This window comes from Antedon mediterranea, chromosome 11 (genome assembly GCF_964355755.1).
Source record: "Antedon mediterranea chromosome 11, ecAntMedi1.1, whole genome shotgun sequence".
NCBI classification, from domain to species: domain Eukaryota; kingdom Metazoa; phylum Echinodermata; class Crinoidea; order Comatulida; family Antedonidae; genus Antedon; species Antedon mediterranea.
Genome location: NC_092680.1, coordinates 4,921,528 through 5,143,645, shown reverse-complemented (window position 1 = coordinate 5,143,645; position 222,118 = coordinate 4,921,528). Strand labels below are relative to the sequence as shown.

General features: G+C 32.2%; 13 protein-coding genes across 23 annotated transcripts; 7 read left to right on the top strand and 6 right to left on the bottom strand.

Annotated features, from left to right (window-relative positions):
- The first annotated feature begins 6,782 nt into the window (after positions 1-6,782).
- On the top strand, positions 6,783-67,946 carry LOC140062390 (uncharacterized). 4 transcript variants are annotated; one of them, XM_072108588.1, is made up of 16 exons: positions 6,783-6,915; positions 13,106-13,286; positions 18,876-19,846; positions 35,193-35,261; positions 38,128-38,256; positions 54,834-54,894; positions 55,369-55,447; positions 57,671-57,774; positions 58,173-58,268; positions 59,101-59,187; positions 59,721-59,804; positions 61,280-61,430; positions 61,744-61,843; positions 62,134-62,241; positions 62,359-62,449; positions 63,238-67,946. In XM_072108588.1, exons 3-16 carry the CDS (start codon positions 18,909-18,911, stop codon positions 63,337-63,339), a joined length of 2,199 nt encoding a protein of 732 aa, XP_071964689.1. In that variant the 5' UTR covers positions 6,783-6,915; positions 13,106-13,286; positions 18,876-18,908; the 3' UTR covers positions 63,340-67,946. The 4 variants fall into 4 exon arrangements, with proteins under 4 accessions (XP_071964689.1, XP_071964692.1, XP_071964691.1 ...); XM_072108589.1 differs by lacking the exons at positions 6,783-6,915; positions 13,106-13,286; positions 18,876-19,846 and adding exons at positions 23,122-23,216; positions 30,262-30,399; XM_072108591.1 differs by lacking the exons at positions 6,783-6,915; positions 13,106-13,286; positions 18,876-19,846 and adding an exon at positions 20,697-20,781.
- A 1,207-nt stretch (positions 67,947-69,153) lies between these two features.
- On the top strand, positions 69,154-80,424 carry LOC140063052 (serine/threonine-protein kinase ATR-like). Its single transcript, XM_072109482.1, has 20 exons — positions 69,154-69,208; positions 69,382-69,476; positions 70,025-70,201; positions 70,912-71,082; positions 71,347-71,459; positions 72,081-72,175; positions 72,488-72,602; positions 73,217-73,353; positions 73,743-73,906; positions 74,634-74,788; positions 75,494-75,699; positions 75,897-75,996; positions 76,706-77,036; positions 77,381-77,448; positions 77,702-77,792; positions 77,997-78,091; positions 78,817-78,920; positions 79,611-79,709; positions 80,103-80,272; positions 80,375-80,424. The coding sequence occupies exons 1-20, from the start codon at positions 69,189-69,191 to the stop codon at positions 80,422-80,424; spliced, it is 2,556 nt and encodes an 851-aa protein (XP_071965583.1). The 5' UTR covers positions 69,154-69,188.
- LOC140062463 (serine/threonine-protein kinase ATR-like) lies at positions 80,210-103,359 on the top strand. Of its 2 annotated transcripts, XM_072108693.1 has the most exons (41): positions 80,210-80,272; positions 80,681-80,813; positions 81,344-81,502; positions 85,347-85,443; positions 85,828-86,022; positions 86,593-86,685; positions 87,033-87,134; positions 87,681-87,950; positions 88,061-88,218; positions 88,336-88,455; positions 88,756-88,975; positions 89,320-89,388; positions 89,515-89,652; positions 89,782-89,936; positions 90,371-90,560; positions 90,892-91,029; positions 91,430-91,610; positions 91,959-92,134; positions 92,878-92,983; positions 93,176-93,326; positions 93,427-93,583; positions 93,872-93,987; positions 94,342-94,542; positions 94,806-94,874; positions 94,985-95,084; positions 95,564-95,683; positions 96,231-96,409; positions 96,985-97,156; positions 97,667-97,777; positions 98,110-98,178; positions 98,296-98,382; positions 98,914-99,162; positions 99,385-99,474; positions 99,591-99,698; positions 99,808-99,896; positions 100,044-100,112; positions 100,558-100,653; positions 101,174-101,327; positions 101,675-101,826; positions 102,015-102,117; positions 103,022-103,359. In XM_072108693.1, exons 2-41 carry the CDS (start codon positions 80,752-80,754, stop codon positions 103,193-103,195), a joined length of 5,445 nt encoding a protein of 1,814 aa, XP_071964794.1. In that variant the 5' UTR covers positions 80,210-80,272; positions 80,681-80,751; the 3' UTR covers positions 103,196-103,359. The 2 variants fall into 2 exon arrangements, with proteins under 2 accessions (XP_071964794.1, XP_071964795.1); XM_072108694.1 differs by lacking the exons at positions 102,015-102,117; positions 103,022-103,359 and having other exon boundaries at positions 101,174-101,256; positions 101,675-101,787.
- Positions 103,360-111,109: 7,750 nt separating this feature from the next.
- Positions 111,110-129,509, bottom strand: LOC140062658 (myotubularin-related protein 10-B-like). Its single transcript, XM_072108963.1, has 13 exons — positions 129,256-129,509; positions 128,628-128,682; positions 127,130-127,269; positions 124,974-125,049; positions 122,089-122,225; positions 121,098-121,435; positions 120,609-120,720; positions 119,657-119,745; positions 119,240-119,370; positions 116,261-116,339; positions 115,158-115,228; positions 114,600-114,772; positions 111,110-114,346 (listed from the first exon to the last, which is right to left on the bottom strand). The coding sequence occupies exons 1-13, from the start codon at positions 129,319-129,321 to the stop codon at positions 113,417-113,419; spliced, it is 2,397 nt and encodes a 798-aa protein (XP_071965064.1). The 5' UTR covers positions 129,322-129,509; the 3' UTR covers positions 111,110-113,416.
- Positions 129,510-129,949: 440 nt separating this feature from the next.
- On the bottom strand, positions 129,950-134,727 carry LOC140062763 (translocon-associated protein subunit beta-like). The gene is made up of 5 exons (XM_072109088.1): positions 134,684-134,727; positions 133,950-134,104; positions 133,200-133,413; positions 131,100-131,177; positions 129,950-130,660 (listed from the first exon to the last, which is right to left on the bottom strand). Exons 2-5 carry the CDS (start codon positions 134,102-134,104, stop codon positions 130,544-130,546), a joined length of 564 nt encoding a protein of 187 aa, XP_071965189.1. The 5' UTR covers positions 134,684-134,727; the 3' UTR covers positions 129,950-130,543.
- Positions 134,728-138,814: 4,087 nt separating this feature from the next.
- Positions 138,815-149,096, top strand: LOC140062127 (uncharacterized). 3 transcript variants are annotated; one of them, XM_072108187.1, is made up of 14 exons: positions 138,815-138,855; positions 139,044-140,009; positions 140,134-140,178; positions 140,338-140,403; positions 141,633-141,815; positions 142,245-142,688; positions 142,874-142,945; positions 143,448-143,537; positions 145,683-145,727; positions 145,881-145,961; positions 146,461-146,487; positions 146,605-146,688; positions 147,287-147,424; positions 148,172-149,096. In XM_072108187.1, the coding sequence occupies exons 1-14, from the start codon at positions 138,843-138,845 to the stop codon at positions 148,807-148,809; spliced, it is 2,892 nt and encodes a 963-aa protein (XP_071964288.1). In that variant the 5' UTR covers positions 138,815-138,842; the 3' UTR covers positions 148,810-149,096. The 3 variants fall into 3 exon arrangements, with proteins under 3 accessions (XP_071964288.1, XP_071964287.1, XP_071964289.1); XM_072108186.1 differs by having other exon boundaries at positions 146,461-146,505; XM_072108188.1 differs by lacking the exon at positions 140,338-140,403 and having other exon boundaries at positions 146,461-146,505.
- A 2,764-nt stretch (positions 149,097-151,860) lies between these two features.
- Positions 151,861-205,905, bottom strand: LOC140062178 (transmembrane protein 234-like). Of its 4 annotated transcripts, none has more exons than XM_072108263.1 (5): positions 186,687-186,788; positions 185,990-186,151; positions 185,345-185,411; positions 184,027-184,119; positions 151,861-151,913 (listed from the first exon to the last, which is right to left on the bottom strand). In XM_072108263.1, the coding sequence occupies exons 2-5, from the start codon at positions 186,143-186,145 to the stop codon at positions 151,897-151,899; spliced, it is 333 nt and encodes a 110-aa protein (XP_071964364.1). In that variant the 5' UTR covers positions 186,146-186,151; positions 186,687-186,788; the 3' UTR covers positions 151,861-151,896. The 4 variants fall into 4 exon arrangements, with proteins under 4 accessions (XP_071964364.1, XP_071964363.1, XP_071964361.1 ...); XM_072108262.1 differs by lacking the exon at positions 151,861-151,913 and adding an exon at positions 178,953-179,473; XM_072108260.1 differs by lacking the exons at positions 151,861-151,913; positions 185,345-185,411; positions 185,990-186,151; positions 186,687-186,788 and adding exons at positions 183,196-183,909; positions 204,109-204,175; positions 205,230-205,391; positions 205,884-205,905.
- On the bottom strand, positions 169,463-176,415 carry LOC140062979 (melanocortin receptor 4-like). The gene is made up of 3 exons (XM_072109397.1): positions 175,942-176,415; positions 170,630-170,712; positions 169,463-169,770 (listed from the first exon to the last, which is right to left on the bottom strand). The coding sequence occupies exons 1-3, from the start codon at positions 176,413-176,415 to the stop codon at positions 169,500-169,502; spliced, it is 828 nt and encodes a 275-aa protein (XP_071965498.1). The 3' UTR covers positions 169,463-169,499.
- LOC140062535 (meiotic recombination protein SPO11-like) lies at positions 186,961-191,964 on the bottom strand. Its single transcript, XM_072108791.1, has 12 exons — positions 191,801-191,964; positions 191,503-191,616; positions 191,338-191,426; positions 190,969-191,035; positions 190,382-190,490; positions 190,100-190,186; positions 189,953-189,989; positions 189,523-189,632; positions 188,822-188,921; positions 188,357-188,394; positions 187,816-188,004; positions 186,961-187,199 (listed from the first exon to the last, which is right to left on the bottom strand). The coding sequence occupies exons 1-12, from the start codon at positions 191,962-191,964 to the stop codon at positions 187,080-187,082; spliced, it is 1,224 nt and encodes a 407-aa protein (XP_071964892.1). The 3' UTR covers positions 186,961-187,079.
- LOC140062978 (juvenile hormone acid O-methyltransferase-like) lies at positions 192,351-194,442 on the top strand. The gene is made up of 4 exons (XM_072109396.1): positions 192,351-192,495; positions 193,264-193,553; positions 194,060-194,198; positions 194,276-194,442. The coding sequence occupies exons 1-4, from the start codon at positions 192,351-192,353 to the stop codon at positions 194,440-194,442; spliced, it is 741 nt and encodes a 246-aa protein (XP_071965497.1).
- On the top strand, positions 200,867-203,892 carry LOC140062177 (juvenile hormone acid O-methyltransferase-like). Its single transcript, XM_072108258.1, has 4 exons — positions 200,867-201,064; positions 201,936-202,261; positions 202,572-202,710; positions 203,096-203,892. The coding sequence occupies exons 1-4, from the start codon at positions 200,893-200,895 to the stop codon at positions 203,260-203,262; spliced, it is 804 nt and encodes a 267-aa protein (XP_071964359.1). The 5' UTR covers positions 200,867-200,892; the 3' UTR covers positions 203,263-203,892.
- Positions 205,906-206,019: 114 nt separating the features above from the next.
- LOC140062448 (meiotic recombination protein SPO11-like) lies at positions 206,020-216,074 on the bottom strand. Of its 2 annotated transcripts, none has more exons than XM_072108670.1 (12): positions 215,910-216,074; positions 210,612-210,725; positions 210,448-210,536; positions 210,083-210,149; positions 209,495-209,603; positions 209,211-209,297; positions 209,064-209,100; positions 208,635-208,744; positions 207,931-208,030; positions 207,464-207,501; positions 206,929-207,117; positions 206,020-206,317 (listed from the first exon to the last, which is right to left on the bottom strand). In XM_072108670.1, the coding sequence occupies exons 1-12, from the start codon at positions 216,071-216,073 to the stop codon at positions 206,198-206,200; spliced, it is 1,224 nt and encodes a 407-aa protein (XP_071964771.1). In that variant the 5' UTR covers position 216,074; the 3' UTR covers positions 206,020-206,197. The 2 variants fall into 2 exon arrangements, with proteins under 2 accessions (XP_071964771.1, XP_071964772.1); XM_072108671.1 differs by having other exon boundaries at positions 209,495-209,588.
- A 354-nt stretch (positions 216,075-216,428) lies between these two features.
- On the top strand, positions 216,429-218,545 carry LOC140063051 (uncharacterized). The gene is made up of 5 exons (XM_072109481.1): positions 216,429-216,600; positions 217,328-217,398; positions 217,488-217,655; positions 218,166-218,304; positions 218,382-218,545. The coding sequence occupies exons 1-5, from the start codon at positions 216,429-216,431 to the stop codon at positions 218,543-218,545; spliced, it is 714 nt and encodes a 237-aa protein (XP_071965582.1).
- The last annotated feature ends 3,573 nt before the right edge of the window (positions 218,546-222,118 follow it).

Here is a 222,118-nt window from a genome sequence, read left to right as displayed (position 1 = left end):
GTTGGTTAGTGGTGTCAGCCATCACTGTAAAACTTCAACTTAGGCCTAGCTTTTTTGTATGAACTTTGAATCCTGTATTTTGCAGGCCAAATTAATAAACAAATTACGATTAAACAATTAATTACTTAATGAATACTGAACTCTTTTTGAGATGTCTCCCCCGCCCGCAACATCTGTGTATATCATCATCAGAGAGAGTAGGCCTAGTAGAGAGAGGGAGTATGCATATTTATTCAAATAAATGCCCTGGTGTTTTTTTGTTATTTTGATTGTAATGTGTATAATTAAATAAATACTACAGTAGGCATGTTTATAAATCGAAATAAATATAATGTTTAATATATATCAAAAACCAAATATATATAATTGTTTTGCATGTTTGTTTTGTTTGCACAAAAATCAAACTAAATGTTACTGTTTCAATGTGAATCAAATGTAGGCTACCTTTTCCCTTTTATTACAAAAAACTTGGCTATCGGGGTTTCATTCGATTTCAAACAAAAGCTCTTATCTTATCATCATCCCTTGATGTAATTTTATATACTTATTCCCCACAATATACTCCTATGTTTTATGAATATATTTAATTTGATCTTTAGCCACTACTATACCTTCACATGCGCGGTCCGAAAATAAACAAAAAACTAAAATGGCTATCGCCACCAACAGCCAACTTAGTTGAAACCAACCATGCAGGAAGTTGCAAGGTGTTGAAACACCTTATCGTGAACCCGGAATTTACTTCTACAGCGGGTAGAGTTAAAAATCTACCGATGAAATCATAAATTTTTTTATAAAACTCTTTATAATATCTTCCTAAGATAGAAATATGGAACAATATCGTAATAGTGGGAACTAACGTTCTCAAATCTAAGTTTCACGGTACATCTGAGATAGATGAGGTAGGTATCCAAGGCGGAGATTTGTCCCGAAGTTTTTCCATTGTGCTCGCCTATGTCAGAATTAACCATAATTTATATATAGATTACTCCATGTTGAGATAAATGCAATACTTAAATAAAATAAACAGGCCTTTGACATAATCAAACTAGCCTTATGACATTTACATTGTTTAGCTAAGCTAATTAGATCCAATACAACAAGTCCGTCATGGCCAATTAGACATTATCCTTAGCATTGCTTGTTATAGTAAACAAGCCAACACTACACACATACAGCCGAGTCAAATTTCTGTTATTCACAGCATACGATATCTATAGCCAATCAGAAGTGCTTATTGTACTCAGGAGAATCTGTGAGAATCAATAGTAGGTTGGTGAAGTGGTAATGATTTTTTTCTATGTTGATTGACTCAAAAGTATTGAAATGTGTCATTTGATTGATATCAGATTTACTGTACATTTACACGTGTAAGGAGTGCTTTTGCTATCTTTCTGGAAATACTAGATTTTACCATTTTTACATAAAATATACGTAAGTTGAATTTTGTTTAGTAGTTTTAACTTAGTTTTGGGCGGTTTTTGCTGTTCATCATCGCACGATCAAGTTACAAGTAAATTTGTTTACTTCAAGTTGACGTGCTTCACTCCATACTTGCATTGTAGGCCTACTGTTGTCCTTGGTAATTTTATTTTTAATTGTTTTAAAAAGCAAATATTGAGATGGTATGACCAAGAGTATGATTAGGCATAGAGATGTAAAGGCATCTTTCTTATGTGTTGCAGGATTTTGTGATTTAAAATAAAAGGACAAAAAAAATATATATCTATATTGGCAATTGGAAGTGTTTTTATAAACATTTTTTTTTTAAATTAAATATGCAGTAGAACCAAACACCCTTCTTTTGGACTCTATTAAGGAAAGAAATCTATTAAGGGGACACTTGTGGAAAGGGACAATGTCTTAACACTGCAGAACTCCATGATTGGGTACACTTTGTAAAGTCAATGTGTCCCATCCAATTGTACTTAACTGGTCATTTTTTAATTATTAAAAATTAAAATTCTGACTTTAATGCAATTTTTTTGGTTAGATGAATTAATGAATGAATAAAAAAAAAAAATGTTATTCTACTCTACAATATGTTACTACTACTATACTAATACCATGCATAATTATTAATTAATATCTAAAAATAATATTTATATTTTGCTATCTACTACACTATAAAGCCGATTATTACATGATAATTCAGACAGAATAATACTGGTAGCAACATTTCCGTAAATTAATCTTTTCTTTAAAGTATAGATTATTAAATAACCTGGTTATAAATATTCCTTCCTAGATTTACAGTACATACTCATGTCAATAGGTTTTTTTGCATTGTAAATTCCTTTTCTTCAGCTGTTAACAAATTTAATATCACAAAATATTCGCAAAATTTGAACTTTAATTTTTGTGAAGAAAGATTGGCAGTTGTGAGAATATACAGTACTACTGTAAGTTGATACAGTACTTGTAATCTGTCTGTACACTTTGTGTTGTGCCCATATATGGGCTTGATAATGTCATCCTACCATATTTAAGCATATCACTACCATATTTGGGCACATCACATTTTGTTGTTGTCAAACTACATGATTGTAGATAGAGTTTAAAAACATTGTCCCCATTCAAGAATACACACAGTAATATAGACCTACAGTAGAACACATTCTTTACGACATGCCTGAAACGAACAGTATTTTAACACTAAATTCAACCCCTATTTAAGGGGACAATGTTGAATCCAGAAGGTGTCCCCTTAATAAATGGGTTCTACTGAGTATCGGAATGGTTATGTTTTAAATATGTGTGCAATTTTTGCTGTCCAATCGAAAATGTATTTTAGGTACAGTAGTTAGTGTAGTTGTATACTAATAGTGGATTGACATTGAATACACAGATTGTTCATATTTCTATAAACGGTGTTATTGTTATTGACAGTACTATATTTACATAATAATTCTAAAATCGAAATGGCATTGGAATTAAAAGCTTTAATATAACTTGCTTGGATTATTTAAAATATTTTATTACTTTAGATTTATTTTATTGAAATATATCTATACTACCTCATTAACTGTTATACAATGTCACTACAATAGAGCCTAATTACTATTAGATACTGTATTAGATACAGTAGAAGCCCTCCTTTAGGACATCCCTATTCAGGGCACACCCATACTAAGAGGACATATAGACACCTATAAGGACACCTCTAAGGGATACCTGTGTTAAGTTGATACCCCTAAAGGGACATCCAAATTAAGAGGACACCCCTATTAAAGAGGACATCCTTATCAAGTGGACACTCCTAAGTAAATACCCATATTAAGTTGACACCCCTAAAAGGGACATCCCTATTCAGGGCACACCCATACTAAGAGGACATATAGACACACCTATAGAGGACACCTCTAAGGGATACCTGTGTTAAGTTGATACCCCTAAAGGGACATCCAAATTAAGAGGACACCCCTATTAAAGAGGACATCCTTATCAAGTGGACACTCCTAAGTAAATACCCATATTAAGTTGACACCCCTAAAGGGACATCCAAATTAAGGGGACACACCTATAAGGACACACCTAAGGGATACCTGTGTTAAGTTGACACCCCTAAAGGGACATCCAATTTTAGGGGACACACCTAAGGGATACCTGTGTTAAGTTGACACCCCTAAAGAGACATCCAAATTAAGGAGACACACCTACAAGGACATACCTAAGGGATACCCGTGTTAAGTTGACACCCCTAAAGAGACATCCAAATTAAAGGGACACACCTATGCCGTGTTAAGTTGACACCCCTAAAGAGACATCCAAATTAAGGGGACACACCTATGCCGTGTTAAGTTGACACCCCTAAAGGGACATCCAATTTAAGGGGACACACCTATAAGGACACCCCTAAGGGATACTCGTGTTAAGTTGACACTCCTAAAGGAACATCCAAATTAAGTGGACATCCCTATTAATAAGGGGAACATCCTTATCAAGTGGACACTCCTAAGGAAATACTCATATTAAGTTGACACCCCTAAAAGGGACATCCCTATTCAGGGCACACCCATACTAAGAGGACATATAGACACACCTATAGAGGACACCTCTAAACTAAGGGATACCTGTGTTAAGTTGATACCCCTAAAGGGACATCCAAATTAAGGGGACACACCTATGCCGTGTTAAGTTGACACCCCTAAAGGGACATCCAATTTAAGGGGACACACCTATAAGGACCCCCCTAAGGGATACCCGTGTTAAGTTGACACCCCCAAAGGGACTTCCAAATTAAGGGGAAATCCCTATTAATAAGGGGAACATCCTTATCAAAGGACACTCCTAAGGAAATACCTATATTAAGTTGACACCCCTAAAAGGGACATCCCTATTCAGGGCACACCCATACTAAGAGGACATATAGACACACCTATAGAGGACACCTCTAAGGGATACCTGTGTTAAGTTGATACCCCTAAAGGGACATCCAAATTATCAGGACACCCCTATTAAAGAGGACATCCTTATCAAGTGGACACTCCTAAGTAAATACCCATATTAAGTTGACACCCCTAAAGGGACATCCAAATTAAGGGGACACACCTATAAGGACACACCTAAGGGATACCCGTGTTAAGTTGACACCCCTAAAGGGACATCCCTATTAAAGAGGACATCCCTATTAAAGAGGACATCCTTATCAAGTGGACATCTTTATCAAGTGGACACTCCTAAAGGAAATACCCATAATAAGTTGACACCCTTAAACGGACCTCTTTACTTAAGGGGACACACCTATAAGGACACACCTAAAGAGACATCCCTATTAAGAGGGCCCTTTCCTGTTAGAAGGGGACACTTTGTTAGATACCGAAGATGCCCCTTATTAGCAGTTACTGTATTACATATTATAGACTCCAGATTATTGTTACTATTTTTAGCTGTTTTGTAGTTTACTCAAGGGAAAACATACACTCGTTAAAAATGTTGTTTTATAAGCTTTCTATATTTTATTTAGTGCGCACCTGATGGCCATCATGTCATGTGAACTGTACAATATATATGCATGATGATGGCTTGTAATGATGTTACTTAATTGCATTGTGGGAACCGATTGATACAGTATGAACAAATCTCATGAGATGTCATTTATTAAAATTTCTGTCACAGAGTGGCAAGATCAAAAAATATTCTATAGAATATTTATTTTTCAAATTCATTTCTATCATTTGATTTTATTTATTGTTATTGTAATAATTGTTGTCATCTTCAATCTTTTTTCTCTATCTTTTTTGACCTATGACCTTAATTTTTTAGTATGTAAAATGGGAAATGTTATAACCAAGTTTGATTGGTATCATGGTTAATAATGAAGAGTGGCATATTTTGCAGTCCGCTAAAATCACTCTAGCGACAGTCATTGTGTTTTTCGCTGAACCGTGACCATAGTATCCTTTGGCGAATCAGCGGTTCGAATCCCATCGTCGCTCTATGTGGTGGCTATGCGCGCTTACTGGCTAAACCAAGAGGCCTCCAGTGTTGGAGGACCACTTAAGGTTCTTAAACTCAAGTAATTACATTAAGCCACTGCAACCGCCAGGTTTGAATACATGATAGTAGATAGCGCACTGCCTTTCAGATGGGACATTAAGCCGTTGGTCCTTTGTGCAACATTGCTCATGTTCATGTTAAAGAATGTAGTACACACTTCGAGAAGTATAGGGGATCATCCCAGTGTACTTTTCTTCCCAATTCACCACCAGAAGGATTGACCCAACCTGAAACAAGTCTAAGGTCACCAAAAAATGTTATTATATTCAATGTCATTGGACATTATCAGTATCATCTCGTCTGTATACTTACTTCTTTTTATATTATACAATATACAACAGAAGAAAAAAATAGACGGTGACAAAATTGAGACCTTTAAGTACTTGATTAAAAACCATTATTAAATTTGATGTTTTGATTACATTTTACTCAACATTATATTATTGAATTTTACATTATGATTTATTTTTATGATTACTTACTTGAACGAAGTACTTACATTGACAACTGCAAATTCAAGGGTTATTTAATAAAAATAATAAAATTTTATTGATTTTTCTTTCTGATCAATCTATTTTGTTTAATGGACATTTTACACAGAATTTTAGATTGACAAGAAATGAGCTATGAAATATTACGATTGATAATCATAAATTGCACAATTGTACTTCAAAAGTTTTTATAGATTTTAACAAAATTTATAATACAATATTCAGCTTTAAAATAATAGTAGTAAATACTGGACAAGTAATGGCATATTGTACAATTTTATATGTCACCAAAATTTCCTTTTAAATTTGGCACCGTCCCACTAAATGGAGAATGAGGATGTGTGTTATTCATAACTTAACATTTACAATGCATTAGTGTAAAAGCCATATTGGTTCGTGATCATTTTTCTCTAGAGACTAGTGTGCTAGTCAGAGCCCTCTTACTTTAACGCATCTCTTATTTTAATATTCAGTGAATGTCAGGTCTGGCGACAAGAGACAAAAATATCCTCATCTGATACTTAATGCAAACATGTTAATTAATCTCATGAGTCAAACATGCATATATTTTAAATGGCATTAATTTAGGAACAGATGTGAATTTTGCATGTTACCTTGCATATTAAAAGCATGCATCTGCGGAACTTTAAATGACCGTATCGACATGATAATAGTTTATTGCGCACCTAATGTTGTGACTTGCGCGCTTCACTGAACATCAGACAAGGATGATATTAATGTTATCTATACTAGGCTTGCTAGTACACATGTGTTTTGTTTGGTTGTTGGCTCTCATACATTGAGCTGTCTATCTCACGTAGTGTAAGTTCAAGGAATGCTGTACCATAATCTTCCTCTCTAGTTTATTTCATCTAATTGCTGTTTAATTAGTTCAAGTTACTGTATATTGTCGATTCTTATACAGGTAAAGTAGCCAATATATTTTTCTATACCATTAAAAGAATATCCCTTTTTTTGTATAAATTGTTCAACAAAAACCGTAACATTGCTCTTCATTGGCATGCTTTTATGATGTTGTCATTGTATTTTTTGTTCATGATAATTTGATATAAGGACTTGGCTCACCCATGAATAGATATTTTAATAAAGTATTTTAATATTTTTAAAAAGCTCAATTATCTTTTTAAATACTGTACCTTATACAATCGTTAAATATCAATACTACAGTGTTATTAGTGTTGTAAATGAATTGAGTATATTTTTGGATAATAATGCCACACTGGTTATTAATAGACAATACATTTCTAATATTATAATAAACATATGCAACAATTAGAATAAATAAAGGTACTGTATATATAGTAAATTCATTCTTATTTTAGTGGCAAAAGAATAGGGATTAATAATTAAAAATGACAACAATTTAGATTAAAAAATATTAGTGACATGCTGTATATGACAAGTATGTCCCAGGTGGGACTGGGTATGAAATTTTGTAAAAATTATGTTCAGCTTGCATTAAAATGCATTTACCAAAGTATTTTAGCCAACAAAATTGTGGTACTGTAATTTACTTGAATATTGAAGTTTAGTTATGCATACATATTGTATATTCTTTATAGAAAGAAGGCTCTATAGTACAATATAATATACTAATATTATTAATAATTTCATATTTTTATTATGTTTCTTGATTATTTGATAATGCAATAGTGTGCAGAAAATAGTGAAGTAGCATCATTGGTCGAACTACATCTTTTATTGATTATATTGTGACATTGTTTCCAGGCTATATGCAATATAGAGTGGTATAGTTCATTGATGGCAAACTTGCTTTTAGGACTATGATATGATATTAAAATACGCCAAGAATATTGTTTAAATTTTTGTGTCACAATGTTTGACAACATTTTGTGGATACTGAATCCATGATCAAATTAGTTCTTAATGTTTTTCCTTGCTTTCTTCTTTGAAACGGCAAACCTTTCATTATATATAATATATATTCTTCACAATGTATAATCAATAGGCATCACATGTGTGAAAATTATTCTACTGCAATAACTATGTTTGTTTACTGCAAATAACTGATGATTTTATTTTGTATCAGTTTTTGATTCAGTCAGTGTATAAACAGTTTGTATGATTACCCCATCATCCCCACCAGTAATAACCCCCCCTCCCCAATAATTAAAGAAAAATAAAAAAGTTTGTTAACCTATTTTAGTTACTGCAGTAAAACTGAAGTTGAATAATTTTGACGTTCCTAATCAACCAGAACTTAATATATTGGTTCAGGATATTGCAGTATAGATATTATGTATATTATTATGTATATATTATTATATTATTATGTACAGTATGCTGTAACAGTACAATATTGTTTACAGGTAGGTTTATAATTTGTTTTTCCAATTATTAAACAAAAACATAATTTGATTCAGAAGGCCGAGAGGAAGGCCAACAACAATCACTACTTCCTTTGGGAAATGCATTTCCAGAATTATAATTTCGCTACCAAACTATTATTCATTCCCACGAAAATGTATGTTGCATCCATCCAATTAAAGATTCTCTTTAATTTTAAGCTCTGTCTACACTATTAAACTAGTTTGACAAAAATATGTGTGCCCAAATATAGTAGTGATATGCTCAAATATGGTAGTAATATGAAATCATCATCATGTCCATATATGGAAACATCACATTTTTTTTTTGTCACATAAATAAAGTTTGATAGTGTAGAAAGAGCTTAAGGCCTTTTCATCATATTTTGATAAAAGCATTCTGATTTAATAGATAAGCTGTTTAAAGTTGAAAAGTGGCAAGGAAGAAAATTGGTTTTTGGAATATAGTGATTTATCACTGATGTTGTTGGATAATAAATGCACGAACACAAACACGAACATGAGCTTTATCGAATAATTACAACTGTCAATAAATTTTTAATCAATTTTTATCGTCTTTTATTAGGCATTTTGTTAATTATTTTATATATTTAAATTACTTTTTTTTAATGTAAAATAATGAATTCAATGTTTTTATTACAATTACTTTTAACGTTGTAAGATATAATCGAGAGGAAAAAATATGTTTAAAAAATATAATTTTTATAACAGAGTATGACAATAAAAGTGGGACGAACCCACACAAGACAAAAAAAAGGATAATAAATGCATGTTTATTGATAGAAAGTATAGAAATTAAATATATGTTACAAAAAATTATGTAATAATAGTATCGGCTCTTTGATGTTGAAGAGAGTAGGCCGAGCATAAAAATTGTAAACTAAAATGCTAAACTGTGAAATAATTCCGATCCTAATATTATAGAAGACAAGTTTTTGTTGATCCAATAGATCGAAAGTGGTAAATCTTTTACATATTGGATCTGGCTATAAAATATATTTGTTCTGTTACATATATCACTACAAGGTTGTACATGAATGCAGCTCCATTTTGGCCATGGTAAATATCCTGGTAGCTGGCCAGAGACAATGGCATTTATTATTGAATGTCATACATGTGAGCTACCAGCTAATGTTACCCTACATAATTTGTATACTAATGTAAGGGATGATATGGATACTTAGGCCCTAATTCACATGAGAGCTGGAAGCTGAACCAACTGGGGGGAATAGTGTACTGTACAAGTAGGCTAATTTAGGGAGGCTGCATGAGGGAGGTTAGCCAGCTCAGTGGCACCTTCTCTCTCTTGAAAAATCCAAAAAGGAAGGAAAAAAATTCCTGTTTTGGAAGTAGAACCGATGAAGAAAACAATTAATGATGATTATCTGTTTGTCGTCAAATCGTCCTTCCTCCCCCTCCCCCTTAAAAAAATAAATGCACTTTCTATATTTCAGCACTTCAGTAATTTCAAAGTTTTCTACAAAACATAACCATTAGGCCTACCTTGAAGCTAAGGTTGTAATTTTTTTTTTAATACTTAAAACTCTTCTTTTAAAAGAATATTGCGCTCATCTATAATTTTCTAAAAAATGTTTAGTAATAGTATATCCTCAGATGCAACAGACCGAATTATTGACTACATCTACTACATGAACAAATCAATACATTATATTTCATATTACATAGAATGTGGGTTAATGTGATAAGATTTGCTGGAGGGAATTCTTTTGAATTGAATTGATAATGTCCTCTAGTATCTAAAGCACTTAATTTGTTGATGTACAAAGGATATTGGTGTTGAATGTTATGATAAACTATAGTAGCACTTGAACAAAGAGGAAGTTTTATGTCTGACTATCTTAGATTTGTATTGAATGGATAGGAAATGTCTTGTCATTAAACGACTATGATGAGTGCATATATTTATGAGCATAGAAAATAAGACTACAGTCAAATCTTATTGTAATGCCAGTCAAATCGAGGCAATCTAACAACAGGACACTGAGTTTGCCTTGCCAAAATAGAACTCCAACAGTCCTTTGGATCTTACAATAAAATAGAACATTGTTGCAATAGATAGAATAAGCAGTCAGTATTGGATATTTATTATTTATTAAAAGGTATTAAAAACAAGGCATGTACAGTATACAGTACTTGAATACATAAATACTTGTGTGTGAAAAGAATCAATGATTTATTTATTCAGGAATTTATTAAAAATTATCCTTTTTTTTTCTATTCCTTCATTCAATTATTGATATTCATGATTTATTCAACTATACGTTCACTTGGTTCTTTTCTTACTTATGTTGAATTATTCCTTTATTTATTTATGTATTCATTTAAAGTCCCATTCTCTATGTTTTTCCGATCTAATTTAAGGTCACACACAAGGAATGACCTGGTTTAAATGTTTTTAAAGTAATGTGCATTATTTTTACAGAATGTCAATTGTAGGGAATGGGTCTTTAAGTATTTATTCATTCATTTAATCATATATTTAATTTAACATTCATCTATTTTTCATGATTTTCTTTATTGATTTATTAATTCTCAATTAATATTTAGTCATTGATATATTCATTCTATCTTACCTTAATAAAACAATCCAAAGAAAAAAAGCATTATAACATGTTTAAATGTTTTATTGACAGAATGTATGATTGAATTAATGTTTAAGTGAATAAATGAATGAAGAAATCATTAATTAAAAAAAAACATGAAAGTAGCAGATGAGTAATACATTCATGTAATAAACTAACTGTGCAATTCAATCATATTATTTTCTTACTTTTATTATTTACTTTTTTGTTAATATTCAATAATTTTTTTATTTATTAAAAAATGAATATTTATTACTTCATTATGTTATATTTTACGACTTTCAGCCCTGTTAATGGTGACGTTTGGTCACTGTAGGGTGATGATGAAATAAAATAAAAAAAATAAAATAAAAAAAATTAAAAATAGAAAAACTGGCATTTATCTGTTTCTGAACACTCATTTTCAAAGTTTGGTCCGGTCATGTGGAACAACCTACAAGATGAGAGATTAAAAAAACTCTTTAAAAACGTTCCAAAACGGTACTGTTAATGATAATAATAATACGCTAAACGCCGGTTGAGCACTGGAAAGGCGCTTAACAAATACCAAACTGACTTTCGCAGCATTGAGTCTCATTTTAATGTTTTTCAAAATGAAATTATGTGGGTTTTTGTCTAGTTTTGTTAGTTTTACAGTAGGTATAGATTAGTTTTTCCTTTGGTTTTTCCAAATGCCTAGATCACTTTGGTGGATGTACGCTTAACAAATCAAATTTCTGTGTCACTTACAAACATACTGTACAGTACTTGGTATATTGTACAATTTGGTACTTCAGATATTGTCTAATTGGTACTTTAGTTATACATTTTATGTATATCTAAATGAAATAAACTGAATTATTCAGAGACTTGTTCCCTCTTTTAAGCTCTGTCTACACTATCAAAAAAAGTGTGATGTGCCCAAATCAGGGAGTTGTAAAATAAGTAGGCCTACTTATTTTACTTGTAACTCCCTGCCAAAATATGGTAGTGATATGTTTAAATATGGTAGTGATATGACATCATCATGTCCGTATGGGCACATCACATTTTGTTGTCACATAGAGTTTGATAGTGTAGACAGAGCTTTGATCTAATGAACCTCCTTACAGCACATCATCTGAATTTGATTTATTTAATCCTTTATGTTAAGTGAATGCATTGTAATTAATAACCATACTCAACGTTCTTATCATCTTCATCACATCATTGATAATCATTTCATCTTATTACACATTAGGCTTGCAAATGTGTAATAATTTCACGTTTGAATGGTAACTAATAACATTATTTTATCTGTTATTTTGCCGCTTTGAGAAAGATTACAGACAAATTTCATGTAGGGTAGTTCTATAATTGTTTCTATTGAATAGAATCATTCTGTAAGGACATTAATAGCTACTTCAAGCAATAAGTTAGTAAATTCTTACAGTTCAGGGTTTAAGGGTGGGGAGGTGGGGGAGGCTAGAAACAAGTTCACCAGAACTTTGAAACTCTTAATTGAGAGCTCGTTGGAACTCTATACTATCTACAAAAATCGGATACAGGACAAAAATAAAAAGATGTTACTTTAATAACAAAAATAAAATATGTTACTTTAGGAATTTAATAATAAAAAAAAACCTATTGACATCCTTGTAATCAAGTTTCTTTCATTTCCTTTTAACTAAAACATTATTTACTATTTAGTCAATATAAATGAAATAATTTCCTTTTAATACCCAACTCTGTACTGTACTGTACATTTATGAACGTATAGTTTATTGACTGTCACCGTACATTTTAGTATTGTCATACATAGAAAACTAATAAAACACAGAACAAACAAAAAATATAAAGGCTTACAGAAAAAAGAATTGGTATGAATAGCCTAAATAACCAAAATTATAGTCCAAACTCCATTTGTAGAATGAATGTTTCATGTCATTACAAACATTAAAATGTTTTTAGTATGCTCAATATAAACAAATGTATACATTAATATTAATTTAATGCATTATGGTTAAAAAACTGTCATAACGTTCATTAACACCAAATATGGTTATTTACACTATGTGAAAATGAAATGTACGCAAATAAGTAATATTCCAAATTTATGAATACTGTGACAAATATATATTTGTCTCCAATTTATTGATGATTTACATATTTTCCAATTTTTCAGCATATGTTCATGAAAAGTGTTATCCCAGTGGAAATAGCCATGATCACCCTTCCATACAGTTGATGTTAGCAGTTCTAAATGATTGTATCTACACACAAAACCAATTTATTCAGTGTAATTCAAAAGAGGCATATAGAAGGTTTGTTTAATACAGCTGAACTATAGACAGCACAACAATATAGTAAGTTATATGTATTTAATTATAATGCACATGTTTGAAATTATAGTACCGTATACCTTAGGTTTATAAAAGATATGAACACCTGGGCCTTACGGATATGCAAAGGTTTTACTGTGAAAGAAATACAGAGACAGTGAGACGATGCTAATGAAGGAAGTGATGATAATACATCAACAGTGATGATGAAAGGGTTATGCTGATGCGGTCTGACAATGAACTTTAGCAATGCATTAGAACGTTGCCAATATATCAGGTAGGCAAGTTATGTACTGTATTTGTTTCTTGTATTGAGTTTACTTATAGGTTTATTAACATGCTTGCTTACAAATGCCCACAACATGGCAAACGTAATATCGTCTAGCTTATAGTGTCACTTGTGTATGTATACTATATGCCCCCAGGACATAAACCTACCACATTGACATATAGACCTACCTGTCACCTGGGCCGACACCTGCCCCTTTGGCTGATACCTGCCACAAAGCATATACCTGCCACATAAGCAAATATCAATCAATTCGTATTTATAATGCGCCAAATTGTTTCCAAAAAGATAAGTTCTAAGGTGCAAAATATACCTGGCACATAAACACCTGTTTCCACTGAGGTCTATACCTACCACTTGAGCATATCAGGCACCTGTAAATACACCTATCACCTACTGTACCTGCCACCTGGACAGATACCTGCCACATAGCATACACTACCCTTGCAACACAGGCATATACTACTTCACACATACTGTTAGTGTATACTTGCTGCCACCTGGGCCTATACCTGTCACCTGGGCATGCAGTAGTAACCTACACTATTGGCATACCTGCTATCTGAGTATAATTACCAACACATGTGAGCATATTGGAATATTTTCCCAGCTCATCAATTATGTTTGAAAATGTAGTAGATCGATGATAAAAAGCATAAAAACATCACAACAAAAAAGCAATACAACTTCTATATTATATTGAAATAAAAATACAATATACAGTGTATAATTTTGAGAATACTTTGCCTAGCAGATGATTTATTCTTCATCTTGGCATTGTAAAGCCTATCACGCATTCTTCATTTTACTTTGCAATTTAATCCCATTCATCTCAAGACTTTTATCACCTTTTGATCCATTTATTAGGACATTTTATTGCAAATTTATTTAGCCGTCTCTGTGTACCCATCTTAAGTGGTGATATATCATTGTAAGAGTAGAGGTGGTGTAGAAGCATCGAGGTACTATACGTAACAAGACTTCGCAGGCTTCATCTCATTATTATTCTAAATTTATAACATCAGAAATATGATTTACATCATAAAACAGTATATCTATACTTGCTATAGTGAATTCTACATCATAACAACTTCTAGTGACAGCCTATTTCCAGAAAGCTGTACTAGCAATAAATTATATTTGTTGATATTTAAAATTATAAAATTCAAAATCCAATGTAATTTAATTGTTGTATAACACTTTGTTAGAATTGGTCCCTTATGGCCAATTTCAAGGATAAGACTTTAATAATTCAAAAATAAAAGAGAAAATTATATTTTATTTATAGTTTATGAAATAAAGTTTAGCAGGTAGGAATAAGATGATGTTAAAACATATCATTTATGCTTCTTTAGCGACATTACGCTTTTCACTAATTTGTTTCCAGTTTGTTTTCTTTAGGGTTAGATGGTTTATAAGTGATGCATTGTGAATCAAATTGTCCTTTTATTCCAATCTTCTAATGGTATTTCGGTCTTCACATTAACCTATCTGTCCAGTGTTCTGGGAGTATCAGATAAAGTGGAGGACTTCAGTTAAAGTGTTAAAGTTCTCACTAAAGATGCAATTAAAGTGCGTAAGTGCAACGTCAGCGAGTTGACCAATGACACGCCACTGTTCAAATAATCTATCGCTTGTGATTGGTCAAATCACTTACATAATTACGTTACGTCGTTGCGTGCCGCTAGTGGTACCCAAGATTAAGATACTCCTGAACAAATCTATTCGTGTTAGGAGCCTACATATTTTTTAAACAAAGGATTTGAACTACTACATTATCTGGCCATAGACATTATCACTTTCACATTGCATCTTACACTTTTCAGTATGCATGCAATAAATATGTATGCATCTGTCCTTGGAAGTAAAAGAAATTAGGTTGAGTATGTATATAACATCAAAGTACACAAAATGTCAGTGTACAATGTTCAATCATTAAGAAGTCACACATCATAATAAAAATGACTCTTCACATCCTGATTAGTATCTCTTTTTATAGGAAGTAATTTTAAATATGGTAATTCCCTTTTGTCAGGTCGAGGTTTTATTGTATACAATTTGTACTGTAGTTTATATCTTTAGTCTGCAGCCCACAGGGAAATATAACCAGACTAAATTAAATTGTCAGCAGGTAAATTTATTTTCTCTTTTTTAAGTTGCTAATGTGAGACACTTCAGTTTAGATTGTATCAAATTATGTCTCGTCTTTGTAAGAGGATACAAATAATGAATGTTTATCAGTTGAATAGTGAAGAATATTTGTACTAGACTGTTCCATTTAATGAGGCGTAGCTGTGTTCAATAGGAATATTGGCTGTCAATAATTTTGAACATTCATTATTTGTTACACACTACTGTACTCAATCTGCTGCTTCCATTTTAAATTGTGGAAGGCTAGACGGGAGGCTATTAAAAATGGCAGCGCTCACATTCACAATTTTAGGTAGTGGATTTATAGACACACACTACAGTCAACCTCATGTTGCTTTAAAAAAAAAGTATGTGGGCCCCTCGTTATGGACACCCCTATGGGTCACTCATAAAAGAAAAATGATCAGGAGAAGTAAATGGGTTAACAATATTATTAGTTAAAGATCTAGACGTGTGCTCGGCGCAGCACAGATATTGAAATATGCATCCTCCAGAAATAAAATATTTAATAGAATTGAATTCAGTGAATTGAACCCCTATTCAGAGGACATCCCTATTAGTGGACATGTTAGTTAGGTCCCGAAGGTGTCGTCTTAATAGGGGTTCCACTGTACAAACACAGGACTTAGAATACTGTAGGCTGTTTGACTATACATGTACTGTAGGAGCGGCAGTCGAGCAGTTTAAACAAAACACAAAATTAAGGGTTTTTTGTTGTAATATGAATAGTCTGTGATAAATATAGTCAGTTATATACATTAATTGCATTTTTTATTAAATTACTACATTAAAAAAACAATATACATTTTGGTAGAGCCTTTTAAAATATAGGGTTGACAGGTATATGTTATAGTGTATTCTTTATTGATCAAAATGCTTAAAGGCATAATTCAGTAAATGAAATTCACATTTGTGACATAGCAACCAAATAGTAAAATGTGTACTATATAGCCTTATGGCTACAATATTCCTATTCATTGTTACATACTAACTATTCATTCCCTGATGTTATATCGATGATTTGAAGCATATGATACATGCTGTTATTATTTTTAAATTATTAAAGCCCCATTCCCTACGTTTTTTAGATCTAATTTAAGATCACAAACTATATTTAATGTAAAAATAATACTATATGGTCCTATTGCGATAACTTTTTTCGTCTTTAAACGGTTAAAAATGTGAAAAATAAATCGATTTTAATAATTATAGCGGCCCGCTATAAATCCCAAAATGCATTGCGCGCGGATTGATATTTTTGTTTTTCACCTGTAATTCGCCCACTTTTCGATCGATCGTGAAGCCAAAACAAATGGAAGACTCCTAACTTTTCAGCGAAAATACCGGGTGTTCCCCAATTTGTATCAACGGAGTCTGGCAAAAATAGAAAGACAATTAATGCAGCAACTATACAACGTCAGGCTAGGTATATAGCTAGCGTACGATGTTCGTACGTTACCGATGTTTACCAGCTAGGCCTACAAAACTAAGCCTAGCTAGGCTAGGCCTGAGACCGTCCACGAGAGTTCGATCGCCGCGAGCTACTTAGGTAGTGCATTGTTTCTCACTTTTTATCATAATTTACCATAAAACGTACATTTAAGACAAGGAATGACATGGTTTAATGTTTTTAAAGTGATATATATGTATTATTTTCCCAAAAACGTCCAAAATTGCAGGGAAAGGGTCTTTAAAATTTATTTGTGTTGCTTTTTTTTTATATATTGTAGCCTATGTTGTGTATAATGTTGATGTTATTATAAACAAACATATGTTTGCCGTATTAATGTAGTTTAAACTATGATTTAATGGCATATTAAGGAGGTTGTCATTGTGTGCCCATCATGGAACCATTTTAAAGATTAAGTGATAATACAATAAACATGAAATACCCAAGAGGATGCCTGAACAATCTATGCAAGTTAGGGTATGTTATCTAACGCAAGGCGTGCAGTAATCTGTAATATAAAATATCATATCGCTGACGCCAACTGTACTGTTCTTTAAAACCAGATAGTTTGATGTTTAGCTATCTCGTTGTATAGGTATGCTGTTGGCCTGCTAACCGAGGTCCTGTCTTTTCATTGGTTACTGATACATCACTGGATTACTGTAGCGTTATTAATCTACCCTCTACTGCTAGGGTTATTAACGCCACTGACACGGCGTAAAAGCTACCTAACTATAATCCGCGGCCTACTGTAGTTCAGACACAAAAATATGTACGCCGTTTAAACGCCACATTAACGCCGTGAGCCTGAACATACCCTTATATTAAATAAAAGATTTAACTTAAAAACTCTGATATGATGGGGTCACAATGTCTATTAGTAAATTAATACATATATTATATTTTATTAATTTTTGTTTGTTTGATTGAATGGATGAATTGTACACAAAAAAAGAGAATTTTCTATGGAAAGGTTTATGTCGTAGATTCAGAAAAGGGCCTACACCTTTTGAAATTAAAACTTATTTTTATTAATTAATTTTTTGAATTGAAAATATTCAAAAAGAGTATAGACTCAGGGCGTAATGGCTATGAGCGCTCTCTGACTAAACACATGGGCCCTGGAGCTTATGGGGCCCCTGAGCAGTGTCCAGAGAAAAAAACAGGCATTAAAATATGTCTAAAAAAAGTTAAAAACGTCCGAGGCCTTAAGCATTTGAGGGCCACTTAAAGTTCCTAAACCAGGGCCCTCTGAGTTACGCCATTGATCATTGCACGAATTCATCTTGCAACATAAATGATATGTTTATGATTGTAAATGTTCTTATTCTTGTTTTTTATTGTCAAGAAAAGCATGTAAGCTTGGTTCCCACTAGAACGTAACGCAAGGACGTAAACGCAACGCAAGCGTTTTAACCAATGAAAAGCGAAGTTATAGACAGTTAGCAATCACAAGCGAATAAGCCATCGCTTGTGATTGGTCAATTTGCTTGTGTTGCGTTTACGTCCTTGCGTTACATTCTAGTGGGAACCACGCTTTAACAAAGACCACCAAGTAATTTAGTAAGAATTAAACGCAAACAGGAACTGAACTCCTATAACCATGTGTTCCACCCCTACCCAGTATAGTAGCAAATGACAGTAAAATATAATGTCAAAACTGTTTATCAGTTTTGTAATAAAGAACAAACAAATCTTTGATTAAACTATATTTTTATTTCAGAATCATCTTTGCATAAAGTTAACTGTTGAAGCCATGCCTTATCTGTGGATGCAAGTTAGTGACGATGATACAACATCTTCATCCAGTATTTTCAATTCTATGATCGCAGAATCCCACATTAAAAATGACTATGATCCTAATATCAATGATCAATACACTTGCTGTAAACTGATCGCATCATTTCCTCGCAGCACCTCTTCCATGAGAATAATGCGAGGCTGTAGTGTAATATCAAACGCTACGAAATCTCATGAACCTCACGCAATTCCGGGGCTTTTGTTTATGAATCCGGAAATATGTGCTGAACTCTACAACAAGGGAGCTAACACAAATTTACCAGAACTTATAACGGACGCTACGCAAAGTATCGCGCAGGATAAAAATCGTAATAATGTAACTGAATCGAATACGTTAATTAATGGACCCGAGTTGATTCCAGATACAAACAATTTTCAAGTTAGTTTAAAATGTGAAAATAAAGATCCATTAACTAGTGATTTGTCACGAAAAGTCTGTGATGAGGCACTTAACGTCGATTTGCGGCCAAACGTTGATGCAGAGTGCAGCAAAAAGCTTGCAGAAAAACATTTATCTGAAAGCACTTTACACATATTGGACAGTAATAGTAACAGTATGCTAACATGCAAAGCGGTAATTGATAACGAAACCATTTTAGTTGAAGCAAACGATGCTGACCAATCACTCACCACGGACCAAGAATCAAAGGTGATTGCGTTAAATGAAAAAACAACTGATCCAAAGGTCGTAACTGGGTCAACAGTAGAACGTGATGATTCACTCGATCAAGAAACTATTGTTATTGATGATGATTTGGAGAAAGTTTTTACGGAGAAGGAGATGGTTAAGTTCAGTGAGGAAGCCGAGGCCGATAGATTCCGATATGGGACGCATGTCGCAAGCTTCCTCGCTAACAACACTGTCGCAATTATGATGATGTTGGACAATAAGATGTAGGTATTTTTTAAAGCTCATATAAACCAAGTATATTCCCATGGATTCTGAGTATGAAAATTGCTAAATTAAAATGGACTTTACAGAAGTATCATGTCCATATTTGGCCTAAGTTAAGGGGTGGGATTATACTTCAGTATGGGATTATATTTGTTGTGGTTTTTCTTTATGTTGGTTACAAACAAGATTTTTTTTCTTTTTGAATGTATGTTCTTTTTTTAGTTTTAGAAATTTTATTTATTAAAAATTTGGTATTATAAAGCTCTGTCTACAAAAAAAGTGTGTTTTGCCCAAATATGGTAGTGATATGCCTAAATATGGTAGTGACATCATCATGTCCACATGGGTACATCACATTTTTGTGTCACATAAACTTTGATAGTGTAGACAGAGCTTTAGATAAAAACACAATGGTAACTTGAAATATAAAGGTCTGTCATACAGTAATAGTTAATACATACAAACATACCAATTACAACAATAGTATATCTGTATGTCAAAATCGATATAAATTATAAAGTTTTTGACATCCATTACATTTACAATATTACAGAAGGACATACTGTGCAGTGTATGGGGTTTGTTAAACAACCTATTTCTTGATGAAAATGTGTTTTATGTAAGAAGATTAAACACATTCACCTTTCCCCCACCCCCAACAAAAAATAAATAAAGCAGGTACAATAGCATAGCACTATAAAGGTTAATGCACTTCTGCATATACAATACAATGACATAAGGTATTTTCCAGAAAGAGGTGTACTAGACACTGTTGCTAATCCCTATTGTTCATTTGTTCCAGATCAATACATTCATTGAGGCATACTCTGTAGGTGCATAACAGACTATGCAATGTTCTTTAAATGTTTAGGTAGCTAGCAAGTTTGGTGATATACTACAGAAACATGTCTCTGTTTCTATATGATGATACAAGGTACAGTAATCGATGTTTTATCTGTGTGGTTTTGCATATACTAATATCTATATTAATGGTATGGTACTGTCAGCTCTACCAGTTGGTCTCAGCTCACTGGCCCAAAATGACTGACTTTCTAGGATGTTTGTTTTTCAGAATGATTTTAGAAATGATATTTGAGACGTTATGGACCTGTAGAACCTTGGTTTTAAAGAAAAGGCTCTAGTTTTTAGGGATTTTTCTTTGAGAGAGTTGAAAGACTTTATTAACACTGCTACTAATTTGGAACTGGTTTCTGCCATTATGCCTACTTTAAGCCAAGGTGTTTGAAAACTAACTGTTATAGACCTATAGGTTTACTACTATTGGGTTTTAACATTTTATTACAGTTTAGATTATTTATTATAATATAAAACAGAAGATTAAATGGTGCATCAATAAATTATAGTAGAATCCCTATTAAGGGGACACCTTCAAGGCCCAACAACCAAGTGTCTGTTATACGGGTTCCCATGAATGTCCCAAAAGGTGATTCTACTGTAACTTGATCCATTCTCTCTCAGTAGAATGTCACTTTGGGTTAACTATTTGAAAACTACTTTTTTTTTTTGTGTTTTTTAAAATTGTGGTATTATTTACAACCAATTACAAATACTAAAATGAGACGTGAGGGGCTGAGCGGTTAAGACATCCATAATGTCAGCAAGGGTTCAAGTCTGGCTTGCTCCATAGTTGTGGAGTCTTCTCGGATAAGGACTATATAAACCGTAGGTCCAGTGTACACAAAATGCTTCTGTGCACCAAGAACTTAGTACAATCTTTGGGATGAGTTGATGGGCCAGCCGCTTACCCCAATGTTCATACAGCCACTGTCACAGACAGCCACATATAGTTGCAAATTCTTCAGCTTGTTGAAGGTGGCAACTTTAAGGACTTATAGTTATTTGGTTATGCAGGATTAGGGACTTATATATTTACTGTGAAATACTGTATTTTAAGTGAAATCTCATTGGGAATCGGTGAATAAGGCCACTGGTCTATTACTTTACAATCATGTTCTGCTATTCTTCTGAAGATGTTTGCTGCCCTCTACAATATTAATCATTCTGGTACACGTAGTAGTCGGTACAAGTAGTGTACTTAGCTTAATTTCAATCAATATTGTTTTGAATAGTAGAAGTTCAAAATATACAAATAATGCTAGTGTGTTCATAATTTGTAAAACTTAGTAAATAGGGTTTTTAATTAAAATAGGCTTAATTAGTAATGTATTTTATAATTACAATTTTATTAACACTTAGTATCATAATACTATTAGTAGCATAATTTTATTTTTTAATAAATGAAAAGAATAACAATCTATTATTATATTGAAATTAATAATTTCTAAATAATAAAGATAAGAAAAATTTTTTTTTTTTATATTTTCTGAACTTCATGTGAACTTTATTTTCTTGGAATCATTGAATGAAAAAAAAATACATTGAAATTGTGCATCCCACCCTTTTAGGCACTGTATGCAATAATTGAGTTTTACAATATCCCATTTTTCAGAATGTTAATTGTATATGCCCTGCTTTTGAATGACAAGGTGTCGGAATGTCTGCCTTTGTATTGTATTGAATGTACTTTATTAAAGAAATTTTTTAATAGATTATTATAAATATGGCAGTTTACAGTGATTATTGAAATGTTTTTAATTCATCAATAAACAGGATATAGAACAACAGGTTCCGTGGCCCTCAATTTAATCCCACTCAACTGTTGCTATGGTTATTTCTGTATGCTTTGGAAATTTAGCTGATCACTCACTAATAAAAGTGGACGGAAACACATTTTGGGGTAATTTTCATTCCAGTTGGTTTGATATCGCCAAGGGGAATCAATACCTGTATATCTGATTTCGCTGTGTTGCACAGCTTGTATACCTCCATACAAGATCACACACCACTATTGATGTAGAATTTGCATAAGAAAAGCAACACCGTTTCTGTAGAGAATTCTGTAAAATATAATCATGACATTGCTAGAGTGTACCATTATTGATGTAGGGGATCTAATTTAATTAGTGTTTGCAGTAGTATAAATTATCGTAATAAATATGCTTATGCATTGACATTCATATAAAGAAAATTAAATTTAAAAATAATTATAAGGATCAGCATTATTAGTAAAATATGTAATTGCTTAAACAAGCTGTATTTCTTATTTTATATTTGTTGCTTGTAACTTAATGACCTCTGTTTAAATGGAAGAGCCCAATTTTTGTTCAGGTCTAGTAATCCAGCATACACTGTATAGAACAGCATACACAAACTTTAAAGAATATGTACATTGAGCAGGGCATTATTATGGAGAAAATAAACACTCTTAGTTTGCACAACCTCAGTTCTAATGAGTCCATCTACTAGAAGTCTGGCAGTTCCTAATCAACTGGCAGCTAGCCTGCCCAGGTACCTATTATATTATTATTTGTCTGTTGTTTGACTGCATATTATCTTTTAGTATTAGGTTAGTGCACTTTATTGTCAGGTATAGTCTGATTAAGTGTGAATCAATCTATAGAATATAGATAGTAATATTGACATTATGATCTTGTACCGCATCTTTATCGTCTTAAGTTCCCCAATCAACAAATTGATTATTACCAAACTAGAAGGTATAGTGGCTGTGTGTGAGAGTGGCTGTGGTAAACCTCTACTCGTGTCTAAAGATGTACTATAGGTTCTTGCCGTGCACACGGTACACATCGTTGTCAAGTTGAGCAGGCGGCCAAAGAACATTCAAACTTGCCAAGAAAAAACAAAATTTGCCGTCTGTGATGATAGTGTAAAAGTAGCCTATACTGTATCCCCCATACTCAATAAAGATGAGCATATGACCTGGCCATGCTCAACTTGGCGTCGGATCTACCGGTCCTATCTAGTTAATCCTACAAACAACAATACATGTAAAATAATGGTAAATTCAATGTCAAGCTGATAATCATGTTGGCAAGTATATATAAAAAAAAGTCTGTATACAATTGCATACGTTTTGTTTGATATAATCCAACTAAATATTATATAATACCCCGATTATGTTGAACGTGACTCTGAAATCATGCTAACATAAGGAAGAACCAGGATGTTGATTTGTGTCTAATAATAATACAGCAGAAACATAATGAAAATAACATTCATCTATTAAACCCTTGTTTCCAGTAAATTAATAATTCATCTTTACAAGATTAGTTTTGATGAAATAAGACGTCGATGTATACAATATTGTATAATAATCCCATCTGGTAATCTATGCTAAATTTGGACACAAGACTTTGGTAAATTTTATTTTTAATGCAATCCAATATAATCTCACCCACTATTCAATTTAACAAACATTTATTTTATCAAATGCCATACAAATAATACAAAGCGTAAAATGAGGATCAACCTAGAAATAAAACTTGTCTCAGTTGGCTCTTTAACTAATTTTCCTCTTGGTTCTAAATACTCAGTGTTATACATTAGACTTTAATTTTAAAAGCATATTGTAGTTTGTAAGTCTCCTACCCTGTACAGTATGTTGTCATTGGATCTTTGGGTAAAATTGCCGCAAACACCTAGTGGGAAATCAAATCATCTTTTAATCGTTAAAAGTTACATGATCTTTTTAGGCAGAGCTGCAGGTGCAAAAAGTTATGCTCATTCAACAAACTAATTTACTGTGACTACTAATGATTCTGTTTCTTTTATAGTTTGTTATATTTGATAGAAGTCTGTGTTTTTTTTAAAATATTTGCCGATTTTGGCTTTAAAAACGTTGTGATTCAGTGGAAATAGAACTGAAGGCGGATGGGTTTTATTTGAGAATTCCAAACCTTTTCTATTTAAGTTTCAGTATATTGTATTCAGCTTATATAATAACACTTGTAATCAATGATATGTTCACTGAATAACAATTGAAGTCCTATTATAGCAGTGGTCTCCTATTGTGGAAAATCACTCTGGGAGGTTGTTTACTTTTAGCCCCTTCTTTTCACATAAAATATGCCACATACTGTAGGGAGTGTACTTTTTTAATTATACTTATTTATTAATAATAAATAAGACTATTATATTAGATGAATGATTTTTGTATGTGCTTTCCAACAGTACTGTAGTTTCAAAGACCATGTTTGATCATAAAAATTTGATTTTATATAGCTTATGGCACCTATGAAACAACCTGTAGCCACGAGTACAGTACAGGTTTTAACCTGATAACTTTTTGACAGGACATTAACTATTTAATAATACATTAATTTTCGTATAACTGGATGTGATTCAACAAGAATATGTTAAAGTACAGGGAGATGCATGAGAGGAAAGGAACGGAGAAAACCATGGAGTTTACTCCATGAGAAAACACAACCGTAAGCATTCGGACAGCACCTTAACATCCCCACAAGGAGTTGCTTGATTCCTTTGTTGGGCCTACAGTATTAGCTAATAATCACATGCAATATATTTATTATATTTCATTTGAGTTTTCGGTGTATGCGGCAAATGATTATAAGTATGACTCTTATATCTAGCCCATAAGAAAAACATATTTTGAAATTATATGATGTAAACATAATATTATTTTCAATTTCCGTTCCATCAATTTGACAATATAAATGATTGATTCTGGCTATGTCTGTGCTAATATAAACAGACTGGCTGCTTGCCTCATTACTCATATAGAAAAGCAATAATCATAATTTACCGTATTCTTCCTTCGCAATAAAAATAAAACTATATCAATACTAGATACTGTATACAAAACAATATAAAGGCCTATTTTGATGTTTACTAAAAATAGTTCGTTTGATATGTTTTTTGTGAAGCAGAATTCCATGCTGTCAGGAATGGCTAAATTTTCACATGGATGATTCCATTATTGTAGCTTTTCCCTCACCATATATAATACTGCATTGTGATTGGTTGAAAATCCTGAGGTGGTTGTATGACCACCATAAGTGAATTTAATATTTCAATTCCAGTAATTCCTATTTTCATATCATTTTCTAGGAGTAGTGATATAAAATTAATAGTAAATTTATTTTTTTTTCAAACTAAAGCTGAGAAAAAGTAAGAACTCATATTTGTCTTTTTAGAAAAATTGAAGGAAATGTTTTATATTTGATTGGAAATCAGAATTCAGTTTGTAAATTCTTACATTTAATTTACCTTTTAGTTTAAATAGAATTGTTTTTTAAATCTATAAAAACAATTTATTTATACATTTTTGGTGGTTCATATTTTAAGTGAATAATTGTTTGTGGAAGCCGATAAAAAATAGAAAATTTGCATTAATAATATGGAAAATTCCAACCATATGTTACAGTAACTAATTTATTATATAAAAAATAATTGTTAAACATTTAAACTCTAACCTATTTTTAGAATGATCATGACAACAGTAAAGTATTTAAATACGGTTTTACACATTTATTGAAATCATAATAATCCTATGCGGGTGATTCCATTATTGTATGAGCCTTTCACACATCTTATATAATACTGCACTTTGATTGGTTGAAAATTGTGAGATGATTGTGAGGTGGTTAGAGTTTACCAATGAATGAATTCAATATTAATTCACTAATTGATATTTCATTAGTATCATTTCCTATGATTTACTAATAATATACAATGAGTATAGTTCACAAAGGAATAATGTAAATTTATTGAGATACCTATGATTTATGTTTTTTGTCTGGTTTTGGCCTGACTATAATTGTATATATACACTCTCAGAAAACTTTGAAGAAAAAATAGTTTTTTACAAATCACATTAGCTTTAAGTTTATACCTTAAATGCTATTTATTTGATATAAAAGTATTTGTGGAATAAGAAATCGAAAGGTGAATTACTGAAAAGATGGCAATGCTGTGGGTTTATTGGCTGGATCTCAATGGAGATACAAAATAAAATAAGCAAAAACCTAAATCAAAATAAGGTAAACAGCTAGAAAAATTAGCAGAGCTTTCAGGCAATATTACTGTAGCACTTCATCAGTGTAATAAAAAGATATCTGTATATTTCCTTTCAAATACCTAAAACTAAAAACTATTAATAGATCACTAAAAATTATATATTTAATCTTATTAATTAACTAGCGGTTACTAATTAACATTAATTAGATAACATTAATTAGACAAGGAAGCATTTTGACATAAAAAAGGGATGTTTGTTCTATTTTATTGGTGACTTACACCCAAAAGCATTGCAATGATGAGAATTTAGGTTAATTTAAAGAAATTTAATTAACTTAAGAAATTAAATTAATAGAATTTAATAGGGAAACTCAACAGTTCTTTTCAGAACTAAATATACCTGGTGATCGCAAACTTTATATAAGCGACAATGTATTTAACAACTGTACCTTTTAAAGATTGTTTTTGTATTAATGTACAACACATTTTGTATTAATGTACAACACATTTTGTATAAACATACAATACCCCAAGACGCCCATTGACATATTAAATAAGGAAGACCTTTTAAAGTATAACATGTATAGATTTTAAATTACATTGTCACGGCCTAATCCATTAAGATTTAATGTTACCATGTGAATTATCATAATCAGTATAAGAACATCATTTTGTATACAATGCTAACACTGTACAATTACCTGAAATACTGTATTTTCATTATATAACTGTAGTAATCATTCTTCCAACATTTTTTTGAGGAATGATAGTTCTATTAATTTAATATGGTATATAAAAAGTACAAAACAATAGCACACAACTACAAAAGTTTGCATTACAATAAACAAAACATCTATAAAAAATATAACTATATTGCAAAAAAACTTTGAAAAATACAATTACAATGTTAAAAAATAGGAATAATAAAATATAATACTATATAAAAATTAAGTTATCTGCACTGCTCTTCAATTGATTATTTTTAACATGTGCAGTACTGTAGGTGGTCATATTTCACAATTATTAACAAGAGGCATTCAGTTTTTTAATAATATATGGAATCGCTCAGTTTTTATATTTGTGCTTATTCTCGGTAATGTACTGTAAATCTATTGGGGTTATGTAATCTACAGTATATACACTGTACATTGGCTCTTTCAGCAGCTGATGTCTCTCTGACTTCTTTCTCTACATACTCAAATGTTGGTGGATGATCAAGATGTTTGTTTTTTTTTTAATTACTACAATTTTTTTTATTAAATTGTGTGGTTACATTTACTTTACCATGCTGAGCTAGATAAAATATTATATAGATGCAATAAGTTTTATGTAAAAGATTCAGATTTATTGGGAAATTGATGACAGGCACAATCTCTCAAATAAAGATACAATGACATACACAATATATATATATAAGTAAAAATTAAGATAAACAAGTAAAGAGTTGTAAAAAAGATACACTAATACAATATGGACTACAAGGTGATTCAACAGTGTATTTAAACTTTTATTCAATGTAAAAGTTAAGTAACAAAAAACTCTTAAATACATTGCAAATGTCTTACTGTTACTCCTAATGTTCTTTTTCAATAACATTTTTAACAAAAAACAAAACTGTAAGCAAATTGTTTGCTTCTAAAAACAAGCCCCTGGACAGAATTTTAATCAATTTTAATGGATGTGATTATAATTACATCTTATATTACAGTTCTAGGTACTGTACGAATCAACGGCAAATTTTTAATAGAACTATTTTAAATTCAGAGATATCATATTCCTTAATTACAATGTAAACACACGCATATGGTAGAATTGATTTGTAATTACTATAGCAACTAACAGGCTACTTTTAAGAACACAGCACACTTTGTTTTCTATCAACTGAGTTTGTAATGGGATAACCATCATGTTTGTTATTCATATTTTAATAAAATTGATGCATCAAAAATAGTTTATTATAGAGTATCAAGGTGTGACATCACAACGATAGAGAGCGCTGCATGGTTGCTAGCCAACCAAAAAATCGTTCAACGCTACTATGTTGATAAACAGTAAAGATCTGTATTTCTATCAAATTATGTATCTTAGCTTGATTTTTTAAAACTTAAACTGTAGTAATATTCAGTGATCTTTTGAAATTTTAGTTTGTTTTTATTGAAAATTATTAAGTTTTAAAATGACTACTTCAATAAGCCTATTCCAAGCCATTGGTTACCTTGGAGTCACTCAGGCAGGTTGAACGCATTTTTGGGTGCGCTAGCAACCACGCAGCGCCACCTACTGCCGTGACGTCAGCACCGTGATACTCTATAATTATTCATTCTTTCAATTTTTTTTTGGTAAAGTCTAGTCCAGTATGTAAATTCAAACAATCGGCTAAAATGTATTTCAGCTCTTTTGTTTTGTATCTGTGAAGGCAACATTGTCATCCATATATTTATTCATTTTTAATTAAGTTTTTTTGTTGTGTACCAATAAACACGTTTTTTAAAATACACAAAATATAGATTTAAATACTGTATACAAAAAATTATAGATTTTAAAAAGTAAGTCGTCCATTTATTATAAACACTTGCACAAAAAAATAATCTTATGAATATTGGTTTACGAAGTAAATCTCTCCTGCAACTGCTGTATAATGCTTGTGAGCATTTCTGTTTAGACAAACTACCTCATTTATATTCGCCGTGTGGGTGTGTGTTAAGCATTTGCTAACAGTTTGATAGATTTTTTTGTCCATCATATAATATTTCCTGAATTTATGTAACTTTTTAGAACTATACAATATATGCACTGTCAAACAATATGAAGCTTATTTACTGCGTATGCATGTGATTCTAAGGTTTCCATCTGGACCTACTGTACTGTACTGTAGAACCGACAACATTGGGTCCGACGAATTGATAAAAATGTTCAAACCAAACGTATGCGAAAAGTACCTCGTCATAAGTCATAAGTCCTAGCTTGTTGCAACTTTATCTAAGTAATATCTGTTTTTATTTATACAGTACTTGTACAACCAACAATATTTTAAATAAAAAGTATAATCATGTATAAAAGAACATGCACAGTGAGGTATAGTTTTTTATCATATTTACAGGTTGCTGTTGGCTTGAGATTTCCAAATTATGATCCCAACCCTCAATTTTTGTTTGCACTAAATTGGGACGAAACTTTGCGGCCTTCTTTTTGTCCTAAGGATCAGTAATTCTAGAAATGATAAACAACAGAATGTCAGTATGTTTTAAAGAGATTGACGAAAAAGCGTGAGATTTTAAGTGTGTGGCGTGAGAGACTTTGAATGAGAAAGCGTGAGTCTCATGCCAGATATGTGTGACTTTGATTTGCATGATGTACATTGAATAAATAAGCATATTTTATTATTGAGTGATAGATAGTACTCTGTAGATAATTAATTTAAGATAAACAAATAAACTAAATAGGCAATAAACCTAGATGAATTATTATATCATAAATAGGCATTAATTAATAAGATGTTATAATTAGTACCTAATTTTGAGAATAAATTGTGTTAAAAGTGTTTATCAATCTTAAGGTAATGAATGGAGAATAGATTGAAGATAAGATCTGTTAAAAGATGGAAGAGATGGCACAGAAGACGTAGTAAAACCAGTGCAAATTGCAGTGCATGCCCACAGCATCCTAACGTCTTCCAAAATGCAAACCAAACAGGGTAAGGAGCTGGGCTTTACAGAACTTGGCTAGGCTTCACATGTCTTTTTTTTGGGCCTACAGTAGATATTTTGAAGCTTTTGTTTTGTATTTATTTAGATTTATGTGGTTGAAATTATTTTGGCAATTTGGTTTGCTTATTTATTGGGGATGGAAACGGTTATTGGAAAAGATTTCTCAACTCAAGTTCTTTTCAAAACTAATATACTGTACATGGTGTACCAACATTTGAAATCACCATCCAAACCTTCAAACAATATATTTAAATTGCTATTATGAAAACTGATGCTAAATTTAAACATTGTGTTATATATATTGTAATAATACTATTTGATTTATGGTACAATGTTTTTGGTTTAGTGTATAGTACAGTGGTAGACATGAAGAATATTCCTCTCATCTCCTGTCTTTGTTATCCCTCATTTTTACTCGGAGTACCCGAGTCTAGAATTCTCACATCTTCTCCTCTTCCAACCGACACTATTGAGTAAAAAGTGCGATTTATAAAGTACTACTCCTCCCTTATTCGTTGTAATATTGAGCTGGGATTTGGCATGAATATACTACAGGGACATGTCCTCAAAGTTATAGAGCCGGATTTTAAAATTTCCAACCGGATGCAACCATATGACGTCTAGAAGATGGTACCGTATAGCCGTATAAACTTTTTGGTAGCGAGGTTATTGATGTGTATGTGACGTCACATCCCGTCTTATGATAGCTTCTTTTGCTGTACCCGAGTATTGCACATTCGTGCTTGTTCAAACTGTTGAAAGCAGAAAAGGCATGTGAATTTTGTTTTGCTTGCCACAGAACAGCCTACAGTAAAACACTTGTGGTTGTGATTCTGATAATCTAATCCTCTTATACTTTTATTTTGGGAATATAAAAACATTGTACTGTTTAATAGATATAGTTTTTGGCTTTGAGAAGTTGTATTGTATTTGGTATTATATGCTTTAGTCGGTATTTCATTCTTGTTTTCTATATACTCATCATTCCTTAGTGAAGAAAAATAATCATTACCCTCGCCCAACGTTTCATGCTTTGAAATCATGCTTTTTCAATGTTATGTTCAGCTTGATGTAATTGCGGTCTGTCATTTAAAAAACAATAGAAAGAAACGCCATCACACCTACAATATTCGCAGCTCATTTTTATTTTACTTTTTTTTTAACCAAATTTAATGAGGGTGATCCATCCAGCAATTGCTGATCATTAGGGACCCTCAGAGGTTCACAAGACAAACATATACTGTACACAAAATGCTCTACATAAACAAAGTCTTATTACATGTGTGATTTAAGAGTAGTGTCATATCAAAAATAATCCTATTGAAATATAGATTATTATACACCTAACCAAATATTGTTTTGTGATAAACAAAAGATATAAGTTGAATAAACTTAAGTGATCATTAACATAGATTTTATGATACCAATTGAACAAAGGTCGACGTCAATCAGTATAGAAGCATCCATCGTTAGTTTGGACGTAGGACTGGACGTAGAAAACTAGGAGATAATACCGTTACATAATAATTTGACGAAGCTCACTTGGAAGCTCTATAAGACCACCACAAAGTGTTAATTGAATTGTTTCCTTATACTTGATAATATAATAATTGATTGTAATTGAAAAGGATAATGATGAATAAGTTACCAACGATTGAATTAGCTCTATTTGGCAGGTATTTAAAACTTTTAATACAGGAATAATGTAGATAAGTATAGCATATGTTTTGTTTCGATTTTTTATATAGGAAATTTTAGTATTATTTACTTACAGTAAAAGAGTTTTCGTATAATGTTTTTTTGGTAATATTAAGGTTGTATCAGCAGTGAACCATTTCTAGTATGCAAGCTTTGTTTATAGTAGTACAACTGGTTGAATAAACTAATTCCTTTATTGTTTGCAGCGGTTTGTTTGCAGCGTTGTACTAACTTATAGCACTGTTTTTGTTGCATACACTAGTGCTGAACAAACCATTTTTTACAAAATAGATTAAAAATTACAGCTTTGGTATATACTGCATTTCGGATAAATTTGTGCTTCGTCAAAATAATCAGTGGGTGGTTGTCAATGTTTGCAAAAACATAGACATCACCCTAAATTCAATATGCTCGGGCCTTAGTAATTATTATTATTAAACTTTAGTTCACATTTCTCCATATACAGTACAGTAAATATAAAAATATAAAAAGTTAGCAAAACATTAAAACTATATATAAATATCATAAAAAATAATGGGCAGCACGAAAAAACTGAAACACTAGGAATAGTTGATGGATCAGATAGCAAATATTCATGGTTAAATTTTAGCCATAATCAATCATCATATGTAAATGCATTTTACTTAGCACCCTGGGACACAAAGTCTTAGATTATATAAATAATAGCATAACATTAACAACCTTATATAACACTAAAGGAAAGAACACCTATTTGCTCTGTGTTATCTAAATACACATACACTGTATTACACACAATAAGAACTCAAAAGTTGTCCCCTTTTTAAATTTATTTTTTCTTCGGCGTGGGTTAATGTTTACTTTCCGGTTTCAAAGCTTGTAAATGTATACTCTTGGCAAATACATGACAACAATGAAAACTGATTGGCTAGGTTGAATTTTATTCTTGTTTGAGTAACCCAATAATGCATTTACCACTAAAACATTAGATAATTTCATTTAAAAGCACTTACACTGTAAAGAACACTTTATTGTATAATAAAATTGAACATTGACATTATATAGATATAGTAAAGTAGAATAATGTGTGAAGCACCCCAGACATGATTAATGTTTCTATTTTATTACAACCATTAAAGTGAGCTGAACTTTATACCTGATTCATGTAAAAAAATCTTACAAGATGCAACAAATACGAACTTGTTAAAGTGTAAATATCTGAAAAAGTCTGTAACCTTTACTGGCCTCAGCGACACATCTATCTGTGGTAGTATGTGCATCTTTCCAATGAGTTTTTTTATACGGCCATTTACATTAAAACACCATGATAATCTAGCATGTGAAAGCAATTTAAGGGAGAAAAGTAGGAGGGATTAAAGAAGGAAGGCGGAGAAAGGGAGTAAAAAAGGAGGAGGGGAGAAATGGGGTAGAAGAATAATATATTTATGATTAATTGTTGTAATTAGTGTTTAATTTCCTGAGTTAATCATGCTTTATTGTAATTGTATTAAAATAATATGTTTGTTTATACAATATATTGATTGCTTTTGCTTGCATTAATTTCCTGTCGAGTAATAATCTTACAGCTTATTCACCTGTACAGTATTGTTTATTGTCAAGTATACAGTACAGTATTAACACTATCTGTTATAATAGACTGGCAATATTAATAATTAATGATAATATATAGCATGGGTGTCCATTTTTGGTTGTACTTTAGTTAATAAACATTTATCACCTATATTATAATTAGTATTAATCTACATGCCACCAGATCACAGTGAGATTACAGTACAATCTTTCTTTTCCCATCTATCCTAAACTGCATGAACAAAACTTGTTAATTTCCCTTTATCCTACGTCTAGAAGGTTAAATTTGTGTTTTTTAGGGCAATTTTTGGGAACGGCCAAATGCCATGTGTGTATCTATGGTGGTACCTTTTCATGTTGGTTTAATTGGTTGTGATTGTTATTTATAGATTAATACAAGTTTGGATATTTTTCTGTGGAATACATGGTATAGCTAGTGAAGAGTGTCTTTACATTTCTTGTGTTGATAATGTTTCTGTTAACATTATTAACTGACTTTTATGATGACATCATGTTGTACTAATCATAATCATACATGTTGTACCTCTCCAGAATAACTAGAATCCTTTCCTTTTGTACATGGAATATTCTCTTCTTTTTTTTTTTGTACGAGAGGAAATAAAAAACAATAAATTATCTCCCAGTTTCGTCCATCTTGGCCAACTATTCAATTTTATTTTGGCATAATTACAAATTCTTTCTGTTTCATTAAAAACAAAATTGAATATTTTCTCATAATCTTATTTTTGTGCTCACTCTTAAACCATTGGAATGTGTTTTTTATTTGATTTTACTCAAACAAATAGTGTTCAGTTTGTTCAAGATTATCTGACAATAAAAGGATATTGGAAGTATTACTGTATATTATTGTTAAACTGTAGATTTAGAATAAAGGGATTTAGTTGACTTGAAAATTAACATAATAATATTTGTTCTTATATAGCGCTTGTTGCACAATACTTCTAAGTGCTTCACATTATTACTCCAGTAATTTTTTAAAATCAATTATTAATCAATTAAACATACTCCAATAATGCAGCTAGTAATCAGTGCAAACTGTGTCTTGATCTAACCGGGTACCCATTTATACACCTGGGTGGAGAGAGGCAAACGTAACTAAAGTGTCTTGCCTAAGGATACAAGCAATGTGGCGAGAGTTGGATTTTTATTCACGATCAGTAATTCAATGTCCAACACACTGCTCCACATGCCCTTACAGAAACAAGCAACTTTGTGTTGTGTGTTAAAAACAAAATCAATATTTTTCAATAATTGACAAAATTGTTGCTTTATATTTACCGGTAATCATTTTTTGTCACAATTATTTTAGTGATTTTTAATTTTCAGTTGTTATTCATAGTTATCCACTACAGTAAATCTATCGTCGAACTTAATCACAAGCTCATTCCAGTCACCGACGCCCACAGCATTCATTTTTTTCAGTAATTTGTCTTTTTGATTTATACTATACAATATAATTTATATTTTATATAATTGTATTTTTAATAAATAGGGTAACTGGTGCTTTCAGACAAGACCTTCCTGAGTCTACTGGCAATATTCAAGGAACAACAAATGAACAGTAAGTAGAATACTTGTATTTGATATTTTAATACCAGCAGCACTACCACTCGAATTTAAAGACAGTTCAATCAAAAACAGATTCAAAATGTTATGGTATGCCAAACTCTCATCGAACAGTTTCACAAATTCAATTCAATTCAATTCAATAAACAAGATGTCATATAAAGAGTTAAAAGAGGGCACAAAAAATACAAATTGAGTTTAAAATAAAGCTAAAATACTTATTGCGTTTATCTTTTCCACATTACATTAAAATGCCTCATAGCAGATGAAAATTATCGTCGTTTTATGGCCTTTAATCAATCTCTTTATTCATCTCATCAAAAACAATATACATGAAAAAAAGGAGTACAACAAATTGAATATGAAAGGGATCTCTAGGAAACCGTGTGCTCGTGATATGAGGCCCACAAAACATAGTTTAACATTTAATAAATAGATAAATAAAAAGCCTGTATAGACTAATACAGTAGACCATGAAATGATCAACAAGGGATGCCAATTTTATGATAATATAATAAAATTATGTGAAATCTAAATAAAGGCCTACTTATGAAAAAATCAATTGGTTTCCAGAATAGATAGACCTTGAAAATAAAATAAATAATTGGTTCGTTCATTTCGTAGTCTGGTAATTATATCATGCAGCTATAAAATTAATTTATAGCTTCATATTATTCAAAAAATTCTCGGAATTAATGAATAAAATATTTGTTTCTAGAAAACTCTATGTTAAAGTTAGGTACACTGCAGACAATTTAGATATTTATGAGGTGGTACAAATCATTTGGGTATCCATATAGTAAATACCCTAGTCTCCCCAATTTCATTTTTTGTTTGTTACTGTATGTATATACTGTACTGAAATAGACCGATGAAAAGGGACACCTTCGAAAGCCAATAAAGTGTCCATAAGTGTTGGCTGTTACACTGTAGAACCATGTCCTTGTTGATTTCATGGGAAAGTGTCACCTTAATAGAGGATAGTCCCAAAAATATGGATTCTACAGAATTTTAATAGTATGTAGACAATTTGTCTCATTTTTAAAAGAGTGTGGGTTCGAATCTCTTCTGAGCCTAAGCTTTATTTAATTGTTCTGTATTTATACTGTCTACTGTCTATTTATACTGTCTACTGTCTATTTATACTGCTGTCTATTTATACTGTCTATTTACAGTATATTGTAAATTTATTTACAAAATAATAAACAAGACCAATCTATTGTATATGACATTATGTATTACTGAGTAACTTTAAACTTCAATTTTTGTTCACATGAAATTTTTGTCGTCAAAAATGTTTGATTGTTGTATTCATGTTTTATTTACATTACATTAGTTAAAGTCTATTTTCTTTTTTTCTTGAACACACTAATTGTTTTTTAGTGACACTCGGCCGATTTAAAGGTGTATATTCAAATAAATAAACATATACTGTCTATTTAGGCTGTATCTTTATTTAAATTTGATTAGTTTTGTTTTTTGTGAGCTTTTCTATTATCCTCTTCTACATGTAACCTATACTAGAGAATATTTGTTTATTTGGTGAAAAAAATAATCTTTTGGAATACTTGTTAGTACTCTAGTACAGTATTACTTTGATAATGATAATGGTGGATTATTTAGTATTATTATTTCTATGTCAATGAGGATTTGATAAATTAAGGTCATTTAATTGAAATTTGGATTCCACTTGTAAACAACTACAATTCGACTATTGAGATCGGACAAATCACTTAAATTACAACAGGAATCTAGTACGCATACACTATTGCTGTTCTCACGTTGTTACAGAATACTGGTAGTATCTGAAACCTACTGTATGTGTTTTTGGATCTGGTAGACATTATTTTCCAGAGTTAAAGGTAGTTGTTGCACTATTGTATAGGTATTTTTGTATTCTAGGCTCGAGAAGCTATAGACCCTACCCCAGAACAGCAAGCAAGAAGAGTGGTGGTGCTGGTATTTTAAGCAAGCCAGAGGTGACGCCAAGAGTAGGCCTATGTACTGTACAGTAGGGACACTACTTTGGTGAAAAGTGCAGTCATTATCCATGTTTGCTTCTTAAGTAAGGTTGATGTTCTGAGATTAAATTGCAACACATTTTATGTGGAATAGATGAGTAGTAAGCAAACGTCAGGCTTGAGATACTGCAATTAATTATAACACAATAGTTGTGTTTGACTGGTCACTTTGCAGTGATCTACTCTGCTTATACAGTATATAAACAGCAAAGAGTTGAGGAGCCAACTGCTGATCTAGTCGAATATACTAGTACACCAATGTTTTAATATGAGTTCATCACCAGGATTTGGTTTATTCAAAGTGCAATTGGTATAAAAAGGAATTGAATATAAAGGATGTATAATAATTGGCATCAGTTTAGTAAACCAAGTTGCAAACAAATAATAACTTACTTACTGCTTCATTTAAACTTATAACCGGCAGGGACTGTTGGTGCAGCCATTTTTTCTCTGAACTTCAGTTATCCTTTAATGGATTATAAAGATTGTAATGTGTAATAACTTTTTTACATTATTTTTTTAGCATCATCATAATGCAAATAACATTATGTTTTATGCATGTTTCTTTAGTGATCAATATTATGTTAATGTACTTATTATCAAAAAAATATTACAAAAACGTGCCTTTTTCTTTTCAGCTGCTTTTCTTTCCAAACTCAAACAACAAAAGCTGAATCTCTCACAAACAACTCCTCAAATCCCAACTTTTTAATTTACACTTTCATCTTTGCTCTTTACAAAAATGTGTTCCATTGATTGTTCAGCACTTAGAGGTGCCCTGCATTTTAAGCTATATTAAATTGTTTAAAAGAGATTAATTTTTTTTTGTTATTTTTCCAGGGATAATAACACTGGTGCAGTGAGAGAACCGTTTCAGTATGCTGACCCACATGAATCAGCTGGTGCAGATCACATGTTGATGTCAAATACGCAAGGATATCTTAAAGGAAGAAAACCACCAGATGCAAGGTATCTATATATATATTTACAGTAGACAACTTTTGCATCCAACAGTTTGTCCCCATATAGGGATATCTTGTGAATGAAGATTGAAAGAAGTATTAAAGTATGTTATTGTTTCACGTCGTGAGCTCTGTGTGCCGGGACATTTTCTACCACACCTTAATACAGGTGTCCAAAATGCTCTGGAGAACCTTTTAGTGTCATCATCATTATCATCATCTGCATCAGCATCATCCACCATCATCATCCATCATCATCATCATTATCATCATCATTAGTATCATCATCAGAAACATCATCATCATCAATATCATTATCATCATCATTATCATCATCACTATCATTATCATCATTATCTTCATCATCCATAATCATCATCATCATCATCATCATCCATTATCTGTCATCATCATGTATGTCATCCACTGCTATGCATCCCTCCTTGAGTATTTTTCATCTTCTGAAGCTATTGTATTGTCCAATTTAAGTTCCAAGGTAGTTCATGTCGTCACTCCATCTTTTTCCTTGTCTTACTGCCTTCTTCCTTTTCTTGGTTGCCATTAGATACGATAATTACAAAATAGTTATTATTAACAGGCTACTTCTGCACGACTAAATCAAGAAGGATACTGGTAAAATTGTATTAATACTGCGGCATCTGTACTTATGTGCAATTATCAAAAACTTATCATCTATAGATAATTTGGTTATTGTTCGGTTCAGTTATTACTGCAATGTTCTTTTCAATATGCCTGGAGATATTGTTTTTTCAGATCATATAGCAGAAAAACCAATTCATTTCAATCGAATAGCTGGTTCAATGTAATCAATATTGATTTCGCTTTAATAATAATGGTCAACAAGTGATGTAATATTGCGCAAAGCAAAAGCAGAATTGTTCTTCGTTGATAACCAATCAATCAAACGTGGTCTATAAAATAGTTTTAGATTTCCATGCGGATCGTATACAACACTCAAAACCTCAATCTTATTCATTTATGCTCATATGCCTCTCTGTATGAATCTTTATTTAAACTGTTATGCCAACGTTGACATAAGAGTGCATGTCCATCGTTGGTATTATTAGATCAAATATGCTTGCGTGTCGTTGTAAAGAGAATCTCTATTTGTGCACTTTCTTACCCAGTCGGAGATAATGCATATATGATCGCGTTAGATGCATTTTGTATATTTCACTCCTGGTCTCAAAATGCTGTAATCGCAGAGAAAGTTGTCGTTGTATGTTATTTCTGTTCCTCCAATATCCTTTGTTACAGTTTTTTAAATAAAAATTTATATATGGTAAGTTGTTGCCTTTTTAATTTACAGTATATACTATCCATAAAATAGTAAACTTTTTTTTTATAAAATGGAGAAATTTCATAGTTCTGAACCTTAGTATTAATATCTCATGCTATTCTACTGTACCAAATTTAAGTCTTAAAAACATGTCTGTTGTACTGTATGTGTTATACAGAGTTAGAATATCGTGCTAGGGAGATTTTAGCTGTGATATCTGCATCAAAAGTGAGTGTTTCTGTAGTAGGAAGTTTCTCATTGAGAGAGGTTTATATACTGTACTCTTGATATAATTTCGGACAAGCAGCATTTTCTATTCTTAATGGATTTGTCAAAATGTAATGTGAGTAACTTAAAGGGTAAGATCCTGGTATAAAGTTGCTATGATAAATATAAAACTTTGCAAAAAACTCTGATAAAAATTTACATAATTTGTTGTCAGCTGCAAAACAGAACAAGCGTTGTGAAATAAGTGGTGCTACAGAACTTTTCTGTAACGTTATACAGTATGATAGGAAATTCATCAAATTCGTCATTTATTCAAATTTGAGACACATTTATTAGGAAACAAAATACTGTACTGTATATAAATCAGGATACTTCTTTTAATAGAATTATTAGAAATAGGCTAGCATATAAATAATAATTGAAAGTCAGTAAAATTGCTATCTGAATTATTATACATTAACAATTCATGTAATTTTAAACTAGAAGGAGTAATTAGTCATGTTATATTGTAAGTCTGTGCAATTTGCATTCAAATTGGATACTATTACTGTATATTGTTTTTGTTTTAATATTGCTATAATGTTTTTTTCTATTTTAATTTCTATCAGACCAAACAATAATTCAAATCTTTTTTACTGTACACTCTTAAGCGGGGTTCCCACTAGCGACGCAACACAAGGACGTAACGCAACGCAAGTGAATTGACCAATCACAAGCGATGGCTTATTCGCTTGTGATTTCTAACTGTCTATAACTTCGCTTGTGATTGGTTAAAACGCTTGCGTTGCGTTTACGTCCTTGCGTTACGTTCTAGTGGGAACCAAGCTTTACAGTGTGTCCTTACTGTATTAGACGTAAACAATTTTTTTCTTTCTTGGTATTGTGGTCTTGCCGCCTAACATCTAAGCTGATTAATATTGTATCAATAAAACCAGAATTGTGAATAAAATTACTCTTTCAATAACTACAAAGCCATTCTAATTTCACACAATGTAAATATTTAATATTTCTTCAAATCAACAATAATAATGATAATAATAGTTTTATTTTTTAATGAATTTTAACATTTTTCTAATTTATTACACATGTATGAATTTTAACATTTTTCTAATTTATTACATACAGTACATGAATTTTAACTTTTTTAAATCTGTTATGAATCTATTTTAACATTTTTTAATCCTCTTGTACTGTATCTTTATGTTTGAATGCCATCTGTATATTTTTGTATTGTTTTTAAGAGGGCCTCTTTAAGTCAGCTGTACTTGTTGAAAGTTGAATAAATTAATAAATAATAAATAAACAAGGAATCTAATTAGTATAAGTATATTGAATTAACATGAAATTATTTATTATCTGTTCAAAATTTTATTTATGAATAAAACAAGTTTTCAGCACAAGGAAAAAATTATATAGTTAGATTTGTACCAAGAAGGAGTTTTATTTATGTTAAGGTTATTCATTAAGCAACATTTTTAAAAAGACTAGAGTAGAGTGTGCCAAGAAATGACAAAAGAAAGGAAAACCATTGTCGCCATATTTTTTGCCACACCAAACAAACAACCGACATTCAAAGTCATACATTTTTACATTGTACCTATTTTAGATTCAGAAATCCAACTATTCTTCTTATGTGCTAACCATGGTATGCAGTCAAAAATACGCTGACACAGAAAATGTTGCCATGAAATTGAATATAGCCTATATACACAGGAGGATGATTTCATTACCTAGTCTTATGTCTTAACTTGTTATTGTTGTTGGTAAACTTTGTATTAATATTGCAAAATATATTAAGATTGTTTTTCCAATTTGATTTTTTTGTCAATATCTAATAGCTCATTGTCATAATCTACGAAGTAAAGGAGCTCATTATTGTCATGTGACCATGCATTACTATAGTAACATATCTTTAAATAGGTTAATCTGTTACTCCTTGATAGACACTAGAGATGATTATACAGCATCTTCTTTAAAATAACATCATTTATATGATGATAACGCATAAATATTATAATATCTTCATCAGAGTATTTGGTAATTTGCTGAACAGAGGTTGACAGTTATTGATTTAATGAAACCTGTTGTTTACGTATATTAATTGATTAATTGCAAAACAGTATATTTAATGTTAAAAGGTTTTTAATTTAGGAAATATAGTCTTGATTGGATTGGACTTAAGTGGTCAAAGTAAGCGCGTCATTGGCTAAATTGAAATGAAAGTTCTTTACAGCCTTGTTAAAACAATTGTGGTTACCATGGTTACATTTAGCATTTTTCAGGTCCATTGAAAACGGCTTTAGTCTTGCCCTATTGACTTTGAGAAAACTCTCAATTCGTATAAACATTCCTCCTATGTCCAGACGGTGAATTCCATTTTTTAATACTGTAGGTGCTTCCTCGGAAGAGAAATAAAATTATTACTGCCTCCAACTTCTTTATTTCTTTTTTAGAGAAATACTGTACCTGGTGTACTTTACCAGTCTATGTTAAACATTTAAATGTAAATCATGTATATATTCTCCAGTTCCCACCATGGTGGATATAATTAATAGGCACCACTAGCTCTTTTTTAGATATGTAATAAGTGATGTTTTTTGGTTTTTTATTCATGTATGTTTTTAATTGTATGGTACGATATCTAATTTTATTAAGATGTTTCTATTTTTATAGCAATTTTAACTAATTTTTAGTCATTTGTAATACATTTCATTTCAGTCCTTGACTGTCGTTTTGTAATATATTTTTATATACTGAATAAATAAATAAATAAATATACTGTATACATGATGAAGAAAGCTCTGCCAATTTTTCTAACTGTTTTACCTTGTCGTTTAGATTTAGCTTTTTGGTTATTTTATTTTGTATCACCATTGAGATCCAGCCACTGATAACCACATCATTGTCATTTTTTCAGTAATTTGCCTTTGGATTTGATGCATACAAAATTAGAATATCATCTTATTAACATTTTTAGCAGTAATATCTGCATCAAAAATGAGTGCCTCTGTAGTTGAGAAGTTTCTCTAGTTGAGAAGTTTCTCATTGAGAGATAGAAATAAAATGATTATTGCTATAGTTAGTTAAGTGCCCCAAATTTCTTTCTTTCCATAATAACAGAAAAATCTGCTATATTATATTACTTAAATACTTTATTCATTCAATGTAAGATTTGCAGAAAAAAAATCTATATAGTTCCCGGTAATATTACCGGAAATTCATAACAATACGAACTACTTAGTATATCACTGTTCCGCTGAAAAGTATAATCATAACACAATTACTGTATAGTAATATATTATTCAAATTTATTATTTATTATCCATCAGTACTTACTTTATCACATAGTAGACATTATTGATTATAGGCCATGCATTTTTTAACACCTAAAGAGGTGATTTTAATATGTAATGGCAGATCATGTTTATTCAAGATTTTCAATACTTTGAACTCTACAGTATATCAATAATTATAATCATATAATTAAGCGCCAAGGTGTGCAATCATCATATTTAATTCTTTCTCTATTGATTTAGTTCTGAATCGTATAATAAACAGGATGTTAAAATACTATAATTATGAGTTTTACTGTCTATACATAAAAATCTCAATTGTATTTTCAGTTTATTTATGGTGTTTCACAATTAAATTGTGGTTTTTAAGTGAGTAACAAAAGCTCTACATATTTAATAATAATAAATAGTGTAAACTTATTATGTGCCAGCGTCCGTCAGAAAAAGATGGTTGTCACAATGAAACATAGGTTCGACAATGCAATGCAAACAAACAAACATATAACCAATGAACAGTTAACAATTTTACACTATAATTACAAGTTTATACAATAATTACAATTTTATACAATAATTACAATTTTATATTAATAATAGATTGGAACTCACCACCTTTGATGGGTTATACTGTAATTCTTTTCTTTTTAAAATAATTAAATTATTATATAGTATTTCCTATGAACTGAATAAGTGTATATATTTAAAAAAGTTGTTATACAATGGTTAATTAATTAGTTGTTTTATTCAATTTTACCTAAAAGGGATTTTTTTTATTAGTTTCAGTCTCTTTTATCATAATTATAATTAATAAAATGTTCTAATACTAAACATGAATTGATAACATTAGCATAATAATCTATAAATAGCATTTTATTTGTATTTTGTTTTGAATTTTGAAGATGTTTTATAATTTGTGTACAGCCAAATCAAAACCAGGCATTTGTCGTAAATGTGACATTTTGAGTTTTAAAGATATTTGTACAGAGCACATAATTTGCTTTAACATACTGAAAAAATTATTCAATTTGGTCAAGTATTTTTAGAGTTATGATACAATAAGTAAAGAAATACAAGTAAGAATTAATTTTTATTTAGCAGTGAAAAATGCATTCAAAGATAAACAATAGTTCAAACAGGAAGTTTAAATGTGCTGGCAGACAGCGACTCATGTTCACCTTGACAACGCTAACTTCTAGTATACCTATGACTTTGAAATTTAGCACAAATGTAACTAATACATTTTTCTATAATTATTGAAAATTTCAAAGAAATCCAGTAACATTAACATTGTCAAATGAGACTTCAAATAACAACATACGTTAGTAAACTTTTTTTTACTAAACTTATGTTATGTGTGAGGCTTGTAATAACTATAATAAGTACTATTAATAAAGTGACAATAAAAATACAACACATAGAAACGAACCAAAATTAAAGATACACAGACAGTTGATTGTGTTTGATGTGTTTAAATTTATTTACAATTGGTACACTTTAAATTATAACATTTTGGTCATTTCAGGCTGCGTGTTACAACAACAGTATTTTCATCTTTTGTGCCGGGTATTTTAAATACATACATATTTTTCGATACAGTTATTTCACGGTTTTATTTAGGGTTACGTTGCATAATAGAATACATGTGTCATGTATCATCAGAATCAAAGTCATTTTTGTAAAGTTATATTAAGCACCGTATCACCATTATTGGAGTTGTTTGAGAAGAGAAAGTAGCAACAGCATCACCACCACTGTCAAAACTATTATTGGTATTACATTACAGTATTTACTATTACCAATCAAGATCTGAAAACAGAATGAAAAATTAAATTAAACTTTTTTAAACACATTGACCAAGGTATGCTAGGTGGTTTTACTAGGCTAATTTGAAGTACTAAGCTGGCATACAGTTCATCTCTTATCTTATGCCTAGGCTAGGCCTAATATTTTGATTAAAAGTGTTTCTGTGTTCACCAAACTGAGTGTGTCGCGCTAGAAAGTCATTTCGTACTTTCTAACCTCTTGTTGTTTATGATTCGCTAGCGAAGCCAATATTTCTACTTTTCATATTATATAAATCATTAAACTATTCTATGTTGTTTTATTATTATCTAGGATGCATAAATAGCAAGTATAAATTAATATTGAATGTTTTTTACAGTAAGAATGTTTTGTTAAAACTTTACCGCTTCCTCAGTGTACTTTGAATAGCTGTTAAAGGCAAATTTAACGCTTCAATGACTTGAGCCACTCTGTTAGCCAATCAAATTGCCTGTTTCAGGATTCCGTAGCAACAAGACTGGTTTGCTTATACCAAAAGGTTATTAAAGAATGTGTTTGATTGGCTATACTATTATTTTACATGACCTACAACCTTTATCTTTGGAAAGATTTTTTCACAAGCTTTCTAAAAATACCACACATTAAGGGGTCTTCTCATAATCAAAGAGGTAAAAGTTGGTTAGAAATAGACACAAATTACAGAATAGAACTTGATTTTTTCACCAAAGACGAAAAAGGGGGTCTCATTAAAATGTTATTTTCATTGATTTATACTTATAATTTCTTTAAAATACATAGATTTTTGGAATCTACGGTAAATTTTCTGTAAGATTATTTAAAAAACTAAAAATGGTCAAGATATAGGTTTTACACATTCAGAAGCATTTTACAGAAATCCCTTGCTGCCGACAAACGCCTGGTTTTGGTTTGGCGGTACACATTTTAGCAACACTTAGGAGTCACTAATTAGTCATAAACAATAGGAAGTAATATCATTTTGATAGAGCTGGAAGTTTATAAGTAATCTATGATCTGTATTCTTTCCTGTTATATTGAAACTCATCGCAGTGATTCAAGCAACGTAATTTTGTTTTTATCTGGCCATGTGCTTATGCATTTCCAGCTTCATTATACGCTGTTATTATTCCGTTATAAACTGCCGAATGGATCTTAGGCCCTGTTCAGACCCATGGCGTTAGACCGTTTTAGCGTACGACGCTAAAAGAATGTGTGTCTGAACAGTTGGGGATTAGCGTACAACGCGTCGTACAACGGTTGTAGCGTTGTAGTGGAAAACGGTTGATAGTACCGTTTTAGCGTACGACGCTACTGTAAGTCAACGTTGTATCCAATCAGAACGTTTCCTGTTATGACGCGAAACAAGGTTTGACCTAGGCTGACATCTTGTATCGTCAATGTGTGAGATGGATTTCAATAACAAAAAGGCCAGAATAAATAAGGCCTAACTACACTACAAATACAACTGTTACAAAGGCTACAAACTACTATCAACTGATTACCATTATATTTTCTAACAAATGACATAAATACATGCACCTTGTATTTAAACATAGGGACTACGATCCCATCCGCTTTTAGGCCTAGCTAGGCCTAGAGTCATTCACGCATTTCATTCAAGCTAAAAACTAGCGTGGGACATCAAGTCACTCATTCATATACAAGGCAGACTAGACTGGACAAGTTTAATGCTGAAAACCCCCTAACTCCTAAAAAAATCAGTAAACAAACAAGGGGAGCTGTGTCCCTTTTATTAGCAAGTTAAGGATTATTTTCAACCTACTGGAACAAAGAATATATATCTTTGACTGGACTGGATAGACTATCACAATCAATTTTTTCTTCATCATTAGGAGGCCTGCTTTATTTTCGTAACACAAGAACCTGGGGAAAATGTTTTTTAATACAAAATACAAAATAAAAACAATAGAAACAGAAATTTGGCTTTACTATATTTTTCTTAAATAAATGCTGAGGTATGTTGTTTTATTTACGGCAAACTTTGTCATAATTGTAGGGCTGAGATCTAGGCCTAGGCCTATACACAGTGGAAATAATGATGAAAACACGTGGGTAAGAGCACATGAATATGCAACTAGAAACAACCTGAATGACGTACTTCCGTTGTAACGATAATCGTACGCTATGGGTCTGAACACCTCGTTTTTTTCTCTGCGGTTTGTAACGTGACCTTGCTAGTAACGTTGTACGCTAAAACGGTCTAACGCCATGGGTCTGAACAGGGCCTTAGTATACACACTTAATCATGTGTCTTAGGTGGCCTTGGTGGGTTGTTTCACAAATGTTTTTATTCTCCCCCTTTTAAAACATCTTCAATACTGTTATGTTATCATTTAATTTGCAATGGATAATAGTGCTTATGCCATTTTGCCAACCGTCGAACATCGTACTGGGATGCTATTCACAATGAACGATTGCTTCCCAGATTTCTTTGACATGGCTGAGGACGAGGACACTTCACACAGGTAGGATCGTGAAGATATAAATCAATGCATATTAAATATTAATTATGGATTAAGGCAATTTATGGTAGGAGTTATACTTATACTACTTTCTACTTATCTTAGCATATCTAAACAAGGTATTATCACACGTAGATTTGGACCACAGTTATCTAAGTTACCCAAATTTGTTTTAGAAGTGCTTATTTAAGAAATCTTACTGGCTGTCAAACTAGCTTATTTTTAAACTGTTCATTTAGCTTACTTACTGTCCACCCATTTAAGGCTATCTACCAAGCTTAATTTAAGTCTTTGCACTCAGCTTATTTAAATCCAGCCAGCTTATTTAAGACTATCCACATATTGTACCTAGTTTTTGACTATCCATCAATTGTATTTTGTGACCGATCCATTCTGAACTTACATGTATTATTTGCACCCATCAAACACCAATATTTGGTTTCTGTAACCTGCTACAACTAGGAATGTCTATTCACTCTCCTTAATTTAGATAGCAAAACCCTGTTTCATGCACTACAATTAAAGTAGGTTTGTAAATGTGCAGTACCTGTTGTAGATAGTCCAGTGACCGAGAGGTCAAGACAGGTCAGTGCAAACCATAGCGGCATAACATCGGCACAGATTCAATGCTCTCCACTCACTGCTCGTGGTAGAAAAGATAAGGACTTAAAGCAGAGGTCTATACTTCTGGTTGTGTACACTTAAAAACAACCCAGTACATCTTTTGATAATTTTAACCAGGAATGATGCATGCTGTAGGCTTTACTTTCTTGTTTCTGGTACTTTTACTTTTACTTGTATCAAAAGCCTTTGTCTACACTATCAAACTTTATGTGACAAAAAAATGTTACTTGGCCATATATGGACATGATGATATCATATCACTTCCATATTTAATCATATCACTACCATATTTGGGTACATCACACTTTTTTGTCACATAAAGTTTGATAGTGCAGAGTTTTACTTGATAATTCACTTCAAAGATTTGTTCAAATTGTAATTGTAAAGAATTATTATCATATCAGTGAGTTGACTTGCCATCTACTGTATAAGTGTTTTCACTTTATGCATATTGTACTTTAAATGTCAAAAGACACAAATGCTAGTTTCTATTATTATGCACATAAACGCAGGAGCTCTGGTATGAAATGGGCAATCTCTGTTGACCTGAAATATCTCCTGCAGGAAACAGATTTCTAAGTTTTCTGAAGAAGTCTTGCAGAACTATCAATTTATATCCAAAAGTTGAAATATATATTTGACAGTGTGTTTTAGCATGATATTGTACATTTATAGTACAGTAATAAATATAAATATTTATGTATTAATAAACTTTATCTATCTAAATGCCAAAAGGACAAATGTCAAAATATAATCTTCAAACCTTATTTGTTTCTCTTATGTTCTCATTTTTCCTATTCTTCTCTCAAGTTAATGTAATAATAATAGGTTTATGAAGATGTTTAGCTCCCAACTTAAGTACCAAATATATTATTTGGTACATTTCATCATATTGAAAGGAAATCGCAAGTTGTTCTTGGATGGTACTCTAACCCTTGACCTCCAGATCACGTTATAATCATAAAGTGTTGTTATAATACATTATATTTTGTTGTTGCACTTTGCGTTAGAAAACATGTGTTTTGCAAAGAGAAACAATTAAGTTTCAACAACAATATTTGATATTGCACAACATGTGATAGTTTTATTCCTCTGATGCAATATGTTGTTAATGGTGGTCTATGGTCACACCAATGTTCATGCCAATGTTTACCCCATGGTCTGGCACAACACTGACACAAATGATGAACATGATTAATGAGATGTCCGTTGATCAATATGATAATGAGATATTGACTAATAAGGAAATACTTACTGCTTAATTAGAGAAATAAAATCTCGAGACAATATTCTATGTACTGTACATTGGATCATCCTTTTTCTGTGAATTTTTTATGATCAATAACTGCTGAGTCGTTGTTCAGTTGATACATACTTTGACATTTCGATAATTACACACATTTTTAGCCAAAAAGGCATAAAACACTGCAACACTTAAAACATACTCTGGCGATTGGATACGCAAAGTTGAGCTGTAACTAAGACCCATTTCGCATAGAAATGAGTTGATTTATATAGGTGACCTTCAATTTGAGAATTTGCTTATACTTTTGTCCATGTATCTTAGCGTTTGTGTTACGTAAATGATTGTCTGTAATGACTCAATCTTAAAAAGTGACGATGTCTTTCTTAAAACATCTTCAATCATTTGTCTCAACTTCCAGGAAATCCTTTCAAGATTATGAGTGCCTGCTACTGAGAAAGGTTATGTTCAGATATTGGTCATCAGCTGGTGTGAATTACTTGTGCTCACATGCCATTTTTGCCATACAGTTTTTAAGACATAAAATTCTTTGAAAATGATTCCTTATTTTCTCCAGGGCTTGACATTCACTCTAACAAACTAGCATTTTTCTGGTATACAGTTGTAGACTTTCCATAATTGCTATAATTTCAAAACTAGCTAATAGTTGTACATTTTTGAAAAACAAAATTTATTTTGTATACTTTCAAAATAGGCGGTGGGCTTGACTAATTCTGTAAGTTCATCATTTCTTAGGCAAAACAAATTGATTGAAAGGCCAACTTGGGTTGTCCACTTTGCTAGTATAGATCTTTTAACAACTACCAACCGTTTGTATTGTATTAGTAAATACATTAGCGATCTGATATTTATCAAGTTGTATGTAGATTCTTTACTTGAAGTAATATATGGAAACTCGAAAGATAAATAAATCACTACTCAAAACTCACTTGTTCCATGAGCAATGATCGTTGGAATGGCACTTTAAAAATATAACGAATGATTGAAACTTATATTTTCTCTTTTAACACAGTACTCAGTTAACATTATGGTCCTCCAACAATGGTCTCTATAGTGGTCCCTTAATTGGCAGTTTGTATTTCAATATATAGGTTGTTAAATTCTGTAGATGTAGTATGCATACGTTACACAGTTTTTTTTTCATCTGACAACAAAGATTAGATTAAAGGAATCTGGTTATTTTTTGTCAAGGACATGATTCATAACATCCTGGTAAATTTTTGACATTAAAATACTATATTATAAGTGTATACTTGCTATGCATTATTTCGGTTCATTCTCACGATTTTCAGGTCCGTTCTATTTAATGTTGAATATCCCAGTCCATCTTTGAACTTATGAACATTCATTATTTGTAGTATGATATGATACAGTAATAATAACAATCATTTTTGGTTTGACCACATCTGATTTTGTATATTGTTATAAAATGAATATGCATTTACATATTACCAATATGACACCACTTCACTGCAGTGCTGACTTCTGTTATATATTATGAGGGCCTCAATAAATAAAGTTAATCAGCATTTCAGAAAGTGCTCAAACGAAATCTTGAACCGGGACCCTGGGATTGTAAAGTAAACATTACCACAAAGAATATATTATTTAGTATTTTTGATATTAGTCATACTGTATTTCTATTCATGATGAAACTTCCTGCTCTGCCACGTCAGAAAGCAAACATTTACTTTTGGTTTGGATTATTCATTGCTTTGCAAGTTGTAGTTTCTTTCATGACAAAGCATTTTTTTGCACTTTTTATTCTGCAAAAATAACTTATTTCCAACTTTATTATGCTTATGTAAACAATACAGTAGTACAGTACATGGTGCAGCAGTATTAATTAATTAATAATTTTTTTATTTCCAAATTTGGTTTTCTTAATTCTTCAAGATTTTCTTTTTACCACAAAGGTTTCCAAATGAAATATCCACCAAATATTATAGATTTTTATATGGACCACATAGCATCTTGGTCTGAATGTACCCTTTCCCAGTGGAGGATCCAGGATTTTTAAATAGAGAGATTCAGAGCTTAAAAACTGTCAAATTAGGTGCTAACAGTGGTTAGCCACGTGATATAAAGTGGTCACAAGAAAACAATCTGTAGACACAGAGTTGTTAAAGGCCTAGCTGTTAAAGTGGTCAGGTTGAAACCTTGCCAACCATACTGGTGTGTACAGCCCTGGTTGATCTGAAGCTATACAGCCCTGGTTGATCTGAAGCTTATATCCTATCTTTTGCATCGTATGTCAACATTTAGGCCTATGGCAAGGAAACCCCAGGAGTTTGAAATCATTTGCCTAAAGCTCTGTCTACTAGTTTGAAAAAAGTGTGATGTGCCAAATATGGTAGTGATTATCCCAAATATGGTAGTGATATGACATCATCATTGGATCATATATGGGCCCATCATATTTTGTTGTCACAAAGTTTGATAGTGTAGACAAGGCTTTAGAGATCTCAATTTGAATAAAAACCCAACTTTACATGTGATGAAATAACATTTTATAAGTTGAATACACTTACAGAAACTAAAGATTGAATGTTATCTTAGGTTATAAGCATTATTTTGATAATCTAAACACTTTCTCTTTTTGTTTATTTTATGATTTCTTTCCTGTAGGTTTTTTTTATATTTTCAGCCTGCCCTATTAGTTCATTTATAATGCTCCTATATATTCTTGTCTGGAAAAAGATTTTCACCTATCAGTTTTTTCTTTATTTCATTCCAGACCAACAGTGAATCATCGCCACTAACGGGCTGGTTAAAATTTTAATAAAAACTACTTTAGATAAAAAATTTAAATCATTACAACAAGATGACATCGAAGATAGAAAAATAATATTACAGGTTAACTAAGTGATGTAAAATAATATGTAAAAAAAATTGTTGATGCACTTGATACTGTACGAAATTGCAATTCTAGGATTCAATAATTTAACTACAATAACATCAATTATTATCATCATCATTCTTCCTGACCTTTTAGTTTTCTTTATTTACAGTACAATTACACTTAATTATTTAACAATGGTTGCTTACAATGGCTTTAAAACCTTCACTATTGATTTATTAGGAAAACCCAGTTATTAATATTTTTCTAAATCACTGGGCATTTTTTTAATAATCAAGAATTTATATGTACATGTAATTTACAAATAATACAAATTTTCTAGTAATACACACAGTAGAAAACAGGTGGGAAAAATAAATGTAGCAATTATTTCTTTTATAGCATGTGCATAATTCTATTGAATAAATTTCCTAAATAGATTTATTTTAAAAGCTTAAAGTCTGATTATTTGCAAGGCTATTGGTAATGCATTGGGTGGAATACATCCTTAATTATCTGAATTTCCATTGCTAATGCATTCAATTTAGGATAAGTTAAAAGTGTTTGTGTATGTAATTTACGTGGTTAATAGTTTTCCTGCACAATTGAATGTCTCCCATGATGTCTCTAACTATTTTAACTAAAGTCACAACTCTCCTGATAAGGTGTACAGTAGTTTTCAGGGGTGTTCTAAGGATTTTTCCAAATATTAGTAGTCTTTCAAAATTAAGTACTTAAATCAAATATTTCATTCAAAATGATGGAGCATATGCACCCCAAGCTCAACCCCCTGGATCTGCCCCTCATTTTAGATATTTTCACAAACATAAACATGTATGCAAGTGCTTTTAGAATAAGAGTTTTGAATAGTGAAAATGATCTTGTAGGTGTATTTAGAACCAACTGTTAAGACCTTCAAATCTGTTCACTAAATTGGACAAAATCCTATTTTAGTGTGATTTTCTGTTTTGTATTGTTTGTTGTATAAATGGAATATTTATTAGTGATCAATCAATAAAAACATAAACGTTAAAAAGGTTCAAAATCATCATCAGAATTTGTATCGAATTTTCTACATATTCATGATCATTACTGTCATTATCATCATCATCATTATCCTTGTCATCATCATCTTCAGTTCAGCCCATTCTGGGCAAATTCACAAATTGACTTTAAGGCTTGTTCAGAACAAAGTTAGGTTTCTTACCCTACACACTAATTTTAATTTACTTTATTGTCCTCAGTAAAAAGGAAAGTTTCCATACAGCTACTGAACTAAGACCAGATTAGACCTTTTACGACACTGATCTTTCGTTCATTGTGAAAGCTTAAGGTACAAGATTAGTGAACCATGCTTGTAAATTTGACCAAGTCAAATTTATTTCTGCGTACCAAAGTGTTACATCCTCATTGATGATACTTCAGTTAGTAATGAAAGTGTTATAGTTAATCAAGTTTCTAAATATTGCTGTGAAAATGCTGATTTTAATGTGATCTTGATTTAGTGATATAAAACCATAAACCCAGATTTTTTTTTTTGTGCTTTCAAATGTCATTTCTCTTTTCAATTGTTCTTGTGACTTCTTCTGCTGTCTGGGGCATCTCACAGACAGCTGGTATGTTTATAGCCCCAAGATAATGGTCAGGTTTAAGAAGTTAATTTGATAATAACTTTGGTAGAGCTGTCAAATTTGTAATCTAATATTGAATATAGAATTATGTACAGTATATAATTTTATAATGTGCATAATTTTGGAATATGTAGGATGGTACAGTATATTATTAGTATTCAAGAGCCACTTGCATGAAAGACGAAGGAATTATTTAGGAAGTGTTTAGGTAGTGTTTAGATTGTGTTTAGGTTGTGTTTGGAAGTGTTTATGTAGTGTTTAGGTGAAGAAGCACCAATGCATTGAAATGTATTCTGATGATTGTATTCATGTTTTATGATCAAATAAAGAAAATACCATTTAACTCCAACTAAAATAAATATTACATAAACTTATAAAAGATATAAAATACATATATAAAAATGTATGCTATAATGTACAATAATCAAAAATTCCAATATGACATAAAACAATTCATGATTTCTAGTTTCCACTATAACAATAATTACAAAAAGTGATAGCAATTAAGTGAATTATTTCCTAATAAAATATAAGACGTATAGCTAGATTCATTTTACAATTGCAGTCATTAATTTTAAAATACATTCTAAAATGTTATGTGTTGCCGTTATTTGTATAACTATATCTTTTAATTATATGTATATGCTTCTTCAGATATTTCAAATACTTTTAATTAAGTATAGCTCTTGATTTTGAATAACTTTATCACAATAAATAAACGCAGTGGTGTTTATGAAGTAAATGTTCAAGCATGCTACTTAAAGTCAAGTAGAAGTTCGTAAATTAACGTGGAGAATGTCCCACTGGAGCCGAACTTGTACAGCTTTACTGTATTTCACAAAGCTAGCCAGAAAGAAAGGGTTATGTATAATACAAGTAATAGGAATTGAAATTGTCATTTAAAGATATGATTTCTCATGTTGTGAAATAAATCCGTTTATAGACGCTCAAGGAGATAGGTTTGATACTATTTTAATGTGTATTAATGTGTTTTAAGACACGAACATATCTGACCTACTTCTAGTAAACTTTAGGTGTTTTGTAATGAAAAAAATATGTTTTTAACAATTTGATTCTGGTTGATTAGATTTTCACTGATTGTTTTTGATTTATATCTTGCAGATCAAAATCATTTAGTAACTCCGTCTCAGAAGTCTTCACAGAAGCGTTTGCAAAGATTGAGGTTGGTGAAAAAGCTATTTAAAAGCATACTGTACAATTACAGCATTAATTACAAATTAGTTGTATTTACATATCATAGTCCTGTTACAGTATACCCCTTAGGACACCCTTATTACAGCAAGAGACATATTTTTGTTAAACTAACAAGGAGGCAGTATATGCTTTGCCGGGGACCTGTAGTGAACTGTAGTGCAATGGTTGTAACACACAACTATCTCTACTATACTTCCTTAAGCTTGGTTACCAATAGGAATCAACGTATAGACGAAGCCACAACGCAAGAGAATTGACCAATCACAAGCAACATTTTGAATAATCAATCGCTTTTGATCGGTCAATTTACTTGCGTTGCAGACGTCCTTGCATTGCGTCCTACTGGATTGAGACATATATTTTTTTTTTATAACTTAAATCTATATTATTTTATAGGGAAAATTCTTATTGTGTTGAAATTCATCCTTTTTGTTTGTTTTAGGAAATGGGCCAAGAAACCAGGAATAAACAGTTCCATAAGCATTTCCCTGACATTCCTGTAGATGAAATAGTTATTAATTGTAAGTAGCAATTAATTTATATAAATTGTCGCATAATTTTTTAATACAATTGAATTTCCACACGAGCAATTAATAAGGTTTTCCTCGAAATAATGAATTCATTAGGCTACTATGTACAATGTCAGTGGAAATTTAAAAAATTGTTTGACAATTTCTTAATCATACAGTTTTTATTTTTTACTTTGTTTGAATATGTTAGTGACAATATGAAGTCCTAATTTAGAAATATTGTTATTATTCTAAAAATTAAATAGATACAGGTTTTATAAATATTTTATTTACGTGGCGTCTTAATTAATTAGATGATACCATGTTGAATATGGAATATAAGATGAGCATGTTTTAGTCATTTTATAATTACTCTACATACATTTTCAGAAGCAAGACTGCTCAAATCGTTTCTTAAAGCTCTGTTTACACTATCAAACTAGTTTGACAAAAAAAGTGTGATGTGCCCAAATATGGTAGTGATATGCTTAAATATGGTAGTGATTTGACATCATCATGTCCATGGGCATATCACATTTTTTGTCACATAAAGTTTGATAGTGTAGACAGAGCTTTTGTCATTATTTGTCATGATTCCACATTTTGTACTTTCCTGTAGGACAGTCACCTTTTATCATATCCTATGTTACCATGACAAACCATATTGATTTTAGATTAATTTTTTAAATTATGCCTAATATCAATAAATAAAATAAATATTAACACTTAATACGTTTCAAATACAATAGTAAGAGTATAATTTGTATAACAGGATAATCAGTATAACATTGAAAGCAATTCCATATGTTAATTTTGATCCTAAATATCACAATATAACATACATTTTTATAATCATGTATTTAAAATGTCAAAGGTTATTATTCTAGACAGATCGTAAATCAAATTGAATAGATTTTATGTCTAGAAAATAATGTAGTTAAACCATGATTTTCATATAATATTTGAATGAATTACAGTATGTGTTGTTGAGCTCTGTCTACACTCAAACTAGTTTGACAAAAAAAAATATGATGTGCCCAAATATGGTAGTGAATTATTACCAAATATGGTAGTGGTATGACATCATCATGTCCATATATGGGCACATTACATTTTTTAGTCACATAAAGTTTAACAGTGTAGACAGAGCTTTAGACATCTTTAACATGCTGCTAGTCTACTCTAACATATTCTTCAAAAGAGATATGAGTTTCATTGACAGTACAATCAGTCTATATAAAATCACCATTAAAATAAATTCAATTAAAAAACTTCAGTATCAATTACAAGCACGAATGTGCAATACTCGGGGTACAGCAGCAAAAGAAGCTGTAATGACGTCATAAGACCGGATTTAACGTAACATACACATCGCCTCGCTACCAAATACGGCTATACGGTACCATCTTCGAGATGTGATATGGCTGCATCCGGTTTGAAATTTAAAAATCCGGCTCTATAACTTTGAGGACATGTCCCTGTAGTATATTCATGCCAAATCCCAGCTCAATACTACAACAAATAAAGGGAGGAGTAGTACTTTATAAATTGCACTTTTTACTCAATAGTGTCCAGATGGAAGAAGAGGAGAAGATGAGAGAGTACTAGACTCGGGTACCCCGAGTAAAAAATATATAAATATGGCTATAAGTCTATGGGCAATCATTTCTCACATTGGAGAAGTCTTGTTAAGTGCGTTATGTTGCAAGACATTGAGAGTTCATGATGATTAATGATTGATTAAATTAATTGTAAAATATTTACTGTAGAGCATCATTTTAGTATTGTATACTTACAAATTTCTCTTTTTAATTGATTATAAAGTGATATTTAAAGTAATATTGAAGTTACTATCGTTGACACACAACTTTCAATTGAGTTAGTGAGTGCAGGGAGTTGTAAAATAAACTCCCTGGTGAGTGCCCAAACGGTTAAGAAAGTGGAACCCTAATTACGTAGCCATGACACTGGCAAGAGTTCACGGCTCACTACTTGCTCCATGGTTCTGGTGGTACAGTAGAACAAGGTTTCTGGGATAAGGACTATAAACATTAGTGTACACTGCAGCTCATTAATAAATTAAAAGTTTCATCATAATTACATTTAGAATTTGATAAATAATAAACAAACTCAATTTACATTCAAAATCAATTTGTATCATAATATTTAGTAATTCATAATGATATGCTATATTTTAAAGTTTTTCTTTGAACTATATTTTATGTTTATTTTCAGCTTACTCATGTGCGTATGTTAAAGATATCTTGCTTCAAGGTCGATTATACGTCTCAAAGAATTGGTTGTGCTTTCATTCAAATATTTTTGGGTTTGAAACACGCGTAAGTCAACAAAATATATTGAAATTTGTTTTATTTTTCAGTGTTAAGAATTAAAACCAATTTATATAATAACTTATAAACTAAAGACTTATTTGAGGCTTAGAGAGTGGAGTGGCACAGGTCAGGATTGAGCCCTAGACCTGGGTGTTAAAAGGCAAGCATGTTAACCATCAACTATCAGCTGCACTACAAGTTTCATATATCAGAATCGCAATGATAGCCAATAGATATGAAATATGCTACCTTTCAAGCAGTACACTTGAATACATCCACAAGAGTTATATTGATTAACTGGTGGGTGTCACGTAGGTGACATTTACATCTTGTAAATTTGAAGAAGAATTTCAATCATCATATAGCTTTTTAGTTGAATTACCTTTTCAATGTTTCATTACTAGGTTACTGTTGCTATTGGAGAAGTGAAAGACGTGACACGTGAGCGGACGGCTTTGATTGTGCCAAATGCAATTGGAATTCACACAGAAAATGAAAAGGTATATTAAATGAAATTCTGATTCATTCAAAGCATTGTTGTTGTATAGTTATTACAGTTTTTTTCTGTACTCAATCCACCACCACAATCTACGTTTTGATGTAAATAGAAATAGATATATAAACAAACATCTTTATTGTTTCAAATTATTAATTAAATTTCAGTATATCACCGGGCGGTTTTGAATTCATGTTCTGTGCCTGATGTGTTTATATAATAAAAATTAAATAATTTCTTCTTTTATACTTTATTGGTCTAATACTTGATAGTTGTGTTAAGGGAGGGTCCTCATATTTTTTTGGAATGACTTTACACTAGGTACAGAGATGATCTCATCTGGTATACCATTTATCCACAACACGATGCATATTATCTTTTGGGTACGCCATATTTCAAATAAATAATTGTTCCCCAAAACTTGAAAAAAAAAGATGAATAAAATCAACTTTGAATACACCATATTGTAATACAGTTATTCACTTTTGTAAAAAATAAAATAATTTTGCTTCGACTATAACAGGATAAAATGTTAAATTTTACCAAAACTTGTTGTGTCCATACAATGGGATTCTAGTTATTTTCTTTAAATAATGGTTTTATCATCTAAATAATTATTTTAATGTTTGAAGTAAATAATAACTAAAGAGCCAACTGAGACAAGTTTTAGTTCTAGGTTGATCCTCTTTAATGCTTTGTATTATTTGTATGGCATTTGATAAAATAAATGTTTGTTGAATTGAATTGAATGCGACATTAAAATGGCCTGTTCAACATTTTTTTAGGGATATTATATATGTTAATTTGATATTATATTAACAATTTTGTTTTTTTAGTATGTCTTTGGTTCCCTAATGTCCAGATCTGCAACATATAAATTAATAACCAGAATACTTCAGGAATATAGGGAGTTACAAGGTTTGGTAAGTTGCAGATTTATTTAATTCCTTGCCAACATTATCATCATTACCGCAACAATATTTATATTCACTTTTAGTTCGCACAGCTTGTTTAATTTACTTTGAAGTGACAAACCAATTAAAATAAAAGGATAGGGGAGTTTATGACAAGATTTTCGGTTTGAAATAACTTCATTATTATATTTGTTGTATCCTTGAGAAAGATAATTTCATTATCTTTTTGGTAGTTAGGAAATTGGTTCTGAATACACAACATTCATGTGCATCTATAAACATTCATAACAAGTGAGGGATCATTTCCTGCTGGATTAATCATAGTAGATTCTCTCCTGTTGCTGCCATTGGCCAGAGTGCCTACTCTTTACGCAATAACCATTTACCTTGATTGATAATGGCACAAATATTTTTATTTTATTATAATTTCCTCATTTTCTCGTTAAGACTGATGATGATTATAATTACATTTACATGTGCATTTACATAATTATGAAAATGCAAATTCAGAAATAATATCGTAAAACTTTTGTTTTTTTCAGGAAGCTGTTCCTTCAGGAAGTAGGGAATCGAGTATAAATGACAGTGAACTGGATACACCAGATAGTGAAAATGTTGTAAACAATGTAAGCAACTATATTATTTGTACAAATTCATTTATGGTCTTTGTTTTACAAGAACTCTGTCTACACTTTTAAACAAGTTTGACAAAAAAAAGTGAAAAAAAAGTGGGGTAGTAATATGCCCAAATACGATGGGCATATCACATAAAGTTTGATAGTGTAGACAGGACTTAAGGTATTCTGAAAATAGCCACAGTGATCTGAACTTAATCCACGGTTGTATTTTGCCTCATGAACTATTCATGAATCAAGAGATTGCTCTTACACAATAATGATTTTGTAAAAAACAAATGGCAAGGCAACTTGTATCCACTGGCTGTTTCTAGGAAATGGTTAATTTAATTAGGCTAATTAGCCTAGAGTGTTAGGCAGTATGTTTGATGCGATGTGTTCCTGAGAAAAGTCTTGCTCAATAGGTTTGTTGAAGAAAGATTTTTGGGAACGAAAAATGAAGGTGTATTTAATAGTGGGAATGTATGGAGTTTTTTAATGAGTTAAAAAGGATAGGGTGGAAATACAACCAAATATTGAAGAGAAAACCAAACAGAGCACTTGGAAGTTTGCTATTCTAAAGCTCTGTTTCCATTATTTAACTTTATGTGACAAAAAAAATGTGGTGTGCCCATATATGGAAATGATGATGTCATATCACTAACATATTTAAGCATTTCATTACCATATTTGGGCACATCACATTAAATTTGTTTGTAAACGGTGTTAATACTCAATGAATACAGCATCTATTATTGGATGATAATCACTGTTATGGAATGCTTAATCAGGAAAAAGCAATTATTTTTTTATCACTATAAATACAATGAATTACCATGGCAACATTACACAATATCCCCAAGGTTATGTAAAATATACTTAGACTAATTGCTGTATTTGCAGTAATGAGGTAACATCTTCATAATGTTATGTCCATGTCCCCCTTTATATTTTATTATGTATATTTGTTCTGTAGAGAAATGTAAACATATATTTTTAAAGTTTTATCATTTTTAGTTGTACTTGTTTACATTTTTGTATAATAACAGACTTTTAAATTTTATAATTGGTAAATGATATTTGGTAAAAAATCCCCGTTCTAAATGCAAAAACAATGATTTTTACTCATATTTATTGTTTAAAATGTTTATTGATTAAGGTTTGAGGAAATAGAACCCAGATCTTATGATTTTTAAACAAGCTAAAGTACTTTTTCAAATTAAACTGTAAAAGCGCATCTAAAATAAATTATTAGGATATATCATGTATGATACCACCAAACTTTCGAGTTAAAATCAAAATCGTAAGGCATTTAATGAGTCATGACATGTTTTGAGAATACTATTCTTATCATCAAGTGTAATCAACACTTAGAGTACTTATATACATATTACACAGTTGTATTCAAATGAGGCAATAATTAGCATGATAAATGATAAAATATTAGGAATTTTGAATTAATATTGGTTGTTTTTGTTTTTTTATAGTTTGACAGCAAATGTTTAAAAGTTGAGGAGGAGGAAGAGGAGACGTCGTTTACATTAGATCCAAATTCCAATCCTGTTACTACAGAAAGCCAAAGAACTCCACCAACGAAAGTCTCCTCAAAATCTTCATTTGGTCAAAGAATGAAAGAAAGTAAGTTTAACTTTGCCACAATTAGTATGTTGCAAAACTTTGTCCCCACCTATATCCCGTTATAATAATAATAATAATAACTTTATTTTTGGATTGATGCCTTTGCAACAGCGGCACAAACCAAACCTAAATATAAAAATGATAACCATTATCAAAAGTACAATATAAAACAATGCAATCAACCAAAAAAGAAACAAAAATAAAGCTCATTTATGGAAGATCAACTGTATAGACTGATTAACACGGTTTCTTTACTTTACTTTGAAAACATACAAAGACCACCGGCTCAATATTTGTTTTCTTTATAATCTAGTGGTTTGTGCAATCAGCGTCTTTAAGTCGTTACTAAGGACAGGAAGCTCTATACGGAATTTACCTCACTCACAGCTATTTTTAGTCGTCACTTTCTTCTTGTAAGTATTATAAATAAAAGTTTATGAAAAAATAATAAATTATTTTAACAGAATAGGTTTTAAATCAGAACATAATTTTCCATTTTGGTGAGCCACTTGACAGTGATTCATTTCGCTTTTTAGTTAACCTGACATTTGGATTTGTAACTCTTTTCATTTGATATTGGTTTCGTTTGTATTTGTTCTTTTCTAATCTATGACAATTAAGATGGATAACAATAGATGGATTTGTGATGAATAATAGATGATAAGTTCAAAACAATCCAAAATAAACTGTTTAAATCTTACAGAATTGTTTTCCTGTTCATATCAGCGCTGTTACTTAGTTTTAAAGTTTGGCGGCTTAGTCCAGAATGCGACCAAACAAATCTTGATGTTGGGATAGATGACCAGAGTTTGTAAGTCTATGGCAATTGAATTTTATAAATATATATATATATATATAATATTAAATTATTTTGTCAATAATGCTGATTGATTGATCATTTGGTTTCATTATTTGGATTCTTCTATAGACATGGATTTCTTAAAAATCATGAGAGGCATTCAAGAACAGTGAAGTCAATACAGTTATTAATGGAGGAACATCTGCAATCATTAGCCAAGGTCTGCTTCCTATTAATAATGTTTTAAATAATTCTGTTCACTATTAATGAGGCATCTTATACACGATGATTCATGTGTACAACCCAAGTGTAGTTCTAGTTTCCCACAGTATAGACATGGATTTCCTAAGAGTCATGAAAGGCATTCTAAAACAGTAAAGTCAATATAATTATTAAGAGCGAGTGAGTGGCTCAGCTGTTAAGACATTGGAACTGTAATTACGTATCCATAACATCGACAAGGGTTCGAGGCTCACTCGTTTTATGGTTCTGGTGGTAGATTGAGTCTTCTCGGTAAAGGACTATAAATCGTAGGTCCTGTGTACACATCTAGCTCATGTGCACTTTAAGAACCCAGTACACCTTTTGAGACGAGTAGGGGGTTAGTACTTACACAGCCACTCTCACTCACATCCACTAATTATAACTGGGCCCTCTCGGAGACCACAGTCTTTGACTGAAGTATAAAAAAAGGATTTTTAGGTGTGATCTTATACAGTCAACTCTCCCAATACCGGAGTCTCAGGAAACCGGAAACTCTCCCAATACCAGACTTTTCTTGAAGTCCAAATAGTCTCAAATTCACTTTTTTTTAGATTAAAAACACATTCCGAATACTATACTTTCCGGAAAACCATCCGAATACTAGACTTTCCGGAAAACCATACATACTGTATTTGGCCAGTCTAAAGGTGTCCGGTATTGAGAGAATTGACTCTATACAGTATGGATCATGTTATTTTCATAAATAATTGATGTTAATATTGTTTTTCTCCTTTTTAATTTTAGGTGCAAGATTCATTACAGTACCTGCACAAATCAGTAACCGCAATACCAGAGTCAGAACCAGTCATGGATGCCAAAGCAAAAACCAACTCTGGTGAACTATAACACAAAACCTGCTTAGGAGCCTATATAAACACCTTGATTTAAAGAATGCTTCCATGGCTGTCTTCAACCTAGCTAGGGAGTTTAGCTGTAGCTTATTGTGAGTTTTTTGTTGGCGTCATCATGCAGATCTAAGACAAATACAAGTTCATCAATTTTTTATTGACTGTTTGCAAAGATGTTTTCAAAGAATAATTCTGTATTCATTGTTTGAAAACCGTTGGATGAACACAAATTTTGTACTCATGACCTTGCTATTAAGAGAAAACATTGACACAGTAGCGATGCAGAAACAGTCACATGTTACAGATGTTGCAAGGAGCTAGCATATTGTATTTTACTTACAGTTATTACCTCATTGGTAGACTAGTTTCAAAGAGCTTTCAATTGTTAAAAAAAATAGATTTTTTTTTTATTTTCACATGGTATCTAACAAAACCCACCTTAGAAAATGTATCCATTTGCTATCTAGTGAGTAACAGTAAAAAAATATCTTTCCAGTCAACTCATAATAGTCTACCTCAGGTTGAACTATGACCTGACCTCGTTGATGGAAAAGGGCATTAGATATTTGAAATGTTACAACTTTGTATTGAATTCAGATCTGTTGAGACTAAGAACTTGGAATACTGTACTGTTTGTATTCAAGGTTGTTTGCATGCCTATAGCCGTCTTACCTCAGATGCCAAAGCCTTACCCCTTTTCTACTTCCATCACTCCACTCCACGCCCATCATATTCATAAAGTACAACAGTAAACATGGATTTGACATAATGTAATTTTGATTCAAATGTCCCTACACAATCACTTAAGTATATAATCATTCTTCCTCTAATAATTTTTAAGTGCATCTTTCTTAAGATTAAATTGACTTAAAATGATGGGAAGGTTATTATGATTCAATGCTTTGATTTTTAAATCAATTAACTTCAATCTCATTGTTTGGAGTTAATTTATGTTTTTCTGAATATTTGGAATCATAAACAAGCTGTTATCACTTATTGTATAAAACACAATACAGTAATTGTATTCAATAAATATTATTGAGCATGAAATTAAATCTTTACAACTTTGTATAAACATTTGGAAACCATTTTTGCTTACTATATTAAAGGTGCCTTTTTATGAAAATATATAATAGAAATTGTGAGAATAAAACCATCAGCAGGTGTTGCGAAACAGAGACCTTCATTAAAACTTCTCAATAATGTGTATATTGTATATTTTAGAGGGGAATATCTGTTTTCAAGATTTCATGAAAACAGATATGCAATATTGAGAGGTTTTAGTGGGGAGTATCTGTTTTCAAGATTTCTAGAGAACTGAGATCCTTGAGGTCTCTGTAGATTTCAGTTAGGTACTAACTATCTTTAAATTATTTGAAACCAATAAAATTGACTCAATATTGGTTCTTTGTTATTTAGAAAATGATATTTTGTTAAGAAACAAATCAAATCTGGATGTGTTTGGTCTCTCTCACATCATTTATAGGTTATGCCTGAATACCCATAGTATCAGTAAAATTTCATAATATTTAAAATTCTAAAATGTGATTTTGCTTCTGGTCAATTTAGAATTGACTGTCTTTCATGTTAAAGTATAAATACATTTAAGCATAGTATATAACCAATTATATTATAATCAATTAAAACTGTACAATTTGCCAAATAATATATATAAATATTATAGACCTTTACAATATTGGTAACTAATATTATACAGCAAATTAACCACCTTTTGTCTGTAAATTATATTTATATATTTGGTAAATATTATATTTACATATAGCAATGTATATTAAGATAAATATATTTTTAATAAGAATAAGCCTCATAATTATTATAATATCATAGCTGAATATATATAAACAAATAAAACACATTAATGAATATTTTGTATTCAATACAATAGGTGGTTTTAAATATATAATATGTGCACTGAAATATGTTTATTTTTAGATTTAATTATTATTATTTTAGTGTGTTGTTTCTTCTTTTTGTTCATACCTAGTTAGTCATTGTAGTTTGTTGAGTAAAGCCAGTGGCGTAACGCCTGGTAGGAAAGGCCCTCCAACACTGGGTAGTTGCATTGGGGTTGCTCTGGAGCCCCTTAAGCTATAGGTCTCCTGGGTTTAGCCAGTGAGTGCTTATAGCCGTTACGCCATTGGGTAAAGGGTATGTTCAATAGGGTATTAGGTAGCTTTAATTTGCGATGACAAGTTAGGTCATTTGGTCCTAGTACTGTAGTAGTTGGTTGCAAATTGAAAGATCCTTATTGTAAAGTTCCAGTGTAGCATTTAGAATACAATGACGTTTCAATTTTTAAAATTACTTAGCCTTGTCATTTCTATTCTTTTATAAACTTGGGTTTATGGAAAGTATGACTTTATTTGTATAATATTATTATAAGTTCTTATACTTTATAAAAGATGTGTTTCTTATATTTTTTGTATTACTGCTATTTTAAACTAAATATTAACCAATTAATAAAAAACAATTACATTCCAAAATATGTTTTCATACATACATAATTTATTCATTTTTTTTATTATTATTAGCAAACGTTGTTTGTTATTAAGTAATATAATAGTTTATGATCTAACCTTGTATGGGTTTTAGATAAACCTTTTTTTTAACTGAATGCACACATTTCTTATATTATTTGATTCAAAGTGTGGTGTTGTGTGAAAACTCTCATAGTTGTTAAAAGTGCAATTAATGATTTATCCTTAAAATATTCATAAAAAAGGATGCTGAGATACGAGATTATATTGTATATATATATATATACTTTTTCGTTTATACGCACAGGTTTTTTGTTATTACCGTATATAATTGATATTTGTTTTTATACATTTTATGTTGCCTCTCTCCCAAAATTGAAAGGGTACTTTGATGTTGATAAAGTGGTAAAAGGGATTAAAAGTTAAATAGTCTATAGTAGAAAGATTCTACTAAAGCATCTAATTTTACTGTATGAATTTGGTCATCATATTTTAAAAGATGTTATCTTTTCCTAACAAATATGTGTGTTTATAAAAAGCTAAACAAATCATGAAATTAAATATAACTTCTAATTTAAATTATCAGGGCAAATATAAAAGTAAAAATATAATTAATGAATTAAACAAAAATGTTTATTTTGTTTTTTTTTCAAATGTTTTATTTAATGAATCTGTAATAGATGAATAATAATTGGATAGAAATCTTTTGTTTTTCAAAAGATAAACGGAAAAAAAAAACTAAGTTGTGTGTGAGGTTGGAATTATGTCAAAAGATTATTAATATTAATTATTAAGTCATAATAATATATTTAAAAATACCTGTATTTAAACTGAACTATATGAAAAAAAAGTGAGATTTGCTTTGCAAATAAAATTAACAAATCAACTTTAATTTTAAATGATGTTTATGTGTACAGTATCAATTAAAATATGATTATGTGGGGATTGGCACATATACTACAACCTTTGATAAATTTGTATGTTTGTATAACTATGTAAGACTTAATTATAATTTCTACAGAATTAAAGACATTAGTAAAGTTATGTTTGTGGTACGACTATGTAGTAGTGTTTATTCGCAGGGGTGTATCCAAGATTTTTTCAAACATATATTAATAGTCTGTCAAAGATAGAGATCAACAAGAATTTAATTTAATATTTATCGTTGATCATTATCTTCCTAGTGTAAATGGGCCTTTAGTTGCGTTATTTTCGAGAGATATATATATATATATATATATATATATATATATAATTGTTATTACTCAATATGGACCAATATTTAAAATATAATATTTTAATAATCATTTTGCCAGTACCAATCATAATTTAATTTACCTACAGTGCTTTCAATATTATATTATTTTATGAAGAAATATTGTTTAATTATTCAGGACTTTTTGCGACAAACTTGAAGTTATCATCAATAGTTGAGTGTTATACTAGCATAAATTTCTAGAAATCTAAACTTGTATAAACTAGTAAAGTTTTGTAAATTTGGTTGTATACATGCAAGACATAATTATTTTAGAATGGTTTTAGGTTTTAGCTTGGAAGAAATTGTATATTTGATGGTGTTAGCATGATGAGCACAAGTGTGTATTATTCCATTATGGTACAGTTCAGAAAATGGACTAAAATCTTATCAGGAAAGAGTGAAATTTAACTCTTTCCTAATATAATTAATGTACTCATTTCCTACAACATAGAAGTCTTCAATGTTAAAATGTTGAATAACTCTGAGAAAAATTTTAGAAAGTTTTAACTATGACACATAGAAAGCCCCTGGCAGATCCATTTATTTTTCCATTAGAAAGTTGTTGTTATGACATAGCTCCTGTCTGTAGAAAACCTAGTCCTCCGCCAGATCCTTTCTTATCTTTTCCATTAGTGCTTGGAAGTCATTTTGTAATGTTTTAATAATGAACTTTCTTAATTCATGATATTTGTGATCTAACTTATTAACATTTTCTATATGTGTGCCTTTCATATTGGATTTGAGGGTTCTTTCTCGTCCACGTTTCCACCTTCTCTCACCAAAGATTTTATAATCTATTGTGTTTTCAGTTTGTTTCATTCAGAAATAAAGTATATTCAAGATTCTTAATTATTATGTCAATTTGTTTTGTCTTTATTGTTTTCTAAAATATCCACACACCATAATGCAATATTTTACTATATAAATGTCAACATAAAAAATATACATAAAAATACATCTTATTAAGGGACGCCAGCGAGGTTTTCCTGGTGGAATAGGGAATATTATTATTAAAACAAACATTTCCCCTCATTCATCAAGGGTCTCCCCTAATATAAATAGGGTCTCCCTTCTGAATATGGTGTCTTAAAGGAGGAGTTGTACGATTTTACTTATCGGAGTTAAATTTGCAGAAAAAAAAACTTATTACAGATACAGATACAGATTTATTAAAAAACATATACTGTACTGTACTACACAAATTAATATTAAGTGCATGTTGGAAAATTGTGCTATAAAACTAGATGAATAGAGTAACGTACGTAAGGCAATTATTGACGCATTCTAACAATAGTTGACGCTTTTTGCACGACATAACATTTGTGCATTACATCAAAAAACCGAGGAAAACCCTAGCTAGCATGCAAAGTAATAAATCGGGTGTCGCGCGAACTTTAATCTGTGTTTTCTTTTTTTAATGAAGAGTAAGGGCCATTATTAAGAGTACATTTAATAATACGGAGAGTAAACTAGGCCTATCCTAGTAGTATATGCTATTAGGCTATATATCTTTATTTTTATTAGGCTAGGCCTAGGCCCTAGGTAGCTAGCCTATAGGCCAAAAGGTTAAGCAGGCCCCGCCAGGCCCACCCAGTCAGCCAATGATGGGTACGGGTGAGGAAAAATGTTGGGTACGAGTAAGCCAAAATTTGGGTACGGGTTGACCTGTATTCGGCCTAGGCTACGTAACTTTAACTAGCTTATTATCAGGCTAGTAGTATAGAGAGGCCTTATTAAATTTATTTATTGGACGATCAATCATGTTTTATAAAATCGACTGGTGTACTGGAAAAGTAGTGCCGCTTCTAGGCCTACTCATACTGTACTGTAGTTGTCTGCCAGAAGAATGTAAACTGTTTATGTATTATGTTATTCAAAATAAAATATCCATCATCTAACTAGGCTAGGCAATGGTTATTTCTAATATTAACCAAGCTACTCAACAGTACAGTGTCCAGGCCTAGTTATGTTTTTTTCCTCATGTTTTCTCACAGACGTAATAGATATTGCATGATGACGGACAGTCCCGCAACAAACCGTTCTGGCAGCAGCATGCATGCATCATTGGATGACCTCAGAGCCTCTTTAAATATGTTACAAGAGACAGACACGTAAGCTAACGAAAATATAGATAACTTTTCCTTTCCTTAATAAACGCATGTATATATACATATTACAGTAAAATACTACCTTGATTCACCATTGTAATTTGTTACTAATTTCCAGCTATTAAATTTATACACCAACAACTATTTATTGTTGTTGGTGATATTATTTTACATAGAATGTGTACACAGCCAAGAGAAAGGGCAACATTACAAACGGTGCGTAGAATCTTCTGTCAACTTGTACAGGACCATCTTACAAACATAACTAAAGGTAAGGGGGAAAAGATAAGTAGGCTTAGAGGAGAAAAAAAAGTTGGTTATAATTTTGCCCAGGACATTGTATAAACACTAAACTAACAGAGGCAGAACAGTTTTTTTTTCCTGATCTGCACTCCTGTTTAACTATCTGACTGTAAAACTAGGCCTATGTATTGTTTAACAAGATTGTGTTTTTGATAGCATTTTTGTTAAACTGTGTCTTTATATCAAAGAAACAAAGATTTGTTATGGGTGTCTAGAAAACACAGATTTTGGATAAATTCAAGTTTTCTAGATCTAGAGTGTACGGTATTTTTGTATGCTTCTATTACAAGTTACAATATTATTTTTAAAAAAACATATATATAGTATTCATATAACATACCCTCTGATTAATAATCCATTTGATGATCTTAGTTTTCTAGTTAAAGAATGGAACTAGAAAACTCATTTCTTGATATCTGATTTGATTTCCAGATCTAGAAAACTTAGATATATCAGAGATCCTCTAGACACCCATTTTTATACCTAATTTTAGGAAAATACATTTTTCTTACACAGTTTCTAGAGAATTGTCTAAAAAAGGAACCCCAGAAAGCGTAGTGATACTAAACTTTATGAAATTCTGCATCCAGCAATTTCCACAAATATTTTGTTGTAGTGCAGTACATTCATCTGATGACTCGAATGGAGCAACCAACCAATCAACAATTGACCCAGAATATTATTTATGTAAAAGTAAGCAATACTTTTATGATTGTACAATATTTCATCAATTTACAGCAGAAGAAAAGTTCTTTAGCTCTGTCTACACTATCAAACTGGTTTGACAAAAACAGTATGATGTGCCTAAATATGGTAGTGATATGACATCATCATGTCAATATATGGGCACCTCACATTTTTTGTTCACATAAATTGTGATAGTGTAGACAGAGCTTTAGAAAATGTATTTGTACTGAGTGACCTCTTCTGTACAAGACTGTTCTTCTAGAAGACCCAGTAAATACAAATAAAAATACAATTATAACCCACTACACTTATAATCTTCCAAGCAATGATATAGAATTCTAGGAAAGAAAATGAAAAACTGTTTATAGCCTAAATAGAAAAGATACTTTATCCAACAATATGCTTACATTTTCCATTCTTCTTTCTTTCTTTTCTTCCCAACTGTATTATCTGCATTATTTGTAGTGGAGTTTCCCGTAGCTTGGTGGTTAACATGCTTGCCTTCCAATCCCAATCCTGACCTAGGGTTATAACTCATGACTCTTTCAACTCCACTCCCTAAGCCTCAAATGAGACTTAGTTTATAAGCATGATAAATTATGAAATAGTTTATCCATCCTGTAATTGGCGAGTTACTCGCTTTTGGATGCGTATGAAATAAACACATTTTGACATTCTAGTTTTAATTACATTAATCTTTGCTTTAATTTATTCAGATTTAAGCTGTTGGATTTTGTTAAAACTGATTCGCATTCTTAATGAATATGACTGTGAGCCAATCCACAGCCAAGTACAAGACATTGTATGTATTCTACTCAAGAACTTCAGGTTCAAGTGCCCACGAATGTTCCATGAACTCATATCTGATTTCATTGATCTTCTTACAGGTATAAATGTTTTTACAGAATATTGAAAATCTCCAAAAATATGAAATGCAGAAGAAATATTTTGTGATCAACATGCTCTTTTAAAAGTAACAGTCAACTCTTTCAATACCATACACATTTGGGCTGACCTAATATGTCATGTTTCTGGAAAGTCTGGTATTCAGAATGTGTTTTAAATGGTTAAAAAAGTATTTGGCCCCTTTTGGTCCTTTAGAAAAGTCCGGTATTGGAAAAGTTGACTGGATCAAGCTTGTTTTTATTCAGAATTGAGTGAAATTCATGACAGGGATTTTAACGGAGGTGAAATCCAACTCTTAGAGGAGGGCATAATATTTCAGTATTTTCAAGTTAATTCAAAAGATCTTCTGAAATACAAGGTAATTTGAACATAATTGTTTTTATGTTTTCTTGGTGAATAAACACTAAAGTCAGAATAGATTGTATTCTCCTAAAGCTCTGTCTGCACTGTTAAACTTTATATGACAAAAAATAGCGATGTGCCCATATATGGACATGATGATGTCATCACTGCTATATTTGAGAATCTGCCATATATGGGCACATCACATTTTTTGTTACATAAAGTTTGATAGTCTAGACAGAACTTTAAGCTCTGTCTACACTATTAAACTAGTTAGACAAAAAAGTGTGCCCAATCATGGTAGATGCCAAATATAGTAGTGATATGACATCATCATGTCCATATATGGGCACATCACATTTCTTTTGTCGCATAAAGTTTGATACCGTAGTGAGACAGCTTAAAATAGATCAAATGTCTGTGAAAATGAGCAAGAGATGTACCTGAGTTGGAGTGGTAGTTTTTTAGCATGTGGCGACCTTTTTTCAACATGTCCATATATGGGCACATCATCATTTTTTTTTGGCTCATAACGTTTGATAGTCTAGAGGGCTTTAGAGTGGAAAGTACCACATTTGTTTGTCATAGACTTGTATAATGTGTAGTATATCAAATGATGTTTAACATTTCTTTTTAGGATGCTGAAGAGGAGTTTAGTGTTCTGTTATCAGAAGCCTTACCTCTTACTATTGAGTATTACTATAGTTGTTACTATTTACAGCTTTATTTCAGGTTAGTTTGCCTCTTTTATTTATAATATATACTTATTTGTATAGAAAAACGGTTTTATTTCTCATTTTATTGAGAAATTTATTAAAAAGAGTCATATGGGTCATAACAGTTGTCCAATTAAAAAAAATCTAAAAAGGTTTTGAACAATAAACAAAAACAAGATATATTACAAAGACAAAAATAGTAGAATAATTACCAGATAAGTTTCACGAATAAGGGTGTCTCTAAATATGGGTTCTGCTGTATTAAATAATTTAACTAATTTTTAAATTTTAATTGTTCACAATTTTCATTATTTTTATTATTATTTAGCAACATTTTAAAAGACCTGATCAGTGATATCTGCCATCTTTGTGTTCGCAATGTTCCATTACTCTGGATGACATTTGCTCACCAGCTTGATCAAGGTCAAATTCAGGTCAAACTAGTAAGTGTACATACAGCTCAATACTTTAATCTTACAAAACAAATAAAACACATTTTTTCATCATCTTTTTATGAGTATTGTGTTTTTATTGATATGTTTAATTGGAAACTGAGAATTTGATTTGGCTGTGCCCAGCATGTTCTGCACACTGGCAGATGATCCCTTACGCTTTTTTAATAGTATACCAAGTTCTTTATTGTGGATATGTGCATTGTATGTATATGAAACAATAAAGCTTTCCTCCCATATGAAGGACGAGGCAATAAGAGGAGGGAAAAAAGAGTATTTTGCGTGAGCATACATGGCAGAGGAAAGAGTCAAAACATATACCTCTTAAGCCCTGTCTACACTATCAAATGTGCCCATATATGGACATGATGATGTCATGTCACTATCATATTTGGGCATATCACTACCATATTTGGGCAAATCACACTTTTTTTGTCAAATTAGTTTGTAGACAAAGCTTTACATAATATGTATGATATCCCTTAATACCATTATGCAAATATCACCATCTATCTATATGCATGTCTGAGAACGCAATACTTTCACTTATATCTTGTAATGTTTCTCAATTTTTAATAAAACTATTTGCATATCATTATCAACAGGTGTCTCTAGATTTAATCAGTCAACTTATTGAAACATCTGGCCTGTATTCACAAGAGATTACTGACTACCTGTTTGAGATGATGGCAGGTTTGCTGCAACGTGTAAGCAGCAACCATTGTGATGTTATGACTGCAATGTAAGTGTACATAAACAATTTAGTACTAAACTCAGACCACTATTGGCATCAACACACTAATGGCAAGTAAAATCTGAAGGTAACTAGCCCAGTGAAAATGTGTGCATATTGCACATGAAAAAAGACAACTAAAAGATTGGCTTTAATTGAGCTCAGACGATTAGGGTCAGTCTTTCAAGAACGAACATCTTTTTCGCCTGAGGAAAACAGTCATCAATCATGTGCAAAGAGAGACTCCTGCTTTTAAAGCCAGAATACTGTTTTCATCAGTTACTAATTTAAGGAATGCGGGCTGTGTGAACATATTAGCATTTTAATCCTTGTCACCGATACATGTAAATTTTACCTTAAACAAGCTACAGATGTAATAATATATCTTTCTTTGACAGTGATAAAGAAAAGTTAGAAGCAATGTTAGGCAAATGTCTCCTCCAAGTGTTTGCTGTTTCGCAGGATAAGCCGCGCTATTGTTTGTCACCGTACAATATTGATCTAATGATGGTAACGGTAATTAAGTGCTTGGTTGAGGGCAAAATTCTACAAAGAGAAACAGGTTTGTTATTCAGTATTTAATTTTAGAAGAGAAATGCGTTTATCTCACATGGATGTATTTGTGTTGTGGTATCCCTAGCCCATATCTTGTTCTTGTTCCCATTTAATTGCTATGTATTGACTATTTTTAATGATATTACAATATATTTTAATTTATTTTTATATAGTATTATATGCATTTTTAATGTTTATACAAATTTTATTCTAAATGTTTTAATGCAATCAGTGCAATAGGAGACCTACTAGATAGTGATTAAGTTATCGCTTTTTAGGAATCCTGTCTCTGCCTGGTTTTGTGGGATGTTTTCTTGTTCTTTGTCCACGTTTTTTATATTGTATTTTTATGGAGACAAACTAAATGAAAAAAAATTAATTAATTATAATTCTATTCATCATTGTACCTAAAACCCAGCCTAAGAAGCCAGCAAACACTTGTAGAAAACACATACCTATCTTCGCAAATGTGGACTTAACCTGGGGGTCCAGTGTACACTTTTGGCTCGTGTGCACTTAAAAGGAACCACAGTGCATTTTTTTACAAGAGTAGGGGTTACCCAGGTGTTATGGTCAATTTTCAGTCCCTGTTAATTATAACCAGACCCGTCTACAAGTTTTGCTTTTTTGGTTTCAGTATTTTTACATGTAATTCACTTCAAAGTCAAAGTTGTTTTTAATTCTTGAATAAAGTGAAATTTGAAACCTAAAATTTTGTTTTTTTATTTACCTAGCAGACATCCTGAAGCACAGTATGTGTCATATACTACATTATGTATATTCATTTATACCTAGTGGCTATGAATCAACTAATGATATTCGAATGAAACGATCCAAAATATTGAACACCGCACTCATCCAGTATATAGGCTGTTCCAAATCAACTCAGGTATTGTATTCTATTTTGTGGTGTACCATAAACCTTTCCATTTTTTAAATTACTTTTTAATAATAATATATTTATTTTCCTCTAAAAATATAAAGAAATGCATATATTAACAAATAAAAAATACAGGCAAACAAACTGAGGAACAAGTTCCTATGACCTTAAAGGTTTTGACTGCCCTAAAAGAAAAACAATATAAATTATAATTTGAATTTAGAAATTAAATTAAACTTCAGTTTATCAATTCAATTTTTATTTACCGTAGTTGTTTGCCAGATACTTTATACTGTAAAATACTGTATAATGTTTACTAAATCTCTTTACATATTCTTAATAATATAGTATAATAGTTTGCACACATTTAAAACTCTTGCAGTTTCTTGTTCCACCTTGGGAACAATAATCTACTTCATAAATGATGTACACTTGAGAAAATGATTGTCCAAACACAACCTCCTTTTCTCTTGCAGTTTCTTGTAACCCCTCTTGTTTGTGGATCCAACAAGAACTTGGGAACAATAATCTACTTCATAAATGATGTACACTTGAGAAAATGATTTCCAAACCCAACCTCTTTTTCTCTTGCAATTCTTTGTTCCATCTCTTGTTTGTGCCATCCAACAAGACCTTGCTAACACCATTCTTCCTCATAAATGATGTACACTTGAGAAATTGATTGTCCAAACTCAACCTCTTTTTCTCCTGCAGTTTCTTGTTCCACCTCTTGTTTGTGCCATCCAACGAGACCTTGGGAACACTATTCTACCTCATAAATCCTCAATATCTGCATCAGAAAGTGATGGTGGAATCACGACAACAACTACAGACGTGAGCTCAAGTAGTGGCGATGAAAGATATGAAAAGGGCAAGGCTAGGTATCTGGGAAGAACGCCGCTGAAACAAACAAAGAAACGGTTGGTATCAATAACTTCTAAATTGCTGTCGCATTTTAAAACTTTAATGTTGTGCAACCTTGTCTGTGTACTCTGTATATGAAAGTTTGTTTTATATTTTATATGTAATCCATTATCGAATAATCAACCCTTCCCAACAGTAAAGTAATATGTGTGTGAAATGTGTATATTTATCTGTTTATAATTGATATTTGTAGACATTTAGAAGAAACTGTATCACCTAAGTACTCATCACAAGTCTTCCAGGAGATTACATCACAATTGACAACGTTAGTGGAAAAAAATGATGGAGATATGGTAGGTTTTAATGTGGATAATAATCCATTGCTGTCCTCTGAAAAATGATGACACTCCCTGGATTTGTCTTAGAAACAATGTCAATTTCAAATACCTAAAAAATAAAGTTCTCTTCCACGTTTATGTTCTAATCGTAGATAAAACTCTTTCGTAGACGGAATACACGTTCCACTTGCCATAGTCAGTTAAATGTTACCATCCAATAGCTAATTGCTAATTAACATGTAGTTCATTAATTGTAAACCAGTAATTTTAACTTGCGCTTCAAGACATATCAATATACTAATCAAAACCAGAGGAAAATGTTTTCACTAGCTTGCTAATATTATCTTAATGTACTGTAATGTAGTTTTTTACACTTTTTTGACTTAAAATTCTAGCACATTTTAAGTTAAAATCTTTATCATTTTTTTATCAATATGATTTAGAATAAATAAATGGTTTCCATAAAATCGCTACACCGTCGCTACAGCGTTTCCATTAAAATCGCTACATGCGCAGATGTTGCCGACGCAATCAGGAAGGATCCCCAATTCATCGCAGTCAAGTTTGTCGGAGATGAATTGTATACGCGTACCAAAGAACATTTAGCGCTCGCGTACTAGATCCCCGATAAATTCTAGCGTTTCCATAGAATCGCTACGCTCTGTCATGTAGCGATTTTATAGAAACCAGGCTTAACTGAGATAAAGTTTTATTTACTTTAAAGATTGAAGAAGTATTAGAAGGAATTCGTAGCATCATAGAAATTACCTGTAGATGTTGTGCATCATCTGTTACCAAGGAAACATCAATAGGGTCATCAAATGTAAAGGTCACACCCTCAAAACTGACACCCTCAAAAATGAAAACATACAGCCATAAAAATCAGCAGAAGAATTTTCTGAATTCTTGGTTAAATGATGAAGATCAGGGCTGTGTTTTTCAAAAGTGGTGTTCGACAATGCAGAGTATGATTTTGTATGACAAGAACCAGGACAGAGTTCAAAGGTGTTTCAGGGTCATAGTTCAGAGTATTACATCCCTGTTGTCAATTATTGGTAAGTTGACCGTTTTGTGATAACTTAAAAGCATAAAAATTTTCAAAATCAAATCATCGGTCGTGTCCAAAGCTTTCCACGTCTCTGCCATCGTCTGCTTGAGCTCTTCCATGAGATCTCTGTCATTTTCCAACTGGGTGACATAGTTCATCATTGGTCTTCCTGCCTCTCAGTGTCTATGATTAACCTTCCAAGTGTCAGTGTTACAAGATATTAGCATATTAAAAGGTACTTTTAGTTATTAAAAGTTTTTTTTAGTTATTGATGTTTTATCTTGCTACCATTGTGACATCATGTCATAACAAATGTTATAAATAAAAGAAAAGGTTACCTTTTATTTTTAGATTGTTGGTCAGTTTCTGCATCAATTCAACACAAATTTGCGTGGTTACTTTCTTTACCATGGCTTGCAGTAAGTTATGTTTTATTAAATGCCAAACAAAAAAAATTATTTACAGTACTTACCTCATGTCCTTTCTAAATTATTATAATATAATTAAGCTCTGTCTACACTATCAAACTTTATGTGACACAAAAAATGTGATGTGCCCATATATATGGACATGATGATGTCATATCACTACCATATTTGGGCACATCTCACTAATTTGATAGTGCTTTATAATGGTGTTTTAGAAGTGATTACAGTATTTACATGCTTTCAGATGGAGTCAAGTTGGCTAGACTTGAAGATCCAGGGTGCTATTTCTACTAAAGAGATTGGAGAGATGAGTTCCAGTCTGGTTGAAAAGACTAGTAAGTAAATTGTTCTACTCAATCAACTTAAGTAAATCAAATCTTATAATCCTAGTTAAAGGGATAATTAATACAATTTTTACTTTTTTAAAATAAATGTAAAAAATATTTTTTTTTTTTTTTTATTTATTTTATTTAGTTAAGTATTTTTTAAATATTTGTTTAAAAGCTGAATATTTTTCTTTCTTTTTCTTTTATATTTAGCTTTGCAGAATAGAAGTCTGTGTATTCAAGGGTTGAGTTTATTTCCCAGAGAGATAGCAAGCAAATGGCGTACTCATATCTTCAGAAACTCACTGGTAATTATGGAAATTTAATTTAATATTGTATAATTTTTAAAAGTTAATTAAAATAAAAAAATTATTAAACTACATATACCCTTACTTACGTATTACATTTTTAAGAAAAAAAGCACTGTAAGTTGAATACAACGGGAAAAAGGAAAATCTGCTGAACTTTTTACTCGGGGTATCCGAGTCTAGGACTATCTAATCTTCTCCTCCATCCAACACTATTTAGTAAAAAGTGTGATTTATAAAGTACTACTCCTCCTTTATTCGTTGTAGTATTGAGCTGGGATTTGGCATTGGTATACTACATGTCCTCAAAGCTATAGAGCCGGATTTTTAAATTTCTAACCGGATGCAGCCATATGACGTCTCAAAGATGGTACCATATAGCCGTATAAACCATTTGGTAGCGAGGTTATTGATGTGTATGTGACGTCACATCCCGTCTTATGACGTCATTACAGCTTCTTTTTCTGTACCCCGAGTATCGCACATTTGTGCTTGTTAATTCTGTTTTATGTCTTGTATACAATACAATGATTCTTTCCTCTCCATGACGGTTGTCATATAATGCTTTGTATTTCTTTCTCTTTTTTTTTTATTGTATGTGTATGTTTCATATGGACAGTTTGTCTGAAATAAAGTTTAATTGAATACAAAGAACAGTTGTTCAATTTAAATATGCTTCTTTAAAAAATATTTAGCTGTAGTACTTTTTTTTGTTAAAATTCTAGGCCAATGAGAATGAGGATGTCCGTCAAGCTGCAGTGAAATACTTTCCTTGGTTGCTATACAGCTTAGGTCCCAACTCCAGCCATCTTGTTTTTGATCTACTCCAGTAAGTGACTATTCTCCAACAAGGGTTCTCATCACTAATATGTATCATAATAGCCCATGGCAGATTGCATTGACAAAAAAAAAATTAATTAAATTCAAAACAGTGGGATTTAATTTTTTTTTCTTTATACTGGATGACCTCTTTAGTACAAGATTTCCCAGATCATGTAGTCTTTTTGAATAGTAAACCAAGTTCTTTATTTTGCAATGTATGTACAGGGCTGTAGCCAGAAATGGACAAATCAGGGTTCGGACACAAAGTACTTGAGCCACAGCCCCCATGTTCGTTCCTGTGGCAAAGTGAATTTTGTTAAATGACACCCATGCCCTGAAGTGGTACTCTCGCATGTAAAATTCATGATAAATGGCACCTCTAATTAGCCCGAAATGACACTCTCAACCAAGTTTCTATGGCTTTTTCATGATAGCAGTCGTAGTATCTCTATGCATATTGGATATGTTGTGGTTGGGGGTTCACTGTAGATTAGGGGGAGGGTTCACTGTGAAAGGGGGTTGGTCTGAATCGTAAACCTCTGGTTGCCTGATGTACCAATGGCATAATGTCCAAGACAGGTCTTGAACCCATGCCTCTCACACGACAGTGTCCGATATCCCTCACCATCGCCCGCCAAATGTCAGCTTCCCACAAACCTAACTTTATATCCGTATGTTATCTAATGTATTTTGACAGTGTAATGGTTAAAGACAAGTCTATTAAAGTTCAAGAGGAAATGTCTAAATCAATTGGAAACCTTGTTTGTACTTTGGCAAGGCAGACCAAACTGAAAAGGTAAAGTAATTTTTATTTTATGCCTGTAGGCCCATGTGGCCTAGGATTACCAATAGTAAATTAATTACTGTCCTATCAGATAGGTGGTAATGCCCCTGATACATGGGCTATTTTGTGAACCAGTTCACCAGGGTACTCTCAATGATGAACTGGGTTATAACTGTGTACACTTGACCTACAATTTATAGTCCTTATCCGAGAAGACTTGTTCCAGAACTAGGAGCGAGTCGGCCTCGAACCCACGATATCGATATTGTTGGCTCTTTAGGGAAAACGGCGCCCTTGCCTTAACCGTTCAGCCATTTGACTCACTTTACATTAATCCTAACTTGTGCACAAATTCATATAAATTTTCTCAAACTCTAAATAATTAAAATACTATTCTCATTTCAGAAAATCTAGTTTTGATAATAAATTATACATGCAGATATACTTACAATGTGATGTATGTTCCAAATGTGCTGCCAAGCAGACAGACTCAACGTTAAAAGCCACAACTGTTGAACCTGACGCCATCTTTCCCTTCGTACAACTGATAGAGGGCAGCACAGATGTTCAGCTAGGTATAAGACAATTGGTGCAAATTTTTGTTTTGTTTCACCAGTCAATTTCAATTATTAATAACAATTATTATTATATATAAAATTTTTTAATTTTTTTGCAAGGTTTTAGCGTAAGGTCATGTTTCCGCAGCAAAAACAGAATTATCAGTTAATTTTTTAACCAATGCACATGATCAGTCATTACCAAACAAGCCCAATCAAAACGCAAAAATTTGCCCTTCTTAAAAACTATCGCATTTTTTCGATAATTATCCAATTTGAATAAGATCATTATTGCTTAATTTTTCTTGCGTGGAATCGATTAAACTACAGGCAGTTTATTGGTTAATCATTGGTCAATTTTTATCAGTTAATTATCGGTTAATTTTTGTGTGATTGTGAATAGCAGGTATTTGTATTTTTTTACAGCTTTTATTAGTAACATTGATAGAATATTTCGACACCTAAATCTGCAGACAAAGAACACAGTCGTGTCCAATATGCTGAATGCATGTTTTGATCTTATAGAGAATACAGACTACAACGTACGCCTTGCATTCAGGTACGCTAAGGTCATAAGGTTTTATCGCAAATAGCTTGATTTCACGAGGAACTTCATTGCACAGTGCATAATGTAAAGGGTTATGGGAACAAACGTCACGACGCGTACATACAAACAACGAATCATGTACGAGTAATGATGTTTGCATTCAAACCCTTGCCATCATGTGTTGCGCACACTATTTGCAATAACCCTTATTGTTAACTATATGAACAGAGTATAGAAATTGCTCTGAAATCAGAACGTAATGTCCTGTGTATATTTAAACATAGATTATCACCCAAATTAAACAATTTAATTAAAAATATAACAAAAAATGTAATACACCAACCCACATATGACTATACTCTGCACAGAATAGAAAGATGATGGTGATATGCCAGTTTGGAAATCGACTATGAAATCTCTTACAAGAGGGAAAGTGTCATACCTTGTTCATTAGTCCATATATTTTTAACACACAGAGACCTTTTTTCATGGATAATATTAACATTTGTTGATATAATACTGTTTTTTTCTTGATTGTTCAGTAAAACTGTACACTGTGTTGTTGATGATAATGGATCAATCAATAAAGAGAACATAGAATCTATTGTAACAAAGCTTAAAACTGCATTCCTGTCGGCCAAGTCATCTGGAAATTGCCGAAAACAAGAGACTGTAGTTCTGACAATAGGTCATCTTGGAAGGTAAATGTATAGTTTAGGATTTTGGTTTTGAGAGGAACAACCAAACAAAAAAATTGTTTATTAGCCCACACTCTCTGCCTGAATAATTAGTAAATACTGTATCTTAGATATTGCTATAGGCACCACTCATTAGTTTATTTTTATAATGAGAATTATTAAATTATCACACATATAAACATCAATTATACATAATTATTCAAGACATCATGTAATAAGATGCCATACAGTTATCTAGATAGTAAACCAAAATAAAAACTAGCTTTCCATGTATAAATCATCATCTACAGTAATTGCAAATTTATAGTAGAATTATTATAAATTGAATACATTTTACATTATCTGTCTCGCTTCACATTAAATCTCTGCAAAATTGTGTAATTAATCACCACAGATTTCTAACAGACAAATTATTAATTTCTATGTTTTTATAACATTTGTACACCAATACTGTATTTACATCATAAAATCTTAAAAAATTTTATTTTATTTTATGTCTTTAGGCAATGTGGCCAAGGATTACCAATAGTAAATTAATCACTGTCCTATCAGATAGGTGGTAATCCCCCTGATACACGGGCTATTTTGTGAACCAGTTCACCGGGGTGTCCCCCTACTCTTCCTGAATAATGAACTTGTTTCTTTAAAGTGCACACTGGTTATGACTGTGTACACTGGACCTACAGTTTATAGTCCTTATCTGAGAAGACTTGTTCCACCACCAGAACTACAGTAGGAACCGAGTCGGCCTCGAACTCTTGCCGATTTTGTTGGCTCTTTAGGTACTTGTACTACAGTATGTAACCTTACATCAAACTAATCCCTTATTTTCGTATTTACCTAGAATTCCTTTCACTACATTGATGATTGTTCTCCATTAATAAGTTACTATACTATTTACAAAGAAGGAATTTTTTTCTCTTTAACTTAAATAATAAAATATTTTTATTGTGTTATTATTTGCTACAGCAATCACACATGGGTTGTATGAAATAATACACAACTGCTGTGGATAACTAATTCCATCGTTTTCATCAAGTCTTTTGATAAAATTTCCTTTACTACCAAATAGTTGTAGTTTGTTTTGACATGCTATGATGATGTTATCATCCTCATCAACTACAATTCCTCGTGGGATCATCACCTTGCCATCTTCAGCTCCTTTATTTATAATATAAGTACATGAGCTGTCCTTATTATATGATAATACTCCATGGTTAATTCCTTCATCTGATACAAGCACTTTCCCAGTTTTTGTAAGTGTAACATCAGAGAATGTAAGTCCATTCGTTGGTGTTCCTAATGTCTTTAACTGCTTACCACTATTAATGTCAAACATGAACACACACCCAATCTTCAGATCTGCAACATATACAGCATTACTTGATTCATCTATGTGAATACCACATGGGGAACCCAATACACCTGTACCAATGCATTTTATCAGATCACCATTCATATCACATACTTGAATGCATGTATTACCGACATCACTGAATGCTATGTTGTCGTTCTTCATTTTGTACATTCTGTTAACCTTCATATTTATTGGTAGTGTGATCTTACTTACATATTCTCCTGATTGTTTGTACTTGTGAATTTCATTTGTGCAAAATGAAACCAGGAGGCAATCATCAACACACTTTGCTACTCCTAATGGCATACTCCCTACATTGATAGTGTATGAATCGATTGTAACATTTCCAATATCGTTTTCATTCAATAAATCAATGGGATGTTTGTTTCTGAGAAATGTAATTTGTCTTTTCTCATTTTGTTTGATGTCTTCAGAATTATTAATTTGATCCATCAATTTATTTAGTACAATCTCACTTGATTTCATAGCAGTTGCTGACTTGCTCTTTAACAACTTATTTAGGAAACTCAAGTTTGCATTTAATTCAGAAGCTATTGTTGTTAATTTTTTCAATTGCACATCATTTACTTCTTTTGCATTTTTATAAATAACTCTTACTTTTTTCTTCATTTCATCTGCTTTTTTCTGGATTATCTTTTTCATTTCTTGAACATGGTTGTCAATATCTGTGAGACTTGCCTCTTTACTTTCTTCTAGTTCGTTAGCATTATTTGTAAGTACTTTAAGTGCATTTTCTGTTTTTTCCATGGATTCATTGGCAGCTTTCTTCAAGTCTTCTGAAGTTTCCTCAAACATCTTAAATGCTGTTTCAATGTTAATTAATTCATGTTTTCTATCCACTATTGCGTGTTTCATTTCAGTGCATTCTATGCATATTGGTACTTTACATTTTGTACAATACATCTCCAATGGTTTAGTGTGAGAAAGACACAACGATGGAATTAACAATGCAAATTGTTCTTGATTCATCGATTGCACTTCCTCCGCAACAATCAACGTATGAGTGGCTGTTATTGGCAGTACTTTGTGGTGATTACTGCAAACAAAACACAAGTAATGTCTGCACTCCTTGCAGTAGTATGTCACGCGTTCTCCTGTTTCACAAACACATTTACCCTCATTTTTGTTTAGTTCATGTTGTTTGACAGTTTCTAAGAGGTTGTTAAGAAACGTATTTGGCACGAGCTTTTGAAGCCCTCCTACTGGAATAGGATATGACTTGCGACAAATAGGGCATGTTAGCTTACCGTCGTTGGTTTGAACCCATTTCTCCAAACACTTCAGACAGAAAGTATGGAGGCAGCTAAGTGATTTAGGCTCTTCAAGCCTTTCGTTACAGATGGAACATTCTAGTACTTTTTCATCTGCAAGTAGATTTACATCATTGCTACTAGCCATCCTGCAATAGTAATTTGTTTATGTTATAATAAATCCTATTATAGTGGCTGTTCTTCTCTAGCCCTCTTAAATATGAATAAAAGTCACTAACTTAGATCCACAATAAACCAACTGAAAACTGTTTATATACAGTTCTACTTAACTAAATTGAATTAACTACATAAAAACAATTCAATATATTTAAATACCTTATACTTTCACAGCTCAATAATGTAGCTATAACTCTATAAAAAAAACTGATCTTTTACAGAAATTGATTTCGTACTTAGTATTTGACCAGAGTCATGTACACTTCTTGTGATGATTTTAAAATGAGTACAGTATATACAAAACACTGAACTTAAGCCACGCAATAAGAACAATTCAACACCATATTGCATGAAGTTGTATTGTGTTGTAATAATGACGATAGTGCCAACTGTTACCAGTATCGTGTTTTACAACACCTTCTTATCATTTCCAATTTTGAAACGAAAATAATATTACAGCTTTACAAATAGGACAGTACTACAAATATACCATATTTAACAATGCATTGTTCTTTACCTCAAAGCCCAACAACATGTGGTGACCTTTTTCTACAGACTTTCAAAATTCAGATATTTGTTTTTTTCATTTCAGTGTTTTACTCTCTCTCTTACATACAAGGGTACTGCACTGCATCAATTACTGCACATGCAGAAATCAAAACTTTCACAAATTAGAAAATATAAAAAAATTAATAATTCATCAAATATTTTTAATAAGATTCATATAAAAGTTTCCCATTTGTATATGTTATATTTATTCAGCCTTACTTTACACAAAGGTTACATTAGATGAACTAAAAGAAATTTCAACAAGTACCATATTGGCGTTAATATTAGAGACAATACCATACACAACAAACACAGACAACAATCTTATAAGTACAGTGGAGTAGTTGAAAAATTTACTATAATATGGATAAACAATAAAAGTTACCATCACTTTTACCAGAATATATTACTGTTAACTAATACTATATGCATAGGTAAACAAATACAATTTATACAAAACTATAAATATTGATTATATATTGGTTTTTTATAGAGTTGCAGAAGGTGAGCTGTTACTGGTTGCTGTGTTTAGTCTTCTTGAGAGCTTGTTGTCGTCGGCTCCACTTGTTAAAGCTACAGCTTATATTCAGGTTGGTTACTACATTAAAAAATGGTAATGTTGCTTGGTGCCTTGCTTAAATCTCAGGTTGTATGGTTCTATTCCAGCATTTAGTTATTTACTAGGATATTTATACTAAAAATTTTTTTTTTTTTATTTATTACTAACATAAATATAATAATAAATCCCAATCTCTCCCCTTAATTCAGGCTTTTCTTGGTAAATCCATTATTAATCTGCAATTTTCTTCCAATATCTATATTATATATTTATATAGTCACTATACTATATTCAGTCATATACTGTATTGTATTAATATAGTTTTTTTTGTTTATTTAATTTATTGAATATTTATTCATATTCCTAGGTTTTTTAGAGTATACTGTAAACTTTTTATTTTATTTTTATTCGACAGCTTGAGGAGTTAGCGAAAGCAAAGAGTTTAACGATGTCAGCACTGTATGTTAAATTTAAGCATTCGGTATGCAAATTCCTTATTGAAGCATTACACGAAGCGCATTCCATCAGTGACAGTCAAAAAGAGAATCTTTCCATCATTGCAGAAATCTCCCGAGTGTTCATGTTTAAAAATATCAACTCCTTTCTTGAGGTAAGCTTTCCATTTTATGAAAAAAAATAATGTTGGTTTTTATTTCTACTAAATCTGTTACTGAAAATGAATATTCTGGATGTAAAAATACAATTCATCATCAAATAAATACAGTAAAAATTCTCTTTTGGAAGTCTTCTAAGGTGACTCTTTTAACACTAAGGAGACACACCACACAAAGACACCTTGGGGGTGAGCAAGTGAGTGGCCGAGCAGTTAAGACAGTCCAACCATAATACTTAGCCATAATGCAAGGGTTCAAGACTCACTCGCTCCATTGTTCTGGTGGTAGAACAAGTCTTCTCGGATAAGGGCTATAAACCGTAGGTCCAGTGTACACATCTAGCTCATGTGCACTTTAAAGAACCTAGTACATCTTTCACAACAAGGAGATATGAATTTCCGAAAGGACCAATAAATCTGAACAAGCATAAGCACCAAATCAAATCCATTTTGGGTATAAAATTGCAGTATTGTACCACGCATCAAGGGCATCTTCAAACCATTATCGAGCAATAAACCTTATATTAAAATTGATGTTCTGTTTGTTATTTTGCCTTTCTTATTTAGAGCTCATTGAAGTTTACCTTACCTCATATTGTAAGCAAGGCTACTCCAGCAGCATCATCTGTACTCAGGCTGATTGCAAAAACTTTAAATAAGGTATTTGAAAAAAGTAAAATTATTAGGTTTACTAAGTCTTCAACAATTTTTCAATATAAATATATATGTCTGCAAAAGTTTGTAATAAGAGTTTTTGTGTTTTTTATTTATAGGTAGTATCTTCGGTAAAATGATTTTTTGACTATTGTTGTCCGGTATATAGTAAAAAAAACATTAATATCTGTAGAAATGATGTCTCCTTTATGAAGTGTAAATTTAATTATAATCCACTGAAAACTGAACTGGAAACTGAAGAAACTCTAAGTAGGATCCCTGTGGACACCACATCAAATATTTAGATTTAGTGTTTTGTTAATTGATTAGTAAAATAGATTTACTATTTTCAGAGGCACAGGGAAATGTTGGTGGACAATTTCAAATACATTTTCTCATTCCTTGTAAGGACGTGCAATAAAGCTGAGCTAGAGACATCTCTTCACTACATTGAGGTAAATGATGTACTTATATATTTCCACAAAATGGCGATTGATCTAATTATATAAAGAAATGACTAAAGAAAACAGTTGGTTAGACGATATTAAGCTTGTTTTCCACAATATATTGGCACAGACATACCTTTATAAGCGCTTTGATTGGTTGTTCAATTTTTCGCGTCACTAAAAGTATGAATGCGTATTAAGGCCAACTCGGACAGCGTTGTACGACAAGGCCCGACGAGTCAACTCGTCTGGAGAAAAGTTAACATGTTTAAAGTTCTTGCGATGACCTAAAAACCACGCCCAACTCTATCTCAAGACGATTCGTCTCGTTGGAATTCAACTCAGAAGGCACCGATGAGTCAAGACGTTTGTCGGGCCTCATCGTACAATGCCAACACTTTCTTTTTGTGTAAATTAATTTGCTAATAGAAAACAGGCTTTAGGAAGATGGTAAGGTGCCCACAAGTAGTCCAAGACATGTACAGCATTGTGGTTAGATTTGCAAACGTGATCAACTGTTGAAATACAGTTTTTGGAACTTTCCTAATCTTACAGCGTGAGACTGATGTAGAGATGGGCCGGTTGATCCGCATGGAAGTTCAGAATCTGCACAACCAGTTACTTCTCTACCTTGGACAGAACTTCTTGCAGGTGTTCAATGGTTTGGTTATGCTAGCCTCTAAGGATGAAAATTATAAAGGACCTAAGCCTATCACAAAGGCTGAGAACATGGCAGACTTCTTGCAACCAAGGCTACTTGGAATTCTAGCTTTTTTTGATTCACAGCTGTTGACCAATAGCATTGCTCTAGAGGACAAGAAATTGGTAGGCTTGCATTTGGTGAATTTCAGAGATATTAAAGCTATTTTAAAAATGCATTTCATAGAATGTTTTTGCGTGTAGACATTTTTTTTATCATTTTAATATTTTTCTAGGCCTTGGAAAGTTTGGTCTCAATTATGAAGTTAATGGGAGCAAAGCACATTACAACAGTGAGAGTCAAAGTAATGACAACCCTAAAGATTAGCTTAAGATTCAAAGAACAGGGGTTTCCCATACTGAGCTGCAGGGCATGGGATTGTTTTGTGAGGAGGTAAGATTTTACCTGGAAGTTTCTTTATTGTTATTTATAGTCACAGATACTTACATACTATTACTACAAATGAAAATTGTATTTAATAAAAACAATTTTTTTTATATTTCTTTCCAGTGTGGATCTACCATCGCTTGGTCCAATGTTAAGCCAGATTGTTATCACTTTGCTTCCCCTATTACATCAACTACCAGAACAGGTGGCTAGCATCTACCATTATCTTATTGTAGAAAACAGGTAAACACATTTTAAAGTAATTGTCGAACATTTTCTAAATAACTTAAATGAAGGTGATGATATGACTGTTCTAGGATAAAACCCATTTAAATTTGTGTGTTTTCACTTAATGTTGTTTTTCGGAATGACTCCTACAAATATGATTTATATTATGTCTCTTATTAACGAAAAGAAAGTAATATATTAAAGGTACGTACAATGTGTTTTTTTTGTTTACCGATTATATGTTTTGATCCAGAATTTATTTTTTATTGGAATATTGTTTTATTTTTAATACTGTACTGTTTTATTATTTTCTAGGCAAGTGCTAAGCTGTCATTTCCATGAACTCTACTTCATGCCAGAACTACCTGAGCTGCAAGAGGTTCAGAAGATTCTCCAGGAACATACAGATGATCCTAGAAGTCAAACAGACTTAAGAACCCAACTAAGCCGCTCTATCAAAGCCATCACTCACGAGAGTATGGATGTCAGAGTTCACGCTCTATCTAAACTGAGAGATCTTTTGCGTGATAACCAGGTACTGTAAATGAGTTTTGGTATTAAAGATGTATTGTCCTCATGAAGAAATAATTGTTAACATTTTTTGTTGAAAATACCATTTTAATGTAACATAACAGTTATCCACTTTGACCAAAAATTTGATTGAAAAAAAATGTATTTACCTGAATAAACTGTAATTTAAAGACATCACATTTTTTGTCACATAAAGTTTGATAGTGTAGACCCCTTACCCCTTATAATATTAGATTTTTCTGAGTTTTGAGGAAAGGTGACTGCTTGCTTTATATAATGATCCATTTATGTCTGAAGATTAATTTTGAGAGAAAAATGTTTAGTATTACTTGTGTGTTTAAATTCCAGTCATCTTTCCATGAGTTTGTAATTGGAAGTGAGACTGTCGACCCAATTGTTTCCAAACTTGTAACAGTTGTAAGTATTTTTTAGTTTATGACATTTCTTTACACTTGGCAATTGCATTACAACATTTAAAATTGTTAACAGTTACACCTATAGTTTTTGTGATTAAAGAATATACATTCTTCTTTTTAATATTAGATGTTGTCAGGGTGTCGGGATTCGAACCAGACAACTCGTAGTCTGTATGCAGAGTGTCTGGGAGAACTTGGAGCAATTGATCCCGGTAGATTAGACTTCAGTTCTGACAGAAAAGAGGGGAAAAATTCCAAATTCCAGGTGAGAGTTGAATCACGGCCACATTAGGGAGGTTTCGCACCGCTATGAATACGATATTGAAAATATAAGTGTTCTTTTTGGTTATGTGCCAAAAAAACAGAGATTATTGTTTCCATTCTTTTTTTTTAGGGAGATGTTAATGATATAAATTTTGCGTTTAAGCTGATAAGTGAGCTAGCTAGAGCCTTTCTAGCAGCAGAGGACACTAGAGCTCAGGACTGCTCTGCCTATGCAATACAGGAACTTCTGCAGATATACAATTGTCAAGAGTCTAAGATTGACAAGTACGAGGCTAATATTCATCTTTTATTCGATTTATATGTGGCCGTATTCACCAAATACACATATACATGACATATTTCAAGTAAATTCCAAGTATTTTACCTAGGTCATTAAATATTTTAGATAAGGATTTCCCTAACCCACTAATAATAGAATTTTTTAAATGTAAATGGTGAATACGGCCATTGGGTATCAAACAAACTCCACATTGTATTGTGTACAATTTCTCTGTCTCTCAGATAATACAGCTTTACTTCAGTCAATCTATCAACCATTTGATAAATTTAACAATTCTTTGTAAGCTCTTGATTTAAAAAATGTGTTAATGAAAATGCCATGTTACGCATGAACGCCTCAGTAGACAAGACTTTTCAATGTTTATGTTGTGATACATACAATTACTTATTTATGCTTTGTCTACTTATTATCTATTTAGCCCTGGCAGTAAGCTGTGGAAAATGTTTCCAGAGCACATTCAAGAGATTATGCTCCCATTGTTGCACACAAGATATGTGCCTTCCCGCCAGTCAACCTGGGCTAGCCTCACTAAGCCTATCTATCGTAGTAAAAGAGTCAAGAACTACAAAGAATGGGTCTGTACATGGACAGGCTACTTAGTCAGCAAGGTAATAGGATTCTTTCTATTTAGAGTAAATTACCATATTTATTTGCGCCTCCTGGGCATTTATTGTTCAGAGGGGTTTTAAGGTCGGTGGGAGGGGGGATGCATTTATTTGATTATTTGAATTATTATTATTATGACATGAAAACAGAATAACTAAGTAATGTATAAAGAGATATGTACGTAATGTAAAATAAGGAATAAAGCCTTTTCTACAAAAGTGTGATGTGTCCAAATATGGTAGTGATATGACATCATCATCATGTCCATATGTTTGAAGTTTGATAGTGTAGACAAAGCTTAATATGTGTTATTTGTAATAATTCGTTTCACAGGTCAAACAAGATAAGCCAGCCAAGGTATTTCGTTCATGTAGCATGATTGTCAAACATGACATCAAATGTGCGTTGTTTCTCCTACCTCACATTCTACTGCATGTGTTGCTCGGTTTTAGTGATGAACATAAAAATGAGGTAAATTTAATGTCATATTCTCCCTGATCAGCAGTAATTACTAATGCCCTTTTTAAACATAAATGGGTGTTACATTATAAATGTTACAGTGATACACAAGGTTGTCTACTGAACCTAAGAGAAAAATTCCCCTCCGTCTAAATTGACCAGATTTCTAAAATAGAAATATTGTCTACTATTCTATTTATAGTCAATGAGGTTATATGATTTTTTCAAATTTATTAACTTATTCCATGCAATTAACATTTTATGATATACAAAATTAGTTTCTCAATATGCAATACTTTAAGTTTAATTATTTAGTTACCACAACCAAAAGGCTGTTATAAACTACCTATATCTACTTTATAATTAAAACCATTACCAATTATGATATTAAATCTATCCAATTTGTATACAGATTTGTGGAGAGATCTTGGCAGTGTTAGCTCATGCAGAGAAGATAGATGATCAACATGTTGATGATGTCTGCCAGATGTGCTCACAGACTGTCTTCTCAGTTCTTGACCATTTGACCCAATGGCAGGGTCATCGCATTCACATGTTGACAAGTACTAGAAATCCTAGGATGGTGCATAGTGGTAGGTAACACTGTCAATTGCAGCTGCCTTTAAGTTCAAGGGTTATGGTATCAATTCTTAAAAAGCACTAGAAATTCTAGGGTGATGTATAGCAGTAAGCAGAACTGTCAATTGATTGTAGTTCCCTATAAATTCCAGGGTTATGGGTTCAATTCTTTAAAAAAGCACTAGAAATTCTAGGGTGATGCATAGTGGTAAATAGAATTGTCAATTGATGGCAGCTGCCTATAAATTCTAGATCATTGGTTCAGTTCTAGAAAAAATACTATACTAGAAATGTTAGGACGATTCATAGTGGTAAAATTGAACTGTACATTATTTAATAACTTGTTTATATTTTTTTTTCAGAAGCAGTCCATGAATCTGATCGAGAGTATAGATTCATTAGCCAGTTCTTAGATCAGATCCCTCAGAGTGTTCTAGCCAAAGCATCATTTCACTGCAGAGCTTATACTAGAGCTCTTATGCACCTTGAGAACTCCATACATACGATGGATATTGAGCCTCATCTTGGCTTCTTGCAAGTAAATAAATATTATATACTCATTCATTGCTATTTACGTTGGTCAATCAAGGTAATTTAACAACAGGATGCTGAGCTCCGGAGATCAAAGGGTTTATCTGTGGCTGCAACATGATCAATTCCATGCCACTTTACAGACACTGCATGACGTACGTAGTACAGTACTGTTGGTACTTGTCGCAGCCAGACATAAGATCAAAGGGTTTATCTGTGGCTGCAACACAATCAGTTCCATGCCACTTTACAGACACTGCATGACGTACGTAGTACAGTACTGTTGGTACTTGTCGCTGCCAGACATAAAATCAAAAGACAATTACGCACTCCTATCTTGGTATGGCAAGCTCAGTGTCCTGTTGTAAGATTGCCATGGGTCAATTAACCAGTAATAATTAATACTGATGAGTGAATGGCCGAGCGGTTAAGACAGTGGATTTTGCAATTACGTAGTCATAACATCACCAAGGGTTCGAGGCTCACTCGCTCCATGGTTCTGGTGGTAGAACAAGTCTTCTCTGATAAGGACTATAAACCGTAGGTCCAGTGTACACATCTAGCTCACTTTAAAGAACCTAGTACATCTTTCGAGACAAGTAGGGGTTACCCCAATATACTAGTACATCACAGCCACTAATCATAATTCTGGTTTAATTCAATCTGCACAGTATAGGAAGATGATGAGATATGCCATTGAGATGTTCAGTTATAGTAAATTTATTCTTTAATAACTATTTTGTGTTTTAGAAAATTTATATAACAATGGATGAGCCAGATGGGGTGGCTGGAGTGTCTGCAGTTCGCAAAGGAGAACCTAGCCTACATGAGCAAATATTTGATCATGAAAGTATTGGTAAATAAGGATTTTTCGATGGTTTGTAGTTTGGTTTTAAGCTCTGTTTACACTATCAAATTAGTTTGATGAAAAAAGTGTGATGTGCCCAAATGTGGTAGTGATATGCCCAAATACGGTAGTGATATGACATTTTTTTGTCACATAATATCTGGATTTTAACTGAATAATATTGTATAATTTATGTGATAGGTCAACTTGTTGATGCAAATGCCTGCTATGGACGAGCTTCGCAACTTGAACCTGATAATGTCTCGTACCACAAAGGCTCAATTCGTACTTGGATGGAAGTTGGTCATCTAGATGCCGCCCTCTATCATGTCAACGGTATATTAGTAGAGAGGTTGGTAATATTTGCAGGTTAAAAGTGATCTCCAAAAATTCATTTTTATATTGTATATTCATTATATTCACACTTGCCAATTTATAATTTGTTTTTTTAGACCGGAATGGAAATCTCAACTGTCATCATATCGCATTGACGCTTGTTGGAAGCTTGCCAAGTGGGACACGCTAGAAAGTCACCTACAGAATGAAAGTGCCAACTCTACAGATTGGAAAGTTGGATTGGGCAGAGTTCTTTTAGCAGCTAAGAAACGGGTATATATACCATTTTACAGACAAAAAGTTTTATCAGTAATTTTGTAAAGTTATGATTGTGATTTCATTAATCTTCATTTTTCATGTTTTTGGGGGACAATACGTCTTTAATGTTGTAATGTCATGAGTGCTTGCTTGGGTTTTCAATGAAGATTTGTTTTAGTTTGGACTTTAATGTACAACATTTTAGCAGATGTTATATTGTGATATTTACAGGTGTGGTTTTATTAGGTACATGATATTCTAAAATACATGCAATTGTTCACTTCATTTTCTTTTCTGTATCAGGATCAAGAAGGATTTTTCAAACAGTTACAGATAGTTCGTAGTGAGCAGATGGGACCATTATCTGCAGCTAGTATGGAGATTGGATCTTATACTAGGGGTTATGAATATATAGTGAGGTAATTTTTCAACATGTTGTTTATTTTATTCTTAACCAGTTCGATTTTCCAATAAAATCTTTCTTTTCTGTTCAAATTTATGAAAATTGAAATATATATTTATACTGGGTAACCTCTTCAGTCAAAGACTGGTCTCCCAGAGGGCCCAGTTGGTGATCAGTGGCTGTGATGTACTAATACACCGGGGTAACCCCCTACTCGTCTCGAAAGATGTACTAGGTTCTTTAAAGTGCACACTATTGAGATAGTAAATGGATTTTCATAGCTGTAAATGTGTCAAGTTTTCCATACAGGCTGGCCAATTGCTCACTGATTAATTTACCAGTTTCTCAGTTGTTATATAATTATTTTAAGGTTACACATGCTGTCTGAAGTTGAGCAATGTGCCAGAGCATTGATGGGATTCCAGTTGACCAATTCTTTGAACACAACGTTGAAGTACAAGAATGAGTTGCTAAGTGATTGGGAAAATCGTCTGAAGATGACGCAGCCATCGTTTAAAACGCAGGAACCAATTTTGTGCCTTCGTCGTGTGCTTCATAACTTGACGTATGAGTAAGTGTTACATAGAGGGACAGTAAAGAATATCATGTGTGTGATTACCTCTTATTTATAGCTGGAGTGCATATTTAACTTATGTTAAGCTCTGTTTACACTATCAAACTATATGACAAAAAAATGTGATGTGCCCATATATGGACATGATGATTTCATATCATATTTGGGCATTTACTATATTTGGGCACATCACACTTTTTTTTCAAACTAGTTTGATAGTGTAAACAGAGCTTTATTTATATCAAAATGTTTCTTTCTAGTGGGCAGGATCCTAGCAAGAATAAAGTTGTTGGTCACTGCTGGTTACAAAGTGCAAAGGTTGCCAGAAAGTAAGTCAACATTTTGAAATTGTCCCTCTGTTAAAAACAATAATTATAATTAAAAGTAAAAGCTTGTGTGTGAGGTTATTTGAATTTCTGGTTTTATATTTGTCTTTTAGAGCAGGAAATTTACAGACTGCATTCAACTCTCTACGCAATATAAATCTGTTCTCAATACCAGAGCTGTGTATTGAAAAGGCCAAATGCCTGTGGAGTAAGGTGAGAGGTTCTTGAGTAATCTGTTATAAAAGATAATAATCTTGACATTTATTCATTCAATTAAATATAGAGTATGTATTTTATTAGTTTGGTTATCGTCTTTGATAATTGTAATACTGTAGTTGTATTTCTTTCATATGGCCTCGTGGAAGAACACATTTTGTGAATAAGCCTCCTTTTTAAAATAAAGATTTTATTTTTAATATGTAATAATAAATTGAGCTGTAGCTTGGTGGGTAACATGCTTGCCTTCCAATCCCAAGGTCCAGGGTTCAATCCGGAGCTAGCACACTTCAACTCCACTCCCTAAGCCTCAAATGAGACTCAGTTTATAAGCACGATGAATTATAAGTTTATCCATCCTGTAGTTGACTGTTTCTCGCTGTTGGGTATGTAGATTTTCCCAAATCAAAGAAAAGAATTAAGGAGAATGAACATTCTTTAATAATGCTTTGTTTATATATAATTTTTTTCTATAGGGGAATTTCCACGAAGCACAGATTTGTCTGCAAGATGGTGTATCAGAGCATTTCTCCAATAGTAGATATGATAGTCTACCCCGGGAAGAAGCAGCATCAAAAAGATTAGCACATGCAAAGGTACAGTGAATGAATGTATATATGATGATGTCAGATTATGTATATATATATTTCTACATATATTTGGTAATGGTTTATGTGATCTCCTGATGTTTTGGCACTATATGATCTGACAAGTTCCATAGTTCTTTGTGGTTGTAGCTATTGTATGTGAACATACTTCTATTGTTGTTCAGGCCACTCAAGTCGCCAAGTGGTTAAGGCAGGGCACTGCCGCAAACCATAGCTATACAATCAGCACAGGTTCAAGTCAAGACCATTTTTCTGGTGGTAGAACAAGTCTTTTGGATAAGACTTAAAACCAGGGGTCCAGTGTACACGTCTGGCCCGTGTGCACTTTATAGAACCCAGTACACCTTTCTAAAGAGTTGGTTGATACCCCGGTGTACTGGTCCATTCAGCCCTTGTCGTTATAGACAGAAGAACGGGTGCATTTTGGTGGCAGCACTCAACAAGAAGGGACCCTTAGGGGAGTAGAAACTTGTGGTATGTGTCGTCCACACCTGTGCGCGATTCAGCGAATTTATTCCACCATTTACATTTACAGGCATTGCTAATGGTTGGGCGTCTGATGGAAGACACTGCCAACTTTGAGAGTAACTCTGTTATGAAGCAGTATAAAGATGTAGTGGAAGTGAACCCAGAATGGGAAGACAGTCACTTCTATCTTGCTAAGTACTATGACAGACTCATGCAGAATGTGGCTGGCAGACCAGAAAGGGCTGGGTAAATAATGTTATGTTATAATATCGTTTGTTGGTTAATATGCTTGCATTTCAATCCTATTGGTCTAGGCTTCAAATCTGATCTAGTGCTAGGTTTGTAGCTCATGAATAAAACAACCTCACTCCCAAAGCCTCAAAAGAGACATTGTTTATGCATCCTGTCATTTGGATGAGAATTTGAAAAAAAAAATATTAAGGAGACACCTTCTGGACCCAGCAAAGTAGTGTGTTAAAACATAATATATTGCCCTTTTTTTGGAAATGTCCCCTAAAGCATGGTTTCCACTAGCGAATGCAACGTAACGTAGCAACGTATTGATGCAAAGTACTGTATTGCAAAATCACACGGGAACCAATGATGCAATAGAGCTGCAAACATCGTAGGTTTTGATTTCACGCAGGCGGGGGCAAATACAATTATTAGAAAGGCATTTTCTTTCTTGCGTTACATTGCATTGCTAGTGGAAACCAAGCTTGACATAGTTGTCCCTGAATTAGAATGTCTCAAAGAACAGGGTCTGCTGTTTCCTCTTTTTCATTTCTAAATGTTTCTACATGTGTCTTTTGTCCTTCCAGTGAATTTGTGTTGCAAGTTGTAATGAACTTTGGCCAATCTTTACGCTATGATAACCAGTATATCTACCAGTCAATGCCTCGTCTGCTAACCCTCTGGTTGAACTATGGTGCATCAACGGCAGAACAAGAAAGAAATAAGTCACTGAAAGTTATCTTAAGCAAACTTAATCAGGTAGATTTTATGTATTTTATTTGAAAAAAATTTGACTTAATTGTCTTGTTTGTAGGGAATGTTATTACCTCCATATTAAAGGCCCATTTACACTAGGATGATAATGATCGACTATAAATAGATAACTGCAATTTTCCTACATAAAACAAAAGAAATCTAAATAGTTTTACTTCTACAACTATAGGATAACTATCTACAGTATGCTGCCTTTGATAAAAGTATTATTTTCACACGTCCAATCAAATGATGTCATGATTAGGAAAAGCAATAATATCTTGACGATACAATGATTTTATTGTTCTTATTGATTATGACGTCATTTTATTGGATTTTTAAAAATATTTGTTATAAAAGACAGCATTAATGGTTATCCTATAGTTTTAGAAGGAAAACTATTTAGATTTCTGTTTTATGTAGGAAAAATGCACAGTTATCGATTTATCGTTATCATACTAGTGTAAATGGTCTTAAGTAGTAATTAACAACCAAAATTGTATTATGTTTTTGCAGATAATATCAGATTTGACTGGATTGTTGAAACCATATCAGTTCCTGACTGCATTCTCTCAGCTTATCTCTCGTATTTGTCATTCTCACCCAGATGTGTTTCAGCGTCTTAAGGTAACAATCATATTTTGGATGACGTGTGTGAGATAATAATGCATGGTTGAGAGTTATGAGGACAGGCTGTTGTTTTTTTTTTGTACATAAGTTGGGGACCCCTTATATGAAAGATAGCCGAACTTCTTCCTAAATATAACTAAACCTAACCCTCTAAATAATCTCTCACTCTCACTATAGATTAAAAAGAAGTTGCTCATGGGATTTGAACCCCATACATGTAAAGTCCATTTTAGTCTAATCCACTTGACTACAGAGATGGCTCGAATTGTATTTAGCTCAATTTGTTTAAATACGTATTATGCCAGTTTAAAATATTGTTTAATTTTCAGGAAATAATTGCAAAAGTTTTAGTTGCATATCCACAACAAGCAGTTTGGATGTCAATGGCTGTGTCAAAGGTCAGTTTATTGATATCAACTCCGCTACATTATATAACCACAAGATTACATTTTCACACTGCATATAAGTGTTTTCCTTTTATATTTTACATTTCTGTCACTTTTCTATGTTTTCAGTCAACTCATCCAGTGAGACAACAAAGATGTCAGGAGATCTTTGAGCGGGCTAGGAATCTTAATAAGAACCTGAAGAAATTCATCACAGTGAGTATAAAGCTCTGTCTATACTATTCAAACTATTTTGTGAGTGATATGAAATAATCGTGTCCATATATATATATATATATATATTCATGTGTTCTCCTTATTTGTAGTAGATGAGCAGTGGGTTAGTGGTTAACATGCTTGCCTACCAAGGTCCAGAGTTCAATCCTGATCCTGATTCTCCACTCCACTAAGCCTCAAATAAAACTTTATTTATATAAGTAATTGTGAAACTGGGAAGTTGGCTTGCTGTTGGATGAAGTAAAGAATGTAAATGGGGGAATAACCTCTGACTTGCAGCCTTCTGGGCTGAATTGCGAACAGGTGTGGACAACACATACCAAAAGTTTTTACTCGTCTTCATGTCAACTGCTGCCACCAAACGACGTCCACAACAACTTAAAATATAATGAAGAAGTAGTTCTTGTTTCTGGATACTTTTGACTTGATTAGGTTAGAAGACCATTATTTATGCCCATTCTTTTGGTAACTTTGATATGACATTCATTTCTTGTTCTCTTGTCTTTTAAGGATGCTACAAAGTTGTCTGATCGTTTGCTCGAACTTTGTAACAAACAACCTCAAGATCGTTGTATGACGATGAGTATCAACACAGAATTTCGCTCGCTCAAGCGTCTTGTAGATGACCCCAATTTTAGCAACATCATCATTCCATTACAGGCTGCAATGAACGTCACGCTTCCTAGTAGTCAGGGGGCGTATGAACATCATGACCCCTTCCCAGGGTCACAGATCTTTATCAGTGGCTTCGATGATGTGGTAATATTTTTTTTTATTGTATAAAGAAGATTATAATTGATGTATTCATTTTGTCTTATTTTCTTTTAAAGCCACTAGACCTACGTTTTTTCAACCTAATTTAAAGTTACACACTAAATTTTATGTAAAAATAAATAATATGGACCTATGGCGATAATTTTCTTCGAATTATTTTTACAAAACATCAATAATTGTATAATGTATATCATTATTTTGAATAAGGTCGAAGTGTTGCCATCATTAATGAAACCAAAGAAAATAGCAATCAAAGGGAGTAATGGCAGATTGTACCTGATGATGTGCAAACCAAAGGTAAGTGGTTCTTCAGCTTGGTTCACCTTACAAGCTTGAGATTCTTGGTTCAATTCCTAAGCCAAAGAGACCAATAAATACCTTATGCACTCTCACTTTGAAATCTGTTTTTGCAGGATGATCTTCGTAAAGATTGTCGGTTGATGGAGTTCAATGCAATTGTAAATAAGTGCCTACACAAGGATGCAGACTCCCGTCAAAGACAACTGCATATCAGGACATATGTAAGTTAAAAACAACTTTCTAATATGCAAACATAGTTTTTTTTTAAATAACTGTGAATGTTTAAAAGACGGCTGCATTTAACAATGTATTTGTTGTCATATTCTACAGGCTGTTGTGCCACTGAATGAGGAATGTGGTCTTATTGAATGGATTTCAAACACAACAGGATTTAGACATGTGCTTAATAAAATATACAGGTAAAACATTTCATTGGAGTCAGATAAACACAGGTATACTAATACTACTTTTACCACTGTAAATAAACAATGTTCCAAAAATTAAATTGTCAAAAGTCACCATGTTTGATAATTATGAGTAAATAAGTTGTGATTTTGATTCATTAGGGAGAAAAATATCTTAACAAGTGGGAAAGAGTTACGCTCAATGATGGTGGCACAGAATTCACATTTAGAGTAAGTCGTATTCCTAAAATGTTTCATTACGTAAAACAAGAAATTATAATATTATAAACACAAACATTTTACATACCATCAATTTTTTGAACGTCACCAAGGATTCTTCTTCAGCACTAAATTAGGCTGCCAGAAATTTACTTTGTAATTTTTTTTTTTTTAATAAAAGAAATTGGGTTTTTTTTTTAAATTAAAAATGATAGTTTTTTTTCCCTATGTAATAATAGTAGTGGAGTTTTAGCTTGGTGGTTAACATGCTTGCCTTCTAATCCCAAAGTCCAGGGTTCAATCCTAATTTAGTGCCAGGATTGTAACTCACAAAACTCCACTTCCTAAGCCTCAAATGAGACTTTGTTTTATAGGCATGATAAATTATAAAAATAGTTTATCCATCCTGTAATTGGTGAGTTACTTGCGGTTGTATGATATTTGTATTCTTTTACAGTGTGAAGTTAAATGTATATCGTCAGAAACTGTTGCCTCGTCATCCTCCTGTCTTCAGAGATTGGTTTTTGAGGACTTTTCCAGATCCCACATCATGGTAAAAAAGTGTGATGTGCCAAAATACAATAGTGATATACCAAATATGGTAGTGATATACCCAAATATGGTGATGATATGACATCTCCACCCAGGTGTATAAATGGGAACCTGGTTAGATCAAGACACAACTTTGTGCTGATTACTAGCTGCAATATGCGAGTATGTTTCCATATGTGTATGATCCAAAAAAATGTTTGGGGTAATAATGTTCAGCTCTTAGAGGTTTCACAACATTAGGCGCTATATAAATCCAGGATATTATTATCACCACCATGTCCATATATGGGCACATCACATTTTTTGTCACATAAAGTGTAGACAGAGCTTTAGCTGGACGATATCACAGTATACAAAATAATTATTTCATTAGATTTCTGCATTTAACCAATTACTCTTTAATTCTAAAGAGAATATACCAATCTGATTTTAGAAAAACACAGTACATTTCGAAGAATAGATTGAAAATTTATTTTAGTTAATTTCAAATGACAAGTCTAAACCTAAATGCATATTCTTAGGTATGTGGCAAGACTGGCCTACTCCAGAACCTGTGCAACCATGTCAATGGTAGGCTATATCCTAGGCCTAGGAGATCGTCACGGTGAGAATATTCTGCTTGATTCCACAACAGGTGACTGTGTGCATGTTGACTTTAACTGCTTATTCAACAAGGTAACTAAAGGCTTAGCAAATTGAAATATGTTATGTGTGTTATTTTAAAACAGCCAAGCATGCAAAGCAATGTAAACAAATTCATATTTTGGTTTGAATAAAATATTAAAAGTATATATATGCATTTCTTATCATTTGTTGGCAGGGTTTTTTAACTTTATACAGGTATTTCATGGTTTTATTGCAAGATGTAATTTATAAGAGATGTTTGTTTGTTTTTATTTCAAATCCATACATCATGCACATTTTTTAAAAAGAGGTTGACAAATATAAAATATCAGGAAAAAACAAAGGAGATGAAAATTTGTTATGATAGAAATATATTTACAAGTTGTATTATGTTTCAGGGTGAGACATTTGATTACCCCGAGTTGGTACCCTTTCGTTTGACTCACAACATGGTGAATGCCATGGGTCCAATGGGGTATGAAGGCGTGTTTCGCAAGGCATGTGAAGCTACGATGCAAGTGATGCGCGACCAACGAGATCCACTTATGAGGTATGAAGATTTTTGGCTATTTTCAAAATAAAGCTAATCATCTCCCGGTGTGCTAATCTTGTAGCTGCTACACTGCTGGCTGCCGTGGGTCTGTGGAGGGCCTAATCCAAATTTCCCCAATTTATAGTTAAGATTGAGAACAAAATATAAATATAAATAAACCCAATGTATATTATTTCTTTTCTCAGTGTTTTGAAAGCTTTTATTTATGATCCGTTGGTTGAGTGGAGTAAACCAACTCGTGGACGAGTTCCAGCTCACAATGAGACGGGAGAAGTTAACAATGAAAAGGTAAAGTAATTTGTAAAAATATGAAACGTTCTGATGTTTTACGTGGAATTATTCATTTAGTAATTGCACGTAAGCTACAACTACAGGTTGAACTTCTTTACAAATGTTTAAATGGTAAATTTACCTTTTTTGCAAGTACGGTATATGTTGTGAAGTTTTTTTTTTGACATTGGCCTTATTGATGGCTGTACGTTTGACATGATTAGTGGATGTAGATTAAAATAATTCAATTAGCCTTATAGCATAATCCCAGCTTCCTTGATATGCCTCTATAAAAACTTTCACATTTAGATTTAATCTGATGACTTGCAAATTATGTCATTTCATTTTGACAGTTACTACTCTCAGTATAACCTGCTCATTATTTATTCATAATTCAATACAGGGTTATAATACAATAATAATAATATATTATATTAATATATTATAATATGTATAACTTAGTATAATAATATAATAGTATAATCCTAATGCCATTTCATAACAATTTTCAAAATTCCTCTTGCTGATCATTAGGGATGTTGTGTGTCATGACCCATATGCATAATGTGTTAGTGGTTGATGTCTGGAACTACTAGGAGAATCCACCAAATGTGTTGAGGCATCTAGTGATCAAAATGACATCCCAGTGTCCTCATATATGCACAGTGATTTAACTCTTTAGCTCTGTCTACACTATCAAACTTTATGTGACAATAAATGTGATGTGCCCATATATGGACATGATGTCATATCACTACCATATTTGGGTATATCACTACCATATTTTGGCACACTTTTTGGTCAAACTAGGTTGATAGTGTAGACAGACTTTAGTATTGAATCCGAGACTTCTCCAGAGACTGATTCTATCGTTTATTGCAGTCAACCAAAATAAATTTATTCTGATATTTTATTTTTCTAGGCAGTAACTCACGTCACTGATATTGAGCTAAGGTTACAGGGAATACTAAAAAACAAGAAAAAGAAACATGGCTTACCACTGTCCATTCAAGGCCATGTTCATCATTTAATTCAAGAGGCAACTGATGAAAAAAATCTGTGCCAAATGTACATTGGATGGGCACCTTTTTTTTAAGAAATCAGAATATATCAATCAGTAGTACCAACAGCCTACTACCCTAAAAGCAGCACAACTTTAACAACTAACTACTTCTGTTGTACTAAGACTCTGAGTAGGAAAAGAACAAGAAGAGGAGGTATGGCCTACTTCAAATAAAAAGAATCTTTTATATTACTGTACTTTGAAATATCAGTTTGAACTATTTCTACTGAGCATGTCAATTATGTTATAGATTTCAGTTATGTCAAAAAATTTTAAGGGAGGAAATTTGGCAAATTTTCGAAAAATGGCTATATTTCAACCCTTTCATTTTTTGACATAACTGGTTACTATAACATAATTGACATGCGCAGAATCATAATATATGTTCTGTGCATGTCATTTATGATATAGTAACCAAATGTCGAAAATTAGAAAGGAAGAAATTTTGGCTAAATTTGACCGTTTTATTTTTTGAAATATCTAGTTACTATGGGTCTATTTTGACCATTTTTCGAAAAAATTCCTACTATACTATAGTACAGGTAAATTTTCGAAAAAATAGCGAAATTTCGACTCTTTTATTTTTTCACTTAAGATGATAACACAATATATGTGCACATATGGCAATATTATCGCATAATTATTGAATTTTAAAAAGTATACATTGTGCCAATTTTTGTTTAAAAAAAAAACATGCGCAGAGTCGAATAATGGGTTCTGCGCATGTCAATTGGGCTATAGTAACCACTTTTGACATAAATGGTTACTATTGCATAATAAAAATGCACAGAGGCGAATAATGGGTTCTGCGCATGTCAATTGTGCTATCTATAAACCAGTTTTATTGAAAAATAAAAAGGTCGAAAATCGGCCATTTTTTGAAAAAATCCCTGAACTGTCAATTGTGCTATGGTAATCAGTTTTGACATAAATGGTTAAGTACAGGAAAATTTTCGAAAAATGACCGATTTTCGACCCTTTTATTTTTTGACATAAATGGTTACTATTGTATAATAAACATGCGCAGAGGCGAATAATGGGTTCTGCGCATGTCAATTGTACTATAGTAACCAGTTTTATCGAAAAATAAAAAGGTCAAAAATTTGCCATTTTTTGAAAAATCCCTGTACAGGAAAATGTTCGAAAAATGGCCCATTTTCGACCCTTTTATTTTTTACATAAATGGTTACTATTGCATAATAAACATGCGCAGAGACGAATAATGGGTTCTGCGCATGTCAATTGTGCTATGGTAACCAGTTTTGACATAAATGGTTACTATTGCATAATAAACATGCGCAGAGACGAATAATGGGTTCTGCGCATGTCAATTGTACTATAGTAACCAGTTTTCTCAAAAAATAAAAAGGTCAAAAATTTGCCATTTTTTGAAAAATCCCTGTACAGGAAAATTTTCGAAAGATGACCGATTTTCGACCCTTTTATTTTTGACATAAATGGTTACTGTTGCATAATAAACATGCGCAGAGACGAATAATGGGTTCTGCGCATGTCAATTGTGCTATGGTAACGAGTTTTGACATAAATGGTTACTATTGCATAATAAACATGCGCAGAGACGAATAATAGGTTCTGCGCATGTCAATTGTGCTATAGTAACCAGTTTTATCGAAAAATAAAAAGGTTGAAAATTTGCCATTTTTTGAAAAATCCCTGTACTGTAGTACAGGAAAAATTTCGAAAAATGGCCGATTTTCGACCCTTTTATTTTTTGACATAAATGGTTACTATTGCATAATAATAAACATGCGCAGAGACGAATAATGGGTTCTGCGCATGTCAATTGTGCTATGGTAACCAGTTTTGACATAAATAGTTACTATTGCATAATAAACATGCGCAGAGGGTGAATAATGGGTTCTGCGCATGTCAATGTTGCTATAGTAACCAGTTTTATCGAAAAATAAAAAGGTCGCAAATTTGCCATTTTTTGAAAAATCCCTGTACTATAGTACAGGGAAATTTTCGAAAGATGACCGATTTTCGACCCTTTTATTTTTTGACATAAATGGTTACTATTGCATAATAAACATGCGCAGAGGCGAATAATGGGTTCTGCGCATGTCAATTGTGCTATAGTAACCAGTTTTATCGTAAAATAAAAAGGTCGAAAATTTGCCATTTTTTTGAAAAATCCCTGTATAGTACAGAAAAATGTTAGAAAAATGGCCGATTTTCGACCCTTTTATTTTTGACATAAATGGTTACTATTGCATAATAAACATGTGCAGAGACGAATAATGGGTTCTGCGCATGTCAATTGTGCTATGGTAACCAGTTTTGTCATAAATAGTTACTATTGCATAATAAACATGCGCAGAGACGAATAATGGGTTCTGCGAATGTCAATTGTGCTATAGTAACCAGTTTTATCGAAAAATAAAAAGGTCGCAAATTTGCCATTTTTTGACAAATCCCTGTACTATAGTACAGGGAAATTTTCGAAAGATGACCGATTTTCGACCCTTTTATTTTTTGACATAAATGGTTACTATTGCATAATAAACATGCGCAGAGGCGAATAATGGGTTCTGCGCATGTCAATTGTGCTATAGTAACCAGTTTTATCGTAAAATAAAAAGGTCGAAAATTTGCCATTTTTTGAAAAATCCCTGTACTATAGTACAGGAAAATGTTAGAAAAATGGCCGATTTTCGACCCTTTTATTTTTGACATAAATGGTTACTATTGCATAATAAACATGTGCAGAGACGAATAATGGGTTCTGCGCATGTCAATTGTGCTATGGTAACCAGTTTTGACATAAATGGTTACTATTGCATAATAAACATGCGCAGAGACGACTAATGGGTTCTGCGCATGTCAATCGTGCTATAGTAACCAGTTTTATCGAAAAATAAAAGGGTCGAAAATTTGCCATTTTTTTGAAAAATCTCTGTACTATAGTACAGGAAAAAATTCGAAAAATGGCTGATTTTCGACCCTTTTATTTTTTGACATAAATGGTTACTATTGCATAATAAACATGCGCAGAGACGAATAATGGGTTCTGCGCATGTCAATTGTGCTATGGTAACCAGTTTTGACATAAATAGTTACTATTGCATAATAAACATGCGCAGAGACGAATAATGGGTTCTGCGAATGTCAATTGTGCTATAGTCCCCAGTTTTATCGAAAAATAAAAGGGTCGAAAATTTGCCATTTTTTAAAAAATCCCTGTACTATAGTACAGGAAAAAATTCGAAAAATGGCTAATTTTCGACCCTTTTATTTTTTGACATAAATGGTTACTATTGCATAATAAACATGCGCAGAGACGAATAATGGGTTCTGCGCATGTCAATTGTGCTATGGTAACCAGTTTTGACATAAATAGTTACTATTGCATAATAAACATGCGCAGAGACGAATAATGGGTTCTGCGAATGTCAATTGTGCTATAGTAAGCAGTTTTATCGAAAAATAAAAAGGTCAAAAATTTGCCATTTTTTTAAAAATCCCTGTACTATAGTAGAGGAAAATTTTCGAAAAATGACCGATTTTCGACCCTTTTATTTTTTGACATAAATGGTTACTATTGCATAATAAACATGCGCAGAGGCGAATAATGGGTTCTGCGTATGTCAATTGTGCTATAGTAACCAGTTTTATCGAAAAATAAAAAGGTCGAAAATTTGACATTTTTTGACAAATCCCTGTACTGTAGTACAGGGAAATTTTCGAAAGATGACCGATTTTCGACCCTTTTATTTTTTGACATAAATGGTTACTATTGCATAATAAACATGCGCAGAGGCGAATAATGGGTTCTGCGCATGTCAATTGTGCTATGGTAACCAGTTTTGACATAAATAGTAACTATTGCATAATAAAGATGCGCAGAGACGAATAATTGGTTCTGCGAATGTCAATTGTGCTATAGTAAGCAGTATTATCGAAAAATAAAAAGGTCAAAAATTTGCCATTTTTTTAAAAATCCCTGTACTATAGTACAGGAAAATTTTCGAAAAATGACCGATTTTCGACCCTTTTATTTTTTGACATAAATGGTTACTATTGCATAATAAACATGCGCAGAGGCGAATAATGGGTTCTGCGCATGTCAATTGTGTTATAGTAACCAGTTTTATCGAAAAATAAAAAGGTCGAAAATTTGCCATTTTTTGACAAATCCCTGTACTATTATATAGTACAGGAAAATGTTCGAAAAATGGCCGATTTTCGACCCTTTTATTTTTGACATAAATGGTTACTATTGCATAATAAACATGCGCAGAGGCGAATAATGGGTTCTGCGCATGTCAATTGTGTTATAGTAACCAGTTTTATCGAAAAATAAAAAGGTCGAAAATTTGCCATTTTTTGACAAATCCCTGTACTATAGTACAGGAAAATGTTCGAAAAATGGCCGATTTTCGACCCTTTTATTTTTGACATAAATGGTTACTATTGCATAATAAACATGCGCAGAGACGAATAATGGGTTCTGCGCATGTCAATTGTGCTATGGTAACCAGTTTTGACATAAATGGTTACTATTGCATAATAAACATGCGCAGAGACGACTAATGGGTTCTGCGCATGTCAATCGTGCTATAGTAACCAGTTTTATCGAAAAATAAAAGGGTCGAAAATTTGCCATTTTTTGAAAAATCCCTGTACTATAGTACAGGAAAAAATTCGAAAAATGGCTGATTTTCGACCCTTTTATTTTTTGACATAAATGGTTACTATTGCATAATAAACATGCGCAGAGACGAATAATGGGTTCTGCGCATGTCAATTGTGCTATGGTAACCAGTTTTGTCATAAATAGTTACTATTGCATAATAAACATGCGCAGAGACGAATAATGGGTTCTGCGAATGCCAATTGTGCTATAGTAACCAGTTTTATCGAAAAATAAAAAGGTCGCAAATTTGCCATTTTTTGACAAATCCCTGTACTATAGTACAGGGAAATTTTCGAAAGATGACCGATTTTCGACCCTTTTATTTTTTGACATAAATGGTTACTATTGCATAATAAACATGCGCAGAGGCGAATAATGGGTTCTGCGCATGTCAATTGAGCTATAGTAACCAGTTTTATCGTAAAATAAAAAGGTCGAAAATTTGCCATTTTTTGAAAAATCCCTGTACTATAGTACAGGAAAATGTTAGAAAAATGGCCGATTTTCGACCCTTTTATTTTTGACATAAATGGTTACTATTGCATAATAAACATGTGCAGAGACGAATAATTGGTTCTGCGCATGTCAATTGTGCTATGGTAACCAGTTTTGACATAAATGGTTACTATTGCATAATAAACATGCGCAGAGACGACTAATGTGTTCTACGCATGTCAATCGTGCTATAGTAACCAGTTTTATCGAAAAATAAAAGTGTCGAAAATTTGCCATTTTTTTGAAAAATCCCTGTACTATAGTACAGGAAAAAATTCGAAAAATGGCTGATTTTCGACCCTTTTATTTTTTGACATAAATGGTTACTATTGCATAATAAACATGCGCAGAGACGAATAATGGGTTCTGCGCATGTCAATTGTGCTATGGTAACCAGTTTTGACATAAATAGTTACTATTGCATAATAAACATGCGCAGAGACGAATAATGGGTTCTGCGAATGTCAATTGTGCTATAGTAAGCAGTTTTATCGAAAAATAAAAAGGTCAAAAATTTGCCATTTTTTTAAAAATCCCTGTACTATAGTAGAGGAAAATTTTCGAAAAATGACCGATTTTCGACCCTTTTATTTTTTGACATAAATGGTTACTATTGCATAATAAACATGCGCAGAGGCGAATAATGGGTTCTGCGCATGTCAATTGTGCTATAGTAACCAGTTTTATCGAAAAATAAAAAGGTCGCAAATTTGCCATTTTTTGACAAATTCCTGTACTATAGTACAGGAAATTTTCGAAAGATGACCGATTTTCGACCCTTTTATTTTTTGACATAAATGGTTACTATTGCATAATAAACATGCGCAGAGACGAATAATGGGTTCTGCGCATGTCAATTGTGCTATGGTAACCAGTTTTGACATAAATAGTTACTATTGCATAAACATGCGCAGAGACGAATAATGGGTTCAGCGAATGTCAATTGTGCTATAGTAAGCAGTATTATCGAAAAATAAAAAGGTCAAAAATTTGCCATTTTTTTAAAAATCCCTGTACTATAGTACAGGAAAATTTTCGAAAAATGACCGATTTTCGACCCTTTTATTTTTTGACATAAATGGTTACTATTGCATAATAAACATGCGCAGAGGCGAATAATAGGTTCTGCGCATGTCAATTGTGCTATAGTAACCAGTTTTATCGTAAAATAAAAAGGTCGAAAACTTGCCATTTTTTGAAAATTCCCTGTACTATAGTACAGGAAAATGTTCGAAAAATGGCCGATTTTCGACCCTTTTATTTTTTACATAAATGGTTACTATTGCATAATAAACATGCGCAGAGACGAATAATGGGTTCTGCGCATGTCAATTGTGCTATGGTAACCAGTTTTGACATAAATGGTTACTATTGCATAATAAACATGCGCACAGGGTGAATAATGGGTTCTGCGCATGTCAATGTTGCTATAGTAACCAGTTTTATCGAAAAATAAAAAGGTCGAAAACTTGCAATTTTTTGAAAATTCCCTGTACTATAGTACAGGAAAATGTTCGAAAAATGGCCGATTTTCGACCCTTTTATTTTTGACATAAATGGTTACTATTGCATAATAAACATGCGCAGAGACGAATAATGGGTTCTGCGCATGTCAATTGTGCTATGGTAACCAGTTTTGACATAAATGGTTACTATTGCATAATAAACATGCGCACAGGGTGAATAATGGGTTCTGCGCATGTCAATGTTGCTATAGTAACCAGTTTTATCCAAAAATAAAAAGGTCGAAAATTTGCCATTTTTTGAAAAATCCCTGTACTATAGTACAGGAAAATTTTCGAAAAATGACCGATTTTCGACCCTTTTATTTTTTGACATAAATGGTTACTATTGCATAATAAACATGCGCAGAGGCGAATAATGGGTTCTGCACATGTCAATTGTGTTATAGTAACCAGTTTTATCGAAAAATAAAAAGGTCGAAAATTTGCCATTTTTTGACAAATCCCTGTACTATAGTACAGGGAAATTTTCGAAAGATGACCGATTTTCGACCCTTTTATTTTTTGACATAAATGGTTACTATTGCATAATAAACATGCGCAGAGGCGAATAATAGGTTCTGCGCATGTCAATTGTGCTATAGTAACCAGTTTTATCGTAAAATAAAAAGGTCGAAAACTTGCCATTTTTTGAAAATTCCCTGTACTATAGTACAGGAAAATGTTCGAAAAATAGCCGATTTTCGACCCTTTTATTTTTTGACATAAATGGTTACTATTGCATAATAAACATGCGCAGAGACGAATAATGGGTTTTGCGCATATCAATTGTTCTATGGTAACCAGTTTTGACATAAATAGTTACTATTGCATAATAAACATGCGCAGAAGCGAATAATGGGTTCTGCGCATGTCAATTGTGCTATAGTAACCAGTTTTATCGAAAAATAAAAATGTCGAAAATTTGCCGTTTTTTTAAAAATCCCTGTACTATAGTATAGGAAAAATTTCGAAAAATGGCCGATTTTCGACCCTTTTAATTTGGACATAAATGGTTACTATTGCATAATAAACATGCGCAGAGGCGAATAATGGGTTCTGCGCATGTCAATTGTGCTATAGTAACCAGTTTTATCAAAAAATAAAAAGGTCGAAAATTTTCTATTTTTTGAAAAACCCTTTTATTTTATGACTTAGGTAGTTACTAGGGCTCTATAAGATGATGATAACACAATAGATGTGCATATATGGCAATATTATTGCATAACTGGCTAACTATATCAAAATTGACATGCGCAGAATCATAAAATGTAACTAGTGTTATAAAATAAACTATTAATTACAGTGAATTTTAAGAAATTTAAATTTTACTTTTCAAGATTTTAACTGTCAGTATATATATTTACATCACCTGAAATGAAGTTGTTATCTTGGTGCATTTAACAATTTTCCCTATGGATCAATAACAATAATCTTATCTCTTCATAAGCTATATTAAAATATAGGTAGTCATCATCTTATTCAGAGTAATTACTAAATTACATCATTTTAACAAAAATGATTTATTCCTTGAAAATTATACAATATGAGAAAATTAAACATATTTAAGAATTTGTAAACCCATTCTTCTTTAAAAAGGACTGATTTTCGTGTATTTAATGGAATTGATAATTAAATGAGGTTTTTTTCTTTTATAAGCATTTGTTTTTGGATTTTCCATTTTCTTTGTCTAAATCAGTTTTTATTTGTTATTGTCATTTTGAAATTTGATATGTACAAAGAAAATAAAAGTCGTTGTCATTGTGTATCACTGTATTACTGTACGTTAAGCATGTTAGTAAGTTGACCAATCACAAGCGAAAGTGTGAATGATCTATAATTTGTGATTGGTCAAATTAATTGTGATGCCCTTGCATCCTTGTTACTAATCTTTATGGCCAGGAATATGACCTATGATAGGTTGTTGGATGTGATACAACTATTTGTTACGGAATTTGCCTATGACACTGAAAAAATTATGGATTCAGTACCGAGAATTGGCTACATAATCACATTTAATTAAAAATAGTTTGTTTTTCATTCTTAATTAATGATTGTTTATGATAATCTATGATATGAATATTATTTTCAATATTTACCAGCGTAACTTCTAAAATGTATTTCTTAAAAAGTATACTGTATATTATACAAATAATGAATGTTTATGAGTGCAATGGTACAAATAATGGCACGAGGTGAATGATGAAAGGTTATATCAACGAGGCAAAGCCGAGTTGATATAACCTTTCATCATTCACCAAGTGCCATTATTTGTACCATTACACGAATACAAAACATTCATTATTTGTTTTATATAACATCTAGACGTTTTTTTTTCGTACACAAAAATGTTTCAAAAAGTACTATTTAACGATCGTTGAATAGTGCGTACTATTGCACGCCATGTGACCCACATTCGTCCAATCAAATGACAGGAATTTATATAGGTGTTATATAAAGTAAAATATTGTTTAGTTAATAATATAGTTGTATAAAGCAACTACAGTTTTTAAAATTATCAGAATATGTATTTTAAATTTGTTATGGCTAATAGGGAAATGATTATGTTGATATAGTCCTAATAGTTTGTGGTACATTATAATATAGTTCTGAAAATCAACATATTAATTTCGCCATATAAACCATCACACAATGAAAAATATCCATGTGTATAATTATAATCTAGTCATCTTACTCTCAAAACATACATTTTTAAAAAACTGCTGATGGTCAGTACAATGAATTTATGGTATTAAGAATTTTAAAATATTATAAAATTTACGGGAGACTTAGACTGTTCCCTGTATAAAGGCATTTTTAAAATTCATTACAATAAAATCTATTATTACTAGTAGTACACTTGGAGCTCTCTAAAGTTTCAGATCATTTTATGCTAGGAAAAAAAGCAAACAATTTTTAAAAATAAATAAAACTGTTGTGGTATTATTAGTGGTACTATACTGATTCTGCTGTCCCCAAAATACAAACAGTTTTAAACAATGTTGATTTGGCCCAACGTTTCTATTTTTTTTTAAAATACAGTTTTCACATTTTATTTTAAATAGTAGCAAAGTATTATGAGACATGCTTGTCTTCTAGTTTTCATTTTAAAAATTAGAAATTGAAATTACACAGTTTACCAAATCATGCATCTGACTATAGTAAAATTGGTCAAGTACAAATATATTTACATTAAAATCCAAAATAAAAAAAAATTCATTTGAAAAAAAGTCCCATAGAAATCTTAAAATTAATATTTTATAATAAATCTATGTATTATATTAAAATATTTTTCCCAATACAATGTATTACATACTCCATCAGTAATAGTGTTTAAATTAAAACAGATTATATTGAAATACATAATTGGTTTAATTGCAATTAAACTATCATTTTATATACTATATCATTTACACACTCCTATATATACACACGATCATTAGTCACCAATATACCATTTTAATAGGATTTATTAAATATCATTTAAAGATAAATAGAACTTATATTTAATTAACTTAATTTTATTGAACAGTACTTAAATAAATATTGAAATCATATAATTTTGAAATAAATCAATGTTTCTTTTCAAACATGATCAAATTAATCATCCAATCCTTCAAGTGCACTTGTATCAGCATCTAATAAACTTTGACCTCTCAAAAATAAGGCTAATGGAGTTCCAATGAAAGATCTGCGGTCACCTCCAATAAAAGCTAGGTCGCTAGTTGTAAACGGAAATGCAGAACTAACCACGTCAGCCCCGTGCATTCCATCTCTTTCATTATCGCAAGAGAAAAAGAATCGGCTTCTCCGTTTCTCCACTCTTGACGGGGAATTAGACTGAAGCTGGTCAACTTGGTCACGTAATTGTTGTATCTCATCGACGACTTTACATTGCTGTTGATATTGCGTAGGTAGACCGCCACCAACTATATGTATACTGGGTATCCAACGAAGGTAGGATCGCATCCATAATTTAATGTACGGTCCACTGATTCGCGGCACAATTAATTCCAGCTGTGTTTCCGGTACCTCAAACACCTGGCGTGATGCTCCGCTGTTACCGCCGCGTTTCTTTCTACCAGGTTGAAGGCTGAAAGTTCGTTTCATTTTTGCATAGTCTTCAAACATTGCAGCTGTTTGCTCGGAGAGATGCATAGAGTTACGATAAACGCCCGGATTGCAACCAAGTTGCGTGCTATCCTCAAATCCGATCGTGTTTGAACTTATAAAGTTATCTGAAACATCATGTTTCGCAACATACAACGGATTGTTAAACAAGGCAAGGTCCTCCATTTTGTATTGCAGCGTCCAAGCCCAGACTGTTGGTAATTTAATCGTTTTTCCATCTTCTCCACGCATACATGTTTGCACTCGCTGTTTCTCGTTGTTGAATATGAACGTACCAAAGACACCGATATGGGTACTATCCCATAGAGTTATCAGATACGTATCTGTAAACTCAAATACGTCGGGAAACTGTTCCATGAGTTGAAAGACACAATCCAGGAAAAGTAAAAACACAGGCGACTAAAATAAAAACAATAAGGCTGTTTTATTTTAAAATTAAACATCACACTATTAAACTAGTTTGACAAAAAAAGTGTGATGTGACCAAATATGGTGTTGATATGCCAAAATATGGTAGTGATATGACATCATCATGTCCATGGGCACATCACTTACCAAGATACAACAATCACAATAGGCTATCTACTTCACCGTTGGTGGTGGTTCATCAAATCAATGAGGGTCAATGATAAATACAGAAAACAAAATTTACCTCTTGACCATCTGATGGACATATATGGCCACATCTTGTTAGGAATGGATGACCCGCAATGACCCATTCACGCTGGACAAGACTTTGGAATCCCATCTGTGTTCTTGCATATGGGTCCAGCATTAGCTGTACTAATGAGGAGATTATACAAGAAAAGTCTCGACCAGTAAACTCTAAAAAAAAAACATTTCAGTTATAAGAAAAACTCACAAAATAAATAATACAATAAAGCAGAAATTGTTTCCTTTTAATGAAACAGAAGTTCTAATTGTTTACATTGCTATTAATTATAGTGATATGTTGAAAAAATCTAATCTAAGCTAATTTATAGCCAAAAAAATGGACAATATACATTCCTGATGATGATCAAATAAAGATCACAACGTTGAATTACGGCTTGCCATATGTGGACAAGTTTTATATAGTCATTAATTCAATTTATTTGTTCAAACTCATAGCTTGAAATTTGCCTTCTTGTCAATATAAACAGCATGAAACAAAACAACAAAATACAAATGTATTTCAATTATATAAATATCAATATGATTATTTGATTACCTTTAAGAACTACAGACTTCTGTTCATGTGCAATGGTTGTTGCTACATATGCTGCAGTTGAAAGACAAGCTCTAGAAAAAAAAACATTTCTTTTTGTACATAAGTTTTGCATTAATGTCATTAGTGATGTAAAAATTGAGCTAACTACAATTTGCTAATGCAAATGCTTTCTGTCAAGCCGTCTGTGTAGTCGAGTAGATTAGACTATGGACTTTACATGTCTATGTATAGGGTTTAAATCACATGAGCAACTTCTTTTTACTTTATAGTGCAAGAGAGATTATTTAGAGAGTAATGTTTAGTTATATTTAGGAAGAAGTTCAGCTATCTTTCACATAAGGGGTCCCCAACTTATGTAAAAAAAAAAATTGCACCCTGGCTATAACTCATAAATGGAAATAAGTAAATGGATGATTCTGTATCAACGTTAGTGAGAGTAACCTGTGGGAGGTGCTATAGTTAAATCAATATCTCTTCTATACTATATAAAAAGTTATCATGTAAATGGCAAACACAGTTGTAATGGAACCTTCAACAAAAAACAGTACTTGTGTTTTTAGCCACGTTTTAGCAGTCTCATAATTTTATTACTGTAAAAATGCTGTGAAAGTGGGACTACACCTATAATACAGGTGATTCACTGGTTAGTTCTTTCTGGTGCCAAGTTAAACTTGGAAAACCTCCTGAGGGTAATCGTCCAAGGAAAGTCAATCAGGATGTGTTCATCCTTCTGATCTACTTTGCTTCCTTGCTATAAATGTACTCTTTAAGCTCTGTCTATTAAAATAGGTATGATGCGCCCACGTATGGTACGGTAGTGATATTCCTAAATAATATGGTAGTGATATATGGACATTATCATGTCCATATATGGGCACAACTGTTTTTTTCACATAAAGTTTGATAGTGTAGACAGAGCTTAAGAAGTTAATTTAGTCAAGCATAAAGTATGTATTCTTCAGAACATTAGTCAGTATCACTAGGTCAAATCAATTATTACACACATAAATTATTATTTTTTCGTTAGTGTCTTAGGCCTCGATATTCAATTACACATAGCATTACACATATTATTCTTTACTGTTAAATTAAAATGTTCTTACCGAACATACTGCAACCATTTTGTCGCCTCTACACTCGACAACCACCTTGGGTCTGAATTCCAAAACTCCTTTAATGTTTCTGTTTAAAAATAAGAATAAAACATTTCAATATTTAGAAAGTTACAGCTTTAAGGCCAATTTACACAGATGATCGGTAACGGTAATAAAAAATATAGAATTTAAGTTATTTGTTATGACAATTTCCAGTACACAAAGTGCGGAGCATACGGGTGGTTTCTGCTGAGGATAGATCCCAAAAGCTATTAAAAATCCAATTTAAACAGTTTTATAACAACATATAATATAGAGGGAGAGGGATAGATAATGTGAATTTGGTGTTGATACGATAAAATGCTGTTACATGGCGACAACAGATTTAATGTGTATATTGGTTTTTTTTAGTACCATGATATACTATTTAGCATTGATTATTAGACTTTGAATGTCAAACTTTGGAAACACCCAGATACAGATTTCTATGTGCGATTTCTGTTTACCGTTCCCGCTCGTAATTGTAAATTGGCCTTTACAGTAATAATTTTCACTCAAAATGCCACTGAAACTCAACATATTTATATTCTTTCATTGTTAATTGCGTCACATGATCACCAATGGTCTGGATGATTGGCATGATTAGATGAATAAAAAATGCAATTTATTGCAGTTAAAATCAAAATACCAAAACAATCTGTAAGAAATGTTTCTAAAAAAAGATCATTTTGGTAAATGTATATTAAACATCTAATGAAGGTTAAAACAAGTTTCTAAAAATAACAATTACAACCACAACCGTTGTTAAACCTAACCGCTAATTTCAATTAATAAAAATATAAATGTAAAGCATCTTGTAACTGGATTATTATGCTTTATTCAGGAAATGCAAATGCACTGCAAAAAGGAAACAATTTTCGGACGGGGCTTAATATGATGTCATTTAGCATGCAAAAGGCTGGCAGAGATGTTTATATTACTATTCGCATATAATTAATAGATACAATAGCTTTTAATCTTGAGGAGCGTGAGGATTTTAACATCTATATAAAGATGAAGAGAAATTGTATAACAATGATAGAATGATGTTGTTCTCTTGAACTACAGTTGATCTGTTGATGCGGTAAAAACAATTTTTTTAAATGGTACAGTAAATGAGCTGGCTATACATTGATGATCATCTTATTTTCAAGTCTTTGGTTCTACTGGTAGTAAAAAAAAAGTAATTGAAAAGATGGGAAAGATACATTTTTTTCATTTATAGTATAATAAATATTTCTATATGCACATTTTGCGTTATTTTTTTTTAAGTTGGGAGGATGTAGGGGGAAGGAGGAGAGGGAAGGGGAAGAGGTGGAGCAAGGGGACAGAGGAGGGGAAAGGGATAGAAGAGGGAAAGGGGCAGTAGATTTATAAAGATTTTGGAAAATCCCAGTAAGTAGGTGTTAATAGAGCATCAGCTTTTTAACCACAACCGCACACCACTTTAAAAAAGCAGTTTGTCATTTATTGTCTATGTTCTACTGGTTTCTAGTACTATTAGTACAGTACATGGAAACTACATTCTAATTTAGTAAATGGGTTAAATATGTTGTATCGTAACAACAAATTCAACAAATATTTTATAAACAAATTTGTAGTACATACAAGTCACGTTTTTTTAATTAAATTCATCCTATAAAAAAATTGCAATTTTAATTTTGTTGAGGCAACATCTATACAAAACCTTACATGAATGTTCAGGTACAAATATATAAATAAAACAGATTTTTTTGTCGAATTTTGAACTCTGAGAAAAATGTAACCGACTTGTATCTATCAAATTTAATTATATTTAAAAATTAGTTTTAATAACAAACCCATTTGAAATATTCCCATGAGGGTGGCTGAACTACATTTACTGTAGTCCACACTTCTCCTTCTTACAACGCTTTTGGATCTAGAAAATGTTTGACCTGTTGCTATAGTAAATTTAAAGATAAACAAACTTTAAAAAAACAGACATCAAGGTGTCAGAAACTAGATGTACTTTAAAACATATAATATTAAAGTACTGTATTTTAATTGAGATCAATAAAATTGGTAACTAAGTCTGTAATTATGTATTAGATCTTTTATACTGTAATTAAGCCTATTGAGTAAAGAAACTAATTATTTTGATATTAATGACATAATTATTATTAACTCCAAGAAATGTAGTGGTTTAAATAGGTTTACAGTTAAATGGATGCTAGATACAGGAAAAGGCTATCTTATTGACAGTTTTATCAACAATGTTTACACTCTACATGAACTTTGTGTATGCTGTATAAAATTATATTCAAATACTATCCCAAGCTGAATTGGAAAACGAAAATGTTACCATTATTTAAAATCTTCAGTCCATATTATTTACTTTGAAGAAAATTATAATTAATTATTTCAATCACTAATTGTTTTAGTTTCCAGGATTGCGAAAAAAAATTCCACTAAATTTGTCCAGGCATTTTTCAAGCAAAGGGTTAGAAAATTCTTTTAAAAAACAATATTCAGTAAAAATACCATTAATCCATGCATTATTGCCAGAGAATTTATTGCAAACTTACTTTTTGCACCTAAAAAAAGAAGCAATTTACACAAAATGTAATCAAACAATCCAAAACTATTTTTAATTTACTTGATATATAATTTAATCGTAATAATAGCATCTACAGTATGAAATATATATTTTTTATTTTTTATTTATAGCACTGATATCAAACAGGGATTTGACATTCTAATCATTAAAATACCTCCTCAATTTACTTTATAATTGAACAATAAAAAAAGGCAAAAAAATTAATTAAAAACTAAATGATTATTTAAAAAGCTTTTAAAGAAGAAGTGCTTAATTAATTCAAAGGCTGGAATGAGTACAATTTTACAGATATAAAAAACATATATATATATATATAATAATTAATATTGTGAATAAGAAATTAAATAATAATAATTAGAAAATTTTCTTACCTGGAACACATAATTCTCTGATCTTCTGAAAGCTTGACTGAATATCCTTGATTGACGGGCAGGTCGCATTAAGGTCAAGGGTCAAAGGATTTTTTTCATATGGATGGGAAGCTTGGATTATTTTTAACATTCTGTGGATTAACGTTAGAAGATAAAACTAAATGCTACTGAACATTAAAGCTCTGTCTATATTTTAAAATGGTATGTGAGAAAAAATGTGATGTGTCCATATATGGACATGATGATGTCATATCACTACCATATTTAGACTCATCATACTTTTTTTGTCAAACTAGTTTTGATAGTGTAGACAGAGCTTTATGCCTCATCATACATACTGAGAGGGAATATAAAAGAGACTTTTAATTTATGCAAAAAGATAGTTAAATACAAATAACTTTTCAAATGTTACTGTACCTTATTTCTTGATCAAGGTGAGGGGTATCGAGACGAAGTGGGGACATACGAATCAACATACTGCCGTTGGGATGACTCCAGCACCAAAACTAGAAGAAAAAAAAGAAACCTAAAGATCTGTCTATAGTATCAAACTAGTTTGACAAAAAAAAGTGTGATGTGCTAAAATATGGTAGTGTCCATATATGGACACATCACATTTTGTTGTCACATAAAGTTTGATAGTGTAGACAGAGCTTAAGTATAGTAAAATAGAGTTTTTTAATTGATTAAACCAAAATAAAAAAATAAAGAATGCTCAAAATACAGTACTAAGCCTCATTCTACTTTTCTTTGTATTTTAATGTTTATTATTGTTCAAATATTGTAAAGAGAATTAAACCTTTTTAATCATTTGAATTCTATTGCTAATATTATTTATATGTGAAGTGAAATAAACAAAATTTGAGTCATTTTGAAAAAGTTTAAGACTTTTATCCTTTAATCATATAATGTGCACTTATGTACATCATCACATAGATAAAATAAATGCATTACCAAGTCTGTAAAATGATGACAAGAGCTTTTAACCACAAAGTTGGCAATTTGCACCAGAAAAATAAATAAAAACCACCAATACAATAACTACACAACCATCATCGGAAGTTGGGTTCTTTTTATCATGAAAACAAGCTTTTTATTTGGTATTTTTGTCAAATAATTTGAGCAATGAAATTATTATTATTACAAGCCAAGCCTACCACTATCACTTAAATAGTGACTGCTAAAAAAAAATGCATATATATATACAAACAATAGTGATAGTTGGATGCAGGAGTGATATTGTTTTAAGCATCAACATGCAATGTCCATAAGTGCTAACTGAATACAGTCAATAGGCACCATATGTGATCTAGTATCATGGTTACAAGGACCAACCCACTTAGGCCATTTACCAATAGTGTATACCTACCGGAACTCTGCCACCTTCAAAGTGTGTAGCAGCGTGATGGAGATCACCATCATGTAACGAATCCTTGTCTTTGGCTTTACATCCCATTGGTATAACAAAGTACTCTGGAAGACTGTATAGATATTAAAACATGTTAGAGATTTCGGTGACTATATTTCCAATTATATACAGTAAAATATAATTTCTATATTTGGAACTCTATTTAATAAGGGACTCTTTTCCATAAAATGAATGAAGGAGGGGTATGCTAAGTTTTAAAACTACAGCCAACCCCTATTCTGGTAAAACTTAAATATTAAGGGGAACACTTAGTTGGGTCCTAAAGGTCATTAAAAGGGCCCCTTGATTGTCAGCATATGCTGTTTAGGGTCACCCTTTATAAATAAGGAGAAATCTTTCCCTTAAAATTACATGGTGTTATACCTGTAAATGCAAAACAAAACGGTATAGCAGCACTGAGATCAACATTAAGATTTTTTATAACCATACCTGTCAGAAATCTTGAAGGCCTGATTGGCCAATGTAACCCTAAGATTAATGCCATTGGTTCGCTTGATTTCAGCTTCCCAGTCTGAAACTTTGCGGTACTGAGGCGTCCGGATAGGCCTCTCCTCACTCAGAGAAAGTGTTGGGGACGGCGGCACTACGGGAGGTGTGCGAAAGAACTTGGTCAAGTTGATTGATCGTCCGTTTGATTTGCTGTGGTTCTTTTCTGAATTGTTGACAGTCGGGGACAAAGGTTGAGAATTTGTTGGCAGTTGAAAGGAAAATGCAAACAAAAGCTCAAGCTTTTTTGGAAATGCATGATGAAGGATTGTGTTCACAATCTAGAAAAAAAACATTGTTAAAAAAAAAATGTTTCAGTTAAACAATATACAGAATAAACATTGCTTACTTTGCGTTCCATATTTAACCTTTACAAAGCTATACTTAGCACCATGGATATAACACTAATGAGTTTTCCTTCCCATATTTGAGTTTAAACTCTTTTGACATTTAACCTTAACATAAATACTGTAAACAGTTTATATAATAATAATATTTTGTAACCACTTTTGAAACAGGGGTTTTGGATATTAAAAAAAAAAATCCCAGAAACATTCTTGTGGGACAGACTGGGTAGGTTCAAAGCCCTTGTTGTTTTATGGGCACAACCCGATGTTGTAACATTACTTTTTTCCATTAATTTTTTAGAAGTAGCCGTTTGCTTGTGGGCCACCATGACTATAAAAGATCAAAGTAGTCCCACCAAACTTAAAGTCCTGTCTACACTATCAAACTAGTGCGACAAAAATGTGATGCGCCAATATACTGTATGGATATGATGATGTCCTATCACCGCCATATTTGGGCATATTACTACTATATTTGGGCATATAACTACTATATTTGGGCATATCACTACTATATTTGGGCACATCACAATTTTTTTGTCAAACTAGTTTGATAGTGTAGACAGAGCTTACACAAGTTGACTTACAGTTTTGTTTTCTTTTTTCTGTGTAAACTTGAAACTAAATGTATGAACTTTGAAGTTTTTACATCTGATTTCAAGCACTTTAATTCCATTGCTAACAGTACTATTTGGAGACAGCAGCCTTCGTCTACTCGATGATACTGTATAAAAAAAAACAATATAGCAATGTCATAACTTTGGTCAACAAATGCGTGTTACTTTTGCAAAGCGGGCAGTTCTGGATGGTAATGATGTGATATTTGGTTCCTATTACGGAGCGATCTTACGTGACCCACAGACATTGTCAAAGGTAACAAGAGATCAGAAGAAAGGACAGTATTGGATATTGCCTTTGTAAATTAAAGATTGTGAGCTGTTCTCCTGTCAAAGATGAAAGTTTAATAAACTAATGGAGTACTAAATGTCAGGAAAGGAATTTTAAATGACAGTGGTGATGCAAAGTGTTTTAATTATCACTCCATTTTGAACCAAACCTCAAATATTATCCTTTTTTTCCGATCTTTTAGACTGAAACTGAAAATAAATCCTAAGACAAAGAACAACATGCACAACTGAAACTATGTCAATCATATTAAAAGTTTTAGGGTAACCTTTACAGCACTTAAGTTTTGCTTCTTTCAGTACAATAGTGCATTTATTTTTCTATAGCAAAGTTTAAAACAAATACATTTATCGAAAACTCGGACAAGTTCCATTATTTGCTCTCCCTTATTCGTAGTATTCCTTGTGTTCTCCGAAGTAATAGCAAGGTCAAATATCAAAAATTAAATCGAGAACCGAAAGAGATTTAAAAATTTACCCATCCCTACAATAATTAATGTGCTAAACAATAGTTCATATAGAACGCGATACATAGCGATATTGTTGTAGCTTTTTTTTGCATTTTTGTTATTGTTATAAAGTTATGTAAATTTTACAGTACTGTAATTTATACTGTACAACATTTTAGCCATGGGGCTACTTGTACAGTAAGTTTTTATACAGCCTACATAAATAAAAATATGATACTACATTTTTTAAATATACTGTACAGTATTTGTATATATTTTGCTTTGTTAATGTGCAATATCTTAAACATAAGCTTGTGTTACATCGTCAATAATTTGAAATAATCTGAACTTTCTCACAGCTCATATTTACATAGTAAATGGGGATCATATTGTTGTTTCTGAACCCAGTTAGCTGTCAATAAATAAACAACAATCTACTATAAATATGCAGTAACCATATTGACTTTATTGATAAGAACAATAAAACACTTTTCATCAGTGGTTAGAGCATCAATGAATATAATTCTTCTTTGGTTGTACAGTAGACACCTATATAAAATAAACTCTTCCACACAAACATACTGTAGGTCATCACCATTAACTCAAATAGCAAGAAAAGTAGCATTTATAAGTAACATATTTCTATTTGCCTATATTTATTTATCGATACTAAACTTAATCAAATACAATTTGATAGGATACCATACAGTCTTTTGTAATGTTCAGTATTTCAGGTTTCACTTTCGTGTTTTACACAAAAGTAATAGATTGACATGATTTTAAGGCCAGTTTACACAGACAAGCTGTAACGGTAAGCAGGAAACTACGTAGCTTGTCCCACGTAGAATCTGTATCTACCCTAAACCGCCTGTCTGCTCCGTGTCGCGTGTAAATGGTCATAAGGAATAACATACAGTAGATTCTATATTTTTATGATCTTTATTCATATTATGTGTAAATTGGCCTTTTAAGCAGAACGAAATCAAAATACGAGGCCTTTTTTTTTTTTAAATCGAAGCATACATATTAAATTGGTGCTGCCTCTTTTGCAGTTTGTTTTCAGAAAAGTGAAGTATTTTAACATATGAATTTAATGAGTTTGCCTTTAATTGAGATTATAATTGAAGATGTTATAAACATCATATCACACTTCAGAGACCAATATTATCATCTGTGCAAATCGGCATGTTGTATAAACTACAACTTACATCCAGTAGAAAAAAGCAAAATTACACATGCATTGTTTATGGATATACAGTATATATTTGTTGTGTTTTACCATGGTGAGCTATAAATTATATATAATGTACCTGCTCAATGGTTTTACAATTATTATTATTATTATTTATTCAGGCAAAAGATACATTTTACAAAATTATAATACCAAACAAACACGACGCAAGAAGAAAATATCATAGTGACTAGCTGCCAGGAAAGTACAAAAGCAGCCTAAGCCACTGTCACCAATTAGGTGTGTACCTCCAACCAGTGACTAATTATTACAAATAATATAAATAATATAGATGATGATAAAGTTAATATCTTAAAAGAATAACTTAATTATATTAAGCCTATTTGATATCGTTTACATTCAGCTTCATAAGCCCAAAGTATTAACATTAGTTGTTGCAGTATGCTATTAGTTTTGATTAGACATAAATGTTTAATATCATATACCAGAAATAACAATCAGTAGTAATTGATGACTAATTGTTTATTATTATTAGTGCAAATTGTTGTTGTTATTAATTGCCGTATTATTAAATAAATTATGCCATAATTATTGTACAGACACAGTACCAAAAGCATTGTGAGTTCTTTCAACATTATTTGATAACTTTTTACTTTACCTTTCCCTTACCTTATACACAATATAAATATGGTATTTTCTTTATCTTAGGCCCCAAAAAAATATATATCGGAAGTGTACACAGTACAGGAACAAATTTATTGCATTAAATGGTTTAAAAATTTATGTAGTGATTCATTTGTCATGTTAGAAAGAGTTTTGTTTCAGTTTATTTTAAAAATGTAGCATAAATCAATGTTGATGACCTATAAAAATATAGTCCATTAAGAAAAAATTAATTTAAAAAAAAAGGTCAAATAATATCTTACCTTGGTAAACAGCTTCTACACTTGTCAACGGAATGTCATTTTCTTTGTATAAAAGGTTTTTATGATCGAGCTCAACCTAGAAATACAGAAAATAAATAAAATTAATAAAAAGAACTTAAAAAACAAAACAGAAAATAAATACTTTATTACCGTTACATAATTATAACAGAAGAGGGTGGTTATTAAAATGAATAATTTGTTAATATTCCACTCTCTGTTAGAAATATACAGAGTGAATGTAGGCATAGTGTAAATAATAAAAATTTCTAGAATATAAAACATATATAATTATACTAAAGTAGAATCCCTATCAAAGGGAAAGCTGTGGGACCCAACAAAAAGTCCCCATTAATAGGCGTGTGCCTGATAAATATTGGTTGGTCATAAAAAAAAAATACTGTTAAGTATATAGTACCATTGTTTCACATGGGTCCCTTAATAAGTGTCTGTTTAATAGCTGTCCCATTAATAGAGGTGTCCCTTTAACAGACGTGGTCCCGCTAAACATTGTTGGTCTTGTATTGCCCTCGTTTCACAAATCACAGTGTCCCTTTAATAGAGGTGTCACAATAGAATAGTGGGGTTCCACTATATTTGGTTTTCTCATTAAGTTTCTTTTTCATCATACATATTGTACAGCATTTCCTGTTCCATTGTTTATATAATATAAGCAATGTTTATGGCAAGCTAATACAGTAGTAGAATGCATTTAATAGTGACAGTGACTCAAGTTCCTAATATAGACAAACTTAAATGGGAATTCTCTATTATGTTGCTGATAATCCGCCGGACCAAATAAAGCCTTATAGAGCAATATAGATTGTCATTCTTTCATGGAAACCGGAAGGAAACATAAAATCATCATAATGTATTCCTTATGATAATGGTCTTGAGGACGTACCCACACCATTGAGATAGTGAAAATTGTATTCCTTAGGATAATGGTCTTGTACTTCTCTAGCGGATAGAGGACGTACTCTTACCCCAGAGATATATAGTGAAAATTGTATTCCTTATGATAATGGCTTGTACCTCTTTAGCGGATAGAAGAATAGAAGTACAGTACCCATACCATAGAGATATATAGTGAAATTGCACTATTTCTTCATTGATACCTTCACCAACTTATAATTGAAAATATATTGTTTAACAGTAGAATTGTTGGTCTTTTAATATACTGTATTTCTCTTATTATCGGAAGAAAAAAAAGTTGAGACCTTTGCTTGTTTGTTTGTTATTTATTTACTTGTTATTTTGCTCTGTGTCTATTTCAATTGCTATGTTATATTGTTCACTCATAAGCCAGAAAAAAAATATTAAAAACAAGCGTCCCCTTAATAGGGTGTGTCCCTAGAATAATATACTGTATAAGGGTGTCCCAGAAAAGGTGGTATTAATTTTTACCCTTTGACCCGAGATTATCATAAACAAACAGTAAATCTTCCGCTGAAGAACCTTTACTATTTATTTGTAAACATTTTCAACTTTTATTTTGTTTTAAATCTAGTCTTCCACATGCTAGTGCTTTAAAATAGGTATAGGGATAAATTGTGCTGTCAAGTGTGTCTTTAAATTGTAATCCTTTCTACAGCATACTATTACAGAACGTAGAATAGTGGATAGGTCAAGCATTGAAACATATTGTTCCTTTGTTTTTTCTACCTCAAAGGTACAGAATGCCATTGTTTTTGTTCCCATCTTTCTCTTACCACACCTACAGTACTGTCTACTGTGCCACCTATGGTAGCTTTGTTTTGCTTGTTAACACAGTTTTTTTGTTGAATGACCACTTAAAGACCTATACCAATCTATATTAATATCCTACCTCCTTTACTGTATTTTCACCTTTTTAATTTGCACTTTCATAAATTAATTTTGTGATTTTTCAGCACTTAAGAGGTGCTCTGTATTTTGTGTTATATAAATTGAACATTATTATAAATAATATTTTCATACAAGAAAAAATACAGAATTAACTACAGTGATATAGCATGGAGGTTATACCTCCATGGATATAGTAACTATTATTTGTATTACAGTAGAGCCTAGAGGGGACACTTTAAAGACCCAAAAAAGTGTCTCCTTAATAGGTTATACATTCATGGTTCTACTGTACATTGTGTGCTGAATTGTTAATGAAGCCGAATTGGACTTACCAAATCATGTGAAGGCTTCGTAGCCGTTGAAAAACTTATTTTAAAATTTGTACAGTAGAGGGAGCCAGATATACCGCTATTGAGCCCACTGAATGCATCAAACTTTAAAACATTGTGGGCTTGACCAATGACAAGTTCACCTGAAAAAAAATACAAAATTTATAATATCTACAACTCAAGGATACAGTGTTGTACTAATTACATACTTATGAATTTGTGGCTAATCTTGAACCTTTGACCTAGTTATGAATAGGCCTATTTCTGTGAAACTAAATAATCATATGTCTTTCATTGTTATTATAGGCCTAATATATAACTCGTTATATCAATTAATATTGGACATCAATAAAGATTGGTGACTACTACTAATAATAACTATAAATTGAGATTAACAGATTTATACATAATATAGTTTTGTCCTACTGTAATTGTACTGAATGCCCAGTACAAGAGAACATTTTACAAACAAATTGGGTGAGACTCGAACTCATGACCTACAGACCACTAGCCTGGCATTCTATGTGTGTTCCGATCATTCAGTAAGTCAGTCAGTAGCTCCCAGACGCATAAGCTACTTCGTAATTATTAAAGATATCAAATATGTATTGTTTTACAACACTGTACCTGGAAACAGAGAAACTTCCAAACTTGTTGGTCTCATAAGCGAATACATGGGTATATCCTTATGCTTAACTATCAATCCAACAAAAGTACAAAAACACCAAGCAAAAAATAGTAAGACTCAAACGAGATACTTTAAATCCTCGCGTTCTCAATTAAAATCCAAATATATGAAATAGAACAACAGCGAACAGCAGACAGACAGAAACATAGTATTCGTATTGAGAGAAGTAAATCCCGAGCTTCATACGTCTTAATCTATTCCGTATGACAAATGTGACTAAGAGACTATCCTTCTGTCTGAGGCTACTGTAATTCCTTGTCTGGTTGTTACTAACAGTGTCATGTGAGGCTAGGTACAAAAGTACATTACAGTAATACTTATAATAGTAATAACTGATGTTCCCTGCTTGATATGTATGTCTAAGCTAGGCTACTGGGAATGATATCATCATTGGGGCTCTTCCAAACCAGCTTCCACCCAGTTTCCTCCCTGAGGCACTTGATAATTAGAACTACTTCCCTTGTGTTGATAAACTACGCTGTCAAATAAGGCTACTATCAACTATGGTAGCGTACATGACACAATATCCTTTCAATATTGACCTTAATGATTAATAGTAAAATACTTATAGCTAAATACAGGCCAAAATTATACTTGATAATTTAAAAACAATACATGTGATTTTTTTTTCTAATAAAATGTATGCTGATCAGCAGAACTGTAAATATGATTTTAAAAAATAAATAATTGTTATTAATCTACTGTACATACACTAATTCATGGAGGAAAAATATTAGGACATTTAAACTATAACTAAACAATTATTTTTATTGATTGAATAAAGATATGTTAAATCAGTAGATTTTAATATACCTTCAATAACCCTGGCTTCAGGATTAGGAGTGCTATTACTTGCTTCCTGTATGTTCTGTGAACAAAATATAAATAAAACATGTTTGTTTGAATGTTAAATATTTCTTAATATAATATAGGACGAATAATAATAATTAATATTTCATTTACTACTATATATACTTATAGTGCTTATTATCGAATATATCTGGATCCCTTACAACAGCCTACATACACTGTAGGCCTAACTACCTAACTAGGACTAAGGTCCGGGGCCTAGGCTAAAAATCTACTACAGACAACCTTCCTAAGGCCCTAATTGATAATTAGGCCTAGGCCTATTTCAGATCATTAAAAAAATAACAATTAACATTAATTAATATAATATACTGTCTGAGTAGCCTAAATTTTAATTAGGCATCATTATAATATACTTTATAGTTTCCATTGTTTAATGGGGTTAAAACAATCTGGCCTTCTGTAGTAAGACCATTGTTGGTGCTAGGCAAGTAGCTAAATAGCTTGATTGGGCGGGCTGGCTGAATGAGGTCTGACAGGCCTGGCCTAGCTACCAACTAGCCTACCAGCCTACTAGGCCTAAACCAGCCCAGTCCGTTGAGTGTTTTTCAACAGAAGTAAACACACTCACATTCCTACTAGCCGATTTACTAGATTCCCCACTATTCACGTATGATTTAAAAGTGCCTTTTGACATAATGTGGCTAGGCTAGGACAGCAGGAAATTAAAAGCGGAAAACTAATTATCGTTATCTGTTGAGCGTCGCCAGTTCTAGCCCATATGCCATGGTCGCGTTTTGAAGCATAACTCAGTGCTTTAAACCGGGAAGAGAAAACGGGGGCGTTTTACGTTTTGTGTGTGTTTTCATCACGAAATACTGAATCATTACATGTTTCACGTACATAATACCGTGCTGGACCGCATACATTTTGGACAGTAGCATTCCGTGTAATTATCATTGATCCATCATCATACAGTACCCGTCAATCACATAATTTTAATAAAATGAAATAATACGCAATACAGTAATAAAATAAAAATTTGCTCAATTACCCAGGAAATTCAGAATATTTTTAATCAAATATATACCAATTTTTTTTTCAGGATGACCATATATTTTATTACATATATTCTAAGGATGAAAAATACGAAAGAGGCATAAGACAATTAATTAAAGGTCAATTATATGGTTAATTATGGTTAATTACAGTATCTCGAACCAGTATTTAGCTGAGAAACTTCAATGTTGTGACTTTAGGATTCTGGCAACCAAACACGAGAAGTTGTAAACGCAAAACAAAGAAATAAAAGAAGTCAATTCTAGTGATGTTTTATTTTGTTTATTCACCTGATACAGTATCAAACATACAGAGGGGTTACAAGTACCTTATTTGACAGAGAATATGTATCTCATGCTCTAGTACAATCCCACCAACTAAATTATTAATGTAGAGATGTAATAATTGTTGCTACATTTTGTACACAGGTCATATAGGACCATACTATGTCCCATGGGACTATACTCGGTTATTTATGATATAGTTTGAGAAACTAGCGCCATAAAGTCTTTTTTTAAATTTTAAAATTTGTTGAACATGAAGTTTGTAAAAGTACTAATAATATTCAAAAGAGAAAAGTTCATTGCTAAGTATTTTTATTTTAGCATGATTAAAAAACAATTAATAACATAATTAATTTCATAATCAAAAAGTTTTAAATTTAAAAATTAATTGATATCAACTACAAATACCACATTTGTATAACATTTGAGTATAAACATTACATTAGGAAAAACAAAATATTGAATTATATAAATAAGCTTTGCAGGTGTCAAAAAAAGCTCCATAATATAAATCGCTGTAGACATTTATGCAGGATATTGTTGAAAAGTTAGAAATAGAGAAATAACAAAAGAAATTTAGTTTTTCTTTGTTTTAGTACTGAGTGCATCATATTTGGTCTTGCTTCTGTACCATAGTAGAAAAGGAATTACGATTGATGGTAGTGTCATTATAGCAAAGGCACCCCAGTCCATCTGTAAAGAAATAATATAATATTTCATAATATGACATTAATTGAAAACAATATTTATTTATTATGCATTCATCATCGTGGCACAGTGACTGAACGCAAATAAAATATCCTTATGTACAGAAGTAGCTGAAGCATTTAAAAAAAAGTGGAGGTAAAACTCTGTCTACACTATCAAACTAGTTTGACAAAAAAAGTGTGATGTGCCCAATTATGGTAGTGATATACCCAAATGTGGTAGTGATATGACATCATCATGTCTATGGGCACAACACATAAAGTTTGATAGTGTAGATAGAGCTTTATAGAGAAAGCAGCACGAGTCAAATTTTCTGTTTTAAAATCAAAGCAGTGGACTAGATATCTCCTAGGAATTTCAAACTACTCTTACTGTTAAACTTTATAAATTTTACTGTTAAAAAAATAACTACAATAATACTTACATAATGAGGAGCATATTTTCTATCAAAATCTTTGAATGCATTTATATATCCTTCACCTGGAGCACTTGTGTAGCCAAACTAGTTCATAAAAAATAAAAGAAAAACATGAATTTATTTAGAATATGAATCAAAGATATTTGCACATTACTCGATGCACTATGTACATATATACATAGACATTATGTATCAGAGGAGGTATTAAACATATTTATACAGAGGTCCCAACTTGAAAATAAAAAATAGGAGCATTTATGAAAGCATTGTCAAACAAGGGTAAATAAATTACAGTATACTGTACCATTCATACATTAAACTATAGAGGGCGATATTACAAAATCTTAGGCATCAGCATCTACTTGGGTATGCCAGGCAAATATTTAAAATGGGGCTGGGGCAATGCATTCTTCGCCTTCAATTAAGGCCTATTAGTGTTAGTATACCCCTTGAACATTGCCTAGATTAACTTCGGAGCTTACACATATCAGGGGATTCACCATAAAGATGCCCATCAATGTGAAAGGGTAATAGAGCCTTTAAATAATACATTTTAACCCATTGACCCCTAAGTTTATTTTGCTCCCCTGGGACCCAAAAAGCATATGTCATATAATTAACCCTAACTTTTTTTCTAAACACAGACATTAAAAAAATTAAAAAACAAAAATAATTCAAAGGACATTTTATTTCCAAATATGTTATCAAATTTGTGTTACAACTTATTTTGGCGGAGTATGGATTATGCAAATTATAGAAATATTTTAGGAAAATTATTAAAAATTTGTAATTTATCTTTGACTACCAAATGCACAAAAATTAATAAATATTTCATAATAAAACTCATCTCTTCATCAGAACCTATTTCTTCTCTTCAAAATAAGACCAAACTTGACCATTATGAATGACCGGTTTCGAAATTATGAAGAAATTAGTAGACTGACTCATCCGACGATGACCATATGGGGCCTAGGCCTATCGGGAGCCGCCCCGAGAGCGTCCTCGCCGCTGTTTGTTCACCGGGAATGTTAAAAAAAACATCCCGAAAGCGACTTGGAATTCGCGATTCCCACGCGCACCGGCATCCCTCGGGAGCTTAGTCCGCTGTTTTAGACGTGTAGCTTGCAGAAAATTTGACGAAAATGCGTCGAAAACTTATGAAATTAAAACAAGTTTGGTATCAAAATGTTTGTCAAAAGTTATGCTTCAATAAACTGACCTTTGCGCAGAGTTTGAACAAATATTTCATGCCCATAATGCATCTGACATGTCAGGGTTCATATTACAATCAAAGGTAAACAATATGGCGAGGCCCTCGTGAGGACATCTTCACGACTTTTCTCCGGTAGAAAAATCACATTTTTACATGGAAATATGACGATTTAGACACTGTAACTGATACATAATCTTTATTTATTATACATTTATTGTATACAAGCTTCAAAATAGTGATTATTAGAAATAAAGATGGATTTTAGACGATTTTACGTTGTATGTTTAGGCCTAGATTCATTCAACGCGCCTGTCGCGTTTCGAACATCGTGCTTCGAAAAACGGTTATATTTTCGAATTTTATTTTCAAACTAACTTCAACAATTGTTTTTATATATTTAGAAGCATATTTTTTAAAAAAAAGTTGTGAGTATTTTGTATAATTTGTTGTTACGATTCATGCACAGCAAACTGCGCATGTAAATTCGATTTACTTTTTTTTTGTTGAAAATTTGTTTACAATGACCTTGACTTTTAACCTTTTGAGCGCTTTAAGCGCTTATCGTGGTGAATCGGTTAAGTATCAGAACATTTTTATATATTCTATATTATAAATTGAGTAATGGAAAAAAGTTAGTTATTGTAAAATATGTTAGTGAGTGAACTGATGACGCTCTAATAAATATCACTGTTATGTATATTACATATAAATGTAAATATTTGTGATTTTGTTTTTGAAGGCGGATTTTCGTGAGTACTAAATAATCCAGAGAAATTGCACCTTTGGGGTGGTGGAGGTGTGTCTCAATATAGGGGGAAACTCCTACAATTTGGGAGTTTATAAATAATATTATTTCATATCATGAAAAGAATACATTAAATGTGTGTGTTTACCTGGGTAGCCTCTTCTTCGCCTTCCATTACAGTGTATGTAATACCAGCAGCAGTAAAATTAAAAGCTCCGCTAATTTTTGGCTCTAAGATGACATTATGAGTAACATTACTACCTGGGGCAATGCGGTCCCAGGTTACTTCTTTGCTACCACTGACTGTAGTAAACTGGTCTGCAGGAAAGCTATCATCAACCAGGTTCACTTTCAATGCAACACTGTAAACGGAGAAAACACAGTTGATAGTTAATACCACTCAATTTTAATTATGATCAGAAACTTAGGTAGGAGAAGTGTAAAGTTTATTTTCTGCTAATTGTATTGTTTTTTAATGTGTTATATAGGGCTCCTAAAAAGAGCTATGTGTTATAACTGCTAGTGTTGCCCCTAATAAAAGAACATTATAAAGTTATTCATTGAATGTGTTTTTTGTATTACCAGTAAACTTGTTACTTTACCTACAATTGAAAACTGGTAGTAGGTTAACTAAAAGTGCACAACGCAAAGTAGAAAGAAATAGAAATACATTAGTTATAACTTAGGACATCAACCATCTTTAATATTATTTGCATAGAAAAAAACATAGAATTTGTTTTTTACTGGAGTAGTAATGTTTAAAAATGATAGGTAAATAGTGAATGGCATAACAGATAATAGTATAGCAACCAATCCACAGTATTGTAATGCATTCAACTCTTTATCCAGCGCTAAAGTTGGTAGGTATTAGCAGATGAAATGCGCTTTATATATTTACCTTGATCCAACATTATATACAGAATATGTTACTGTCAAATCTTTTCCCTCAACTATATGCTGGTTAAGTACATTTTTTACAGCTAGAAGTTTAGCGCCATCATCAGCTAGGGATAGGCCTACCAGGCAGATACAAATCAATGCGGTGATCCTCATCTGTTAAAAAAAAAGAAAATATGATTATTAATATTATATTATTGCCTTACTATTACTCATTTGCTGAAGACATAGCAGATAAAAATGAGCTTTGTTGTTAAACTTTAATGTCTGTCATCTGCCTAATACCTAGCATGTTCAAACCTAAACCACCCACCTCTCTCTACTACAAAAAAAAAAAAACATGTTTATTAATATTATTTACACCAAGCTAGAACTAGATTGTTTTGTAGTGACAGTGACCTATACAATGATACATTTAACCTAGAGAGTTTTATTGGAGCACAATAATATTTTCAGGCTAGGCCTAGTCTGTGAAACACTAGTAAGCCTCTACAGTCTTCTCTCTCCGGCACGCCAGCCAGTGGAACCGACCTCAATAACACTACAACGAAGCCTGCTGTTGCCTTCTGCACAACAACATAACATTCAACTGTCTACCTTAGATTAAAATTGTAGTTTTATTTACAGTTACTATATATATAACAAAAATAAACATATGGTTAATGAAAAATAATTAAATGAGTATGTAAACAAGAATTAAAAGAAGAAAACAACACAGTGTTTTACTAAACATACCTTGTGTACAGTCGACGTGTGCACGGAAAGGTCGACTAAATGGCGGAATTTGATTGGCCAATAATTTTGTAAGTGCGCCACCAAGTTCAGTTTACTCAAGACACTTTTAGCCACGTCACCGAATTTAAGTCGCGAACTTAACGAATATAAATTAAATTTGTTAATTGATAGGTGAATAATAATAATAATAACAGTCTTGAACATTATCAAATATAATATCAATATAAAAATTACATAGGTTGATTTTTTTTGTTTTCTGTATTTAATATGTGATATCCCCATTCGGAAAGAAATTCTGAGGAATTTCATTAATAAGTCAACAATGTGTTGTGTATAAATTTAAATGTGACTTGTGCGATGCAAGTTATGTGGGATATACATGCCGACACCTCTACCAACGCATTGTTGAACATAGTAGATGCTTAATAGGACAGCATTTGAAGGATCATAACGTGATTATTAATCCAAGTAAAATTAATTCATGTTTTAGTATACTTTAAATGCAAAAACAAATTTGACTGTCTTATCTATGAAATGTTGTATATCAGACAATTAAAACCTAGTCTGAATAAACAAAGTGACTCTGTAAAAGCCATGGAGTATACTCCATGGTAAAAGCTAAGCTTTTCATTTGACAGGATGTTAGACAATAGGTCTTTTGTTATTTAAACTTTGACCCTTGGCTTGTACTACTTAATTAGTTGTTGTTTTATATTTTATTCATTGGACTTGATAATGACTCCATGATGGAGTCGAAACGTCGTTCTCTTTTAAGCGTTATTTTTATATTATGTAAATAAAAAAAAGAAACTTTAAAAATGTAATTAGTAATATTATTATTTGAAATGCTTTCAACGTAACTTTTAAACTGTTTACAAATGTTTTTTTAATGTCCAGGATAATTCCATAATAGAATATTTCTGAAGCCGATTGCTAAAACCATGGAGCTAATTTTATAGCCCATGCCAAGACTTTTATATTTTATAACCAGTGTCGTGTATATCATTATGCAATTGCGCCCCCTATAGACATGTGATTGGTCAAAAGTGCTAGAAATCTGAGATCCCTTTCTCAACTACCATTCGTCAACAATCATAAGTCAATCACAATAACACCAACGAAGTTTGTTTATCCTGTCATTGAAGAAACCACCGTGACAGACAGTGTGCGAGAAATGTAGCCTACAAACAATTCTAGAATTCATAATGTCTTGTAATAAAGGCTCAAATGGCATCGGACACAACAGTCTTATTGTTATTTTGTTTCTGATTTGTTCGACAACAATCGCCGGATTTGTATACACGTACATTCAAATACAAGCGTTAAAGAAAGCTTCAGACAAGTGCTTGTGTCTGCCGGTATCCGGACAAGACTCAAACAAAGGTGACAGAACAGAACATCTTCATATGAAAAATGAAAGAGTACTTCCAGTAAAAAGTAATATCTCAGATTCAGTAGTAATGGTATTTGTAGATGTAAACATGTTGAAAGAATTAACATCAACTTTATCAAAACGCAAGAAACGGGATGTTTTACCATATTTATCAGCTGTAGCAGAGATACCAATACGGATCCCGGTAAGAAAAAAAACATCTTGTCTCATTTATTACAGCTACAGAGTGAGATCATGGATTCCTTCATGGTGAGATTGGCCGAAAAATTTTGGTCGTGGCAAGGAGGTATAAATCACAGTGATAGCTCCTAGTTAGCTAACACATAGGAATATTTTATTTTTGCATTATAAAAATCGAATTCTCTTCAAAATAGTGAAAATAAATAGGTATAGACTTTACAGAATAAATTATATAATGTTTTCATTGAAAAACGGTATATCAACTGTCTGTCCCGTCCTAATTCAAAAAATCTAACCGTCTTCTCGTAAGTAACCTCTCAGCCCGCCTCTCAGTGATGGTTACGGTGATAGGAGTGGGTATTTTTTGTTTTAATCATCTATTCGAGTAACAGAAAAGAACTCGATAATTTTCTAGTTATAAATCATTTTTTAAATCAGAGACCCCACTGAACAATGATAACATTTCTCGATTAAAATGTATTTCTGTAACCAAAACATTACAGATGATTTGCTAGGCATACTGTATGTTAGTAGTCCTAATTATTGACATGATTAATCGTTGGCATGCGGATCTCTATGACCTCTAAGCCCTACTTTACTCCTTATCAAAATTTCTATTTCCTTTTTTAAAGTGTGCTTTGCATGGGCATTATGACGTTAATTAATGATGTTCTGCTTAGATGTCATGAGACATTTTTTCGTATAATTCGGTTCCTAAAACAGTTCTTATCCCAGCTAAAATGTAAATTTCTACGGTTGTTTTATGACTGTTTCAAAATAACTATTATACAGTACAAATTAAACTAGCTGAGTCTGAAGAGGTTGAGCACGCAATAAAAGATGGGTGGTCGACTTGTTACGGTGTTTGTATTTACCTAGGCCTACAAAATACAATCATAGTACAGTACACAGTAATAATACTGATATACCGATACTTTTATTTAACCAGTGGAGATTAAGCATTTATAAGAACAATTTTAAATAATGACATTTTGATGAGTTTGTATAAGTATGTCGACTGAGTCTGTTTTGCATTATATAGAATGATGTAATGTTTCTAATTTAATCTCTGAATTCCATCAGGTATCTTCAAAACAGTTTGATTGGTTAATGGGAAAATAATCCATTTACTGTTTATTGAGATAGGTTAATCTTGGGAGCAAAAGGCAGTGTTTGTGACCTTGTTCAAAATAACCATCACTCAGTGGTAGATAATAAAATTGTGATGAAAGAAAAAATACAATTAACTCGGGGATTATAAAACTTCTTTTCGTACTTTCGAGTATCTGAGTATAAAAAAAAACATAAGGCTGAAATTGCACATTTATTGTTAAAGCTTGGTGAGAAAAAAATCTCACTGCTTGTAGGCCCTGTCATCTAGCTTGGACGGTATGCCTACATTCTGAGGTTCTGAGGAAAGTCTTTCAACGATGTCTACGGTTAAAGAGATTCTACAGTTAAATTACTTCGAAATAGATTCAAGGTTTGGTCGATCAAACTTTGTTAGTCTTCCTAATTTAATGCGACGCGTACTTCAATATAAATGTTTTTAACTAATTGAAACCTGTTGATGATGTATATAGGTAAACGTATTTCTCACATTATTCCTATTTTACTATTTAGATATGAGAAATTTGGTAAATGCATTAGTAGGTATTAATAAATAGGTATTTAGTTCACTGATGTTGACAAAATGGAATACAAAGTTTATGTTAATGTTTAACCAACCAACCACTGAACTACTTCCAAATACACAGCAACCGTTGTGTGAATGATTCGACTACAAGGATCAGTAGTCAAGTTATATGTAAACTTGATCAGGTGGAATACTCCGGAGATCCAAGTTATATTTAAGGTGCCGATCTCAAGGCACCCGTCATGTAATTTAACAAATGACGCTAATTGCCCGTGAAATTTTCCCCTTTGGATGCCATAGCGTAGAAATAAGAGGCCTAAAATGGAGTTTATATGATCTGTGCGGTACCTACTAAACAGGGTACTACCATACGTCTTATTATTAGCCTCTTATTTTAGTTGGCCATGCCAATAATTTGAACGGTACTATAATAATTTAAACATGTACAGTACATCAATATTTTATGAGGATGGTCCATCAAGCCGAAAAAAGTTTTAAGTAGGCCATAGTTCAATTTTTCGTTTACAAAAAAAAAACAGAAATAAAACGCACACCGATATGGTTTATAACATACTTTGACTGACTTTGGTTACAGCTCTTGGGTATTAATACGTTTTTAATCATATTCTTTACCTTACTCTACTTTACTGTTTTTTTACTCATTTTTAAGCTGTAAATTATTGTATATCTGACAGTTAAGTTCATCTTCCAGGTTATACAATCAGGTTTAAATGCCTTTTAAGCACGTAATATAGGTCTATGTTACTGGTATTTGAAATAAATTAATTTAGTTAAATTACTTCCACATGCTCATACACCGCATTAAAAAAAATAGAATTCAATTTACTGAATGTATAAACATGCGTTTACTTGTTATAAATCTTTTTTTTTTAACTTTTTAATTTTAATAACAGGCATCATCCATAATTCAACTATGCAATTCAACAGAGATGACTTGCAAAGGTAGGATCGGCGATCTTCATTTACATTTTTCTCGCCTCATAGTTGACATGTGATATCCTTTCTCATAGGCCTAAATTACCATGCTTTCTTCAGTTTGCATATATTATATTTCGTCCAGGATAAAAAGAAATAAATAGGGCCATGTATTTATGTAATTTGTTTTCTCTCACTTTGTGTTAAATTTAAAGGAAAGCAAGGCAATGATGGGGAACCAGGACCACAGGGACCACCGGGTAGGAATGGCATAATAGGACTACCCGGACCACCAGGTGCAGATGGAACTAGCTGTACAAATTTCACCGCATGTAATTGTTCTTGTGAATCAAATTTGACAAAAGAAGGAGGGGTCCATGCCAAAACGAACACCGAAAGTCAGTACGAGTCCACGACAACTTTCATAACTCAACAACCATCTTTAAATGACAGATCACCAGATACAAGTAATTCATACAAGACGGTAGTCAAAACAGATGGCAATGCACAACCAACAAAGTATCCACTCCAACAGAGTACCACGCCTTTGCCAGTACTTCATACAACACAACAATCAAAGAAATCCTATGTAACCAATGCGCAGAGAAGCGGTGAAACGACTCGAACATCTAAGTCCATTTTAGGTAAAGATGATTTAGAATCGTCTCAGGAATCTGGTGACCATCAACCTGAATTGGTAGATATTTATGATATGATCACTACATTAGAATATTATTCAGAAACTGAATTCATAACGGAATCTCCTTCAAATCACATGATAACTGACAATGATTATCTGCATTCCAAATCTACAAGTAGTGGTGAAGTTCGTATGAATTCCAAATATACTACTGACAGCCAACACCTTCCATCAACATCATCTACTAATAGTGCATACGTTCAGACACAAACTAATGCTCATACTGACCATATTCAGACAGCTAATCCTGATTGGTCAAATCTTAAGACTTCCACAAGTAGAGCTGAAAGATTACATCTTCAACATTCAGCAACCACGTCTGAAAACACTGCAGCCATAGAAGATATCAGCAAGACTTTATCAGTAAAGACTGAAGATCTCTTTACTAAAGAACCCAACCCATCGAAGAAGGAAGTAGAATATGCTGGTTCAACAACAGCAGTGAAATCTGGATTTAAAGATGCAATACCAGAACCTACAGGTAAATTATATAAGAAGTTAAATTGGTTTAACTAAAAGGTTACATCATTTCTGCTACTTGTTCACCAGTGTTCCTCTACACTTTTGTATAGAATCTCTCCAACTTTATTTTTTCATACTTTTAGACACATTTAGAGAAGAATTAGAAGTTGCAGATGACCCAAGTGCATGTAAGTATTTTAAACATTACACACACATTTAGATTAGTTACTTAATTAGTGAGTCAACAAAGAAAACTGAAACCATTGATAAACATACAATATCGAATTGTACCGTGACAATAACAATAAACAATACTGTACCATTATTTTCTTTTTTATTTGTTTTAGCTTCCCATAGGCTTCTGGTGATTTCAAAAGGACAACCTGGGTTCCCAGGTCCAATTGGGTTGAAAGGTTTTCATTTTATTATAATTATAATTACAGTATATTTATTTTATTAAATAGGGCCTACCAGGTATTTTTATATATTTCCATCTATTACTCTCTAACCTATGTTCTATTTAGAAAAAAAATGACTTTAGGCCTATATTTTGTTAACCTTTCTTTTTGGGGCACTTTGATTACACCATTTAAAAAATGAAATTAAAGATCATTCTCGTACAAATTTATAAATGTAGACATCATATGATGAAGCGGCGAGTAAAATATTTGGTTCAATTGTATGCATCTACATTTTATTATGTGAAATTATAAATCATCATCTCCCTATACTGTGCAGAACCTTGTTTGTTAGTCGCAGATGTGTTGGTCATATGCAGCTGCTTACTTATTTCTTTCCTAAAGCTTGGGTTCCACACGTTCCATTTATTTTTTTTTTCACTTTCATATTCTAAAAGCATGATTATTATATCAATTAAATAAATAACCTTACATTTTATAAAAGGGAAGAATTAAATTTAATTCTTTTATTTAAAAAGAAAGTAGAATTTAATGGTATACAAGTTTACTTTCTTTTTAATGGAATTTCTATTGAACGTGTAGATCACTTTATTACAAGAGTGGACTACAGCTGACTACTTAATTGGCCAAACGAAAATAAACATTTGCCTTCTTCGCATTTTTTCCCACTGACTTTACTTCACATCACTCACATGGCCTACCTGTTTGGTGACGGTTCGGCACTTGCATGCAGTCTACTAAATTTCTTTAAATAACATTCCGTGTCTCTGTGGTGTACTTGAAATAACATAATGGCATAAACGGATGTATATACAGTAGTACAGTATTTTAAACTGACATCAGTATAGTAATTACACGATTTCGAATTACATTTCTTTTACGATAGAATTGTAGATACAGAAATATCATAATACCATAAAACAACAATGTACCAATACTATTTTTAACAAAATAAGTAAACAAATAATACTAATATACTACTTTATGATTATTGAGGTTGATTCACCTTTGAAAATGGTAATTTAATCATGATAGAAAGTTATCGTTCCAATTCATTGAACCTAATAGAACAATATAAATTTATCCATGTCGTGTATTTTGTTGTCTGTGGAAAACAGACTTAAAGTGCGAAGGACGCCAGCTAAATGTTTTTAATCTATTTTTATCAAACTGGATTGTTAAACACAAATGCACCTGTACTTTTGTAAAACTTATTATTTTAGGTGAAAAGGGAGAAAAGGGGCATAAAGGAAAACGTGGTGAAAAGGGTGAACTAGGACGTACGGGTATAACCGGACAGAAAGGAGAATCAGGCAGCAAAGGCCCAGTTGGGCCAGTAGGAATTCAAGGACTACCAGGTATGGCAGGTCCAAAGGGCCAAACTGGAAGATGTCAATGCGATACAAGTAAGTCACAACTGGATTGGTGGTAATTATTATTAGAGAAGAGCTTGGCGGTGTAGTTGAAATTTCATGAAACAAAGTATTTTTAAGCTGTCGCCTACATCAATAATTAAGAACTAACGCCATTGATTGATTTTTTTAAAGTAAAACACTTTATTATTAACAGTTAACATTCTAAAAGATTAATTCTTAGAATAATATGAATACATATGCGTTGATAATGATACGTTTATGTTGTGGGATCAACAAATCGTAAAGTAAATATAAATATAGACAGATACTGCTATAGCAGTAGATGAAATACAATGTGTTTATGGCGTTGATCATGCGTTCAGGTCAACTTGTAAGAGAAGCTTGTTATAAAAAAACATCCACTACAAGAATAGTGTTTTGTATAATTTTGAATATTCACTTGATATTTTTCTCCGACAGGTGAAGTATTTACTCAGTTGAATAATTTTACAGAGACATTTAACAAACGGTTACAACAAATTATTCTTGAAGTTTCTAAACAGAGTTCATTGACACCTGACGTCATTTATGAAACTCAAACAGAAATAGTTTCTGAATACATCGACTCTGTTAAAGATGATGATTATTTCAAACATCTGCAGAATGTTTCAAATGAATTACAATATAAGATAAATGCGTATCTTGTCGAAGCTGAACAGAGACTTCATGGACATTATGTTGCACAGTTAACTGAACTTGCTGAAAATGTTAGTGAACTAACTGGTCCACCAGGGCCGCCAGGATCACCGGGGCAGAGAGGAATAACTGGTCCTAAAGGAGTAAAGGGAAATATCGGACTGCCAGGACAAATGGGGCTGCCAGGTTTAAATGGTATCGGACAGCCAGGTACTAAGGGAGAAAAAGGTAAAAGTATCAGCATCAACTTCAACTCAACAGCTGTTATTGTTTTAATGAAAGTGTGTTCAGAGCATGCGCAACCAAACGTTGTATATAAATCCTTAATTTTAAATCTAAGCTTTATTTTGTTTCTGTCATTACCATTAATTTTTGGCCTCTTTTTACATAATTTAAAATGATCAATTTTTCAGGAAAACGTGGAATGAAAGGAGATATTGGTGAAACGGGTCTGCCTGGTTTAACAGGTGAAATGGGTTATAAAGGTAGGCTAATCTTTTATGCTTTATCTAGAAAGAATTTAAGAAACGGCGCAAATAATTTTTTGTAGGCGTATTATTATTTATTTATTTTCTTTTTTTATAAAGTATAACAGGGGAGTAGCGGAAAAGCAAAAGTAATAAAAACTGTCATCTTGTGATGCGCTTGACCAGCCCCTGTCACCATTATGTGATGGTGCTATTTATTAGCTAATCTTCTTTATGCATGATGAACTTATAAGGTTAATTACGTAATATTATTATACAGTATAACATACGGTGTGGACGTGATTCCTGTTGTTCATTTCCGGTACCAATGGATCAGGGAATATGCGTTTAAACATCATCATCATTTTTGTAAATAAGTAGGAATAAATTCAACTTGATATCATTACTCTTTACTCCTTGTATTAATATTAAAACTTTGTTAAGTTTGTATAATAAGTGTTGCTACATTATTTTATTGCATGCTTTAACATACAATTTATTGATTTTTATTTACTATTAGGTGATACTGGACAACCAGGGATACAGGGAAAACCCGGAAGAAGAGGCCAGAAAGGGGAAAATGGCCAACCTGGTTTCAATGGTTTAAGAGGTAATTCACGATTATCCAACAACAATTCTATGCCATAAGATTTAATTGAATAATAATGTCAAACTAGGTCTATTGGTCATAAAGAATAGATTGTGTTAACTTTTTAAACTTCTTTTGTAAGTGTAGTATGGGAAAAATAAGAAAAGTAATGATAAAGGAGGTAATTTGGAAAAGAAAGTGAATTTACAAGATTTTAAACCTCATAACAAAAGTGCCTAAGTCATTTTTTTTGTAGTTTTGAGAAAAAGACAAAAAACCTCATAAATTCTTTAAAAACAAAACTTTATTCATTATTTTTTTTCTATAAATATATATCAATAGAAGCTAAATGTAATATAGGTAAGAAGACGCAATATAATTATTGCGTGCGCAACGTAATAAAATGACTTAGGCAAACATATTTTAAATATAGTATGACGTAGGCAGCAGTTTTACAACTGACTTTACAAAATAAATAACCTAATGAAGTTAATTAAGTTATCAAACAGTGAAATTAAACAACATTGGCGCACAATATGATTATAAACTACAAACTACCGTATACAACACCCTCCCCCAAACCCCTGCCCTACACCCCAAATTATAACGAAATGTTCAAACTTCCGTGTGGGGCAAACTATCGAAATAGTTGTGCGTGCAGTGCGGCAAAACATGCTTCATCGACTGCAATTCATTGAACTTGCGTAGAGTTATCGCTTTAGGGTCACTAAATAGTTGCACCCATCCAAAAAGCCTATTTGGGATTTTGATCCTTCCCATTGGATTTCAGTACCGAATGACAGTTTAAACTTGATCTGCCCATTGGTGGTATACTCCAATGCTCTCAAATCGTGAACAGTTGGATCTCTTGATTTTTTTCCCTGGCCGTATACTAGACTGTTCATGACTTAATTGACTAACATGGTATGGCGTTGGTCGTTGTCGACAATGTAATCTCTCGGGGTAAAGATATCGCCTACAATTTTACGCTCAATCGTTGCATGCATGGAGTCCACCTCCATTTGTGTATGTCCTGCGACAAGATATTTTTTTGTTATCGCCAACTGCAGATATGCATTAGCGACAGTTGCATTGCGATTTTGGTATCCGCAACCGTCGCTCCAGATAATGATTTCTTTGATAAGTGGGTTTTTCTCAATTACTTTGTTGATGTGAGTGTATTGCATAGATGCAAACACATCACTACTCAAATCGCCTTCGTGTTCCTACCACACGTAACAATATCCCTCTTTCTTCTTTAAATCGTAGAGGGTGAAATTGTGCACTTGTAGTTTTGTTTTGTAGTACATGGTACTGGCTTTTCACTTTCACTGACACCTCATCACTTGCATTAATATCTTTATCCTCAGACTTTTCTTTTCTGGCTTGGTTTTTGCTCAAAATATGTGCCTCATGCTTAGCTGCATCAATGTTCCCGTGTTTTGCTCTAACGCAAACATCGCACTAGTCCTTCCTCGGTATGAAGACAGGTTTTGTTCATGAAACAGCCTCATAACAAAAGTGCCTAAGTCAATTATTATTTTTGTTTGTTTTTCTGCCTAACTCACTGCTTATATCATTATACTGCCCTCTGTACATTATCTGAGCGCTTTTATATACATTTGCACATGCTCAGATACATATGGCAAGTTACTTCTAGCATTCTGAAAAGAACTGTTGAGCTTAACGTTTCTATCAAAATGTCCCCGGGGACAGCAATAACTAGTACTTGAAATTAAAACAGTTTAAAGTATTATTGCATAACATTACTGTCTAAGGATAAGTTGTGTAGATATGAATAGATTCAGGAGAATAGAATCAAGAGAATCAAGTGGGCATATGTTAATTATTTTCGGAAAAAAAAGCAATTGATTCTATGGCAAGACACCTCTATATCACTTACCACCAAGTTTGTCTGTAGTGAGGAGTATACAAGATGATTATTCGTCTCAGGGCAAACATAAACTATGTTTAGTGTGATGTGCCTGTGACACTAACTGATTTCAAAGAAGCGAATAAATACTAGGCCTATATCGTTTAACACGGACTGGCTGCAGGTTAGAATGGTGTTTTATTTTAATCAGGACTAGAATCTAGTTCATTTTCAGATAATTAAAGCAATAATATGCAAATTAATTGTTTTGGGCTTTTTTCTATTCCTTGTAGGTGAGAAAGGCCAAATGGGACCTTCTGGAGAGAAAGGAGACACTGGTATTTTAAATTCGTATTTCTAGAATAATGTTTAATTAGATTAATAGAGTTATTGTATATTAAGTTGAACTAAATGATGTATATCATATTGAAGTTATTTTAGAATAATGTTTAATTCAAAATGTTTGATTACCTATTTTTTAAATGTGGAAGGTAATGATGGAGCCATAGGATTACCAGGTAAGATCGGCCAACCAGGACCCCCAGGAGAAAAGGGTGAAAAGGGTGCTTCAGGTAAGCATTTACACCAAGAAACACAATGTTTGCGACTAAAGCTTGGTTCCCACTAGGACGCAACGAAAGGACGTAAGCGAGTTGACCAATGACCGTTTGAATAACTAATCCCTTGTGATTGGCATTCCTTGTGTGAATCAAGCTTTAAGAACGATTTTTTGTTTACAATTTCAAATTAAGCATTATAAGTAACGAAACCGTTCAAATTCAACTCTATTTTAAAATATAGACGTTAAGCTCTGTATACACTATCAAACTTTATGTGACGAAAAAATGTGATGTGCCCATATATGAACATGATGATGATGTCATATCACTACCCTATTTGGGCATTTCACTACAATATTTGGGCACATCACACTTCTTTTGTCAAACTAGTTAGAGTGTAAAGTGATTTACATTTCTCTTTAATTCCACTAACTAGTGCGCCTATTATCTATCTGAACAGATATTTTGTTTGATATACGGTATTGAAGTGTTTAAATTAATTTATTTTAAGGTGTTATGCCTGGCGATGGAAATTCAGGTAAGACTGTTGATGGAGGTAAGTTTTATTTACACCAATATATAATTAGGCATATTGATCCTTTAAGAGGTATACCGAATGTTTGTGTAATATATTTTAATAAATTTGTGTTTCAAGATGATGAGGAAATGGAAAATGTGGATGAAAAGAATATCATAGAAGAGGAAAAAGAACCGCCATTTGAAAGACGTCCGGGAGGAGGTAATAATCAGTTTTATATTCCAAATTCAATTCAATTCAATTTTTTTATTGCTGCTAATGCCATCAAGGGCTAATATCTGCTTAAACATACTACATCATACAAACATATACATATTTACATTTAAAGTTGTTGTTATCATACTATAGTTATTATTATCATTATAATAAACGAATTTGCTAGTAATAATACTACTAGTAGAAATGTATAAGCTTTTAGAATAATAAAATAAACTTGATTTGCCACCTACAAAGTTTGTGTCAGGACTGTGCCAAGAAATAAACTGAATAATTTACTACAACTAAATAAAAAATGTATTGAACTAAGATTACTATCGGTATATATTTTTCAACATACATAGAGATATACAAAATAAATAGGCCTAGTAAAATGGTACGTTTTTTAGCCATGAGAGCTGAATTGCATAAATAACACAAAACGGTTAGGCCTACAGAAAAATATATCGATACGATAAAAATCGAAACTATGTTAAAGTGGAAACAAAGTTTCAATCATCATCATACAATATAATTGTTTCAATAAAAATGTTACTTTTGGCATGGGCCTAACTATAATTTGATATTTGTTTTACTTACATAGATTGTGAAATGGTTGGTGTAACTGGATTTCGCAAAGAAGCTAAGCAGGGTGTGTATCATGCCACGTGGATGAGAGATCCTCTTGGAAATAACAATAAGCTCTGGTTCGCAGAAGGCTTCCTGGGGAATGTTCTAAAAGGTAGGCCTACATTTTACTGCATCCACAGTTATATCAGTCATTTTTTAAAGTAAAGTGAAGACTACCGCTGAAATCACGCATTGCATAAGAAACATCTGTATGCAAATACCTGTATTTTGCAAATTACGCAGCTTGCTATTGTTAGTAGTTCTGCGCTGTGCCCTGAACCACAAACTTAAATGTTTTTTAGTAAACGTTAAGCTTGTTGTTTCCACTTAGCTAATCTAATAAAAAATGTCCAAGTTACTTCAGTCAATCTACGATTTTAAATTATTTTATGTACTGGTATGATGTAATTATTTTTATTATTTAATCTTTGTTTTAATTTTGGAAATATTTATTTGTTTTTTAAAAAGAGAGATTTTGGGAAATAACGTTATATTTTAGGATTAAGCGAAAACTCCCTATTAACTCGTTGCTTCCGTAAGCACATTAATAATGTAATTCATCAAGATGGGGCTGATTAGGGTCACCTTCTATACATAAGGTAAAATAAATAAATGCTGTGCGTCTTTGAAAAACCTTTTTTATACCACCCAATTCCCAGAGAAAGTACAGTATATCTAATATATTTTCTGGATATCTATGGTTAGATCTATCTTGGTAGATGTATGTAACTATCATAATATATTTGTTTGTAGGCCTATAAATATATTTTATTGCAACATTTGTTTGTTAAAGCTAGCCCTATTGTAGTCAAGCAATCAAACTGAATGATGTATCATAATTTTCGTTTTGTTTTTACAGAATACAACTCAATGTCTGCGTTCAAAAGTGGTAACTCCTCATACGTCTACAGACTACCCTTTTACTGGGACGGTATGGGCCATATAGTGTACAACGGGTCATTCTATTACCATCGAAGTCTCCGTCAAGTTGTCCGCTATGATTTAAAAACAAAAACAGTTGTTGCAAGTAACGATATCCCTTCAATGGCTTACCGAAACAGCCGTTTGTACGGATACACGAGCGAATACACATTTATAGACTTTGAAGCAGATGAAAATGGATTGTGGGTAATTTATTCAACTGCGAAAAGTGGCGGAAATATCTTTGTTAGTTTGTTAGATAGCCAAGATCTAAGTGTCATAAAAACGATACAAACGGGTTATTTGAAAAGAGAGGCGGCGGAGGCGATAATAGTATGCGGTGTTCTTTACACTGTTAAAAGTAACACGCAGGGAGAGACAACCTTAAACTATGCTTTTGATTTGTATAGTGGTAAGGAACTGCCTAATATTGACTTGAAGTTTGCTATCAGATACGGTAAACTAACAATGCTCACGTACAATTTTAGCGACAACAAGCTATACGCACTAGACAAGGGACATTTAGTAACATATACATTGGAATTTAAAGATAAAGATGTCATTGACGGATCATAGTCATATACAGTAGATATTATGAATACAAAAACATGTCAGACTTTCAGTGAATTAGAATTCCGTATGTCTCCACACAATATCTATATTTTAGTCTCCCAGATAAGAAGAGTTTCATCACGGAATGGCTTAATTATCATGCTTTGTCATTTTGTTTTGTAGTGTGAAAATTAGAAGTGTAGTAATTTATCTAAATAAAAAGTCTGATACAGAAAAACATTGTTTCTATATTTTACCTTATAAACACATAATACCGACTTCAGTTACGTAATGTTTCTTTAAAACAAGTAATAGTGTATTCGACATTTCTTGCCGAAGATATCTTACTTTTAACATTTTTTTCCATATATTGTTTAGTTTTCCAAAATGTATAATTGTAAATATTTATTAAATATATGTTAATAAATATAATTTTAATCAGAATAATAGTATCCTTGTTTTTGCCTAATACTCCTTGCAACACTAACACATATTTAGCCATTCAAAGTTAACAAGGCCAACAGCCATAAGTCGCGTGCTAAAACGCATAGTGATACCGGACCGACAGACAGACCGACCGACCGACATAGTGAACTATAGAGTCGCGTCCACGTGACTAAAAAGGACCACATCATAACCACATTAAGAAAAGTCAATTTGGTTTAATGATATCCTGGTTAATATGTTTTTAAATTTTAATAGAAAAAAAACTTTTTCAATTATAAAGATCCTTCTCAGACCGACACTCATCCAATCTGAACATGTTAATCATTGTTTACCATCATCATCGTTTAAAAGACATACAACTTATTTCTTTGGCAGCTTCTTGAAACTCATCCAATCTGAACATGTAAATCATTGGGTTTGCAAGAGAATTACTACAGTAATTACCAAAAAATGGAAAATTACCAAAATTCCTAACCTCGTTTTGCCTACTGTTTAGAATAACATACAACTTATTTCTGTGGCAGCTTTTCGAAACTCATCCAATCTGAACATGTAAATCATTGGGTTTGCAAGAGAATTACAAATTACCAAAAAATTTCCGATAAACCGTCTTAGCACAAGCTCTTCAGACTTTAGTAAATCACAGGCTGCCACAATGTATACTATGTTAACACACGCCAGTCCCCATGTTGTTAACAGGACACCTGTGATAATACAAAACGTTCTCAGCATTTTGCTACTGTTGTTGTGACCGTTTCTGGCTAGATTCAGTTTGGCACGCTGACTCTGAATACGAATGTATATGATTATATAGAGAGTAGTGTTAACTAAAATATATATTCCTACAACGCCGATGAAACAGAACAAACCTATTTCATAAACGGCAAAACTAAAAGCAACCTGAGTTACAATCACAGTGATAACAACGAGTACACATCTTTTAGTAGTAACAATAATATGATATTTAAGTGGTGCTCCTACAAGTGCAATATAACAATCCACTGCGATACATGCTATGAAACAAACTGATATTAAAGTTGAGGAATATCCAATTCTTATAATCCAAACAAATGCATCGATGTGTACAGCATGTAACCCGTTAGAAAAGTAAATATAGGCAGAGTTTGTTACATCCGCCAAGGCTAGAAAACCTATAAATATGTTACGTTTTTTATGAAGCTTTTTTGAGGCAGCTATTAGAAATACAACTAGGATATTTGAAAGAAAGGAAATTACACATAATACATAATTACATTGTTGTATATAAAATAAGTAACGCTTTGTTTTCAGTGTTTCTTCCATTTTTATATACTTCCAACAACTACTATTATTTTGTTCAGAATCTGCCATTATTGTTGAATTCGCAAACTCTAAGCTTAAATATATAGAATACTTCTCCATAGACAATACATTTTTAGTTGTGGAACATTTGCAAACACAACCAACAAGGATATTAAAAGCATTCAACATACGTTTCATGAAACTATAAATATATTTTCGCACAATATACTCATGAACGAAGATGCAGTTTTCGAAAGGCTGGTCCAGAAAATCCAAGTTTATCATTCGACGAACAAAATATGTGTTGAATAATATAATTGGCGACTGGCCACTATTGTAAGTTGAAGTAACATTACGCTTCTCCAACAGTTCCTTTTGTTATTTCTAGTTTAGTTGCGGCACTGTTGTGTTGGCGTCTAATTATAGCAACGATGTCTTTCTATATAAGGATTAATATCTACCCGCTTAATCGCATGTACATTATCTAATGTTAGTATTAAGTAAACTGTGTTAGAATATTAATATAGTCGTTAATAAATGTATGTTATCCAATGCCAATCAAACCATTGCAATTATTACATCTTCGGTACAACACATCAATCACCACGCCAAGATTGTCTTTAATCATCACGTTCTTATTAGTTTTGTTTGAAGTTTATCGCATCGATAATTATCTTTTAAAATTAATTATTGACAGCTTTTTAATCAACAATTAATAAAGTTCTAATAACATTTTTTTGTGATTGAGTTTGTTTTTATAGTAAGCCATCTCATTTAGTTTAATTGTCTGTACCAGAAGAAAGGTGTTTGGCATCTTCACATCAAATTTGCATTTCACCTAAGTTTGTCGTAGCATGCAAAACGATGAAAGTTACTGTGTCAATCAATGTCAGTGATTACGGTTCTATTATACTTGGAGTTGACGCGTTATGATAAATCTAACTAATCACAACTAACCATTATATTACGTAAATTGCTTCATGACGTCGGTAAAATTAGTTCCTGATGTAGAAAATCACAACACTGTGTTCGGTAATTTTGATAATTAAGCAATTCTTTTCCATTCGTTAGTTATCAATTTATTGTAAATTATTAAAATTAAAAATTGTAATTTTAAAATATCATATCAATCAATCAAATTGGGAAATAACAGCCTGTAATCATTTGGTAAACCTGCATAATACAATGTTATATCAGCAATTATTGTCTGTTTTAAAAACTTATTTAGTTCAGCTGATTCTAGACTGCATCTACATTTTCCCACTAAGAAAATTTAGTTTCTGTTAAAACCGCAGCGAAAGCCTTCCAACAATAGTTTCTCTTTGTATTCTAAAGTGCTGGTTGTCTTTTATGACACATCCACGTTATTGACTCTTCTTGTCCTTAAGTTGTGAACTTTTCTGAAAAGCAATTTGAATTAATAAGTAAACTATGACAAATAAAAAATACTCCGCCGGAACAAGTGGTTTGTTCAACACCATATTTCTCTTATAGCTTTTCTAAAGTCATCCATTCTAAACACATACAATATAGGGTTTGCAAGACAATTAATGGTTAATAACAGATAACCGAGAAAAAATTTTAGCAGCATCTTTTCGTATTCTTTTGAATTACACGCTTTGGTAAGCCAAACTGAATTGATACCAGCGAGAACCCATGTTGTCAGCAATACGCCTGTAATCATACAAAATGTTCTCAGCATCTTGCTACTGTTGTTGTTTCTATTTCTTGAAAGGTTCAGTTTTTTAAGTTGACTCTGAATACGAAAGTATATGACTGTATATACAACAGTGTTAACTATAACATAGATTCCTACAAAGCCGACAAAACATCTAAAACAGTATATAGAAACAGCAAAACCAAAGATAGTCTGAGATACTATCACAGTGATAGCAATGAGTATACATCTTTTAGTAGTAACAATAATATGGTATTTAAGCGGTGCTCCTACAAGTGCAATATAACAATTTACTGCGATACATGCTATGAAACAAACTGATATTAAATTCAGTGAATATCCAATTCTTATAAACCAAACAAATGTATTCGTATCTATATCATGAAGTCCGGTCAAAAAGTACAGATATACTGAGTTTGTTGCATCAGTCAATGCTAAAAAGCACACAAATACGTTTCGTTTATTGTGAAGTCTTTTTGAGACAAAAATTAGAAATGCAACAGAAATATTTGAAAGGAATGAAAGTACACACAATGAATATACACATAGTTGTGTATAAAATAAGTAACTGTTGGTTTTGAGCGTTTCTTTTATATCTGTAGCGTTCCAACAACTTCCATTAGAGCTCACATATATAAATTCCTCCTCAAATTTATCCATTCTTACAATATTTAGTAAATATTTCGAAATCCAATCCTGAAATGTCAATCACTTGAAGAATAAATATAAAAATGAATCACTTTTTCCAACTTGATGATATCCAACTGATTTATTCGATATAAAGCTTATATTACAGCTTCATCAAGTGTCCAAACAAATTCCACTTCTACGCTTTTATTGCCATTTTAGGATCTGATATCGACTAATCTTAACGAATCACAAATAACCGATTTAATTAATGACATTTTATGAGATTGGTTTCAAAAGTTATTGCAAGTGATTATGGTATTGATAAAACATCAATCAACGCACTTTGTTGTCTAATCTTATAATATTATAGAGTTATCGCTTCTTCATTATCAATTTATTGTAGGTTTAATTAAATTCAAACTTAACAAATATGTCCATCAAAATTTATAATAACTGTCAGTAAAGTTTTTGGCAATTCTGCATAACGTTATAGCATAATTAATTTTCTGTTTCATTTGAGTTACGGCGATGCATTTTTAGGGTTGTTTACAGTAGAGAAAAATAATCCAATACTTATCAATATCGAGTTTCATATTCATTTTTTTTTTACTTTGCAGTACACGATATTTTTTTTTAAACAAGCACTTTCTTTTCGATGAGGATAGTTCAAATTACACATTAAAATCTATATTATTCTGTATACAGAGGCATTTAAAAAAATAAAAACAAATAAACGCTCTGGCTAAAATTATTTATCAGATGCCTATAGTATAATTACACTTTTATTTAACGTTTGACGTTTTTCATTTAACATCAGACTTTTATTTTCGATAATACTAATTTGGTAGTTTCTTTTTTCATTTGTTTTAAATACACATTTAAAACACATGTTTTTATAAACGTTACATCATTAAAATTCAAACCAACAAACTATGAACAATAATAATAGTAACAACAATACTTTATCGACAAAATTTTCTCAAACAACTTCTATCTCTTATAGATTTTCTAAACTCATCCAGTCTAAACACATACAACATCGGGTTTGCAAGAGAATTAATGATTACCAAAAATGTGTTGATCATTTTCATTAATAAGATATCTTCATTATCTAAAAAATAACAATAATATTCGAGCAAAAGTACGTTAATACCTGCTAGTCCATACGTTACCAACAAGATACCTGTGATAATACAAAATGTCTTCAGCATTTTGTTACTGCTACTGTTTTTATGTCTTGCTAGGTTCAGTTTTTCACGTTGACTTTGTATACGAATGTATATGATTATATACACAGCAGTGTTGAGTACAATGTATACTCCTACCAAACCGACAAAACAGCTAAAACAGTATATAGAAACAGCAAAACTAAAAGCTACCTGAGTTACTATCACAGTGATAACAACAAGTACACATCTTTTAGTAGTAACAATAATATGATATTTAAGTGGTGCTCCTACAAGTGCTATATAACAATCCACTGCGATACATGCTATGAAACAAACTGATATTAAATTCGATGAATATCCAATTCTTATTATCCAAACGAGTACAGAAATATCTAGAACATAAAACCCATTCATAAAGTAAAGATAGACCGAGTTAATTGCATCAGTTACAGCTAGAAAAATCACAAATATATTTCGATTCTTGTGAAGCCTTTTTGAGACAGCTGTCAGAACTACAACAGAGTTATTTAAAAGGAATGAAAGTACGCACAATACATACATGCATTGCTGTATATAAAATAAGTAAATATTGTCTTTTAGTGTTTCTTCGGTATCTTGAGGTTCCCAACAGCTAGAATTTCCATATATAATATCAAGTTCCGATTCTCCCATGACTACAATTCTATTTATATCAAACTAAAAAGTTCTCATTGTCTGCACCAGAAAAAAAGAAAGAAAAATAGTTGCAGTATAACATCCATTTTGTCAAAATAGTAAGTAAAATTTCGATTCGCCAAGCAAGTTCCATTATACAGTACATGTCATGCTGCTTAATATTGATCTGATAGTGCTGTACAATAATTTAAACGAATCGCAACTAACCGTTTTAATTACGTAAGTGTTACGAGATTGGTTTGTATCAAGTTGATGACATTTTTATTGCCGTTTTGACAAATATCAATCATACGCCCAATACTTGCTTGTAAAATCTACAGCATGTAGTCCGCTCAAGAGGTAATGTTACATAGGCCTATACTTTATTGTATGAGCAAAGGCTCGGCTAGAAAATTATAAAATAAATTTCGTTACTTGCGAGTACGGTAACAGTAACAAAACTACGGCATAATACTTTAAAGAAAGGAAAATACACACAATGACTTTAACTTCTGGTTCATTGATTTTCCTAGTTTATAGTTACGTTAGTGTTTTGACAATTGCAAATCTCATCGATTACGTTTATTAAATGTATATAAATGATGTGATATTGATGCCAAGTAAGCTGCAGCAACAATTACTCTTTGGTTTACTCACATCAGTCACCATGACTCTCAGTGTTTGCGTATTTGGCCCAATATGAAATAAAGCTTATTATCTTTGAAGTTATATTTAAACTTGTTTCATCCATCATCACATTATTTGCTCCGCCTCCCTTTGACAATTGTCGATATAAAGTGGTAAATAAACTGTATATTGACAATTAAATTGTAGAAATCGTCTACCAGTATAATATCAATATCAAACAAAGTTCTAAATAATTGGTATAAACCAATAATTCAACAATCGATACTTTATCGACAAAGTTTGTTAAAATTACTTATTTCTTTTATAGCTTTTCTGAACTCATTCAGTCTGAAGACATACAAGATCGGGTTTGCAAGAGAATTAATGAGTATTAATAAAATAGAGATAAAATACGCTAGCAGCATACCTTCCGAATCTTTGAAGAAATCACAAGCATTTGTAAGCAAAACTGCGTCTACACATACTAATATCCATGTTATCAAAAATACGCCTGTGATAATACAAAACGTTTTCAGCATTTTGCTACTGCTACTGTTTTTATTTCTTCTTCGATTCAGTTTTTTACGCTGGCTTTGTATACGAATGTATATTACTATATACGCAGTAGTGTTAACTACAAGATATATTCCTATCAAACCGAGAAAACAACCAAGGCAGATTATGGAAAGAACAAAACCAAAGGCAATCTGGGATACTATCACAGTGATGACAACGAGTACACATCTTTTCGTAGTAACAATAATATGATATTTAAGTGGTGCTCCTACAAGTGCTATATAACAATCCACTGCGATACATGCTATGAAACAAATTGATATTAAGTTGAGCGAATATTCAATTTGTATAATCCAAAAAAATATAAACTTATCTATATCATAAAGTCCGTTCAAAAAGTAAAGATAGAAAGAGTGTGTTGCATCAACAAAGGCTAAACAACCAACAAATAGATTTCGTTTCTTGTGAAGCCTTTTTGAGACAGCTATTAGAACTACAACAGAGATATTTGAAAGGAATGAAAGTACGCACAACACATTAATACATTGTTGTATAAAATATAAGTAGAGATTTTCATTTAGTGTTTCTTCGCTATCTTGAGGCTCCCAACAAGTAGAGTTTCCATAAACAGTATGTAGTTCCGACTCTTCCATGCTTACCATTCAGTACTGTCTTCTAATGAGAAATAGCAAATTCCTAAGTAAGTTTCTCATGTACTACAGTATCTTCGCCAAACAAATTTCACTATTCACTCATTTCATTGCATACTGCTTGGAATATTGATTTTCTGCGTGCTGTAAATAATCTAAACCAATCATAACTAACCATTTTGATTACGTAATTCCCGAGTGTTGACATTCTTATTGCCGGGTTGACATCAATCGCACAACATATATGTAGTCCGTTCAAGAAGCAAATACATAGAATGTGTTATATTATAGGAAACTTGGGCCTACAAATTTGGGCCTACAAACTTGGACCTACAAACTTGGGCCTACAAACTTGGGCCTACAAACTTGGGCCTTCAAACTTGGGCCTACAAACTTGGGCCTACAAACTTGGGCCTACAAACTTGGGCCTACAAACTTGGGCCTTCAAACTTGGGCCTACAAGCTTGGGCCTACAAACTTGGGCCTACAAGCTTGGGCCTACAAACTTGGGCCTACAAACTTGGGCCTACAAACTTGGGCCTACAAACTTGGGCCTTCAAACTTGGGCCTAAAAACTTGGGCCTAAAAACTTGTGCCTACAAGTTTGTGCCTACAAGCTTAGGCCTAAAAACTTGGGCCTTCAAGCTTGAGCCTACAAACGTGGGCCTATAAACGTGGGCCTATAAATATGGTACGTTCCCTGTGAAGCCTTTCTGAGGAAGCTATAAGGAAATACAGTATTGTTAATTTGATACGATATGTAGATTTATAAGTATGCTGTTTTCTATTGCATAATATAGTTTCTTTAATAATTAAGTTACGTCCTGTCTCCCCTCTCCTGACTATTATATATTGGCCACTAAATTATTAAATTTAAACTTTAGTTGAAAGTATATCAGACGATGAAAAAACGTCAATATCAGTAGATTTTTAAAACTATTTTCTATTCTAGTTTTATTTATGTCCGCTTAGTTGATGTATACTTTTTAAACTTATTTCCTTTATAGCTTTCCTAAACGCATCCAGTCTAAACACGTAAATGATTGGGTTCGTAAGACAATTACTGTTTATCAAAAACATGCTTAAGCATTTCATTAGTAAGATATGTCCATTATCCCGTAAATGACAACACAATTCAAGTAAAACTATGTCTATACCTGCTAGTCTACATGTTACCAACGAAACGCCAGGGATAATACAAAACGTTCTCAAACTTTTTCCAGTACTTCTGTTTTTGCTTCTTTCTAAGATTCATGTTTATAAGCTGACTCTGAATACGAATGTATATTATTATATACACAGCAGTGTTGAGTACAATATATTTCCTTTGTAACGTACATTCTCCTCCCTTATTGATTTGATTTTGCGCGTCCTGTAAATATCTAAACCAATCACATATAACTATTCTGATTGTAAAATGACACGAGATTTATTTCTATCAAGTCCTTGCATGATGACAAACATCAATCACATTCTTGTAACATTAATGAAATCCAAATTCTTATTTGAAATTTTCATCACTCAAGTTGACTGCCAGTAATGTAGAAATAATGTAAAAATTAGTGTAATATTGGCAATATTGTCTTCCTCATCCTGGGGCAGATTATGTACATTTTAATTAGAGAGTTACAAAGGTAGAAACAGCAAAAACAAAATAATTATGATAATAATCCTTATGTGTTTCTCTGTATGAAATATGAATAATAAAAAAATAAAAAAATCTCGAACAGAAAAAAAAATATGATAATAATCTCTCCACTTCATTGATCCATATTTCTCGGACAACATTGAAAACACGATTACCTTCAAGAGACGATTCCCAAACTAGTAAATGTTACTATTATTGTTTTATCTATTTGACTGTAGATGAACAAATAACTGCCAATGCTAATGTTGTTGTTTTTTCAAACGTAAATATACATAGAAAGTTGGCTGTTATATTTTCTTTTTATTGAAATCACTAACATTTCGGGAAAAGTTTATCGAGACTAAATAAGTCACTAAATCTAAGACGGATGTATTAATATAGTTCTCATCTACTGTTTCTTGCCAGATTAGGTACTTGTGCTAACTCATACATTGATAACAATGAGTACGTATGTTTTAATAGTAACAAGAATAGGATATGTAAGGGCTACAGTATGTAATAGCGACTAATTGATATAAAATGTTTATAGTCCAAATAACTCCAGTATAAAGTACAGCACAGTACTTACTATGCTCAGGAAGTATACACAGAATTTGGTGCATCAGCCACAAATATAAATCGATTATTGTGAACTAATTTTTAGGCAACAGTAGAACTACAATGAATATGAAAATGAAGACAAGTATACACAATACAAGTCATTGTTGTTGTATATAAGCAACTATTTAGCGTTTCTTCTATTTGTAGCGTTTCAATATTATATTCACCTCTTCGAATTCTGTCGTTCTTTTAATTAATTATGTCGATACATACTTTTCAGACACTTTATCTCTCTTATAGCTTTTCTAAATTCGTCCATTCTAAACACATACAAGATCGGGTTTACAAGAGAATTACAGGTTACCAATATCATAATGATAAATCGCCTTAGTAAGAGGACTTCATATTCGCGTGTGTTACAAGCACTTTTGGGCAAAAATGAGTCTGCACACGCTACTACCCATGTTATCAGAGAGACGCCAGTGATAATACAAAATGTTCTCAGCATCTTGCTACTGCTATTGTTTCTATGTCTTGCTCGATTCAGTTGTTTACGTTGACTTTGAATACGAAAGTAAATGATTATATACAGAGTGGTGTTGGCTACAATATATATTACTATTAAACCTACAAAACAGCTAAAACAGATCAGAGAAACGGCAAAACCGAATGTAATTTGGGTAACTATCACAAACATAACAACGAGTACACATCTTTTAGTAGTAACAATAATATGATATTTAAGCGGTGCTCCTACAAGTGCAATATAACAATCGACTGCGATACATGCTATGAAACAAACTGATATTAAATTTAATGAATATCCAATTCTTATTATCCAAAAAATTACAGTTCTATCTACAGAATATAGTCCGTTCATAAAGTAAATATAAATCGAGGTTGTTGCATCAGTCACGGCAAGAAAACTCACAAATATATTTCGTTTCTTGTGAAGCCTTTTTGAAGAACCTATTAGAACTACAACGTAGATGTTTGAAAGAAATGAAAGTACACACAATATATATATGCATTGTTGTATATAAAATAAGTACTGATTTTCTTGAATTGTTCCTTCAGTATCTTGAACAACCCAACAACTATTGGAATTCCCATATATAATATCCAGTTCCGACGAACCTCCCATGTTTACAATATAGTATCTTTTAAACTTCCGATATAAATCGAAATAATTGAAATATGCTCATCCTTCAATAATAGAAACTTCAGTGTGTCTATTGATCAGGAAATAACATTTATATATATATCATAAACTAAAGATTATCTATCTGCAACATAAAGAATTTGCTATCTTGCAGTATAACTTAGCAACAGTTTTTGTTTGTTTCTAAAGAGTCACCAGGGTTGTAAGCTTCTGTAGTTCGCCAATTAAATTATATTCCTTTCATTTGACTTTATTGATTTGATTTCGTGCGTCCTAAACGAATCACATCACAATCTAACAACTTTAATTGTAAATTATATTAGATTAGTTTCATATAAGGACATATGTTGTTGCAATTATTTTCCGTGGCAGAATCAATCACACGCGGTTATGTAACATTAATGAAACTCAAATTTATGTTAACCAGTTGAATTTGTGTAATGACTGTGAATAATGTATAATGATATAATGTCAATAACTGACACAGATTGTCTACATTTTAATTAGGAAGTTACAAATGTAGGACAAATAGTTAGTAACACAAATACAAAGTTACATTTCATCGATCCGATTAAAACATTGAAAAGTACAAGCATGGTATTATTATAATAGGTCATGATAAAGTACAATTTACAAATTGTTAGCATAGTCTGATTTTGATGAAATTAAAAACACTTGTACAGAGGCATATTGTTGTTGTCAATTAACCCTCGGCGCAGAAATGTCAGTAGAGTAATTATACTACGCAGACGATTTATACGCTTTGTTTTCACAACTTTCTATAGAGGGCGGTGGCAAGCGAGAGAAACATCTCTTCAAAGAGCGTGTTTGCTTAAAGCAGTGCTTTAGCATTTGGATAGCGCATTGGATGATTGTTTTATTTCACCGATGATGCAAGTCCTTCTGTATCGTTTGTCCATTTTGTTTTAGAAATAAATGTGTAAACCGGTTAAAACGTGTGTGTAGGCTATACAATGCTAGTTAACGCAAATGTAGGTCTACATGAATATATTTATAACTACAACTAATAATCTTTTTAACCAAAAAATTGCTGTAGAAATGTTAAGGTAGCAAACTGAGTTATTATCACAATGATAACAAGGATTACAAATGTTTTAGTAGTAACACTAACATAACATGACAAGCTATATAGCAATCCACTGCTATCAAGCTATGAAACAAACTGATAGTCGGTTGAGGAATATCAAATCAATTGTTTAAATCCAAACCAACACGGTAAATGTCATTTACAGGATGTAGTCTTAATCGGTGAAATCTCGAAAAGAAAAATCTCCTTTTATAAAAATGAAATAGACAATTAAAAACAATAAACCAAAACTCATACTTTATCGTCAAAGTTTGTTCAAAAAACTTATTTCTCTTATGGCTTTTCTAAACTCCTTCAGTCTAAACACATACAAGATCGGATTTGCAAGACAATTAATGAGTACCAACAAATACGCGATAAAATATTTGAGTAATAGACTTTTATATAATCTAGAATCACAAGAATTGGCAAACAAAACTGCGTTTATACCGGCTAGTATCCATGTTATCAACACTACACCTGTGATAATACAAAATGTTCTCAGCATCTTGCTACTGTTGTTGTTTCTATTTCTTGAAAGGTTCAGTTTTTTACGCTGACTTTGAATACGAAAGTATATAATGATATAAACAGTAGTGTTGACCAACACGTAGACTCCGGCCAAACCAATAAAACAACCCAAGCAGATCATTGAGACAACAAACGCAAAAATAATCTGAGTTATAATCACAGTGATAACAAGGAGTACACATCTTTTAGTAGTAACAATAATATGATATTTAAGTGGTGCTCCTACAAGTGCTATATAACAATTAACTGCGATACATGCTATGAAACAAACTGATATTAAAGTTGAGGAATATCCAATTCTTATAACCCATAGAATTATATTCTTATCTACAGCGTGTAGTCCGTTCATAAAGCAGAGATAGACAGAACTAACCACATCAGTCAAGGCTAGAACACTCACAAATATGTTTCGTTTATTGTGAAGTCTTTTTGAGACAGCTATCAGAACTACAACGGAAATGTTTAAAAGAAAAGAAAGTACACACAGTGCATAAATAAATTGTTGTATATAAAATAAGTAACGATTTTTCTTAAGCGTTTCTTGTATTTTTGCAACGTCCCAACAACTTCCATTAGAGCTCAGATGCATTATATCTAGATGATCAAACCCTTTCATTCTTACAGTTTAGTATCTTTTAAAATTCCAATCTGAAAGGTTGATCGAAAGAAAATATAATTCTTCGGAAACAACAAAATGCCTCGCACTTCCTTAGTAGAAAAAATAGATAACAATATTTCAATAAATGTGAACATATATCCTTCGTTAATAAGTGTTAATATTGAATTTAAATTGTCAATTGTACCAGAAGGAACCTGCTTTATATCTACACACTTTCAACATTGTTGTGGGTTTTAAAAGGAATTACCGGTTTCTCATAATAATTAAGTATAATAATAATATTAAGTAAATTTAACTTACTCTTGTTCGTTGCCGCTTTACTCAATTTAATCTTGCGCGTGATGTATCAAATCTAAACAGATCACATCTAACCATTTTAATTACGTATGTTTATTGAGTGACGATAAACATCAATCACACGCCCATGTTTAAATTACTAAAATTGTATGCAACATAATTTGAATGGTAATTGTATGGTCTAACTCTCCGTAGCATGACTAAAAAGAAATAAATCACGGAACATTATTTTATCTGCACCAAAACAAACATGTGCTTATATGAGGACTTTATTCTGAACATCGCTTATTTATGACTTCTAGTAAGGCTTGTAAATTTCCACAATGACTTGTCAGATACAAAGTGCATCACATGTTCTCTAAGTAAGAGAAAAATAATATGTTTTGTTGTTTTTTTCATTGCATTTATTTATATTGGAAATTATTTCCTGAAATAAAGTTAAAGATGAAACTAAACAAAATCTGAACTTAAAATTCGACTTCACTTATTATTTTCTTGATTAATTTGTCCTAGTTTTTCGTTGCGTGACGTGTTGACGATTAAATATGCAAATGCTAACGATTACCGTGTAAACGTTTATTAAGTGTATGTAAATGATCTAATATCAATGTCACGAAGCTGTTACAATTATTACCATTTTGTTTATTCAGATCAATCAGAAATAGTAATTAAACACGTAAAGTAATTGGTACTGGCAGAGATATTGACGACACTCTTAAAGATGTATTGCCCCCAAAAACATGAAAAATGAACACTAATTAAAATAGACTTTGAATGATTATTTTATAGTTTTAATAGAGTTAATCCCTTCCGTAAAAAAGCAAACAAAAATGTTTTCTCATATAAAATGACAAAATAAATGGTCAAATTCATCTAAAAACCTATTGGCTCACAGCCAATTCGACTATTTTATTGCTTTAAATTACAGTTTTTCAGGTAAATGTTTTTTTTATCGATTAAATTTTTGTTTAAAGTGGATAACTAATATGTGATATTAAAATGGAATTTTCAACAAAAAATGTAAACAATTATTTTTTCAGAGAGACAACGTTGAAAGATGCGACTTATCCACTCAACAGTAGGCCTATACAGACTCCGACCTAAAGTAGAACCACTAATTTGACACCCCAATGAAGGGCACACTTCCCGCGAAACGAGGTAAAATTATGCTTGAAAACTACACGGCCAACTCTTGAATGGAAAGGTAATGGTTTGCTAGGCTACTAACATTTCAATTCTTCGGATTCTACACGATATGAATTAAAAATCACCATTATATTCAACATTGTTTTTCTTCCTTTATTTTCTCATATGAAATTTGCAAATACGAATTTGTAAATAAATTGAAGTTGCATTGACGATAACATATAGAAATCATCAACCAATATAATTCTTTAATTACTAAGTTTTCTATATTACTATTATTTTGCTGAATGATCGATGAAGAGAGTAGCAGTTAATAATGAAATTGGTGGTTAGTTTCTTGTGAACTTTATTCAATCATAATAATGTTTTAGTTATAACAACAATAACCATATTAAAGTGTAGTACAGAACTAACCATCATTTACACACACAAAAAAAACCAATATTAATTATAAAAGTGATTATTTACAGTGATTATTTACAATAATGATAGTGAATAATAATAATAATAGATGTAGAATAGTAAATATTTGTAAGTACAGCCAATCAACAATGAAAAATAACACTGACTTTTAATACAATTGAAAAATTAATGAGATACAGAACAAAAACAATATACTGAATAAATATACAAAGTTTCATTAGAAAAAAAGTGTGAGTGCCCAAATATGGTAGTAATATGCTTAAATATGGTAGTGTTATGACATCATCATGTCCATATTTGGGCACATCACACCTTTTTTTTTGTCACATAAAGTTTGATAGTGTAGACAGAGCTTTAGTAATATTCTATTAATATTGTGTTATTGTATACTAAGTAAACTTTCAATGTCAGGCAGCGTTTAAAATGTTAGTACATAAATATAACCATAAACCTATTTTTCTGTAAAATTCAAATATTCAATTCAAATGTAGCACAAAATATATTTTTAAAATACAAACAATAAACTAACAATCATTACTTTCATCGAAACTGTTTGTTCAAACAAAATATTTCTCTTATAGCTTTTCTAAACTCCTTCATTCTAAACACGTACAAGATCGGGTTTGCAAGAGAATTGCTGAGTACCAATACAACAGAGATATAAAAAGCTAGTAGCGTATAATCATATACTTGTAAATCACAAGCATTGTCAAGCAAAGCTGCGTCTATACATGCTAGTATCCATGTTATCAACGAGAAACCTGTGATAATGCAAAATGTTCTCAGCATTTTTCCAGTACTATAACTGTTCCTACTTCTTGCTACAGTCATTTTCTTAAACTGACTCTGAATACGAATGTATATAATTATATATACAATAGTGTTGAGTATAATATACATGCCTACCAAACCAACAAAACAACCAAAGCAAATTATAGAAACGATAAAACCAAATACTAAATTTGGTATTATAACAATAATAACAACGAGCACACATCTTTTAGTAGTAACAATAATATGGTATTTAAGTGGTGCTCCTACAAGCGCTATATAACAATCCACTGCGATACATGCAATGAAACAAACTGATATTAAGTTCGATGAATATCCCATCTGTATAATCCAAACAAATACATGCGTATCTACAGCATGTAGTCCGTTCAAGAAGTAAAGATAGACAGAGTTGGTTGCATCTGCCAGGGCTAAACAACGCACAAATATGTTTCGTTTATTGTGAAGTCTTTTAGAGACACTTATCAGAACTACAACAGAAATGTTTAAAAGGAATGAAAATACACACAGTGCATAAACACATTGCTGTATATAATATAAGTAACGATTTGTCTTAAGCGTTTCTTGTATAATTGCAGCGTCCCAACAACTTCCATTACCGCTCACGTAGATCATATCCAGCTGCTCGTAACCTGGCATTTTTACAATTCAGTACACTCCAATTTGAATTGTATTTTCGACAAAAGAAATACAATTCTTCAGAAATACAGTCTATATATGGGTAACTCTTCGCTAATAGAAAATATGCATTTTGTCTATGGATATAATAGTTCAAGAAAAGTCCATTCGGGGTTAATAAGCTTACTGATTGTAATCTAGCCAAACCATTTGAAATAGAAAGAACGTGTCTAATATCAAAGATAATAAAAGGAGAAGATACAACAGTTCCGTTGGCGGTGTAAACCACATCCGGGTTACTATCTGCCTACGCCTGAAGGTGGCGCATTTCCTTTTCACTAGAAGAAGTGCGCCACCTTCAGGCGTGGGTAAGATAAAACTTTTATTGTAAATATCTATAAAAATGCAAACGATGATTATTTATCAAAATGATTATCAAAATATTAATAATATCAAAATTAGTAGAGCACAGACGCGAGAACACATCAGATCATCACGATCCATCGAAACGTGGGATTAGACGGGAACCATATCTAGAGCCCGCCGTCGTTCGGCTGCTGGATTCTTACGCGTCCATGAATAAGCGTCCGCGTTTCCTTTCCTTCTATGTATAACAGCGCGTACTGTTGATTCTTTACCTATTTATATTCTTTGCTAATATCTACAGAATTATAGTGTACTGGGCATACATTGTTGATAAACCTCGCAATTCTAATTGTGGATTTTAGTTGATATGAAAAAAATCTAAACGAATCACACCAGACCACGTAATGTTGCAAGATTGGTTTCAATCAAGTTGTTGACATTATATTACCGTGTTGACATCACACGCCACTGTAATAATGTACACTTTAATTTAGTATTTCTTTTCATAATTAAGTACTGTACTCCGTTACACTATAGCTTTTTCAAAAAAGAAATGTTATCATCGTTAAATATTGTCTATTTTGTTATTGTATATAAAACTAATTTTGTAAGTAATGCAGCTTTTAAAATGTCATAATACATAAATAGAACCATAAAAGCTGATGTGTTATTCTTTTCCTGTCAAATTCTTTTTCCAAAATGAAATCTTTCAAAATATTATTTACTTCAAAATATTTTATTAAAATTGTAGCAGACAATATTTAAAAAAAATACCCACATTAAACAATCAATATTTTCATCGACAAAGTTTGTTCAAACAACATATTTCTCTAATAGCTTTTCTAAACTCATTCAGTCTAAACACATACAAGATCGGACTTGCAAGAGAATTACAAACTACCAACGAAATAGAGATAAAATACGCTAGCAGTACATTATCATATTCTTGTACATTGCAAGCATTGTCAAGAAAAACTAATCCACCTATACATGCTAGTATCCATGTTACGAACAAGAAGCCTGTAATGATACAAAATGTTCTCAGCATTTTTCCAGTACTATAACTGTTCCTACTTCTTGCTAGAGTCAGTTTCTTAAGCTGAATACGAATGTAAATAATTATATATACAATAGTGTTGAGTATAATATACATGCCTACCAAACCAACAAAACAACCAAAGCAAATTATAGAAACGATAAAACCAAATATTAAATTTGATATTATAACAATAATAACAACGAGCACACATCTTTTAGTAGTAACAATAATATGGTATTTAAGTGGGGCTCCTACAAGCACTATATAACAATCCACTGCGATACATGCTATGAAACAAACTGATACTAAGTTCGATGAATATTCCATCTGTATAATCCAAACAAATACATGCATATCTACAGCATGTAGTCCGCTCAAGAAGTAAAGATAGACAGAGTTTGTTGCATCTGCCAGGGCTAAACAACTCCCAAATATGTTTCGTTTATTGTGAAGTCTTTTTGAGACCCTTATCAGAACTACAACAGAAATGTTTAAAAAGAATGAAAATACACACAGTGCATAAACACATTGTTGTATATAATATAAGTAACGATTTGTCTTAAGCGTTTCTTGTATAATTGCAGCGTTCCAACAACTTCCATTACCGCTCACGTAGATCATATCCAGCTGCTCGTAACCTGTCATTTTTACAAATCAGTACACTCCAATTTGAAAGGTATTTTCGAAAAATAAATACAATTCTTCAGAAATACAGTCTAGATATGGCTCGCTCTTCGCTAATAGAAAATATGCATTTTGTCTATTGGTACAATAGTTCAAGATAACACCCGTCGTGATAATAGGCCTACTGATTGTAATCTAGCCCAACCATTTGAAATAGAAAGAACGTGCCTAATATCTACAGAATTATTTCTAACTAATTCAATAGTCGAGTGTATTTACGATATTGTATTGTAAATGTGTAAAGGTACGTTAGGTAACTAAAACAGTGCAGTTGTCCAAGTGAGACAGACTGCGGCTATGTCATCCGTAATCACATTTACCACATCAGTGTTTAAATCGGTCGCGTTTAAATGAAAGTTCTCACTGTCTTAAATTCCATACAATCTCACACTGGCAAAACGAACGAACATTCTTCATTTGGCTCTGTTTCTTACAACACCAGGTACGTCGTTACTTGTTTATTAAATGTATGTAAATGATCTGATATTTTTGACAATCAAATTGTTGGAATGATTTTGCTCTTCTGTTTACTTCAATCAACACGCACCAGGAGTCTGATCCAACACGCACCAGTAGTCTGATCCAACACGCACCAGGAGTCTGATCCAACACGCACCAGTAGTCTGATCCAACACGCACCAGTAGTCTGATCCAACACGCACCAGGAGTCAGATCCAACACGCACCAGTAGTCTGATCCAACACGCACCAGTAGTCTGATCCAACACGCACCAGGAGTCAGATCCAACACGCACCAGTAGTCTGATCCAACACGCACCAGTAGTCTGATCCAACACGCACCAGTAGTCTGATCCAACACGCACCAGGAGTCAGATCCAACACGCACCAGGAGTCTGATCCAACACGCACCAGGAGTCTGATCCAACACGCACCAGTAGTCTGATCCAACACGCACCAGTAGTCTGATCCAACACGCACCAGTAGTCTGATCCAACACGCACCAGGAGTCAGATCCAACACGCACCAGTAGTCTGATCCAACACGCACCAGGAGTCTGATCCAACACGCACCAGGAGTCTGATCCAACACGCACCAGTAGTCTGATCCAACACGCACCAGTAGTCTGATCCAACACGCACCAGGAGTCTGATCCAACACGCACCAGGAGTCTGATCCAACACGCACCAGGAGTCTGATCCAACACGCACCAGTAGTCTGATCCAACACGCACCAGTAGTCTGATCCAACACGCACCAGTAGTCTGATCCAACACGCACCAGGAGTCTGATCCAACACGCACCAGGAGTCTGATCCAACACGCACCAGTAGTCTGATCTCAAATAAAATGCTTCATTACATTGAATAATGTTGTTCATGTTTTTATTACCCCATTTATTATCATTCTTCTTTGACAATTTTCAAATCAAACAAGATATAATAAAAAAAAACCATACTTAATAGTATAGAGTTCTGAATGATAATAATTATGATATTAATATTCATAATGTTTTTGACACCAAATGTTAAATGATTGATCGAAGTACCTAGCAGTAAAAAATGACATTGATGGTTTCCAAATTATAAGTCAATATTAATCTATCTTGATTGTATGAAAAAGTAACCGTACATTAGGTAAATATAAGGTTGTTGTGTTTGTCTATTCAAGTCACTGAAATCTTGGCAAAAATCTTGTTAATGATTACTTTTATAAAATTTCCTGTAATAATGCATTCAGAATTTTGCGCTAACAATGACTTTGCAAGGCTGACCAACAACATTGAAATTGTATAAAACAAATAAGTCTCAGCTTAGAGAGTGAGTAGAAAACGATTAGGTAAAAATACACAGTTCAAGTCACCGTTCTGAATCCATACCATTCTACCTGCATAATGTATCAATAGGCCGTATCGATTGGATTTTCGAATGTTTAAATTAGTGTTCATGTAAATTAATGATTCGTTTTAAAGTAATTTGTTGAATGTACTCTTCCACATAAACGCCAATCACTACGAATACTGCTCACAAATTGGATACAATAATAAAATACATTTTAACAAAACATAAACTTATTAACCTTATAAGATTAATTATAAAACGGTACAGGAATGAAAGGTCGCGGTCAAATACAGAATGACCATAATTAATTTTAGCTAAATACACTTTCTTATTTCTTGTAGGGCCTTTCTAAATTCATCAAGTCTGAAAATGTAAATAATTGGATTTACAATTGAGTTACAAATTTGCAAGAAATCGCATCCAAAAATGATTAACACATTCTCATGAAACAAATAACAATTGTGAATTAGAATGTAACCGACAGAAGCTGGTACCCAAGTTAAAATCAGTACCCCTGTGATAATTATAAATGTCGTCAGCATCTTGTTACTCTTGGCGGCATTTGTTGACATGCGCAGTTGTCTTCTTTGAAACAGAATACGAATATAAATTGTTATATACAGCAATGTATTTAGAAATATGTAAACTAATACTTTAAAAACAAAGCAGGCTATACATCCTACATTATCAATGAAATAACAAAAAGCTACCTGAGTAACTATCACAATAATAACGACGAACACACATCGTTTAGTAGTAACAATAATGTGATATTTAAGTGGTGCTCCTACAAGTGCTATATAACAATCCACTGCGATACATGATATCAAACAAACTGATATTAAAGTTGCTGAAAATCCAATTTGATAAATTAAACGACCGTAGGAAGTGTAGTTAAATTCGTTAAACCACAAAATGTACATAGAGTTCAAGGCGTCGAAAAACGCTAGACAACTCACAAATATGTTGTGCTTTTTGTGAAGCCTTTTTGCAGCAGCTATCAAAACTACAACCGATATATTTGACAGAAATGACAGCACAGACAAGACATTGATGAAATGGTGTATATAGAATATATATGGTTTGGTAACTAGTGGATCATCTGTGCGGTTTATATTTCCATCCACACATCTGGTAGTGTTTTCCATTGCGCGTTCAAATACATCTAATGCTACTTAATCTATTACATAGTTATCGCTGAGTGTCTATTTACGATTTAGTTTTTTTTTATAGAAAAAATTGTACATTCAGTAACTAAAACTCTGTCATTGTCCACCAAGTGAGACGGCAGCTATGCCACCTGTAATCGCATTACCCCAACAGTGTTTAGATCGGTCACGTTTAACAAACAAAAAGTTCCTGTTTCTTAATTCCATACAACCTCACAAAACGAACCAACATTCTTACTTGGCTTTGAATTCGTATGAATTATGGAACTGCTGACTTTTTTGAAGTCTTTTCTCCTGGCAGCTTCTTGATTTCACCACAACAGCTCAGGTACGTTATTACAACTTGTATGTAAATTATCTGATATCAGTGATAATCAAACAGTTCAAATTACCTTCTGTCTGCGTACTTACACCAATCAATCAAAACCAGCAGTGATATGATTTAACTTGATATGACATCAAAGTCATCATTGCATTTAATCATGTTTTCCAATTTTTTTAATCAACAATTAAAACTTAATTAGTGTAATACAGTTCTGAATAATAGTACAGTATTAGGATATAATTCGTAATAATTTTGTTGACATCAAGTGTTAAATGATTGATCGAAGTAATGACATTGATGGTCTCCAAATTATCAATCAATATTATTCTATCTTTATTGTATAAAAAAGAAACCGTCAACTTCGGATGTCTTCCAAATGAGGTTACAGTACAGCAAGACTTTCCAAAGTGGGTTTTTTTGATTGATTGATTGATTGATTCTTTTATTTTTCACACAACATTCATAAAAATATAAATAAAAGATTAAGTACATTAAAGTGTGAAAAACAGGATAACCACAAGCAAGCAAAGCTTTTAATCTGTGGCACCCTAACTTAAAATATAAATTTACAAATATATTACAAAAATGTTTTCATGTAGTAAATAAATGAAGGAAAATACAACGTACTATAATATAATATATATATATATACATCAGTCTCAGAATATATACGAACATGTAATTAATTAAGTTAAAGTTAGACATATTTTACAAATGTTGTTTTCGCAAAGATATATTGTTTCTTTATAACTATTAATGCATTTATTTAGTAATAGTTTTTTAAATATTGATATATTTTCACTCTCTCTTATATTTCTTATAAGTTGATTCCATAGCTGAGGTCCTCTATATGCTATACTTTGCTGACCCATATTAGTTGATTTTAATTTTATACAATAATTGTCTTTATTTCGAGTGTTATATGTACTGTATGATAATTATCAAATAAACTGAATAAAGAATTAAAACATTTTGGAAGTTGTCCTTTTTGGTATTTAAACATAAAATTTAAAACACTGTTTTTATACAAATCAAATATATTAAATGTGCCCGTTTTCACAAAGAGCTGAGAAGAGGGATGATGAAAGTCTACCTTACAAATGATCCTAAGAGCTTTTTTCTGAAGCAATAGAAGGCGATCCAAATTGTCTTTGTTTCCCGCACCCCATACAATAATACCATATGTCAACACTGGTAATATAAGTGTCTTGTATATGGTAAGTAACACTTCAGTAGATATTAATTTTTTTTATATGACACATGGCACCAATTATTGAGGATGCTTTACAAGAAACTGCATTTGTATGGTGTCTAAAGTTCAGTTTCTCATCAATGATGACACCGAGAAATTTAGTATATGGTACTCTATCTATTGAAACTCTATTTATTGAAAGTACAAATTGGGATGTGTCAATGTTGGTATTCTTTCCACTAAATAACATATACGTAGTCTTGGTTGTATTAATAGTTAATCTATTAGTTTTACACCATTTCTCAATTTTATTTAGTTCATTTGTCATTATTGTAAAGGCAGTGACGATATCATTGTGTTGTAAAAACATATTCGTATCATCTGCAAACATTATTAAATCAACGACATTACTTACAGAAAACATGTCATTTATGAAAATCAAAAACAGCAGGGGTCCAAGGATTGACCCTTGTGGAACGCCTTGTTTTATTATTTTGGTTACAGACTGACACTTCCAAATTTGTACGAATTGTTGTCTTTCTCTAAGGTAGCTTCGGTACCAATCAAGAACCACGCCTCTTATTCCATAATGGGGCAATTTTGTGAGCAATAATTTATGATCTATCGAATCGAACGCCTTGGATAAATCCAAAAATACGCCAATCATAAATTGCTTGTTGTCAACGGCTGTTGTTATTTTATCAAGGACTTGTAGGAGGGCGTGGTTAGTTGAATGACCTGCCCTGAATCCATATTGAGATTCATGTAACATATCATATTTACACAAAAAAGCGATTGTTTGGTCATATACGACCCTTTCAAATACCTTAGATATACATGGTAATATCGATATCGGTCTATAATTTTCTATTTTCTCTCTTGCTCCTTTTTTATACTCAGGAATTGTTTTAGCAATTTTTAGTTGACAAGGATTAATGCAATTTTGGGAACAAAAAACAAACTTGTAAACGAATTAATTTCAGTTTTTACTTTTTGTATATATAAATCCTACATAATATATAAAGAACTAGAAACGACAGAAAAAAAAGAATCTGCAAATATTTGGGGTCTATTTAAAAATGAAATTATAAACCTCATAAAAAATGAATATTCGTATAACTTTTATACTGCTGATCAGAAATGGAAAAATAGTAAAGACAAGATATTTGATCTATTGAATAATTAAAATTGTGCTGGAGATCTCTCTCCCTACGTTTTACAATTGTATTTTATATCATTGTGTTTTAATATGTAATGTAATGTAACCCTTGATTATGTTTTTAGACAATTTTAATAATATATGAAATCCGCAATATTCAGAATGTCTTTATATATTATATATTGTATGTAGGTCATAAGTAAATGTTTTTAATAATTGTAATTTTTTTTTAATTCATTTTTAAATATACTATGTCATTAAAAAAACACGTTTTAACAATAATCACAAATATGTACGCGTCACTTGCATGTGACAAGAAAAAAATGGAGAACATGACCTTCGTTTTTAATATTTTAATAATATAAGAGAATATACATATTATATGCCTTATTATAGTGAACTTGTATATATTGAAATAATTTGTAATGCAAACTAAAATAAAAGTGGGACGAGCCTATAAAAAACAAAAAAAATGACGATAATTGCATTTAATTTCTTTTATGGCCTTTCTAAATTCATCAAGTCTGAAAATGTAAATAATTGGATTTACAATTGAGTTACAAATTTGCAAGAAATCGCATCCAAAAATGATTAACAAATTATCTTGAAAGAAATAGCAATTACTTTGAATTAGCATGTAACCGAGGGAAGCTGGTCCCCATGTTAAAATTAGTACCCCTGTGATAACTATAAATGTCGTAAGCATTTTGTTACTCTTGGCGGCATTTGTTGACATGCGCAGACGTCTTCGTTGAAACAGAATACGAACATAAATGATTATATACAGTAATGTGTTGAGTAAAACGTAGATCAATACCATGAAACTAAAACAAACTATGCACCCTATACTATTTACAAAAACACCGAAAGCCACCTGAGTTACTATCACAGTGATAACAAGGAGTACACATCTTTTAGTAGTAACAATAATATGATATTTAAGTGGTGCCCCTACAAGTGCTATATAACAATCCACTGCGATACATGCTATGAAACAAACTGATACTAAAGTTGCGGAAAATCCAATTGGAAGAATCCATGCACTGTAGAACTCACTCAATTCGTTCACCCACAAAATGTACATAGAATTCATGGCATCGACAAACGCTAAAGAGCCTACAAATATGTTGCGATTTTTATGAAGCCTTTTTGCAGCAGTTACTAAAATTACAACTAAGATATTTGCCAGAAATGACAGCACACATAATACATTAATGAATTGTTGTATATAGAATAAATATGGTTTAGTATCTAGTACATCGTCTAGTGGTACATACACACAACTCGTGTTAGTGTCCTCAATTGTGTTTTCCAAATCATCTGCCATAGTTTTTAATCCATGAGAATGTACATCTACGATATTTTATTTTCCACTCCAGGTGTAGGCCTACAAATGGGATCCAACGTCAACATTCAGTAACTAAAACGGTGTCATTGTCGCTGTCATAATCATATTTGTTTGACTTGAGGAAAATGTATATACAGATGTTTTGCCGTGTTGCTGCAGCTGTACTCCATTCTAAGAACATAATATAATTTTGTCCATCTTATTTTGATCATTCTTCTTATAAAGTTTAATTGAAAAGTTTCAAGTTTATCTTTGTCAAACCTTCTTTTTGTCACTTTAAAACCATACAATCTCACACTGGAAAAACGAACGAACAATCTTATTTTGGCTATGAATTCGTGTGTACAATGGAGCTGCAGATATATAATATATATATATATATATATAAATCCAAAGGCAAAATACTGAAAAAAATTACAAAAAGCGAAAAGCTAAATCAAAACGATAGTAAAACAGCCAGAAAAGTTAGCAGAGCTTTTATATTTTCTTAAATCATTTCCTTGTTTCTTCGCCCCTTATTTATTGATTGCTCACATCAGCTCCTACGTGTTGTGTGTCTTTCTCATTGGATTTTTTCCTTCTCTATAAGTTTTCATTATGATTATCCTTGCATTTTGATTAGTTGATATTCATATCACGTGGTATTGATGATTTTAATTCCATTTAACGGCAAGGTCGTTGTTAAAAAAGTGTATAGTACTAGTTTTGGATGAAACAGACACTAATGTCTTGAGTTCCGGCTCATGAATGTGTTCAAGGTTTCTATTTCCATGTTTTACACATAAAGATTTAACAATAATCGACAGTATTCCACTAGAAAAAAAACCTTAATTTTGAATGTTTCATTGTTATATCTCCGGTTGACGTCATTGTAATTGAGAAACTCAGATATTCAATATTGTTGCAAAGACTTCAACTTTAAACAAACCAATTACCTCACGTTCAGTTGACACGTCATAAGTTGACTGTCATTCCAAATTGATATGTAATTAAACAGTTTACCAGCGAAATTATTTAGCCTAGGTAAACAAACTTTAACAATCGAGAATGTTAAGCGTAATGTTAATGATTTCTACTAAGCTACTAGCTACAGCTAAACTACTACTATTGGTCCTCTGAATTTAAGTTAAAATGATTTGGGTTTATTGTATCTGGAAATTAATTAGGTCTACACTTACTAAATTCAGTTATAGCTTTTCTAAAATCATCCATTCTAAAAACATAAATAATTGGATTAGCAAGAGAATTAAAAATTATCAAAACATTTACTACACTCGTTCTTAACAGGGTATCTTCTTCAAACAGTTCAGTTAGAACTAAATAGATAGATGATGATCCCCATGTTAAAATCAGTACCAAAGTGATAATGATAAATGTCTTTAACATTTTGTTACCTTTTGCCTTATTTTTTGACATGCGTAATTTTCTTCTTTGAAACTGAATACGAACATATATAATTATATAGAGGAATGTGTTGAGTACAACATAACTAGTTATTACAAAAATAAAGCAGTTAAAACATTGCATTCTCCCCGAGAAAAAACAGATAGCAACCTGAGTTACAATCACAGTGATAACAAGGAGTGCACATCTTTTAGTAGTAACAATAATATGATATTTAAGTGGTGCTCCTACAAGTGCTATATAACGATCAATAGCGATTAATGCGATGAAGCAAATCGACGTTAAAGATGAGGAATATCCAACTCGAATAATCCATACATTAAACATGTTTCTATTAACATAAACGTTAAATTCATTAACCCACCAAATATACACGGAATGTATTGCATCAGCAGCTGCCAAAGATCCTAAAAATATGTTGTGCTTTTTGTGAAGCCTTTTTGCAGCAGCTAATAAAATTACAACCGAGATATTTGACAGAAATGAAAGCATACATAAAACTTTAATTAATGTTTGTAAATAGAATGTATATGGTATATTATTCAGTGTATCATTGTGAGAGTTGAGATTTTCATCCACAGAGCTGAGCAAAGTAATATTCTCAATTGTGTTTTTCAGTTTATTTTCTTCCATAGTTTAGTCATTCACTAATAACGATACTCTTAATTGTATCGAGTGTACACATAACATTTATCTTCTTCTTCTGTTTTTCTTGGCTAACCCTCGTTTTGAGGATGATGGTCTATGTTCCAAATTGGATGGGACTTATTCGTCCAATTCCGGCTTTAAAAGTCCTACTATACAGCACACGTGGCTCCAGGTCAGTGGCAGGTTGAGAATTGTATGTTGTCTTTATTTACGTCTTCAATTTCCGTGCATGTTTGTTTAATAATGTTGTGTTCCTTCAGAAATACATAGTAATATATATCAGCACTGTATTATGTTGCCTTATAATCGAAGTGAAACCCGTCTCTGTCGCATAACATTGGTTAGATTTGTCAATTCATTTCAACACGCTTGCTTAATATTAAGTAAAAAGATAAAAAGATCTACGTTTCTCCACATCCAGCAAGTTCGTTCGTCTTTTCACACGCTACCGATATTAACGAATTTAGATATTATTGGTTTAAAATTCTTATTACATGTTGCATTTAATATTAACGGTTGAGTAACCAATTTGAAAAAATTGACTACACGTTATTAAATTTTTAATTCAGAGCGACAAATCATTGGAATCTGCGTCTAATATTTCTGTTCGGAATCGTATTACGATGGCGGAATCGTATTACGATGGCAGAAAATAATCCAAGTACTATTTACTGCAGTCAAAGTATTGGAGATATTAGTTTCCATCAGTCTTTAATTTCTATTTTTCTTACTTACAATTGACTTAATAATTACCTCAATATCAATACAATAACAAATGATAATCGTTAATTAAAGTTATACTTGGTGACGATACATAGGCATATACAAATGAATGTTTATATTATATTATGCCAGTTCTGTTGTTAATATTTATTTGGAAAACCTGAGCTGCACTGACGAGATATAATAAAAGTATCGAAACAGTACTGTCTGCAGATTTGATATATAGATATATATATATATATACATAATTTACTTTATCGTTTTGATTTAGCTTTTCGCTTTTTATTTTTGTATCTCCATTGAGATCCAGCCACGGATACCCACAGCATTGTCATTTTTTTCAGTAATTTGCCTTTGAATTTATATACATATATATATATATATAAACACAGCAGGCAAAGAACATTTTTCTACAGAAAACAAAAGAAAGTAGAAACCTAAAATAATATCCAATCAAATGACGCCGAGACCAATAAGAACAATAGACAATTACATTGACCCTCATCATGACGTCAGTTGATTGAAAAATATACATTGTTATCCTATATTTCTATGATAAAAATTGCTTCTTATTTCATAAATTATCTCAATACGGTACACTTTGTAATTTCTTCTATAGCTTTTCTAAATTCATCAAGTCTAAATAAGTAAATAATTGGATTCGCAATCGAGTTGCTTAGGCCTATTTGCAAGAAATAAATTATCAACAAGTTCCCATGAGACCGTAAAGGATGTTTCTTTCCAATTAGACTTAAATTGATATAAGCTGGTCCCCATGTTAAAATCAGTACACCTGTGATTATTATAAATGTCGTCAGCATCTTGTTATTCTTGGCGGCATTTTTTGACATGCGTAGACGTCTTCGTTGAAACAGAATACGAACATAAATGATTATATACAGTAATGTATTGAGAAATATATAAACTAGTACCATAAAAACAAAGTAAGTTCTACAGGCTATACTCTCTACGAAATAATAGAAGGCAATCTGAGATGTTACGACAAGAACAATGAACACACATCTTTTAGCAGTAACAATGATATGATATTTTAAAGTGATGCTCCTACAAGTGCTACGTAATGATCAATGGCGATTATTGTGATATTAAAGTTGAGGAATATCCAACTCGAAGAAACCATGCACTGTAGACAGTCAAACTAAATTCGTTCACCCACAAAACGTACATAGAGTTCAAGGCGTCGAAAAACGCTAGACAACTCACAAATATGTTGCGATTTTTATGAAGCCTTTTTGCAGCAGTTACTAAAATTACAACTAAGATATTTGCCAGAAATGACAGCACAGACAAGACATTGATGAAATGGTGTATATAGAACAAATATGGTTTGGTATCTAGTACCGGTACATCATTTGTATTTCCATCTATATAACTGGTATTGAAGTTCACAGTGTTTTCTTCCATTGTTTAGTCACTTATGACGCAACAAGTGTACAGATAAGATAAATAAAACACCGTCTTCGCTGTCACATTAGTTAAACCAAAGATAATAAAAGGATTCTTTACCTATTTATATTCTTTGGTTAGACTTAATGTCAATTCATCTCAAACTATCGTTTGATAGATATCAATTGCAATCAGTATTCCTACAAAAGCTCCCCTAATGTATCTCTACTGTCATTACTTTAGTAAACACAAAATTGAATAGAAAATACTATATCCTTATCTTCAATCGCAATACAGGACCAACTTACTGCAAAATATACACGTTATTGTAGGAAAATACGAATAATTCCAAGACTTTAATGTTTCCCCGTCACATGTTACCGCTCTGAAGGATGTATAAATGACAGCTTTAACATTTTTATTACAAGTTAACTCTAATATCAATGGTTGGTTAACCATTCTAATAATTTGACTTTATTATTAAATTTTAATTGAGAGCGAAACTTTATCATATTGCCTGAAGTAATCCTTTGGAATTTGCCAAAAGTTTGTCCAGAAATCGAACGAGGAAGCATAGCTAATGTTCCTGTATGCCTACAAAATACGGTTTTACCACGTTGAAACACCGTTTCTCGTCAGATCATCGAAGTTAAGCAACATTGGGTCTGGTTAGAGCTTGGACGGGAGACCATCTGGGAATATCGGGTGCTGTATCTGGAACTGGGGCCCCGTTAGACATTTGAAATCAGCACGGCTGACTCTTATGTTTCCCCTGCATCTAGTATCTGCCTCAGACGTATTGGGCTCATGCCTTTCCTCTGGTCAAGGGTGGGCACTGGACGAGAGAAGCTCTTGATCAATGTTAGGACCAATCAAGGTGCTTTAAACAGTCCTGACTTTGTTTGTATCAAACCTGTTGGTTTCAATTGAATAAAATAAATAAATAAAATAAAAACCCTTATTATAATTACAACTCGAAGTTATTTTAAAAAGTCTAATAATTCTAACTGTCGGTTGGAATATGACAACATTTTTTCAAGGAATCAAAAGAGGAAGCATACGTAATGTTTCTGTATGCACACAATGAATTAGCATTATTTAATATATTGTTTCCAATCGTAAGTCGTCAAATCGATTGCTTTCTGAAGCTCTGTCTACACTATCAAACTAGTTTTAGTGTGATGTGCCCAAATATGGTGGTGATATGCCATCATCATGTCCAAATATGGGAACGACACATTGTTTTGTCAAAATAGTTTGATAGTGTAGACAGAGATTAAGATGTAAAATCGACCATTTTCTAATTTTTCATTCTAAACAAGTAAATAATTGGATTCAGAAGAAAGTTAAGAATAACAAGAACATGTCCGATTCCTATAAATATAGTATTGTAAGTAACATAGCATGCAATTAATATTGTATACACAATGACAGGAACCCATGTTACAATCAATATTCCAGTTACAATGCAGAATGTTATTAACATTTTGTGACTTTTAATGTTATTTGATGACATACGGATGTTCATACGTTGATGTTTTATTCGTACATAGATGACTATGTACAAAATCGTGTTCAACAAAATATACACCCCTATAGTTATCGTCCAGCAACTAAAACAGTCTATATATACTATGCCAAAACCTAGTGCCAACTGGGTTACTATCACAGTGATAGAAATGAGTACACATCTTTTAGTAGTAACAATAATATGGTATTTAAGTGGTGCACCTACAAGTGCAATATAACAATTAACTGCGATACATGCTATGAAACAAACTGATATTAAATTCAGTGAATATCCGCATCCTAATAAAATATCACTGATAGTTACAAATTCATACATTTTAAACGTTAAGAATCCGTAAACGGATGATGCAGCGTCAGACAATGCTAAAAAGCTAACAAATATGTATCTATTTCTGTGAAGTCTTTTGGAGCCTACAACTAAACCCACAACAAAGACGTTTGCAATAAAAGACAGCACACACAAAACAGCAGCCGATTTTTCCAAGTAAAATAAAAACGGGTGTATTGCCACATTATAGTCAATAGTTTCAGTCCAAGAATAGATAGAAGTTTCAGTCCAATAATATATCGAACTTTCATTTTTCATAGTCAAGTTAACGGCTTCCATAGTTTAAAGACATTATCAGAATAATATAAAAACTAGACCAATTTGATCTGAAAGATGATTCGCTAAAACCAACTTCACTCCTCAAGAAACTTTTTGGAACGAAAATTGTGAAAATAACATATAGATATACTATAACATATAGTTACTATACTTTTCCAATTGGATTTAATGTCAAACTATCACAATTGTAAACATCATAACACACGCCACTAACCATTTTCACCAGTCCACAAGAAGAAGCATGTATCAATGTTATCATTTATTTGGCAAAATACATTTCAATAAAACATTACAAGAAGAAAAAGATACCAAGCAACCAATCTACTGTAGATAACCAACCCCAACCAATATTATTTGTATCGATTATGCATCAAATCAACAATCGACAGTGACGTCTAAATGTCAGTTACAGATTCAAAGCAAGTCAATCAAACCTAAATAAATTTGTAACTTTAGATTATAAACAAAGATTACAAACAATATTACAAAAAGATTGAAATGAAAGTCAGTTAAAACTAATTAGTGATCAATATTTCATATAAATCCGTTGAAATATAACGTTTCATCATCCACCTCATGCCATTATTTGTACCATTACACTCATAAACATTCATTATTATTTTTATATTATTAAACCCACTGTCCTAAATTTGAATTAAATTGTTAAACTATCTTGTTTGCACTATCTTTTGATGGACACACTGCTAATGTGTTTGTATGGAAGACAAGTATGAAACAACACTATACAAAAGCATTGAAACTGTCAAATAGGCGTCGTTATTAACAGGAATACCAATACCAACTTCTATAAACAGCACGTGTTTGTTCACTTACTGCGTGTAAACATTTTTCTTTAATTGCATTTCTTAAAAGACCATGCCCATTAATAACTGTGCAATCATTATATTTTAATAATATAACCGATAATTTTGTTGACAGTTTTCTGAATAATTATCAACTCGTTTTCACTATTATCGATCAATTTAGTTATTAATGTGTTTTGATATAACATATATTAATTGCTGCCTAGTCTCATCGGCCTCAGAGATGATGGATTATCTTAATAATTATTATGTATATCCTAATATGGTTACGAAGTGACAGGATAAGTACGAGGAATACATCTTCTGTCCGGTTACTTGACATTAAAAACCGGAAATATCAAACTTGTATTTCGTCGCAACTTGCAATTCATCAAAAGCTATTATTTTGCATGACTGTACTTCTAAAGTGTATTTTTAGGCAAATCCTTACTTGAAATTTTGTACTCGAAAGATTTTATCGGGAATAAATCCAATAATTTTAAGTAGTAAGTTTTTTTTTAATACAAACGTGCAATAGAACAGTATTTTGACTTGCTCCTTCAAGAGAAACATGGAATTGAGTGTTGTAACAGATATATACAAACGTAGTAATACAGGAAAAACGAATTTCGATTCGCATAATTTTACATCGGGCCCAATGCAAAAAAGTTTGGAGAGAGTGTTGGACTGCTTACAATACATAGAAAGCATAAGCGAAATACACCAAAGGGAACCATTCTTTGTTTACGCAATACCAGTTTTATACTTATTTTGTGCTTTGTCAATTCTGGGAAACATTTTGGTGGTGTTTCTCATCATAGCCGCCAAAAAACTTCGCAAGCAACATAACTTCTTCGTCAGTTTTCTTGCAGTAGCTGATGTATTCAGTTCGATGTGTATTATATTAACTTTCGAAGCTATCCGACGGAATGTAAATTATATTTTACCGATTTTATTGGCCAGTACCAGTTTATATTTAATATCGGCTAGCTGTATCGTCTGTATTGCCATTGACCGGTATATTGCATTGGTATGGGCGCCTTTGAAGTACCATGAGATTGTAACCACAAAAAGATGTACAATCTCTATCTTCACTATAGTAATCAGTCAAATAGGTATTGTATTACTTTTTAACTTAAGCGGAAAGTTTGAATGGCTGTATTCAACTTTATTAGGCGTTTACGTTATTCTAAATACAATGTTATATATAACTATCTATAAAAATATAAACAATCAGAGACAAGACATTCCGTTATCTACTCAAAGAGTTGAAGAATCGAAAAAGATGATAATAACATTTATTGTTATTGTAGGAGTATTCGTAGTAACTATAGGACCGGCTGCCGTTAACGGGGCAATAGTTACTCATTTTATTAAACAATGCAGCCTACGTGCAGACATATGGATTCGGAATTACGGTTTCCAGTTCTTAATGATGATTAATTGTCTTGTAAATCCGATCATATATTGGTTTCGGCTTGCAGATTTCAGAAAAGCATTTCAGAAGAAATTTTGTGGCGCCAAAATTTCTAACTATTCATAAGATTCATAAGATTGTTGCCCGAAAGCTCTGCTAACTTTTCTGGCTATTTTAGTTTATCATTTTGATTTAGCTTTTCGCTTTTTTTTTAGTATTTCCATTGAGATCCAGCCACTGATACCCACAGCATTGTCATTTTTTCAGTAATTTGCCTTTGGATTTATTCATAAGATTTGTTCAATACATATTATAACATGTCTATGGTACAAATAACATCTATTATTCAAATTAAATTCACTCTTTACGGCTATTATTGTAGTAACCTAAATTTATCAACGGTTTTGTACAATAAAACGTTGGTTTCTATTGGGCCTATTGCTAGGCGGACATCAAAAACGTTGGTGTTAAAATGTCTTTATCTATAAGACCAACTCTGCAGAGGACAAACGTTAATTACCGTATATCCGTTAATTCATTAATTGTATAGTTCTTCATGAGTATTGCTTACATACTCAATAACACAATTAAAAATCGGTTTTTTTCATAGATACTTAAATCACTTTTACATTGTAAAACCACATTATCTTTATGATAAAGTGTGTATGATTATATTATAAACATTGATGAAAAAAATTTACTGCTGTATATCATTTTTATTTTGTGAAATCATTTAAACTAAATAAATGGCATTATTTTCATTTTTTTGATAAAACTGTAACCGATATTCGCGACTAGAAAATGGCGTCAACTGAGCGTGTATTTATGGTTTGTATCAACTAAAAGAAGAAAAGTGTCTGGTTCTAGTCACCTCGCTTAACATTACCACTTTTTGTTAATATAGGCTGAACACAGTACTGTAAAAGTTCATGTTCTATCCGACATACACAATGCAACGCCCGATAAAACCAACAACATTCCGATATATGTTTCTGTAAAAAAATAATTTTACACGAAACAATGATATTACGAATATTACATGTTATTTTCTGAAAATAATCATAAGGATAGCAGGCCTGAAATGTTTTTAAAAATAAAACCAAACTAACCTTTACCGCCAACATTTTCCCCAAGGAGCTTTCCTGATATTAGAGTGAATATAAACGTCAAAGAGTTTGTTATGGGTACTGCTATTGACAGATCTAAAATGAAAAACAAATGTACAAATCAAATAAGCTTTTAGAAAAAAAACTGAGCTAACCACAAATGACATTTAATAGAACTGCCTGCATTATTTTTTTTCTATTAGGTTAAGGCAGAAACTATAGAGGGCATGCATATATCATGAATATTCATGATTCATGCCTGAGCTCATGACGTCATACTTGCAAAACGCATGTTTGCAGTGCATCGGAGTTACTGTACTCTTTTTCTCTCGATGTTGTTGTTGACGTTGTTGCAATTTTTGACGTTTTGTAAGATATAGATAACTCAAGATTTAAAATTTAAATGTATTGAATTTTATACTGAAATATTAATAAAGTTTATCTTTATTTAAATCAAAAATTAAGAAATGTTTGTAATTGGTTCTTGTGGACCTTATCGCTCTTCTTTTGTCTTGTTGGATGTATTCTAGTCTGTAAATGACGGGCTCCCTGTTTTTGATTGTGAATTTAAATAAATAAACAAAAATAGAACCATATTCCAACATTAAACAAATATTTAAATGCGTTTAAATTAAAAGTTACACCTAATAGCGAACAAGTATTTTAGCACGAACTCAAAGCCTTTTGATGGGTGTACAGTAGGTATGCCAACACGTACCATTATAAGACTGATTTAAGTAGAACATTTCGTCTTCTATTAAGCTGACACCTCCATTAACAAGAATCTTTACCATATTGTTTGCATTGCGAAATCAAATGTTGATATAAAGTTTGCAGTACACAACGTATATCAGTTCTGAAAAGAACTGTTGAGTTTCTCGACATTCTCACTTCTGAGGACGGTCAATGCATATTGATTAAAACGTCGCGAAACTCAACAATTATTCTCAGAACTAATATAATGTGGTGTATTGCAAATTTTATATCAACAAACTTTACTATGAAACAAACAAGGGGAAATACAATACATGTTGTATTTTATGGTCAATCTCTTCAGACGATAATTTTTCTTTTCAATTTTTTCTTTCTTTTTTCGTATTTATATGGTGTTGGATTTTTTGTAATATCACAAATTTGTGTAAAAAAATCAATGTTGATTAAACATGTTGTACTGTACAGTCTGGTGAATAAATAAAGTATATACACTTATTGAGAGAAATTTCTATTAAGGTGACACTGTGTTGAGTTCAAAAGGTGTCACTTTGTTGAGTTCCAAAGGTGTCCCTATAATAAGGGTACTACTGTATAAAACAAAACTAACCCATCGTTGCTAAGGTCACATAGTACAAAATCGATCCAGATTGGTTAAGCAGGAATGGAACTAAATACTGAAAAAAAGCAGAAAATATCTATCAATGAATGTGTAAGTGGTTGAATATTGGATGTGTAAACAAATAAATAGCCAAGCAGAATTAGACCTTCCTGTCAAATAAATTGCAAGATCGAGTTTGTTTCCATTTTTTATTCTACTCTAATTGGCTATACTGTTTGTTATGAAACAATATGCCATAATATATTATTTCTTATAAAAAAAAACCAAAACAGCTAATTTGCATATTATGCAAATTAGGTGAAGTATGGTTTGAAACTTGCATCCTATTTTTGATATTATGTTATTCAGAATTACAGTACTAACTAAAATTAAAATATTAACAAATTAAACAAATTTTGTAATTTGTTTGACAGAAGCCCTTTTTCATTTAATTACCTAAAATTGAAAGCTGATAATTGTTTGACATATTTGTGGTTTATTGTGTGAAAGTTTTTCTAATTAGCAGTTACAGCAATTGTTAGTAAATAATATTATTTTACTCAACGGTTTGCATGCCTTGTTGAAATAAATCTGAAATCTAATATTGTTTATTTAATATCGATAACATTAACAAAAATGGCAAATGTATCTCACCTTCCAATTAAGGAACAGAAATTTCAATTCGGCAAGGAATTGTCGTACAGCGGTTCGTTCAGATATCTTTTCAATTCCAGCACCTCCTTTCTTGATAAATGGATTTGTTCCACCCCATAACACAGCAACAAATGTTAACCAAATAATTTCATACATTTTAAACTGAAAGTAGTAGAGAAGAAATAGTAGAAAAAGGATCAATAAATAACTGACACCAAGAAGTATTAATTATAACGCCCCAATTAACTGGGTTGGTTATTCAAAATGCTAATGGCACATATTGCCTTCCATATCATTTGTATTTTACATTCAATCGCTCCATCTCTAAATCCCTTTTTGTTACTTTCTTTTTGGCCCTATTATCGTATATTTAGGTTAATTTGTACATCATTAGTTATTTTTTAACATAGTTTACCTATGCTGTTAAAAAGAATTGAAACGCATAAACATTTTGATAATCATTCTCCCTCTAGGCTCTAGGCCTAAACAATTTCAGCTTCTATATGCTGTATTATTCGTTGTCACCCTTCGGTGTTAATAAGCCTGGTCGTTTCGCTCTTACTGTTTGTGAACACGCCAGACACTAATATATATTAATAAAGTGATAGGGATTAGGCCTATTCGTATCTTACACAGAGATAGTGGTTATTAATTAATTATGAAGAAAGTTTTTAACAAAATAAAATAAAGAACTCACTCAGGTGGTAATCACATTCTGCATGGTAGGCAAAGAATATTATTAGGTATAAAGTGCCTGGGTCTTTCGCGATAACAACTCGACTCGAGTCGCGCTCTTGATTCAAAAAACGATTGCTTTTATGGAACGCATTAATCGCATTTAAAAGAAAATGAACAGATTAATATTATTTTACAAAGTAAAAAATACACAGAAAACAAACATGATATGTGGTAAAATACCGTGATTATCACTTTCTATGATTTCAATGCTTTCTTTTTAATTAAACCTCAACTGCATATTGTACAAAAAAGATTTATTAAAAGTAAAACAATCAAAATCAACAAAAATGTTTAAAATTGGATTGCAATTATTTTGGTCAACTGTATGTCTTGATAGGAAAAGCAAAAATAGTTATATCCATCCTCCATGTTGAATTTTATTTGGAATGTAAACATCGGTCATGAAATTGTTTGAGATGGCGGTGAGTGTCTGTATTTCGGCTTTATAACCACTTGTAAGTAGAATCTGGATCTAAAATAACAAACCAAAAAAAAGGGAAAAAGTATTAATATACTTCGAATTAAACTAAATACAATCAACTCTCCCAATATCCAACCTCTCTAAAAACCGGAAACTCTCTAAAAAATCAGACCTTTTCACGAGGTCCAAAAGGTCCCAAAATCATTTTACCATTAGAAACACACATTTCGAATACCAGACGTTATAGAAAACCATACATAAAATGCTAGTTCAAAAGTGTCCGGTATTGGGAGGATTGAGTGTATAACAGGTAAGCATCGCCACATCCAAATATGGATAAATTGATAATAAATTATTCTTAAAGATTTAAAAGACAAAAACCATTGTCTGACAGACAATTTAAGTATTTTTTGCTTTACATTACATTTTTTCCAGGTAAATAATTTTTTTTTTCTCATTTTAGTTTTTTGTCAAAGTGAATAAATATTATAATGGCATTTAAAAAATAATGTGAAAAAAAAAAAAATATTTTTAGGGGGATAATATATTTTTAAATAAACTATGCAAATAACTATGTAGAAATGAACATGTACATAGATATTTTATTTCCAAACACTAATTAACTACTAAAATATTATTGTTTACAATGTGATTGTATAAATCTTACCTCTTTCATCCATTTTGGTATTTGTTTGTAATAAGGCCTTTTTATAAGTTCTCCTGCCTTATCCATATCAGCCTTTGTAAGAGGTATAAGGCTTTCTTTGCGTATTTGAAGATGTTTGATGTCTGAAGGTAAAACTCCTAACCATCGTATACTGGGGACAGTCAGGTTGTGAGAATCAAATGAGTATGACTATAATGAAATGAAAGAAAGTCTTGCAAGAGACACCAAGACTAAAAAGTGTAAAGGTCTGTCTATATTATCAAACTTTATGCGACAAACAAATGTAATGTGCCAATATGGATGTCATATCACAATATTTGGGCATATCACTACCATATTTAGGCATATCACACTTTTTTTGTAAAACTAATTCGATAGTGTAGAGAGCATAAAAGTATAATAGCGGACAGTCAGGTTTTGAGAATCAAACGAGTATGCCTGTACTGAAATAAAAGACAGTTTTGCAAAAGAGATCAATACTATGAAGTAGTGTATAGTGTAATAGTGTATACAAGTTACAGGGGCACCAATAGTAGCCTACCTTTGATCCAAATTTGTAAACACAAAGTATTTCAATACCTGAAAGTCAAGTGATAATTACATATTAATTACCTATATATTTTGTCAATTATATTGTAGCCTAATATTTTATAAAACAAAAAATTCTATATTTATAGAAAGTAGACCTATTTAAAGATGTTTACAATGCAGTCATCAGTGACTTTATTGCTTTCATCCTCTTTGTTGCTGCCATTATTATGATAAATGGTTGTCAGTAAAGTTTGTAAATTATAATATAGGTAATGGATAAATTGAGATTAAAGCTCAGTCTACACTATCAAACTTTATGTGACAAAAAAATATGATGTGGCCATATATGGACATGATGATGTCATATTTGGGCATATCACACTTTTTTTTTCAAACCAGTTTAATAGTTGTAGACAGAGCTTTAGATTTAAATCTGAAATATGGCATATCAATTTGAAGACATTTTTGTACACACCATGTGGATCCGCATCAACTAAACCAAAGATTGGAATATGAAAGCAATCCCATAATTTACGCACCATCATTCTTGTGTTGATGTCTGGAAAACCTTTACCCTGGTGACAAAATGGTATTTATTCATTTTAAAGATGTATTGTCCCTCAAAAACATGAAAAATAAAGATTAATTAAATCAGACTTTGAATATGTTATTTTGTAGTTTTAATAAAGTTAATCACTTCCTAAGAAAAAAAAACACAACAAAATAATGTTTTCACTTATAAAATGACATAATAAATGGTAAAATTCAACCAAAAATCCATTGGCTGGCAGCCAATTTGACTATTTTTTGTTTTAAATTCCAGTTTTTCAGGTATATCATTTTTTTTTTTGATCTAATTTTGGGTCAATGTGGATAATTATTGTGAAATTAAAATGGCATATTCAACAAAAAAATGTTAAATAATTATTATTATTATTTTTTCAGGGGGACAATACATCTTTAAGTGACGGAAATATGTATATATACTATTAGTGGAGAACATAATACAGGTGAAATACACATACACTATCCAGATTACCAACTTGATTTTAAGCTCTGTGTCAAACAATATATAATGCTTAAAATATCTCTGTTGCGGGCCTGATGTTAACATTAAAACAGGCCTGCATAAAAACATATAGAAACCACATAGACACCACAATTACAGATTCTTACTGTGATAATGATACAGCTCTTAATTCTCTTCAGTAAACCATCATCCAACAACTTCTGGAATGTTGCATCCTTCTCAACGATTAAAACAAATTTTGCTTCAGAACGAATATCTTGGCAACATTTAGTGATAATAAAAATAGAAATATTGGCTTACCATTTATATTAGAAAACATTTCTCATCCACATAAGTGATGGTGATATATTAAAGATTAGGGCATTCAGTAAGCCAGTTTGGCAGTCAATCATATTGTAAAAATTGAAAGATTGAGGATTCTCTATGCAACCAGTTTGGCAGCCCCGTTTTGGATACAGTAATAAGATTTTACTTTGGCAGCTTCATCATGGATGGTGACATTTGCCAGATTTCTGTGCTCTCAGCCAGTTTTGCACGTCTAGACACTTTTCAGTGATAACAAACAATAAAGGATACTTGTAAGACCTTCAACATGTGATGGAACCAAAATACCCTGAAAAAAAAAATAAATAACTAAACTGTTTTATTTTCTAACCAACTTGAATGCTCTATATGCTATTGATATATGTATATTCGTTTAAAATGAATATTTACACACTTAACTGTTGTAGTTGTTGAGCAATCTACACAATTACCATCCATTTCAATAAAACTAAGATCACCAGCTAGACATCCTTTGGATGTTGCCAACTAAAAATAAGAATTATAATTTATTAGATTAAAAAATGTATATTAAATTGTAAAGTTGTAAAAAAAAAGTGCTGAACCTAATGTAATGTCCTATCTTTTTCATTGTTTTTTTTTTATTTTAAAAAATCTGCCTATGAATTAGTGTAGACAGAGCCTTAAACAAAATTATTCATAGGAATAAAAATTGAAAATTACCAAATGTAGATGATGTCGAGGAACAGACAACATACAAGCTATGTTGTCAGCTAGCTCATCTACCACTGATTGGCTACCAAACAGTTGAGGATCTCTGTAATAAATGTCTCTATCAAATGATAAATACAGTTAAATGATAATGATGGTAACATGTACAATGTTCTGATGATTGTCGTATTGGTTGAATAGGAATGCACAAGCCTCTGATTCAAATATTGAATCACACATCATGATCATTAATAATTAAAAAAAAAAAAATTCAGGAAAAACTCGAACATTTTATAATTATAATACTAATTATATCTTAGATAATTGGGTGATAATAATTGAAAATGTTTAAGATACATTTTTGTGTAATTGCAGTGGCAGAAACAATGTTGATACAAAGTTTGCGGTACACCACGTATATTAGTTCTGAAAACAACTGTTGAGTTTCTCGACGTTTCGATCAATATGCTTTGATCGTCCACAGGAGTGAGAATAAACAATGCTATTTCCATATTTCTTGACAATACATACATTTTCTATATTAAAACACTGACCAACTCATTATTATTAAAAAATTTCATTCATCTTAAAAAACATACCGTTTAGTTGAGAATGTGTTGCTTTGGACTAGTTTATAGCATTCAGACATCAGGCTTAGCATCAGAGCTTAATAAAGAAATACAAAACATCAACTAAATCTCACCATAATAAAACCAGTTCTACACAGAATTCTTTATTGTATTTTATGGCAGAAGGTTGTCATAATACTAACAGTCAAGTAATCAATGTGGTATGTCATAACCTTAGTATCTATTTGATGCTTCAATCTCAAGTTTTGTCTACACTATCAAACTAGTTTGACAAAAAAATGTGCCGAAATATGGTAGTTATATGACATCATCATATCCATATAGTGTATGGGGAAATCACATTTTTTTGTCACATAAAGTTTGATAGTGTCGCCTTACCAAATCTTGTAGTTGAATTGATTGAGTCAAACCTGAGTTCTGAAACACTTTTGTCTTTATCTAACTTGAGTCCAACATCAGCTGAAAAACTAATGCATAATAATCGAATATTATTGTTTTAAATAAATTTTATTATTTGCTAGCTCATTTTTCCATGTACTTTACCTTACATTTTGCCAACTTGTTCTACTATCAAATGCCACTGCAGGTGCTTTGTTCTGTTGTAAACTTTCAATGATCCTTTCTATATTGTCTTCTAATTTTCTCAGCACGTCATTCCTAATTAAATTAACAATATTATAAATTTTTTTAAAAGAAAGAAAATTAAACAGTTTCATTATTATTGTTAATTGTTACAACTAGGCCTACGCCCACTAGGCCTATGCCTAACTAGCCTAGCCTAGCCCTAACTACCTAGGCCTAGCTACACTAGCTAGGCCTAGGCCTATACTTGAGTACTTACCTGTAACGTAAAGAAGACTCCGCTTTAACTGAAATAGCTACCTGTTCTTTGTTTTCATTACTTAAAGCATGTATGCGTTCATAGATAATAATTTCTTTTTGAAGTTTATCTATATTATGCCACAAATCACAATGTGTTGAACATAAATCTGGTTCGTTCGCCATTTTACGATCTGCTGCTGAACGGGTAAAAAGTTTACGATAATTTGAACTATAGAGGGCGCACATTCCCTACTCGCTACCTCGCGAGGGTTCAGCTCGCCAACTTAAAATCCCATTTTATACAGTAACATAAATAAATATTTCTACCTATTATTCATTGTTACATATTGTGATTAATTAATATTGTTTTACTCTTTACCGGGACGCAACCACGTTACGTCGCTTTGAAAGGAGCTATTGAATCGTTTCAATGGACTTCTGTCGTGGATGAATTTATAACAATCATTCATGGTAAATATTGGCTTAAGATTAAAGGCTCAGTAGCAAGGTTGTGGGGGCTACGAAAAGTGCTGCACCATGAATAGTAAATTATCTGCCATGTACTCAAAATGTCGCCGATTTCAAGCACTTTCAATCGATATGTTAACTTCCAAATTCGATTTCTCAAAGGACGACAGAGTTTTAGATGTATGTTGGTTTGCGGTTCAGGAAACTTTACTTCGGATATAGCTCGTAACGTGTCGTTAGTAGTTGGTATGTAGATCTATTTTCTTATTTGTAATAACTTGTTGTACTCGTTTTTATTAAAAATCTTTCTTAGGCCTATACATTATTTTATATCAAATATCTTAATCATAAAATAATAATATTAAAATAAGAACATTGAACAAACGACAGTGTATTCGAAAATATCTGTAAAGGCAAACCAATTGTAGGGGCTTCTGAGAAAAAAAACACCACAACGTGACATTGAAAAAAGTAGGCCTACTTATTTAGTGGCTGTTTTGTTAACTTCTCTCTGTTTTGTTGAAGTGAATAGTATCTTTATTCTAGTATAAAATGACCTTCTCTATTGCTTTTTCAACGCACTCTTTATTTTGGTAGTGCGTGGGCTGAAATAATCTGTGTGGATCAATACAAAAAAGTTTCCTGCTTTGAATTGTATATTGCATAAGCCTTTGTTAAAAAGACACGCAGTTGAGTTTAGTTATTGTTAAATGATGAGCGAAGCCCACTATTCTTGGTTTAATCATTACACTGGTGCCTTACACTGTGATCAACAATAATTCGTTTATCCAGTCTCCGGACTCACATATTATTATTAATTGATAGGGCCTAAATGTCCATATATCCTGTGTCCCCCATTCTAAAATTTCAATGACCAATCCATGCAAATGATGCTACTCCATAAACATTACAATTACAATAAGTATTTTAAATTTATTTTATCATTATTGTAGCCCTATTTAATTTATTTTAGGTATCGATGTCTCCGACGATATGATTGATTATGCAAAACAGCATCACCAATTGAACAATGTGGAGTCGAGTATGTTGTCTGTGATGCGCAAGATTTTGGAACGAATCTCTCAAAATGGAAACAAAGCCAATTTAATAAAGTCACATCAATGTACGTCTTGCAGTGGGTGAAAGATAAGAAAAAGACTATCCAAAATATACAACAATGTATGAAAGGAGGCGGAGAATTATTTATTTTAGTTGTTGGTCCAATGTGCAGATTGTGTGGAACTAAAAAAAATGAGCTTCCGTCTTATCTTAAGAACCACCCAAAGTGGAATCGTTTTCTTAAGGTGAGTTTATATTATTTCATCAGTCTTATCAAATGGTTATGGTATGATGAAAGCAGGCCTACTCAAAACGTAATTTGCTAATTTTTGTCTTAACTTTTTATTTGAATTCAACTCATTATTTGTAAGAATGATCATCACACTTCTCCAATATCTTCTGTTATCTTTTATTTTCAAAATGATTCGTCAATTATAGGATGGGAACATATACTTTGTAAACCAAGTCCCACCAGGAAATTAGCTACTCCCTGGTTCCACCATAGACAGTGGCTTTGGAATTGTGACATTTGAACCAATGGGGCCCTGGGATTACTAAGCAAGCATGTGAACCACCAAGCCACATTCAGTTGCACCATTGATAAAAGGTACTCTATCTAGCATGATACATCTCACCTACTCACCGACAATAACCACACGTTATGGATTTATTGGGAGGGGTCCGTGCATTCGTAAAGACTGGCTCTGTTCCTTCAATTAACTTAAACAATCATAGTTCTTCCCATACTCAGGATTACGAAGGTGGTTTGAAAAATGACTTGGACTTGGATGGTTGGTGTAGTCTTTTGGAAACTGAAGGATTCTCATTGGTCAGCAAAGAAGTTATAGACCCAACCATCTTTATCATAGAAAATGATTATGAACTTGATGGTAAGTAATGTGCAGTGTAATGTAAGATTTAATTTAATTGGTTACAGCAACTAAAAAAAACTTTTCTTTCTTTTAAGGTTATGTTCGCACTCTCTCGGGACAATTGGCCCGAATACCGGATAATCTTCAAGATGAAATTGTTAAAGATGCGATGGATTGGTGTAAACGGGAACTACCAGTAAATAGTGATGGTATTATGTATTCTGATTGTGAATGTTATTTCCTTCATGCTAAGAAAATGTAATAACGTAACAAAATGACAAAGAAGGCAACAATATCTATTACAATGTTACGGCGGTCAATAGGTTATACTTATATAAACAATGATTTATTTCTTCTTCTTCTTCTTCTTCGTATTAGGAGCCAACTTCATATGTGAAGACTCTGCTCCTCCAACTCTGTTTTGCTAGCTCTACATTATTTGGTTGTGTATTATTGTTCTATTTAGTTATTCTTTTACAGAGAGAAACTGACTCCCTTATTTATTTATAATTATTATTATTATTATCAATTATCATTATTATTATTATTTTTTTATTTTTTTTTATTTTTCCAATTACTTCTCCTTTCACTTTTCTTTCTCTCTTTTCTTCTTTTTTTCTTCCCTTTCCCTTATCTCTTTTTTTAAAGTTTTACTTATATAAATATATATACATGTTAGTATGAATATATATAATTATTTGATCTATCCTATCTATTATATAATTGTATTGTATTCAGACACCTTGTAAAGAGTAAAATAGAGTAAACTGTACCCAACATTAAACACTATGGAAGTCTACCGTCCGTGCCAACCGCTATCACTTTACTGGGCCGCTACCTAGGAGGCAGAATAAAGTAGCTGGATACCCATTTACCCCGCCTCAGCCATCCAGTTGCCCAGCGAGCTGTCACCAAGACAGAGACCCCCAGAGAGTAAGTTGTGACAAGGGGTACCCTATTTAATTAAGTTTGGATAATATGGGTTTTGAATTCCAGAATAGAAGTACAATTTACAACCTTATCTGGTAGATGATTCCAGTCGATGGCAGTGCCGATTCAGCAAATGTTCCAAATTGTAATGATATGAAAAAGGTAAAAGAATGTACTGTAGATTGAGGTCTAGACTGTCTTATTATACTCCGTGAAATAGAAAAAGATAATTACAAAAAGAAAGAACGAAAGAAAAAAAGAACGAAAGAAAAAAGGGAAAACAAGAACGAAAGAAAAAAAGAAAGAAAGAAAGAAAATGTAGATTTAGGTCTAGACTATCTTTCTGTTAAATCTATCTGTTAAATAGAACCTTATATATAATATTTTTTAAATCACGTCAGATAATTACAAAAAAGAAAGAACGAAATAAAGAACGAAAGAAAAAAGAATAAAAAAGAACGAAAGAAAAAAAGAATAAAAAAGAACGAAAGAAAAAAAGAACAAAAAAAAGAAAAATAAGAAAAACAAGAAAAAAGAAACAAAAAGAAAGAAAGAAAGAAAGAAAGAAAGACGATTTGAAAATTTGAAACCTCTTAATCTTGTTTGCCTAATAAAGCTATACTTCATAAACATTATTTATCTTGTAATTTTTCGACATTTATTATGTAAATTCAATTCGTTTTTGATCGCTTTGTAAATAATAATAATACCGGAAATGATCCACTTTCACTAAAAGACCGTATTTAAAAATAAGTTTAGGCCTAAGTGTTTTATTTTGTCTTTTTTATTCATTCATTCAATCTTATATTTCAGAATCTCTGGTCCACAGAAAGTAAAATTACTATATTATAAATGAATTAAAAATAAACAACTGACTAATTACTACTACTATTTTTGTTTTGTTTGTTTTTGTTAGGTGTTAGGTGAATAACTTTATCAAAACTAGGCCTACAGTAATGGAAATTTGATTTTATCAATCTTTATTTTTCATGTTTGTGGGACATGTGTTATTTCATCATTCATAGTAGAGATTGGCCTACTTTGTTGTTGCTCAGTTTTCTAATATTCAAATTTATAATTTGTTTGTTTGATTTTTTATTGAGATTGTTGGTTTTATCTCTTTTTAAGTTTTGTATTTGTTTCTATTTGGCACATATTTTGCTCACGTTGTATGTTTTTCCTTTAGGATGCACCTCCCACATAGATGCGTGCCACTAGTAGTGTTACAAAAGTATAATTTCCAACTCAATATTAACATTACAGTGCCATTATCATTATTATTAATTCTTCCCACTAAAAAGGAAAAAAAAGTTTATAAGTTTTAGAGGGCGTAACTCCGTTCATCAATCATTATACGGTACTGTATCATAATAATACATATAATAGGGTTATATTCAAAGATCGTATAGAGCCGGCATGGCCATATGACCGTTTCGGCCACAACAGATTTCTATGGCGCGCCATTCACGCATATATTAGACCGTGCTATTGTTTTTGCTATTAATTATCGCATCGCATGCTTTGTTGTACTGTATTTTTATGACTATCACTATTACATTACAGTGCTATCATTCTTAACTTTATTCTACTACAATTTGCATTTATTTAGTCTGCTGGACGAAAAAGTTAGAGATTCCATAGTCGATCCAAGGAATTGTTAGCGATACTTCGTCGTGATAGTCGTTGGCGGCACGTCTTGGCGAAAAACGAATTCAACTGTCAGTGACACAGTTAAATACCCTCTTAGTACAGTATTAATAGTTCAGCTATGAAAGAATAAATGCTAAGAAAAGAGAAGAAATTTAATTAAAACGTTTTTCCTTCCATTGCTTAGGTGACCTAAGGAACAAAGAGGAATATCATGAACTCACACATCAACACAAGCAGAATCAAGCAAAAAAAAAATTTAATAAAACTTTGTCGTCTTCTTCTTGATTGGTTTTTAATACAAGGAGTAATTCAATGTTTTATCATGGAGCTCAAGTGTCTTAAGAACACATGTGCATAAATGAAACGAACATTATCAGACCCAACATAAAAATATTAATTGAGTAATTGCGGCGATATGCAATTGAAAGAGTCATTTAACATATTTTCACATGCACAGAATAAATGTACATATCATATCAATATACAAACAAAATGAGTAATAATTCGGATAAAAATGCGAGTCAATTGAAAATTGGACACTAACTCACGAACTAACGAAAAATAAACACATTTTTCGGGTCGGCGAAATTGCCCAAATTCTAAGCCAAAACATGGGTCTGTAGTACGGTGCACCTGTTCATTAATTCGGCGCAACAACTTCAATTCCTCTTCCTATTTCAAGTTCATTTTATTAGGTAAAATTGTACACGCAAAGACAACGCACGCATTTCTATTAACATTTCGGCCTATTTCCCAGTGTTTAATTTACATCTTACAACATATTTATTCTTAATATGTACGTATTTACTTCTTCAATTGTTTCTTCCGACAAAATACATCGTATTCTTAAAGCAGAAATGTCACTAAAACATTAATAAAATCCATATAAAGTAATACACTAATAAAAACGGCTCATCCAATTACTTCCGGTTCGTATGCAGAAATATTTCCGTGACGTCATCTCGGGTGCTTCGCTTGGTTAGTTACACACACGAGTTGTTGGACACTGTATTTCTCTATTGTATTTCGCATTCTTTTGTTCACGTAATCAATCATTTCTGCTTTAAACCACTTTATTCTTCCATTTCTTATTCCTACAAAATTATATTTATATGTACCTAGACATATTAAAATTAGTACCTGATAACCTGATAAAATACTTTTATTGCAACTTTTGGGTTGAATTATACAAAAATATACTTATACTTAAATGAAAATATATCCTATCCATCAACAATTAAAATCAAATTACACAAAACATCAAAGAACAGACAAAACAGAAGTCAGGGATATGCCTACCACTTTTGAAAGAGACCAAAGTTTACAATGAAATTTTTTGATCGTTCCGTTTTTAAGTTTGGAATGCAAAATTCTTTAACTTGTCTTAAATTGTATCTAGATTTAGGCGATTTAGGCAGAAGGTGATGTAGTCTATAGGAAGGGTTTTTAAGTTTCTGATAGTAATCCTTGCACAGTCTAGTTCGACGTTCACATAGCACAGGCACATTACATTGATCCATTGCTTTGTCGTAACTGAGCTCTGGGAACGTGATTCTAAGCGCCCTTCATTGGATACTTTCCAGTTGGTCAGACTGCAATTTAGTTAAGCACGTTCCCCAAACGGGGACGGCGTATTCTAGTACAGGTATGATAACACAACAATAGAAATAGCATATGGCTTGTGCGTCTAGACCAGACCGGCGCAATTGTTTAAGAAAATAATAACCGTGAGTTTGATTTAGCTATCAAAGAATCAATATGGGGGTTGCCATAATAAATTGTCACATATAATTATTCCTAGTACATATCCCTACGTACTTGAATTCGTTTTATATTTATAGAAAAATGTTCATGACGTTAATTTAATTATTACCGAAACATTTAATTATCACTTTAGTAAATCTTTGTTTCTTATATTATAAAATCATTTCTATTGTACCCCGACACATACAATTAGTACCATTTAGGCCTAATGCAATTAATTAATTTTATTTGCAACAAAAATACATTTTAATTTTTACCGTATTGTATTTTTTGTACTCCGAAATATCGGTATCATTTACGTAATTCTTTGTTTCTTATTTTATCAGGCCAAACCTACAAAATACGTGTTCGTATTTTATTTTTACGGCCCGTTTTTTGTTTTTTCATTATTGATTGATTAATTAATTAAGTGCTAAGTTTGTTGTTTGTCCGTGTCTGTGTTTTCCTGTGTAAAAACAAAAAACAAAGTAAAACACAATGAAATCGATAATCCTATATTATACTGTCGTGTCTCATTGTTCCCCTATCAACGGACTATGAGCGTTCCATAGATATTGTAGTATTATTGTCTGTGGGAGTGTGGCCGAAATTGTGGGTCAGTCTAATTACCGAAAACAAGGGAAAACAACCACAAACAACCGAAAACAACCGTAAACAACCGAAAACAACCGAAAACAACCGTAAACAACCGAAAACAACCGTAAACAACCGAAAACAACCGAAAACAACCGAAAACAACCGTAAACAACCGAGAACAACCGAAAACAACCGTAAACAACCAAAAACAACCGTAAACAACCGAAAACAACCGTAAACAACCGTAAACAACCGAAAACAAGCCAATAATAAACCGAAAACAAAGTAAAAAAATCTAAATACCGAAAACTAATTTGTAAATTTTTTTTTTAATGTCGCCCTTTACTAATGGGTGTTTCTAAAGCTAAGACCATGCAGAGAGAAACCGCGTGCGCACTGCCAAGGAAGACCCTACGAAATGGCAGTGTGCACAAAATACGACTCAAAATCGTACAAATTCAATGATAGGCCTATACACCGTAGACTACATTTACTTACAAAATCTATAAACACATTTCGTTTTTAGTTTTTAGATTTTTTAAAACAAAGCCTGATTTTACATAAAATTTGCGTTTTCTTCACCTAAGTTAATTAATTTTACTGAATAGTATTGTGAATCCTTTATCGTGAGCTTTTGTTTTAAGTATATGTAGCAGACCTATTAAGTATATGTAGCAGACCTAAACATAGCTTTTAATTGCATTTCAACATTTACTTTTAATATGATTGTCTATACATCCTGTATATATCTTTATTTAACCTCACATTGACCGGTTACCTTCACTTTTCTAGCTAATGGATTTTAAGAATGTTAATGACTCTAACAGAAAACCACATTACTTAATTGTCTTAAATCCTAATTGGTCAGATGAGATGGACCAAGCCCAATTTACCATGCGCTGACCACATTATTAACACACTCTACTTAACTAGCATCTTAGCTACACCGTTTATTGCATTGTCTTATCAAATAGTGTATATTGTATATTTTATCTATTTATTGAGAATCCTCACTTGATTTACTTGGAATAAATTGCATAGTTTACTGTATACATTTAGTAGTTGTTTTATTTTACCGTTGTAAATATACTTTATAGCCCCTCTAATATTATCAATATTCTTAAAATATCATTTTTGTATTATTATCTTTGAAAATCTATAATTAAATCATGGAGGACCATGATTAAATTGATCATGATTAATCCATAGTCAATTTACTTTCTATTGACATGGATTAATGTAAAAAGACTAAAAAAATCAAAATATTTTTATAGATTTCTGTAAGTAAAATGCGATGTTATCGTTGATTGATTGTACGATTTTTAGTTGTATTTTATTTTGAGCACACTACCATTTCGTAGGGTCTTCCTTGGCATTTGCGCACGCGGTCTTATCTCTGTCATGGTCTTAGCTCTAGAAACACCCATCAGTAGAGGGCGACATTAAAAAAAATGTATACAAATTTATTTTCGGTATTTAGATTATATTATTTGTTTTCGGTTTGTTTTCGGTTGTTTTTGGTGGTTTTCGGTTATTTTCGGTAATTATACTGACCGTTTATGGTTGTTTTCGGTTATTTTCCGTTGTTTGCGGTAATTAAACTGACCGGAAATTGTCTGTGGCCGAAGTTGATCTAATCCATAGCGCCACGTGGCGGCGCTATAGTATCTTTGGTTATATCAAAGAATATATTCTTTGGTTATATCAAAGAATATGTATCACTCTTTTGTTATATTTAATAAAACAGTTTGCAACCAGAGTACGACGAGTGTTTACATTTAAAGTTTGCACCATGAATAGTAAATTGTCTGCCATGTACTCAAAATGCCGCCGGGTGCAAGCAATCGGTATCAATAAGTACACTTCCAAATTTGATTTCTCAAAAGATGACAGAGTTTTAGATGTTGGTTGCGGTTCAGGAAACTTTACTTCGGATATAGCTCGTAACGTGTCGTCAGTAGTTGGTATGTATTAGGGTCACAGTGCATTGCGGCCGCCAATCATTTCGGCCGCCGATTATGGAACGACCAAATTCATGAAACTCCAAAAAGGACAAAATATGGCATGATCATTTCGGCCGCCAGGTATGGTTCGCCAAATTGAAATAGCCAGAAAAAACTGTACATACAGTACTATTATTACAGTGAAAAAAATAACTTTAAAATACCAAGTCTATGGAACGCCACAGAGAACCATGGTCATTTCAACCAGAGATCAGTTGTGCAATTGGGCTAAATACATTTTGTTTTTGCTGTAAATTTAAAGTTATATTACGGTATTAAATGTTTATTTTTTTTATTTATTTTACAGGTCTCAAAGATGCGTGTGCTTTGTAAAAATGTGTTTCTTTATGAATATAGACCTAATAAATGCAAAACATACGAATAAAAGTGTTTTTGACTGGCACATAAAAAAAAATTCAGCATCACCTCATTATTAAAACAATATTATTAATAATTCACTGTAGTGATGGCAATTTTGTGCACGCCATAAATATCGCTGCTGTTTCTGGAATTAAAGACCGCTGATTCGGCTTAATCATTTTAAAACACATGGTGTGTCATACATATTCAAGAATAATTACAATTCTGGCGGCCGAAATGAACAATACATATTTTGTCCTTTTTGGCGTTTCATGAATTTGGCAATTCCATAACCGGCGACCGAAATAACTGGCGGCCGAAATGATCAGACACCTGTATTAGACGGGTCACTCTAGGCCTAGGCCCGTTTCATCCTGGCTTTTGCCACTCGACCCTTGCCACCTGAATTTGTGCCACCCATCAACCTTTATTTATAGTTTAATTATTTCATTTAATATATTAATTAATTAAGGCATCGATTACTCCGACGATATGATTGATTATGCAAAACAACATCACCAATTAAGCAATGTGAAGTATGCTGTCTGTGACGCTCAGGATTTTGGAACGAATCTCTCAAAATGGAAACAAAATCAGTTTAATAAAGTCACATCAATGTACGTCTTGCACTGGGTGAAAGATAAGAAAAAGACTATCCAAAATATACAACAATGTATGAAACAAGGCGGAGAATTATTTATTTTAGTTGTTGGTCCAATCTTCCTATTTGGTGGAACTGGAGAAAATGAGCTTCCGTCTTATCTTAAGAACCACTCAAAGTGGAATCGTTTTCTTAAGGTCAGTTTACATTTTATCATATTTCTTATAGTGTTATTATAGGCGTCACATTTTATTATTAAAACGTTCAACGCGAAATATACTACAGATATATGTCTGAAAAATATAATAATTGATAGGTAACGTCAGCTACTACAGTTATAAATGTTGCGTGGGCTCAGCAGATAATTGACGTGGATCTTGCAATGGTTAGATTGCTGTCTTAAGGTGCGTTAGTCCAGGGAAGAGTTTATTTATTATTTATTTATTAAAGCACTGTTTACGCATAACACACTCAAATGTTTAATCAGTACAATTTCTGTTTGTTCAGGATTACGAAGGCGGTATAAAAAATGACTTAAACTCGGATGGTTGGTGTAGTCTTTTAGAAACTGAAGGATTCTTATTGGTCAGCAAAGAAGTCATAGATCCCTCCATGTTTATCATAGAAAATGATTATGAACTTGATGGTAAGTAAGAGATTATCTCGGCAATTAATCAATAATTTCCATTTCTATAGCGCCATTCCAAGGATCATTCCCCATGGCACTGTGGAATTAGATGTTACATTATGTTCATCTCATGCTTTTTCCCCAAGAGTCACGTCATGTCAGTGCTGCCCATTCTAACACTCTCTGCCCTATCCACGGACAGTGGATGTGTGAACTAGGGTAACCCTCATCTAGAAAGATGTAGGCTCACTGTTCTTTAAAGTGTGCACGAATAGTTTGTGTAAACTGGACCTACGATTCGTAGTCCTTATAGCGTCAATGACGATTTTTCCGCCGACATCACAGCAAAATTTTATCATATACTGTTGATTTAGCAGAAGCACTGAACAAAATTCTTTTTAAGGTTATGTTCGCACTATGTCTGGACAATTAACTCGAATACCCGATGATCTTCAAGATGAATTTGTTAAAGATGCGATGGATTGGTGTAAACGAGAACTACCAGTAAATAGTGATGGCATTATGTATTCTGATTGTGAATGTTACTTCCTTCATGCTAAGAAAATGTGATTGAATTAAATTGGAATGTCCTCCCTGAAGCTCCGAAATTCGCAAATTCAGATAGGTTAGGTAGTTTGATAAAAACTTGCACATGCTCATTACTCATTTATATATATAGCTAGTTAATAAATTAACATATTTTCATTTGATATTTTTCATTTTAGCTCGTTTGTTGAACCATGGGGAAATATCGCCATGATTCACACTAAAAAGTTTTTTTTTTTTATTGTAATTGTCACTACTTTTTTACAATTTACTAGACCTACTGTATGATTCGTAGTTTTTTCCCAAAATGTTCTACAACACCTTAAATTTCCGGTAAACGGAAGTAGTGTTCTGATTGGTCTGTTGATATAAAGTTTGCAGTACACAACTGAAAAAAAGAACTGTTGAGTTACTCGACATTCTCACTTCTGAGGACAATCAATGCATATTGATTAAAACGTCGCGAAACTCAACAGTTATTTTCAGAACAAATATAATGTGGTGTACCGCAAATTTTATATCTACAAACTTTACCATGAAACAAACAAGGGGAAATACAATACATGTTGTATTTTATGGTCAATCTCTTCAGACGATAATTTTTCTGCTAAAATTTTTCTTTTCAATTTTTTCTTTCTTTTTTCGTATTTATATGGTGTTGGATTTTTTGTAATATCACAAATTTGTGTAAAAAAATCAATGTTGATTAAACATGTTGTACTGTACAGTCTGGTGAATAAATAAAGTATATACACTTATTGAGAGAAATTTCTATTAAGGTGACACTGTGTTGTGTTCCAAAGGTGTCACTTTGTTGAGTTCCAAAGGTGTCCCTTTAATAAGTGTACTACTGTATAAAACAAAACTAACCCATCGTTGCTAAGGTCAGATAGTACAAAATCGATCCAGATTGATTGAGCAGGAATGGAACTAAATACTGAAAAAAAAGAGAAAATATCTAGTATCAATGAATGATTACAGTGTAAGTATTTGAATATTGGATGTGTAAACAAATAAATAGCCAAGCAGAATTAGACCTTCCTGTCAAATAAATTGCAAGATCGAGTTTGTTTCCATTTTTTATTCTATTCTAATTGGCTATACTGTTCGTTATGAAACAATATGCCATAATATATTATTTCTTATAAAAAAAAAACCAAAACAGCTAATTTGCATATTATGCAAATTAGGTGAAGTATGGTTTGAAACTTGCATCCTATTTTTGATAATAGAGAGAGGTTTCGCAATCTTACGAATACGATAACGAAAACGGATACGTCACGCACACGTATTCGTTTTTGTAAGCCATAAAAAAATCTGTTTCGCATGGTAAAGAAATATTGAGGCGCGTCCAAAATATGACTCCGGTAAATTTGAGCGAAGCGCAGGTACGTGTAGCTTGGTGCTTGGTTGCCTAGGCCTAGCGTAACATCAAATCGAGTGAGGAATTTAAAAACTGCTATTTAATAAATATATAATTATATTATAATCATGAATCATTCCTAATTCAAATGCAAAATGTGCAAAATAGATCAAAAACTATACTCGTTTTGTAGTTACGAATATGACTGGTGATATTCGTCAACACGAATACGCTTTACGAATATGAAATGGGGATCAGCTCAAAAGTTTCACAAATGTGTGACGTATCCGTTTTCGTTATCGTATTCGTAAGGTTGCGAAACCTCCCTATTATTTTCTTCAGAATTACAGTACTAACTAAAATTAAAATATCAATAAATTAAACAAATTTTGTAATTTGTTTGACAGAAGCCCTTTTTTATTTAATTTCCTAAATTTGAAAGCTGATAATGGTTTGACATATTTGTGGTTTATTGTGTGAAACTTTTTCTAATTAGCAGTTACAGCAATTTGTTAGTAAATAATATTATTTTACTCAACGGTTTGCATGCCTTGTTGAAATAAATCTGAAATCTAATATTGTTTATTTAATATCGATAACATTAACAAAAATAGCAAATGTATCTCACCTTCCAATTAAGGAACAGAAATTTCAATTCGGCAAGGAATTGTCGTACAGCGGTTCGTTCAGATATCTTTTCAATTCCAGCACCTCCTTTCTTGATAAATGGATTTGTTCCACCCCATAACACAGCAACAAATGTTAACCAAATAATTTCATACATTTTAAACTGAAAGTAGTAGAGAAGAAATAGTAGAAAAAGGATCAATAAATAACTGACACCAAGAAGTATTAATTATAACGCCCCAATTAACTGGTTTGGTTATTCAAAATGCTAATGGCACATATGGCCTTCCATATCATTTGTATTTTACATTCAATCGCTCCATCTTCTAAATCCCTTTTTGTTACTTTCTTTTTGGCCCTATTATCGTGTATTTAGGTTAATTTGTACATCATTAGTTATTTTCTAACATAGTTTACCTATGCTGTTAAAAGGAATTGAAACGCATCAACATTTTGATAATCATTCTCCCTCTAGGCTCTAGGCCTAAACAATTTAAGCTTCTATATGCTGTATTATTCGTTGTCACAGTTCGGTGTTAATAAGCCTGGTCGTTTCGCTCTTACTGTTTGTGAACACGCCAGACACTAATATTAATACAGTAATTATTAATTAATTATGAAGAAAGTTTTTAACAAAATAAAATAAAGAACTCACTCAGGTGGTAATCACATTCTGCATATTCAAAACGATTGCTTTTATGGAACGCATTAATCGCATTTAAAAGAAAATGAACAGATTAATATTATTTTACAAAGTAAAAAATACACAGAAAACAAACATGATATGTGGTAAAATACAGTGATTATCACTTTCTTTATTCCAATGCTTTCTTTTTAATTAAACCTCAACTGCATATTGTACAACAAAGATTTATTAAAAGTAAAACAACCAAAATCAACAAAAATGTTTGAAATTTGATTGCAATTATTTTGGTCAACTGTATGTCTTCATAGGAAAAGCAAAAATAGTTATATCCATCCTCCATGTTGAATTTTATTTGGAATGTAAACATCGGTCAGGAAATTGTTTGAGATGGCGGTGAGTGTCTGTATTTCGGCTTTATAACCACTTGTAAGTAGAATCTGGATCTAAAATAACAAACCAAAAAAAAGGGAAAAAGTATTAATATACTTCGAATTAAACTAAATACAATCAACTCTCCCAATATCCAACCTCTCTAAAAACCGGAAACTCTCCTAAAATTCAGACCTTTTCATGAGGTCCAAAAGGTCCCAAAATCATTTTACCATTAGAAACACACATTTTGAATACCAGACGTTATAGAAAACCGTACATAAAATGCTAGTTCAAAAGTGTCCGGTATTGGGAGGATTGAGTGTATAATATAACACTACAGGTAAACATCGCCACATCCAAATATGGATAAATTGATAATAAATTATTCTTAAAGATTTAAAAGACAAAAACCATTGTACAAGTATTTTTTGCTTTATATTACATTTTTTCCAGGTAAATAATTTTTTTTTTCTCGTTCAACTTTTTTGTCAAAGTGAATAAATATTATAATGGCATTTTAAAAATAATGTGAGAAAAAAAAAATATTTTTAGGGGGATAATATATTTTTAAATAAACTATGCAAATAACTATGTAGAAATGAACATGTACATAGAAATTTTATTTCCAAACAAACTAACTACTAAAATATTATTGTTTACAATGTGATTGTATAAATCTTACCTCTTTCATCCACGTTGGTATTTGTTTGTAATAAGGCCTTTTTATAAGTTCTCCTGCCTTATCCATATCAGCCTTTGTAAGAGGTATAAGGCTTTCTTTGCGTATTTGAAGGTGTTTGATGTCTGAAGGTAGAACTCCTAACCATCGTATACTTGGGACAGTCAGGTTGTGAGAATCAAATGAGTATGACTATAATGAAATGAAAGAAAGTCTTGCAAGAGACACCAAGACTAAAACGTGTAAAGGTCTGTCTACATTATCAAACTTTATGTGACAAACAAATGTAATGTGCCCATATGGATGTCATATCACAATATTTGGGCATATCACTACCATATTTTTCACACTTCTTTTGTAAAACTAATTCGATAGTGTACAGAGCATAAAAGTTAAATAGGGGACAGTCAGGTTTTGAGAATCAAACGAGTATGCCTGTACTGAAATAAAAGACAGTTTTGCAAAAGAGATCAATACTATGAAGTAGTGTATAGTGTAATAGTGTATACAAGTTACAAGGGCACCAATAGTAGCCTACCTTTGATCCAAATTTGTAAACACAAAGTATTTCAATACCTGAAAGTCAAGTGATAATTACATATTAATTACCTATATATTTTGTCAATTATATTGTAGCCTAATATTTTATAAAACAAAACATTCTATATTTATAGAAAGTAGACCTATTTAAAGATGTTTACAATGCAGTCATCAGTGACTTTATTGCTTTCATCCTCTTTGTTGCTGCCATTATTGTGATAAATGGTTGTCAGTAAAGTTTGTAAATTATAATTTAGGTAATGGATAAATTGAGATTAAAGCTCTGTCTACACTATCAAACTTTATGTGACAAAAAAAAATATGATGTGGCCATATATGGACATGATGATGTCATATTTGGGCATATCACACTTTTTTTGTCAAACCAGTTTGATAGTTGTAGACAGAGCTTTAGATTTGAATATTAAATATGGCATATCAATTTGAAGACATTTTTGTACACACCGTGTGGATCCGCATCAACTAAACCAAAGATTGGAATATGAAAGCAATCCCATAATTTACGCACCATCATTCTTGTGTTGATGTCGGGAAAACCTTTACCCTGGTGACAAAATGGTATTTATTCATTTTAAAGATGTATTGTCCCTCAAAAACATGAAAAATGAAGATTAATTAAATCAGACTTTGAATATGTTATTTTGTAGTTTTAATAAAGTTAATCACTTCCTAAGAAAAAAAAAACACAACAAAATAATGTTTTCACTTATAAAATGACATAATAAATGGTAAAATTCAACCAAAATTCCATTGGCTGGCAGCCAATTTGACTATTTTTTGTTTTAAATTCCAGTTTTTCAGGTATATCATTTTTTTTTTTTGGATCTAATTTTGGGTCAATGTGGATAATTATTATGTGAAATTAAAATGGCATATTCAACAAAAAAATGTTAAATAATTATTATTATTTTTTCAGGGGGACAATACATCTTTAAGTGACGGAAATATGTATATATACTATTAGTGGAGAACATAATACAGGTGAAATACACATACACTATCCAGATTACCAACTTGATTTTAAGCTCTGTGTCAAACAATATATAATGCTTAAAATATCTCTGTTGCGGGCCTGATGTTAACATTAAAACATGCCTGCATAAAAACATATAGAAACCACATAGACACCAACAATTAAAGATTCTTACTGTGATAATGATACAGTTCTTAATTCTCTTCAGTAAACCATCATCCAACAACTTCTGGAATGTTGCATCCTTCTCAACGATTAAAACAAATTTTGCTTCAGAACGAATATCTTGGCAACATTTAGTGATACAAAAATAGAAATATTGGCTTACCATTTATATTAGAAAACATTTCTCATCCACATAAGTGATGGTGATATATTCAAGATTAGGGCATTCAGTAAGCCAGTTTGGCAGCCAATCATATTGTAAAAATTGAAAGATTGAGGATTCTCTATGCAACCAGTTTGGCAGCCCCGTTTTGGATACAGTAATAAGATTTTACTTTGGCAGCTTCATCATGGATGGTGACATTTGCCAGATTTCTGTGCTCTCAGCCAGTTTTGCACGTCTAGACACTTTTCAGTGATAACAAACAATAAAGGATACTTGTAAGACCTTCAACGTGTGATGGAACCAAAATACCCTGACAAAAAAAATAAATAACTAAACTGTTTTATTTTCTAACCAACTTGAATGCTCTATATGCTATTGATATATGTATATTCGTTTAAAATGAATATTTACACACTTAACTGTTGTAGTTGTTGAGCAATATACACAATTACCATCCATTTCAATAAAACTAAGATCACCAGCTAGACATCCTTTGGACGTTGCCAACTAAAAATAAGAATTATAAATTGATTAATTAAAAAAATTGATATTAAATTGTAAAGTTGTAAAAAAAAAAAAAGATAAACTTAATGTAATGTCCTATCGTTTTAATTGTTTTTTTTTATTTTAAAAAATCTGCCTATGAATTAGTGTAGACAGAGCCTTAAACAAAATTATTCATATGAATAAAAATTGAAAATTACCAAATGTAGATGATGTCGAGGAACAGACAACATACAAGCTATGTTGTCAGCTAGCTCATCTACCACTGATTGGCTACCAAACAATTGAGGATCTCTGTAATAAATGTCTCTATCAAATGATAAATACAGTTAAATGATAATGATGGTAACATGTACAATGTTCTGATGATTGTGGTATTGGTTGAATAGGAATGCACAAGCCTCTGATTCAAATATTGAATCACACATCATGATCATTAATAATTTAAAAAAAAAAAAATTCAGGAAAAACTCGAACATTTTATAATTATAATACTAATTATATCTTAGATAATTGGGTGATAATAATTGAAAATGTTTAAGATACATTTTTGTGTAATTGCAGTGGCAGAAACAATGTTGATACAAAGTTTGCGGTACACCACGTATATTAATTCTGAAAACAACTGTTGAGTTTCTCGACGTTTCGATCAATATGCTTTGATCGTCCACAGGAGTGAGAATAAACAATGCTATTTCCATATTTCTTGACAATACATACATTTTCTATATTAAAACACTGACCAACTCATTATTATTAAAAAATTTCATTCATCTTAAAAAACATACCGTTTAGTTGAGAATGTGTTGCTTTGGACTAGTTTATAGCATTCAGACATCAGGCTTAGCATCAGAGCTTAATAAAGAAATACAAAACATCAACTAAATCTCACCATAATAAAACCAGTTCTACACAGAATTCTTTATTGTATTTTATGGCAGAAGGTTGTCATAATACTAACAGTCAATCAATGTGGTATGTCATAACCTTAGTATCTATTTGATGCTTCAATCTCAAGTTTTGTCTACACTATCAAACTAGTTTGACAAAAAAATGTGCCGAAATATGGTAGTTATATGACATCATCATATCCATATAGTGTATGGGGAAATCACATTTTTTTGTCACATAAAGTTTGATAGTGTCGCCTTACCAAATCTTGTAGTTGAATTGATTGAGTCAAACCGGAGTTCTGAAACACTTTTGTCCTTATCTAACTTGAGTCCAACATCAGCTGAAAAACTAATGCATAATAATCAAATATTATTGTGTTAAATAAATTTTATTATTTGCTAGCTCATTTTTCCATGTACTTACCTTACATTTTGCCAACTTGTTCTACTATCAAATGCAACTGCAGGTGCTTTGTTCTGTTGTAAACGTTCAATGATCCTTTCTATATTGTCTTCTAATTTTCTCAGCACATCATTCCTAATTAAATTAACAATATTATACATTTTTTTTAAAGAAAGAAAATTAAACAGTTTCATTATTATTGTTAATTGTTACAACTAGGCCTACGCCCACTAGGCCTATGCCTACTAAGGCTAGCCTAGCTAGGCATATAGAGAGTAAGCCTAGGCCTACTGTTGTATACTGTAGATGTTTGTGGATTACAATTGATTGTTTATAGACCTCATGACTTAAACACAGTGTAAACAATCGTCCATTTTGTAAATCAGTTTTATTCCAACATTAGGTGGCGCTATACTAATATTTAGGAGTATCTGAGAATACTATAGCTATACATAATACGTTACAATTCTCCCAGAAATAATTTAAAGGTGGGTTAAACATTTGGTTGTGTCAACAATATATGAGTTAAAGTTATCCGTAAGAATCTTTTTTCTATGTTTTATATTTTTTTATATTTTATAATACGATATATACAAAAGAACATTCAATAATTGTATGCTATAATACAAACATATTTAAAATTATGAATCTGTAAAGTGAATATATCTTAAGGTCCATTAAAAATGATAATTGATAGTGAACAGTTTAGTGTTCATCCATTACATATATATTGTTGTACAAGGTGAAAGAGAATAATTGAGATTTATATATGAATTAAAAATCAATGTTCAGTTCAAAAGTCTTGTGTGTTTTATTGGAAGGCAATGAGTTCATTATATTTCAGCTATAAGCCTTTTAGGGCTTTTGACCACTCTCTTGGAGCGTCTTGGTGTTTTAGCGTTCATGATTTCTTTATTTACTGCTTCTTCGCTTTGCTGATTGTTTGCGATTGAAGGTGGTGTTTCCGTTGTTGGTGTTGGTGTCGCTTCCGGTATGTACTGTGGTGTCAATGTCGGTGGGGTGATTTCTGTAGTTTTCAATAGCGTTTCGCGCAATTGTTCGACATGTCTATTCCACAGTCCTCCTTGTTGTGTTTTCACTTCGTATGACAGTGGGCCATTTACTGCTATAATTTCAGCTGTTACCCACTTATCCTCATTTCTGTAATCTCTAGCTAACACTTTTTGTCCAATTTTGAATTCGCGTTGTTTTCCTGGGTTTACTCTTTGCTTGTTTTGATTCTCGAACACTTTCCGCTTTAGATCAGGTTTAATTAGGTCAAGTCTTGTTCTCAAATTTCTATTTAGGAATAACTGTGCTGGACTTACACCGGTTGTAGCATGTAGTGAATTCCTGTAGTGTAATAAGAAATTGTCTAACTTTAGCTGTTTACTTCCTCTGTCCAGTTTTGCCGTTTTCAAGGCATTTTTAAATGTTTGGACTATGCGCTCTGCGAGACCATTAGTCGCAGGATGATAAGGTGCAGAAGTAATGTGAGTGATACCATTGCTTTTCAAGAACATTTCGAACTCACTTGACTTAAATTGCGGTCCGTTGTCTGACACAAGTATCTTGCATAGGCCGTATCGTGCGAATAGACTTCTCAGCATGGTAATGGTTTTACTCGAAGAGGTATCTCTAGTCGCTAATACTTCTGGCCATTTGGAGTGCGCGTCTACAACTACTAAGTACATAATGCCGTCGATAGGACCTGCGTAATCGATATGGATGCGGTCGTATACGTTTTCAGGCCACTCCCACGGGTGTAATGGTGCTTTTGGTGGCTCTTTCATGTTAAGTTGGCAACCTGGACATGTTTTCGCTAATGTCTCAATATCGTGGTCCATTCTGGGCCACCAACAGTAGCTTCTCGCGATAGATTTCATTTTTACTACCCCGAGATGTCCCTGGTGGAGTTCGTCGCTTACTTCTTTGCGTAGCTTGGGAGGAATAATTATTCGGTTCCCCCATAATAAACATTCATCGATTAGATTTAATTCGTCCTTTCTACGGTAAAATGCTTCAAGTTCGTCGTCTCGTTGGCTGGGCCAACCGTTTTTCGTGTACTCTAGTACTCTAGATAATATTGGATCGCGTCTGGTATGTTCCTTAATTTGTTTAAACGTGACAGGCAGTGCTTCAAAGCAATCCGCGTAAAATAACTCTATGTCGTCAGGTTTGTTTGACTTTTCCCTTCGCGTGTGTAGTGGTAGTCTCGACAATGCGTCAGCGTTCATGTTATCTGCGCTTGGACGGTAGACGATTTCATAGTCAAATCCTGAAAGAAAAATTGCTTGTCGCGTTAACCTGGCTGCTGCCGTAGCTGGAATTGCTTTCGTTGGGCTAAACAGTCTTGTGAGTGGTTGGTTATCGGTTAACAATGTGAATTTTTTTCCTAACAGGTATGCTGTAAATTTCTTTACTCCATAAACGATACCTAGTGCTTCTTTGTCTATTTGCGAGTAATTCTTTTCCGCGATTGTAAGGCTTCTCGAAGCAAATGCTATTGGGCGTTCTTCACCGTTCACGACGTGTGATAATACGGCACCAAGACCGTATGGGGATGCGTCAGTCGCTAATCTCACAGGTAGCTTTGGATCGTAGTGCGCGAGTACACACTCTTCAGCTATCATGTTTTTTACTTTAACAAATGCTTTCTCACATTCGCTAGACCATTTCCATTTTTTTTCTTTCTGTAGTAGCTGATGTAATGGGTAGAGAATAGATGACAAGTTGGGTAAGAAACGATGGTAATAATTGATTAAACCAATAAACGATCGTAGCGTTGATACGTCTGTGGGTGCTGGGGCATTTACTACCGCGTCAATCTTGTCCAACGACTTATGAAGACCTTGTTTGTCTATCACATGACCTAAGAAGGTTACCTTTGTTTTCAGAAATTGACATTTGTTCTTATTCAGAATTAGACCATTTTCCTTTAGTCTTTCTAACACTTGTTTTAGGCGCTCCAAATGAACGTCGTCATTTTGACCAGTTATAATCATATCATCTAGTATGCAGGCAACTCCTGGGATACCTTGGAGTACTTGCTCCATAATCCGCTGCCATATGCCGGTCGCTGGGGTTATACCGTAGGGTAGTCTATTTACCTGGTATAGCCCTTTTTGTGTGTTAATGGTGAGTATTCGTTTTGCTTCCTCACTCATTTCCAAGTGTAAGTATGCGTTTTTTAGGTCTAACTTTGAGAATTTCTCTCCTCCAGCTAGTGTTGCAAATATGTCCTCAATTTTTGGCATTGGGTGTTTGTCAGGTTTTATTGCCGGGTTGACAGTGACTTTATAGTCACCACATAATCTAATAGACTTATCGGGTTTTACAATGGGAACTACAGGTGTAGCCCATTCGCTGAATTTGATCTGTGTGATAATGCCTTCTTTCTCGAGTCTGTCAAGTTCCTTGTCTACTGCTGGTCGCAGTGCGTAAGGTACTTCCCTGCTTTTGCAGAATTTTGGTGTAGCGTTCTCTTCCATGTGAAGGTTTGCTTTTTGTCCTTTCAGTAGACCCACTCTTTCTGAAAAGAGTTCAGCGTATGTTTCTATCAGCTGAGTAACTTTTGTATGAGCTTGGCTGTTTGTATTTACGTTGAAGATTTCATGCCATGGTAGCTTAATCTTGTTCAACCACGCTCTTCCAAATAATGGAGGTCCACCATTTTCTACAACAAACAATTTGCTATCTACTGTTTGTCCATTGTAACTCACGTGAGCATTACAAGCACCAATGCATGTGATTGGTTCGCCGGAGTATGTTTTGAATTTTTCTAGAACCGTATCTAACCTCGTGTTCGGGAAATACTTGCGAAAATCATTGTGGTTCATAATTGAGTAAGTAGCCCCAGTGTCTAGCTCCATATTTACTTTCACTCCGTTTATGTATGGTTGGATCCAAATTGGAGTCGTATCAGATTCAATATTGTCAATTGTCACTGTAATTTGATCGAGTCCCTTTAATTCAACGTCATCGTCCGACTCTCCCTCGACATTGTGAAATTGTTTAAATTTACGACGGTTCGTACCTTTGTATGCAGGTTTCGCCTTTGAACCCGCTTGACTTCTCTTCTTTTTGAAGCAAGCTTTTTCGATGTGACCTTTGCCCTTACAGAAATTGCATATCGTGTCGATAAATTTGCATTTGTCAGATCGGTGCATGTTGCTATCGCGTCGGTGGCATATTGACTTAGGCTTAGTGTGCTGTGCTTTGTAAGTTTTGCGTGCGACGTAATCAGTGCTGGCGATTGGCTTACCACTTATTTCTGTGGCGTCTTTTTGAGCAGATTCCATTCCTAAGGCTAACTCGGTTGCTTTTGTAAGTGTTAAGTTGCTTTCTGTTAGGAGGCGTTTTTGTACGGCTGTTGACTGCAATCCTACAACTAGTTTATCCCTGATGGATTCGCTTAGCTTGTCACCGAAATCACAGTGTTTAGTCAGATGCCTAAGTTCAGCTAGAAAGTCCTTTATTGACTCTCCTGGTTTCTGATTTCTTTTGTAAAATCGGAACCTCTCCGCTATAACTAAAGGCTTGGGTGAGTAATGCGTGTTTAGTAAATCGCATAGCTCTTTAAACGTTTTGGTTTTTGGTAATTCTGGTGTGCATATGTCTTTTAACAGGCCATATGTTTTGGGTCCTATCACTGTCAGTAGTGTTGCTACCCGTTTATCATCCGCTATACCATTAGCGTCAACATAGGCTTCCAGTCTTTCCGCATATGCGGTCCAATCTTCCGAATCGCAATCGTAAACTTCTATGTTTCCAATTGTAGGCATTTTTGGTTATAATTGTTCTATAACGTTACCTTATTTTAATCTTCGTCGCCAATTTGTTGTATACTGTAGATGTTTGTGGATTACAATTGATTGTTTATAGACCTCATGACTTAAACACAGTGTAAACAATCGTCCATTTTGTAAATCAGTTTTATTCCAACATTAGGTGGCGCTATACTAATATTTAGGAGTATCTGAGAATACTATAGCTATACATAATACGTTACACCTACCTAGATACTTAGTAACAAATAATAATATATAATAGGCCTAGCCTAGGTCATATAGGCCTAGGTAGGCCTATATATATGCCGTTCACATTACCACGGTCATTTTTTGATCAAGAATAAGTAGCCTAGGCCTAGGCCTCTGATCCTACCTAGAGGCCCTAGCTAGCTAGCTAGCTAGGCTAGGCCTCTATATAGTTAGGATAGGCCTAACTAGCCTAGCCTAGCCCTAACTACTACTAGGCCTAGCTACACTAGCTAGGCCTAGGCCTAGCTAGGCTAGGCCTATAGGCTACTTGAGTACTTACCTGTAACGTAAAGAAGACTCCGCTTTAACTGAAATAGCTACCTGTTCTTTGTTTTCATTACTTAAAGCATGTATGCGTTCATAGATAATAATTTCTTTTTGAAGTTTATCTATATTATGCCACAAATCACAATGTGTTGAACATAAATCTGGTTCGTTCGCCATTTTACGATCTGCTGCTGAACGGGGTAAAAAGTTTACGATAATTTGAACTATAGAGGGCGCACATTCCCTACTCGCTACCTCGCGAGTGTTCAGCTCGCCAACTTAAAATCCCATTTTATACAGTAACATAAATAAATATTTCTACCTATTATTCATTGTTACATATTGTGATTAATTAATATTGTTTTACTCTTGACCGGGACGCAACCACGTTACGTCGCTTTGAAAGGAGCTATTGAATCGTTTCAATGGACTTCTGTCGTGGATGAATTTATAACAATCATTCATGGTAAATATTGGCTTAAGATTAAAGGCTCAGTAGCAAGGTTGTGGGGGCTACGAAAAGTGCTGCACCATGAATAGTAAATTATCTGCCATGTACTCAAAATGTCGCCGATTTCAAGCACTTTCAATCGATATGTTAACTTCCAAATTCGATTTCTCAAAGGACGACAGAGTTTTAGATGTTGGTTGCGGTTCAGGAAACTTTACTTCGGATATAGCTCGTAACGTGTCGTTAGTAGTTGGTATGTAGATCTATTTTCTTATTTGTAATAACTTGTTGTACTCGTTTTTATTAAAAATCTTTCTTAGGCCTATACATTATTTTGTATCAAATATCTTAATCATAAAATAATAATATTAAAATAAGAACATTGAACAAACGACAGTGTATTCGAAAATATCTGTAAAGGCAAACCAATTGTAGGGGCTTCTGAGAAAAAAAACACCACAACGTGACATTGAAAAAAGTAGGCCTACTTATTTAGTGGCTGTTTTGTTAACTTCTCTCTGTTTTGTTGAAGTGAATAGTATCTTTATTCTAGTATAAAATGACCTTCTCTATTGCTTTTTCAACGCACTCTTTATTTTGGTAGTGCGTGGGCTGAAATAATCTGTGTGGATCAATACAAACAAGTTTCCTGCTTTGAATTGTATATTGCATCAACCTTTGTTAAAAAGACACGCAGTTGAGTTTAGTTATTGTTAAATGATGAGCGAAGCCCACTATTCTTGGTTTAATAATTACACTGGTGCCTTACACTGTGATCAACAATAATTCGTTTATCCAGTCTCCGGACTCACATATTATCATTAATTGATAGGGCCTAAATGTCCATATATCCTGTGTCCCCCATTCTAAAATTTCAATGACCAATCCATGCAAATGATGCTACTCCATAAACATTACAATTACAATAAGTATTTTAAATTTATTTTATCATTATTGTAGCCCTATTTAATTTATTTTAGGTATCGGTGTCTCCGACGATATGATTGATTATGCTAAACAGCATCACCAATTGAACAATGTGGAGTATGTTGTCTGTGACGCGCAGGATTTTGGAACGAATCTCTCTCAAAATGGAAACAAAACCAATTTAATAAAGTCACATCAATGTACGTCTTGCAGTGGGTCAAAGATAAGAAAAAGACTATTCAAAATATACAACAATGTATGAAAGGAGGCGGAGAATTATTTATTTTAGTTGTTGGTCCAATGTGCAGATTGTGTGGAACTAAAGAAAATGAGCTTCCGTCTTATCTTAAGAACCACCCAAAGTGGAATCGTTTTCTTATGGTGAGTTTATATTATTTCATCAGCTAGTCTTATCAAATGGTTATGGTATGATGAAAGCAGGCCTACTCAAAACGTAATTTGCTAATTTTTGTCTTAACTTTTTATTTGAATTCAACTCATTATTTGTAAGAATGATCATCACACTTCTCCAATATCTTCTGTTATCTTTTATTTTCAAAATGATTCGTCAATTATAGGATGGGAACATATACTTTGTAAACCAAGTCCCACCAGGAAATTAGCTACTCCCTGGTTCCACCATAGACAGTGGCTTTGGAATTGTGACATTTGAACCAATGGGGCCCTGGGATTACTAAGCAAGCATGTGAACCACCAAGCCACATTCAGTTGCACCATTGATAAAAGGTACTCTATCTAGCATGATACATCTCACCTACTCACCGACAATAACCACACGTTATGGATTTATTGGGAGGGGTCCGTGCATTCGTAAAGACTGGCTCTGTTCCTTCAATTAACTTAAACAATCATAGTTCTTCCCATACTCAGGATTACGAAGGTGGTTTGAAAAATGACTTGGACTTGGATGGTTGGTGTAGTCTTTTGGAAACTGAAGGATTCTCATTGGTCAGCAAAGAAGTTATAGACCCAACCATCTTTATCATAGAAAATGATTATGAACTTGATGGTAAGTAATGTGCAGTGTAATGTAAGATTTAATTTAATTGGTTACAGCAACTAAAAAAAACTTTTCTTTCTTTTAAGGTTATGTTCGCACTCTCTCGGGACAATTGGCCCGAATACCGGATAATCTTCAAGATGAAATTGTTAAAGATGCGATGGATTGGTGTAAACTGTACCCAACATTAAACACTATGGAAGTCTACCGTCCATGCCAACCGCTATCACTTTACTGGGCCGCTACCTAGGAGGCAGAATAAAGTAGCTGGATACCCATTTACCCCGCCTCAGCCATCCAGTTGCCCAGCGAGCTGTCACCAAGACAGAGACCCCCAGAGAGTAAGTTGTGACAAGGGGTACCCTATTTAATTAAGTTTGGATAATATGGGTTTTGAATTCCAGAATAGAAGTACAATTTACAACCTTATCTGGTAGATGATTCCAGTCGATGGCAGTGCCGATTCAGCAAATGTTCCAAATTGTAATGATATGAAAAAGGTAAAAGAATGTACTGTAGATTGAGGTCTAGACTGTCTTATTATACTCCGTGAAATAGAAAAAGATAATTACAAAAAGAAAGAACGAAAGAAAAAAAGAACGAAAGAAAAAAAGAACGAAAGAAAAAAGGGAAAACAAGAACGAAAGAAAAAAAGAAAGAAAGAAAGAAAATGTACATTTAGGTCTAGACTATCTTTCTGTTAAATCTATCTGTTAAATAGAACCTTAAATATAATATTTTTTAAATCACGTCAGATAATTACAAAAAAGAAAGAACGAATAAAGAACGAAAGAAAAAAGAACGAAAGAAAAAAAGAATAAAAAAGAACGAAAGAAAAAAAGAATAAAAAAGAACGAAAGAAAAAAAGAAAAAAAAAAGGAAAAAAGGAAAAAAAAAGAAAAAGAACGAAAGAAAAAAGAATAAAAATGAACAAAAGAAAGAAGGAACGAAAGAAAAAAGGAAAAAAGGGGAAAAAAAAGAAAAAAGAACGAAAGAAAAAAAGAACAAAAAAAAAAAGAAAAATAAGAAAAACAAGAAAAAAGAAACAAAAAGAAAGAAAGAAAGACGATTTGAAAATTTGAAACCTCTTAATCTTGTTTGCCTAATAAAGCTATACTTCATAAACATTATTTATCTTGTAATTTTTCGACATTTATTATGTAAATTCAATTCGTTTTTGATCGCTTTGTAAATAATAATAATACCGGAAATGATCCACTTTCACTAAAAGACCGTATTTAAAAATAAGTTTAGGCCTAAGTGTTTTATTTTGTCTTTTTTATTCATTCATTCAATCTTATATTTCAGAATCTCTGGTCCACACAGAAAGTAAAATTACATATTATAAATGAATTAAAAATAAACAACTGACTAATTACTACTACTATTTTTGTTTTGTTTGTTTTTGTTAGGTGTTAGGTGAATAACTTTATCAAAACTAGGCCTACAGTAATGGAAATTTGATTTTATCAATCTTTATTTTTCATGTTTGTGGGACATGTGTTATTTCATCATTCATAGTAGAGATTGGCCTACTTTGTTGTTGCTCAGTTTTCTAATATTCAAATTTTTAATTTGTTTGTTTGATTTTTTATTGAGATTGTTGGTTTTATCTCTTTTTAAGTTTTGTATTTGTTTCTATTTGGCACATATTTTGCTCACGTTGTATGTTTTTCCTTTAGGATGCACCTCCCACGTAGATGCGTGCCACTAGTAGTGTTACAAAAGTATAATTTCCAACTCAATATTAACATTACAGTGCCATTATCATTATTATTAATTCTTCCCACTAAAAAGGAAAAAAAGTTTATAAGTTTTAGAGGGCGTAACTCCGTTCATCAATCATTATACGGTACTGTATCATAATAATACATATAATAGGGTTATATTCAAAGATCGTATAGAGCCGGCATGGCCATATGACCGTTTCGGCCACAACAGATTTCTATGGCGCGCCATTCACGCATATATTAGACCGTGCTATTGTTTTTGCTATTAATTATCGCATCGCATGCTTTGTTGTACTGTATTTTTATGACTATCACTATTACATTACAGTGCTATCATTCTTAACTTTATTCTACTACAATTTGCATTTATTTAGTCTGCTGGACGAAAAAGTTAGAGATTCCATAGTCGATTCAAGGAATTGTCAGCGATACTTCGTCGTGATAGTCGTTGGCACGTCTTGGCGAAAAACGAATTCAACTGTCAGTGGCACAGTTAAATAGCCTCTTAGTACAGTATTAATAGTTTAGCTGTGAAAGAATAAATGCTAAGAAAAGAGAAGAAATTTAATTAAAACGTTTTTCCTTCCATTGCTTAGGTGACCTAAGGAACAAAGAGGAGTCATTTAACATATTTTCACATGCACAGAATAAATGTACATATCATATCAATATACAAACAAAATGAGTAATAATTCGGATAAAAATGCGAGTCAATTGAAAATTGGACATTAACTCACGAACTAACGAAAAATAAACACATTTTTCGGGTCGGCGAAATTGTCCAAATTCTAAGCAAAAACATGGGTCTGTAGTTCGGTGCACCTGTTCATTAAATTCGGCGCAACAACTTCAATTCCTCTTCCTATTTCAAGTTCGTTTTATTAGGTAAAATTGTACACGCAAAGACAACGCATGCATTTCTATTAACATTTCGGCCTATTTCCCAGTGTTTAATTTACATCTTACAACATATTTATTCTTAATATGTACGTATATACTTCTTCAATTGTTTCTTCCGACAAAATACATCGTATTCTTAAACCACTTTATTCTTCCGTTTCTTATTCCTACAAAATTATATTTATATGTACCTCGACATATTAAAATTAGTACCTGATAACCTGATAAAATACTTTTATTGCAACTTTTGGGTTGAATTATACAAAAATATACTTATACTTAAATGAAAATATATCCTATCCATCAACAATAAAAATCAAATTACACAAAACATCAAAGAACAGACAAAACAGAAGTCAGGGATATGCCTACCACTTTTGAAAGAGACCAAAGTTTACAATGAAATTTTTTGATCGTTCCGTTTTTACTTTTGGAATGCAAAATTCTTTAACTTGTCTTAAATTGTATCTAGATTTAGGCGCTTTAGGCAGAAGGTGATGTAGTCTATGGGAAGGGTTTTTAAGTTTCTGATAGTAATCCTTGCACAGTCTAGTTCGACGTTCACATAGCACAGGCACATTACATTGATCCATTGCTTTGTCGTAACTGAGCTCTGGGAACGTGATTCTAAGCGCCCTACGTTGGATACTTTCCAGTTAGTCAGACTGAAATTTAGTTAAGCACATTCCCCAAACGGGGACGGCGTATTCTAGAACAGCCTGATAACACAAAAATAGCATAAGGCTTGTGCGTCTAGACCAGACCGGCGCAATTGTTTAAGAAAATAATAACCGTGCGTTTGATTTAGCTATCAAAGAATCAATATGGGGTTGCCATGATAAATTGTCACATTTAATTATTCCTAGTACATGTCCCTACGTACTTGAACTCGTTTTATATTTATAGAAAAATGTTCATGACGTTAATAATTCTTATTACCAAAACATTTAATTATCACTTTAGTAAATCTTTGTTTCTTATATTATAAAATCATTTCTATTGTACCCTGACACATACAATTATTATCATTTAGGCCTAATGCAATTAATTTATTTTATTTGCAACAAAAATACATTTTAATTTTTACCGTATTGTATTTTTTGTACTCCGAAATATCGGTATCATTTACGTAATTCTTTGTTTCTTATTTTATCAGGCCAAACCTACAAAATACGTGTTCGTATTTTATTTTT

Coding starts and splice junctions, on each gene's coding strand:
- LOC140062658 (XM_072108963.1), bottom strand. CDS start 129,321: ATGTCAAAAGGCACTTTTAAATCATACGTGAATAGTGGGGAATCTAGT. Junction 121,436..122,088: donor AGAAAAAAGAAAACAAAACT/GTAAGTCAACTT, acceptor TTTTTTTTCTAG/ATTGTGAACACAATCCTTCA. Junction 119,746..120,608: donor TTGAAGGTGGCAGAGTTCCG/GTAGGTATACAC, acceptor TTTTTCTTCTAG/TTTTGGTGCTGGAGTCATCC.
- LOC140063052 (XM_072109482.1), top strand. CDS start 69,189: ATGTTACAAGAGACAGACAC. Junction 69,209..69,381: donor ATGTTACAAGAGACAGACAC/GTAAGCTAACGA, acceptor TATTTTACATAG/AATGTGTACACAGCCAAGAG. Junction 70,202..70,911: donor AGAATATTATTTATGTAAAA/GTAAGCAATACT, acceptor TAATTTATTCAG/ATTTAAGCTGTTGGATTTTG.
- LOC140063051 (XM_072109481.1), top strand. CDS start 216,429: ATGAATAGTAAATTATCTGCCATGTACTCAAAATGTCGCCGATTTCAA. Junction 216,601..217,327: donor TAACGTGTCGTTAGTAGTTG/GTATGTAGATCT, acceptor AATTTATTTTAG/GTATCGGTGTCTCCGACGAT. Junction 217,656..218,165: donor AGTGGAATCGTTTTCTTATG/GTGAGTTTATAT, acceptor TCCCATACTCAG/GATTACGAAGGTGGTTTGAA.
- LOC140062178 (XM_072108260.1), bottom strand. CDS start 205,385: ATGTATGAAATTATTTGGTTAACATTTGTTGCTGTGTTATGGGGTGGA. Junction 204,176..205,229: donor TTCTGTTCCTTAATTGGAAG/GTGAGATACATT, acceptor CTTTTTTTTCAG/TATTTAGTTCCATTCCTGCT. Junction 183,910..184,026: donor GGAAAATGTTGGCGGTAAAG/GTTAGTTTGGTT, acceptor ATTTTTTTACAG/AAACATATATCGGAATGTTG.
- LOC140062535 (XM_072108791.1), bottom strand. CDS start 191,964: ATGGCGAACGAACCAGATTTATGTTCAACACATTGTGATTTGTGGCAT. Junction 189,633..189,952: donor ACATGTTGAAGGTCTTACAA/GTATCCTTTATT, acceptor AATGTTGCCAAG/ATATTCGTTCTGAAGCAAAA. Junction 188,922..189,522: donor AGAGCTGTATCATTATCACA/GTAAGAATCTGT, acceptor TTTTGTCACCAG/GGTAAAGGTTTTCCAGACAT.
- LOC140062763 (XM_072109088.1), bottom strand. CDS start 134,104: ATGAGGATCACCGCATTGATTTGTATCTGCCTGGTAGGCCTATCCCTA. Junction 131,178..133,199: donor GCGAAGAAGAGGCTACCCAG/GTAAACACACAC, acceptor TTTATGAACTAG/TTTGGCTACACAAGTGCTCC. Junction 130,661..131,099: donor GAAAATATGCTCCTCATTAT/GTAAGTATTATT, acceptor ATTTCTTTACAG/ATGGACTGGGGTGCCTTTGC.
- LOC140062979 (XM_072109397.1), bottom strand. CDS start 176,415: ATGGAAGAAAATAAACTGAAAAACACAATTGAGAATATTACTTTGCTC. Junction 170,713..175,941: donor TCCTTGTTATCACTGTGATT/GTAACTCAGGTT, acceptor CACTGATATCAG/ATAATTTACATACAAGTTGT. Junction 169,771..170,629: donor GGAGAAAAGACTTCAAAAAA/GTCAGCAGTTCC, acceptor TCTGTTTCAAAG/AAGACAACTGCGCATGTCAA.
- LOC140062127 (XM_072108186.1), top strand. Junction 142,689..142,873: donor AGGTACTAAGGGAGAAAAAG/GTAAAAGTATCA, acceptor TCAATTTTTCAG/GAAAACGTGGAATGAAAGGA. Junction 146,506..146,604: donor AGGTAAGACTGTTGATGGAG/GTAAGTTTTATT, acceptor TTGTGTTTCAAG/ATGATGAGGAAATGGAAAAT.
- LOC140062448 (XM_072108670.1), bottom strand. CDS start 216,073: ATGGCGAACGAACCAGATTTATGTTCAACACATTGTGATTTGTGGCAT. Junction 207,502..207,930: donor AGTTGATGCGGATCCACACG/GTGTGTACAAAA, acceptor CTTGACTTTCAG/GTATTGAAATACTTTGTGTT. Junction 206,318..206,928: donor TACCAACGTGGATGAAAGAG/GTAAGATTTATA, acceptor TTGTTATTTTAG/ATCCAGATTCTACTTACAAG.
- LOC140062978 (XM_072109396.1), top strand. CDS start 192,351: ATGTCGCCGATTTCAAGCACTTTCAATCGATATGTTAACTTCCAAATT. Junction 192,496..193,263: donor TAACGTGTCGTTAGTAGTTG/GTATGTAGATCT, acceptor TATGCAAAACAG/CATCACCAATTGAACAATGT. Junction 194,199..194,275: donor AAATGATTATGAACTTGATG/GTAAGTAATGTG, acceptor CTTTCTTTTAAG/GTTATGTTCGCACTCTCTCG.
- LOC140062390 (XM_072108588.1), top strand. CDS start 18,909: ATGCCTTATCTGTGGATGCAAGTTAGTGACGATGATACAACATCTTCA. Junction 59,805..61,279: donor GTGAAAATGTTGTAAACAAT/GTAAGCAACTAT, acceptor GTTTTTTTATAG/TTTGACAGCAAATGTTTAAA. Junction 61,844..62,133: donor TTAGTCGTCACTTTCTTCTT/GTAAGTATTATA, acceptor TAAATCTTACAG/AATTGTTTTCCTGTTCATAT.
- LOC140062177 (XM_072108258.1), top strand. CDS start 200,893: ATGAATAGTAAATTGTCTGCCATGTACTCAAAATGCCGCCGGGTGCAA. Junction 201,065..201,935: donor TAACGTGTCGTCAGTAGTTG/GTATGTATTAGG, acceptor TAATTAATTAAG/GCATCGATTACTCCGACGAT. Junction 202,711..203,095: donor AAATGATTATGAACTTGATG/GTAAGTAAGAGA, acceptor ATTCTTTTTAAG/GTTATGTTCGCACTATGTCT.
- LOC140062463 (XM_072108693.1), top strand. CDS start 80,752: ATGCTGAATGCATGTTTTGATCTTATAGAGAATACAGACTACAACGTA. Junction 89,653..89,781: donor GGAAAAATTCCAAATTCCAG/GTGAGAGTTGAA, acceptor CTTTTTTTTTAG/GGAGATGTTAATGATATAAA. Junction 93,988..94,341: donor GGTTATGAATATATAGTGAG/GTAATTTTTCAA, acceptor AATTATTTTAAG/GTTACACATGCTGTCTGAAG.